Raw genomic sequence first — 288,358 nt, 5'->3', positions numbered from 1 at the left:
ACGGTGGTGTTGTGCTTCCAGAAGCCCTCCAACAAGCTGCTGGCCTGCCTCTATAAGAACTATGTTGGCTCTGACTCAGACCAAATGACTGGAGGCAAGGAGAAGAGGAAGAAGGCTGCCTCATCCCAGTGTGTCACAGCTACATAAGGTGAGAGGGACAACTTCATCTTTTTGCAAGTTGCTCGCAAAGTAGATCATATAGCTAATATAATGCAATCATGCTAGTTTATACTTTATCTAGTAGACAGTAAAATTATACAAGTATTACAGTTTAATAAATAAGCAGAAAGGACATAGCTAGTTAGGCAGTGAAGCTGATTCTACATTGAGAGAATCTATCCAGTGCTGAGAAGGAGATAGTTAAGACTTGTAGTGATGTTTAGGGAAATTATCACATGAACATCACTTTAAGTCTCTGCTGGCTCCACTCTCATATGCATCACATACTGTTTCCTCCCTGAAGTCAATGGAAGAGCTTCAGCTGTGCACAACAACTGAAAGAGTGAGGGAGAGCATATTTTCATTAACTGCAGCAAGAACTTAGATATTGACTAGTTCATTTTTGAAAACGGTATATCCACACATTTTTCACATTTGTGTTTATTCATCAGAAAGTATTGCTTATGGGTATCTTCATGTGTTTATAAAATATTCTTATTCTCAGACTTTTAATTAATAGATTTTAGATGTATGAAAATGTATTTCTTTCAAAACACTATATTTCCATTGTTTAGCTGAAATGGAATGTTTGTATCCTGTATATTTGACTGTGATATGTGGTTGTCTCACCTAGATTATCAGGAATCAAGGTAAGACCCAAGTGCAGGGGCAAGCAAACGACAGGTAGGGGTTGATAATCCAGAGTAGAGGCCAAGGTACAGGACGACAGGCAAGCTCAGGGTCAGGTCAGGCAGAGGTCGGTAATCCAGAGGTGGAGCAAAGGTACAGGACGGCAGGTAGGCTCAGGGTCAGAGAGGCAGTGGTCAGGCGGGCGAGTAAAGGGTCCGGACAGGCAAAGGTCAAAAACCAGGAGGACAAGGAAAAGAGAGACTAAGGAAAACAGGATCTGAGACAAAACGCTGGTAGGCTTGAACAAACAAGACAAGACCAACTCCCCAGGGGATAAGTGGGGAAGATGGGCGACACCTGGTGGGGGTGGAGACAAGCACAAAGACAGGTGAAACAGATCAGGGCGTGACATAGATAAATGGACTTACTTTATGTCGCTCTGAATAACAAGCTGATGACTAACCTCTGCTGCATTCACTTTGTCCTTAGCCTTATCCCCAACAAGACCAAAACTCCAGGTACAGCCTTCAACTGAGATCCAATGAAATCTGAGTGCCAAGGAAATTATAGGAACATATGTTATTTACTGTAAGTGCTCTTACAGTATCTTCTCTCTGATTGATAACCCCCTCTCCTCCGGTACTCTGCAGTGATCATGGATGCCTTCTTGAAGCTGCACCAGCTTTGCTGGAACGGTTTGCTGGAGGGTATCAGGATCTGCAGGAAGGGATTTCCAAACCACATAATCTACGCAGAGTTCAAACAGTGGTGAGTGTGATAACACACTTTCATTCCCACAACACACACATAAAAATACATTTGGAATCAATCATATACAATACAATGTTTTCTTTTTACTCACAGCTATCGCATCCTGAACCCACATGCCATCCCTGATGATGTGTTTGTGGACAGCATGAAAGCAACAGAGAAACTGCTCGGGTCCTTCGAGGTAAACCACAACCAGTACAAGTTTGGACACACCAAGGTAGAAGGCTGAGGCTTTACATGTGTGTTTGGTCAATTAATCACATACACACATTGGATCTATAGGCAAATGAAGTTGTACAGTGGCTTGCTAAAGTATTCCCCTTGGCATTTTTCCTATTTTGTTGCCTTACAACCTGGAATTAAAATATTTTTTTTTGGGGGGGGGGTTGTATCATTGACTTACACAACATGACTACACCTTTGAAGATGCAAAATATTTTGGTGAAAAAAATAATAACACAAACAGAACTTGAGTATGCTTAACTATTCACCCCCTCAAAGTCAATACTTTGTGGAGCCACCTTTTGCAGCAATTACAGCTGCAAGTCTCTTGGGGTATGTCTTTATAAGCTTGGCACATCTACCCACTGGGATTTTTGCCCATTCTTCAAGCCAAAACTGCTTCAGCTCCTTGAAGTTGGCTGGGTTCTGCTGATGTACAGCAATCTTTAAGTCATACCACAGATTCTCAATTGGATTGAGGTCTGGGCTTTGACTAGGCCATTCCAAGTCATTTAAATGTTTCCCCTTAAACTACTCAAGTGTTGCTTTAGCATTGTCCTCTTGGAAGGTGAACCTCCGTCCCAGTCTAAAATCTCTGGAAGACTCAATAGGTTTCCCTCAAGAATTTCCCTGTATTTAGCGCCATCCATCATTCCTTCAATTCTGACCAGTTTCCCTGTCCCTGATGATGAAAAACATCCCCACAGGGATGATGTTCTCGGGGTGATGAGAGGTGTTGGGTTTGCGCCAGACATAGCATTTTCCTTGATGGCCTAAAAGCTACATTTTAGTCTCATCTGACCAGAGTACCTTCTTCCATATGTTTGGGGAGTCTCCCACATGCCTTTTTGCAAACACCAGAAGTGTTTGCTTATTTTTTTCATTAAGCAATGGCTTTTTTCTGGCCACTCTTCCATAAAGCCCAGCTCTGTGGAGTGTACAGCTTAACGTGGTCCTATGGACAGATACTCTAATCTCCGCTGTGGAGCTTTGCAACGCCATCAGGGTTATCTTTGGTCTTTTTGTTTCCTCTCTGATTAATGCCCTCCTTGCCTGATCTGTGAGTTTTGGTGGCTGGCCCTCTCTTGGCAGGTTTGTTGTGGTGCCATATTCGTTCCATCTTTTAATAATGGATTTAATGGTGCTCTGTGGGATGTTCAAAGTTTTTGATATTTTTTTATAACCCAACCCTGATCTGTACTTCTCCACAACTTTGTCCCTGACCTGTTTGGAGAGCTCCTTGGTCTTCATGGTGCCACTTGCTTGGTGGTGCCACTTGCTTAGTGGTGTTGCAGACTGGGAATCTTTCAGAACAGGTGTATATATACTGAGACCGTGTGACACTTAAATAAAGTCCACCTGTGTACAATCTAACTAATTATGTGACTTCTGATGGTAATTGATTGCACCAGATCTTATTTAGGGACTTCATAGCAAAGGGGGTGAATAAATATGCACTCACCACTTTTCCATTATTTTCTTTTTGTAACAAGTAATTTTCTTAATTTCACTTCACCAATTTGGACAATTTTGTATATGTCCATTACATGAAATCCAAATAAAAATCAATTTAAATTACAGGTTGTAATGCAACAAAATAGAAAAATGCCAAGGGGGATGAATACTTTTGCAAGGCACAGTATGTGATCTTCCTGACTGGGTCTGGATGGGGTTCTCCTTCTCTAGGTGTTATTTAACACATTTAAGGTGGGTCTGCTGGGGCAGCTAGAGGAGATGAGGGATGAGTGTCTGGTCAAGGTCCTCACGCTGCTCCAGGCTGTCAGCTGAGGATAGATCTCCAGAATGTGATGGCCAGAAGGTAACAGATCATGGCTTAATTTGATTTGATAATGTCAAGTGCTCTAGTAAAGTACCTAAATGAAGTCAGTTGTCCTAGAGTATAGGGGAGGTACTGTATTATCTCTTTGGAGTGCAGGAGTATTGTCAGATCATAATGGAACAATTCCGGAACACTTCATAGGAATATAAAGACATCAGTAAAAACAAACCAACTTCTCCACCAGTTGCTTCCTCCAGCAGGTTCAATAGTAATGTGATCAGGTCCACCGTTTCAGTTTGTGATATATTATGCCTTTGTGCACACTCTCATGGTCTCGTATGTGTGGTATGCAAGGGCAATGTTAGCAGTGTGTGTGAGGCGTGTGCTTGTCCATGTATGGTTACCATGCAAGTGTGTGGCCCCCATGTTAATATTGACCCCATTCCCCCCTTGCTCACACACATTCCTCCCCACTCGTCCCAACCCCTCTCCCCTCTATGCTCTCCCTAAATTAAACAATGCTGATGGTGTCCTTAGAGCCAGGTGGCGACATGTGTCAAATAGCAGCTGCTCGGGCACACCCTAAAAATACCCGCGCCTGCCCCGTGGCCCCTGGCCTCTTTTGTTCAAGGCGCCTGCAGTTCTAAGTGAGCACATAGATGGGATATGTGGTGGGTGACAGAGGATTATAGCCTGCCGTCTAACAGAGGGCTTTAGTTTCTAAATAAACACAGAGACGCTCACGTTTGAAAGGCAATGAGCACAGAGTCACCTCTGAAATGCAATCATACTCATACCACAGCGACCACCCATTCACCCTGCTACCCCTGACACCCTGCCTGACCATGGCCCTGCACTCACTCAGGCACACATTCACAACTCTGACAGGAAGTGCCTGACCATGTTGCAAAAAGGTCATTTTTGTTTTGATACAATGCCACATCGTATTGTCTGTTATTAGATTTCTTAGTTTTACATTTTTTCCAGACACCTAAACTTTGACATTCCCCATAATCTTCCGTAAAACAGTAGGAAGGTTGTTTGGAGCAAGAGAAGAAGGTGCGCATGGACCTGGAATGGGTCAAGTGCAAGCTGGAGGGGGACCTGAAGTTATCCACGGAGTCTGTCATGGACCTGCAGAATGACAAGCAGCAACTTGAATAGAAGCTGACCAAGTGAGAACAATCTACGTACATGATTGAAGACTGATCAGTTCTCTGGTCAATGATCAATTAAAAAATATGAATGTGATCTACTCTTCTTTCGAATCAGGAAAGACTTTGAAATTAACCAGATCACCACCAAGATTGAAGATGAACAAGCCTTGACCATTCAGCTCCAGAAAAAGATCAAGGAATAACAGGTATGAATGTACAACCGGGTCTAGAAATACTAACAGCAATTTCTCATGAATATAATACTATTACATTTCTCAATAGATTACAAAGATCATAGACCACAAGCTGAAAATATCCATTGATCTCTTCGTCTATGCCCATGTCTTCTCCCAGGTTCGTATCGAGGAGCTGGAGTCTGACCGGGCGTCCTTTGCCAAGGTGGAGAAGCAGCTGGGTAATGCCAAGATGGAGGCGGACGATCTGGCATCCAACGTGGAACAGCTCTCCAAGAGCAAGGTAGAGAGATGAGCATACGTACACCTGTTCAGAAGTATGTCAAGTATATGTGGGCTGGTTCTGCAGCTGATCCCACTTGTATTTCCAGGCTAATGCTGAGAAGATGTGTCGTCTGTATGAGAACCAGATAAGCGAGTCCAAGGACAAGGTGGAGGAGCACCAGAAGTAGAACAATGACACCAACACCAGGAGAGCCCATGCTCAGGCCGACTGTGGTGAGGCCCTGTCCTAGAGTATTATAGAGACAGAATGTGTAAAACCCAAGGTTCCATTTTAAAATCCCCCTTCCCTGACTGACTGGTCTCCCACTCTCTCCCCACCCCTGTAGCCGAGTTTGTCAGAAAGCTGGAGGAGCGGGAAGCCGTGGTCACTCAGCTGCAGCGCACCAAGCATTCCTTCTGTCAGAATGCTGAGGAGCTTAAGAAGCAGCTGAAGGAAGAAAAGGCCAACATTCCATGTCAGCAGCCCTATTCTGTAGTGGAGTGCTTATTCAGAATTGGGAATGACATGGGAATTAATGGGATTGGGAATAATAGTATTCCTGGTTCCAGCATCAGTCTGGTGGCAAAATGAGAATGTATAAACATCTCAATATACATACACCACCTAGTTGTTGTGCTTAAAATACGACTGACCTTACCTCCATCCACCATCTTGGCGCTATCTCCACTATCATTGTCTTCAGGCATAGAGTGCCCTGGCCCATGCTTCCCAGTCCTCCTGCCATGACTGCGACCTGCTGAGGGAACAGTATGATGAGGAGCAGGAGGCCAAGGCTGAGCTGCAGCGAGCCCGGTCCAAGGCCAACGCTGAGGTGGCTCAGTGAACGTTACCGTCAATACTACTCACCAACGTGCAATCATTGGACAATAAACTAGATGAGGTACGATCACGAATATCCTACCAACGGGACATCAAAAACTGAAATATCCTATGTTTCACGGAATCGTGGCTGAATGAAGACATGGATATTCAGCTAGCGGGATATATGCTGCACCGGCAAGATAGAACAGCACACTCCGGTAAGACGACGGGAGGCGGTCTGTGCATATTTGTAAACAACAGCTGGTGCACGAAATCTAAGGAAGTCTCTAGATTTTGCTCGCCCAAAGTAGAGTATATTGTGATACATTGCAGGCCACACCACTTGCCTAGAGAGTTTTTAGCTATACTGTTTATTTACCACCACAGACAGATGCTGGCACTAAGACCGCACTCAGACAGCTGTATAAGGAAATAAGCAAACAGGAAACCACTCACCCAGAGGCGGCGCTCCTAGTGGCCGGAGACTTTAATGCAGGGAAACTTAAATCAGTTCTACCAAATTTCCATCAACATGTTAAATGTGCAACCAGAGGGAAAAAAATTCTAGATCACCTGTACTCCACACACAGAAATGTGTACAAAGCTCTCCCTCGCCCTCCATTTGGTAAATCCGACCACAACTCTATCCTCCTGATTCTTGCTTACAAGCGAAAATGAAAGCAGGAAGCATCAGTGACTCGGTCGATAAAAAAGGGGTCAGATGAAGCAGATGCTAAACTACAGGACTGTTCTGCTATCACAGACTGGAACATGTTCCGGGATTCTTCCGATGACATTGAGGAGTATACCACATCAGTCTTTATCAATAAGTGCATTGAGGACGTCGTCCCCACAGTGACTGTATGTACATACCCCAACCAGAAACCATGGATTACAGGCAACATTCGCACTGAGCTAAAGGGTAGAGCTGCCGCTTTCAAGGTGTGGGACTCTAACCCGGAAACTTACAAGAAATCCTGCTATGCCCTGCGACAAACCATCAAACAGGCAAAGCGTCAATACAGGGCTAAGATTGAATCATACTACACCGGCTTCGACACTCATCTTATGTGGCAGGGCTTGCAAACTATTACAGACTACAAAGGGAAGCACAGCCGCGAGCTGCCCCGTGACACGAGTCTACCAGATGAGCTAAATCACTTCTATGTTCGCTTCGAGGCAAGCAACCGTGAGGCATGCATGAGAATGACATGACGTTTTCCTGTTGGGGGAGGTTTATGACCCCCATAAAAACCTTTCCCCTTTTCTCTCTCTCTACTTTATAGAGTTGACTCTTGTAAAGCCTTTGTAACATCGAGAGTCTGGTAACATCAAAAGGTGGGAAACGGAACCATATTTTGGTAATCCAACCAGTTGAAAATATGCATTGGTACTTAATGAATATGATCTCAGATCAGTTGTTGTCTGAGACATTACTACTAATGACAGGATGACATAAACTGTATCTTGGAAAGTCGACACATTCTAGTTATTAGATTCACATGGAATTGTTGTGCAATTTAAATGTTTAAATATGAAACTATTTGTGAAAAGATGAAATGTAATTTTAGCTTCTTAAATGAGAGAATGGTTTGTCATAGAGAAACTCTTCTCACTCAGAGGCCCCGCCCAAGTGAACAGACTTTGGTTGTAAACTATGAAACACCTTCTTTCACCACTTTATAAACCCGTTGATGAAAATTCAACTTTCTGTTCCAAGGACATGAGGACTTGCGGTCCCCACGTTGAAAGGACAAAGATCACCTACAGAACTAAGCCAACCTCAGCGTGAGCTCTGGTTGAACGACAAGGACCTAACAAAATTAGCATTGCATTTCAACTTGAAGATGACGATCAACACGCCGAAAGGATGAATTTCGACTATACCAGCCAGAATATAGCATGAGCATGAAGTATGGCAACTTGGTATGAACTTTGAACTCTTATTCACTAAAGAAGTGATGCTTCCTAGTCGTTGCATTAGCAACAGCAGCTGTGAACGTGGGCTAGGAGAGGACGGACAGATTATCCATTCTACCACGCTCCAGTTCACCACGAGACATTCTTCAGAGGACAAGAAATCCATGCTGGACAACCCGGCCTTCTATCTACGACCAATCTACCGAAGCGCAGCTCAGAGTAAATATTTATTGCATTTTCCTTTTTCAAATGGGCGGTTATTTAGAATGCATAAGATACTGTATTTACGATAGCATAGCTGCCTACAGCCCGATAGAGACACAAAATCTTTTTGTTCCTCAGTCTTCCCGCTCTTTCATTCAAAACCCAACCCTCTTTCTTTGTGTAACCAGCCGTCATATCTGTTCCGTCCGCTAGGGACGTTATCCTTTATGACATAATTTGTAATCAATGTATGATCCATTCTGTGTATATGTAATTATGTGTGATTTATTTAGGTATTTAGTAAATAATTAAACCAAATTTTGAATTGCTGATTCAACTTGTTAGCCAGGGTTTGTGAAGATAACCAAGAATTTACAACTTTCAGATGAGACTGAATAAGGTGAGGATTCAATATTGACTGCTATTGAGGTAAAAGGTTACCAGGTCTTTAAGAGTTTATTCGGAAGATAACAGCTCTATAAACATTCTTTCGTGGTGCCCCGACTTTCTAGTTAATTACGTTTACACGATTAGCTTAATCAGGTAATATTAATTACAGAGAAATTATTTTATAGAATAGCATGTCATATCACTTAATCCGGCATAACTAAAGACACGACAAGAGCATCAGCTGTTCCGGATGACTGTGTGATCACTCTCTCCATAGCCGACGTGAGTAAGACCTTTAAACAGGTCAACATACACAAGGCTGCGGGGCCAGACGGATTACCAGGACGTGTGCTCCGGGCATGTGCTGACCAACTGGCAGGTGTCTTCACTGACATTTTCACCATGCCCCTGATTGAGTCTGTAATACCAACATGTTTCAAGCAGACCACCATAGTCCCTGTGCCCAAGAACACAAAGGCAACCTGCCTAAATGACTACAGACCCGTTGCACACGTCCATAGCCATTAAGTGCTTTGAAAGGTTGGTAATGGCTCATATCAACACCATTATCCCAGAAACACTAGACCCACTCCAATTTGCATACCGCCTGAACAGATCCACAGATGATGCAATCTCTATTGCACTCCACACTGCCCTTTCCCACCTGAACAAAAGGAACACTTATGTGAGAATGCTATTCATTGACTACAGCTCAGCGTTCAACACCATAGTACCTTCAAAGCTCATCACTAAGCTAAGGATCCTGGGACTAAACACCTCCCTCTGTAACTGGATCCTGGACTTCCTGACGGGCCGCCCCCAGGTGGTGAGGGTAGATAGCAACACATCTGCCACGCTGATCCTCAACACTGGAGCTCCCCAGGGGTGCGTGCTCAGTCCCTCCTGTACTCCCTGTTCACCCACGACTGCATGGCCAGGCACGCCTCCAACACCATCATTAAGTTTGCAGACAACACAACAGTGGTAGGCCTGATCACCGACAACGACGAGACAGGCTATAGGGAGGAGGTCAGAGACCTGGCCGGGTGGTGCCAGAATAACAACCTATCCCTCAACGTAACCAAGACTAAGGAGATGATTGTGGACTACAGGAAAAGGAGGACCGAGTACACCCCCATTCTCATCGATGGGGCTGTAGTGGAGCAGGTTGAGAGCTTCAAGTTCCTTGGTGTCTACATCAACAACAAACTAGAATGGTCCAAACACACCAAGACAGTCGTGAAGAGGGCTCGACAAAGCCTATTTCCCCTTAGGAGACTGAAAAGATTCGGCATAGGTCCCCAGATCCTCAAAAGGTTCAACAGCTGCACCATTGAGAGCATCCTGACCGGTTGCATCACTGCCTGGTATTGCAACTACTCTGCATCTTAACCTAAGGCGCTACAGAGGGTAGTGCATACGGCCCAATACATCACTGGGGCCAAGTTTCCTGCCATCCAGGACCTATATAATAGGCGGTGTCAGAGGAAAGCCCATAAAATTGTCAGAGACTCCAGTCACCCAAGTCACAGACTGTTTTCTCTGCTATCGCATGGCAAGGGGTGCCGGAACGCCAAGTCTAGGACCAAAAGGCTCCTTAACAGCTTCTACCCCCAAGCCGTAAGACTGCTGAACAATTAATCAAATGGCCATCGGACTATTACATTGACCCCCACCCCCTCCATTTGTTTTATACACTGCTGCTACTCGCTGTTTGTTATCTATGCATAGTCACTTCACCCCTACCTACATGTACAAATTACCTCTAACCTGTACCCCCTGCACACTGACTCGGTACTGGTATCCCCTGTATATAGCCTCGTTATTGTGTTACTTTTAATAATTTTTATTTTATTTTGGACTTACGTTTATTTGGTAAATATTTTCTTAACTATTCTTGAACTGCACTGTTGGTTAAGGGCTTATAAGTTAGCATTTCACGGTAAGGTCTACACTTGTATTTGGCGCATGTGACAAAAAGTTTGATTTGATTTTGATGGTTTTTGCTACTTTACTTGAATAAACTTAGAAAGTTCTTGAGATTTTCCGTATTGACTGACCGTCATGTGTTAAAGTAATGATGGACTGTTGTTTCTCTTGCTTATTTGAGCTGCTCTTGCCATAATCAAATCAAATGTATTTATATAGCCCTTCCTACATCAGCTGATATCTCAAAGTGCTGTACATAAACCCAGCCTAAAACCCCAAACAGCAAGCAATGCAGGTGTAGAAGCACGGTGGCTAGGAAAAACTCCCTAGAAAGGCCAAAACCTAGGAAGAAACCTAAAGAGGAACCAGGCTATGAGGGGTGGCCAGTCCTCTTCTGGCTGTGCCGGGTGGAGATTATAATAGAACATGGCCAAGATGTTCAAATGTTCATAAATGACCAGCATGGTCAAATAATAATAATCACAGTAGTTGTCGAGGGTGCAACAAGTCAGCACCTCAAGAGTAACTGTCAGTTGGCTTTTCATAGCCGATCATTGAGAGTATCTCTACCGCTCCTGCTGTCTCTAGAGAGTTGAAAACAGCAGGTCTGGGACAGGTAGCACGTCCAGTGAACAGGTCAGGGTTCCATAGCCGCAGGCAGAACAGTTGAAACTGGAGCAGCAGCACGGCCAGGTGGACTGGGGACAGCAAGGAGTCATCATGTCAGGTAGTCCTGAGGCATGGTCCTAGGGCTCAGGTCCTCCGAGAGAGAGAGAGAAAGAAAGAAAGAAAGAAAGAGAGAATTAGAGAGAGCATACTTAAATTCACACAGGACACCGGATAAGACAGGAGAAATACTCCAGATATAACAGACTAACCCTAGCCCCCCGACACATAAACTACTGCAGCATAAATACTGGAGGCTGAGACAGGAGGGGTCAGGAGACACTGTGGCCCCATCCGATGATACCCCCGGACAGGGACAAATAGGAAGGATATAACCCCACCCACTTTGCCAAAGCACAGCCCCCCACCACTAGAGGGATAACTTCAAACACCAACTTACCATCCTGAGACAAGGCCGAGTATAGCTCATAATATGGACTTGGTCTTTTACCAAATAGGGCCATCTTCCGTATTCCAACTCTACCTTGTCACAACACAACTGATTGGCTCAAATGCATTAAGAAGGAAAGAAATTCCAGAAATGAGCTTTTAACAAGGCACACCTGTTAATTGAAATGCATTCCAGGTGACTACCTCATGAAGCTGGTTGAGAGAATGTCAAGCGTGTGCAAAGCTGTCAAGGCAAAGGTTGGCTACTTTGAAGAATCTGAAGAATTTGTTTAACACTTTTTTGCTTACTACATGATTCCATATGTGTTATTTCATAGATGTGTTGTCTTCACTATTATTCTACAATGTAGGGAATAGTAACAATAAAGAAAAACCTTGAATGAGTAGGTGTGTCCAAACTTTTGACTGGTACTGTAAGTATTCACACCCGAGTCAATCCATGTTACAATCCCCTTTGGCAGCGATTACAGCTGTGAGTCTTTCTCAGTAAGTCTCTAAGAGCTTTGCACACTTGGAGTTGTACTCAGTGATGTGTTGTGTTGAATTTGCCCCAAATATAACACTTTGTATTCAGGACATGAAGTTAATTTGTTGGAAAACCTCCCAGGTCTTTGTGGTTGAATCTGTGTTTGAAATTCACTGTTCAACTGAGGAACCTTACAGATAATTGTATGTGTGGGGTACAGAGATGAGGTAGTCATTCACACTATTATTGCACACAGAGTGAGTCCATGCAACTTATTACAAGATTTGTTAAGCAAATATTTACTCCTGAACTTATTTAGGCTTGCCATAACAAAGGGTTTAAATACTAATTGACTGAAGACAAAAACAGAATTCCACTTTGACATTATGGGGTATTGTGTGTAGGCCAGTGACAAAATCCTAATTTAACCCATTTTCAATTCAGGCTGTAACACAACAAAATTAGGAAAAAGTTAGGGGGGATACTTTCTGAAGGCACAGTACATCTCAGATCAATCAGTTGTCACTTTTTCGTGGATTTAGTTACTACTATACCAGGTTTGAAAGTAAAGAGCTGTTATTCAAATGTCATTGTATGTAAACCTCAGAAGTCTCACTCACTTTGCCTCCTCCAGCTCGTCTGTCCTCTGGATGGCGTCTGTCTCATACTTCAAATCAAATCAAAGTTTATTTGTCACGTGCGCCGAATACAACAGGTATTACAGTGAAATGCTTACATACATGCTCTAACCAATAGTGGAAAAAAGGTATTAGGTGAACAATAGGTAGGTAAAGAAATAAAAACAACAGTAAAAAGACAGGCTATATACAGTAGCGAGGCTATAAAAGTAGCGAGGCTACATACAGACACCGGTTAGTCAGGCTGATTGAGGTAGTATGTACATGTAGATATGGTTAAAGTGACTATGCATATATGATGAACAGAGAGTAGCAGTAGTGTAAAAGAGGGGCTGGCAGGTGGTGGGTGGGACACAATGCAGATAGCCCGGTTAGCCAATGTGCGGGAGCAGTGGTTGGTCGGCCCAATTGAGGTAGTATGTACATGAGTGTATAGTGACTATGCATATATGATAAACAGAGAGTAGCAGCAATGTAAAAAGAGGGGTTGCGGGGGGGGGGGCTCACAATGCAAATAGTCTGGGTAGCCATTTGATTACTTGTTCAGGAGTCTTATGGCTTGGGGGTAAAAACTGTTGAGAAGCCTTTTTGTCCTAGACTTGGCACTCCGGTACCGCTTGCCATGCGGTAGTAGAGAGAACAATCTATGACTGGGGTGGCTGGGGTCTTTGACAATTTTTAGGGCCTTCCTCTGACACCGCCTGGTGTAGAGGTCCTGGATGGCATGCAGCTTAACCCCAGTGATGTACTGGGCCGTACGCACTACCCTTTGTAGTGCCTTGTGGTCAGAGGCCGAGCAATTGCCGTACCAGGCAGTGATGCAACCAGTCAGGATGCTCTCGATGTTGCAGCTGTAGAACCTTTTGAGGATCTCAGGACCCATGACAAATCTTTTTAGTTTCCTGAGGGGGAAAAGGTTTTGTCGTGCCCTCTTCACAACTGTCTTGATGTGTTTGGACCATGATAGTTCATTGGTGATGTGGACACCAAGGAACTTGAAGCTCTCGACCCGCTCCACTACAGCCAGATTGATGTTAATGGGGACCTGTTCGGCCGCCTTTTCTTGTAGTCAACGATCAGCTCCTTTGTCTTGCTCACATTGACAAAGAGGTTGTTGTCCTGGCACCACACTGCCAGTTTTCTGACCTCCTCCCTATAGGCTGTCTCATCGTTCTCGGTGATCAGGCCTACCTACCACTGTTGTCGGCAGCAAACTTAATGATAGTGTTGGAGTCATGTTTGGCCACACAGACGTGGGTGAACAGGGAGTATAGGAGGGGACTAAGTACACACACCCCTGAGGGGCCCCAGTGTTGAGGATCAGCGTGGCAGACGTGTTGTTGCCTACCCTTACCACCTGGGGGCGGCCCGTCGAAGTTCAAGATCCAGTTGCAGAGGGAGGTGTTCAGTTCCAGGGTCCTTAGCTTAGTGATGAGCTTTGTGGGCACTATGGTGTTGAACGCTGAGCTGTAGTCAATGAACAGCATGATAATATAGGTGTTCATTTTGTCCAGGTGGAAAGCGCAGTGTGGAATGCAATTGAGATTGCATCATCTGTGGATCTGTTGGGGTGGTATGCGAATTGGAGTGGGTCTAGGGTATCCGGGAGGATACTGTTGATGTGTGCCATGACCAGCCTTTCAAAGCACTTAATGGCTACCGACGTGAGTGCTACGGTGTGGTAATCATTTAGGCAGGTTACCTTCGCTTCCTTGGGCACAGGGACTATGGTGGTCTGCTTGAAACATGTAGGTATTTCAGACTCAGTCAGGGAGAGGTTGAAAATGTCAGTGAAGACATTTGCCAGTTGGTCTGAGCATGCTTTGAGTACACGTCACGGTAATCCATCTGGCCCCGCGGCTTAGTGAATGTTGTCCTGTTTAAAGAGCGTTATCACACAGTCATCCAGAACAGCTGGTACTCTCGCGCATGCTTCAGTGTTGCTTGCCTCGAAGCGAGCATAAAAGACATTTAACTCGTCTGGTAGGCTTGCGTCACTGGGTAGCTCACGTCTGGGTTTCCCTTTGTAGTCCTTAATAGATTTCAAGCCTTGCCACATCCGACAAGTGTCAGAGCCGGTGTAGTAGGATTCAATCGTAATCCTGTATTGACGCTTTACTTGTTTGATGGTTCGTCTGAGGGCATTATGGGATTTCTTATAAGCGTCCGGATTAGTGTCCCGCTCCTTGAAAGCGGCAGCTCTAGCCTTTAGCTCGATGCGGATGTTGCCTGTAATCCATGGCTTCTGGTTGGGATATGTACGTACGGTCACTGTGGGGACGACGTCGTCGATGCACTTATTGATGAAGCCGATGACTGAGATGGTATACTCCTCAATGCCATTGGATGAATCCCGGAACATATTCCAGTCTGTGCTAGCAAAACAGTCCTGTAGCGTAGCATCTGCTTCATCTGACCACTTCTGTATTGAGCGAGTCCCTGGTACTTCCTGCTTGAGTTTCTACTTGTAAGCAGGAATCAGGAGGATAGAATTTTGGTCAGATTTGCCAAATGGAGGGCGGGGAGAGCTTTGTATGCATCTGTGTGTGGAGTGAAGGTGGTCTAGAGCTTTTTTCCTCTGGTTGCACATGTGACATGCTGGTAAAAATGTTGTAAAACTGATTTAAGTTTGCCTGCATTAAAGTCCCCGGCCACTAGAAGCACCGCTTCTGGATGAGCATTTTCTTGTTTGCTTATGGCCTTATAGAGTTGGTTGAGGGAGGTCTTAGTGCCAGCATCGGTCTGTGGTGGTAAATAGACGGCTACGAATAATATAGATAGTGTGGTCTACAGCTTATCATAAGGTACTCTACCTCGAGCAATCAAGCGCTATGATGAAACTGGCTCTCATGATGACCGCCACAGGAAAGGAAGACCCAGAGTTACCTCTGCTGCAGAGGATAAGTTCATTAGAGTTACCAGCCTCAGAAATTGCAGCCCAAATAAATGCTTCACAGAGTTTAGGTAACAGACACATCTAATCAACTGTTCAGAGGAGACTGCATGAATCAGGCCTTCATGGTTGAATTGCTGTAAAGAAACCACTACTAAAGGACACCAATAAGAAGAAGAGACTTGCTTGGGCCAAGAAACACGCGCAATGGACATTAGACCAGTGGAAATCTGTCCTTTTGTGTCCAAAATCTGTCCTTTTGTGTCCAAATTTGAGATTTTTGGTTCCAACCAAAAATCTTGGTGAGACACAGAGTAGGTGAACGGATTATCTCTGCATGTGTGGTTCCCACCGTGAAGCAAGGAGGAGGTGTTGGGGTGCTTTGCTGGTGACACTGTTGGTGATTTGTTTAGAATTCAAGGCACAGTTAACCAGCATGGCTACAACAGCATTCTGCAGCGATATGCCATCCAATCTGGTTTGCGCTTAGTAGGACTATCATTTATTTTTCAACAGAACAATGACACAACACACCTCCAGGCTGTTATTTGACCAAGAAGGAGAGTGATGGAGTGCTGCATAAGATGACCTGGCCTCCACCTTCACCCGACCTCAACCCAATTGAGATGGTTTGGGATGAGTTGGACTGCAGAGTGAAGGAAAAGCAGCCAACACGTGCTCAGCATATGTGGCAAAGGGTGGTTACTTAGAAGAATCTAAAATGTAAAATATATTTAGATTTGTTTTACGCTTTTTTTGGTTACTACATGATTCCAAATGTGTTATTTCATAGTTTTAATGTCTTCACTATTATTCTACAATGTAGAAAATAGTAAAAATAAAGAAAAATCCTTGAATGAGTACGTATGTCTGAACTTTTGACTGGTACTGTATTTAAATAAGATATTTCTGTATTTCATTTTCAATAAATCAATTCAACCTATTTTGAATTCAGACTGTAACCAGTGGTGTAAAGTATTGAAGTAAAAATTCTTTAAAGTACTACTTAAATAGTTTAGAAAATATCTGTACTTTACTATTTATTTTTTTGACAACGTATACTTTTACTTCAGTATATTCCTAAAGAAAATAATATACTTTTTACTCCATATTGTTTCTCTGACACCCAAAAGTACTTGTTACATTTTGAATGCTGAGCAGGACAGGAAAATAGTCAAATTCACGCACTTATCAATAGAACATCACTGGTCATCCCTACTGCCTCTGATCTGGCGGACTCACTAAATACACCCACTTCACCCAATCACTAGAGGTGAACTATTGATTTCAGGTGCTGGCTGTGTGGAGGCAGAAGTATGAGGAGTGCCAGTGTGAGCTGGAGAGCTCTCAGGAGTCCCGCAGCCTGAGCACTGAGCTGTTCAAGCTGAAGAACTCCTATGACGAAGCTCTGGACCACCTGCAGACCACCGAGAGAGAACAAGAACCTTCAGGGTACGACCACCTCACACACATCTGATTACCTCAGACTATAGTCATTGGTCCATGCCACATAAATTTAGCCATTTAATTACATTGTAGCCAAATTAGTACTTTCTCCCCTCAAACCCCCCATACTGTATTTCAGTATAAAATAATATTCAAATGAATGTTTATTAGTTGAGAATTTCACACCAATCTTACATGGCATGGAAACGCAAACTGAAAGGCCTTTTTGTTCCACTAACCCCAATGTCCTCTTCTTCCCCACCTACAGAGGAGATTGCTGACCTGTCTGATCAGATCAGCCAGGGAGGGAAGACCATCCATGAGCTGGAGCAGATCAAGAAGGATCTGAACATGGAGAAGAGTGAGATTCAGGCTGCCTTACAGGAGATTAAGGTAAGTCTCTGTTCCGCTTTTTCTCTCTGCCTTTTTAACTGTACTGTACTGAAACTATTGTGTGTATTTTGTTTGTATAATATTCTGCTCTCTCTCTTTCTCTCAGGGCACTCTGGAACACGAGGAGAGAAAGACTCTGTATCCAGCTGGAGCTCAACCAGATCAAGGCTGACATCTACAGGAAGCTGGTGGAGAAGGACGGGAAATCAACAACCTCCAGTGAGTTCAATGACCATACGATTAGATAACATGTCAGGGGTTGTACAGGCTCTGGTAGCTATCTCTCCTTTTAGTATCAGAGGCTCATGTCAAGGAATGTCCCTCCCTTTCTAACTCTCCACATTTTTGCTCTCTTTCACCCTCCCTCTCCCCATTCCTCGCCCCCAAGCCGTAACCACCAAGGAGCCCTGGAATCCATGCAGGCCACCCTGGACTCAGAGTGCAAGTCCCGGAATGAGGCGATGCATCTGAAGAAGATGGAGGGGGACAGGAACGAGATGGAAGTGCAGGTCAAGATTAAGGCAAGTCCTTCAGCAGCCAGTCTGACAACTCCACACTCACTTATGGCCTCTGTGATAATGTCCAGACAATGTTCCTGTGATTTTGTTTTTACAGTGCTTTGTATACACTGTAATAAACTGTTCAGACTAATTAATAAATTCAAGTTAGCTACTTGACTCATCCACACTTCAGATTGTTTGCCTGCTGTGTTATGTCAATAGCATTCTGTACTGAACACTGTCTATGTCCTCTGTAACCCCAGGAGCCGGATGACACACTGCAGCAGAACGAGGAGCTGAAGGAGCAGGCGGCGGTGACGGAGCGCAGGACACGCAAACTGGCCGAGCACGAGCTGCTGCACTCCCAGAACACAGGGTCAACCTGCTGCACTCCCAGAACACAGGGCTCATCAACCAGAAGAAGAAGCTGGAGAGTGACCTGTCTATGCTGTCCACTGATTTGGACAAGGCTTCTCATGAATGCCGCAACGCAGACGAGAAGGCCAAGAAGGCCATCACTGATGTAAGGGAGAGACGCAGAAATTAATTTGATTACAAAGATCCTACATTGGAAAACTGGATCCACACCACAAATCAAACTCTTCTCTCTGTCATTGTCCAGGCGGCCATGATGGCTGAGGACTTATTAAAGAAGGAGCAGGACACCAGTTCTCACCTGGAGAGGATAAAGAAGAACATGGAGCAGACCATTAAGGACCTGCAGATGCGCCTGGACGAGGCCGGGCAGATCGCCCTCAAGGGTGGCAAGAAGCAGATCCAGAAACTGGAGGGCAGGGTAAGAGTCCAGAGAGCAATCCATCTGTTCCTCAGGAGAATACAAAGTAACACCATGTATTCAATTCCCATCACTAGATTGTTGACATAATAGGAATGCTCAGGGTATTCCTATAGTGATTTAGCCCTTATGGTTAAACCATGTTTACTTTTATTTATTTATTTAAATGAAGGTATAAATGTTCACAAGGACAATGGTATACTTAATGATACATGACTACACCTACAGTGGCATGCGGAAGTATTCACCCCCTTGGCATTTTTCCTATTTTGTTGCCTTACAACCTGGAATTAAAATTGATTTTGGGGAGGGTTATATAATTTGATTTCAACAACATGCCTACCACTTTGAAGATGGAAAATATTTTTTGTGAAACAAACAAGAAATCGCACAAAAAAACTGAACTTGAGCGTGCATAACTATTCACCCCCTCAAAGTCAATACTTTGTGGAGCCACCTTTTGCAGCAATATCAGCTGCAAGTCTCTTGGGGTATGTCTCTATAAGCTTGGCACATCTAGCCACTGGGATTTTTGCCCATTCTTCAAGTCAAAACTGCTTCAGCTCCTTCAAGTTGGGTGGGTTCGCTGGTGTACAGCAATCTTTAAGTCATACCACAGATTCTCAATTGGATTGAGGTCTGGGCTTTGACTAGGTCATTCCAATACATTAAAATGTTTCCCCTTAAACCACTTGAGCGTTGCTTTAGCAGTATGCTTAGGGTCATTGTCCTGTTGGAAGGTGAACCTCCAGCCCAGTCTCAAATCTCTGGAAGACTCAAACAGGTTTCCCTCAAGAATTTCCCTGTATTTAGCGCCATCCATCATTCCTTCAATTCTGACCAGTTTCCCAGTCCCTGATGAAAAACATCCCCACAGCATGATGCTGCCACCCTGTGGGGATGGTGTTCTCGGGGTGATGAGAGGTGTTGGGTTTGCGCCATTTTCCTTGATGGCCAAAAAGAACAATTTTAGTCTCATCTGACCAGAGTACCTTCTTCCATATGTTTGGGGAGTCTCCCACATGCCTTTTTGCAAACACCAAACATGTTTGCTTGTTTTTCTTCTGGCCACTCTTCCATAAAGATCAGCTCTGTGGAGTGTAAGGCTTAAAGTGGTCCCATGGACAGATACCCAAATCTCTGCTATGGAGCTTTGCAGCTCCTTCAGGGTTATCTTTGGTCTCTTTGTTGCCTCTCTGATTAATGCCATCCTTGCCTGGTCCGTGAGTTTTTGTGGGCGGCCCTCTCTTGGCAGGTTTGTTGTGGTGCCATATTCTTTGCATTTTTTAATAATGGATTTAGTGGTGCTCTGTGGGATGTTCAACGTTTCAGATATTTTTTTTCAACCCAACCCTGATCTGTTCTTCTCTACAACTTTATCCCTGACCTGTTTGGAAAGCTCCTTGGTCTTCATAGTGCCACTTGCTTGGTGGTGCCCCTTGCTTGGTGGTGTTGTAGACTCTGGGGCCTTTCAGAACAGGTGTGTGTGTGTGTATATATATACTGAGATCATGTGACACTTAGATTGCACCCAGGTGGATTTTATTTAACTAATTATGTGACTTCTGAAGGTAATTGGTTGCACCAGATCTTATTTAGGGGCTTCATAGCAAAGGGGGTGAATACATGTGCACGCACCACTTTTCCGTTTTTTTTTTTGTTTGAATTTTTGAAACAAGTAATTTTCTTAATTACACTTCACCAATTTGGACTATTTTGTGTATGTCCATTACATGAAATCCCCCCCAAAATCTATTTAAACTCCATGTTGTAATGCAACAAAATAGAGAAAATGCCAAGGGGGTGAATACTTTTGCAAGACTCTGTACGAACCGAAGAGGACACAGCAATTCACTTGGTTAGAGATATTCACTTCTTTACCATTACTGAACAGTAAGTGTAGATCAGTGGTGTGACAGTGTACTATTGACAGGGCTGGAGAATGAGCTAGAGTCTGAGCAGAAGAAGAGCCAGGAGTTCCAGAAGTGTGTCTGCAAGTACGAGAGGAAGATCAAAGAACTCACCTACCAGGTACTGAAACACAGCACCTTCTTCATTAGCCATGGGGAAAATGTAGGAAGAGATCTGTGTCATGCACTTCCCCAATGTTATGATTTTGCCCGGCACTTCATTAGGTTCAAGTGATCATCTTAATGATGGATCATATTGCTGATTTATATTATTTTTCTATGATGTAATGGTGTAGTGCTTCATGCTGCCCCCTGCTGTTTGTTTGTCCCTGCAGACAGAGGACAGGAAGAACCTTGCTAGTCTGCAGCAGCTCATAGACAAGCTGCAAGCCAAGGTGAAGAGCTACAAGAGGCAGGCTGAGGAAGCGGTAAGTCCCCATACCACTTCCAGTTTACTGTTGTGTTACTGTATGGAATGTGGGTCTGTTTCCAAATGACCTACAGTGGTATGATCTGGTTACCTGCTCTCTCTGATCTCTCACTCTGTCCTCTCCCCTCAGGAGGAACAAGCTAACTCCAACCTGACCAAGTTCAGGAAGATCCAGCATGAGCTGGATGATGCAGGAGAGGGCTGAAATGGCCGAGACCCCGGTCAATAAACTCAGTTTGCACTCGGGACCAAGGGCCTAAGGTCAGTACTACACTTTATGGAAGATACCAGTAAGGTGTGATTTATCACATAACATGAGGCTAACAATTGAGGGAAAATATTATTGGATTTGGATTTGTAACAAAAAATTCACTAGACTCAACCAGTCAGCTGAAGTTGGTCTGCTCTGGAATATTTAGGGCATATAATTGAAGCATATTTAACTTGTGTATTTCAGCTTGCAGAGTAATCCAGAGGATTAATCCCCAACCAAAGATATCACAGCCAGCCAGCTGCAACAGTTGTGGTGTGACTGCAATATAGACCAATAAAGACTTCTAAAAGCATTTATAGTACAATCTGTCTCATTACTGTCTGCAGTCAGTGTTGTGTGGAGAGATGCGTTGAGTAAAGGACGGAACACACCATAAGGAATGTCGGCCGTGTGCAGGAGTTTATCTGCTGGGTGTTGACAATAGCGATTCAACTTGTGGAATCTATAGGAAATATCATTGTTTTTACAGCCTGACATTCTGAGGCAAGATGACATTTGTTATTGTGTCCCATCAATAAGACCACTGAACAAAATACACCACACACATTCGAGAGAAAGTTGTGAGAATTTAATATGCTTTTCCTTATATTATTTTCACAAAGACTGTTAAATAAATAAATGAAGTTCAACATTAGATGAACAAAAAGGGTGGAAATGGAATCCTAGGGGAAGATGGACTTCACGTCAGGATTGAGTCGTATGTATAAGTTAAGTCCAATGCACACTAAACACTTCCTAGGTACAGATGGCTCCAGTGTGATATTGATGAATTACAAACAAGTGTTCATATGATCACCACCCCAATGTCAAAGCAAAAGCTACACATACAAAAATGATTTGATCATGTTTCAGAAACATGTTGAAGTCTAAATGAAGGTTTGCTGAACAAATTTCTCTAGGTACACACACAATCATGCTTTTTAACGCAGTCACTCAGTTATACCACACAGTCAAAGGAAACCAACTTGGCATATATGCCAAAAGACAAAGATTTACATAAAATGTACCTAATGTAAAGGAAGTACAATGAAATTGAAATAATTAAGCACCAATTAGCTATTTAATCAAAAAAGACCAACTGTTTCTCAACATGTATTGGATGTAGAGTATGAAGCCTGCTTTCTTAGCGTGAAGCAAATCTGCACAAAAGTGACTATGTACAATGTTTCAACAATACATCTGTGTGGCTGTTAAGCAGGGATAGTATTACAAATACAGTACTGTGCATTTGATTTTCAAAGTTATATCTAGCAATTCATTAAGACCATATTTTTAAAGTAGGTAATCTACTCTGAACCAGATGCCATATAAGAAAACTGACAATATGGGCTTCCACAGGCAATCATGTCTCTTGGCAGAGCGTGGAACATGCATGGTGTTCTCACGGTAAGAGTTCTATTCCAAACACTAGAAGCAGAGAGAACTGGACACACAGGATGTAAATGGTGCTGAACCAATATAACTTTTATGAACATTACAGGCTCCATCCATGATTTACATCAACACAAGTCAATCCACATGAAGTAGTGGTGAAGTATAGGAAGGTAAAGAAGTCAAACGCTGTGAAAACACAAGTCATAGTAAACCACTTTGTCATGTATCACTACCAACTGTTTATCAGGGCAAACCACATTATGAACGGATTGCTTTTATACATTCAAGTGAACATACAAAAAGGTTTAAGAAAAACATTTGAACAGGATTAGTTCCACTTCGACACACACACTGAGTGACAAAGTGGTTCCATCCATATGGTGCTGGGTTGAAAAATGCCGTAGCTCAATCATTAGTCATTTTCTTGGATTCTCGTTCTTTTGTTGGAGATGAAAAATGCTTACTCAGCTCAGAATCCATTTCCACGACATCAGCACATTCTAGCCATAGCAACATGACCACACCCATTCCCCCATAGCCAATCACAGAGGTGAAACCAAGCACAGAACCATCACACAAAGACGAATGTAGATTGTCAGTCTAGGCTCGTGGTGAGAGAAGAGAAGTCAAGAGTTAAGTGGTCAACTGGGGGATGAACATTCAAGTGATGCAGCACAGAGTGGCTGTTTGGTTGAAGGCCATTCATGCTAAGAGGGTTTAAGAAACCTTAGGGCGGCAGGTTGCATAGCGGTTAATATCGTTGGGCCAGTAACCGAACGGTCGCTGGTTCGAGCCAACCAGGTGAAATATCTGTAGATGTGTCCTTGAGCAAGGCACTTAACCCTAATTGTTCCTGTAAGTCTCTCTGGATAAGAGCGTCTGATAAATTACTAAAATGTCAAATGAAACCGTTGTGAGAAGTGTCTGGGACAGAGAGTGGGTTTGAACACGAGAACCTGCATAGTTTATTATTCTATAAAACCACCCTTCACTTGATGGATACAAAGTAAAGTACAAAATGAAAATGTATTTTATCAAAATATGTGTTAAAATACAATGCACACAATTCCAACAGTAAATGTTTTATCTACAATTTATTTAGAACTGAAAGAAATTCTCTTAAGACGCAAACAAAAATAATGTCTGAAAAACAAAAAGGAAAACGTTCTCTCTTCACTGGGTGAAGTCATGAATGGGTTGGTGGCATCTTTGGAGTGGTACTTCTGTCCAAAGCCCCATCTCACCCATCACATGGCCCCACAGATTATGAACCATCAACAGATCCACAAGCTACCTGGACGGGCTGAGTAAAGCCACAAGCACTGGTCAACTAGAATCATCCTAAAAGAGACAGACCAACATCCATACAGATCAGTGAAGATGCTGTTAATTCAAAGACCACTGGACAAGACTGATGCCACCTCTGCATCCAATCATGATGAGCAGCCTTCTGTAGCATTGTGTTGTGTGACAAAACTCCACATTTAAGTGGCCTTTTATTGTCCCCAGCACAAGGTGCACCTGTGAAATGATTATGCTGTTTAAATCAGCTTCTTGATATGCCACACCTGTCAGGTGGATGGATTATCTTGGCAAAGGAGAAATGCTCACTAACAGGGATGTAAACAAATTTGTGCATAAAATTGGAGAAATAAGCTTTTTGTGCATATGGAAAATTGCTGGGATCTTTTATTTCAGCTCATGAAACCAACACTATACACACACACAAACTATTGACTGGTACTGTGTGTATGAGTAGGTGTGTCCAAGGGTTTTTATTTTTAATATTTTCTACACTGTTGAATAATAGTGAAGAAAGACATCAAAACTATGAAAAACACACATGGAATCATGTAGTATCCAAAAAAAAGAGTTATCAAAATACTTTATATGTGAGATTCTTCAAAGTAGCCACCCTTTGCCTTGATGACAGCTTTGCACATTCTTGCCATTTTCTCAACCAGCTTCATGAGGGAGTCACCTGGAATGCATTTCAATTAACAAATGCTGACATTGACCTTAGAACGGTAGAAATCTGTCCTTTGGTCTGAGTCCAAATTTGACATTTTTGGTTCCAACCGCGTGCCTTTGTGAGACGCAGAGTAGGTGAACGGATGATCTCCGCATGTGTGGTTCCCACTGTGAAGCATGGAGGAGGTGGTGTGATGGTGCTTTGCTGGTGACACGGCCAGTTATTTATTTAGAATTCAAGGCACACTTAACCAGCATGGATACCATAGCATTCTGCAGCGATACGCCACCCCATCTGGTTTGCGCTTAGTGGGACTATCATTTGTTTTTCAACCGAACAATGAACGAACACCTCCAGGCGGTGTAAGGGCTATTTGACCAAGAAAGAGAGTGATGGAGTACTGCATCAGATGACCTGACCTTCACAATCACCCAACTTAAAACCAATTTTGATGGTTTGGGATGAGTTGGACTGCAGAGTGAAGGAAAAGCAGCCAACAAGTGCTCAGCATATGTGGGAACTCCTTCAATACTGTTGGAAAAGCATTCCAGGTGAAGCTGATTGAGAGAATGCCAATAGTGTGCAAAGCTGTCATCAAGGCAAAAGGTGGCTACTTTGAAGAATCTAAAATATATTTTGATTTGTTTAACACTTTTTTGGTTACTACATGATTCCATATGTGTTATTTCATAGTTTTGATGTCTTCACTATTATTCTACAATGTAGAAAATAGTAGAAATAAAGAAAAACCCTTGAATGAGTAGGTGTGTCCAAACTTCTGACTGGTACTGTATATATCTATTTTGTTGCATCGTACAAATAGATTTTTCCATATATTTATATAATATATAAAAGGTTTCATTTGATTTCACCTAAAGCAAACCACCAACAAAGGAGTATTTCAAGGTCCAATAAATGTATATTTCTTTACTGTGGGGTCTGGGACAGACAGACAGGTGCAGTCTCTCTTTTTCTCCTACAAAGAGAAAAGGAGCGAGGAGTGAAGATGCCCAGCATCGTAGAATCATCCCTCTCGTCTTCAGTAATGGCCCCCTGGCCAAGTTACAGACAGCATAGCAGCAAGTTGGTGTCCTGCCGCAGTCACATAGCACTTCCAGGTCGCTAGGTGACCCTTGATCTGACTATGCTCTTTGGCGGGGTCATCAACCATGATAGGTGTCCATACCCCAGCAACCCCCCACAAGCCCAGCCCAAACTCTCCTAGGGTTAACACTCTAGCAGGTCCCTGTCCAGGTCCATGAAGGGCTCATCTATGTAGCTGGCTATGGCACACAGAGATGTCCTGTCTGAGCCCAGCAGCACTGACACAGTCTCATTCCAGTAGCTGAAGGGGATGCAGGAGCTCTGAGGGAGAGAATAAAACAGAGGGTTAGACTGGTGAAAGACAATTTCCCCAAGGAGGAGAAGGGAATATAGATTCATGGAAGAAAAAATTTTCAATCCTGACGTGAAACTTCTCTGCCCGCAAACATCTAGAACACCTATTAAGAAGACCCCCAGTCTCCGGGCAAAGACAGATCAGATCAACTCACATCCCCACATTTATCACCTTTCAATGCTGTCAGCTAGCTACATGCTCCTCTAACCCTTACACTCGTGGAAATTGTCCTATATGGCTAGAGCCAACTTTAAATGTTTCAAACAAAATAACTATAAAAAGCATATGCATGACCATGGTAGCAATTGAAAGAGAACACTTTGGAAAAATTATCAGACCAAAAGGTGAGGACAACAGTTCACTTGACTCCAAACATTACACTGTTGATTTTATGTGCCTTTTACATTTACTGTACTTTTCTCAGCATTTGTCAATAACGAGATCTGAAAATACTATAGATACATTCAGTAACATACGAACATTTATTGACATTTTGGAGTAGGTGCAAGATAAGAAAAAACAATGACAAGGGTACAGTTCCTAAGCAATTTCAATGCACTTTTATGACTCAAAGAGCATTCAACTTTTTGGTGCTTTTTTTGAGCTCTCCTAGCTTTGCAATTGAGGAACTGAAGCAAGCACACTTGTAGATGTTTGTTTGGAACACAGCTCCTGTGTCCCCACCATCACACAATTGTTGTTGTTTGTTCAATCTAAAACCGTTCCATTATAAATTGCGATCTGGGTCAGCTGGTAATCATTTGAAAGCTTATTCTATTGCCAACATGGATAGTGAAGTTATAAAATACGATCTTACAGTGTTAGGCTTTCACAAGGCACTTCAGACAAACCGATTGTAATTTTGGTGCGCATAGAATGGAGTCATGAGTGTATTCAAGTGTGTGTTCCGTGGCTAATTTTCTTCACAATACGACAAACATATGCTCATTCTGCTCAGTACAACCCAGGGCATGAAGCCATGTCATCCTTACAACTGTGGATCAAACATAGCGACCATAAACATTGATACTGTAAATTACATGTTTTGAAACATGGAAATATGAAGTGCACATTTGGACTCATGGGTGTGGCTTGCTTGTATGACATTGACATCAAAGCGGTGTTTATTATAATCCTCAACGTCTCATCTTTCAGAACACATCAACTCCATTCGATTTACAGCATTTCCCTTATTCAGACAACAACAAATGTACAAAAGTAGCCTAATTAGCGGAAGGAATAGGGGCATCTTCTTGTCGTGCACGGTGCTCAAATGTATAATGGCTGTCAGTCAAAACCCATACAGCACTGTGAAGCACAGAGCCTGAGCACTGACGTCATGTATACTATGTTACTGTACAGCCACTGCATTCCAATTTAGGCACGTAGCAATGAAAACATCTGCCATTTTCGGGATGACGGTGTGTGACAGGAAAGGGCAACTTTGGAGCATTAAAAGATGTCAAGTTGAACATTGTTTGCACAACACCAGAAATGGTTTCTCATTAGAAAACGTATTTGTTTTTAATAAACAAAAAGGTGGTGGACTGCCTAATGAAAACATAGTATACATTTATGGGGCTAGTTAATGACAGACCGGCCAGTCTACAGGCTGCAAATAGATAGTATAGCAGAGAAAGCAGGCTTGATCAGCTGGGCTAATAACATTTGTAGGAAAAATATTTTGAATGTAAAATATACTATTGGTGAGTTTGGGACGGATCAGGCCAAGAAGAGGACACTCACGTTCTCCAGACAGGTGCTGTCCTTGTCCCTGTTGAGGTAGTGGCGCTGCCAGAAGCGCAGCAGGTTGTGGAAGTTGTTGAGCAGGCAGCCGGGGTACTTCTCTGCATGCTCCTTCTCTCTCAGGGCCTTGAGATAGAAGGGCAGCTTGCCCCTCCTCCTGGCCAGCATCAGGACCACTAGGCTGGTGTTCAGACAGCTCACATTCTCCTGGGCCAGGGGATGGGCAGGGCAGAGGAGGACAGGTGAGCACCACATGTGGGAGAACAACAGCCTCAAACCCTCAGAAACTGAGGCTACATTAATCTTAAAAGAGCAGTACAAGGTGGTCTTGCTCTTGAAAACTCTACCTTCTCCCTACAGTTTTCTGCCATTAGCTTTGCTCACGACTACCTCATGTGAACTACAATCCCAACACTGCGTTTAACTTTTAGAAACGTCAATAATAATCATCGCTTACAATATGGCTTTTGAAACATATGGTCCTCATCTTTCAGAGAGAAAGAATACTTCAAATACAGATCCATACAGCTACGGAGCCTCCATCCTACTAAACTACACTCACTGTAGCAGTTACAGATCCATACAGCTATGGAGCCTCCATCCTACTAAACTACACTCACTGTAGCAGTTACAGAACCATACAGCCACGAGTGTCTCCATCTGACCAAACTACACTTCTGCTACACTTCCTGAGTTGCGCCGAAACACCAGTGTTTAAGTGTATGCTAGATACAGTTGAAGTCGGAAGTTTACATACACCTTAGCCAAATACATTTAAACCGTTTTTCACAATTCCTGACATTTAATACTAATAAAAACTCCCTGTCTTAGGTCAGTTAGGATCACCACTTTATTTTAAGAATGTGAAATGTCAGAATAATAGTAGCGAGAATGATTTATTTCAGCTTTTATCTCTTTCATCACATTCCCAGTGGGTCAGAAGTTTACATACACTCAATTAGTATTTGGTAGCATTGCCTTTAAATTGTTTAACTTGGGTCAAAGGTTTTAGGTAGCCTTCCACATGCTTCCCACAATAAGTTGGCTGAATTTTGGCCCATTCCTCCTGACAGAGCTGGTGTAACTGAGTTGGGTTTGTAGGCCTCCTTGCTTGCACATGCTTTTTCAGTTCTGCCCACAAATTTTCTATAGGATTGAGGTCAGGGCTTTGTGATGGCCACTCCAATACCTTGACGTTGTTGCCCGTAAGCCATTTTGCCACAACTTTAGAAGTATCCTTGGGGTCATTGTCCATTTGGAAGACCCATTTGCGACCAAGCTTTAACTTCCTGACTGATGTCTTGAGAGTTGCTTCAATATCTCCACATAATTTTCCTCCCTCATGATGCCATCTATTTTGTGAAGTGCACCAGTCCCTCCTGCAGCAAAGCACCCCCACAACATGATGCTGCCACCCCCGTGCTTCACGGTTGGGATGGTGTTCTGCGGCTTGCAAGCCCCCCTTTTTTCTCCCAACATAATGATTGTCATTATGGCCAAACAGTTCTATTTTTGTTTCATCAGACCAGAGGACATTTCTCCAAAAAGTACGATCTTTGTCCCCATGTGCAGTTGCAAACCGTAGTCTAGCTTTTTTATGGCGGTTTTGAAGCAGTGGCTTCTTCCTTGCTGAACGGCCTTTCAGGTTATGTTGATATAGGACTCGTTTTACTGCGGATATAGATACTTTGTACCTGTTTCCTTCAGCATCTTCACAAGGTCCTTTGCGGTTGTTCTGGGATTGATTTGCACTTTTCGCACCAAAGTACATTCATCTATAGGAGACAGAACGCGTCTCCTTTCTAAGCGGTATGACGGCTGCGTGGTCCCAAGGTGTTAATACTTGCGTACTATTGTTTGTACAGATGAACGTGGTACCTTCAGGCGTTTGGAAATTGCTCCCAGGGATGAACCAGACTTGTGGAGGTCTAAATTCTGAGGTCTTGTCTGATTTCTTTTGATTGTCCCATGATGTCAAGCAAAGAGGCACTGAGTTTGAAGGTAGGCCTTGAAATACATCCACAGGTACACCTCCAATTGACTGAAATTATGTCAATTAGCCTATCAGAAGTTTCTGAAGCCATGACATCATTTTCTGGAATTTTCCAAGCTGTTTAAAGGCACATTCAACTTAGTGTATGTAAACTTCTGACCCACTGGATTTGTGATACAGTGAATTATAAGTGAAATAATCTGTTAACAATTGTTGGAAAAATTACTTGTGTCATGCACAAAGTAGATGTCCTAACCGACTTGCCAAAACTATAGTTTGTTAACAAGAAATTTGTGGAGTTCTTGAAAAACGAGTTTTAATGACTCCAACCTAAGTGAATGTAAACTTCCGACTTCAACTGTAGCTAATGAGCATAGGTGGTCGCGTCTTGTCTTCCGTCTGTTTTCCGTAAACAAGCAATGTAACATGGAGGTATGGCCGTGTGGGAACACTAACCCTAAAAGTGTGCATCAATTTAACCGTTTGTTCAAAATAATAATCATCTCACTGATATGAAAGATAAGGTCCTTAAACTTCCAAAACTGTACCGTGACATGTGTTAATGTTCAGATTCAGCAACAGGGGTTTTAACGCAACTCCCCCGTACAGAAGACGCCTTTGTCCAATGACTTATGTAATGGAACAGAGTCATGATCAAGGGCTCAAGGTTGTCTAATCCTAGCAAACATACTGGGAAACGTTCTTCTTCTTTCTCGTGGGCTGATATGTGTGTGTGTGTGTGTGTGTGTGTGTGTGTGTGTGTTTCGGTGTTAGAGAGAAAGAGGCAGCAAAGACCTGTGTGAGAGTCTGCACGTTGATGATGTTGACCAGCCTGAAGAGGAAAGATAGTCTGTTCTCCACCCGGGCCAAGTAGGACAGCAGACAGCATTCAGACAGCACCTCCACCACTGCAGGACCACAGTCAGCAACAATTACATCATAAACAACACCTTTATAATGCAATCAAGGCTTGATTTTATTCCAACATTGGCAGCTTGAGATCATACATCTGACCCGCTCTCATTGGTCTATTCACTCGCTATGGGAATGAGTGGGTGTTTACCTTTGCTGTCCTCTGTCTGGGTCTCGAAGCGGTCCAGGGAGAGAATGATGCAGCGCACCAGCATGTTGGAGTCTACCAGGGAACTGTTGATCTGGGTCATGAAGGTCTGGAACTGCAGCCGAGCCGAACAGAGGGATGGGACACCCAGTATTATAGAACACACACAACTCTGGGTACAATGAGATTACTTTTAAAAGGTTGACTTTAAGAATTTATGTTGCATTATTTCATGCAATATCATTCTGGGACAATGAGGACTGACAGGGTCCTCTCACATTGTGGGGGGGGGGGGGGGGGTTGCTATTTACTAAGTGTCTCACCTTCACCTTGTTATCTGTGCTGACGTACATGTTGAACCTCTTGAAGGCGTCGATGTTGAACTTCATGAGTTCCCCCAGGAGGTCAAAGTAGCTCTGCAGGACATCTTTGGACTTACAGCCACTGTCTATGATGCAGAACAGCATGTTTTCTAGCAGCCCCCTCTTCAGCAGAAACATCTGGTCTGCATAGGAGGTGACTCCACGGAGGAAACTCTCCACTGCCCTGGCCTGCCAGAACCTGAAGGAGGAGTCTGGAGGCTCCTTCTTCATGACAGTGAGGAGACGAGTGAGGAGACCTTTCTTCCCATCACACACTAGACTCCTGCAGGAGCACAAGGAGACAGGGAGAGGGCATTTGGGTGACACACAATATAGTATTTAATTTGAGTTTTCAGAGAACATAATGCCTCTTTTGCACTGTAGTGTGAAGTATTGAGGGTGGAGTTAATGATGGGAACAGATGATGGAACCAGATGATGCATACCTGTCTGTATTGACTAAGGCCTCCACCTCCGGTATGTTGGCCTTCAGAGAGATGGCACTCAGCTCGTTCAGCTCCTGACTGTTTAGAAGCAGATACTTGTTCCTGAAATAAATTAAATGTGTGTTAAATTCAAGTGAAGCTAGCAGGGAACTTTCAGTCAAGAGTGTTTGAAAGTTACTCACTCATGGTGGTCGCTGAAGCTCTGGATAAGCCTCAGAAACTGGATCTTGAAGGATATTTCCTAAGGGAAGGACAGAATCAGAGTGATTAACATTAATGTTTATAACATTGCAATGGTAATATGAACCCAGAGCAAGAATCCCCAAAAAATTTACAGTGATAGTGGCGTTTGAGAGGAGTGCACTGCTTACCGGACTGCAATCACAGTTCTCATTCTGGCCATGCACCACATGATTGGATGAGGTGTACTTCCTCCAGATTAGCTTGTCAAACAAGTTGTTGAGACCTGGGATCAGACGGAACTCTGCTAGCATCTTGTGTACCTGAGGAAGAGACATAGTGGTCAAATAAATGCAAACAGACAGGAGTGGCTACTCCTACGGGAGCCCTGCATTGGGTGAGTTATCTGTTTTGGCCCCCAGTCCCTCACCTGGTTCCTATGACTACCCATTAGCAGCACACAGAGCACGTACAGCACCTCCACCTTGTACATGATCTCGTGGACAATCTTCATGGACTGGGGCAAACGGTGCCTGAGAGTACTGGTGGCCAACGAACTCTCGTTTGATGACTCTGTGGAGGAGGCATAATAGGATGAAAAAGATGTAATGAGATGTTCATAGATCGACAGAGGTACATGGGTAGGTGACAGAAAGGTCTTCACGAAATGGATCTGGGGCTTTCCCCACTCACACCCGATATGCATAAATATATTTTTTAATATAGAGACCCATTCCAAACGGAACAGAGGACAACTAGACCTGTTCCATATAGACCTGGTCGGATCCAGACCCGTTCCGAACAGAGTGTGGTAAGCAGCAGAAAGGTCATTTTTAAAGCTACTTTATTACCTGGAGATGATAAAGCGTGAGGAGTGAGAGAGAGATGCCAATCTGCCAGGCAGGGAGAGGCCATACCATGGGGAGCACGGGGAGCAGGGAGGGAGAGACAGCAACCAAGCTGATTCACGCTATAGTAGATAGTTGCCATAGCTAGGTTACTTATCATCCAATATGATTATGTAGTACCGGTCTTGACTGCATCAAACCGGGAGAAGCTAGTTAAGCTAGCTAAAGGCTAATTGAGGATGCTAACTGAGGAAAGCATGCGCTTTCTGATCTGACAGTTACAAATCACAACAACTCCATTTAGAATATTAAGTAGCAGCCTACCTGTTGGCTCTTGGTCGTTGTAGCCTATCCTGACTAGATATCTCCTATCTTTTGCCCCACACAGAGGCTCTATGACTGTAGCCTATTGCCACTTTGATTACTTATGATTGGCCAACAACAAGCTACACACGCACCACACTCCACTCTCTGTATAGTACTATAAATAAGCATTTCATAAGGAGAATGGTTAGACCTTTTCAGTGATAACTGATGTTTAAGGCAGTGGTACAGAGCAGGAGAGAGGCTGCTGACCTGTGCTGGTGTGCTCAGCCTCCTCCGTGGCCATCTGCATGAGGGCGTCCAGCACCAAGGCATTGTCCAGCCACGTGTACCAGTCCTCCAGCTCCTGCAGGAAGTTAGACGCCCCCGTGGCCTCAGACACCTTTCTAGTGGCCAGCTTACACAGGCGCTCGATGAAGCCCGGGATGTTTAGGAGGGTCACTGGGAACAAGGAGGCAGCAGAGTGGGCTCATTCATTGATCATGTACTCTAATTCAGCTTTAGGTTAAGGGCTGAGAAAACTTTTGGACAGATTAAGGGCATCAAATCAAATAAGTACTACAAATCAACAGATGAATTAAACAAATCCTTTAACAAGACCCAAAGATAAGGTAATTGAGCAAAAGAATAAGAAACGGGTAATTTCTCCACTGTGTTTCTGTATCCCTGTCCTACCTTGGTTGACCTCTGCACGCGAGAGGCTAGAGTCTTGTTTCTGCTGGGCGTTCTTGGCCAGCAGGGTGTGTTTGTCATCATTCCCCACGTCGGGTTCTGAGACTGTGACAGAGAGGATGCGGCAGAAGTTAGCCAGCTGCTGCTGGTCAAAGCTCTGGACCAGACCAGACAGGTTAGCAACCCCTTCCAACTGGATCATCGCCTGTGGCAGAAAGAGGACCAACATATGGGTCACCATTGGCATAAGATGACCATGGATATAAAATCTCCACCCAGCGCAAACCCACAAACCCTCTCGAGGTGAGCAATATTGTAAAAGATTTTGTTGTAAAGTTCCTCTGACCTTCTTGACTCCGAGAATATCCTCGATTAAAGTGGCAGTCTGTAGAAAAGTCTTCTTGTTCGTCATCAAGGTAAAGAGAAACAGGACAAAGTCGTCTCTGGCTGCAAGGCTCTTTGTTACCCCTTCCGTCTGAGAAAATTAAGGGAGAGATTTGATGATTAATGAATGTTTATATTAAAAGGCAGACATTATTCCTTTATTTAATGAAGTGATGTTCTGCGGCAAGTGTACTTACACATATGCAGCAGTTGTAAAGAACACTAAGGCAGTCATTGACCAAGTCATCATTCACTGCAGGGACAAAACACAATGAATGTACTTTATTCTCCCGGGATAGTCACCAGTTGAGGTATCCTGGGGTAAGGAATGTTTTGGGGATTTTCAAGTCCCTCAGTTGAGCACCTGATCCCCCTTTTATCATTTAAGCTGAAGAGCATTTGGGTATACCTTTTTGTTTTACACACTCATGAATATCAATGTTCCCCTATGTGAAAAGTGCAGCCTTTGAGGTTATATCAGACCTAAACATATCACACCTGACTTTTTCTACTTACTTTTAGGTTTCTTCTTTTGCATAGTGAGTGTAGGCCTCATCAAGATCTCTACAAGCAGCTTTTATTGGAGGAAAAAGAAGCAGCAATGAACAAACTTCATATCCCACCTGATAATATCTCAGAAGGCACTGATACACAAAGACACTGCAGTATGAGGTAACATGGCTGATTCAAGACATAGAAACAGGTAACTGATATGTTTCCACCACAACACAGAACATAGGAGTAACAAGCGCATAATAAACAGTATGTTAACTTACATCGACTCCACCAAAGAGGTCAAAGGTGTATGTGATGGGAAAGGTTGATTCCTGAGCACTCTTCCTGTCTTCTGTGACAAAAGACATCGCCTCCATGGAAAGTAGGGATGATAGTTCCTGTTATAAAGAACTGATAATTAGGCCTAGTCTTAATCTTAGAGTAAATGGCCCAAACTCAGCAAGGTTAAAGCCTAGGAGCTTTACTGATGTAGTGGTGTGTATACTATGTGGGTACCTTTAGTACACTGTGTGTGTGGGAGAGGTCACTGTTGGGATGGCTGCTTTCATGGAGCTTCTGCAGCAGCTCGGGGATACTGTGCCATTTGGCCTGCTTATCCCTATCCTGGAGAAGAGCCTCTGGGAGCTGGAACAATGAATTAATGGTCAATATAGGAAATATACATGGACAACACTGAGAGTTGATCATTTTACCCACCCTCGGCACACCCACACAACCTCAAATCAGATTAAATAAAAGTCTAGGTCTTTGATGTTGGTGCCAAATAAACACATCCTCTCCTAATTCCAGTTGCAGATGCTGTCTCTTGGCACTAGTTAAGTCTGAAGTTATTTCAAATCATGCCCAACTGAAATCCATCACAAATGGAACACAATACATAACGTTCAGTTCTCATAGCTCAATTATTATGAATGAGGCTCAAACTTCCATTTCAGACTTTTTATTGGAATCAGCGAAGCAACACAAAGGCCTTTGGGGCAAGTTGGCAGTGAGTTGAATAGGTCACATTTCACCACAATGGAATTCGATGGGCTGGGTGTCTGAAAGGGTCATTCTAGAGCTAAGTGCTTTTCATGTCAAATATACAATTCAAGGAGATTTAAAAATCACCACCACAGAATTCGGCAAATCAGATCATGACTCTGTACTCCTGCTTCCTGTATAAAAACTGAAGCTCAAACAGGAAGTAACCGTGACTCGCACCGTTGAGAAATGGTCATCAGAATCAGATATTATGCTACAGGACTGCTTTGCTAGCGCTGATTGGAATATGTGCAGAGACTCAGCCAATCAAGTCAACGAGCTAACCACCTCCGTCACTGGCTTCATTAGGCAATGCATCGGCGACGTTGCCCCCACAGTGAAGGTTGCTGCTTCCCCAATCAAAAACCCTGGATTAACACAGAGGTTGGCGCTAAGAGAAAGGACAGGGCTACCGCACAGTTATATCACAGACAACTCAGAGGCTAGGGCTGAGGACAGGAACAAGATGTCATGCTACGACATCAGCAGATTCATCAAACGAGCAAAAGGACAATATAGGAATAAGGTGGAATCATATTACACCTGCTCCAATGCCCACAGCATGTGGCAGGGATTACAAATGAAGACCCAGCCGTGATCTGGCCAAAAATGCCTCTACCAGATGAACTCAATGCATTTCATGTACACGTTGACAATAAGACCGTGCCGTGTGTGAGGGCCCCCACTGAGGACTGGGAGATCTCGCTCTCCGAGGCCAACCTGAGTCATCACTCAAGTCAACACTCACAAGGCAGCAGGGCCGGATGGTAGTCTAGGGTGTGTCCTCAGAGCATGCGCAGAACAGCTGGCAGGCATTTTCAACCTCTCCCTGTCCAATCTGTAATCTTAAACTGACCCAAGAACTCTAAGGCTTCATGCAACAATGACTACCGCCCTGTAGCACTCACATCTGTAATCATGAAGTGCTTTGAAAGGCTGGTTAGGGCAGATATCAAGTCCATCACACCCTAGACCCACTAAAATTTGCATACTGCCCCAACACATCCATAGACGACACAATCTCAATTGCACTCCACACTGCCCTCGCCCACCTAGATAAGAGGAATACATACACTATATATACACAAAAGTATGTGGACACCCCTTCAAATGTCAAATTAGTAGATTTGGCTATTTCAGCCACACCAATTACTAAAATCAGGCACACAGCCATGCAATCTCCATAAACTTTGGCAGTAGAATGGCCTTACTGAAAAGCTCAGTGACTTTCAACGTGTCACCATCATAGGATGCCACCTTTCCAACAAATCAATTCGTCAAATTTCTGCCCTGTTAGAGCTGCCCCGGTAAACTGTAAGGGCTGTTATACGTGTCCAGTCACAGTCCACAAATGGGCGGCACCCATTTATGGAAACTAAAGTGGGGCGTGGCTGGCCAGTTTTGTTTGGCGGCTGGTATCGTTACGTAATCACCCGTGTTGTTCATCCAGTATAAACCCAAATTATTGTTAGCCCTAGTTAGATAGATGGCAGAAACAGCTTGTCAGAATACAATGTAATGGTTTACTCACAATCTGCTGATGAAACCCATAACCAAGCTTGCTAACTAACTGTTTCGTTAACCAAACTAAAGGCGTTAGCTAGTAGTGCACACTTTTAGTTGAGCAAACCCATGTTAACGTTAGCCAGCTAATATAACATTGAGTAATAGTTAGCTAGAGATGCCAATTGCATGTATAAATGAGAGAAACAAACAAACAAAAGACGTTAGCAAAATAGCTAATCGTTAGCTAAAACGGGCATCCTGGATCAACAAAAGAGTTAGCTAGCTAGTGCAGGCTACATGGAGGTTCTCAACTGGCACTTTGTAACTAGTTCACGGTGTATATTCCAACTTTGTCATGTAAATGAACACATTATTTTGGAACACAGCCAGTTAATGTTAACCACCTAACCAGCTAGACAGGCAAACAGCTACTTCATCCTGGCATCCTGTGTGTGCCTGTACTGTAGCTAGCTAGTTACTGTACTACTAGCTCTCTGCAGGGTTACAAATGCAGGTCCCAGGCTTGAGTATTGCTCCCCCTTTTCAGATAATTTCATTGTCAAGACATCATACTAGTTGTGTCTTACCTGTGTCCCTCGGCTGAAACCCCGGCCAACGATCTGACTATGTCTGATCTTTGCAATAATATTTCCATTACGAACACTTCGTTTTCCGCCAGTCCAAGGGGACTCAGACCCCAGAAGCGTCGCCATTATTTGTTATCCCTGAACTGTTCCAAGCAGGAAGATTTAGCTACCTAGATCTCATCAGATTCCACAGTCACAAGGTCAACATTGGCTCCAATTTGTTTTGTGTTAATTCAAGGTTAGCGGTTAGGTTTTAAGAAGATCAATTGTAGAAATGGGGCGGTGTTTGTGACTTTGTGGCTAAATAAGCTTGTGACGACCGCTCGGTCTTGATACACATATTCAAAAGTAGCGGCATCTAGTGGTAGGATTTGAAAATAGTTTTGACATGAGACGCTTTCTCCGTGTGGCCCAGATAACTATAGCATCTGGTGTCTTGTTTTGATGCTCTTTTTTTTTGGTATGAAAAGATTGGCAATGACAAGAAACAAAACTGTCATATACAACTTCATTCATTTATTCCTAATTCTCACAACTAGAGCGTGCTGAACCATGCTGCCACCAGCCAAATGCTGCTAAAAAGCCAGTTAGTTTCAAGTTAGTTCAGACATGGCATTTCATTCATATACAAACGGATTGCAGAGTAACAGATTGCATATGAAACGAACAATCAGTTCAACATTTAGACCAATTAAAACGTTATTGTCGTTCAGTGATCTTCCTTCTTTGGTAAAAAAAAAAAGAAATAGACCAATGCATGGGCGTTTCTGTGTGGACAAGCAGATTGGAACCTTCCTTGAGCTGAAAGGAAGTGCTCCTCACATCATAATACCAAAGGCAGTACAGATAATACCTTTCGGTTCTAGCCTCTGAAATGTGCTCTTGAGCACAAGCACAGCTACAGCATTAGAAGACTTGAGAAGTGCCACGTAACACGGCTTCCCTGTGGCTACCTGAACCCTAACACATTCTACCATCAAAACATTGATTGTACTTGTAGTTTTCATTTATTTCATTGTGGTTGTAAATGGTAGGCTTACTTCTATCAACTTCCACTATGCTTTTATGTAGATCATCCTTTCTGACCTAGTACCATTAGACCTGCGCAACAGCAGACCAGACAGCATGTCTGTCTATTTTACTCTCATAGTCCTCCCTTTCCTCATGTATCCCAGTGTTTGCCACAGTTCTGGCAGCTGGCCTCTGTCATATAGAGGTATGAGCTGATGGCCTCCCTCAGACCTTCGCTCACTAGAGAGTCCTCTGATTCCACTCTGGCCTTATTGAAGATCATTGAACTAGAAAGACAGAGGCAAATGGAATGTGATTTACTTCTAACTACCACCAGAATGCATCATCTTACAATGTGTATACAGTGCAATTGATTGCATAGATATAGCATAACATTTCATATTGACAGTGAACAGTGAAATAAATAGTGTGTAGGTCACTTTGGACACAAAATATGATAGCTGGAATATTTAGGAATGTGCCCCACCTGTCTACTTCATTCCAGTTGAGTGTGGGCCTCCTGATAGCTTTGGGATACGGTCTGGTGGTCAGGGTAGTATTGTTTGAGCCTTGGATGATGCAAGGCTCCCTCAGTAAACAGCACAACCCATCTGCTGACTCTGTGGATAGACATGTTTCCAAATGTTTAAAACATTCTCTAGCCAAACAAAATCATCTTCATGTATTATTTTATATACTGTATGTTACATGTGATGAGGCCGCAGAGAGCCAGAGATAATTAAGACACCTGTGATAATCTGAAGTACCCCAAAAGGACACTAGATGTCATCTGATAAAAACAATGTACTTGAAAGTTAGCAAAATGCTAGTAGTGTACTGTTAATCTTTGAAAGTTTCCAGTAATATAACCTCCCCTTGCAACCCTAGTGAACAGACAGCAATAGATTGCTACAGTAGTACCATACAGTCCGCCCTATTAGCATACTAGAGTATGAACTGTGCTACATATTTAATAATAATGCATTTGAGCCTGTTGATGGGCTTGCACCCACCAGAGTGGTGTTCCACCAATTGGCCCAGGGAGTAGAAGGTGAGGCTTGGGGAGATGTAGAACCAGCCGTTTTGGAGGCGACAGATGCGGTAGTGTTTCACTGTGGCCAGATATGAGTCCATCTTCACAAGGACTGAGAGGGAGTAGGTTTCTGTGAGTAAAAATAACACCGGACTCTTGTCACGCTACAGTCAAGAAAAAGTGCACACAATAGTTGTTGTGCTTATATCAACTTTTTTTTGATAACTCATGGGAACATTTTTAAAAACTTGACATAACATTCACTAAAATGAATTTAATGAAATGAGCGTAAAGCCATGAACAACATCACCTAACCTGTGTTTGTCTGACTCTCTCGGATCAGGAAAGCCCCTGTGTGATTGTGTGGCAGCAGCAGCAGCTCCTCTGCCTTCAACCTGCTGATGCCATTATACTGCCACCTGATTAGAGCGGGATGAGAAAGTTAAAATATTGACTATCAGAAGAAGAAGAATATACAATGAAACTCCCACCACTAGGAAACTACAGTAATTGCATAATTTCCTACGGTTGTAGGCCTACACACTAAGAAATGAGGGTTCTTGGGAAGGGTGATGGTGCTATGTGGAACCATAATGAACCCTTTGAGCCATTCAATGGTTCTTTGTGGTTCACAAGTCATTTTTTTCTCTTTTAGCGATAAATTTAATGAAGGGGCGGCAGCTCATTAGAATAAGTGGTTTGCTCACAGCTCTCTTTCACTAGTGGTTCTGGGGGGGGGGGCAGTGCCCCTGTGACAACAATTTTGGACCCCCTTGTGGCCCCCCTAAATGTGGAGTATGAAATAATTTTGACATAACAAATTTTTGCTATCGTTCTTTTTTTACATCCGTTATTAGTCTGGCAACGCGGAAACATGGTCTTTTGCCTGCTAATGCCTGCAATGCAGTGAAGAAAACGATATGACAACAATAATGTCTAATGTAACTGGCCCCTCTAACAGTACAACTGGCCCCAGCTTGGCCCCCCAGTTGAAATGGTTTAGAACCGCCACTGCTCTCTTTGTACAACCGTGGGTTTGTCATTCCAGTTGATCTAATCTGTTGTGTTATGCCATTACATGTTATACATGACTATGGCCAGTGACGGTGTCTTCTGAAAGACTTACATATGGCCTTGTGTGAATTGAGAACGGTAGACTACAATTCATCAAATGGCCACCGTACTATTTACATTGAGGCCCCCTCCCCATTTGTTTTGTACACTGCTGCTACTTGCTGTTTATTATCTATTCATAGTCACTTCACCCCTACCCCCATGTACAAATGACCTCGACTAACCTGTACCTACGCACATTGACTCGGTACTGGTACCCCCTGTACATAACCTTGTTATTGTTATTATATTGTGTTACTTTTTATTATTTTTTACTTTAGTTTATTTGGTAAACATTTTCTTAGCTCTTTCTTGAACTGCACTGTTGGTTAAGGGCTTGTAAGTAAGCATTTCACAGTAAGGTCTACACTTGTATTCGGCCCATGTGACAAAAAACGTTTGATTTGATTTGATCAGTGGTTCTCAATTCTCATCTCATGGACCCCCAGCTGTTCCACACCTAGCACACTTGATTCAACTTACAATTATCATAATAATAACACCTATGGTAATTTGGCTATACAGAATAAAAAACCCTGTATGGTCCTTCAAAATGATCTACAAAGAACCTTTGAGATTGAGAAAGGTTCTTTATAGAACCATTCTCCATAAAGGTTCTAAAAATAACCATTAGAAAGGGTTCTATATAGCCCCAAAAGGGGTTGTAACCATAGTGGAAACCTTATTTTGGTGCTATATAGAACCATAGAAAATTGTCATTTATAGCACCAAATAGGTCCCACTTAGAACATTATGATCATGGTTCTTTATATAAACACAAAAAATGTTATATATGTAGCGGCAAAAAGGGATCCGCTGTGGTTACAAGCCAAATAACCCTTATTTGGCACAATATAGAACCATTTGTTTTTAGTGTATACATATCATTTTCACACTTCTCCGCACTGTTAGGAAACTCAACTGAAACTACAGCTGCAATCATACCCCAATGAGGGGGGATGATGATGTCATTCAGAGCGAGAGAACAAAATAACTCTGCCTACAGACACTAGAGAGTCACAGTTCACCTACGCTCTTAGAAAAAAAGGTTACTTGGCTGTCCCCACCCTTTGAAGAACCTTTTTGGTTCTAGGACCAGGAATAACTATTTTGGTTCCCGGTAGAACCCTTTTCGATTCCATGTAGAACCCTTTCCACAGTGTCTTCTACATGAAACCCCAAACAGTTCTACATGGAACCAAAAAGTGTTCTGCTGCACTGTAAAAAAAAAATAATCTAGTTGTTTCAACTAAATATTATTACCTGAATTTAACATTTTTAGTTGTCCCAAACTTAGCTCCAACATGAGAAAACGTAGGAAAAAATTCAGTCAACTTAAAATGATGTGTTTGCTCAATTTGTCTCATGTTCAATCAACTCAAAATTATTGTTTTGGCATTTTACAAAGGAAAAGGCTGTGAAACTAGTCACACACACACAGTACATGATTACATTGTGTATGTTCATTTATACTGTAATTGGCATTCAACATGACCTCATCTGGGATTTGAACTCACAACTTCTTGGTTCACAGCATTCCAATCTTCCTGCTATGCACCTGGATTGCTCCACTTTGCACTTCAAAGTAAATCTGAGCTCTGTTAAAAATACATTCAAGAAAAACTATTTATCATAGCGATTAAGGAGTAACATAAAAATAGAGAAATATGACCTACCAACATTAGATAACTACTCAAATAAAATAAGTTAATGATGAGAGAATAGTCAGATGAACTGATAATTGACACAGACATGGTGGCGTAGCAGGAAGATCGAAATGCCATGATCCACATAATTGAATAGTAATTACTGTATAAATGAACATGCACAATGTAATCATGTATGTCAAGGTGTGTCAAATACAGAAGTTGAAAACATTGTGTGTTTGACTAATTACAGTCTTTTTAAGGTAAGATGCCCAAAATAATAATTTCTAGTTGAATGAACATAGGACACAAATTGTGCAAACACGTCATATTAAGTTAACAGCATTTTTGCCTACATTTTCTCATGTTGGAGGCTTGGAGCTAAGTTTGGGCCAACTAAAAATGTTAAGTTCAGGTAACACTTTGACCGAAAAGTTGAGTAAACAAAAAAAAAGGCAGTGGAACCAGTTACTTAATAATAATTAGTTGAAACAACTAGATTAGTGTTTATTTTATAAACATTAATCTTTTATTTATATATATAATAATATATAATATATATAATAATATATAATAATATATATATATTTGTTTTATTGAAATGTTTATAATTTATATATATATATATAATCTTTTTTTTCAATGATAAACATTTCAATAAAACAAATATACTTAATATACTTAAATGGTTATTTTTAAATGGTTATTTTTTTATATTTTTGATATATTTTTTATTAAGCAGTGTATGGGGAAAGCCTAGGAACCCTTTTGGAATAGTTTTTTCTGAGTGTACACAGAAGCTCCCACCTTTAGTGGTTAGAGCATTGGGTCAGTAACCAAAAGGTTGCTGGATCGAATCCCTGAGCTGACAAGGTAATAATCTGTTGTTCTGCCCCTGATCAAGGCAGTAAACCCACTGTTCCCCTGGCGCCGAAGACGTGCATGTCGATTAAGGCAGCCCCCCGCACCTCTCTGATTCAGAGGGGTTGGGTTAAATGTGGAAGACACATTTCAGTTGAAGGCATTCAGTTGTACAACTGACTAGGTATCCCCCTTTAGTGTACACACAATCTCCCACCCTTAAGTGGAGTCCCCACCTCTCTCTCTTTCCTATTGATGAATTCCAATACCCACTCTCTCATGACATCCACTCATCGTAAACAGCTGTGACAGTCAGAAATAAAAAGTGAGACCAAGTAGTAGTTATTTTACCTGTTAATTACTTTGGCAGTGTAGTTGCTGGGGATGTAACTCTCATTGCCTGTCGTTGTGGATCGCACCATCCAAAAATCCCCATCGCTGCAAATCAAGAGATCAGTGTTTTCAACCAAACTACCACATACACTACATGTACAGCTCCATGCAGATATGACACTTACTCTAATAACACCGTGAGGCTCTCCCCTATATGAATGCTGGATTCCAAGGGACCTTGGGAGGGGAAGTCATAGAGGGATACCACCATGGGCCTGCTATTGTCTAAAAAAGAAGAATGTTTTTTAATAGTTGCAATCAGCATTCAGGCTGGCTGGAGGATTCTTTCAGATTGAGTTAACAAATCAAGAATTCAAAAGACCTATGGAAGAAGAAGCTGGTGTTTAGTCTTACCTGACATTGCAGGTTCAGTTGGATTCTTCAGAGTTGGCATATTGGACCATACTTTGATCGGGCAATTCCCCATGACCAGCTGCTTCTCTAGCTGTATGTCTGGATGGCTCTGTAGGCTGAGAGGGAGAGGAGTGTACTGTCATCTATCTTCTTTTGTCATTCGGGTTACACAAACAAGATGACACAGGGACAGAATTAACCACAACAAGAAACCATAATTTCCTCAATAACCTGACAAGTTTCCATTCAGAAATTGTTATGACGAGCCTTGTACATAGTCCTTATGATCTAAACACTGACTCGGACAAAATAAAGGATTCAGGTACACTTTACAATACACAGGCCTTATAAAGGTATAACTACCAGTGGAATAACTTTTCATTAGTGTAAATGCAATAAAACGTGCTTCCATGGTACTGTATGTTAATGAGTTCTAAAGTAAAACTGAAACTTACTCACCTTATTGAATTGGTGTTTAATTGTTGGGTGATGATGATGGGTCGCCACACACAGCTGTCTATATCCTCCTCTGTGTAGCTGATATACACTCAGCAAAGACCAGTGCTGCAACTAAGATCATGAGTGTTATGTGTCCTGTCTTCAGTGTCTGCCTGAACGCTGTACATTCAAATGTATGTGTACGTGTATATGTGCGTGAGAGTGTGGGATCAACACCCTGTCCTATCACAATCCGTGAGAAAGAGAAGGTGTCTCCCTCTGCTCCGTTTCTTGGGAGAGTACTCTATCTACACAACTGTGGCTGAGGGGGTAGATAGATGAGGACTCTAGACAGAGGCCCACTCGATGAGGAAAGGTTTTTATGTCTCTAGTAGCTTTTTGTGGTGCCAATGTTCCTGACATCCTGACACAAAACAGTGTGTCAGGATGCATTTCTGCATTTCTGCAGAAGTGTATAGTATGCACAAAAACATGAGATAAAAATTCTGCTTAAATGACATACTACTTTTCTAGGCTAATTCTATCAGCAATCAGCATCAGAGCTTTGAGTCATGAACACACCACAAGAACACATACGCCTACCAAAAATACCATAACCAGCTGGGAGGACTGAGTGTGGCAGATTTACAGTAATATGTATACACTTCTCTGAAAACAAGTTGCAGATTCAAATGAAGTAGAGGAATGTTATATCCTGTAATGTTATGATGCATTTGATCAGTGTTTTTTCCACAACACTGTAAATATATTGTTATTCTATACTGTAATGGGTAGGATATGTACAGTGGGGCCCGAAATTAGTGACACTCTTAATAAAGATTAGCAATAATTACTATATAAAATATATAATTATAATACTGAGCTATATCGTATGCTCAACATTTTTCGGAAATGATATTATTTTAATCTAATGCAATTGCTCAGAGAAAGAGATTTTGCTGAACAAGTCATATTGATTTAGTAATGATTGGCACCCCTAAAGATTCCTAAAAAGTCAATTAGTCAAAAGTTTAGTATTTGATCCCAGTTTTCATAGCACGGAATGACTACATCAAGTGTGTGATTCTACAAACTTGTTGGATGCATTTGTCCTTCGTTTTGGTTGTGTTTCAGATTATTTTGTGCCCAATAGAAATGAGTAGTAAATAATGCGTTATGTCATTTGGGAGTCACTTTATTGTAAATAAGAATATAATATGTTTCTGAACACTTCTACTTTAATTCGGATGCTACCATGATTATGGATAATCCTGAATGAATCGTGAATAATGATGAGTGAGAAAGTTACGGAGGGTCAAAGATCATACCCCCAAGACATGCAAACCTCCCCTGTTATTGTTAATGGTGCAGTGAGGCTCCTCAGAGGAGGAAGGGGAGGACCATCCTCCGCAGTGAAATTTCATAAAAATTAAAATAGTGAAACATTAAACTATACTAAATATATTAATGTCACCAAATAATTAATTAAAACACACTGTTTTGCAATAAAGGTCTACAGTAACTTCAACAGCACTGTCTGGGGTAGCACCATGCTGTAGCTGGAGGACAGCTAGCTTCCGTTCTCCTCTGGCTACATTGACTTCAATACAAAACCTAGGAAACTCATAGACCTCACCCCCTTCCATAGACATACTGTCACGACTTCTGCCGAAGTCGATGCCCCTCTTCGTTCGGGTGGTGCTCGACGTCACCGGTCTTCTAGCCATCACTGATCCATTTTTCATGTTCCATTGGTTTTGTCTTGTTTTCCTACACTCCTGGTTCCAATCCCATTCATTAGATGTTGTATATTTAACCCTCTGTTTTCCCTCATGTCCTTGTCCGAGATTGTTTGTTGTTATTGTGTTTCGTGGATTATGTATAGGTGTGCGACGGGTTATGTTACCCATGTTATTTTTTGTACGTTTGTTTTTATCTCATTTAAACTACTCCAATTACATCAAGTTGGTTTCTGCTGCGCCTGACTTCCATGCCACCTACACCCACGCCAATGACACATACATGGTAATTATGACCACTTCTGGAGGACGTCCTCCAACCAATCAAAGTTGTTTCAGTATGAACTGACATATTGTCCATCCAATCATAGGATTAGGATCAGAGAATTAACCTAGTGTGTTGTATTGGGGTTGTGCCACAGAGCATTATGGGGGTTCTATGTGTTGAGAGGCTTGGTGGCATTGTTGAATAGAGATTGAGAGAGAGTCGCAAACGCCATTATACCAAAGAAGAAGAGAGTAAAGAGTGATAGTAGAGAATTTTGGGGATATTATTCAACTAAAATAAAAAAAAATCTAATTACAGGAGACGGGGAGGTATATTATGAATTGGTTTCTTGGTTTCAGAACTTAATTTCTGTGTTCAGTTAGCAGTGGTGTAAAGTACTTCAGTAAAAATACTTTAATGTACTACTTAAGTCATTTTTTGGGTATCTGTACTTTACTTAACTATTTATATTTCTTACAACTTTTACTTTACTACATTTCTATAGAAAATAATCTACTTTTTACTCCATACGTTTTCCCTGACACCCAAAAGACTCGTAACATTTGGACTGCTTAGCAGGACAGGAAAATGGTCCAATTCACGCACTTATCAAGAGAACATCCCTGGTCATCCCTACTGCCTCTGATCTGGCGGACTCACTAAACACAAATGCTTCATTTGTAAATGATGTTTGAGTGTTGGAGTGTGCCCCTGGTTATCCGTAAATTAAAAAAACAAGAACATGGTGCTGTCTGGTTTGCCTAATATAAGGAATTTGAAATCATTAGTACTTTTACTTTTGACACTGAAGTATAGTTTAGCAATTACATTTACTTTTGATACTTAAGTATATTTAAAACCAAATACTTTTACTCAAGTAGTATTTTACTGGTTGACTTTCCCTTTTACTTGAGTCATTTTCTATTAAGGTATCTTTACTTTTACTCGAGTATGACAATCGATCATGTAATGGAGGAAGATCTGCGTATTCAAACTACACAACACAACGAGAAAGTAAGAAGAGACAGTGATGTTCTCAAGCGGTTTATCGACACTACATTTTTCGGTATGCAAGAATGAACTTTTAGAGGACAACAAAGAGAGGGAAAGTTCCGACTCAGGATGTAAGGCACACCTACTGTACAAGGCACGGTTTGCCTTAATTTATGATAACATCAAGTCTCGGATAGCACGGAGGTACAAAAGCCTGGACAGCATGTGATTCCTGGAGTTGTTAGATGGTAGTTAATTTGATTAATTCAAGACAAAACAGAAGTATGTCACCTGTTTTAATCTGAAATGCAGATTATTTTTCTTAACCCTTTGCTAGTATTAGATTGAGTGTTATCGTGGAAACACAAGGTATAAACAAAGCAAAGGAACTATTTTTCATCTTCTAGCTTTATTTAGTAGTACACTAGTATAAATGAGTTGAATCAGCAGACAGTGGGAAGCACCACTGACCTCAGTGAAGACTGAACACACATTTCCACATCATAACAGGCTGAAGTTGTTATTCGTTGTGTATGTCTACTCAAGAGATGAGTCAACAGACTAAAAAAACTACAAAAGTGTAAAACAGAAAAAGGAAAAAGATGACATCAATTACAAAAGAAAAAGCATTTTTAAAACACACAGATGAAAGGAGAATTTAATCTACACAATCACATTGGCCCACAGTTCTTTCCTATTGCCTTTCTTTATGCTTTTCCATATTCCTCCTAAAAAGCAAGTATAATGTCCTAGTCCAACCAAAATACAGTGAATTCATTCTGTCATTTGGGCCACTATATATTTGTTAATGTGTTTTTTTGTCACATACACCTGGGAAAAGAACACAATGCAGAGAAATGTATTGAAAATCATGAATATTATGTTTTGTACCCAGCTTGAGTGATCATTCTACAGTGTGAATGGAGTGACTCGGCAGAACAGAGCAGTGCAGCAAGGTACAGTACAGTAAATCACACATCTACACTTTGCCACACAATCAAAGGAGGCGTGTGTTCACAGTTCACAACGTAAAAAATATCAATTAAAAAAGTGGTCTAAATATGTGCAATGAATGTAGGTATTTAGTGTAAATGTGTTCTAGATAAGAGGAATAGAGAAGGACTGAGGAGGGAGTGTGTGTTTGGGCTACAGTGGATGTGAGAGATGGGACTCTTCAACCACTCCTGTGACGCGGGAACCAATCCTCTACACACAGACACATGGGTAACCAAATAAATAAAATAGGTGAAAGGCAATAATGGGAAAAACAAAATAAGAGGAGGGACATATAGTAATTGAATCTGGAAGAGCAAGTCTCCAGATTCACTTTGCACAAGGAGACATGCACACATATCAAATGATGGGTGGGGGATCGTACCATCTCTAGACCCTTTGAGTATACAGTATATGTATATCTGACTCATTCTTTATTTTGTCCCCTCCGCTTGTGACTAGAAGTTTGACGTGTATACAGTATAATATTTAATATGCATTTGTATATATATTCTCATATTAATCACACAATTCATCACAGAACCCCCTGGCATTGAGTAGCTTAGGAGCAGGGTTGGAGAGAGAGACAGGGAGACATAAGTTACTGGAGGAGGATAGGGGCACCACTGAGGGCTGCTACCCGGTGTGGAGTGAGGAAGAGATGGGGAGGTTTAGCAGGAGACCTCCATGGTCTGGGGCCCAGGCTGGTTGTCCAGGCCTCCGGTGGTGTTGGCTCCCTCCAGCAGGTTGTTGAGGTTGCGGCTGCGGCTGCTGTCCATGGAGGTGATGCTGGTAGAGGAGGTGGTGCGGGATCGGGCCAGACGAGTCATTCCAGCCGTGGGCACTACAACACAACACAGTGTTAACATTCCAGTCACAATGTAGAGCACTTCATGCAATGCAGGAAGCATTATGACGTGTTCCCTCTGTTTGGGAATTACATTAATAAATCATACAAATACGGAAGATATTCACCATGCAGACAAATCTGAGGAAATAAAGGCACCGATAAAATAAAGAAAAAGCTTAAATACAGTATGCAAGCCAAAGACGCTGACAAGAATGCCTTGCAATTAAGGCAATACAATAAGAGCATAAAGCACAGAAAAAACATATAAATGAAGACAAAATTAAGCAAAACTAGCACCTTGTGTAACAATAGGAAAAACATATCAAACTTAGGGCAGTCAGAAGCAGATCGATGCTTACAGGAGCAACATAACCACCTAACAAAATGTCAAAGTATGCAGACAGTTCTCCACTTAATTGAACAATACAGATGACTGAAAATACCAATATGTCATGACTTTCTGAGCATACCTTGACATTCATCTAATGTGTGTTAGGCTGAATGGAGACTGGTACGAGGCCAACTGGTCTACAACTGCTACTGCTTTAAAACCTGGTACCTGATTCGTTGCTCAGGTGACTGAGAAGAACGTAGGGAACTGTTAGCATTGATGGAGGGAGGAAAGGATTGAAAGAAGAAGAAAGGAGAACATATTGAAAGGGAGTAAGGTTCATGAAAGAGCAGGTAATGAATATAAGTAATTTTTAAGGGAAAGACAACTGTTGTATACCACAGAGACAAAGGAAAGAAAATATGTGTTCTTCCTGGGTCTGATTCTATCTGGGGTAGGTAGAGGAGAGACAGAGATAGCCCAAAGGGACAAAGCAGAATTACTCATACTAAGATGATGATGAAAGATAAACAGCATCTTGTCTCATTCATACTGCTATGTAAAAATGTCGTCTTGATATCTATTGTGCTACACGACTGTGAGAAACTGTAACCACAGAAAGGTGTTTGATGTCATGCTGAGTTATTATTTCTATTCAGAACCCTTCTCTGCATGAGAAGAGGCTTTAATCAACTCTACTCTGGCTGTGACATTTCCTCTGTAGGGAGTGATTCTGTGCTCCCACTGAGGAAGGCTGGGGGAGGAAACAGAAGAGCCTAGTACCATAGAAATACTGTGCTGGGGCCTCATTTATAAAACAGACTTACGATCAATTTTGATCTTAAGTATGACTTACGCAGAAAACCACGTATAAGTAGTTATTTATAAAACCTTACTTTGACGTGGAAATTATCTTATCTCTACGCAAAGTAGCGATAAGCTGCTGATGTCTTACCTGTTGTTGTCTTAGCTAGCTCTCCCAATCAACACGTGATTGCTTTATACCTCGCTTTATGTCTCTCTCTGTCAATATGCCTTGTATACTGTTGTTTAGGATAGTTATCATTGTTTTAGTTCACTGCGGAGCCCCTAGTCCAGTGCAACATGCCTCAGATACCTCTTTTGTCCCACCTCCCACACATGCGGTGACCTCACCCAGCATAACTAGTGCGTCCAGAGATGCAACCTCTCTTATCGTCACTCAATGCCGAGGTTTACCTTCACTGTACCCATACCCTACCATACTGTACATTATGGCCTGAATCTATCCTACCACGCCCAGAAATCTGCTCCTTTTATTCTCTGTCCCCAACGCACTAGACGACCAGTTTTGATAGCCTTTAGCCGTACCCTCATCCTACTCCTCCTCTGTTCCTCGGGTGATATGGAGGTTAACCCAGGCCCTGCGTGTCCCCAGGCCCTCTCATTTGTTGACTTCTGTAAGCGTAAAAGCCTTGGTTTCATGCATGTTAACATCAGAAGCCTCCTCATAACGTTGTTTTACTAACTGCTTTAGCACACTCCGTCAACGCTGATGTCCTTGCCGTGTCTGAATCCTGGCTTAGGAAGGCCACCAATAATTCTGAGATTTCCATCCCCAACTACAACATTTTCAGTCAAGATAGAACTGCCAAAGGGGGAGGAGTTGCAATCTACTGCAAAGATAGCTTGCAAAGTTCTGTCTTACTTTCCAGGTCTATGCCCAAACAGTTCGAGCTTCTAATTTTAAAAATGAATCTCTCCAGAAACAAGTCTCTCACTGTTGCCTCCTGTTATAGACTGCCCTCAGCTCCCAGCTGTGCCCTGGACACCATATGTGAATTGATTGCCCCCCATATATCTTCAGAGTTTGCTCTGCTAGGTGACCTAAACTGGGATATGCTTAACACCCCGGCAGTCCTACAATCTAAGCTAGATGCCCTGAATCTCACACAAATGATCAAGGAACCCACCAGGTACAACCCTAAATCCGTAAACATGGGCACCCTCATAGATATTATCCTGACCAACTTGCCCTCCAAATACACCTCTGCTGTTTTCAATCAGGATATCAGCGATCACTGCCTCATTGCCTGCACCCGCTATGGGTCCGCGGTCAAACAACCACCCCTCATCACTGTCAAATGCTCCCTAAAACACTTCAGCGAGCAGGCCTTTCTAATTGACCTGGCCCGGGTATCCTGGAAGGATATTGACCTCATTCCGTCAGTAGAGGATGCCTGGTTGCTCTTTAAAAGTGCTTTCCTCAACATCTTAAATAAGCATGCCCATTCAAAAATGTAGAACTAAGAACAGATATAGCCCTTGGTTCACCCCAGAGTTGACTGCCCTTGATCAGCACAAAAACATCCTGTGGCATTCTGCATTAGCATTAAATATCCCCCGTGATATGCAACTTTTCAGTGATGTCAGGAACCAATATACACAGTCAGTTAGGAAAGCTAAGGCTAGCTTTGCATTCTGTAGCACTAATTCCAAAAAGTTCTGGGACACTGTAAAGTCCATGGAAAATAACAGCACCTCCTCCCAGCTGCCCACTGCACTGAGGCTAGGAAACACTGTCACCACCGGTAAATCCACGATAATCGAGAATTTCAATAAGAATTTCTCTACGGCTGGCCATGCTTTCCTCCTGGCTACCCCAACCCCGACTAACAGCTCCGCACCCCCCGCAGCTACTTGCCCAAGCCTCCCCAGCTTCTCCTTCGCCCATATCCAGATAGCAGATGTTCTGAAAGAGCTGCAAAACCTGGACCTGTACAAATCAGTTGGGCTAGACAATCTGGGCCCTCTCTTTCTAAAATGATCTGTCGCCATTTTTGCAACCCCTATTACCAGTCTGTTCAACCTCTCTTTCATATCGTCCGAGATCCCTAAAGATTGGAAAGCTGCCACGGTCATCCCCCTCTTCAAAGGGGGTGACACTCTAGACCCAAACTGTTACAGACCTATATCCATCCTGCCCTGCCTTTCTAAAGTCTTCGAAAGCCAAGTTAACAAACAGATCACGAATCCCACGTACCTTCTCCGCTGTGCAATCCGGTTTTCGAGCTGGTCACAGGTATACCTCAGCCACACTCAAGGTACTAAACGATATCATAACCGCTATCGATAAAAGACAGTACTGTGCAGCCGTCTTCATCGACCTGGCCAAGGCCTTCGACTCTGTCAATCACCGTATTCTTATCGGCAGACTCAACAGCCTTGGTTTCTCAAATGACTGCCTGGCCTGGTTCACCAACTGCTTCTCAGATAAAGTTTAGTGTGTCAAATCGGAGGGCCTGTTGTCCGGACCTATGGCAGTCTCTATGGGGGTACCACAGGGTTCAATTCTCGGGCAGACTCTTTTCTCTGTATATGTCAATGATGTCGCTTTTGCTGAGGGTGATTCCCTGATCCACCACTACGCAGACGACACCATTCTGTATACATGTCACGTCCTGGCCAGTATAAGGATTAATTGTTATTGTAGTTTGGTCAGGACGTGGCAGAGGGTATTTGGTTTATGTGGTTCGGGGTGGTGGTTTTTCTAAAAAGGGCATTTGATTTATGTATTCCGGGGTTTTTGGGCACTGTTCCTTGTTTATGTAATTCTGTTTAGTCTAGGTAATCTATTTCTATGTTGAGTTAATTGGGGTGGACTTCCAATTGAAGGCAGCTGTGTGGTGTTGCCTTTGATTGGAAGTCCTATATTAGTTGGGTGTGTTTGTCTGTGTATTTGTGGGAGATTGTTTCTTGTTTTGCCGAGTGAGCCTTTCAAGACTGTTTCGTTGTTTTGGTGTGTTCATTCTGAGTTAATAAATGTCAAGATGAGCGTACACATGCCTGCTGCATTTTGGTCCTCCATTACCCACGACAACCGTGACAATACATCTGGCCCTTCTTTGGACACTGTGTTAACAAACCTCCAAACAAGCTTTAATGCCATACAACACTCCTTCAGTGGCCTCCAACTTCTCTTAGACACTAGTAAAACTAAATGCATGCTTTTCTACCAATCGCTGCCCACACCTGCCCGCCCGACTAGCATCACTACTCTGGACGGTTCTGACTTAGCATATGTGGACAACTACAAATCTGGCTAGACTGTAATCTCTCCTTCCAGACTCATATTAAACATCTCCAATCCAAAATTAAATCTAGAATCGGCTTCCTATTTCGCAAAAAAGCCTCTTTCACTCACACTGCCAAACATACCCTCGTAAAACTGACTATCCTACCGATCCTCAATTTCGGCGATGTCATTTACAAAATAGCCTCCAACACTGTACTCAGAAAACTGGATGCAGTCTATCACAGTGCCCTCCGTTTTGTCACCAAAGCCCCATATACCACCCACCACTGCGACCTGTATGCTCTCGTTGGCTGGCCCTCGTTACATATTCGTCGCCAGACCCACTGGCTCCAGGTCATCTATAAGTCTTTGCTAGGTAAAGGTCCACCTTATCTCAGCTCACTGGTCACCATAACAACACCCACCCGTAGCACGCGCTCCAGCAGGTATATCTCACTGGTCAACCCCAAAGCCAACACCTACTTTGGCCGCCTTTCCTTCCAGTTCTCTGCTGCCAATGACTGGAGCAAATTGCAAAAATCGCTGAAGTTGGAGACATATCTCCCTCACTAACTTTAAGCATCAGCTATATGAGCAACTTACCAATCGCTGCAGCTGTATGTAACCGATGTGAAATGGCTAGCTAGTTAGTGGTGGTGCGAGCTAATAGCGCTCTGAGACCTTGAAGTAGTTGTTTCCCTTGTTCTGCAAGGGTTGCGGCTTTTGTGGCGCGATGGATAACGATGCTTTGTGGGTGTCAGTTGTTGATGTGTGCAGAGGGTCCCTGGTTTGAGTCCAGGTAGGGGCGAGGAGAGGGACGGAAGCTATACTGTTACATGTACACAGCCCATCTGTAAATAGCCCATCCAATCAACCTACCTCATCCCCATATTGTTTTTATTAACTTTTTTGCTCTTTTGCACACCAGTATTTCTACTTGCACATCATCATCTGCACATCTATCACTTCAGTGTTAATTTGATAAATTGTAATTTCTTTGCTACTTTGGCCTATTTATTGCCTTACCTCCTCACACATTTGCACACACTGTATATAGACTTTTTCTATTTTATTTCTCTGTGTTGTTGTTTTTGTTGCACTGCTTTGCTTTATCTCGGCCATGTCGCAGTTGTAAATGGGAACTTGTTCTCAGCTGGCCCACCTCGTTAAATAAAGGTGAAATAACATTTTAAAAAATAAAAAAGTCTAGACTTGACCCAAGTGATTTTCCTGCTGGTTATGTATGGATATTCTTTTCTTCCCTTGCAGTTTAAGGTCAGAGCATTTCTTTTTCACATCAGCCACAGCTCTGTCTTGCTGCCCCACCTCGTTCACTGCAGCGGCGACACACTCCCAAGCTACCTGTTTCGCTTTGTTTGTCAACCCACTATTTAGTCCACCGAATAATACGTGTTGCCTGTCTTCAATCTCCTCTACCATCGACGTGATCTCACCTTTCAAAAAGTTAGCTTTTCTCTTTTGGTCCATGGCTATTCCTGACTAAACCATAATTTGTGCTAGCATTCTAGAAGGGGAAATCGCTGATTGTAAGGCACGTTTAGGTGCCGTCAATTTTAAGTTAATTTGAGATTTATAGAGTACATAGAGCCTGTTTAAGTCTGCGCTTTGCTTTGTGTCACAGGAGGAGATGCATCTTAAACAGTTTGGGTAGAAAAGAAAAGTACACAAGGCAAGTCGAGAGAGTCTCTCCCACGCAGAGTTGAACAGGAAGTCAATTGCTGTTCAGCACATCTTTGGTGCTAGTCATTCATGCTACAATCACAATTTCTCACCTACTGACAACTGAGGCTATGCAACACTGCAAAGATGAAAGAGGAATTGGCAGCTGTGAGGCGTGAGGGGCGGCCTCCTCTCCGTGACCAGTGTGACAAACAAAGGGTCTTTTCAGAAACCATTGGCTACACTCCAAACCCAGGAGGGGGTCTGGCAAAGGCTCATGGGAAACCGTGATAAAAACAATACTTAATTGAGCAATAGTTGTTATTTTTCTCACGTCAACAGGAAATACATAGAGAACACAGATCTTAACCACAAATACGTACAACAGCTTGTTAGTGGATAATCAATAAGAGTAAAGTTCCAGAGAGTAAAGTGGCCAGAGTCAATATATATATATATTTTTTTGTATGCTAGAAAGGAGTGGTTATCGAGATCACACATTTAGAATGAAAAGTAAGAGAGTTATGTACTTACTATAACCCATACCCTGAACAAAGTACTTGAAGGCCTCTGCCAGTTTCCCTGGCTGTGGAGGAGATTACAGTAAGTTAGTTATCAAAAATATATATTTTTATGATAATGATTTAAAAAGCTATATAAGCATATAATAACTTTCAGATCATCAAACCTCACCTGCACAACCTGAGGTAAGCCTCCACAATCAGCCATCTACAGAGAGAAGGGGGAGAAAGAGAGAACTTCTGAGTCGCTACACGTGATGCAATAGCTTAGCATATAATATTGATTATTCAGGAGGAAAATGCATAACACACACAGGATATAACATGCTTCGCCTCACCTTAAACAGTGTAGTCTTGGTTGGATTTAACCTGGAATTGCACTCCACCTGAAACAAGTTTAAAGAGAGTAAATTAACAAAATTCATTACATAAAGGAAGTGATATTCAACATTTAGTTCCATCATCCTACTATATATACACAGGCATGTAGAAGTGCATGATCTATAATCACAAGCCAAACAACAACCACCCTAACTAACTCACCACTGCCTCCACTGCAGGAGATGTGTCTCCAACCACCAACAGAGAAGGGCACCTGGAGGGGAAGAGGAGGTTCTGCTTGAGCATAGAAATGCATACTGCCAGTAGTGCCATTCACCCCAAACATCGGAGGCTGCTAGGTGGCTAGTAGTATTTATTTATTGTATTATTATAATAATTATTTTAAACAGGACAAATCTGAGGGGGCACGCGCCCATGTGGCCCCTATCGGCATGATGTCTCTGTATACTGCCGAAAACACAGTAAAACCAGTTGAAACTCACGTCAGTGTGTTCACTGTGTCCTCATTAAGACCAATGACTGGCCTCTCAATTTCCAGATCCCGACGACTGTTATTGTAAAAGGAGAAAAAAAGACAAGGTTAAAGCCACATTCATCCAGCCAGTAGTAGAGCCAACGACTATGGTGGGCAGGAGTGAATTCCTGCCCCCTCTCCACTCCTGCCCAGCGTACCCGTTGTAAGAGGCACAGAATAGGGCCAGGTTGTCCTGGTTGATGTCCTGGGCGATGTGAAGGCGGTAGGTCTGGACCAGCTCCTGGTTGTCTGTCAGCTCATCCTGGAGGAACACACAAGGCGTCAGAATGTGTGTGGATGGTATCATGATGTCGTCTTATATCACTTTTAAAACTATACAAATGTTCACTTTCAAACCAGGTTACCAAAGGTGAATGGAACTCCTAGTCAAAGGTGGGCAGATGCCAACCCATCATACTTACAGTGCTGAAGTGATGAGCCATCACCGTGTCCACAATGTTACTGGTCCACCCAGAGAGCTGTTGAGAAACAAAGAGGACACGGTCTATAAATAACGCATAGCTAAAGTGACAGTCTTCTGGGAGATCACAAGGATCTATGGCTTTGCATTCAGAGATGGGTGATTGGTTAGAGGACTACTGACCTTGGAGGCAGCCCAGTCGATCCATCCCTCGGCACACGGATCCACGTTGATCAGAACCAGGCCCTCTACCAGAGTAGGGTTGTTCAGCTGCAGGCAAGAGGAACAACATGTCAGTCCCCAACATGAGGTGAAGCAGTATAGGAGCATACCAGTCTTCATAAATGGTATAGTAAGGAAGGAATGATGATGATGATGAACATCTTAGGGAGATGTAGTGATTGGCATTAAAACTGCATTCAGAATGCTACAAGCTTTTGTCATTTTCAAGAAAGGCCAGATGTATCAACAGAGGCTGCTGAGATGCTAGTTACCTGAAACTACCTTTATGGAATTTGAAAATTGAATTAATTCAGAATGAGAGCAGACCTCCAGAAGAACATCCAACTATGTGACCCTTATAAATGGACTCCTAGGCCCTTGAGGTCTAGAACATTTTAAAAAGATATCTTGTTTTTCAATCTACACAAAGAGCCTCTGGGTCTGTGTTGGGGCTCTGGAGTGGGTGGGATGTGGACAGAGATGTATGGATCATATTCTAATAATAGCTTACTACATCATTAATCAGATATGAGAAAGACAATAAATGCCAAACAAATTGAAAATCCAATCATGTGTGAGTACTTATGATTGAGTATGTACAGACTACAGAGCTTCCTGTCTCCTTTCCAGAGCCCTCTCAGATGGGACAAGGAGGAGCTGAGAGTTAGCACTGGGCAGAGGATCAGCTGGTTCCCTTGGAGATTTTAAAATGCACTGCTCCCGAGGTATGACTGTGCAAAAATCTAGAATCATCAACTTCTCTGAAAGCTTGTCCTGTTTTTAAATCAAATGCAGCAACAGTTGTTACCAATCTAACTTGTTTCCATTTCATTCCAACTGATGGAATTTGAAAATCTAATTTTCCTCATTCATTCTGAATGAGAGCAGACCCCCAGAGGAACATCCAACTCTGTGATTCCTAAATCCTCCAGACTAATTCCACCCCCACGCCCCCTCCTCCATCTTTCAGTGCTCTCTCTACTCCTTCTCTACGTGCTCTTTCTGCTCTCTTGTAGAGAGAGAATTCAGCAGAGCTAAAATAAAAAAATAAAAAACAGGCATTGAGTGCAGAAAGAGGAAGAACACGAGAGGGACAGTGAGAGATCGAGAGTAAAACAAGGTGATTTCCCCCCCCCCCTCAGAATGGCACGGTTTATAATAGACAAGAGGACTGGTGAAATGCTGCTGCATGGGTTGGATGTGAAGCACTGATGTACAGACTGACATACAACCTCTGTAATAGACCAGACTGAGAGAGACAGGAGATTTAGAAAATTCAAATGGACAGATGAGAGAGCTGCTGTCATGTAGACTTACTGCAAACCGGGATAGGATGTAGGCTCCTGCTCCCACGCCAATCCCAATCACACTGTTCACCCTGTGGACATCAGGAAATAGATCACACCATCAGCAACACCAACTTACTGGCATTCCAGTCTATCCATCACAACCTAATGAGTCAACTGGTCAATGTCCATGTCACTCACTTGAGCTGAGTCATAACCGAGGGCAGCATCTCAGACAGTTCGTCCATAGTAGGGTACTGGTACCCTGTGGGGAAGGGTGGTGCCGCCTCCTGCTGTCCAGGGGCGTCCACATGGACCACAGCAAAGTGCTGCGTGATCTCCAGCATGTCCTCAAAGTTAAACAGCGTGTTGAAGCATGACTTATCTGTACAGAGAGAGGAACAAAAAGATAGCAATGCAAACCCATTCATAAGAGATAAAGAATAAAATGCATCTAGAAACAAGATACACAAGAATGGCACAAATCTGTACATATCATACATCAAACACAGATCCATGGCATAAACCTACAAGTATTACTCATAGAAGTTATGTTACATGTTTAGAACCACACTGCATCTTAGATAATGTCTTAGATAATGTCTTAGATAATGCTACACGGGTTAATCTGCACACTCACGGTTGAGGCCGATGTCATGGTAGGTGAGGATGACTGGCCGGTTGCCCTTGGGAACGCCCCTCATGGTCACATGGAGCACGCCATGGGTAGTCTCGATATCATGCTCCTGCAGCCAATCAGAGAGAACAGATAGGTCAGGGTGATGGTAGACAGATGTAAACAGTATGGAAGTAGGGAGGGAGACATCCTGGTGGCCAGACAGATCCAATAGGCCCTTGAGGTCTAGGATATTTTAAACATTGTTTTTCCATACCCAATCTTTTTCAATCTACACAAAGAGCCTCTGGGTCTGTGTTGGGGCTCTGGAGTGGGTGGGATGTGGACAGAGATGTATGGATCATATTCTAATAATAGCTTACTACATCATTAATCAGATATGAGAAAGACAATAAATGCCAAACAAATTGAAAATCCAATCATGTGTGAGTACTTATGATTGAGTATGTACAGACTACAGAGCTTCCTGTCTCCTTTCCAGAGCCCTCTCAGATGGGACAAGGAGGAGCTGAGAGTTAGCACTGGGCAGAGGATCAGCTGGTTCCCTTGGAGATTTTAAAATGCACTGCTCCCGAGGTATGACTGTGCAAAAATCTAGAATCATCGCCTTCTCTGAAAGCTGCCACTGCAGGGAGGAGTAACCCTCCGCTATTAAAATTCAGACACTGTAACTGCCTTCATTTCTCTCTATGCCTCTCTCTGTGCGGAAATATCTTTATAAGAGACTACAGAGACTACAGCCATCCATAACATTATGATCCCAAGTCGGTGCATTAAGTTGTCAGTGTAAATGAGTCTTGGTGAGTAGGGCAAATTAGGCCCAAAAAGATGAGACAGCAATAAATTACCATCTTACTGAGCTTCATCGATATCATGACTTGAAACAGGAAGGGATGTAACACACCAAGAAAATAACAGCATCATTCCCAGGCATGCCTCCAAACGTTCTACAGACCTATCCTGGACCTTTCTAGACTCGTGACAGCAGAATCTGCTGACGTCACACACCCCAACACGGCGCAAGGTCGGCATGACTTGGGACTGCGTATCTGAGTGTGAGTGTGTGTTTAACAGCATGAGGGAGTGCTGGGCCTAGTCTCAGGGCCCAGTGGTCATCAATAATAAAGAAAGAAAGAGAGAAAGAGAGAGAGAGAGAGAGAGAGAGAGAGAGAGAGAGAGAGAGAGAGAGAGAGAGAGAGAGAGAGAAAGAGAGAGAGAGAGAGGGGAGACTCCTCTGCTCAGAATCAGGGCTGGGAATACTGCAGCAGGCACCATTTTAGAAATGAGAATGGTGGCTATCAAAGTTCCTCTGGAGATGGTGAAGGTTAAACCTTCCTGTCAAGGACAAGGCAGCAGTATCTCTGTCTGAGATCTCAATCAGACATACCAGCCATTTTCTATGCTTTAAAATGCACTAATATGAGGTTATTGTCAGATTAAGACTTCAATGAAATGACAGAGACAAGTACATGCAGTAATAATCAACCAGACACTCACAGAGTGGAGACACAAACAGCAGAACAGAAACATGAAGACACATGCAACAGGTTAATGCCTTTACTATTATCTGTTGTACATATGAACGTAGTATAAAAAATAAGAATAACTTTAAAAATTGAAACAGTCCCTTCTGTGTTGCTGCAGAAGGAGAGTTTTTAGGGTTTAAGAAGAGGATAGCAACAAGGACACAATGAGTGGGGAAACAACAATTATTCAAATAAATGGGATGAATACACACACACACACACACCCAGACGCAGACTTGAACTCACACACAACACCAACACACAGACACACACACACACACACACACAACACCAATACACACACACACACACACACACACACACACACACACACACACACACACACACACACACACACACACACACACACACACACACACACACACACACACACACACACACACACACACACAGTCTTGGAAAACTAACCTTGTTGGGACATACAATTCAGTCCCATTCAAAATGAATTTTCCCTAACCCTAAACCTAAACCTAACTCTAACCCTTACCCTAACCTTAACCCCAAAAGCTAACCTTAACACTAACCCTGAACCTAACTCTACTCCTAACCCTAAACCTAATTCTAACCCTAACACTAATTCCAACTAGTAATAGCATTTGACCTTGTGGGTACTAACAAAATGTGCCCAGTTGGTAACATTTTTGTTAGTTTACTATTCTTGTGGGGACTTCTGGTCCCCAGAAGTTAAGTTAAACACATCATCTGCCTCAGATCCAGTCATCTGCCTCAGATCCAGTCATCTGCCTCAGATCCAGTCATCTACCTCAGATCCAGTCATCTGCCTCAGATCCAGTCATCTGCCTCAGATCCAGTCATCTGCCTCAGATCCAGTCATCTGCCTCAGATCCAGTCATCTACCTCAGATCCAGTCATCTACTTCAGATCCAGTCATCTACAGTATATATTAAAAAGTATGTGGACACCCCTTCAAATGAGTGGATTTGGCTATTTCTGCCACACCCGTTGCTGACATGTGTATAAAATCGAGCACACCGCCATGCAATCTCCATAGACAAACATTGGCAGTAGAATGGCCTTACTGCTCCATCATAGGATGCCACTTTTTCAACAAGTCAGTTCGTCACATTTCTGCCCTGCTAGAGCTGCCCCGGTAAACTGTAAGTGCTGTTATTGTGAAGTGAAAACGTCTAGGAGTAACAATGGCTCAGCTGCGAAGTAGTAGACCACAGAAGCTCACAGAATGGGACCGCCGAGTGCTGAAACACATAAAAATATTCTGTCCTCGCTTACAACACTCACTACCGAGTTCCAAACTGCCTCTGGAAACAACGTCAGCACAAGAACTGTTCGTCGGGAGCTTCATGAAATGGGTTGAGCAGCCGCACACCATGTGCAATGCCAAGCGTAGGCTGGAGTGGTTTAAAGCTCGCCACCATTGGACTCTGGAGTAGTGGAAACGCGTTCTCTGGAGTGATGAATCACGCTTCACCACCTGGCAGTCCGACGGACAAATGTTGGGTTTGGCGAACGCCAGGAGAACACGACCTGCCCCAATGCATAGTGCGAACTGTAACATTTGGTGGAGGAGGAATAATGGTCTGGGGCTGTTTTTCATGGTTCGGGCCCTTAGTTCCAGTGAAGGGAGATCTTAACGCTTCAGCATTCAATTACATTCTGGACGATTCTGCACTTCCAACTTTGTGGCAACAGTTTGGGGAAGGCCCTTTCCTGTTTCAGCATGACAATGCCCTCGTGCACAAAGCGAGGTCCAAACAGAAGTGGTTTTCGAGATTGGTGTGGAAGAACTTGACTGGCCTGCACAGAGCCCTGACCTCAACCCCATCGAACACCTTTGGGATGAATTGGAACGCCAACTGCGAGCCAGGCCTAATCGCCCAACATCAGTGTCTAACCTCACTAATGCTCTTGTGGCTGAATGGAAGCAAGTCCCTGCAGCAATTTTCCAACATCTAGTGGAAAGCCTTCCCAGAAGAGTGGATGTTATAGCAGCAAAGGGGGGACCAACTCCATATTAATGCTCATGATTTTGGAATGAGATATTTGACAAGCATATGTCCACATACCTTTGGTCATGTAGTGTACCTCAGATCCTTGTCTTTGGGTAGTATTGATCTATCTAGGAGTAAGACATGCTCACACTCTGTTTTTCTTCTTCCCTTCACCTCTATCCCTTTACACACACACGCACACACACACCGCAGTTGAGCCTCAGATGCAAACAGACCTGGGGTGGGGCTGCTGGCCTGGACAGGGAGGGGGAAGAGTAGTGAGCACTGCAATGGCTGCTGCGACCCTTTTACCCTTAATTAACAACAGTGGAACTAGGCTTCTGCAATGGGGGTTTAGACAAACTTCATAGAATATGGAGGAAAATGTTAATGTGTGGTTTAGGTTTGTGTATTGTCAGAGATGGCTGATAACGATCTATAACAGATGGAGGGCTAAGCTGAGAGGTGTCTGCAGTGACATCCAGAGGAATTTGCCAAAGACGGAAACACAGTCACACAGAGAAGGAAAAGAGGGAAATAATGAGGAGAGGGAGACGGAGGAGGAGGTGAGAGGAGAGAGAGGGTGAGGATAGAGAGGGAGAGGATAGAGAGGGTGAGGAGAGAAAGGGTGAGAAGAGAGAGGGTGAGGAGAGAGAGAAGGAAAAGGTGAGGGAAAGTGAAAAGGCAGAGTAATGTGTCATGCCTCACCTTTTCCTGCCAAGGGTGTGTGTCTGTCTGTCTCAGTCACCAGATCTCAACTCAATTGAACACTTATGGGAGATTCTGGAGCGGCGCCTGAGACAGCGTTTTCCACCACCATCAACAAAGCACCAAATGATGGCATTTCTCATGGAAGAATGGTGTCGCATCCCTCCAATAGAGTCCCAGACACTTCTATGCCAAGGCGCATTGAAGCTGTTCTGGCTCATGGTGGCCCAACACCCTATTAAGACACTTTATGTTGGTGTTTCCTTTATTTTGGCAATTCAAGACCAGAGAGAGCCTGTCTATGTCATGGGGTTGAAAACAGCATTTAGCCTGGAAAGGCACTTGTGGGATATCTTTCAGACTACACATCTGTTGTTGCTATGTGGGTGAAAGATCAGTTCCTTTTCACTGTCAGACTGTTGCAGTTCATATGGATACATACACAGGGATCGCAAGGCCTGTTTAGCTGGTGTCTGTCACCACTGATCTGTACAGAGAAAATAGCTATTTTCTCTTCACGATTTGGCAAACGCAGACACAAAAAATGCAGTATGTACAGAGACGAGCACACACAGACAGACACATACCCATATTCTCCTGTATGCTCAGACTCCTGAACGCTTACGCACATTCATATTTCATGCCATTATATTGACATGCACCTACAACGCACAATAACATCTATGTTGACAACACACACATGCACAAATATACGCACTCAATCACACACAAACATGTACTCCCCAGCACACAAATTACGAACAGTCTCGACAGTAAGTGCACTCAAACACACAAATACAGTGTCCACCCGCACAAACGCCTCTCTGCACTCTGAAACGGTTCAGCTGCTTAGCTGGCTGTCAGAAGAGGCAGTTAGGCAGGCAGGTATTCTGCCAACCAGCCAGGGAGACCAGCCCCTCCCATAGAGCCAGGGTCTCTCTACCCAGACCCTGACCCAGCCCCGTGAAACTAAACCCAGCGAGGTGTGTCAGTCAGACGCACTCACCACTGCATTCCCAGAGCATGCGATCTGGTCCAGGTCCAGAATGGCTGACATGTTTCCCAGGCAGGAGAGGACTGTGTGCTGCTGGGAGCTTTAAAGATCTCCACAATGAGGGCGGGAGAGAGGGAGGGAGGCAGCGCAGGAGGGAGAGTGAGAGAGCAAGAGAGAGAGAGGGAGAGAGAGAAAGAGAGAGAGAGCGAGAGAGAGAGTGAGCGCAAGACTGTAATGGGGAGTTAGAGAGACTAACTGCACCAGCTAGACCAGCAAGAGGGAAAGGGGATAGTGACAGAAAGGGTGAATATTTTTTATAAGAGTGGGAGGGATGGAAAAGATGCAGAGCGAGAGGACGGAAGATAGAAGGAGAGACAGAGTGAGTGAGACTGCAGTTTGCGCTTGGTAAGCACAGCGCATCCGTGCTTCCAGGGCTGTGTACCAGTTATTCTAATTGGATTTCAGCAGGTCAGGTGGGCAGAATGGGGACGAGCTAGAGGAGAACAGGGGAGAGGGATGGGGGATGGATGGATTGATGGAGAGAGAGAGAGAAAGACAGAGAGAGAGAGAGAGAGAGAGAGAGAGAGAGAGAGAGAGAGAGAGAGAGAGAGAGAGAGAGAGAGAGAGAGAGAGAGAGAGAGAGAAAGAGAGAGAGAAAGAGAGAAAGAGAGAGAGAGCGAGAGAGAGAAAGGAGAGAAAGGAGAGAGGAGAGGGTATTAAGTGGAGGCATGCAGGCAGCCCAAGAGGCAAGCAGCACTCTGACGTCACAGAGAGAGAGTGGTGCTGTAGAAGGGATGCTGACTTTGACGATTGACCACTTCCTTCCAGTGCATTCTGCATCAGCTCAGCAGCAGCAGCGCTCTGAAATCAATGTCTGATCCTGATTCAATTTGTGGGCTAGAATTGGATTAAACACTGTACCTGTCATCAATGAGCAACCAGGCTAATCATATGAAGATAAAATAATATCTTCTTGTTGCAGAGTGAAAACTCAAATGGCAGTGGCAGTGAAACATCAAATTGCTGAAGCTATTTTGGGCTCTGAGGGAAGAAGGTCTGCATTGAATATCAATATGATCTCAGGCTTCTAATGCACCAATATGATTTTGTAACATCACATTGTCCAGTAAGAAGGCATTCAGTAATTATTTTGCTCAATAACAACTCTGCAATGAACCAGCTGTGACCCCATGGTCATCCAAAGAACCATCACCATGATGGGCTGCAAAAGAGACATTTGTATCCAAAAGAGATTGACAAATGTCTATATTACACTGTAATAACAATCCATGTTGCTCTAAATCACGTCTACGAGTGAGTGTGCGTGTATGCATGCATTCACTGGAATCAGTATATGTGAGAGAGTGGTGCATACAGCGATACACAGATCATTCTCTGTAAGCGTCTCTCCTTCTCTATCAAACCTGATAACCTTTTTTTATTTTATTTCACCTTTATTTAACCAGGTAGGACAGTTGAGAACAAGTTCTCATTTACAACTGCGACCTGGCCAAGATAAAGCAAAGCAGTGCGACAAAAACAACAACACAGAGTTACACATAAAAAAACGTACAGTCAATAACACAATAGAAAAATCTATGTACAGTGTGTGCAAATGTAGAAGATTAGGCAGGTAATAATTACAATTTAGCATTAACACTGCAGCGATAGATGTGCAGATGATGATGTGCAAGTAGAGATACTGGTGTGCAAAAGAGCAAGAAGATAAATAACAATATGGGGATGAGGTAGTTGGGTGTGCTATTTACAGATTGGCTGTGTACAGGTGCAGTGATCGGTAAGCTGCTCTGACAGATGATGCTTAAAGTTAGTTAAGTCTCCAGCTTCAGTGATTTTTGCAATTCGTTCCAGTCACTGGCAGCAGAGAACTGGAAGGAAAGGCGTGTTGGCTTTGGTGATGACCAGAGAAATATACCTGCTGGAGCGCGTGCTATGGGTGGGTGTTGCTATGGTGACCAGTTAGATGAGATAAGGCGGGGCTTTACCTAGCAAAGACTTATAGATGACCTGGAGCCAGTGGGTTTGGCAACGAATATGTGGCGAGGGCCAGCCAACGAGAGCATACAGGTCGCAGTGGTGGGTAGTGTATGGGGCTTTGGTGACAAAACGGATGGCACTGTGATAGACTACATCCAGTTTGCTGAGTAGAGTGTTGGAGGCTATTTTGTAAAATCGTCGAAGTCAAGGATCAGTAGGATAGTCAATTTTACGAGGGTATGTTTGGCAGCATGAGTGAAGGAGGCTTTGTTGCGAAATAGGAAGCCAATTCTAGATTTAATTTTTTATTGGAGATGCTTAATGTGTGTCTGGAAGGAGAGTTTACAATCTAACCAGACACCTAGGTATTTGTAGTTCTCCACATATTCTAAGTCAGAACCGTCCAGAGTAGTGATGCTAGCAATTGGTTGAAAAGCATGTATTTCATTTTACTAGCATTTAAAAGCAGTTGGAGGCCACGGAAGGAGTGTTGTATGGCATTGAAGCTTGTTTGGAGGTTTGTTAACACAGTGTCCAAAGAAGGGCCAGATGTATGCAGAATGGTGTCGTCTGCGTAGAAGTGGACTAGAGAATCACCAGCAGCAAGAGCGACATCATTGATGTATACAGAGAAAAGAGTCGGCCCAAGAATTGAACCCTGTGGCACCTCCATAGAGACTGCCAGAGATCCGGACAACAGGCCCTCCGATTTGACACACTGAACTCTATCTGAGAAGTAGTTGGTGAACCAGGCCAGGCAGTCATTTGAGAAACCAAGGCTATTGAATCTGCTGATAAGAATGCGGTGATTGACAGAGTCGAAAGCCTTGGCCAGGTTGATGAAGGCGGCTGCACAGTACTGTCTTTTATCGATGGCGGTTATGATATCATTTAGGACCTTGAGTGTGGCTGAGGTGCACCCATGACCAGCTCGGAAACCAGATTGCATAGTGGAGAAGGTACGGTGGGATTCGAAATGGTCGGTGATCTGTTTGTTAACTTGGCTTTCAAAGATTTTATAAAGGCAGGGCAGGATGGATATAGATCTATAACAGTTTGGGTCTAGAGTGTCTTCCCCTTTGAAGAGGGGGATGACCGCGGCAGCTTTCCAATCTTTGGGGATCTCAGAAAATGCGCAAGTGGGCAAGTTGCTGCAGGGGGTGCAGAGCTGTTGGCCGGGGTAGCCAGGTGGAAAGCATGGCCAGCTGTAGACAAATGCTTATTGAAATTCTCGATTATCATGGATTTATCGGTGGTGACAGTGTTTCCTAGCCTCAGTGCAGTGGGCAGTTGGGAGGAGGTGCTCTTATTCGCCATGGACTTTACAGTGTCCCAAAACTTTTTGGAATTAGTGCTACAGGATGCAAATTTCTGTTTGAAAAAGCTATCCTTAGCTTTCCTAACTGACTGTGGATATTGGTTCCTGACTTCCCTGAAAAGTTGCATATCGCAGGGGCTATTCGATGCTAATGCAGAACGCCACAGGATGTTTTTGTGCTGGCCAAGGGCAGTCAAGTCTGGGGTGAACCAAGGGCTATATCTGTTCTTAGTTCTACATTTTTTGAAGGGGCATGCTTATTTAAGATGATGAAGAAAGCACAATTAAAGAGCAACCAGGCATCCTCTACTGACAGGATGAGGTCAATATCCTTCCAGGATACCCGGGCCAGGTCGATTAGAAAGGCCTGCTTGCTGAAGTGTTTTAGGGAGCGTTTGAAGATGATGAGTATGGTCATTTGACTGCAGACCCATTACGGACGCAGGGAATGAGGCAGTGATCGCTGAGATCCTGGTTGAAGATAGCAGAGGTCTATTTAGAGGGCAAGTTGGTCAGGAAGATATCTAAGAGGGTGCCCATGGTTACAGATTTAGTGTTGTACCTGGTAGGTTCCTTGATAATTTGTGTGAGATTGAGGGCATCTAGCTTATATTGTAGGACGGCCGGGGTGTTAAGCATATCCCAGTTTAGGTCACCTAACAGTATGAACTCTGAAGATAGATGGGTGGCAATCAATTCACATATGGTGTCCAGGGCACAGCTGGGGGCTGAAGGGGGTCTATAACAAGCGGCAACGGTGAGAGACTTGTTTCTGGAAAAGTGGATTTTTAAAAGTAGAAGCTCGAACTGTTTGGGCACAGACCTGGATAGTATGACAGAACTCTGCAGGCTATCTCTGCAGTAGATTGCAACTCTGCCCCCTTTGGCAGTTCAATCTTGTCGGAAAATGTTGTAGTTGGGGATGGAAATTTCAGGATTTTGGTGGCCTTCCTAAGCCAGGATTCAGACACGGTTAGGACATCAGGGTTGGCAGAGTGTGCTAAAGAAGTGAATAAAACTTAAAAGCTTATGGAGGAGGCTTCTGATGTTAACATGCATGAAACCAAGGCTTTTACGGTTACAGCAGTCAACAAATAACAGCGCCTGGGGAATGGGAGTGGTGCTGGGGGCTGCAGGGCCTGGGTTAACCTCTACATCACCAGAGGAACAGAAGAGGAGTAGGATAAGGGTACGGCTAAAGGCTATAAGAACTGGTCGTCTAGTGCATTCGGAACAGAGAGTAAAAGGAGCATATTTCTGGGCGTGAAAGAAAAGATTCAAGGCATAATGTACAGACAAGGGTATGGTAGGATGAATACAATGGAGGTAAACCTAAGCATTGAGTAACGATGAGAGAGGTTTTGTCTCTAGAGGCACCAGTTAAGCGAGGTGAGGTCACCACATGTGTGGGGGGGTGGGACAAAAGGGCTGTCTAAGGCATACTGGGCAGGGCGTTGGGCTCTACAGTGAAATAAGACAATAATCACTAACCAAAACAGCAATAGGCAAGGCATATTGACATTAGGGAGAGGCATGTGTAGCCGAGTGATCATAGGGTTCAGAGAGTAGCAATAGGTGAATCAGGGAGCCGATTCAGTAGTCGCAACTACGCTAAGCGAGCTGGAGACACGGCGATTCAGACAGCTAGCAGATGGGCCTTCGACGATGTCACAACGGAAGAGCCTGTTGAAACCACCTCGGACGATTACGTTGGCAGACCAGTCGTGATGGATCGGCGGGGCTCCGTGTTGGCAGTAAAGGGTCCAGGCCAATTGGCAAAAGAGGTATTGTAGCCCAAGAATTAACTGGTGGACCTCTTCGGCTAGCCGGGAGATGGGCCTAGCTCGAGGCTAGCTCAAGGCTAACTGGTGCTTGCTTCAGGACAGAGACGTTAGCCAGGAGTAGCCACTCGGATTGCAGCTAGCCAGCTGTGATGATCCGGTGGAAAGGTTCAGAGCTTGCGATAGGAATCCGTAGATGTGGTAGAGAAAAAGCAGTCCGATATGCTCTGGGTTGATATCGCGCTGTGCAGACTGGCAGGTATTGACCGAGCTGAGGCTGGCTGGTCTCCGAATTAACGGTGAAGACCGCTAGCAGTGGCTAACTGACTACTAGCTAGTAGCTAGTTAGCTGGCTAACTGCTGATGGGGATTCCGGTTCTAAAGTATAAAAATAGCAGATCCGTACCACATTGGGTGAGGCTGGTTGCAGGAGACTATATTCAGTCCGTAGATGGAAAGTGAGATTAAAATATTTATGAAAAAAACGAGGAAAACTATATTTACACGGGATAGGATGGGACAAGACAAAACACACGTCCGACTGCTACGCCATCTTGGAATTTTGATTCTTCATACACAGTTCCAGTCAAATGTTTGGACACACCTACTCATTCAAGGGTTTTTCTTTAATTTTACTATTTTCTACATTGTAGAATAATAGTGAAGACATCAAAACTATGAAATTACACATTTGGAATCAAGTAGTAACCAAAAAAGTGTTAAATAAATCAAAATATATTTCAGATTCTTCAAAATAGCCACCCTTTGCCTTGGTGAAAGCTTTGCACACGCTTGGCATTCTCTCAACCAGCTTCATGAGGTAGTCACCTAGAATGCATTTCAATTAACAGGTGTTGTTAAAAGTTAATTTGTGGAATTTCTTTCCTTCTTAATGCGTTTGAGCCAATCAGTTGTGTTGTGACAAGGTGGGGGTGGTATACAGAAGATAGTCCTATTTGGTAAAAGACCAAGTCCATATTACGGCAAGAACAGCTCAAATAAACAAAGAGAAACCACAGTCCATGGTTACTTTAAGACATGAAGGTCAGTCAATACGGAACATTTCAAGAACTTTGAACGTTTCTTCAAGTGCAGTCACAAATACCATCAAGCGCTATGATGAAACTGGCTCTCACGAGGACCGCCACAGGAAAAGAAGACCCAGAGTTACCTCTGCTGCAGAGGATAAGTTCATTAGAGTTACCAGCCTCAGTAATTGCAGCCCAAATAAATGCTTTGCAGAGTTCAAGTAACAGACACATGTCAACATCAACTGTTCAGAGACAGCGTGAATCAGGCCTTCATGGTTGAATTGCTGCAAAGAAACCACTACTAAAGGACACCAATAAGAAGAAGAGACTTAATTGGGCCAAGAAACACGAGCAATGGACATTAGACCGGTGGAAATCTGTCCATTGGTCTGAGGAGTCCAAATTTGAGATTTTTTGTTCTAACCGCCTTGTCTTTGTGAGACACAGAGTAGGTAAACGGATGATCCCTGTGGTTCTCACCATGAAGCATGGAGGAGGAGGTGTGATGTGTGGGAGTGCTTTGCTGGTGACACTGTCAGTTATTTATTCAGAATTCAAGGCACACTTAACCAGCATGGATACCACAGCATTCTGCAGCGATACGCCATCACATCTGGTTTGCGCTTAGTGGGACTATAATTTGTTTTCAACAGGACAATAACCCAACACACGTCCAGGCTGTGTAAGGACTATTTGACCAAGAAGGAGAGTGATGGAGTGCTGCATCAGATGACTGGCCTCCACAATTACCCGACCTCAACCCAATTGAGATGGTTTGGGATGAGTTGGACCGCAGCGTGAAGGAAAAGCATCCAACAAGTGCTCAGCATATGTGGGAACTCCTTCAAGACTGTTGGAAAAGCGTTCCAGGTGAAGCTGGTTGAGAGAATGCCAAGAGTGTGCAAATCGGTCATCAAAGCAAAGTGTGGCTACTTTGAAGAATATAAAATATATTTTTATTTGTTTAACACTTTTTTGGTTACTACATGATTCCATGTGTTATTTCATAGTTTTGATGTCTTCACTATTATTCTACAACGTAGAAAATAGTACAAATATAGAAAAACCCTTGAATGAGTAGGTGTCCAAACTTTTGACTGGTACTGCCTCGCATCTCGCTCTTAGGAAATTTTGCAGTATTTTGTTTTTTTCTGTATTATTTCTTGCATTGTTAGCCCAGAATTTTTTGTGTGTTATTACATACAGCCGAGAAGAACTATTGGATATCAGAGTGGCGGTAACTCACCAGCACTACTAGCATTATAACCAGGAATAAGACTTTCCCGAAGCGGATCCTTTGTTTGCACCCTTTGTTTGATTCCATTTTGCTCCTCCCTTCCTATAGGCAGAAACTCAAACAGGAAGTACCTGTGCTAAGGACTATCCAACGCTGGTCTGACCAATCGGAATCCATACTTCAAGATTGTTTTGATCACGCAGACTGGGATATGTTCCGGTTAGCTTCAAAGAATAACATCAACGTATATACTGACACGGTGACTGAGTTTATCAGGAAGTGAATAGGAGATGTTGTACCCACTGTGACTATTAAAACCTACCCTAACCAGAAACCGTGGAAAGGTAGCAACATTCGTGCAAAACTGAAAGTACGAACCACAGCATTTAACCACGGCAAGGTGACTGGGAATATGGCAGAATACAAACAGTGTAGTTATTTCCTCAGCAGGGCAATCAAACAGGCAAAACATCAGTATAGAGACAAAGTGGAGTCGCAATTAAATGGCTGGTTTTCCTTTTGTAGTTTGTGATTGTCTGTAGACCCTGCCACATACGTCATGTGGCAGGGTCTACAGACAATCACGAACTACAAAAGGAAAACCAGCCATATCGTGAACACCGACGTCTTGCTTCCAGATAAGCTAAACACATTCTTCGCCCGCTTTGAGAATAACACAGTGCCACCGACACGGCCTGCTACCAAGGACTGTGGGCTCTCCTTCTCCGTGGCCAATGTGTGTAAGACATTTAAGCATGTTAATGATCGCAAGGCTGCCGGCCCAGACAACATCCCTAGCCGCGTCCTCAGAGCATGAGCAGACCAGCTAGCTGGTGTGTTTACGGACATATTCAATCTCACCCTATCCCAGTCTGCTGTCCCCACATGCTTCAAGATGGCCACCATTGTTCCTGTACCCAAGAAAGCAAAGGTAACTGACCTAAATGCCCCGTAGCACTCACTTCTGTCATCATGATGTGCTTTCAGAGACTAGTCAAGGATCATATCACCTCTACCTTATCTGTCACCCTAGACCCACTTCAATTTGCTTACTACTTCAATAGATCCACAGACGATGCAATCGCCATCACATTGCACACTGCCCTATCCCATCTGGATAAGAGGAATACCTATGTAAGAATGCTGTTCATTGACTATAGCTCAGCATTCAACACAATAGTATCCTCCATGCTCATCATCAAGCTCGAGGCCCTGGGTCTGAACCCTGCCCTGTGCAACTGGGTCCAGGACTTCCTGACGGGCCGCCCCCAGGTGGTGAAGGTAGGAAACAACACCTCCACTTCGCTGATCCTCAACACTTGGGCCCCACAAGGATGCGTGCTCAGCCCCCTCCTGTACTCCCTGTTCACCCATGACTGCGTGGCCAAGCACGCCTCCAACTCAATCATCAAGTTTGCAGACGACACAACAGTAGTAGGCTTGATTACCAACAATGACGAGACAGCCTACAGGGAGGAGGTGAGGGCTCTGGGAGTGTGGTGCCAGGAAAATAACCACTCAATGTCAACAAAACAAAGGAGATGATTGTGGACTTCAGGAAACAGCAGAAGGAGCATCCCGCTATCCACGTAGATAGGACCGCAGTGGAGAAGGTGGAACGCTTCAAGTTCCTCGGCGTACACATCACTGACAAACTGAAATGGTCCACCCACACAGACAGTGTGGTGAAGAAGGCGCAACAGCACCTCTTCAACCTCAAGAGGCTGAAGAAATTTGGCTTGGCATCTAAAACCCTCACAACATTTTACAGATGCGCAATTGAGAGCATCCTATCAGGCTGTATCACCGCTTGGTGGTGCAGTCTGCCCAACGCATCACCGTGGGCAAACTACCTGCCCTCCAGGACACCTACAGCACCTGATGTCACAGGAAGGCCAAAAAGATCATCAAGGACAACAACCAACCAAGCCACTGCCTGTTCACCCCGCTATCATCCAGAAGGCGAGGTCAGTACAGGTGCATCAAAGCTGGGACAGAGAGACTGAAAACAGCTTCCATCTCAAGGCCATCAGACTGTTAAATAGCCATCACTAGCACATAGAGGCTGCTGCCTATATACATAGACTTGAAATCACTGGCCACTTTAATAAACGGAACACTAGCCACTTTAATAATGTTTACATTTCTTGCATTACTCATCTCATATGTATATACAGTCGTGGCCAAAAGTTTTGAGAATGACACAAATATTAATTTCCACAAAGTTTGCTGCTTCAGTGTCTTTAGATATTTTTGTCAGATGTTACTATGGAATACTGTAGTATAATTACAAGCATTTCGTAAGTGTCAAAGGCTTTTATTGACAATTACATGAAGTTGATGCAAAGAGTCAATATTTGCAGTGTTGACCCTTCTTTTTCAAGACCTCTGCAATCCACCCTGTCATGTGTCAATTAACTTCCGGCCACATCCTGACTGATGGCAGCCCATTCTTGCATAATCAATGCTTGGAATTTGTCAGAATTTGTGGGTTTTTGTTTGTCCACCCGCCTCTTGAAGATTGACCACAAGTTCTCAATGAGATTAAGGTCTGGGGAGTTTCCTGGCCATGGACCCAAAATATTGATGTTGTGTTCCCTGAGCCACTTAGTTATCCCTTTTGCCTTATGGCAAGGTGCTCCATCATGCTGGAAAAGGCATTGTTCGTCACCAAACTGTTCCTGGATGGTTGGGAGAAGTTGCTCTCGGAGGATGTGTTGGTACCATTCTTTATTCATGACTGTGTTCTTAGGCATAATTATGAGTGAGCTCACTCCCTTGGCTGAGAAGTAACCCCACACATGAATGGTCTCTGGATGCTTTACTGTTGGCATGACACAGGACTGATGGTAGCGCTCACCTTGTCTTCTCCGGACAAGCTTTATTCCGGATGTCACGTCCTGGCCAGTATAAGGGTTAATTGTTATTGTAGTTTGGTCAGGACGTGGCAGAGGGTATTTGGTTTATGTGGTTCGGGGTGGTGTTTTTTCAAAAAGGGCATTTGATTTAAGTATTCCGGGGTTTTTGGGCACTGTTCCTTGTTTACGTATTTCTATGTTATTCTAGCTGGTTGTATGTCTATGTTTGGTTAATTGGGGTGGACTTCCAATTGAAGGCAGCTGTGTGGTGTTGCCTTTGATTGGAAGTCCTATATTAGTTGGGGGTGTTTGTCTGTGTATTTGTGGGAGATTGTTTCTTGTCTAGCATGTATGAGCCTGAGAAGACTGTCGGTATATCTTGAGTTCGTTTTGTTGTTTTTGTGTTCATTTTGATTTAATAAATGTTCAAAATGAACAAACACAGTCCTGCTGCATTTTGGTCCTCCTTCACCGACGAAAACCGTGACACCGGATGCCCCAAACAATCGGAAAGGGGATTCATCAGAGAAAATGACTTTACCCCAGTCCTCAGCAGTCCAATCCCTGTTCCTTTTGCAGAACATCAGTCTGTCCCTGATGTTTTTCCTGGAGAGAAGTGGCTTCTTTGCTGCCCTTCTTGACACCAGGTCATCCTCCAAAAGTCTTCGCCTCACTGTGCGTGCAGATGCTCTCACACCTGCCTGCTGCCATTCCTGAGCAAGCTCTGTACTGGTGGTGCCCCGATTCCGCAGCTGAATCAACTTTAGGAGACGGTCCTGGCGCTTGCTGGACTTTCTTGGGTGCTCTGAAGCCTTCTTCACAACAATTGAACCACTCTCCTTGAAGTTCTTGATGATCCGATAAATGGTTGATTTAGGTGCAATCTTACTGGCAGCAATATCCTTGCCTGTGAAGCCCTTTTTGTGCAAAGCAATGATGACGGCACGTGTTTCCTTGCAGGTAACCATGGTTGACAGAGGAAGAACAATGATTCCAAGCACCACCCTCCTTTTGAAGCTTCCAGACTGTTATTCGACCTCAATCAGCATGACAGAGTGATCTCCAGCCTTGTCCTCGTCAACACTCACACCTGTGTTAACGAGAGAATCACTGACATGATGTCAGCTGGTCCTTTTGTGGCAGGGCTGAAATGCAGTGGAAATGTTTTTGGGGATTCAGTTCATTTGCATGGCAAAGAGGGACTTTGCAATGAATTGCAATTCATCTGATCACTATTCATAACATTCTGGAGTATATGCAAATTGCCATCATACAAACTGAGGCAGCAGACTTTGTGAAAACTAATATTTGTGTCATTCTCAAAACTTTTGGCCACGACTGTACTGTATTCTATTATTATTCTACTGTATCTTAGCCTATGCCGCTCTGACATTGCTCTTCCATATATATTCTTAATTACATTCCTTTACTTAGATTTGTGTGTATTGGGTATATGTTGTGAAATTGTTAGATATTACTTGTTAGATATTACTGCACTGACGGAGATAGAAAAACTGTCACGGTCGTCGTAAGAACTGGACCAAGGTGCAGCGTACGTAGCATTCCACATCTTTATTATAAAGTGAAACTACAGCAAATACAAAAAAATAAACGAACAAACGAAACGTGACATTCTGGAGTGCTCAAACAAAACAAGATCCCACAAAACACAGTCGGGAAATGGCTGCCTAAATATGATCCCCAATCAGAGACAACGATAAACAGCTGCCTCTGATTGGGAACCATACCAGGCCAACATAGAAATAGAACAACCTAGATTACCCACCCTAGTCACACCCCGACCTAACCAATATAGAGAATAAAAGGCTCTCCTGACTCAATAGGTGAGGGTCTGGGTGGGCATGTGGCGTTGGTGGCGGCTCCGGTGCAGGTCGTAACCCCCGCCCTGACCCCGGATCCGGGCCATGGCGCTGGGCTGAACGTCGTGCCTGGACTGGGCACAGGCGCAGAAGAGGGCTCCGGCCATGGAGCTGGGTTGGACACCGTGCCTGGACTGGGCATTGGCGCAGAGAAGGGCTCCGGCCCTGGAGCTGGGTTGGACGCCGTGCCTGGACTGGGCATCGGCACAGAGGAAGGCTCCGGCCATGGAGCTGGGTTGAACGCCGCGCCCGGACTAGGCACCGGCGCAGAGGAAGGCTCCGGCCTTGGAGATGGACTGGATGCCTTCCTGGACTGGGCACCGGCGCAAAGGAGGGCTCCGGCCTGTGGACCGTCGTAGGAGGTTCCGGACTGTGGACCGTCGCAGGAGGTTCCGGACTGTGGACCGTCGTAGGAGGTTCTGGACTGTGGACCGTCGTAGGAGGTTCCGGAGTGTGGACCGTCGTAGGAGGTTCCGGACTGTGGACCGTTGTAGGAGGTTCCGGACTGTGGACCGTTGTAGGAGGTTTCGGACTGTGAACCGTCGCCGGAAGCTCTGGACTGTGAACCGTCGCCAGAAGCTCTGGACTGTGAACCGTCGCCGGAAGCTCTGGACTGGGAACCGTCGCCGGAAGCTCTGGACTTGGGACCGTCGCCGGAAGCTCTGGACCGGGGACCGTTGCCGGAAGCTCTGGACTGGGGACCGTTGCCAGAAGCTCTGCACTGTTGATGCGCACTGGAGGCCTAGTGCGTGGAGCCGGTACAGGTGGCACTGGACTGGTGACACGCACTTCAGCCCACTGGAGGCCTGATGCATGGGACCGGCACAGGTTGCACCGGACTGGTGACACGCTCTTCAGGGCGAGTGCGAGGAGCAGGCACAGGACATGCTGGACTGGGGGGGCGCACTGGAGGCCTGATGCGTGGGACCGGCACAGATTGCACCGGACTGGTGACACGCTCTTCAGGGCGAGTGCGAGGAGCTGGCACAGGACGTACTGGGCTGTGGAGGCGCACTGGAGACCTGGTGCGTAGGGCCGGCACAAATCTTACCGGAACGATGACATACTTCGCACGGCGAGTGCGGGGAGCTGGCACAGGACGTCCTGGGCTGTGGAGGCGCACTGGAGACTTGGTGCGTAGAGCCAGCACAAATTGTATCGGATAAATGATACGCTCCTCAAGGGGGAGTGCGGAGAGCTGGCACAGGACGTACAGGGCTGTGGAGGCGTACTGGAGACCTGGTGCGTGGAGCTGGCACAGTTTTTACCAGAGTGCTAGCACGCTCCTCAGGACGAGTACGGAGAGCTGGCATCAAACAGATAACACGCTCCTTAGGGCGAATGTCGTGCATCATACCCCAACACAACAACTCTCTAATTTCTCTCCTCCAATTTCTCCTTCAACTCACTGACGGTCTCTGACTCTCTCCATTTACTCTCCTCCAATTTCTCCCTCTTCTCCCAGATTGGCTCTGATTCGCTTCTCGGCTCCACCGACCACCCCGCATGCCCCCCCCCCCACACATTTTTGTTGGGGGGGCTGTCCTTTGGGCTTTCCTTGTGGCTGCGAACCCCGGCGTCGTCGCTGTCCTCCCTTATCTCCTTGCATCTGCTTCCAAGGAAGGCTTTCGTGTCCCTCCATGATTTCCTCCCATGTCCAGGATGTCTTCTCCTCTTTGATCTCCTCCCAAGCCCAGGATACCTTCTCCTCCTGGGCACACTGCTTGGTCCTATTGTGGTGGGATCTTCTGTCACGGTCGTCGTAAGAACTGGACCAAGGCGCAGGGTACGTAGCGTTCCACATCTTTATTATAAAGTGCAACTTCAGCAAATACAAAACAATAAACGAACAAACGAAAAGTGACGTTCTGGAGTGCTCACAGGCAACTACACATAAACAAAACAAGATCCCACAAAACACAGTCGGGAAATGGTCAGGGCGTGACAAACACAAGCATTTCGCTACAACCGCAATAACATCTGCTAAAGACATGTATGTGACCAATAACATTTTATTAGATTTTTAGATTTTATTTGATTTACTGTATGTTCTCGTCTCTATGCGAGTTTCCCACTAGCAATTACTAGTTGGAGGGGCGTTCAAGTGGATTTTTCCCAGTTCTATGCTCGTATTTACGAAATGTTATGAATGCAACATAACAGATTGATCTTGCTGGCCAAATGGGCTGAGTTTACCCGTGGAGACCAAAAGGACGTACAAAATATAGAATGGATTGAGTGGGCGGAGCAGCAAACTCAGTGTATGTTCTATTGGTCATACAGTGTGAACTCCACCGACTGTCACGTGGAGCGGAACAGATGAACCCAAGAGCAGATTCAGACGAGGAGACTGGGATGAGGTAACCAAGGTATTTATTGAAACACGGGGAGAAGATTGAGTGCTGGCCAGGGGAAGCTCGGGCGGATTGTTGGAAACCATGTGTGGAGGCTGAGGCTGGAGCGAGAGGTGTGGGGACAGGGTAAGCAGGTCCGGAGGGGAATCCAAGGGAGCGTAGAGTGGAGAATCCAGGACAGACTAGTAGGACTGATGAGAAGTCGGACTGGAAACAGGGACCAGAGTCAGAGCGGGCAGAACTGTAGCGGAGAGGAAAACAGGGTCAGGCAACGGAAATCAGGCACAACAGGAACAAATGGCTAGAAACATGGACGGACTGGGCAGAAATTATGATCTGGCAGTGTGGAAATGGCAGGACTGAGTATTTGTAGAGGTCTTGATTATGGAACAGCTTGCAGCTGGTGGGGCAGCAGATCAAGGAGACACCGGATGAGCTCTGCTCTAACTCCAGCACACCTGTCTCCGCCCACACAATCACACACATACACAGAGAGAGAGGGAGAGAGCACTGTGGGAGTGGCAGCAGATCAAGGAGACACCGGATGAGCACTAGAGGGCGTGGCAAGAGCAGATGTGACACCGACAGTGCCAGGCGAGCTGGGTGGAGCACTGCTATTCCAGCTGCTCTGTCTTCATCTGACTACGTTTTCTCTCATAGTCCAAGTGCATCTGGTCGTCATGGTGGCAGAGTGCTACTCACTTCTCCTAACTGGAGATTTTCTCTTCTCACTTGTCCACTCAAGCTTTACATTATTGTCATTAATCGCCCACCAGGTGCCCTTGGATAGTTCCTCAATGAGCTTAACACCTTGATAAGCTCATTTCCTGACGAGAGCTCACCGCTCTTCATACTTGGCAACTTCAGCCTCCCAACGTCTGCCTTCGATGAATTGCTTTCCAACTCTCTCTTTCCCCGCCTTGCCTCTGATCAATACTTTGTTTCCTTTTCTGACTCCCTTTCCTCCTACCCTACCCAGATGGTCATGCACCGTCGCAATCTTCACTCTCTCCCTCCCACTACTCTTTCCTCTTCTATCCTATCATCTCGCCCTTCCGCTAAATCCTTCTCCTTCCTGTCTCCTGATTCTGCGTCTTCGACCCTACTCTCCTCCCTTTCCACATCCTATGACTCGCACTGTCCCCTTTCCTCCAGGCCGGCTCAGCCCTCCCCTCCTTCTCCGTGGCTGAGTGACTCATTGCGAACTTACAGAACAGGACTTCGGGCAGCTGAACGAACATTTTGGAAAACTATACTTCCGGGGGGACCTATCATCCTTTCACTCCCTCCTCTCTACCTTCTCTTCCTCTGTATTCACTACTTTCTATCACTCTAAATGTCATACCTTCTACCTCTAACCCTAGGAAACTCTTTTCCACCTTCTCCTTCATCCTTAATCCCCCTCCCTCCTCTCTCTCTGCAGATGACTTTGCCAACCACTTTGAAAAGAAGGTTGACGACATCCACTCCTCATTCAATCAGCCTATTGAGTCCATTGGTCCCACTCACACAGAAGTACCCTATGCCTTGACCTCTTTTTGCCCGCTCTCTCCAGATGAAATCCTGTGACTAGTGAGGTCTGGCCGCCCAACAACCTGCCTGCTCGACTCCAATTCCTCACTTCCCTCATCAACTCTTCCCTGACCAATGGCTGCGTCCCCTCTGACTTCCAAATGGCCCGAGTCGCTCCCTCCTCAAAAAACCTAATTTGACGTAAAAAATGATAGACCTGTTTCCCTTCTTTCTTTCCAAAACACTTGAGCATGATGTCTCTGATCAAGTCTCACGTTATCTCTCTCAGGACAATCTTCTTGAACCTAACCAGTCAGGCTTCAATACGGGTCACTCAACCAAGACTGCTCTACTCTGTGTCACAGAGGTTCTCCGCACTGCCAATGCTGACTCTCTCTCCTCTGTACTCATCCTCCTAGATCTATACGCTGTCTTCGACACAGTGAACCATCAAATCTTTCTCTCCACCCTCTCAGGGCTAGACATCTCATGCTCTGCACACTCTTGGCTTGCATTCTACCTGGCGGGCCGCTCCTACCAGGTGACGTGGAGAGGATCTGTGTCACATACTCTCACTACTGGTGTCCCCCAGGGCTCGGTTCTAGGCCCTCTCCTCTTCTCTCTATAGACCAAGTCACTTGGCTCCGTCCTATCCTCACATGGTCTTTCCTATCATTGCTATGCGGATGCCACTCAACTACTTTTCTCCTTCCCCGCTTCTGACACAGGTGGCGACACACATCTCGGCGTGCCTGGCAGATATCTCAGCTTGGATGTCGGCCCACCATGTAAATCTCAACCTCGACAAGATGGAGCTGCTCTTCCTCGCGGGGAAGGCCTACCCGCTCAAAGACCTCTAATCACGGTTAACAACTCCACAGTGTCGCCCTCCCAGAGTGTAAAGAACCTTGGCGTGACCCTGGACAACACCCTGTCGATCTCTGCAAACATCAAAGCAGTGACTCGCTCCTGCAGGTTCATGCTCTACAACATCCATAGAGTATGACCCTACCTAACACAGGAAGCTGTGCAGGTCCTAAACCAGTCTCTTGTCATCTCCCATCTGGACTACTGCAACTCGCTGTTGGCTGGGCTCCCCACTTGTGCCATCAAACCCCTGCAACTTATCCAGAACGCTGCAGCCCGCCTGGTTTTCAACCTTCCCAAGTTCTCCCATGTCATCCCGCTCCTCTGCACTCGAAGCTTGCATCCACTACAAGTTGAAGCTTGCATCCACTACAAGAGCATGGTGCTTGCCTACAGAACAGCAAGAGGAACTGCCCCTCCGAACTTTCAGGCTATGCTCAAACCCTACACCACAACCTGAGCACTCCGTTCTGCCACCTGTAGTCTCTTGGCCCTCGCAACCCAACGGGAGGGCAGCTCCCTGTCAGCCCAGTCCAAGCTCTTCTCTGTCCTGGTACCCCAATGGTGGAACCAGCTTCCCCCTGAAGCAAGGACAGCAGAGTCCCAGCCCATCTTCCCGAAAGCACCTGAAACCCTACCTCTACAAAGATTATCATAAGTAATTCCCCTCCTCACCTAAACCCCCCATCCTAAAAAAAGAAACGTAGCTGAACCAACACTTGCACTTGACTCACCCCCCCCCCTTTCTAGCTCTGACTTTGCTGATAGTTACTTTATTGAGGAAACGTGTACTTACTATGCCTGTGATATGTGGTTGTCCCACCTATCTCTCTTAAAATGAATGCACTAACTGTAATTCCCTCTGGATAAGCGCGTCTGCTATATGACTCAAATGTAAATGTAAAATGGAGCGTACTACCTAGTGTTTCTACATGAATTATTCCCACTACTGCCCCACAGGGGGTGCCACATACACACACATGCAGAGGTATGGATACAGAGACACATTTACAATGTACAAGCACCTATTGACCGGTCTAATGATGATGCATGCATCTCTGGTAAAAATCCCCCCCACCTGGATTATCAATAATCTGTTCACAAGTGACTGCGATCTCCGCACACACTGATAAATCACCACCATTTTATTTCAGGTATACATTTCTGATTAGAGTCTGTTTTGTTTCAATTCCAGTGTCACCTCAGAACGCAATCATAGAGACTGTTTCTATGTCTCTCTGCCAAAGGCAGGCCAGTGACAGTGTCATAGCCAAGCTGTCACCTCTCTGTCCCTGTGAGTCATACATACACTGTTGTCCCAGCACCAACCACCCCCTCCAAGGAGACGGACGGACAGAGGAGAAAGTGGAGGACAGGGATAGCAGCTTAAAAAAGACACTGATGTACTTCTTCCCATTGCACTGTTTTCCCCACTTCTCATTTGGAGCTACATTAACCAATATCTTAACCAAATTAGCCTTCTGCATTGTACAGGCACATCTTAGACACAAAAGTCTAGCGCCTCTGCTCTGCACCATCAGTCAGGCTTAGAGCGCCCTCCCCTGGGCTAAACGAGATCAGCAGAACACAGAGGGCCAATGACTTGCAATCCCAGTTTGACTTCATATGAAGCCATTTGCTTCTCACCCACTGAATGGGGAAGTGAGAGGAGTGCATTCCTGGAGGAGGCTAAGATCAAGCCTAAGAGGTTGTCAGGTTTTTTAAATTCATACACCATCATGTTAATTCAAGTAGCTTATAAAGTGAGTTCCAAAAGGATTGGGCTGTTTTTTGGCTCTGTGTTCCAGCATTTTGAATTTAATTTAACATGATACAATGACTATGAGGTTAAAGTGCAGACTGTCAGCTTTAATTTGACAGTATTTTCATTCATATCAGGTGAACCGTTTGGACATAAAACACTTTTTGTACATAGTCCCCCCATTTTAGGGGGACAAAAAGTATTGGAACAAATTCACTTGTGTGTATTAAAGTAGTTAAAAGTTTAGTATTTGGTCTCATATTTCTAGCACACAATGATTACATCAAGCTTTGCTATTTGTTTTGGTTGTGTTTCAGATTTTGTGCCCAATAGAAATTAATGGTAAATAATGTATTGCGTCATTTTGGAGTCACTTTTACTATTTAGTAAAAATATAATATGTTTCTAAACACTTCTACATTAATGTGGATGCTACCATGATTACGGATAACCTCTCAACAGGGCAGGTTAGCATTTTTGGGTGGTAGGATATTTATGCGTCTGTAACTTTCTCACTATGTACAAAAAGTGATGTAATTTGTAAACGGTTCACTCGATATGGATGAAAATTAAAGCAGTCTGCACTTTAACCTCACAGCCATTGTATCATTTAAAATCCAAAGTGCTGGAGTACAGAGCCAAAACAACAGCAAAAAATGTCATTGTCCCAATACTTTTGGAGCTCACTGTACATAGAACAATATTTCTGAAATTGATTACAGCATTGTCTCTGCTAGATCGAAGGAGGACTGAATTGTGATGTTGAACAGAGCTAAGCACCCGTTACTCCCCCCTTAGTGTCACTGCAGCTCCCAGAGCACGTCTCCTGATTCTGCACTCATTTAGCATCACATTTTGAATAGCCATGTCTAGCTCCATCATTTTGTTCAGAATTCCTGCCAAGAGTGTAAACATATAAAAATGTGTGAAGGGAGGGAAGGTGACACACATCTACCATGCTATGTTTTTGTCTTACTTCTCTCTTTATGTAGTGTTGTGGTGTCTCTCTTGTCGTGATGTGTGTCTTGTCCTTAATAAATGTAAAAAAATAAATAAATTGTGGCTACCTCAGTGATGTAAGAGAAACATCCTCAGGTTGGGACTGCATCATCCCTGTGGAGAATGAAGACTAATACCCTATGCCACACCCTCGGGCCCTGTCGTCCCTTCCCATCCACATCCACACACACCGTCTCTGGGTGATGACGTCACAGCAGTGCTGCAGTGGAATGACTAATGGGAGCTTCTGTAATAATTATACAAATCCTGGTAGATTTACTGGCTAGATGCAAACACTGCTGGTACAATGTCCCGATGGATGTGGCAAAAGTAAAAGGAATGTCTGAAAGTGTGTGTATTTGTGTGTCTGACAATGCCTATACAAGTGTCTGAGTGTATGCATGAAGGGGGGGTGGGTGCGCAGATAAGAGCATGCACCAGCCCTGCTCCACTGAGTATGCTTACCATCCTACCTGCAGTAGCTATATTTAGCCCAGGACGTGATGCAGAGAACAGGCATGACTGCATGGAGGCTGCTGAAAGCCAGCGTTAGTTAACTGTTTACAGTCCCTGGGAAAGGCAGCATCCACCTGACTGTTGAAGTGCAACCTTCATAAGCATGTACCTTGCACTGTGCAAAGACCACTGTCAGTAGATACAAAAATAATGAAGATCCATTTCTGACTGTAGCCTATGTATGTAGGCTAATAATAACCCTGTACAGTTCTATTTGCATGTGGAAAAGTATGTAGGGGCGGCAGGTAGCCTAGTGGTTAGAGCATCGGGCGAGTAACCGAAAGGTTGCTAGATCGAATCCCTGAGCTGACAAGGTAAAAATCTGTTGTTCTGCCCCTGAACAAGGCAGTTAACCGCCTGTTCCTAGGCAGTCATTGAAAATAAGAATTTGTTCTTAACTGACTTGCCTAGTTAAATAAAGGTAAAATAAAAAGAATGTAGACACCCCTTCAAATTAGTGGATTTGGTGATTTCAGCCACACCCATTGCTGAAATGTGTATAAAATCGAGCACACGGCCATGCAATCTCCACAAACAAACATTGGCAGTAGAATGGCCTTACTGAAGAGCTCAGTGTCTTCCAATGTGGCACTGTCATAGGATGCCACTGTTCCAGCAAGTCAGTTTGTCAAATTTCTGCCCTGCTAGAGCTGCAGGGTCAACTGTAAGTGTGGTAGGACGCAAAGTGTTAGGCCACACAGGCTCATAGAATGGGACTGCTGAGTGCTGAAGTGCATAAATTGCATAAATATTGTCTGTCCTTGGTTGCAACACTCACTACCGAGTTCCAAACTGCCTCTGGAAGCAACGTCAGCACAATAACTGTTTGTCGGGAGCTTTATGAAATGGGATTCCATGGCCGAAGATCACCATGTGCAATGCCAAGCGTCGGCTGGAGTGGTGTAAAGCTTGCTCCCATTGGATTCTGGAGCAGTGGAAATGCATTCTCTGGTGTGATGAATCACGCTTCACCATCTGGCAGTCTGATGAACTGTCACGTCCTGACCAGTAAAGGGGTTATTTGTTATTATAGTTTGGTCAGGATGTGGCAGGGGGTATTTGTTTAGAGTTTTTCAGGGTTTATTGGGCTATGTGTTTATGTAGAGGGGTGTTTGTTTAGAAGAGTGTTCCGGGGTTTTTGGTTATGTTCTATGTTAGTATATTTCTATGTTCTGGTCTAGTCTTTCTAGTTCTATGTTTAGGGTTATTGGTTTGACCTTCAATTGGAGGCAGCTGTTCTTTATTGCCTCTGATTGAAGGTCCTATATAGAGGGGTGTTTTTTGTATGGGTTTTGTGGGAAGATGTTTTTGCATAGCTGTGTGTGTGTGTGTGTGTGTGTGTGTGTGTGTGTGTGTGTGTGTGTGTGTGTGTGTGTGTGTGTGTGTGTGTGTGTGTGTGTGTGTGTGTGTGTGTGTGTGTGTGTGTGTGTGTGTGTGTGTGTGTGTGTGTGTGTAGCCTGCGTGTGTGTGTAGCCTGCATTACTGGTCGTGGTTTTGTCTTGTTTTTTTCCCAGTGTTCTAATAAACGTTAAAATGAGCACTCAACCCGCTGCGCCTTGGTCCATTACATACGACGACTGTTACATGGACGATGGCGGATGCCAAACCCACACTATCTGCCCGAATGCATAGTGCCAACTGTCAAGTTTGGTGGTGGAGGAATAATGGTTTGGGGCTGTTTTTCATGGTTCGGGCTAGGCCCCTTAGTTCCAGTGAAGGGAAATCTTAACGCTACAGTATACAATTAATTTTTTGATGATTCTGTGCTTCCAACTTTGTGGCAACAGTTTGGGGAAGGCCCCTTCCTGTTTCAGAATGACAATGCCCCTGTGCACAAAGCGAGGCCCATACAGAAATGGTTGGTCGAGATCGATGTGGATCCACATACTTTTGGTCATGTTGTGTAACATACAATATGTAAGAATCACACAATATCATAGAAACCACTAATAACACCCTCTCTTCTTCCCTGTCTTACATGGCAGTGAAGCAGCGATTGGCTGTGTAATGGAGATGGAAGGCATTCATTGGCTGTTGTGTTCATCTTCAGGGCCTCAGGATGGTGTGGCTTAATGAGTCACGACTCAGTGTTATCCAATAGAGGTTTGTCCACAGAACAGGGCCTCACAAGAACTTAACACACCTGAATCACCTGCAAACTCCGCATCACCATTCCACCTGCAGACTCTTAATAGTGAGAGAGGAACTCCGTTTAAACTTAGGGCAAACTGAAAGTAGTAGGATCAGAATGATTTCAAACCACCGCTTGTTACCTGAGCAGAACCCGTTCCCTCTGTTTGGGCCCTTCATTTTCACATCACTGAAAATGATCAGTACAAATCAACACCCTTCATTTAGAACTGGAGACACTCACCTGGCAGTCAAAGTCCTGGAAGTTACGTGAATTCTGAGAGAAAAGAGGAAAGAAAGGTATTATTGAGGTGTTGGATGGTAGAAATTCTTTCACCTACAGTAATTAACACTAAACAAAACTATAAACCCAACATTTAACGTGTTGGTCCCATGTTTCATGAGGTGAAATAAAATATCCCATATGCACAAAAAGTTTATTTCTCTCAAATTGTGTGCACAAATTTCTTTACATCCCTGTTAGTGAGCATTTCTCCTTTGCCAAGATAATCCATCCACTTGACAGGTATGACATATCAAGAAGATGATTAAACAGCATAATCATTACACAGGTGCACCTTGTGCTGGGGACAATAAAAGGCCACTCTAAAATGTGCAGTTTGGTCACACAACACAATGTCACAGATGTGTCATGTTTTGAGGGAGCTTGCAATTGGCATGCTGACTGCAGGAATGTCCACCAGAGCTGTTGCCAGAGTATTGAATTTTCATTTCTCTACCATAAGTCACCTCAAAAATCATTTTAGATAATTTGGCAATATGTCCAACCAGCCTCGCAACCGCAGACCCTGTGTATGGTGTCATGTGGGCGAGCGGTTTGCTGATGTCAACATTGTGAACAGAGTGCCCCATGGAGGCGGTGGGGTTATGGTATGGGCAGGCATAAGCTACGGACAACGAACACAATTGCATTTTAGCGATGGCAATTTAAATGCACAGAGATACCGTGACGAGATCCTGAGGCCCATTGTCGTGCCATTCATCCACAGCCATCACCTCATGTTTCAGCATGATAATTTACAGCCCCCTGTCGCAAGGATCTGTACACAATTCCTGGAAGATGAAAATGTCCCAATTCTTCCATGGCCTGCATACTCATTAGACATGTCACCCATTGAGCATGTTTGGGATGCTCTGGATCGACATGTACGACAGCTTGTTCCAGTTCCCGGCAATATTCAGCAACTTCGCACAGCCATTGAAGAGAAGGACAACATTCCACAGGCCACAATCAACAGCCATCAACTTTATGCGAAGGAGATGCTGACTGGTTTTATGATCCATGCACCAACAGATACATATCTGTATTCCCAGTCATGTGAAATCCATAGATTAGATCCTAAAGAATTTATTTCAATTGACTGATTTCCTTATATGAACTGTAACACAGAAAAATCTTTGAAATTGTTGAATGTTGCGTTTATATTTTTGTTCAGGACAGAAAACACCACTGCTTAATTGACATACTCTAAATATGCTATCCTATTTATCACCTGTATGCCTCTCCTGTCAACTCATTACTGTCTGTCTGTCCTCACATCTATCCTGCAGGCTCCTGTCTGTTGGATTCTTAATGAGATGGCCTGGCCACTAGGTGGAGCGAGAGGTCAGCCATAAACTCATTCATTCAGACGAGCTCATGGTGCTGCCTTCCATCCACCTGTCTGTCCACAGCCAGCCCACTTCACCAGCACCACTATCAGATGATGAATGGCCTGTTCAGCCCATGATGTATGACACAATACACTCTGCCTCAGCCTATACATCAACTCATGTCCTGTGATGCAGAGAAAGCCTAACAGTGGGTTTTGACCAGAGGCGGTGCCTCCTCTTGACAACGCTTCGCTCCAAGGCTTCACTTTGATTGAAATTTGCATAAAGTAGAGCAGAGCTGAACTTTTTCTACCACTCCGTTAGCAGGGTTCTTGCCGCTCACCTTCCCACAATACCCTGCACATTTATCCAAGTGACCTCGTTGAAAATGAATGGGGGCGGAACTTCTCCTGACAAATTTGTTTTTGGTGAAAACCTTCTGTAACTGCCTGTAATATCGCCCTGGAACTGTCTGGAACAGAATAGTTCTCTCTGGATATAAAACGGGTCAATTTACAGAGATGGGCTGACTTCCTTCTCCTTGCCCCAACCCAAGGCAGGCTGGGAGCTCATCCCCTCCTCGATGCTGCAGTGGAGACGGAGGTCCTTGAGGAAGGGTGGGAAGAAAGCTTTGATCTGCTGGAGTGTTTTTTCTCTCTCTCATCTGAATCTTTCAAGCAAAAAAAAGAGATGCATTTCTGCAAGGTTCCCCTTTGATATTCCCCTCTTTCCTCCCCTCCCTCTTGCTTTCAAGCTTTATCTGCCTACTCTCTCTCTCCATCTCTCTGCATCTCTCTCTTGAGCCTAACTCCATCCCTTGATTTTTCTTCTATTGACTCCTATTCCTCTATTTTCTCAAGTCTTTTCTCTTCCCTCACTACAGTGAAGCAGGGATTATAAATAATTCACTTTGATGAACAGAGTTCTGGAGTGGGGAGGGAAGCACTGTTCACGATGGAGACAAATAGTGAATAAGTCTCTATACATGAGTCTACAAAACATTAAGAACACCTGGTCTTTCCATGACATAGACAATTGAGACATGGACTGTGTATGTGTTCCATTCAGCGGGTCAATGGGCAAGACAAAAGATTTAGGTGCCTTTGAACAGAGTATGATAGTAGGTGCCAGGCGTACCGGTTAGTGTCAAGAACTGCAACGCTGCTGGATTTTTCACGCTCAACAGTTTCCCATGTGTATCAAGAATGGCCCACCACCCAAATGACATCCAGCCAACTTGACACAATTGTGGGAAGCATTGGAGTCAACATGGGCCAGCATCCCTGTAGAACGCTTTCGACACCCTTGTAGAGTCCATGCCCCAATGAATGCAACTCAATATTAGGAAGGTATTCCTAATGTTTAGTATACTCAGTGTATAGGCATGTGTATGTGTGACTCTCCCTCGCAGGTGGTCATCTCTTACTCTCACCTTATTGGTCAGCAGGGGCTTGATCTCAGTCAGCTGCACATCCTGTAGCTCATCCATCTTCCTGTCTGGTCACTCTACTCAACACTGAGAGGAAGACAGAGAGAGAGAAGAAGACAATAAATGATCCTATGTGAGCCACACATAACATACTTTCAGAAATGTGAGATACACAATTATAGCACATACCATCATACAAAGACTTTATTATTTGCATATTCACACACACACACACACACACACACACACACACACACACACACACACACACACACACACACACACACACACACAGAGAGAACATAACAGAGATCTGAGAGACCCCTGCTGCGTGAATAAGCTGTTCAGATTCATGTCGGCTTCACGCTATTCGTTAATATGGGAGTGGTTAGTAACAGCACATCAGGCTGATTGATCTATTTGTATTGGATGAGAGAAGCAGGCAATGTCTCGTGCTGTGGCCCTGGCCCACCTGGCCCTGGCATTCCTCCCCTGAGACTCTCACACACAGACCTGAGCTGTGTCGCCGTGACACGTGATGAGGATGAAGCTGAAGGGTTGAAGGATTGAAGGGCATTCTCCCTCTCTGTTTGCTCTGAGATAGGTGTAGGCTATGTAAGGCTGGGATGACCTAAGGACCAGGCAGCAGTAAGGCAGGGGGGCAGACAGGGGGGCAGGCAGTGGGGCAGGCAGGGGGGCAGGCAGTGGGGCAGACAGGGGGGCAGGCAGGGGGGCAGACAGGGGGCGCAGACAGGGGGGCAGATAGGGGGGCAGGCAGGGGGGCAGGCAGTGGGGCAGGCAGGGGGGCAGGCAGGGGGGCAGGCAGTGGGGCAGGCAGGGACACCACACAAATCCCTCCTCATTTGTTTTCCCTTTGAGGCAAATAATTACACAGAGAGACTACACCCAAGCGGCACACAATCACCCCGTCAGCGCCTCCCCCTTTACCTCAGCCCCGCTTGCTCAATCACCACGTCAGCGCCTCCCCCTTTTACCTCAGCCCCGCTTGCTCAATCACCCCGTCAGCGCCTCCCCCTTTACCTCAGCCCCGCTTGCTCAATCACCCCGTCAGCGCCTCCCCCTTTTACCTCAGCCCCGCTTGCTCAATCACCCCGTCAGCGCCTCCCCCTTTTACCTCAGCCCCGCTTGCTCAATCACCCCGTCAGCGCCTCCCCCTTTACCTCAGCCCCGCTTGCTCAATCACCACGTCAGCGCCTCCCCCTTTACCTCAGCCCCGCTTGCTCAATCACCCCGTCAGCGCCTCCCCCTTTTACCTCAGCCCCGCTTGCTCAATCACCCCGTCAGCGCCTCCCCCTTTTACCTCAGCCCCGCTTGCTCAATCACCCCGTCAGCGCCTCCCCCTTTACCTCAGCCCCGCTTGCTCAAGGTGAGAACAGTAAACGGTGTTCTGTTACCTGGCTCTCTGAGAGAAGATCATGTTACTGAGGGGATAACAGGGGATAGAATCTAAAGAGACAGGCCTAGGTCGATGCCTCTAACAACATGTATAATAAAATAAAACTTAGCTCATATTGTAATTGTCTCTCACTTGCATTTATTAGTAAGTTAATACTCATATATTAACAAGCTCAACAATGAATTGAAAATCGCTCTAAAAAGTAACAGTACAAATACAGTGAAGTCTTCAATAGAAAAGGGCATGGCAATTGGACTGACAACAGCCAATGGGAGTTCCAGTACTATAATCACTTCCTGTGTCAAGGCCCACCTCTCTCTAACAACCTTGAGCTGAACATATAACCTTCAGAGTAGGCTGGTGATGTGCTTGAATAGCCTGGAACTCAACCAACCAGAACAGCTCCACTCCACAGATGACGTCATCCCAGTTTGTCAGAAGGACCCATTAGGGTGCTCTCAGACCTGCTATGGTGGCTCACCCGTGTGCATAGCCTCCATCTGCTGCTGTGGCAAGACATTACTACCTTCCTGGAACAGACTGGACATACCATCAAAACCATAACCTATGCCTGCACATCAATCGTCAGAAGTAGTTAGTATGATGAAAATATGCCCAGCAATGCTGCTGACAAATACGGCTCAAAGGAACCAAAAAATATTTAGACAAGGAGCGAGAAAAAAGAAAAACAAATATTCTGCATGCTTGAGCAGATTCAGCGTATTGGCTGTATCATTCCAACACTTCCTCGGGCTGACGCAGAAAGTGGGCCGGTAGCAAAGGCCAACTGCAATCGGGAAGGGTCAGGGTAGGCTTATACCCAAATGACAGACAGACAGTTCCTAAAAGCGATCCTACAATATGAAGTTGTATTGTATTGTACTGTATTTTATTGTATTGTACTGTATTGTACTGTTCTGTATTGTACAGTACTGTACTGAATTGTATTTTATTGTACTATATTGTATTGTAGTGTATGATTGTACTGTACATTTCCTATGGCCCGACCCTGTTCCAACTATAAGAACACCAGGTCCTGTCTAGATACCTTAGTCTCCAACAGACTCACATTCCACTGTACGGTGTGTGCTGTGGTTGCCATAGAGACAAAGCCGGTGATGTTTATTCTAAGATAGGAGCGCCTTGGGACAAATGAGAGACAAAGAGAACAGATAGAGGCTGTAATGGGAGAAACAGATTGGGACAGTGCAGGTCTGGGGAGAGACGCTAATACATCATCTGCTTTTACCAACGATAACTTCTTCCCTGTGGCCTCATTCATCCACAGTGACATTTGAATTAGCTGTGTAGTGTTACGGCAAAAAACCAAACGTGCACCAAGGGGGGAACCCAGGAGCGAGTTTTTTGAAACCCTGGCCCAGAGGACAGATGGATAGACAGGGAATGTGTTTGTTGTCTGTGGAACATATTTGACTGGGAGTCCATTAGAGATTGTCACATTTGGTTAAATACCTCTGACATCAGACGATGCTCAGAACATGCTATGTGCGTGGATGAATATAGAGCCCGGGGGAAGGGGGAATTCTGGAAACAGCTGACACAGTACAATGAGGTGCATACATGTGACCTAATTGTCTGGAAAGTCTGACTGGTGGTGCATTATGGATATTCTAAATACAGTATGCCTCTTAACTGTCTTGTTTATGAAGACCAATACACACACTTATAAACACACATGCACACACACACACACAGTTCCCCTGGTCAATTTAGCGCTCAGCAGGTTGCTCCTGTAGTGCCTCTTACATCACGCCACGCTGCACCACAGTGACTGAGGACCGAGCACTAGGAAAAACATCCCTGAAGATCATGTCCGAGGAAAACCACATGAGTCACGAAAGTGAAGAATGCTCAGTCTTCACCATAGAATTGAAATAGACAAAATAGTCCTATTTTAAAATGTCTGAATGTGTATTCTTCTGTTCCCAGTCTACCATCCTGTGTGTGAAACTACACTGGTCTAATGGACAACCCATCAACGATGCCCTACCCTCTGACCTGGGCTGGAGGTCATAGTATGAGAGGTGTTATTAGCTTTAGCGTAGTACTGAGACACACACACACACACACAAGGGAGTCCTGTAGCCGCCTTGTCAGCAGCCAGTGCTGAATGATGGATTGAGTGGACAGATTCACACTTCTCCCCCTGCCTCCTCCTCCTGCCTCACCCCCCTGCCTCCTCCCCCTGCCTCATCCACCTGCCTCATCCACCTGCCTCATCTACCTGCCTCATCCCCCTCTCCATCCATCTATCTCCATCTCACTTTGGAGAGCAGTGCACTCTGGGAGAGGCTCCTATTATGGATTACAGTCGCCTGAGAGTCGTGATGCTGACCCTGAGGTAGCCCTCCTTAAATGGCAAATGTTGCCATGGTAACCTTATTTCTACCTACCTAGACATCGCCATGGAAACCCTAGGCCTAGGGTAACCTATAGACGTTGGCATGGTGACCCTGATTTGACCTACCAAATGTCACCATGGTGGCTTGAGTTAACCTACCTGTATGTTGTCATGGTGACACTGATTTGACTTACCTTAATGTCACCTATGACAGGCTGATGGATCGGCTGTGAGAGCAGGGCCCTGACAACAAGCTGAAATAGAGGGACTGTCTGTGTTGTGTGGCTGTCCCTTTTATCTTTGGGTCAAATAACTTTGATGACACAGTCCCAATTAAAGAACAGAGGAACCTCTGTGTGGGGGGGGGGGGAATGCTTTGGGGTAAGTAGTCAGGCATACAAAAAAACACAAGGAAAGGAGGGCAAGACAAATTCCTTAGAAGCTCCCGCCTCCCTCCCAGCCAACCAGTGAGAACAGATCCCAGGCCTGCTTTCCTTTATGTGACTCAATGGTGCTGTTATGGCAACCATCTGAAAGGAACAACTAACTGGTCTGTGGAACATCTGAATAGAAGCGTCTGCCCTGGCTGCTCCACATCGCTGCCCCCACCCCCTCAGACACACTGTTTACAGCGCTTAGTCTGTGTATAATCCGCCCCAGAGTATAATTCTGTGACTGTGACGGGCTCAGTTCCAGATTATTCCTAACACTCTAACCCAGGCCATTCGTTTGGTAAGAGAATTAGAGGGAAAATCTCTCCATTTGACATTTATTTCAATTTTTCCTTCTTCCTGTCAGGGGATTAACAACACAACTATAGTGTTAGTCCTACGTTCTGATCCAATCCCTCTGCTCTGCTCTGTTCTGATCCAATCCCTCTGCTCTGTTCTGATCCAATCCCTCTGCTCTGCTCTGTTCTGATCCAATCCCTCTGCTCTGCTCTGTTCTGATCCAATCCCTCTACTCTGTTCTGATCCAATCCCTCTACTCTGTTCTGATCCAATCCCTCTGCTCTGTTCTGATCCAATCCCTCTGCTCTGTTCTGGCCAGAGGGGGAGAGACAAGTCGGACAGACAGAGCAACAGAACTGGGAGAAGATTCTCTCTCTCCCTCCCTCCCTACCATCACCCCAGGAGATTCCTGTGAAGCAGGAGCACCCAGGCCTGAGAGGCAGCAAGCTCCTAGTGCTCCAGCCTTAATTACTCTACTCCCTTCCCAGTCTGTTCTCCTGGGGCCCAACTCTCTCTTGTTACTGCACTGAGGCCTATTGATCCAAGCAAACTAAATCTTTCCTCTGTTATAGTGCACACGTAACCTCCCAACACAGGGTCGGTTCAAAAACCATACACTTCAACTGAAGAGCACTCACACACACACACACACACACACACACACACACACACACACACACACACACACACACACACACACACACACACACACACACACACACCTTTGCCAAAGTATTCAATCTAGAATCAACACACACATCATTCACACATTTAGAATTCACAATTCTTATTCACAAGCAGTGTGTACAGTAGCATAACCATGTGTTCATTCAGGTGACTGCAGGGAATTATTGAGGTGACCATTTAAAATGGACTTCTCTGGATCGTTGAAGGATTAGCAGCCAAATACATAATCCATTAATCCAAATACATAATCCATTAATATAATTAACTCATAATCATATTGAAAAACACAACCACAATCTCACACACAGATTTCATTTCCTGGCCCTCCTATAAGCATTACTCAAAAGACTGGCAATAATTTCCTGGTTCTATACAGATGGTTGATGAATGTTAAGAGCCCCCCCCCCTCTCTCTCTATCTGGTACTAGATTAGGGCTTTGATAGGGAGGTCGTAAAGGGGCGGAGAGACGTGACCTTGTGGAGTCTCCTCCTTCTTACTCAATGTCAGTATGCGTCTCTTATCTCTCTGCCTCTCATTTCAAATTAAATCAAATTGTATTTGTCACATGTGCTGAATACAACAGGTGTTGACCCTACAGTGAAATGCTTACTTACAAGCCCTCAACCAACAATGCGGTTTTAAGAAAAATACAAGTAACAAATAATTAAAGAGCAGCAGTAAAATAACAATAGCGCAGCTATATACAGGGGGTACTGGTACAGAGTCAATGGTACGGGGGCACCGGTTAGTCGAGGTAATTAAGCAGCAGCGTAAAAGGGGGGGAGGGGGGGCAATGCACATAGTCTGGGTAGCCATTTGACTAGATGTTCAGGAGTCTTATTGCTTGGGGGTAGAAGCTGTTTAGAAGCCTCTTGGACCTAGACTTGGCGTTCTGGTACCGCTTGCCGTGCGGTAGCAGAGACAACAGTCTATGACTAGAGCGGCTGGAGTCTTTGACAATTTTTAGGGCCTTCCTCTGACATCGCCTGGTATAGAGGTCCTGGATGGCAGGAAGCTTGGCCCCAGTGATGTACTGGGCCATACGCACTACCCTCTGTAGTGCCTTCCGGTCAAAGGCTGAGCAGTTGCCATACCAGGCAGTGATGCAACCAGTCAGGATGCTCTTGAAGGTGCAGCTGTAGAACCTTTTGAGGATCTGAGGACCCATTGCAAATCTTTTCAGTTTCCTGAGGGGGAATAGATTTTGTTGTGCCCTCTCCATGACTATCTTGGTGTGCTTGAAACATGATAGTTTGTTGGTGATGTGGACGCCAAGGAACTTGAAGCTCTCAACCTGCTCCACTACAGCCCCGTCGATAATAATGGGGGTGTGCTCGGTCCTCCTTTTCCTGTAGACCACAATCATCTCCTTTGTCTTGAATTCAATTCAATGGGGTTTATTGACATGGGAAACACATGTTTATATTGCCAACGCAAGTGAAATAGATAATAAACAAATGTGAAATAAATAATAAAAATGAACAGTAAACGTTACACTCTAAAAAGTTTCAGAGGAATAGAGACATTTCAAATGTCGTATTATGGCTATGTACAGTGTTATAACGATGTGCAAATAGTTAAAGTACACAAGGGAAAATAAATAAACATAAATATGGGTTGTATTTACAATGGTGTTTGTTCTTCACTGATTGCCCTTTTCTTGTGGCAACAGGTCCCAAATATTGCTGCTGTGATGGCACACTGTGGTATTTCACCCAGTAGATTACTGGAGTTTATCAAAATTGGATTTGTTTTAAATTCTTTGTGGGTCTGTGTCTCTAATTTGGTCATACTGTACATTTGGCAGGAGGTTAGGAAGTGCAGCTCAGTTTCCAGCTCATTTTGTGCAATGCTCACAGTGCATTCGGAAAGTATTCAGACCCCTTGACTTTTCCCACATCTTGTTACGTTACAGCCTTATTCTAAAATTGATTAATTAATTTGGATTCCTCATCAATCTACACACAGTACCCCATTATGACAAAGCGTAAAACAGATGTTTTGATATTTTTACAAACGTATTAAAAATAAAAAACAGAAAAAGTTTTCAGACCCTTTGCTATGAGACTCGAAATTCAGCTCAGGTGCATCCTGTTTCCATTGATCATCCTTGAGACTTTTCTACAACTTGATTGGAGTCCACCTGTGGTAAATTCAATTGATTGGACATTATTTGGAAAGAGAAATGGGTTCTATAACGGATTCAAGTATTTTTAGCCAGATCCTAATTGGGATGTCAAATTTTTATGTGCCTTTTGATGGCGTATGCCCTTCTTGCCTTGTCTCTCAGATCGTTCACAGCTTTGGGGAAGTTACCTGTGGTACTGATGTTTAGGCTGAGGTAGGTATAGTTTTTTGAGTCCTCTAGGGCAAAGGTGTCTAGATGGCATTTTAATTTGTGGTCCTGGCAACTGGACATGTTTTTACTGTCAGGGCCCAGGTCTAACAGAATCTGTGCAGAAGATCTAGGTGCTGCTAGAGGTCCCCCTTGGTTGCTAACAGAAGCACCAGATCATCAGCAAACAGTAGACATTTGACTTCAGATTCTAGTAGGGTGGGGCCGGGTGCTGCAGACAGTTCTAGCGCCGTCGACAAATCGTTGATATATTTGTTGAAAAAAAATAGGAAAATAAATGTTGTACAACTGAAATGTGTCTCCTGCATTTAACCCAACCCCACTGAATCAGAGAGGTGCGGCAGGCTGCCTTAATCGACATCCACGTCATCGGCGCCCGGGGAACAGTGGGTTAACTGTTGGGGCGGCAGGTAGCCTAGTGGTTAGAGCATTGGACTAGCAACTGAAAGGTTGCAAGATCAAATCCCTGAATTGACAAGGTAAAAATCTGTCGTTCTGCCCCTGAACAAGGCAGTTAATCCACTGTTCCCTAGGAGGCCGTCATTGTAAATAAGAATTTGTTCTTAACTGACTTGCCTAGTAAAATAAATAAAAATGCCTTGCTCAGGGGCAGAACGACAGATTTTTAGCTCCAGCAACCTTTCTATCCGGTAACCACTAGGCTACCTGCCGCCAAGAAGGTGGGGCTCATCCCACGGCCCTGTGGAAAGAAATGTGTGTTTTTTGCCAATTCTCTCTCTCTTTCTCATCTGTTTCTCTGTTCGTTACAGTCTCTCTATACAGTATTTGTCTCTCTCTCCTTCACCGTTTATTTCTCTCTATATATTACTCTTTTCATAGTACATACTCTTGGGGACTCTCCCAGTTTTGTGTCAGAGGAAACCCTGCTCCACAGTCACTGGTGTGTGTGTGTGTGTGTGTGTGTGTGAGAGAGTGAGTGAGAGAGAGGCTCAGATCATTATCAGAGCCCTTACTGGCACACAGCAGTCAGAGCCCCACCCCTCTCTAAACTCAGGACTGGGGTAAATCTGTCACATCCACAAACACATAACCACACACACACACACACACACACACACACACACACACACACACACACACACACACACACACACACACACACACACCAGTGTAACATGCTGTCAGGTCTCTTTCTGCACATCTAGTGCTACACTCATTACTCTCAGAGGGCTGTTAAAGCATTCCATTATTCCCAGCGGGGGCACTTTATCTGCCTATGGTCTTGTGAGATTAAAAAAGGCATTTCACCTATTGATTTAAGACCTCATATCTGTAGGCATCAGGGCAATTCCACAGTAACAGAGTGACACCGAGACTCAGATTTCTCACTTCAAACCAATGATTGCAAAGTTATGCATACATTTGCATAAGTACTATTTTTAACAATTTCCAATGAAAATTATAATAAAACACATTTACTTGAAGAACAGTGCAGATGCAACGTTTGGTAACAGAATGACAGTTTGGGCTGTCATTCACACACACACACACACACACACACAGACACACACGCACACAGTCTCAAAGGAATTGTGTCCTGCTCCAAGAAGTACATTGATTCCCAGAAAGTATTATGACCCAAATCATTATTTGTCCAAAATTCTGAGAAAAACTGGATGCTAGATTTACTATAAATAAAGCCAAAATCCTGCAGTGTATTTTGCCCACAAAGTGGTGCCACTGTCCACCAGCACTACTGTTTCACTCAAACTAACAAACGGGATAACTCAATTTAAACATGAAATCCAACAGGGAAGTATATGTATAAACCATAAATAAGGCATCACCGTGACATGATGGTCCTATGAGGGCTGATTGTTTGAGTAAGTCTCCCATGTTTCCAGTGTGTAGCCCACATCATCAGTCTCTCCGACTCAGAAAGCTCTATTTTGGGGTTCATGTATAAGTCATGTGGTGTTCTGAGCACTACACTGCATGCACTTTTTGGGTGATGTGATTTGATTATTCGAAGCGCTTGTGTCTATTGCGCTCCCTCTCTTTGAGGACACAAAAAGCAATGATACATCAAGGGGGGTTGATTATACAGCATGAAGATGGCACTGAACCACTGACTCAATACTAGCGGTGGAAAATGCAATCCGTGTATGTTCACACCACATGATGTTATATCCACAGAATGAAAAAACACTGGTTAACTTCCACCATTTCAAAATAGTCTGTTTTCTACCAGCTAAATGGTGAGGTGTCTCTAACATTCCAAAGTAAGATTAATTAGAGAATGGACACTCTGCCCTCCTATTCTGACAATAGCAACTTGTATGCATTATCGCTACATCGAAACGACCCAACACGGCCCTCACAAAAGGCATAGGAGCAATTCAAAAAATCATACTACTGAGTGGAATGACAATAGATGGATGATTCCCAAAAAATCTACTGCAAGCTATAACATGGGCCTGGTCGCTACCTGCGCTACTCCTGCTAAAAATAAGGCTGATGGTTCTCAGTGCTGCTAATAGAGTACCTGCCTGCCTCCGCTCCACTCCACTCAGCTCTGCTCGCTGGCTGCCCTGCCCGGGAGCTGGTGGGGACTGTTTGTAGGGGATTCCTAGCACTGCTTACTCGTGCAGATAGGAGTGGAGAGGTGGAGTGGATAGGCAGGGCAGAGGACAGGGTAGAGAGAGAGAGGTACTGTAGAGAGAGAAAGAGCAGCTGAGACAGGGGTTCACGCCAGAGTTGAGTCACAGTGACAGTGAGCCTTACTCCAGATAACAGGTTTACAGGGCTCTGATGTGAGAGTTGAGTCACAGTGACAGAGTTGAGTCACAGTGACAGTGAGCCTTACTCCCGATAACAGGTTTACAGGGCTCTGATGTGAGAGTTGAGTCACAGTGACAGAGATGAGTCCCAGTGACAGTGAGCCTTACTCCAGATAACAGGTTTACAGGGCTCTGATGTGAGAGTTGAGTCACAGTGACAGAGTTGAGTCACAGTGACAGTGAGCCTTACTCCAGATAACAGGTTTACAGGGCTCTGATGTGAGAGTTGAGTCACAGTGACAGAGTTGAGTCACAGTGACAGTGAGCCTTACTCCAGATAACAGGTTTACAGGGCTCTGATGTGAGAGTTGAGTCACAGTGACAGAGTTGAGTCCCAGTGACAGTGAGCCTTACTCCAGATAACAGGTTTACAGGGCTCTGATGTGTCTACACTACAGGACATAACACTGGTCCAGAGACGGATGACAGAACCCCAAGGCCATCGGTACATGTTAGTGTGACAACAGCAAGGTTCCCACTCAGAGAGAACCAAGACACTACCACACACCCATTCTCTCTGTTAGATGATTTGATTGAAAACCTAGGTAGTATTCTTTATTTAACACAGGCTTATGAAAGTATCTCTATGTGGATGGCAGGTAGGTAGGTTGGTTCTAGGTCAGTCTGTAGAACTGTATGGATCTGTGGTGAGTGGCCTGTTGGTCTAACCAAGCAAGGCTTTCTCCTGATAGAGCCATCACACACAGCCATGGCTGGCTGTCACGGAGACACATCAGGACAACCTAATCTCCCAGAGAGAGACAGAGGTGGACCCTCTCAGAAAACCACTGGCACCATCTCTCCTCTCCTGGTCGCAAGGGAGGATGGCTGTGTCCTTGACAACCATAGGGGGCTGTCGACCCCTCTACGCAGCACTGCTGGTGAAGGCATGATGACCTTTCATGAACATTTACATAAAACCACTCATCAGACCAACCCAAACAGCTTAGCAACCACAGTAGGGCTCAACATTGTAAAACCTGCCCTTAGTATTATGGAGTCAGAGCCCGAAAGCTGACCATTCAGATAGGCTAGATGGATAGGGATAATGTATAGATAAATAAAGACGAAGTACAGGGGAAAACAAGACAGTGAGATAAGAATGCAAGCTCTGAATCAGATTCCTGCATTCTGCAGCACAGATCTATCCTGTACACTACACACACAGATATATCCTGTACACTACACACACAGATCTATCCTGTACACTACAAACACAGATCTATCCTGTACACTACACACACAGATATATCCTGTACACTACAAACACAGATCTATCCTGTACACTACACACACAGATATATCCTGTACACTACACACACAGATCTATCCTGTACACTACAAACACAGATCTATCCTGTACACTACACACACAGATCTATCCTGTACACTACACACACAGATATATCCTGTACACTACAAACACAGATATATCCTGTACACTACACACACAGATATATCCTGTACACTATACACACATATCTCTTCTGTACACTACAAACACAGATATATCCTGTACACTATACACACATATCTCTTCTGTACACTACAAACACACCACAAACAGCAGGGCCACGACTCACCAGGGAGCAACACGATTAAACACAGGCCCAATCTCCCTGAGTGCTATTCACTCAGTAAATGAGTGTTTGATGTTTGTTTGTCATGTTCCTCTCGCTCTCCATTTAACTGCTCTCACAGAAACACAGCCCTTGGAGGGATTCAATTCACTGGGGCGTCATATTGTCAATTTGCTTCGCAGCAATTACAACTGGTAGGGTATTTCATTTTCTGGACCTGTTAAAACATCCAAGGATAAAATCCTTATACTCTTTAACTTATCTGAGACATTCCATGGTTTGACTCCCTCCTCTGAAGGCTGAGTGTGTAGTGGTTATCACAGGAGGCTGCTGAGGGGAGGACAGCTCATAATAATGGCTGGAACAGAGCGAATGAAATGGCAAACACATGGAAACCATGGATACCATGTGTTTGATGTATTTAATACCATTCCGCTAATTCCGCTCCATCTATTACCACGAGCCCGTCCTCCCCAATTAAGGTGCCACCAACCTCCTGTGGTGGTTACTTGTGCATGGGAGGAGCCTGACCACAAGCATTGACCCGTCTGTGAAATGTTTTGTGGAACGGAGCACAGACCAGAAAAGCCCTCACGGAGGTGCTTTAGCTACAGAACATTAGAAACATCAGAAATCTAGAACCAAAGGTAAACACAGCAGAACTGCAGTCTTTCCAAATGTAAATAACAGAGGACAAAGAACGAACAGTTAACATCCATGAATTACTGTCCAGTCACTAGGCCTTTGAGTTTGCAAGAAAGGCATTTCACTGTACTTGTGCATGTGACATTAAAACCTGAATCTTTCAAAGTTTTTAAGTTCAGTCACTGGACACTCTCACAGCAACTTAAACCTTGTTGAGAATATCCAACTGTGTAGAGATACCCGGATGTCGACTGAGTAAGTCTCTGTGGTCATGTTACTAGACTACATTTCTGTCTCCAGAGCCGGTGTTTCCTCTTACTGCAGCAGAGGTGCGTGTATGTGTCCCAGGCAGCAGTGAAGGACAGCACAGGGCATCCAGAGGTCCAGCTTGGAATCACTCCATCTTCCTGGATCAACAAGCTGGCCACCTGTGCTCACTCTCTCCCTTTTCTCTCTCTCCCTCTCTCCCGCCCTCACCACCTGCTGCTGCTGATGCTGATAAAGAACAGAGAGAGACAGCTCCCAAAGGTGTGATCCAAGAGATTGGTGTTACCGACAAATGTGAGGAAAGGATACCACAGGAGCTTCATATGACCATGATGAGACTGTACAGGGGCTTAGAGAGGTTTACTATGTCCAGCACAGACTATACACACCAATCACCTCGGTATTGTGTGTTAGGCAATAGTACAGCATAGGCCTACCTAGTCTGTTAGTGTTATTACAATGTAACAAGACTGACCATATAAGTATAGCCCCAGGTTGTGAAAAGGAGATATATTGGCACTGCCACAGGACAGGAACCTGTGCATCAGCTCTTTCCTCTGATAGGTCCACTTAGCAGATAACCTGCTGTGCAAAGCAGGTACCGCTACGGACTGCTGGGACTTGCAAAGCTTGAATTACATCCACACTGTTCGACTACAGAAACTAGAGACACATCACTGCTTTGCGTGTGGGGAAATAGGTGAATCTGTGCATGTGTCAAACAAACAACACATTTAGATGAGGGTATAGAGATACAGTAGCACATAACTATACTGACCAGAGAGTGAGACAACTAGAATCAGTGACGTTGTCTGATACTCTAGGCCAGAGGCTCTGGGGGCTTCACTACTAGAAAACTCACTATTAGAAATGTCAACAGCCTGAGAGTAAGACAGGGATGTGTTCCTGGAGGTGTGAAAACGTCAAGATGTTGAAGACGTACGACTCCTCTCGTTGCCATGGTTTACAGGGCTTTGTTTTGCCCTCAGCCAGCACAGCTTAATTAAATCTCTCATCTCCCCTGTGGCCAGTATTCCCTGACATTCATCTTTCTAACTCCGTTAAAAGTCTCACATCTCTCCATCACCAAACTCCTCACTTATGTGAATGGGGTAGTCAGGAATCTCCTTTGTGTGTGTATATCTGTGGTGTTTACCTGTACAACATGGTCTCAGGTGTAGTATAAGTAGGAGAAATGTCCAATACACTGGTCTCCTAAACAACTTCTCAGCATGGACAATATCTAATCAACAACTTGTAAACACCCACCGGTTAGGCATGACTTTTTACAGTGATAATTAACAACCATGGAGTGCAGCTCCCTCCCAATTCAATAGAAGGCTATTATGATAACACTGTCCAAAGTATACTTCTGGCCAATCTATTATGATAACACTGTCCAAAGTATACTTCTGGCCAATCTATTATGATAACACTGTCCAAAGTATACTTCTGGCCAATCTATTATGATAACACTGTCCAAAGTATACTTCTGGCCAATCTATTATGATAACACTGTCCAAAGTATACTTCTGGCCAATCTATTATGATAACACTGTCCAAAGTATACTTCTGGCCAATCTATTATGATAACACTGTCCAAAGTATACTTCTGGCCAATCTTCCAGTCACATACTAAAGCCTCTAAGATCATAATAAACTCACAAAAAGCATGTAGTGGTATTTGAATGGGAGCACTGTTGAGAATGACAACTGGAAACTATGTCACTGTTTGTTGTGTAAACTCTGCCCTGGTGATTATATGGCATTGTTGAGATCATTCAATAAGGGAGGACTCCCTCCCAAAACCGGAATACAAACACCTGCGCTGAGGTCACACCTGAATCCAATGACCTACACCTGAGTGACCTTCACCAGGTGACTGCTGACAATGTCATGTAGTGCCAGAAGAATGATAAGTAATAAACACGCCACCAGTTGCCAACTACAGCATGGACTTGCCAAGTCATGTCTGTTTCATTCAGCACTAACATACATTCATTTATTGAGCACGAAGCAAGCAACCATATAATTCCGTAAACCATGCATGCTTTGTAACGTGTATATTATAATGAAAGGTTCCGGACACGAGGGTCGAACAGGCACCAAGGTGTAGATCGAGGATGGTGACACAGTAACAGAAATATTCAGCAACATACAGTAACCTTCCTTATCGTTCGATGTTGAATTTGAGACATTATAGATACGGGCCAATGATACCGTATTAAGTAATAAACCTGTGACTCATGAAAAATAAGTTACTCATTTAACAGGAAATTATATCTTAAAAATGGGAATCTCGGATTGATACAATTGTGATGTTTGATTTAGACTACTCATAGAAATGACCTAGGCCTACATTAGAACTGCCTGGAAATGGATATGGAATATCATATCAAGATTACACCGCGAGCTGGTGGATTATCGACACCAATGGCCACATCTGCATTTGGCACAGCAGCCTATTAGAAAATGCTGTCTCGATCGACACTTACCGTTTGGGTTGAAGACGTATCCGTTCGATCCGCGTCAAATCCTCCGGGATAGATTTATGTTTAAATACCGGTGTTTAAACCGCACCCTCTCTTTGCCTAATTCCTTTCCTATTCCAACTAGTATTACTGTTTCGATGTCACTCTTTCAAGGCGGAACTACACATTGCGTCCTAGACATTAGGGAGGACAAGAGAAACGAACGAAGCAGCCAATACGAGGCAGTACAAATTAAATTCGAACGCCCCCAAGAGGTTAACTGAGAAGATGTCCAAATACTGTGTACAGTACACAATTTTTTTCTTCTTTTCTTTTAGATAGGGGCCCATCATTCCCATCACTGTGTTGTTGACCCATTTCTCGGAGATTATGCGCTTAGAATTCACATGGAGTTTCTATTTTCAATCCTCAACTGATTGTATAAGCATACAAACAGGATGTGCTGCTGCAACATGTTACAAACTTTTTTTGATCTAAATCTCCAACTTATTTTGTTGCTGAATTGTGTAGCAAAATGTGTGGCCAAGAGAGCACAATTGATTTGTTCAAAACCATGTGCTTCTTACTCCTCAGACAGATCAACAGTATTCATATCAATGGGAGGGATAGTAGTTTATTTATGTACCAGCATCTGTTGCACTTCTTTCAACATCTCTTGTTTGGTTCTTAACCTGGCTGACACTAGTAGGGTAATGTTATTTTTGGAGGACTGTTTAAAAATAACTAATCAATACAAATTCAACCCAAGAAAATAACATTCAGATGCATTTACACAAAATATTGCAAATAAACAGTACAGGTGAAAGAATACAAGAAAAGGAAATATATAGGTCCATCACAAGTCTTTCACTGAGAACAGAGCACATACTGCTGAGGTCATAGACATCTCAACAAATATTTGCAGCAAGCCAAAGGTCAAAGGCTACAGTGAAGCAAAGTTGAAGGTTGAGTTCCTACCTGACTAGATGGGCAGGTGTTGCATTGCGTCAACCAATGGTTTTGTGATAAGTCATCGACTGTGCAGTCAGGCACCTGATTGCTAGATCATTTGATGTGGCTAACTAAAAATGTTAAATACCTATACATGCTTTCAAAGATCTGGCATACAGCTGCAATGTAGTCGGGCAGGAATTCAACCAAAGACATCGAGACAAGAGTGAATAGGATAGAGGATATCCACAAGAAAACAATGAGAATGGAAAGAAACCAAACATTTAAATTATATATATACACACACTTTTAATCCAGAAACGTCACTTGTCAAAATGTGTGATACTGTCCCCCCAGTGTCTATAATACAGACACTAACTGTATAAGCTGTAGCAATATAATTCACTGTGTTAAATCAGAAAGACAGTACTTATCTACCTACAGTGCCATTATATAAGAATATATAGTTTGTATTTTCACTCCCTATTTAAAATCTTATGAAGTAGGCCTGTGACGATACCGGTATCGCAAAACATTTTCCATGGCAAAAATGAAAACAAAGCTGACTAAACTTGTTGATCCTTTAAAAACCCGCTTCATGTAAAATAGTGTGCTATAGCTTGAAATATAAATAAATGTGACTCGATGACAACAGAATGATGTTTGTTTCTAACATTATGGCTGTTTTCCTAAAGAAGTTAAATCCACAGTGTTATGTTTCCTTGCCACGACACTTACTGAGATACTGGTATCGTCCCAGGACTAATTTTACAGCTATGCTCCGTAAAACAGTCCACATGTTCAACAAACATAAGCTTAACAATTATGCAATGGGAGATAATCAAATACTACGTACTTCACAGAAAGGAAAAAAAGTTTGCTGAACATGGCTCCAAGGAAAGAGTTCAGTCAGTTAGTGAAAGTTGTCATTATGAAGATTAAACGTGTGCCTATCAGAAGTTCAGGTGAGGTCTTTGAATACACATTGCAGCGCAACAATTTGTTGAGTACTTGACAGCAAGCTTCAAACTGAACCTCAGACCAAGGCATTAATATGATGCAGGTTTGCACCAACAAACCCATACAACCATAAACTGTCCCTGTTGGTTCTTTTGTATTTACTCCATCCATTACCAACTGTATCTTTGACTATGATACAGTACACTTCCATTCTGTGGACTTTTCCCTGTACAGACTTCAGGCCTTAAAGAGGAAGACCAACTGACATCCTCAAGCATTCAACCCCATGCCGTGAGATGCTCCCACCAGTCTACAGCATAATGAAGATAAGTGCATTTGCATGAAATTATCTGGTAAATTCTCCTCAGTCCAAACCCCCCAATGCCATAGATAGACCAGTGAGTGCTGCTCTCGACTGCAATGAGGGAGTTCAATTAAGTGCACCGGGCTATGGCCTGTGAGGGGTAAAAGCCGTGAGGGAGGAGCGCCCTTCTCAAATTGAACAGTGATCTGCGCCACTCGGTCATGTCAACAAGGCAGCCTCCCACTGGGCACAGACGCCAAATTAACATCTATTCCACGTTGGTTCAACGGCATGAAACCCAGCGGTGCATCATTCCGAAACATACATTATTATTTTCTATAAAATGTTTTCATTGGGAAGGCAGATAAAGCCTTCTCAAAAGCAATCACTTTTGCATGTGAAAACAGAACCCTACTCATTACTCCACATGCTTAGCCTACGTCACATTCGTTTTGAGCAGACTTCGTGGACGGCCAAAACGGGGCACCTGGTTCACGTCCGGAGGCAGCCCAGTTCCAAAACGAATGCAATCAATGCTGACATGGTTCACACAGGGCTGGCCCGGGGCATTAATCAAGTCCCCTCATCGTCTCTCTGAGTGTTGTGAACATGGATGTCACACTGCTCACTTGCACCCTCATGTGGAGCAGCACAGAGCGATCTGCTGCACCTTGGCCAGCTCTGTAAGCAGCAGCTTCATGCGGTGTTTGAGCTGAGGCAGCCGGGCCAGGGGCTCTGGAGGCTCCAACTCTCCTGTGTAGTCCAGCCAGCTCTCCAACACTGAAGAGGAGAGATGGAACACTGTCAATCACTGATGTTAAGTTCACAATACATAGCTGAGAGGTCATTATTATGAGTATCTCTGACTACCTCAGCTAACCGGTGCCCCCGCACATCGACTCTGTACCGGCACCCCCCGTATATATTGTTATTTTTTACTACTTGTTACTTTTCTCTTATTCTTATCTGTATATTTTTTAAACTGCACTGTCGGTTAAGGGCTCGTAAGTAAGCATTTCACGATAAGGTCTACACCTGTTGTATTCGGCGCATGTGACTAATACAATTTGATTTGATTATTAGGGCAGCAGGTAGCCTAGCAGTTAAGAGCATTGGGCCAGTAATCGAAAGGTAGCGGATTTGAATACCCGAGCTGACAAGGTGAAAGATCTGTCGATGTGCCTGCCCTTAAGCAAGGCACCTAACCCAAATTTGCTCCAGGGGTGCCTTACTATGGCTGACCCTGTAAAACAACATTTCACTGCACCCATGCGGCAAAAAGAAATAGGTTAATTGATTGTAGCTACAATTGTGATGGACAAGAAAGCAAGCTACGGTCTTCATTTGACTTGTTTTGCAGTAAATTCTTTCTTATTCACTGTACATAAGATAATTGTGGGATTAAAATGCTTTCCTTGCTAATAAACAGAAAACAGAGGGGCTATGTTGTCTCACCATCCAGCTCCCTCTCGATGAAGTCCATCCTGTGTGTGACCTCGTCCTGGACAGCATCTATGTGATCCAGCAGGTTGATCTGCCACTGGTGCTGCTGGCTATTGCCGTCCACACCCCCTCCCCCACCGCAGCCAACACCCTCCTCTCGCTTCACCTCGGCCTGGCCCCACCGACCAACATCTGAACCCTGGACATATGGGAAAGAGGATTCAGTCATGAAGTTGACTTTTTAGAGTATCTACCACTCTATAGTGTATGCAGGATGGATAGATGGTACAATATAGACAGACGGGTAGAGATGTTGAAGGAGAATGTCTGAAGGCTGAAACAGAACTGACCTTGGTGTGAGTGTTTAGGTGTGTGGGGGCTTTGGGCCTGGCTGTCTCCAGCATGCCTCCATAGCGCTGCTCTCTCTCCAGCAGGTCCTCAGTGCTCCTCAGGCTGTCCTCCAGCTCAGAGCCCCTCCGTGTGGTCTCCACCACCAGCCTCTGCTCCACTGCAGGGTAGTACGCCCGCGGCTTCTGGTAGCAATGCTCACTCATTATGTACGAGTCCTGGAACGACTGGTAGGGCGAGGAGGAAGACGAGGAGGAGGAAGAGGAGGCTCGGCTAAGCTTCTCCATGGCGGCTGACATCAGAGCTTCTGCGCCCCCACGGGCGAGGCTCTTGTGGTCCTTCTCGGAACCCTCGTCTGTTAGCGCAGGAGAGGGTGCTGCGTCAGTGCCCATCCCCGAGCCACCTCTCCTCCAGGGCCTCTCTGCTCTCTTCCAGGGCTGGCACCACAACTGCAGGTCCGGGTGGGTCTGGGTCCTACAGGGGCAATCAGACTCCATACATTTTATAAGGATAGATATTGATTCATATTAGTTTTTCCATTCAACACTACTTACTGTAGGACGCTCATTTTGAGCTGGAGGCCATTGAGCACCTCCACCACACGTTGTACGTCCCCTAGTAGCTGGTGTGTTGCTGCAATCTTCTTGGCATTCTGGTGGGAGTAGTTCTCATCCAGGAAGGACAGACCGTACATGTGACCGCTACTCAGCCAATCACGGTCATACCGGTACCGCAGGCTTTGCCTCTGACCTGGACCAGAGGTCATTTGATATCAAAGGTGTGATGGGAAAATGTAAGGTGAAAAGTTCATATTAGAGTGATTAACAATGTTCAGCATATTTATATATTTTCCCCTTTCTGTAACACACATGATTTCTAGTGTTCTATTTGTGACACTCGTGTGTAGGATGATGGTCACTAGACTTGATACTGAACGTTACAAAATGTCCTCATCTGTTGATAGTGATTGAAGCCAAAGCTACTGAAGATACAAGGACAGAGGACACTGATTATTATTCTATTGATGACATAAAACAATGATTCTGTAGCAGCTGGCAAAGTTATTGTCTTTTGTTCGACTTCCTACAAGCCTCTCGAGCTGGTGTTTGGAAAATATTTGGTGCCACCTGATTAGAGTAAAAAGGTCCTGTATCCAGGAGGCCAGTTAGACGTTGCTTCTGGGCTGGAGGTGTCTCCCTGTTGCAATTTGTAATAAACCAGATTGACCTTACCAAGGACTGCTCTCCTTTTTGTTCACCTGGAAATTCTTAATACAATAGACAGCCACAAAAGCCACAGTTCAATGTACTGGCTTGTCTTGTGTGTTAACCTCTCCTTTCCCTTCCCCAAGTAACCCCATGGAGAAACCTGAGATGGAGTTTCTATTAAGCCAAGTTGTGTGTTGCTGGCTCTCACCTGGTGGGTCTCTGCAGACGTAGCAGGCGTATTTGTCCGGGACGTTCTCCTCCAGCAGGCCCATGCAGGTGCCATGCTGCCAGCACAGACACTCCTCACACTGGAGAGATGAGAGACAAGGCCAGGGAGCAACACTATCAAACTGAGTTCTCCTCCCTGCTGCTAACGGTTGGCCTGAGCTTGCTTTTAGAGAAGCCGAGTTGGGCTAGACCTTTAGTTTGGTGCGGTTTGACAAATGTGATTGATTTAAAATGATTGAGAGACTAGTGGATTGCCACCAACTATTTATTTCAGACTCAATGATGTGTATTGGAGGCAGATCAGGGCTAGAGTCAGGTAAACCCCCAAAGCAGCTCACCTGTATCATGAAGTCGTTTTCCTCTTCCGCCTCACAGACGCAACGCACAACCTCCTGAGTGCTTGTCTCCAAGGCAACAGAGCCCAGACTTAGAGGTGGAGTAGCATTGTCCAGCTCCGCCCCCAGCTCGTCATCACTCCACTCACAACTGTCAGTGGACCAATCACTGATGCTATCCTCATCTAGAGGGGAAATCAAGGGATGGAAAGGGTTAACTAAAAAAGACAACCCTGGTCACAGTGACCCTAGTGTCCTTTAGTAGCATTGTAACATCTAGATTTCCTCCATGAGCTGGTTTCAGTATTTTTGCCAATGTGAGTCCTCAGGAGATAATGTCATCTGGATGTAACTGATGTGTTTGATCAAGAGATTATTGCGACACAAGCAGAGGGGGCTCTCCATGGTAGAAATATAGTAGGAAACTATAGCTCATTTTATCTACAGCATTGTAACATACAGTATATCCCTTATGCATAGGACTGAGTCGAACATATAACAAACTGATGGGAATAAAGCAAGCCATAGCAGCAAAGAAAAGGCCCCAGATTCAATCAATAAACCATACAATCAGTCCTCAACTGTGACAACAGGTCTAGTTTTTTTGAAAGTGTGGAAAATTATTAGCAAGATCGGTTTGATACGGAATGGAAAAGACACACGATAAGAACAAATGACTTATGGACTGAAACCAGGCAAAGAATAATGGCAAAGGGAAGAGAGTGACACACACAGACACACAATAATACCCACCATCCACGTGCATCTGCTCTGACTGGTTGTATCCGGGCCTGAAGTGGTAGGACTCAGGCTTGTGATTGTGTGAGAGGGGGAATTTGAGAGGCAAATTCAATTTGGACTGAAGAGCGAATATTGAGATGTCAATATTCTCCTCACTACCTGTGTACTCTGTTAATAAAGGGGAGGGGGAAGCAGACGCAGAACAAAATGTCAACTTTGGAAATGCTGATGAGGACAAACAAGAGCTAATCTTTTTTTTTTGGGGGGGGGGTCAAACAGACAATATATATGAAACCAAAATTTGCGTTTACCGCTGAAGACACTATTATTGGTGTTAGAATATGTCCTTACAACAAAGACAACATAAACAGTAAAACCCCTTTACTTGAGTGTTTGAGAGCTAAACTGGCCAAAACAGTCCAAATAGTCTAATTGTGTGTGAATGTACACAGTGAATAAACCATCCTCTTAATACTGTATGTGTGTTGTAACAAGTGTCATCCACAGGTCCAGAGTGAATTTAAACTAGGTCAATAGACCAATAGTGGTTCAAACTTGGTTACAAAAGTGGCATCACAGTAGCTTGTGCCTAGCAGTAGAGTTCAAACAGATGAGTCAGATGGTTAATAAACCAGAATAAAGGACTGTGTTATATGAACCAAACATGAGCAAAAGATGTGCAAATCATCAAAGTCAGAGGAAAAGGGGTAAAAGCACAAGACGGCTGATGCAAACAAAATGATCAGCGGCTATTTGACTGATGAAGTGACGTAGGTCAGTAGTGAGGACACAGCAGTTGTGCTACTCCAACCCCTACCACACTGCTGGTTTCCTCTGAAGCAAAGCAGGGTTGTCCTGGTCGCTCCCTAGATGGGAGACCAGATGCTGCTGGAAGTGGTGTTGGAGGGCCAGTAGGAGGCACTCTTTCTCTAGTCTAAAAAACATATACCAATGCCCCAGGGCAGTGATTGGGGACATTCCCCTGTGTAGGGTGCCATCTTTCGATGGTCACTAAAGATCCCATGCCACTTATCGTAAGAGTAGGGGTGTTAACCCTGGTGTCCTGGTTAAATTCCCAATCTGGCAGTCATACCATCCCTAGCTTCCATTTGGCTCATTCATTCCCCTGTAACTATTCTCCAGGTCATTGCTGTAAATGAGAATGTGTTCAGTCAACTTACCTGGTAAAATAAGGATCAACATTTTTTTTAAAGAACTAAAACACCTACCAAGAGGTGTGAATGAAATATATCAGGGGTCTTCCCATGGCCTGAATGAAGCGTTGCACATGCAGCGGAGCTAAAGCTATAGGACAGGAGCCCCATGCAGAACAGTAGGAGGACTAGGGTCTCCTGTCTCCTATAGGACAGGAGCCCCATGCAGAACAGTAGGAGGACTAGGGTCTCCTGTCTCCTATAGGACAGGAGCCCCATGCAGAACAGTAGGAGGACTAGGGTCTCCTGTCTCCTATAGGACAGGAGCCCCATGCAGAACAGTAGGAGGACTAGGGTCTCCTGTCTCCTATAGGACAGGAGCCCCATGCAGAACAGTAGGAGGACTAGGGTCTCCTGTCTCCTATAGGACAGGAGCCCCATGCAGAACAGTAGGAGGACTAGGGTCTCCTGTCTCCTATAGGACAGGAGCCCCATGCAGAACAGTAGGAGGACTAGGGTCTCCTGTCTCCTATAGGACAGGAGCCCCATGCAGAACAGTAGGAGGACTAGGGTCTCCTGTCTCCTATAGGACAGGAGCCCCATGCAGAACAGTAGGAGGACTAGGGTCTCCTGTCTCCTATAGGACAGGAGCCCCATGCAGAACAGTAGGAGGACTAGGGTCTCCTGTCTCCTATAGGACAGGAGCCCCATGCAGAACAGTAGGAGGACTAGGGTCTCCTGTCTCCTATAGGACAGGAGCCCCATGCAGAACAGTAGGAGGACTAGGGTCTCCTGTCTCCTATAGGACAGGAGCCCCATGCAGAACAGTAGGAGGACTAGGGTCTCCTGTCTCCTATAGGACAGGAGCCCCATGCAGAACAGTAGGAGGACTAGGGTCTCCTTACCACACTTGGCCTTCTTTTTCTTCTTCTTCTTCTTCAGATTAATGCGAAGGAACTCCCTCTGTTTCTTATCCTTCAGCCGATCTCGTCCTTTCACCACTGCTGGAGTGACACGGGGGAACCAAGAGTTAGGAGTGCTCTAGACACTGAAGGCGTGTTCAGCCATTAAACACTGGAGCATGCACCATTTCACAATAATCCTGTTGTGTCATGTTAAGAGAAAGTGGATCTTCGATCAGAAATCAGCAAAGATAACTACACATTTGCTCACAGCCAATGGCCTATTTAAAAGGAAAAAAATCCACTCAAAAAATATCTTTGAGTATTTTCTTTAATTTGTCCACAGTTGATAAGAGTCCCAAAATTTTTAAGATAAGATTTTCAAGAAGCAAACGGTCACTTGCCACATAATGATTTTGCATCATATAATGCCTTTCTCATCATGATGTGGCAAGTGACACTTTGCGTATTGAAAGTCAATATCCTGAGAACATTAAATTAAAAAAAGTAAAATTGGGACTATTAACAGTGGACAAAAAAAAATGTATAATATAGTCAAGTGGATTTTTCAGTTAAGCCTTCTCGTTGTCTTTCTACATCTTACACAGACATATGTCCATACCACTGCTCTCAGTAGTCTCTGTCTCCACTGGTCTCTGTCCATTCCTGTCCAGCTGGTTCTCTTTGCTCTTCTCCCTCAGTAGAGCCCTCTGCTGCTGGGTGTTGACAGCAGGTGGAGCTGATGTGCGTCTGTTCATTGTCTTGGCCTCACTACGTGGAGATGGGGGAGTTCTAGTAGGACTGTGCACATTGGAGTCTGCCGGGCATAGAAACACAATATTAATATTATGGCTAAAACTGATTTCCTCTTTGGGTGAATCTATCATGTAGCTAAGTCCCTTTTTTGATACTTACGCATTGAGGCGGAGATGGTGCGTCTCCTCTTAGGACTTTCCAGAGAGGTAGGGGAGGGGTGCTTCTCTGAGGCCCGTGTCTGGGCGCTCCTGGTGGGGCTTAGGTCGTCCTCTAGCTGCTGCTCCTCTCCATGGTAGTACTTCATGTGGTAGTGAAGCAGCTTGGCCTTGCGGAACGACTTGGTGCAGCCTACAGCGCTGCATTTAAATGGGTTGTGGTCCAAGTTGATGGACAGGACTGGGGGAGGCTGGTTTTTGATCACTCTGTACACTGAAAACGCAATGGAGACATGTAAGAGGATGGACAAACAGCTAGGAGTGGAGAGATACTCATGTAACAGAGTGCTGGGCGAGAACTCACATGGCTCTCTGCTAAATCGGTTGGGGTTGTGGAAACCTTGCTTCCTTATCGCTGGAAATGAAGGACACAGAGACAATATAAACTGACAGTCACTGACTGACAACATTCAACACAAATGAAAACTCAACTCAATTCTCATAAATATATTTTCAAACCTTTTATAGTATTTTGATGACTTGTGAGAAAAGAAACCTCTAAAATGGACAGAACCTCTAAATAGAGGTACAGTACACAAAAGAAGCCTTTTGGATTATGATTTTCTGAAGAGTTGTGCAGTCTTACGTTTCACTGGGAGGGCCAGTGGTGCAGGTTTGGAGCTATCCGGTTGGCTTTCTGCCTTCTGCTCCACTCTGTCAATGGTGGACATAGCTGAGGGTAATGGGACAGACACTGGCCCGGTCTGTGTAGACATCTGATTGGGTGACTCAGTGGATGGCTTAGTTTCATTAGGTGAGCTCAGGACTGTGTACTCAGTTTTCATTTCCATCTCTTCTTTCTTTATCCCTTCATTTAAATGAGTAGGCCTCTCCTCACTTTGTCCTCCGTCTTCTTCCATTTTTACTTCAGTCGGGCCCACAGTGGCTGCCACATGATCCCCGAGGTTGTTCTGTCCTGCATGTTGCTCTGTATCCTCCTCCTGCTTAACTATGGATGGTGTCTCTTTGGTGACATCCCCCTCACTATCCTTCCTCTTGGTCTTCTCCTCCACCTCCCTCTCATGCCATTCATCTTCATCATTATTGTCACCATCCTCTGTGTCACTGTCCCCCTCCTGGTCAGAGGTACTGCGTCTAGTTCTTTTATTCTTGGGGCCGTATTCCTGAGGCCTCCGGTCTCTGCCATTCTGGGGCTTCTTGACGCCGTTCCTCTCAGTGGACCGAGCCTTTCCTCCTCCTCTCTATTTCCACAAAGAGGGGGGGGGGATGAAAACATTTTGGAAAATTAGGTAAAGTATGACCCACAGAAACATGACCTTCTGCATGGCAAGCCAACACAATATCAACAGATATACAGCACCAGTCAAAAGTAGAGACACCTACTCATTCAAGGGTTTTTATTTATCTTTCCTATTTTCTACATTGCAGAATAATAGTGAAGACATCAAAACTATGAAATAACACATATGGAATCATGCAGGAACTAAAAACAAAGTGTTAAATAAAATCAAAATATATTTTATATTTGAGATTTTTCAAAGTAGCCACCCTTTCCCTAGATGACAGCTTCGCAAACTCTTGGCATTCTCTCAACCAGTTTCCTGAGGTAGTCACCTAGAATGCATTTCAATTAACCTCTCTTGGGTAGGGGGCAGTATTTTGATGTCCGGATGAAGAAGGTGCCCAGAGTAAACTGCCTGCTACTCAGTCCCAGAAGATATGCATATAATTAGTAGATGTGGATAGAAAACACACTGAAGTTTAAAAAAAAAACAGTTTGAATGATGTCTGAGTATAACAGAACTCATATGGCAGGCAAAAACCTGAGAAAAACGCCAACCAGGAAGTGTGGAAATCTGAGGTTTGTAGTTTTTCAAGTGATTCCCTATCCAACAGTGTCTGTTGGATCATTTTGCACTTCCTAAGGCGTCCACTAGATGTCAACAGTCTTTAGAACGTTGTTTTATGCTTCTACTGTGAATGGGAAGAGAATACGAGGTCTTGGAATCAGATGAGTGATGAGTGAGAAAATAACATGAGCTCAGTGGCGCGCACTCCCGTGAGAGTTAGCTGTGTTCCTTTTCTTTTTTTGAAGACAAAAGAATCGTCCGGTTGGAATATTATGCAAGATTTATGATAAAAACATCCTAAAGATTGATTCTATATCGTTTGACATGTTTCTACGAACTGTAATATAACTGACTGTCTGAATTTACTGCGCAAGCACAGTGGATTTGGATTACTCGACTGAACGCGCAAACAAAATGGAGGTATTTGGACATAAAGGATGGACTTTATCGAAACAAATGAACATTTATTGTGGAACTGGGATCCCTGGGAGTGCATTCCGATTAAGATCAAAGGTAAGTTAATATTTATAATGCCATTTCTGAGTTTTGTTGACTCCACAAAATGGCGGGTTTGGTTTTGTGACTGAGCGCAGTACTCAGATTATTGCAAAGTGTGCTTTCGCTGTAAAGCTTTTTTGAAATCTGACACAGCGGTTGCATTAAAGAGAAGTGTATCTATCATTCTTTGAATAACAGTTGTATATTTTATCAACGTTTATGATGAGTATTTCTGTAAATTGATGTGCTCATTCACCGGAAGATTTGGGAGGCAAAACATTTCTGAACATTACACGCCAATGTAAAAATTGGGTTTTTGGATATAAATATGAACTTTATCGAGCAAAACATACATGTATTGTGTAACATGAAGTCCTATGAGTGCCATCTGATGAAGATCAAAGGTTAGTGATTAATTTTTGCTGTATTTCTGTTTTTTATGACGCCTCTCCTTGCTTGGAAAATGGCTGTGTGGTTTTTCTTGTCTAGGTGCTGTCCTAACATAATCTAATGCTATGCTTTCGCCGTAAAGCCTTTTTGAAATCAGACAGTGTGGTTGGATTAATGAGAAGATTATCTTTAAAATGGTGTATAATACTTGTATGTGTGAGAAATTTGAATTATGAGATTTTTTGTTTGGAATTTGGCGCTCTGCTATTTCACTGGCTGTTGGCGAGAAGTTAACAGGTGTGCCTTGTTAAAAGTTCATTTGTGGAAATTCTTTCCTTCTTAATAATGCGTTTGAGCCAATCAGTTGTGTTGTGAAAAGGTCTGGTTGGTATTCAGAAGATGGTCTTTTACCACATAACGCTAAGTCCATATTATGACAAGAACAGCTCACAGTTCTTCATTACTTGAAGACATGAAGGTCAGTCAATGTGGAAAATGTCAAGAACTTTGAAAGTTTCTTCAAGTGCAGTTGCAAAAACCATTAAGCACTATGATGAAACTAGCACTTATGAGGACCACCACAGGAAAGAAAGACCCAGAGTTACCTCTGCTGCAGAAGATAAGTTCATTAGAGTTACCAGCCTCAGAAATCAGCAATTAACTGTGCTTAGGGGGACTATCATTTGTTTTTCAACAGGACAATGACCCAAATCTCATCCAGGCTGTGAAAGGGCTATTTGACTAACAAGGAGAGTGATGGAGTGCTGCATCAGATGACCTGGCCTCCACAATCACATGACCTCAACCCAACTGAGATGGTTTGGGATGAGTTGGAACACAGAGTGAAGGACAAGCAGCCAACAAATGCTCAGCATATGTGGGAACTCCTTCAAGACTGTTGGAAAAGCATTCCAGGTGACTACCGGTTGAGAGAAAACAAAGCTGTCATTAAGGCAAAAGGGTGGCAACTTTGAAGAATCTAAAATATATTTTAATTTGTTTAACACTTTGGTTACTACATGATTCCATGTGTTATTTCATAATTTATTCTACAATGTAGAAAATAGTAAAAATAAAGAAAAACCCTTGAATGAGTAGGTGTTCCAAACTTTTGACTGGTACTGTATGCCTTTTGAACAGGTAAAAACTACTATTGAAAGTCCCTGTTGAGAGAAGGAAACAAAGAGCTCACCTCTCTTACAAAAGGTTTCACGTGGATCCCCTTTACCGTCTGGACGACGCCATCATAAAACTTCACAGTGTAAGAAGCTGATGGCAAATGGAGGTCAGATGGATCAGGTTAATGCTGAACAGAATCCATAAATCTCTTCAATATGCATACGAGTACTTCCAAACCACTCACCATCTTTATTCACTGCCAAGACCTTGGCAGGGTAGAAGCGGCAATCAGACCAACTGGCGAGGACCTTGTCATTCACATGAAATCCCTGGACAGAGATGAAATAAAGTGTCACTGTCAAACATGGATCCGGTATCAGCCTGAGCAAATGAAATCAAATAGAAGTAGGCGGAGCAAACAGAAGGCCAGGTACAGCGAAGTAGAGCAATCCGTAGGGATATAATAGGGAGAATAAGTAAGTAAATAGAGTACATCTCTTACAGGGATAGGACAGTCGTCCAGCAGTCCCTGTCGTCTCAGCTGGATCCTCTCTACAGGTCTCAGGTAGGGGCTGGTCCAGTCAAACCACTCATCATAGCGGTGGCTCCACTGGCGGTAGTGGATCAGGACCTTCTCATCATCATAGTCAATCTTCTCTATGTTGGCCGGATACCTAGGAGCAGGGCATATACGAGAGGGGTGATTGAGATGGGAGCAAAGGAACTCAACTGGAAGACAAGAGATCATTGGTGTATAGGTAATAAGAAAGGCTAGGATAACAGAGAATAGCAGAAAGTGAGAGAGAGACTGAAAAGGAGCTGAGGAAAGCAACAAAGAGATTGCTGGTAGAGAAAGATAATTTACTGATAACGAAAGAGTGAGAGGAACTGAAGCATGACTCACCAGTTTTTGAGGGCGTCTCTGGCCTCCAGTGTTGCTCCCACCTCAAAGGTTATTCCTCTTCTGTTAGGGGGTGTCTTGCTCATTGTGTCCACATCCACCTCCTGCTGACAGGCACAAAGTTCTACCTGGTTAAACACCAGAAACGCATAATTCTAGTACCTAAATTGCCAATGGTGCGGTTCCTACACAAGGTCATACAAAACTTCACCAGAGTTGCTAGAGACTGGCTTAGAGCGAACTGGCTTCCATAGGACCGACACCATAATCAGTGGAGAATTTTGTCCGTTTTCTTCATTTCTTTTGATCAGAGTCTACTTGTTACATAACGAATCACATTAGTGGAACGTGAAAGCAAACAACGGTTCTAAGGGCCTTAGTCATTTTGAGGGGACTGCCATTAAGAGAGGAGAGAAAATGGGATGAGGCTTGACTATATGGCTGAGAGAGAAGGGAATTATTACATATATACACAAACAATTATATGCCATTTATCAGACGCTTTTCTCCAAAGCGACTTACAATCATGCGTGCAAACATTTTATATATGAGTGGCCAACAGCGGTAGTCAAACCCTGGACCCGTGGCATTATAAGCACCATGCTCTAACGACTGAGCTCAGGACTACACAAGGGGATTCCACCAGGCATGGGGGTTGTGGGCGCGGCTTAAATCAGTCCAGAGTTGTCAGCAGAGAGAAAAATGTGCCGTTTTCCAATTTCCTGCAATTCTATACTTTTTGCCATGGCTATTTGTGTTCTTATGATCGAACATTATAACAAAACCAATGGGGACCCCAATCGGGGGCCATCAGTAATCCTGCGTGGCCTATCAGTAATCCAGCCATGCCAAAAACACTTGACTGTCTAGATTATATTTTGGTGACTTCTAGTTCTCAAAGATATTATTCAAATAAATAAACATATATAAATAAAATTTGGTGCGCCACTGCTAAATGAATACAGTGGGAACCATGATGGCAGCGGCATTTAGCCTCAAGTCTAAAAGGTGTGTTGAAAAACACAGTTCTAAGAGAAAGAGATATATATAATTCTGGATGAAACAAACTAAGATAAGTGAACATTGTAGTCTACCGAACTCAGTGAGAAATAAATACTTCCATAAAGTAGTCATTATTATAAGCACTACATACTCTTTATTAGCAAGGTCATCCTACATAAAGGGTGATGTAAAATTCCCTTTCATCTGGTGCTCTTCCAAAGATGGCATAAGCATTGAAACCCTTCATATAGCTTGATATTCGGGTTGCATGATTTCTGAAGCATATTCCTTAAAGGGTTTTATGAACCCTTTATGATATCAAATGTATATGATCCATAATTTATCATACTCCAATGTTTATCCCAAAAAAACACTTAGCAAAGAAACCCCTATATGCCTCCTGCCTACTTCAGATCTCAACCTATGGCCACCTGCTTGCTTCACAAAGGATGCTACCTAAATTGAGGAGGTGAATAGAAACCGGTCCTCCAGGGCAAACCTTACTCTTTGAAGCTTTTGCATGCAACCCTTATGAAAGAATCAATCGATTTGTACATGAATACTGTCTAATCCACGTATTGAGATTCTTTCTGCAGCCAGTAGCCTAATAAATGAGGTCAAGAGCCAGAAAGCTTTCGAAGACGTGGGCAGCACCGTATGAAATTCCGACAGTCTATTCTGTATCCCTATTTTTCTGTCCAATCGGGGTGATCACAAAGTATAACGATTCATTATAATTTTGGTAACTTACTAAAATGTTCATTTTGATTATGAAATTTGCTCAAATAAAATATATGCATTGTTACTCAAAACGGTCCATTGTTTAGCGTTACATTGTTGTCTCGGGCCCTGGACACCTTGTATTCTCTCTATCCCAGTCAAACACAATCACCTTCAAAACACCGGGAAACACCATTCTAAACATATTTATGCAATACATTAGCCTACTTTGGGGAGGCCAAACTCACCGCAAAACTCACCTTTGGAGAGAGACTTTGAGCATATTCCATATCAATGCAACCTAGCTAGTAGCCGGATATCTTCACGCTACTTGGCAAACCACGTGTTCTGGTCAGGCGAACATTCCACGTATTGAGACAATAGCAATGGTCTCTGAAATTAGATTAAGCTAGTTATGCAGATAGGCCAGTTGAATAACACGAACCTACCGTAGGGTTATGTAGGTTCAATAAACACACCTATTCCGACAAAGCACTTGTGAATGAATAGGGCATTATTATTTGTTGGACTGACGGTGTCGCTCAAGACGCACGGAAGCGACCACAATCAAATGAAGCAAATGGCGCGCAATACACATCTGTTGTTTAATATACCACGCCTGATAAATGGTGAAAATAACCTTCAATTTGGACCCTCAACTAAAGGCCTACTAATAGTCCATGGCTTTAAATGTACTATGTAGCCTGAGAATAGAAGCCTAGCATAAAAAAATATCGAAATATAGCCTAATCCTGCCCTGTTATGCCATGTTTTTTATCCCCAAAATGTTGGGAAAGCCGTCTGCGCGTTCTGCGTTTAAGCAATCACCTAACATCCACTCAAAAGTGAGGCTCAAATAAAATGCGTAGGATTTTACAATTCACGACTGCAAAACTCGCTTTGTTGACTAGTTTCTGAAAGCTTATTGTCCGATATTCTGTAAGGAGTGGGAGTGTTCATTATATTACACTGTGGTTCGTCAGTAATTTCAACAAAGCTAATTGGTTAAAGGGTCTGATAGGGGCGGGCTTTAGAAATCTTACAGGCTATTCAGATTGTCATTCTTAAGGGGATCGCGGGGCCTCTGTAGGCCACACTTTTCTTACGGTACTAAATACTGCATGGAAATATAGCATTTTGAACTTCCCTGAAGCTGCCGAACCCTCCAGAAAAACAATTACAAGTCAACCTTACTCCAAACTGTATAAGATGTCCATAAGGCAAAATACATTTACATTACAAGTCTTTTAAAGTTATTTGTTTAGAACTCAGGAAGCGCAAGCAGCATTCACAATCTTTTGTGTTATTGATGCATAAATCCGTTGGCTATTATGTCGCAAATACTAAGACTAAAATGTTGCATCACATGTTACCTTGATTTCTGAGCACTCTTTCCGATGGTGATGTGCACAATGAGCGATAAAATATTTTTCGTGTGGTACCTCCACGTCTGATTCCTGTGCACGCAGTTAAATTTTCTTCCCGATGCACTCGAGTCGCACTACCGGCGAATGGCACGCAACTACGCATGTGCCATTATTAAAAGGACCTTCTGTTCTCGCATCACAGGGGTGAATGGTAGAGGCTACTTGTGCCAGAGCCATATATACATAAATAATAGGCCAATTTCTATCATTTTGAATGTTCTAATTCTAGACATTCAGTTAAAAAGCATTGATTCAATATTCCCCATGGAATGTTAATAGGGAGATAACATGGCTGCCATATTGAAGTGTCATGTAAATGCATCATAATGCCGAAACCGCATTCGCCCAACGCTACATATATACACGACATGGCCAAAAGTATGTTGGATACCCATTCAAATGAGTGGATTCAGCTATTTCAGCCACACTCGTTGCTGACAGGTGTATAAAATCGAGCACACAGCCATGCAATCTCCATAGACAAACATTGGCAGTAGAATGGCCTATACTGAAGCGCACAGTGACTTTCAACGTGGCACCGTCATAGGATGCCACCGTTCCAACAAGTCAGTTTGTCAAATGTCTGCCCAGTCAACTGTAAATGATGTTATTGTGGAGTGGAAACATCTGTGAGCAACAACGGCTCAGCCGCAAAGTGGTAGGCCACACAAGCTCACAGAACGGGACCGCTGAGTGCTGAAGCACATAGCGCTTAAAAGAATTGTCTGTCCTTGATTGCAACAGTCATTACCAAGTTCGAAACTGCCTCTGGAAGCGATGTAAGTACAATAACTGTTCATCGGGAGCTTCGTGAAATGGGTTTCCATGACCGAGCAGCCCCACACAAGTCTAAGATCACCATGTATAATGCCAAGCGTCGGCTGGAGCGTCGGCTGAAGCTCGCCGCCATTGGACTCTGGAGCAGCAGAAACGCATTCTCTGGAGTTATGAATCACGCTTCACCATCTGGCAGTCCGACGGACGAATCTGAGTTTGGCGGATGCCAGGAGAACGCTACCTCCCCCAATGCATAGTGCCAGTTATGAAGTTTGGTGGAGGAAGAATAATGGTCGGTGGCTGTTTTTCATGGTTCGGGCTAGGCCCCTTCGTTACAGTGAAGGGAAATCATTAACGCTCCAGCATACAATGACATTGTCGACAATTCTGTGCTTCCAACTTTGTGTCAACAGTTTGGGGAAGGCCCATATCAAAGCCCATGATTTTGGAATGAGATGTTCAATGAGCAGGTGTCCACATACTTTTGGCCATATAGTGTTTATACTGTATACAGTTGCGGCCAAATATATTGGCACACTTGTATTTTTCTTAAATAATTCCCTATTCCTTCTAAAATAAATTGAAATTGAAAACACATTTGTTCTCCACACCTTATGGGATTTTCAACATTGCAGAACCAATTTCATTTTTGTGAGCTGTGCTAGTACTTGGTTGCACAGCTTTTGGCCAAGATAACTGCCAACAAATGCTCATTTTATATGTGCCTTTCTACTGGCAATTCAGCTCATCCTTCAGCAGCAAACTGTTCTAATTCTTCAACGTTTTAGGGGTTCCCTCCAACTGCTGTTTTCAGGTCTCACCATAGGTTTATGGATGTGATTCAGATCTGGACTCTTCACTGGCCACTCCAGAGCAGTCCAGTGTTTCTTCTAGAACCATTCCTGGGTGTTTTCTTTATGTGTGTTTGGGGAAGACCCACAACTTTCAACAGATACACAATTTGTGGACACTGGGTTGAACATTGCACTCCAAAACACCTTGATAATCTGCTGATTTCATGATGTCTTGCACACATTCAAGGGCACCCAGTACCAGAGGCAGCAAAGCAGCCCCACAGCATTATCGAACCTCCCCCATTATTGATTGAAGGAAGGGTGTTATTTTCTTTGAACGATTCATTTTGTCATCGGTAAACATAGGAAGACCCCACTACTGAAGGAGACACAAAAAAGCCTGATTGATCTTGCAATACAGATCAGTGCTGTGTTTACTGACGACCAAATGAAGCATTCAATAAAAATAAAACCCTCGCTACAATCAAAGATGGGGGAGGTTTAATTAATGCTGTGGGGTTGCTTTGCTGCCTCTGGTACTGGGGGCCTTCGGTGTGTGCAAGGCATCATGAAATCAGCAGATGATCAGGTGTTTTTAAATCCAATGTTCAACCCAGTGTCTGCATTGAAGGTTGTCAGTCTTCCATCTGGACAACGACCCCCAAACACACATAAAAAAGCACTCAGGAATGGTTAAGAAGAGATGCTGGACTGTTCTGGAGTGGTCAGCGAAGAGTCCAGGGCTGGTTTCCCAAAAGCACATTAAGGCTAAGTTCATCGTTAGAACCATTGAACTTAGCCTTAAGATGCTTTTGGTTAACCGGGCCCAGATCTGAGTCACATCCAAATCCTATGGTGAGATCTGAAAACAGCAGTTGGTGGAGGGCACCTCTCAAATATCAAAGAAGAAGAGCAGGTTGCTGCTGACAAGTGGGCCAAATTGTTGAAAAGTGCAGCAAGATCATTGATGGCTATAAGAAGTTTGTGTGCAGTTATCTTGGCCTAAGGTTGTGCAACCAAGTACTAGCTCCAGGGTGCCCATAATTATGTCCATGCCATTTCATTATTTTCCTAATTATAATTGCAAATTTAAGTTCACAAAAAGAACATTGGTTCTGCAATGTTGAAAATCCAATAACAAGCGACCAAATGTTTTTATAAATCTCAACTTATAAGAAATCGGGAATTATTTAAGAAGTGCAAGGGTGCCAATATATTTGGCCGCAACTGTATATGGCTCTGACTTGTACCGCAAGCCAATTATTTAATGTTTTATTTTTACAGTCTGTCTATACTGCATGTACTTCCAATGGCAAATTGACATCAATAGTAGGCTAGGCTATTTGACATCTTATCACTCAGCACATTTATCATGCTATTATTTCTTGAATTAGTGCTCTCTTTTTTATTCCAGGCAAAATGTTCTTTATTTAGAAACATGGTTTTTATCCCAATCATATTGTTAATTTCATTTTCTGCAACTTCTGCTCTACATGATGTAAAAAAAATTGTCATACAAGATATTTGGACCAGACATGAATGTAGAGAGTACCATGGGGCAATACCCTCAATCAATAATAGAAAACTTTGTTATACACTTATCCAGTAAATCAATGATGACCGTTCTACAATGAAACAAACCTTTATTTTCCATGAACAGTCCTTCCATAGAATAACAGAGGCTATGTTCACATAATAAACACACACACGAGTGGTTGAATCAGTACTATATTCAAAGGCAAGCTTACAGCAAGGAAATGAACAGTAATTAAAAAAATAAAAAATGTTTCTCTATTGCAACAGGAATATTCACCTTTACCCTGGATCATTTAAAACAATACACCCATAGATCTTACTATTTACAAGCATTATTTACATTAGCAAAGCCTCCAGGGACAGTCTTATCTACATCACCGGAGTGCCCCATCCATAGTTTTGGAGCACGTAAAAATCAGACTTTCAGGTAGACCGGGAAGCAGAGAGCAGTTATCACTAAAACTATTTTAACAGAACACCTAAACCAAAAGATCTACAGACCAAAGAAAATGTGACAGTAGTACTTTATACATTTGTTTATGCCTCTTTCAATGAGATATTGGTTTATCGTCTTGAATAGATCTCCCATACACACAGTACAACACATACATGTACCAGACAGTATACATTTACAACCTCCTTCCTCAGCAGTTTAACACCAGAAGGTTTTTAATGCAGAACACCCTCTCCACAGACCACTAAAAAGGGCATTTCTTACAGTTTGTACTTTGACACGAAGGCTCTGACTGTACAGTATATTAAAATAGCTGTGGTGGTACTCTGCCGCTTCAGATAAAATCATCAACATAGCATTGAGACTAATGCAGGCTCTTGTTAATACAACTACTAAAAACATCACAGACAAGCTTATTTCCAAGGAGACGTTTTAAATATATTTTCCCCCTCATCACACACACACACACGCACGCAAAAACACACACACAGCCCGACAAAAGAGGCCAAATATCAACATGATTTCTATGTAGATATAAATAAGGCAGGGACCCCGGTTCTGTTTGTCAGTTTCCTGATGACAAAGTCCATCCTATACAAACCATATGAAACTCCTTCTGAGCAGCCCACATATCCAGTGAAACAATAGCACTTCACATTCAGTCATAAGGACATTTAGATTTCACATTCAGTTAAAAAAAAGTCATCAAAATGAACTGGATAAAAACCGGTACCTGTGAAGAAATTTGTAGTCTTTTTGAGTGCCATCATTGTGGGGTTCCCATCACAGAACACAATGTCTCCTCTGCAGTCAGCACATACAGTATGTATTGCTCTGCAGCCAGAAAGTAGAACAGAGGGTGGGTCCAATGCCAAGTGACAGTATTAAAGATGCACTCCAGGATCTTAAGCACAACAAATTCATAACATGTAGTATGATTTTCCAGTGCATGTGCATGTGCTGCTGCTTTGTGCTTTCAGACCAGTCAATGGAGTGGGGCAGGCTTCATACAGAAAAGCAGAATGAATCTCTCTGTGACCATGGGGCATGTGATGTCAGGGAAGGCAGGAGTCAGTCTATACAACACCCTCAATGAAAGTGGTGTCCAGGTGAACGATGAGCATGCGCAGGAAGGACATCTCCTTGCGTGTGTTCTCAAAGATGATTAGTGGATCATCAGACTGGCAGCGGAGGCAGTTTGGTGCCATCACCATGGCAAGGTTATTGACATCCATCTTAGTAACAGACACATTGGCAGGCTGAGTAAACACCTGGGGATAATTAGTGGAGGACAGGGAGAGAAATTGTGAGGGACAGAATCTTGAAACTGAGATTGACCATATTCTGTATTAATGATACAGACAATGAATGACTAAGGACAAGTTCATGAGTTTGTAGTAATTTGTTCCATTTCAACTGCCTGAGCAATGACCATGTCTCCAAGGTTGAATATGATAATAGTTGTATGACAGGATGACTGTCTAGTGTTGTCCTGGACAGGTACAGTGCATTAGCTGTAGTGTTCAGTGTCGTGTGATGATTACCTGCAGGAAGTGGATGAAGTAGCACAGCACCAGTCTGTTGAGCTCAGGCAGGCACTGGACAACATTGACAGCTGCCACAGGGTCATCATAGTTATTGACACACTGCTTGTAGAAGGCCATGGGGATGAGAGGCTCCTCCAACTCACGATACCAAAGCTTCATAAGGGAGGCTGGAAGAGAGAGGGACAGTGTTAACACTAGTGCACACGAGCATGCACACACCCAGATAACAGAGGTACAGACTACCTCACCAGGTACGTTGGGGTCTGAGAGGTTTTCTGGGATCCTCCATTGGTCGACCTGAAGCTTAAGTGCGTTGACTTCATCGATATCTCCTGGCACCCTACAGAAAAAGCAGAATTCAATATTCAGTATAATTCAGTACTCAGTTGCACTGCAAGGCCACTAGGGGGAACTATAACCCCACAATTAAAAATCGAATGTTGAGTGGCTGGTTGACGTCTAACTGCTGTCATTTTCTCGTAATTTTACATAACGAATTGGTTTGCAAATTACGGCCGGTACTCTGTTCTATGGATGGGCATTTGAAATGATTTCACTATTCAAATAATATCATTACATTGTTTCGGATATCCGGATAGTCGGTTTTTTTGTATTTTTTTTTTTTAAATGTTTGAAGCAAATACACACGGCAGAGGTAAACAGTGGACATGCTGCTTTTCGCCGGTAGTTTGGCTAACAGCAACAGTGAAAGAGAGGTCTGATTTTTGCCATGAGAGAACTGATTCTGTTACTAAAAGGTTTTCTGGTGAGTATTTTATATTGATCTGTGTTTATTTAATTTAATTATTTCACCTTTATTTATTTAACCAGGTAGGCCAGTTGAGAACAAGTTCTCATTTACAACTGCGACCTGGCCAGACACTGTGTTAGGTATTGCGGAAACTATGTTAGGTGAGCGCCTGTAATTGCTATTTGAAGTGGGGAAAATAGCATACCGATGCGCAGCAGTAGCTCAACGCACGCTATAAAAACTACATTCAAAAATGTGTTTTATTACGTTTCAAATGTCATGGTATATCACTTTAGCTCATATTTAATTTAGACAAAGCTTTTCATTGTAACCAAAAAATTAACAAGTAATCAAATCCTAATGTCCGTTCAGATATCCGGACATTCGATTAAGCAGGTGCGAAGTACTCTTGGCCAGCAAACGCTACCGATGTGTCTGAGCCTTAAAATCGTATGGAATTGAATCAGCTACAGAAAGACCAAACAAAGACTAACTACACATTAAACATTGCTGGTCTCCAGGGGCTCTTGAGCTGTGGTAGGCAATGTTTGCTCTGTTTTCTGTCTCTGTACAGTAGGCTGCACAGGGAACATTGGCTTTAAACTGTACCGCTTCAGGAGACCACCCACCAAGGCTGACGCATACATTTGTCTAGATACTCACTTTGTCTAGATCTCCTCTTATGACTGCTACCTTGCTAAACACACAACACTACCTCACACCTCATTGGTGAATACCAGGGCTGAGGTCCATTCCATTTCCAGATCATTCAGGAAGTACACTGAAATTCCAATTCTCTTCAATGCTTTTCAATTAGGAAAATGTGGAATTGGAATTTCATTTACTTTCTGAATTGAAATGTAATTCACCCTAACCCTGGTGAATACACCAAGTCCAATGAGGTGATTGGCTGACCTCCTGTCCGTCAGTCTCACCTGAAGATGCCCTCGGTCTGGGCCCCTCCCAGTGCCAGGACGTATTGGGAGAGCTGCACCTGTACCCAGGGTAGCTTCCTGTCTGGGAAGAGTTCACTCTGGCGCTCCATCACCTCGTCCAGGGAGCTGCCGAACAGGGAGGGGGTCACGATGGCCCGTCTGCTGTGGTCAATCTCCTCCAGAGTGGGCTTACGAAGACCCTGCAGGGGAGGTTCACAGAGCGTGACTACTAGGACATTTTGTGCTGTACATGTATGACTATGTCTATGACTGTCGACATTAAAGATGATATCTGGAATAGACTATAACTATGTCTTATCTTTATGTTAAAGCCTTTGACTGTCCCAATAAGGATCTATCCATGTCTATCCATGATAATGTTTCTGACTAATGTCCATGTTTATGTATTTAGCATTACTTATCTCTCTATCAACATCTGTATTGGTTCGGTCCACTGTGGATATTAAAAAAAGAGGGAAATTCAGGGCGGGGTTATGTTTTGACTGCATTCCGTCATTTTTTGACTATTGCCCAAGGCTTCCCCACTTGTTGACATTCCCCACCCCCTTTCCCTGCTCATATCTCTAATCACCTTTTTGCCTCCAGTTATGGCCACTTTCTGTAGTTTGCGATAGCAGAACTTTGCGTACGAGCTGATAGGTAGACCTGTAAAGAGTGAAGGAAGACAGGGCCACTGTAAAACTGAGGAATGAGACTCATGGGAAATACAGCTCTCATTGTAGCTGCAGTTCACACCTTCACACATACATCCTCTCAGTGAGGGAATCATTCCAACCGAGCCAACATATAAAGGGTTAAACAATTCCTCACTAAAAGGACAAGCTATTTGTTCCCACAGATGTCAGATATTTCCAAGGAGGTAATTGAAGAGACATGTTCGCAGTGTGATTCTGCCATATGGGGATCAGAGCATACACGTCTCAACTGTCACTGTATAGTAAGAAAATCTGGGAGACTGGAGTCAGCCAACCAGCCAGCACATCATGTCCCAGGTGATTCATCAGACAGACACTTAGGACACCGGAGGGAGCAGAGGTATCCCTACCTACATAAACCAGGCTTCCACTCCCCCCCGAGCCTCCCCATCACACCCATGGGGTCCCGTCCATTGCCCTTCCTTCCCAGAGAACTCTCTCTCAGGTGACTGAACCCTGGCCAGATGTAGAACTTTGTGCTGCAATGAAAAACATCCTTACCGGAATGTACCTGAAAGCCCCTAGATTTATAGCAAACAGGTGACGGACTCCCATGCATGTTCACAGCCATCGTTAATCTGGCCCCGTTTGACTATAATTACAGAGATCATACCGATATTTTCCCTCTTGATCTCTGAGAAAACACACTGTTTTACCCAAGACTCCCTGAATTCACTAGTCAAGAGAGGAAGAAAATAAAGACTTGGGTTCTTTTCTTTACCCAGCCTGAGAGCAGGTTTGAACACCAGTGGTGGTCCAAATGAACATGTTGTTTTGATAAGGCAGAAGCAACAACAAAGCAACCAGAGCCCGTGAGAAATCACTACTCATTAGAGGATTAAGAGCACAAGGCAGAGAATGTGATGACACCTGCCAACACATGGGTTCAGAAAGTATCTCAGATTCTCCAAGGGGTCTGTTTAGTCAGTGTTGCTACCTCAGTCAAGTCTCATTTCATAGCTAAGTGTTTCAACCCAAGTAAGCAAGGCCGGCCTCAGCCCAGCCTTGGCCCAAGAGAAGCCCAGGCCAGGCCAGGCCCAGACAAGAGGCCTCCAGTTCCCACACGTGACTCCCTCCCACCCCTCTGCTCACAGCTGCTCCGTGCCGTGGTCACAACATCACCCTTCATTTCAGCTCGTCTATCCATCGAACAGACAGCAGCTCTCATTGTGCTGTTTGTGAGGAGGCTTTCCCCTGTGGTTGGCTGGTGGGCCCACATCGTGAGTAATGTAATAGCCCTCTCCCTCAAGTCATTATTCCAGCCAATATCTGAAAACCTCTTCAGTGAGTCACACCCATGAAGGGTAACCATTCCTCATGGCTTATGTGTCACTGACGTTGTCCAGTGTATAGGTTGGTGGCACAGTCATTGCTGTACAATGTGTGTGAGTTCACTAGTGTGGTCAATGCCACGAGATGAGTATAGGTCCTCGCTGATGACACTATCAAGGCTGGTATTGTGGGTTACCCTAATGGGGTAATGTGTAGTGGCTAGGCTTTCCTTAAATCATTGATGGACACGTAATGTGGGACTGCCAGAGAGAACCACTAACATGGCTCCCATGTCATCATTCAGCTCTTTTATCACCTCCTGTTGTATTTTGTGAAAACTATTCATAATCTACCAGGGAAACTCTGCATATCAGCATGGTAGTCAAGTGACATAGTATGAATTTCCATTTCACTCCAAATTCTTCACATATCATTACACATTTCTATTTCACTCCAAATTCTTCATCTGCAGTGAGATAGATATGAACCATGTTTGGTTTGTAATGGTTTCTAACCCATAAGGAAATAACAGACAATCTTGACAAGTTACAAATTATTGGTCTCTCACTTCAGCACTCACTAACAGACTTCCTCCTTGGCAACTTTGGAAAACACCCCCCATACTAAACATGAATCTTAGTGATCTCAGACCTACCTTCTTCATCTGTGTTCTGTTTCCGTTTCTTTCTGGACTTTGAGTTCTTCTTCAGTTTCATGTCTTGCTGCTCTAGTATGAACTGAGTTACTGGAAACCAGAAGGCAGAGGTTAAAGGACTATTCAGAAAACCTAATAACATCCACAAAGAGCAAACAGAAGAGATGAGAAAAAACCCAATTCAAACCATCACACCCCTCAAACTAGGCCTGTCATGCTGATAATGACACCCATAGACAGAGTGACGGAGGAATCAGGGATATACGACCCACCCTGTTTCTTGTCGCTGCTCGGATCCGAGTGCCTCTGGATGTATCCCTCCAGGTAGCAGCGGAACTTGGGCGAGGGAGCAAAGAAGGCCAGGCTGACGGCCATCAGCTCCCAGCCTGCAGCCAGGCTCCTTGGGCTGGTGTTGCCTGTGGTCTGCCTCACCAGCTGCACATACAGCTCGTCCCTCAGGCCCTGCGTGCCCCAGCACTTAGTGATGATGAGCAGGGCAGTGTGGCGGCGGTCTAGGCGGGAGGGTCTGTCTCCCATGTAGGCCTGGACCAGCTTGAACATCTCACAGGCCTCCTTCCTCACAGCGCGGTCGCTGGTCACCAGCATGGGCTTCTTGATGGAGCCGCGGTTCCAGGAGAGCATGTTGGCGATGGAGACACGGCGGCGGAACAGGCCCTGGGTGTGCATGTTCAGGTGCTTGATGGCCCAGTCCGCCATGCCTGAGGTGTCTGTAGTCGGGGGCTGGCGCAGGGTGGCGTAAGAGAGCTGGTGGTAGGAGCCTCCTATTCCTCCTCCCTCTCTGTTGTCATGGGGGCCCAGTGAGCCTGTTTGTCCATCCACCGTACCTTTCTTCTTGCTGTCCAACTGAGCCTTCAGTTCCAGGGTCCCCGCCTTCAGGAGAAAGAGAGAGGGAGAGAGAAAGTATCAGTGCAGCAGTATGTATGTATGCACTGTATGTCCACAGCTGCAGTCTCCTCAGTGTAGATGAGCTGCCATTCCACTGCTCTGCAGTTTTGAGGGCTCCAGGGGGAATTACTGCAGGATAGGCACATTAATTCTCTAAAGACGGAAAGGAACCACATCACCCATAAATGCCCCAATATCCACATTGGCCTTTTTCGTCAGGAGCAGGTGAGGAGCCCCTACTGCTGTTCTGCCCCGACCCACCTCTCCTTCAACACTACATGTGCAAATCCACCATCTGATCCCAAGTGGGATTTCTGCCTATAAGGAGCCCTATCCAGTCACAGCCCCTTCACAGTGAAAACCAAACCAGTAATCCAGCTCTGGTCAGCCTCAGAGAAACATCCAGGAACAAGAAGAAACCCAGGCCAAATCAAAGCAGGAATTTACTATCTGAACATAAAATGTTATACATATTTCTTCAATGTGACCATGATGTAATATGGGGTTGGAATGTGCCAAAGATCCTAATTTACATTTAGGGTTCCTGATTAAATAGTGTAGATCTCCAGATTTGGGTTTGGCAGTACTTCTTTATGGTCATATGGACTTCATGGTCTTAAATGAGTGGCATGGGTGACTGTTTAAGATCAAATGGAACAAGGCAAAGGAACACTGACAGTATGAATTATATCTTCTATAATTCCCCCTCTTTTATACTGATAGCTTTAAGATGCCCCATGACACGGTAGTAATTCAACTCTGCATTTCTATTTAAGGAGGCCAATCATGTCCAAAGTCCTTAAATTCAGATTTCAATATGAAACATTCAGGGTTGTATATACAGATTACACAGTTAAAACCGATCACATTTCCGTGCTGGCTTTAAACCTCTGGATTCACTGGGTTTTGAAAAAGAAGCAAATCTTCTGCTTCTCTACAGTGGAAAGGATAGAACAATACAGGCAAAGCTATACAGGGGTATAGTCAACAACCAGAAGTGTGTGTGTGAGCATTCTGTACGTGCATATCTGTGATATAACAGCAGGTCCATGGAGTATTCAAGAACTGGCTTAGGGGCCCATTCCCAATATTTGTTTAAATGTCATTGCTTCAGTACTAACCCCTCATGGCACCAGCCCCTGAGCCCCACCCCTACCCAGCTCTCTAACCCTGTGCCATCTGGGACACAGTGGCCCTCCTTCCTGACCAGGGGGAACCATGTAATGGACCAGTGCGGCCTCTGAGCCTGAACTCCTACCATCGTCCAGTCTAATTGTTCTGTTTACAGGTCTTGTTTTATACAAGATAATTTTTATTCAAACATCATTACCTTTTTGGCTCTATAGTTTCATTGGAATACTGTAACTCACATGATATGGAGAGGGGTGCGTTGTTGAGGGCTTTTGGGATTATATTTGGCAGTGCTCATAGCACTAAAGATCTGCTATGGCTCTAAACTGTTGCTTATGTAAATTGTTCATGAGAGGGAAAATGCTCCCCTAACTCAAATCATGTGCACCTGTACTAGCCTAATAAGTCAACCCCCTGACAGTGTGTGTATATTACACTGCCAAGTCAAAATTAAATGAATCACATTCGCCTAGTTATATGATAGGCCTAATGAGCTAATCTGTCCTTACAATGGTGTGCACAACTTTAACTTGGAATTGAGACGCTCTCACTAGTCTAGCAATGAAAGTAGTCCTGGAAAGGCACCAGCAATTTTACTACCTCCAGACAAAACAAAACAAAATCCAAACAAACAAAACAAACCGTTCTACATAAACAGACCGCACAACAATAAGCACCACTCAGGGTTTTAACCAAGTAGACAAACCAGAACTATTCAATTTATCAGATCTAATCTCTCACAGACCGTCAGAGACAGGTGACAGAGACGAGACAAAGACAAACACCGGAGCGTATGTGTACCTGTGAGGGGGGTCCGGGGGTGTCTGGTGAGGAGAGGCTGGCTTGGCTGGTGATGCTCTTCTCCAGGCTGTCCACCTTCTCATAGGTCCTCTTCTGCCTCCCTGGCATCTCCAGCGGCACCAGGGCCAGGATGCTATGATTACCTACCCTGCTCAGCAAACGGCTGGTGGAGGGGACGTCTTCTCGCACACCCAGGCCTCCAGCCTTCATCTCCCTCATGGTGTTGGAGCGGCTCACCACCTCCCTCATCTCCACCATCAGCCTCTGGTTGAGGGCACACAGGTCCCCGCTGCTGCCCACTGAGCCTGGTCTCCCACCGGCCCCCACCCTCCGCCGGCTCTTCCTCCTCAGGCTGGGTGAGGGCCCAGTGGAGTAGCCAGAGTCCTGGTAGGTGGTGGTGGTGCGGAGTCCTGGAGGCGTGGGGAATTCCTGGCTGCTCTGCCTGTTGTGGCGAGCCTCCATTGCCCTCAACACACTGGCGTCCAGGGCCCGCCATGTCTGCTTCTTCTCCAGGATACCTGGCATCACTGGGGTCCCTGACTCCCTCTGGGGCTGGGCCAAGAGGGGGTCCGGCCGTGGGGTGGGGGTGCGGTTGAGGCCAGGGGAGGTGGACAGAAGGGCCTGTTTGGGGTCCACATTGACCATGTGCCTGATGCCCTCCAGGCCAGCAGGAATGTAGTCAGAGGGGTTCCTCTTGTGCCTAGAGATTGAGTGAGAGGAGCCAGGGTGCTGGAGGAGCCTGAGCTTCTGCAGGCTGTGTGTGGGGGTGAGGCGGGACAGACCACCAGGCCCATTATGGAGGTTAGCCCCCTCCACCTCCATGTCCGCAGGAGGCTCATCATAGATGGGACAATGTGATCCCGCGTCATCGTAGAGGGGAAGTGTGGAGGCATACTGGGGTGACACTGACCTGGGGGTGCTGGGCTGGGACTTGAGATTGCTTGGGGTTTGGGGAGGGTCAGAGGACACCAGATAGAAGCTTCCGTTGCCCGTCTTCCTTAGGTAGTGGGCATCGGCAGCCATCTTGCCAGAGGGAGCGGTCTTGTAGCCCTGGGCAGAGCAGGCGTGGGCCCACGAGGGCTTGCTGCTGACGGGGAGGAGGGTGAAGGTCTGGTGGCCTCTGGGCTTGGTGTGTGTGTTATGGTGACGGAGTTGCAGGGCCGGGCTAGATGGGCCTCCAGGCTGGATCCGACTGACACTGTTCACGTTAACCAATATGGCTGCCTTAGACACTGGGGAAGGCTGCAATCTCTGAGAGAGCTCCCTGGAATAGAGAGAGAATGAGATCTGGGTTTAGATTTAAAAGAGATATCGTATACACATACACTACCGTTCAAAAGTTTGGGGACACTTAAAAATGTCCTTGTTTTTGAAAGAAAAGGAAATGTTCTGTCCATTAAAACAACATCAAAATGATCAGAAATACAGTGTAGACATTGTTATTGTTGTTAAATGACTATTGTAGCTGGAAAAAGCAGAATTTTTATGGAATATCTACATAGGCGTACAGAGGCCCATTATCAGCCACCATCACTCCTGTGTTCCAATGGCACATTGTGTTAGCTAATTCAAGTTTATCATTTTAAAAGGCTAATTGATCATTACATAACCCTTTTGCAATTATGTTAGCACAGCTGAAAACTGTTGTTCTGATTAAAGAAGCAATAAAACTGGTCTTCTTTAGACTAGTTAAGTATCTGGAGCAACAGCATTTGTGGGTTCAATCACAAGCTCAAAATGGCCAGAAATAAAAAACGTATTTCTGAAACTCGTCAGTCTATTCTTGTTCTGAGAAATGAAGGCTATTCCATGCGAGAAATTGCCAAGAAACTGAAGATCTCGTTCCATGCTGTGTACTACTCCCTTCACAGAACAGTGCAAAATGGTGGGAGTGGGAGGCCCCGGTGCACAACTGAGCAAGAGGACAAGTACATTTCTATTTTTTTTATTATTATTTCACCTTTATTTAACCAGGTAGGCTAGTTGAGAACAAGTTCTCATTTGCAACTGCGACCTGGCCAAGATAAAGCATAGCCATTCGACACATACAACAACACAGAGTTACACATGGAATAAACAAAACATAGTCAATAATACAGTAGAAAAAAAATATACAAAAAGTGAGGTAAAACAAAAAATAAGGGAGTTAAGGTAATAAATAGGCCATGGTGGCGAAATAATTACAATATAGCAATTAAACACTGGAATGGTAGATGTGCAGAAGATGAATGTGCAAGTAGAAATACTGGGGTGCAAAGGAGCAAGATAAATAAAATAAATACAGTAAAGGGATGAGGTAGATAGATGGGCTATGTACAGGTGCAGTGATCTGTGAGCTGCTCTGACAGCTGGTGCTTAAAGCTAGTGAGGGAGATATGAGTCTCCAGCTTCAGTGATTTTTGCAGTTTGTTCCAGTCATTGGCAGCAGAGAACTGGAAGGAAAGGCGACCAAAGGAGGAATTGGCTTTGGGGGTGACCAGTGAGATATACCTGCTGGAGCGCGTGCTACGAGTGGGTGCTGCTATGGTGACCAGTAAGCTGAGATAAGGTGGGGCTTTACCTAGCAGAGACCTGTAGATAACCTGTAGCCAGTGGGTTTGGCGACGAGTATGAAGTGAGGGCCAACCAACGAGAGTGTACAGGTCGCAGTGGTGGGTAGTGTATGGGGCTTTGGTGACAAAACGGATGGCACTGTGATAGACTGCATCCAATTTGTTGAGTAGAGTGTTGGAGGCTATTCTATAGATGACGTCGCTGAAGTCGAGGATCGGTAGGTCAGTTTTATGAGGGTATGTTTGGCAGCATGAGTGAAGGATGCTTTTGTAACAGTGTAGGTTCCGTGTTGTGATATAGGAAGCCGATTCTAGATTTAATTTTGGATTGGAGATGCTTAATGTGAGTCTGGAAGGAGAGTTTACAGTCTAACCAGACACCTAGGTATTTGTAGTTGTCCACGTATTCTAAGTCAGAGCCGTCCAGAGTAGTGATGCTGGACGTGCGGGCAGTGATCGATTGAATAGCATGCATTTAGTTTTACTTACATTTAAGAGCAGTTGGAGGCCACGGAAGGAGAGTTGTATGGCATTGTAGCTCGTCTGGAGGTTAGTTAACACAGTGTCCAAAGAGGGGCCAGAAGTATACAGAATGGTGTCGTCTGCGTAGAGGTGGATCAGAGAATCACCAGCAGCAAGAGCAACATCATTGATGTAAACAGAGAAGAGAGTCGGTGTGAGAATTGAACCCTGTGGCACCCCCATAGAGACTGCCAGAGGTCCGGACAACAGGCCCTCCGATTTGACACACTGAACTCTATCAGAGAAGTAGTTGGTAAACCAGGCGAGGCAATCATTTGAGAAACCAAGGCTGTCGAGTCTGCCAATTAGAATGTGGTGATTGACAGAGTCGAAAGCCTTGGCCAGGTCGATGAATATGGCTGCACAGTATCGTCTCTTATCGATGGCGGTTATGATGTCGTTTAGGACCTTGCACGTGGCTGAGGTGCACCCATGACCAGCTCTGAAACCAGATTGCATAGCGGAGAAGGTACGGTGGGATTCGAAATGGTCGGTAATCTGCCTGTTAACTTGGCTTTCGAAGACCTTAGAAAGACAGGGAGGATAGATATAGGTCTGTAGCAGTTAGGGTCTAGAGTGTCACCCTCTTTGAAGAGGGGGATGACCGCGGCAGCTTTCCAATCTTTGGGAATCTCAGACGATATGAAAGAGAGGTTGAACAGGCTAGTAATAGGAGTTGCAACAATTTCGGCAGATAGTTTTAGAAAGAGAGGGTCCAGATTGTCTAGCCCGGCTGATTTGTAGGGGTCCAGATTTTGCAGCTCTTTCAGAACATCAGCTATCTGGATTTGGCTGAAGGAGAAATGGTGGCAGCTTTGGCGGGTTGCTGTGGAGGGTGCCGGGCAGTTGACCGGGGTAGAGAAATGCTTGTTGAAATTCTCAATTATAGTGGATTTATCGGTGGTAACAGTGTTTCCTAGCCTCAGAGTAGTGGGCAGCTGGGAGGAGGTGCTCCTATTCTCCATGGACTTTACAGTGTCCCAGAACTTTTTTGAGTTTGTACTACAGGATGCAAATTTATGTTTGAAAAGGCTAGCCTTAGCTTTCCTAACTGCCTGTGTATATTTGTTCCTATCTTCCCTGAAAAGTTGCATATCACGGGGGATATTTGATGCTAATACAGAACGCCACAGGATGTTTTTGTGCTGGTCAAGGGCAGACAGGTCTGGAGTGAACCATAATAAGAGGATAAGAGCGTCTGCTAAATGACTTAAATGTAAACCAAGGACTATATCTATTCCTAGTTCTACATTTTTTTGAATGGGGCATGCTTATTTAAGATGGTAAGGAAGGCACTTTTAAAGAATAACCAGGCATCCTCTACTGACGGGATGAGGTCAATGTCATTCCAGGATACCCCGGCCAGGTCGATTAGAAAGGCCTGCACGCAGAAGTGTTTTAGGGAGCGTTTGACAGTGATGAGGGGTGGTCGTTTGATCGCAGACCCATTACGGATGCAGGCATTGAGGTAGTGATCGCTGAGATCTTGATTGAAAACAGCAGAGGTGTATTTGGAGGGCGAGTTAGTTAGGATGATATCTATGAGGGTGCCCATGTTTATGGATTTGGGGTTGTACCTGGTAGGTTCATTGATAATTTGTGTGAGATTGAGGGCATCAAGTTTATATTGTAGGATGGCCGGGGTGTTAAGCATGTCCCAGTTTAGGTCACCTAGTAGCACGAGCTCAGAAGATAGATGGGGGGCAATCAATTCACATATGGTGTCGAGGGCACAGCTGGGGGCAAAGGGTGGTCCATAGCAAGCGGCATCAGTGAGAGACTTGTTTCTGGAAAGGTGAATTTTTAGTAGAAGCTCGAATTGTTTGGGTACAGACTTGGATAGTAATACAGAACTCTGCAGGCTATCTTTGCAGTAGATTGCAACACCGCCCCCTTTGGCAGTTCTATCTTGGCGGGAAATGTTATAGTTTGGGATGGAGATTTCAGGGTTTTTGGTGGTTGTCCTAAGCCAGGATTCAGACACGGCTAAGACATCCAGGTTGGCAGACTGTGCTAAAGCAGTGAGTAAAACAAACTCAGGGAGGAGGCTTCTAATGTTAACATGCATGAAACCAAGGCTTTTACCGTTACAGAAGTCAACAAATGAGAGCACCTGGGGAGTGGGTGTGGAGCTAGGCACTGCAGGACCTGGATTAACCTCTACATCACCAGAGGAACAGAGGAGAAGTAGGATAAGGGTACGGCTAAAGGCTATACGAACTGACTGTCTAGCACGTTCGGAACAGAGAGTAAAAGGAGCAGGTTTCTGGGCACGATAGCATAGATTCAAGGCTAGTGTACAGACAAAGGTAAGGTAGGAAGTGAGTACATTGGAGGTAAACCTAGGCATTGAGTAACGATGAGAGAGATAGTCTCTAGAGACGTTTAAACCAGGTGATGTCATCGCATATGTAGGAGGTGGAACAACTTGGTTGGTTAAGGCATATTGAGCAGGGCTAGTGGCTCTACAGTGAAATTAGACAGTAATCACTAACCAGGACAGTAATGGACGAGGCATATTGATATTAGAGACAGGCATGTGTAGCCAAGTGAACATATGGGTCCAGTGAGTGGTTGGGCTGGCTGGGGACACAGCAATTCAGACAGTTAGCAGGCCGGGGCCAACAAGCTAGCAGTTAGCAGACCGGGGCCAGCAAGCTAGCAGTTAGCAGACCGGGGCAAGCAAGCTAGCAGTTAGCAGACCGGGGCAAGCAAGCCAGCAGTTAGCAGACCGGGGCAAGCAAGCCAGCAGTTAGCAGACCGGGGCAAGCAAGCCAGCAGTTAGCAGACCGGGGCAAGCAAGCCAGCAGTTAGCAGACCGGGGCAAGCAAGCCAGCAGTTAGCAGACCGGGGCAAGCAAGCTAGCAGTTAGCAGACCGGGGCAAGCAAGCTAGCAGTTAGCAGACCGGGGCTAGCAAGTTAGCAGAAGGGCCTTTGGGGGACGTCGCAATGGAGGTAAGTCTGTTTTTGCCTCTTCGTGCAGTGACGTCGATAGACCAGGCGTGGATTAGTAGGGTTCCAAGTAGCTCTAGGTAGCTAGCCGGCCGCGGTTAACAGAATGGGCCTGTGGACGTCGCGCCTGAGGGGCCTGTTGGAATCCTCGGGCAGATGATGTCGGTATTCCAGTCGTAGAGGATCGGCGGGGTTCCGTGCCCCGTACCGGCAGTAGAAGGGGTCCGGATATTGTAGTCCAGGAGTGGGCTTCGGTGGTAGCCCAGGAGCCCTAGCCAGGCTAGCTTCAGGCTAATAGGTGCTTGCTCCGGGATGGAATCGCTAGCCCGGAGTTAGCTAGTTGCGGTTAGCTAGTTGCGAAGATCCAGATGAAAATGTTCACAGTTTGTGGTAGGAATCCGGGGATATGGGGAGAAAAAAATAGGTCCGTTATGCTCTGGTTTGAGTCACGTTGTACGGACTGGCGAAAGCTTTCCGAGCTGAAGGTTAGCTGATGACTGCTAGCAGTGGTTTGCTGACTGATAGCTGGTAGGTAGTTAGCTTTCTAGCTTCAGTTGAGGGATTCCAGATCCGAAGTAAATAGAAATACTTTAGAAAAAAACAGATCCACGCCACATTGGGTGAGGCTGGATGCAGGAGAGTATTTAAAAGTTGAGGTTTAGGAAAATATTTTTAAAAGATATGCGAAGAAAAAGATATAAAAAGATATATACAAGGGACACGACAGGAAAAAGACAAAGACGTCTGACTGCTACGCCATCTTGGATTGAGAATGTTAGAATGTCTAGTTTGAGAAACAGACGCCTCACAAGTCCTCAACTGGCAGCTTCATTAAATAGTACCCGCAAAACACCAGTCTCAATGTCAGCAGTGAAGAGGCGACTCCAGGATGCTGTCCAGTGTCTGTGTTCTTTTGCCCATCTTTTATTTTTATTGGGCAGTCTGAGATAGGGCTTTTTCTTTGCAACTCTGCCTAGGCCAGCATCCCAGAGTAGGTGTTCTAAAACTTTTGACCGGTAGTGCATGTGGAAGCCAGGCGATACTAAATGTGTTTATGTTAATTAACGGTCAATTACTGCGAGACCAGCAGTTATTGCTTGACATTCAACAAATACAACATTTTGTGTGACCGCCACAGCCCTACACACTTCTATCCATCTGACCAACTGTGACTGAAACAACTCCTACCATACAACATAAGAGTTATCTGCTTACTTTAAGAATCAAAAGGTCAAGCATGCATTACAATTTTAGCAGTACAGATAAAGAATTAGAAAACCAGAGACTTACCTTCTGCCCTCCCCCTCTACTGTATATAACCAATAACCAATAACACACTAAACAATATTAAACCTGAATGCCTCGGTCCTTCTGCAGCCAGATATCTAACAGACTGACCCACTGCGTCACACACTTCCTCCTAAGGCTCAGGACAGGAGTCACTGGGGAGCTGAGCAGAGGAGTACGAAGAGGACAGAGGAGGAGAAAGAGGCGGAGTGGTCTCTGTCCCCCCACCTACCCCCTAGCTACCGTCTGTAGTTTGTAACAATACAGAAACAATTCCCCTGGGGCTAGAGCTTCCCAAACCAGCGCAAAACTTATTTATATACTTCTTACCTCCCAGCCACTGCATTGCATTCTCTCTGTCTTTCTCTCTGTCTGAGTCACGCCATTTCAGTGATTTGAATGTAAACAGTCTCTTCAAACGGTTGATCAGATGTAGCTTCCACAGCCCATAAACAGCTAGGCCTGAGCCTCCTCCCAGCATAGCATTGCACATACAGCCCTGTCCCAGAGGAGCAGAGACTAGTAATACGCTGCAGAGAGGAAATGTTTTATTTAATCTTTATTTAACTAGGCAAGTCAGTTAAGAACAAATTCTTATTTACAATGACGGCCTAGGAACAGTGGGTTAACTGCCTTGTTCAGGGGCAGAATGACAGATTTGTATCTTGTCAGCTCAGGGATTTGATCTTACAACCTTTCGGTTACTGGCCCGATACTCTAACCACTAGGCTACCTGCCTCCCCATGGAAGCCACTTCTAACAGCCCAGACACTGGCCGTTTTGTTCTCACTGCAGAGTGTGACAGCCAGAGGTGGGAGACAGCTGTAAACGTGCTGCTGTCTGAGCTCTTTGAAATGGGAGACCTTCTGTCATGGTCTGGGTTGGTGATGTTAGTGATGCTACCTCTACTTATGATCTTGAATTTTGGTCTGATGTTGATACAAACCTTTGTAATGCAAAATGACTTAATTAGCCAATACAAAAAAAAAAAAAACATGTAAAATGACTTATTTATATAAAACCACCAGTTTAATAGAGTTTACTACGGCACAGATTGGGCTACATTACAGTAACCATTACAGGGGCAAGAAGGAATTTATGCAAAAGGCCAAAGACCACATATAACATAGCACAATGATCACATGCTAAGCACATTATACATACACCCCCACACACTCACATATCATCAGGTTACTACTCAAGACAAGTGGTCAATTAACTTAATGGTTCTGTCTTATTTATGACTTGTCTCATTCTCCAGTTGTGAGTGGTCTGGTTTATGACTGATGTCCCTGTAGAGAGGGGGGGGTATATTTCCTGTCTTGGCCTGTAGAGCATCAATATATGAAAACACATTGTCTAGGTCCCCACACAATGAGCTGAGATCAAGGCAGCACTCTACATTCCCATAAAAATTTTTTACATTTATTTAGCTAGGCAAGTCAGTTAAGAACAAATTCTTATTTACAATGACGGCCTATCCCGGCCAAACCCCGGACGATGCTGGGCCAATTGTGCGCCGCACTATGGGACTCCCAATCATGGCCGGTTGTGATACAGCCTGGAAACGAACCCGGGTCTGTAGTGATGCCTCTAGCACTGAGATACAGTCCCTTAGACCTCTGCGCCAATCTGGAGCCCAAAACTACCCGAGTTCTAATTCTATCCACACGCTAAATGATGTCAGTCCTCTTTAACATGACCAGTAACAACAACATGAACACAATCCTCTGCTTGGAAGTTGTTTTGAGGTTAAACCAGAGTCAGAATATAATGATAGGATAGGAGACATGGTGAGTCTAGCTCCCAGTGGTGAGAGCAGAGCTGGGGATTTCATCTGGTTTTGTGTCTGTTGTTCACTTGTCATTGTCACACCACACCCAGGGTGGTACAAACCAGGCCAGGCTAGTTTTTTCAGCCCTCCAGCATTGGCACATAATGTTGATTGTTAGCACAGCCAGTGTGCAGTAGAAGATTATCACGATCATATCTGGCTTGATGCCAATGCCCACAGTAGTGCTATATACAAGCTTTCCTCACTGTAGCAGTCCTAATCCAACTATACTGTACTTACCACCCAACCAGCCTGATCTCACTTCTAAAAGAGAGACAGAGCGCTAGAAAGCACAGTGGTGAGAAAATAGGAGTGAATTGGGAGGACAGAGAAAGAGAGATTCCGCTTGCTTTGGTAATCTAAACATATGTTTCCCAAGCCATTTGAATTGAACTGAGAGATGGAGAACGAGAGGGAGATTAGTTGTGGGAGAGTGCCATCGGGAATGAGCGGAAACATTGGCAAGATAGTCCTCTATCCATCTTTTTTGAATTTTCTATACTCCCTAACCAAGCTGGACAATTAAGTAACTATATAAATGTCCATTATAATTCCTACACAGTTTCCATTCAGTTTTAGTTATTTTAAAGTAGTGAGTTTGTTCGGTTATTTTTTATTTTTTTTTAAATTCTCACTCAAACCACCCCTGTATGTTTGACATCCTTGCATTAGGCAATGCATGGTTCTGCTATCGTCATGGCAACGCCCCTCTATGGAGCAGAGGCCCATCAAAAGACTACCTACAGATTTTCTCAAGCAGACAGACACTCATAAGTAAGATAAATATGTCCGTCCTGAGCTTACTGGTTCATTGACACTTTGTCAACATGTGTGCTTTACCAGAATCATAAATAGCCTGTGTTGTAGCCCTGTGTTCCATCACACCGACCACAGTGGCTGTTGGGTTCTCTTCATATAATGTTAACTAAAGGGATTATATTCCACAATCACACGGAATATGAATCTTACCAGTGTCATGACGTTGCCCTGTTGGTGTGGTTTATGACACCCATAAATACCATTTCCCTTTTTCTCTCTCTACAGAATAGACTCTTGGAAAGCCCTTTGTTAACATAAAGAGAGTATGTTAATATCAAAAGGTTGGGAACAGAACAATATTTCGGTAATCCAACCAGTTGAAAGTATCCGTTGGTACTTAAAGAATATTCTGTCAGATCAGTTGTCGTCTGAGACATTATTACTGATGATTGGACGACATTAACTGTATCTTGGAAAGTCTACACATTCTAGTCTATACATCAGATTCACATGGAATTGTTGTGCAATTTAAATGTTTAAATATGAAACTATTTGTGAAAATATTAAATGTAATTTTATTTTCATAAGTAAAATATGCTCGATCAGTGGCCACGCCCACGTGAATAGGCATTGGTTGGAAATGATGAACCAACACCTTTTCTACATTTCTATAAGAGCCCCTGTGACCCAATTCACGGCGAACTAAGCCAACCTCAGCGTGCAAATGGTTGAACAACTACAACCTAACGAAATTAACATTGTGTTCCTGATGACGTGAGGACTGATGGCCATAATTTTAAAAGAGCAAATTTCAACGTGAGGGTGACGATCGCCATGCTGGAAAGATTAATTTCGCCTATACCAGCCAGAATAGTATGGCAAATTGGTGTGAACTTTGAACTCTTATTCACTAAAGAAGTGATACATCCTAGACGTCGAGTTATCAGCAGCAGCTCTAAATGTGCGTGGCCTAGGAAAGGACAAACAATCTCTTCAGAACGACAGGGTACTACAACGCAACCCAGCCTTCCATCTTCGACCAACCTATTGAAGCACAGCTCAGAGTAAATATATTTCTTGCATTTTCCTTTTCCGAATGGGCGGTTATTTAGAATGCATAAGATTGTGTATTTACGATAGCATAGCTTCATAAGGTCTGATAAAGACCCAATCCTTTTGTTCCTCAGTCTTCCTGCGCTTTCATTCAAATCCAACCCTCTTTCTTTGTGTAACCAGCCGTCATATTGGTTTCGTCCTCTAGGGACGTTTTCTTTTATGACATAATTAGTAATCAATGTATGATCCATCATGTGTATATGTAATTCTGTTTGATTATTTAGGTATTTAGTAAATAAATAATTAAACAAAATGTTTGTATTGCTGATTCAACTGGTTAGCCAGGGTTTGTGAAGATAACCAAGAATTTTACGACGTTCAGATGAGACTGAATAAGGTGACGATTAATAATTGACTGCTATTGATATAAAAGCTTACCAGGTCTTTAAGAGTTTATTCGGTCTTTAAGAGTTTATTCGGAAGACAACGGCTCTATAAACATTATTCTGTGGTGCCCCGACTTTCTAGTTAATTACATTTACATGATTAGTTTAATCAGGTAATATTAATTACAGAGAATTGATTTTGTAAAATAGCATGTCATTTAATTGAATCCATAGTAAAGACACGACACCAGCATTCAGAAAAAAGAACAGCCCATTTTACAAAATGCATCTTGTTTTACACAGGGATCATCTTTAGATCACCAAGTCACCCTTGTCCATAGATATACACATTACTTAAGGTGCTGGCTAATATACGAGACCTTGAAGAAAACAGAAAGATGTAATTATGTTAGAATCCTTTGCCCGACTGGGTAATTAGATTGGGTTACGGAGCAGCAAATCCACTTAACGGTCAGCAAATTTTAATTTGTCGACAGCTCTGATGTCTTACGCCCCTGACCGCTGCTCCTACCTCCACTCCTTCACTGTGATTGTGGTAGGAAAAGCTATAGCTAAATATACATATTAAGCTTAATAGCTTGTTCTATAGCAAGAAATGTTCTTTCTTTCCTTCCAGGAATAACCTTGGTTGGAAAACTCATCAGCTCAGTCACTGTGGCGGATAGGGATATGGATTGGGAAGTACCCCTAACATACAGGGAATAGCGGGGGATCTGAAAACAGGTTGTTATTATTATGATCCTCTGTCAGACAGGAGAGGAAATTAGGTCGTCTAGGCCAGGCTCTGAGAACAAACACCTCAGAGCTTTGGACAATGAGAGCACCACGATCTGCATAGAGGAAGGAAACAAGTCAATTTCACAGCCAATCCACAGATACTACTAGCCTCCACCCATGACCACATGGTTCAATACATAACTTTATGCCATAGGAAACCAACAAGAGGAATATGCCTTGGCAAAACTGATAGAACAACCTGTAACAGAGACAACACAATCAAGACTTTGAAAAGCAGGAGTGGCAGAGGGGTGAGATGAGAAACAGGGGACCTGCAGAGACACCTCTGAGGTTAGAGACCCAGCTGTCGTGAGACAGCTGAACGCACCTCCCTGCTCTGAGACATGTCTACCAGCTGCACATAGCTCCCACTTCCACCCTACGCAATCTCCCCACCCAGCTAGGAGCCCTGGGGCTGGGCTGGGGACAGTCACTGGGACCCCCACCAGTCTCCAGGCTGTGGGACATGTTGACAGGGAGAGACCATCCCAGCATTGGGTCAGAGAGACACATATGGAACCAGATACACCATCAGAACACACTCCTCGGATTACAGTGATAAAACCACATCCTCTCAATTAACATTGATCTGGAGGTGTGTCATGGGAGCCACAGAAACACCATGCTCACATTGCTCACTGATTCTCATGGTTGAGGTGAATGGATACTTTAAGTCAACTGATATAGCATGCTTGTCATGCCAGAGACTGGTGCACATGTGGTGCCACTGGCCTTCATCAGAGCAATGGAAGGCATCTCAGCATAGCACAGTACATGAAGACATCTAAGTCCAGTAACATGGGAATGCTTAAAGCAGGTCTCAAATAAAACAATACAGGATGGACGTGCTGCTCTAGTTTAAAAAAAAACATAAAACAGTCGGTCTGTAATCTAGTTTTCTGAGGACACCATAAAACTTAAACTTCACAAAGAAGAGAGTGAAAACTGGAAGAGAAAGAAATAAGGACATTGTCACAACGAGCGCCAGCCACCCAGACACATTTAACCAGATCGTTATACTTAAAGTTCAAAGTGTTACTTCTTAACTGGAAAAAACGACACCATAAGAGTCTGACTTTAGTCGACATCTGGCGAGAGCCTAAGAAATGATCTTACCAAGCCAGGAGCACAGAGATAAAAGAGTACACGTGCTATTTCCAAAGTCTTTAAAGCGCTGCTGTTAGTCCAGACTCAGAGAGCACACACAGATGAAAGTGGCAGAGCTTGTGTCAGACCTGTAAGCATCCAGTCAATGTGTGGCTCAACTATTTAAAATAGACTCCTCCTAATTTCCTAAATCAATCTACTGGTGATGTCTCTACTATGAGTCAGAGAAATGTGATGATAACCAGGTTGTATGTACTTTTGCTTTCATTTGACAAGCTGAGCAGGGAATTTTTTTAATCTTCCACTTCTCAAAACCCCCAAACATAACTTCTTCTTGCCCTCATATCACCACAATACAGTCTCATAGGGACGTGTCACAGGGCTTTTGTGTTGTGTCAAAATATGGCAAAGAATCAAGTTTAAAGTTTTATTAGTCTTATGTACAGGATACACATGGTATACCCCATTCAACGAAATACTTACTTGCAAGTTCCTTCTCGACAATGCAACAGCAATAATACATAAAAAAATATAAGAATAGGAAAATAAAGTAAATGGCTCAGTAGAATAGAATAAACATTTTAAATTGAGCATAATACAGGAAGGCACAATTTATAGTACAATACTCACACTTGTATCAGAGAAATGGGGGATTGAGGGTATAATTGCGTAGTATTAGGGCTTCCTATCGCTACGTAATGCATATCACTTGAAATCTGGACCGAATGAGCTACATCTTGGCACAGAAAGAATGTGTCTATACTGTACTTCATGGGAATCTCATTGTGCAACGCCGATAGCACGCCGACCCGGAACAACAAGTTAAAGGTGGGCTTGATCTTCGCCAGGCTGCCTTGAATTTAATCCTGTCAGTCTTTTGAGTGTGGCTATATCACTAGGCTAATGAAAAGGCACATACTATTCATTTGGTCCCTTGGTTCACTATACCTTCACTTCTTCCTCAGAGAGGAACACTTGTGCTTAACTGAGGGCATGTCTTCCTTTAGTGACCCATTCTAACCATGAGGCCAGCCCACAGGACAACAAAGTGCTGTGACCCGTATGTGCCTTCAACAAGCGGGACACTTCCATGACAATGTATCAGTACCCTGGAAGTCTAAATACAGAAAAATGAACATGGCAAGCTATCTCAACTTCTACCCCACATGTAAACCCCCCCAAATGCAGACACAGGTCATCGGTTGTGAAATCCAAAATACAGTACAGATGTTGTAAGCAAGGTGCTCCTGAACCCTTTTCTGACCCTTCATCATTTAAACAGATCAGATTCCCTTGCTCTAGCACTTCTGCATGTGATGGACATGTTTACCCCGGGAGTTTCAGGTATTTTCCCGATGAGCCGTACAGGGTCAGAATAACCAGAAATACCCAGGTCATGTGACAAGAATTAGCCAATGAGTAACAGATTTAGCAGTCTGCTTGTTGTCACATGAGAAAGAGAAAGTGTGTGAGAGAGAGACACTTTGCACATCATTACAACATTGTATATAGACATAATGACATTTGAAACGTCTTTATTCTTTTGGAACTTTTGCAAGTGTAATGTTTACTGTAAATGTTTTGTTTATCTATTTCACTTACTTTGGCAATGTAACCAAATGTTTCTCATGCCAATAAAGCCCGATAAATAGAAAGAGAGAGAGAGAAAATCACTGAACAGTGCATAGGATAAGACAGATGGTACATTGTTGGAAATTCAACAGGCAGAGATGTACACTGACTGTACAAAACATAAAAAAACATCTGCTCTTCACTGAGCAGGTGAATCCAGGTGAAAGCAATGATCCCTTAATGATGTCACTTGTTAAATCCACTTCAATCAGTGTAGATGAAGGGGAGGAGAGATGTTACAGAAGGATTTTAAGCCTTGAGACAATTGAGACATGGATTGTGTATGTGTGCCATTCAGAGAGTGAATGGGCAAGACAAAAGAGCCTTTGAACGTGGTATGGCAGTAGGTGCCAGGCGCACCAGTTTTTGTCAAGAACTGCAATGTTGCAGGGTTTTTCACACTTAACAGTTTCCTGTGTGTATCAAGAATGATCCACCACCCAAAGGACATCCAGCCAATTAGACACAACTGTGGGAAGCATTGGCGTCAACATGGGCCAGCATCCCTGTGGAATGTTTGACACCTTGTAGGCCATGCCCCGATGCATTGAGGCTGTTCTGAGGGCAAAAATGGGTGGGACAAGTTAATATTAGGAAGGTGTTATTCATGTTTTGTAGACTCAGTGTATGCTGTATAACAACTCCTGAGATGTATTTTTTAGAACTAAACAAAGGAAACCTTGATTGTAACAACTGTGATTTGTAACTGTTTCCTCTGAACACTTCTTTCTCAAACGTCATCATCAACTGTTAAATATTATTTTCTGAAAAGATTCTTTGAAATACCACAAATATCAGCAAAGAAAGAAAGGGGAACTTGGTCAAACTGAAGTAGACATTATACACAAAATAGAGGAACCTAATTGAATGGCATGCTATTTTTTTCACTCCTGTAAAAATGGATCCCATACTTCCCCCCCAAGTCGTTGAACAAACTAAGGCTAATTGGTGTGCTTCTTTCAAAAAGACCCCTACATGCCACATGTGCCTACCAAACTCAGAGCCTTCAACACTACTGAACAGCTGAGCCTAGTCATGACCAATCAGCCAGACAGATGGGAAGAAGAGAAGAGCACAGGTCTGAATTGTTCCGGTCCTCTCCAACCCCAAACATGAAACTCTAACTCAGTTTGTTTTCATCCATTTAGTGTTGTCACATTCTAGCTTCTCTCCTCATTTCATGGTGATATGTAATTAAAAGTCCAGAGAGAGACCAGTGAAAACCACCATATGGCTAACTGGGATGCAGAGCCCAGAAGAGTTTCACACAGCTGCCCATTGTTTTGTGGAGACATGGAGACTTCTGGGAAAAGTTTAGTAATTAGGTATGACCGCAGAGTGGTGGAGATCCCTGTGGAGTAAACCCTTCTGAAAGACGGAATGTCAAGCAGTCAAGCAGGCTGTACCTCCACCAGGGCCCTCTGACAGAGAGGGGTGAACAATTAGTTTCCCTTCTACCTTACATAATCAGGGTCAGAGGTCAGAGGGGAGGACACTCCTGCTGGCCCCGGTGAGGATAGACCCAGGACCCAGGCAGAGAGCAGAGGGGCAACTGACAAGACACAAACACCTCTAGGAACAGCAGGGTCTCCTGTTTAGAACTAACTGGAATGTAGAGGTTCTGCATGTTATTACCCAAGAACAGACAACACTCTTTCACATCTCTTCTCTAAAATGATATTAAAGAGGACCTCAGTCATGTGTGATTTGGCTTCCCCCACCAGAGACCCCCATTTGTCTTTGATGGGGGGGGCCTTGGGTTGTTTTAGGAAAATGAAATTAGTGTATATGGGGCCGGAGAGGAAGTGAGCAGCACAGGGGCACTGAGACAGCACTAGCAAGGGGAAATAAGGAAATAAATAACTGGCATGTCTGGAATCTGCCTCTGAAGGGGAGATGCTGGTTTGGACAGTGTGTGTTGCCACAGCGCTGAGCACATGATGGGGTCTTTGAATGGCTCTTACTGTTAAGGTCTTTCTACCAATGTGAGGGGAGAGGGAATGTCATGTACTTTATGACTGCACTCATCTTCGCATTTGGTAGCAATTTACTTTAAACGGCCGCATTGTGATTCACAGAGAAAATTATGTAAATATGGGGCATGTGGAATGTCAAGATGAGTGAGAATGAAAATAAAGGAGTCTGAGATAGTCTTACTGGTCAAAAGTCTAAATAATACAACAATGTCTCATGCCCAAAGTCAACATGCCACATGGTGGGATAACAATCCATTTTTTGTTATTACCATGTCCTCTTTACTGAAATATAATCCTCAAATGTTTAAGTACAACTACATCCTCCCTATTAACAGTCATTTGATTCAACAGTAAAACAGAGAGATCAGACATACTTTAGTGACTCCTTGGTTCCGTCCGAGCTGCTGCCTCCCTGAGCTGGTCCTATGTCCGTGGTCACGCTCTCGCTGTGGATCTCAGGGGTTTTGGGGACGGAGTTCTCCTGCTCTGGGAGAGAAGTGCGGCGCCCCAGGCTCCCTGCCCAATGGTGCTCGGAGAGAGGGATGCGGCGTCCCTGGCTGCCTGTACTGACCAGGCTCCCTGCCCCATGGTGCTCTGGAAGAGGGGTGCGGCGTCCCTGGCTGCCTGTACTGACCAGGCTCCCTGCCCCATGGTGCTCTGGAAGAGGGGTGCGGCGTCCCTGGCTGCCTGTACTGACCAGGCTCCCTGCCCAATGGTGCTCTGGAGGGGTGCGGCGTCCCTGGCTGCCTGTACTGACCAGGCTCCCTGCCCAATGGTGCTCTGGAAGAGGGGTGCGGCGTCCCTGGCTGCCTGTACTGACCAGGCTCCCTGCCCCATGGTGCTCTGGAAGAGGGGTGCGGCGTCCCTGGCTGCCTGTACTGACCAGGCTCCCTGCCCCATGGTGCTCTGGAAGAGGGGTGCGGCGTCCCTGGCTGCCTGTACTGACCAGGCTCCCTGCCCCATGGTGCTCTGGAAGAGGGGTGCGGCATCCCTGGCTCCCTGTACTCCCCGCCCCATAGTGCCTCTCTCTGCTCTCCCCGGCCCGCTTGGCCTCAGAACAGTGCTTCATAGCCTGTAGCTGAGATAGGGGCACTATGTCACCCCCCTGGGGTCGGTGCCAGATAGTCCGCCGTCCCACGGAATTGTAGTAGTAGAAGCGGCCGCTCTGGGGGTCAAACAGCTCCCACCACTGGTTACTATCGGCCTGACGAATCTGGGTGCCCAAAGGAGGGTCCCAGCCGCATTCGCTGGTGGCCAAGTTCAGGTACATGTGCTCTCGAGAGCGTGGCTCCAGGATCTCCACCCAATCAGGACTGAAAACAGACACAAGAAATAATGTTGTTAGAACTGAGAACAACAAGGAAGAGGCAAACAGATTTGAAGCCATTAATAACAAAGAATTGGTTCGGTCTGGAAATCCTACTGAAATGACCATCCCTGTTACATGCTGCTCATCCAACAATCTGTAAACAACTTACACAGTCAAACACGGACTACAACGCAAACACCTTCAGATGACCCATATGGAGAGTATGAATGTTAGCGACCACAACACGTGTCCATCTGTGTGTGACAGTGCTATAGAACGCTGGTTCAGCAGTGATGTCAACCATCTGGTGGGCAGAGGAGCAGCAGGAGTAGCACTGTGTGTCTGTAATATGCGACAGGTGGACACACTCAGTACGGCACTAGGACCACAGCCAGCAGGCCTGGAGAGCACCATCCACTCCAGCAGCATCACACAGGGAATGGCGTAAGGAACAGTAGCAGCTAACTTAGCAGAACACAGAGGTTCGAGTGGGGATTGGGAGACACTGGCTCACACACAGACAGGGTACAGGGAAATGTGTCATTAAGGGGGTAACCTGTCAGATTGAATCAAAATGTGTCCCTGACTTAACTGCAAAGTGATACAGCTCTACAAGCTCATTCTGATATTTGATGATGAGTGTGATGATGTTATGATCTAGTTATCTGATGCAGAGCAGCGTTAAGTGTGCCAATGAATCCACGAGGGACCACAGCCAGCTGGAGCCTGTGTCCTTCTACTGGGCTGAGAACCAGGCTGGGGGCTGGTGAGGAGGGTAGGCAGAAGGTGCGGTTGGTGAGGAGGGAGGCAGAAGGTAGACACAGGGTCTCTTTCCCTTTCCCTCCAGTTTGGGACACATGTCCAGGGTACCTGTGGTAGCGAGGGGGCGCAGGGTGTCCAGCACGGCCCACAGTGCCTAACGCATGCCCACATTTGTTCCTTGTGATCCTGCCAAGTAAGTCCCCTGCACCCCCAGCCTCGAAATAGCCTCACAAGAGCAGAGTGCCAGCCAAGTTGACAAGACTGTGGGCATTGGGCATAAAGCTCAGTGGAAACAATCTATGTATTGCTCTGTTCTTCAGCCACATTCAGGTGAAAATACAGGGGGACAGAGGCCCTTTACACCATCCCTGCCTGTGTGCTGTCACTGTGTGTCTCTCTACTGTCTGCTGGGAAACCACCTGGCTCCCACTCTGAACAAGCACACATTATTCACTGTCACAGAATATGGCTATAATAGGACCAACCTCTTCAAGAAAGAGAGACAAATACATCTGTATCTAATCTGTAAATCAGTCCTGTTTTCTTCTGAGTATCTGCAGTGAAAGTATTTAAGTGTCCACAAACATCACTATTTGAGTGCGAGAGTAAGTGTGTGAGTCAGAGAGAGCGCGAGGGAGAAAGAGAGACAGAAAGAAAGAGTGAGAGAGAGAGAGAGCGAGAGTGTTTGGGTCATGACGGATTGGCATGATGTGGGGGAGTAACGTTTACAAGTCTAGCTGATCCCAAAAGAGTCCTGCAGTGAGGCGCCATGGGTAGGCTAGTTTCAGTTGAGGAGGGGACGATTTTTACACTGATGGATCAGCAGTTTAAGGAGTGGAAATGAAGGTACAGTCAAACTGGAGGCCTAAGCAGTAAGGCTGTGACGATGCCAATATTGCAATATTTTTTTCATGGCAAAAATTAAAACACAAAGCAGACCAAACTCCTTGGTCCTTTAAAAACCTGCTCTATGTAAAATATTGTGTGCTATAAGCTTGGAAAATAAATAAAATGTGACTCTGGATGATGTTTGTTTCCAACATCAGGGCTGTTTTCCAAAATAAGTTAAATCCGCTTCATGTTTTGTTTCCTCGCCACGATACTAACGAGTATCACGATACTGGTATCGTCCTGGACCTACCAAGCAGTCAATAGTCATATTCCACACATCCCACCCACAATTGGCCCAGCATCGTCCGGGTTAGGGGAGGGTTTGGCCGGCCGGGATTTCCTTGTCCCATTGCGCTCTAGTGACTCCTTGTGGTGGGCCGGGCGCCTGTAAGTTGACTTTGGTCGCCAGCTGGATGGTGTTTCCTCTGACACATTGGTGCGGCTGGCTTCCGGTTTAAGTGAGCAGTATGTCAAGAAGCAGTGCAGCTTGGCAGGGTCGTGTTTCGGAGGATGCATGGCTCTCGACCTTCCCCTCTCCCGAGTCCGTAGGGGAGTTGCAGCAATGGGACAAGACTAACTACTAACTATTGGATATCATGAATTTGGGGAGAAAAAGGGATAAAAGTACAAAAATAAATAAATGTTACTACTGATCCTCTGTGGCTAAATTATGCTCTCTGGGCTCCTGTGGTTGGATATTATAATATTATTTTGAAAGGTTATCTATTTTTGTATTTTATTTTTGCCTCTTGGGACCCCTATGGGTTTAGGCCCTGACTCACACAATTGACCAGCCACATTTATTTATTATGCAGATTATTATTTTAAAAATGATTCATTAATTTATTAATATACATTTTTTATTTTAGCCTTCCTTGGTGGTCTAGTGTTGAGGATTCGGCGCTCTCACCGCCATGGCCCGGGGTTCGATTCCCAGTCAGGGAATATACGTTTGGGGCGGCAGGTAGCCTAGTGGTTAGAGCCAGTAACCTAAAGGTGGCTAGATCGAATCCCAGAGCTGACAAGGTAAAAATATGTAGTTCTGCCCCTGAACAAGACAGTTAATCCACTGTTCCTAGGCCGTCATTGTAAATAAGAATTTGTTCTTAACTGACTTGCTGAGTTAAATAAAGGTTAAATAAATAATCCTCCCCATCTGACGATTAGCATTGAGAGCGGGCTCCTGAATCCTCCAGTGGTTGGTGGCTGCAGTAAGAAAAGTGTACATATCATATACTGTACATATTTCCTTTATTTTTATGAATTGTTTGCTGCCTATTGGTCCACCCAGGGGCTTTAGCCCCAGTAAGCTCCTGCATTAATTTGGCCCTGGGAGCAGCATGGGGTACAATGGTTGCATAAGGGCCTTACTTCCTGGGTAAATAAACAGTAGTTAGGACACAAAGCGGAACCAGTGTCTTGCTGAACCAGTGTCTTGCAGTATGCATAACCACAGGTAAAGTTAAACACTACTCTAAATGTTTTATAGCAATCTAAAATTAAAACATGCTCGTCTGACACCTGATTCTCTTCAGGATAACGTATTTTAAATTGAAACAGGCATGATGTCTTGGGAGAGTGCTATGGTTATACTCCTGAGAGAGGCACTTAACCCAACACTGACACCAATAACCCCACTGACAGTAAAAATCAGAACGGACAATACTGTATGTGAAGCCTAGACACAATACATCTACTATGCCAGAGGTAAGACAGTGCTTAAGAGAAAATTGTAAAATATATGTTCTCATAATGCTGGTGTTTTGCTCTTAATATTCTGTAGATCTGATAACACATTCCCTCTTCTCCATGGAAGGTACACTGGCCCTTTGTCCCCCATCTGGGTCAAGGAGATGTCTGTACCACATGGTTATTCTCTAGGATGACTAAAAATAAGTCAAATAGAAAAACACCTCTCCAAACAGAGAACAAGTGGTAGAGCAGAGCGCTGCACCGAAACCAAAAGACCAACATACACACGCGCACGCCGACTCTGTGTCAGAGGTCTCATTCTGAATAATAACTTGTATATCACCCACAATTGACAGTTTGGTCCCAAAATAACTTGGATATGTTAAATGGCATTTTCCCAGAAGGCAGAACATTCTGCTCATGGTATCTCCTACATTGTTTTAAAACAACCCAAAGTGTAAATGGTAATTTTCCAAGCAGTGCAAAACATAGGAGTGGACATTGCATTGTCTAAAAATAGGGCAACACACAGGCAACACACAACACACTGTAATTGTTTAGTTTTGGCTTTCAATCTAACTCAAATTCCAGTCCAGCTTAAATTGATTCCTTCAGAGAGAAAGTATTGTGAAGAAACGGTTTTCTTCCAAGTACCTCAGTCACAGTGAACTGAGCAGACAGGAGCCTATACACAATGGGTTCTGTACAGGCTAACAGGAGCCACACAAGTTGACGTAAAAGGCAAATAAGTCTGCTAACGGTTGAAGTGGAACTTATCATTCCAATACTAGTGTGGCATGTCTGATTCACTGATAGTGCTGCATCAAGTCAACAGAAATCGAAACCAATGGGGCATAACTAGGGCTGGCACAATTATCGTACAAGCGTGTAACCGACGGTTATGGATGAAGACAGTTATGAAAATTAAATAACCGTTAAAAAAAAAAAAAAGAATAATACTTATTATTACTATTCATGTTTTTGTGGAATGAACAACTGACTGAAGACGGTACGGCCGGGCATTTGTGTGGTTGAGCCCGTTTCTGGCAAAATTTTATTGAATTTATTAAACTAGGCAAGTCAGTTAAGAACAAATTCTTACTTTACAATGACGGCCTACCCCGGCCAAACCCTAACCCGGATGACACTGGGACAATTATGTGCCGCTCTATGGGACTCCCAATCACAGCCGGTTGTGATAGAGCCTGGAATCGAACCAGGGTCTGTAGTGACACCTCTAGCACTGAGATGCAGTGCCTTAAACCGCTGCGCCACTCGGTAACATGGACTCTTTAACAACCTATGAAACGTTGTTGCTCCTTGCTGAAACACGCAAGGTGTTGTAGCCTCGGCAACACTCCCCACAATGCATCAGCAGCACACATAGAAATAGAATGACTAGAACAGGCTTGAAACCTCTAACCCTGTCAATTTGACTGGTAAACTCAGAGGGCTTGCAGTTGCGTCACAAATCACCTAGCAAACGTACCAGGCCCCATGTTGGAAGACCACATTCAGTCTGTTGGAATGCCTCCAATTGTCGATGTATTATTAGCTAGCTTGCTACAGAAACTTAGTGTGCAGGCTAACTCAAATGAGCTGCTAACGTAATGTCCGCTAGTTAGCTAGCTATAATTAAATATCACCAGCTTAAAAACGTAATATTTGCTAGTTAGCTAGCGATCGTGATGTATTTATCGATGTAACTCTAAATGCATTTGTAGCTAGGTTCACTACATGACCAAAGGTATGTGGACACCTGCTCATCGAACATCTCATTCCAAAATCACAAGCATTAATATGGAGTTGGTCCCCCCTTTGCTGCTATAACAGCCTCCACTCTTCTGGGAAGGATTTCCACTAGATGTTGGAACATTGCTGCTGGGACTTGATTCCATTCAGCCACACGAGCATTAGTGAGGTCGGGCACCTATGTTGGGCGATTAGGCCTGGCTCGCTGTGGGTGTTCCAATTCATCCCAAGGTGTTTGATGGGATTGAGGTCAGGGCTCTGTGCAGGCCAGTCAATTTCTTCCACACCGATCGACAAACCATTTCTGTATGGACCTCGCTTTGTGCACGGGGGCATTGTCATGCTGAAACAGGAAAGGTCCTTACCCAAACTGCTGCCACAAAGTTGAAATCAAAGAATCGTCTAGAATGTCGTTGTATACTGTAGCGTTTAGGGGCCTAGCCCAAATCATGAAAAACAGCCCCAGACCATTATTCCTCCTCCAACAAACATTACAGTTAACTCTATGCATTAGGGGAGGTATTTTTCTCCTGGCATCTGCCAAACACAGATTCGTCCGTCGAACTGCCATATGGTGAAGCGTGATTCATCACTCCAGCGAGAGCGTTTCCACTGCTCCAGAGTCCAATGGCAGCGAGCTTTACACCACTCTAGCCGACTTTTGGCATTGTGTGTGGTGTTCTTAGGCTTGTATAAGGCTGCTCGGCCATGGAAACCTAATTCATGAAGCTCCCGATGAACATTTATTGTGCTGACGTTGCTTCCAGAGACAGTTTGGAACTCGGTAGTGAGTGTTGCAACAGAGGAGACTAGAGGTCGACCGATTATGATTTTTCAACGCCGATACCGATTATTGGGGGGGCCAAAAAAAGCCTGTACCGATTAAATCGGAAGATTTAAAAAAATAAATGTTTATTTCTAATAATGACAAATACAACAATCCTGAATGAACACTTATTTTAACTTAATATAATACATAAATACTATCAATTTAGCCTCAAATAAATAATGAAACATGTTCAATTTGGTTTAAATAATGCAAAAACAAAGTGTTGGAGAAGAAAGTAAAAGTGCAATATGTGCCATGTAAAAAAAGCTAACGTTTAAGTTCCTTGCTCAGAACATGAGAACATATGAAAGCTGGTGGTTCCTTTTAACAAGAGTCTTCAATATTCCCAGGTAAGAAGTTTTAGGTTGTAGTTATAATAGGAATTATAGGACTATTTCTCTCTATACGATTTGTATTTCATATACCTTTGACTATTGGATGTTCTTATAGGCACTTTAGTATTGCCAGTGTAACAGTATAGCTTCCGTCCCTCTCCTCGCTCCTACCTGGGCTCAAACCAGGAACACATCGACAACAGCCACCCTCGAAGCAGCGTTACCCATGCAGAGCAAGGGGAATAACTACTCCAAGTCTCAGAGCGAGTGACGTTTGAAACGCTATCAGTGCGACCCGGCTAACTAGCTAGCCATTTCACATTGGTTACACCAGCCTAATCTTGGGAGTTGATAGGCTTGAAGTCATAAACAGCGCAATGCTTGATGAATTGCGAAGGGCTGCTGGCAAAACGCACGAAAGTGCTGTTTGAATGAATGCTTACGAGCCTGCTGGTGCCTACCATCGCTCAGTCAGACTGCTCTATCGAAATATCAAATCGTAGACTTAATTATAACATAATAACACACAGAAATACGAGCCTTAGGTCATTAATATGGTCGAATCCGGAAACTATCATCTCGAAAAACAAAACTTTTATTTTTTCAGTGAAATACGGAACCGTTCCGTATTTTATCTAACGGGTGGCATCCCTAAGTCTAAATATTCCTGTTACATTGCACAACCTTCAATGTTATGTCATAATTACGTAAAATTCTGGCAAATTAGTTCGCAACGAGCCAGGCGGCCCAAACTGTTGCATATACCCTGACTCTGCGTGCAATGAACGCAAGAGAACTGACACAATTTCACCTGGTTAATATTGCCTGCTAACCTGGATTTCTTTTAGCTAAATATGCAGGTTTAAAAATATATACTTCTGTGTACTGATTTTAAGAAAGGCATTGATGTTTATGGTTAGGTACGATTGTGCTTTTTTCGCAAATGCGCTTTTGTTAAATCATCCCCCGTTTGGCGAAGTTGGCTGTCTTTGTTAGGAAGAAATAATATTCACACAGTTCGCAACGAGCCAGGCGGCCCAAACTGCTGCATATACCCTGACTCTGTTGCAGAGGTGACACATTTTCCCTAGTTAAAAAGAAATTCATGTTAGCAGGCAATATTAACTAAACATGCAGGTTTAAAAATATATACTTGTGTATTGATTTTAAGAAAGACATTGATGTTTATGGTTGGAGCAACGTGTACCTAAGCGATTATATGCAACGCAGGACAGGCTAGATAAACCAGTAATATCATCAACCATGTGTAGTTAACTAGTGATTATGATTGATTGATTGTTTTTTATAAGATAAGTTTAATGCTAGCTAGCAACTTACCTTGGCTTCTTACTGCATTTGCATAACAGGCAGGCTCCTTGTGGAGTGCAATGTAATGCAGGTGGTTAGAGCGTTGGACTAGTTAACCGTAAGGTTGCAAGATTGAATCCCCAAGCTGACAAGGTAAAAATCTGTCGTTCCTAGGCCGTCATTGAAAATAAGAATGTGTTCTTAACTGACTTGCCTAGTTAAAAAATATTATACAAAAATATATAAAAAATAATAAAATAAAAAAATAATAAAACGGCAAATCGGTGTCCAAAAATTCCGATTACCGATTGTTATGAAAACTTGAAATCGGCCCTAATTAAATCGGCCATTCCAATTAATCGGTCGACCTCTAGAGGAGACGATTTTTACGCACTACACACTTCAACACTCGGCTGTCCCGTTCTGTGAGCTTGTGTGGCCTATCACTTCGCGGCTAAGCCGTTGTTGCTCCTAGATGTTTCCACTTCACAATAACGGCACTTACATTAGACAGCGGCAGCTCTAGCAGGGCAGAAATGTGACGAACTGACTTGTTGGAAAGGTGGCATCCTATGACAGTCCCACGTTGAAAGTCACTGAGCTCTTCAGTAAGGCCATTCTACTGCCAATTTTTGTCTATGGAGATTGCTTGGCTGTGCTCAATTTTATACACCTGTCAGCGACGGGTGTGGCTGAAACAGCCGAATCCACTAATTTGAAGGGGTGGCCACATACTTCTGTATGTGTACCCATGTTAGGACATCTTGTGAAAAGAAGTTTTAAAGTCACACACAATGCATAAACCTATTATAAACAACAGCAGACCAACCCTGCTGTGAGTGCAGGCTTCTGTTTGAGCGCAGCACTGAGACACCTGATTCAATGTATCAAACCTAATTAGTTAATAATCAAGTGTGCTATTGCAGGACTGGAAAATAAGTCTGCTCCCCCGGTAGCTCAGGGATCATTGGAGCAAGGTTGGTCACCTCTGGTGTTGACTTTATTTTGTACACCTGAAATTATGCTTTAGCAATAATAGCTTACTTGTTACTAAAATTGCTAACCTTTACATACGAGTTAGCTTACTTGTACATTTTACTATTATATGAAAGTCCTGATTCTTTGAAGTTAAGTGTTTAAACTTGTTTTACAATTGTTAGCTTAACTATTATTCAAGATGAACTAGTATCGATGTTGATTAATCACAGACCACAATCCTGAAATATAGAGGGAAAGGAAATCTGTCTCTAATTTGTCTGTTTCTGTGTTGTATTCTCATATGAACATGACCTTTCTGTTCAGTCATAAGCTCTCCAATTAGTTTTATTTGATTGTCACACTCTTTTCAGGATATCAGCCATGTGAACCCATTTTGCAGCTGATAATGGCATGCAACACCAATGCAGCCATAGGCCTACAGCAGTGGTTCCCAACTCCAGTCCTTGAGTACCCCCAACAGCACACATTTTTGTTTTGGCCCTGGAGAAACATACCTGACTCAACTCTGAGGGCCTGAGTTGACAAGGGACTAGTTGACAAGCTGAATCAGGTGTATTTGTCCGAGGCTACAATAAATCGTATTGTTGAGGGTACTCGAGGACCGTAGTTAGGAACCACTGGCCTGCAGTATGTTGGCATTTAGCCTTATGGGCATTTGCAATGCACCCCTTGACATTGTGCATCTGAATCAGAGAATAGCTTCACTCACAAATTGTTTACATATGTTCTCAATTTAAAAACGATACCAGTAGACAATGTATATGAGGCTAATCATTATATTGGATTTTGTATATGCCTTGAGCTGACATGGAATTGTTAAGTGCAAATCCAACCCTTGTAATATAGGTGGTGAAATGTCTGGAAGCAGGAGATGATGGGATCCTTAACCGCCGCCTACTCCTACCAAATTCAATGCCAGATACTTTTCTCCCAGAAGGTCTGAGTGGCACTTGGAGGTACTGTGATAATCAAATCAAATTGTATTGGTTTCATACACATACAGTTATTGTGGATATAGTGAAATGCTTATGTTCCTAGCTCCAACAGTGCATTAATATCTAACAATACACACAAATCTAAAAAGTTAAAGAATGGAATTAAGAAACATTAGGATGAGCAATGTCGGAGTCCAGAGAAAAAATATACAGTGTACATACAGTACCAGTCAAAAGTTTAGACACATCTACTCATTCATTAAATTCTTTATTTTCACTATTGTTCTACATTGTAGAACAATAGTGAAGACGTCAAAGCTATGAAATAACACACATGGAATCATGTAGTAACCAAAAAAGTGTTAAACAAATCAATATATATTTTATATTTGAGATTCTTCAAAGTAGCCACCCTTTGCCTTGATGACAGATTTGCACACTCTTGGCATTCTCGCAACCAGCTTCATGAGGTAGTCACCTAGAATGCATTTAAATTAACAGGTGTGCCTTGTTAAAAGTTCATTTGTGGAATTTCTGTCCTTCTTAATGCGTTTGAGCCTATCAGTTATGTTGTGACAAGGTAGGGGTGGTATACAGAAGACAGCCTTATGTGGTAAAAGACCAAGTCCATATTATGGCAAGAACAGCTCAAATAAGGAAAGAGAAACAACAGTCCATCATTACTTTAAGACATGAGGGTCAGTCAATACGGAACATTTCAAGAATTTTGAAAGTTTCTTCAAGTGCAGTCACAAAAACCATCAAGCGCTATGATGAAACTAGTTCTCATGATGACAGCCACAGGAATGGAAGACCCAGAGTTAACTTTGCTGCGGAGGATAAGTTCATTAGAGTTACTATCCTCAGAAATTGCAGCCAAAATGCTTCAGAGTTCAAGTAACAGACATCTCAACATCAATTGTTCAGAGGAGACTGCATGAAAATCAGGCCTTCATGGTCGAATTGCTGCAAAGAAACCACTACTAAAGGATGCCAATAAGAAGAGACTTGCTTGGGCCAAGAAACACAAGCAATGGACATTAGACCGGTGGAAATCTGTCCTTTGGTCTGATATGTCCAAATTTCAGAATTTTTGTTCTAACCACTGTGTCTTTGTGAGACGCAGAGTAGGTCATCGGATGATCTCCGCATGTGTGGTTCCCACCGTGAAGCATGGAGGAGGTGTAATGGTTGTGACGGTGCTTTGCTGGTGACAATGTCAGTGATTTTTTTTTTTTATTCAAGGCACACTTAACCAGCATGGCTACCACAGCATTCTGCAGCAATACGCCATCCCATCTGGTTTGCACTTAGTGGGACTATCATTTGTTTTTCAACAGGACAATGACCCAACACACCTCCATGCTGTGCATGGGCTATTTGACCAAGAAGAAGAGTGATGGAGTGCTGCATCAGATGACCTGGCCTCCACCATCACCCGAACTCAACCCAATTGAGATGGTTTGGGATGAGTTGGACCGCAGAGTGAAGGAAAAGCAGCCAACAAGTGCTCAGCATATGTGGGAACTGTTGGAAGAGCATTCCAAGTGAAGCTAATTGAGAGAATGCCAAGAGTGTGCAAAGCTGTCACAGGGCTACTTTGAATAGTCTAAAATTTAAAAGAAAATTTATTTGCTTAACACTTTTTTGGTTACTACATGATTCCATGTGTTATTTCATAATTTAGATGTCTTCACTATTATTCTACAATGTAGAAATAGTAAAAATAAAGAAAAACCCTTGAATGAGTAGGCGTGTCCAAACTTTTGACTGGTACTGTATTTATACACACAGCGCATTCGGGAAAGTGTTCTGACCCCTTCCCTTTTTCCAAATGTTACGTTACAGCCTTATTCTAAAATGGACAAAATATAAAAATGTACTCATCAATCTACACACAATACCCCATAATGACAAAGTAAAAACTGGTTTTTAGAAATGTTTGCAAATTTATAAAAAATAATAAAAACAGAAATACCTTTTTTTACATACAGTGCATTCGGAACGTATTCAGACCCCTTGACTTTTTCAATCTACACACAATAATGACTAAGCAAAAACAAGTTTTTAGGAAAGTTGAGAAATAAATATATTAGGCCTAGACTATAGAATGCTGATGGGATCATCCTCTTTTATGAGTCCTTCACTCTGTTTTCTAGCGCAATTGCATAGCCTATAGAAATGTTGCGCAACATGAGCTCTCATGAAGTGTTTGATTAGATTTTTTGATTACATTTATGTCAGAGTGATTAGAGGGACAATAGAGTGCTGAGTACCAGGCAGTTAGCAAGTTTGGTAGGCTACTAATGACCATCAACAGCATCAGAGCTTGGAGAAGCCTAATTACCGTGACTAAATGGTCATGTGGAATTTGACTGCCTTCATGACTTGTGACCGCTGGTGAGGTGGTAATACGGTCACCGCAACAGCCCTAAGTCAAGCTAGACAAGTACCATCCATTTATTTTTCCCTAGAAAATACACAATAGACTTATCAGAACAGGCATGTTGTTTTAGCACTAGCAGACATAGCCCACAAATGCTAGCTAGCTTAGTGCCAGCCTTCCCCTGATCATGACTATGAGTTCCATTACAGTAAAGGCAGAATGCCGCCCTGAGTTATGACTAGAGGGCGACCGATTAATCGGAATGGCCGATGAAATCGGCCCTAATTAAAGTTTTCATAACAATCGGTAATCTGTATTTTTGGACATGTTCTCATGTTGCCGATTTCTTTTTTTTAACACCTTTATTTAACTAGGTAAGTCAGTTAAGAACACATTCTTATTTTCAATGATGGCCTAGGAACGGTGGGTTAACTGCCTTGTTCAGTGGCAGAACGACAGATTTTTACCTTGTCTGCTCGGGGATTCAATCTTGCAACATTACGGTTAACTAGTCCAACGCTCTAACCACCTGCTTTACATTTCACTCCACGAGGAGCCTGCCTGTTACGCGAATGCAGTAAGAAGCCAAGGTAAGTTGCTAGCTAGCATTAAACTTATCTTATAAAAAACAATCAATCAATCATAATCACTAGTTAACTACACATGGTTGATGATATTACTCGTTTATCTAGCCTGTCCTGCGTTGCATATAATCGATGTGGTGCGCATTCGAGAAAAAGGACTGTCATTGCTCCAACGTGTACCTAACCATAAACATCAATGTCTTTCTTAAAATCAATACACAAGTATATATTTTTTAAACCTGCATATTTAGCTAAAAGAAATCCAGGTTAGCGGGCAATATTAACCAGGTGAAATTGTGTCACTTCTCTTGCGTTCATTGCACGCAGAGTCAGGGTATATGCAACAGGGATGCCACCCGTTAGATAAAATACGGAACGGTTCCGTATTTCACTGAAAAAATAAACGTTTTGTTTTCGAGATGATAGTTTCCGGATTCGACCATATTAATGACCTAAGGCTCGTATTTCTGTGTGTTTATTATATTATAATTAAGTCTATGATTTGATAGAGCAGTCTGACTGACCGGTGGTAGGCACCAGCAGGCTCGTAAGCATTCATTCAAACAGCACTTTCGTGCGTTTTGCCAGCAGCTCTTCGCAATGCTTCAAGCATTGCGCTGTTTATGACTTCAAGCCTATCAACTCCCAAGAGTAGGCTGGTGTAACCAATGTGAAATGGCTAGCTAGTTAGCGGGGTGCGAGCTAATTGCGTTTCAAACGTCACTCGCTCTGAGACTTGGAGTAAATGTTCCCCTTGCTCTGCATGGGTAACGCTGCTTCGAGGGTGGCTATTGTTGATGTGTTCCTGGTTCGAGCCCAGGTAGGAGCGAGGAGGGACGGAAACTATACTGTTACACTGGCAATACTAAAGTGCCTATAAGAACATCCAATAGTCAAAGGTATATGAAATACAAATGGTATAGAGAGAGAAATAGTCCTATAATAACTACAACCTAAAACTTCTTAACTGGGAATATTGAAGACTCATGTTAAAAGGTACCACCAGCTTTCATATGTTCTCATGTTCTGAGCAAGGCACTTAAACGTTAGCTTTCTTACATGGCACATACTGCACTTTTACTTTCTTCTCCAACACTTTGTTTTTGCATTACTTAAACCAAATTGAACATGTTTCATTATTTATTTGAGGCTAAATTGATTTTATTTATGTATTATATTAAGTTAAAATAAGTGTTCATTCAGTATTGTTGTAATTGTCATTATTACATATAAATAAAATTAAAAATGTAAAAAAAAAATATATAAACAATCGTCCGATTAATCGGTATCAGCTTTTTTTGGTCCTCCAATGAATCGGTATCGGCGGTGAAAAATCATAATCGGTCGACCTCTAGTTATGACGCCAAACAGCATTCCTGGTGTCATAAATGTAGCTAGCTACCCAACTTGCAAATCCGGGTTAGTTATTAATATCTTTGTCCGAGTTTAAATGAATTGGCAAGCTAGCAGGGATCTTAGTTAGCCAGATCTAGTTGAAACATTATCGATAGCATGCTGGCTAACATTACAAACAGTGGAGGCTGCTGAGGGGAGAACATCTCATAATAATGGCTGGAACGGAGTGAATGGAATGGCATCAAAAACATGGAAACCATATGTTTGATGTATTTGCTACCTTTCCACTTATTCCGCTCCAGCCATTACCACTCCTCCCCAATTAAGGTGCCACAAACCTCCTGTGGTTAAATCTTATCAAACTTTATCGTTAGCTATGCAAATCTTCCTATCTATGACATTACATATTAGGGAGAGGCTATGTATTTATCAAGTTACATCACAATATCAAAGTATCATACTCAGTATCATACTCACCACACACCAGTCACAGCCTTCATGTCGTACATTTGTTTTTATGTAATCCATTCCTTACCATCTTGAGAAATATTGTTAAATGCATTAGAAGTTTGCACCAACTTTATGGATGCCCATTTTCACTCCTATGTCAAGCAAATGTGCATGCTTTGCAGACTTGACAACATGTCCACACACGTGGCAGTTGGGGGCGGACCACACCTTGTTTTCTCTGGGCAATTGGACATCATTGGCAAAAGTGGGCACATAAGTAATCCATACGCGACTCATCAATACCCGTCGTGATGCACTCACTTCCAAATCTCCTTTTGGACAAGACTGACTATATGACCAAAATTATCTTATTTACACTTTGTAGTCAACTTTGTCACTAGAATTAATGTTTCTGACTCATATCGATGCCACATAGACCCTTTATAACCAGAGAAGTTGGTTCTAGAAGGCAGTTCCCCTTTAAGCTAGCCAAGACCAACAACACAGACTATAAAGCTACAAGTAGTGAGTGGAGTTACACAGACTATACTAAAGTTAAAATGCTAACCTAGCTTACTGTCTGCCAGCAACAGCCACAAGTGCCAAACTTTATAAGTCCTCCTGAGTGTATTTACACACCTGCTATTTAAGAATAACAATCTCAGAAATTCTGAGTTAAAATCATCTCTACTCACCTTGCAAAACAGGTTGCAGGGATCCAGGGGAAAAGTGTCTGAGGCTAGAATCAGACAATATAAAGACATTACTGTTATATTAAGCCATCCAGCCCAGCCGTGCTGGCAGTGGCATGTAGCTCAATATAATAGGAGTAATAATCTACCAAATGCCACTATGTTTGATTATGTATTAAGTTCAAAGTCTATACAACATAGTGAGGGAAAAAAGTATTTGATCCCCTGCTGATTTTGTACGTTTGCCCACTGACAAAGAAATTATCAGTCTATAATTTTAATGGTAGGTTTATTTGAACAGTGAGAGACAGAATAACAACAAAAAGATCCAGAAAAACACATGTCAAAAATGTTATAAATTGATTTGCATTTTAATGAGGGAAATAAGTATTTGACCCCCTCTCAATCAGAAAGATTTCTGGCTCCCAGGTGTCTTTTATACAGGTAACGAGCTGAGATTAGGAGCACACTCTTAAAAGGGAGTGCTCCTAATCTCAGTTTGTTACCTGTATAAAAGACACCTGTCCACAGAAGCAATCAATCAATCAGATTCCAAACTCTCCACCATGGCCAAGAACAAAGAGCTCTCCAAGGATGTCAGGGCCAAGATTGTAGACCTACACAAGGCTGGAATGGGCTACAAGACCATCGCCAAGCAGCTTGGTGAGAAGGTGACGACATTTGGTGCGATTATTCGCAAATGGAAGAAACACAAAAGAACTGTCAATCTCCCTCGGCCTGGGGCTCCATGCAAGATCTCACCTCGTGGAGTTGCAATGATCATGAGAACGGTGAGGAATCAGCCCAGAACTACACGGGAGGATCTTGTCAATGATCTCAAGGCAGCTGGGACCATAGTCACCAAGAAAACAATTGGTAACACACTACGCCGTGAAGGACTGAAATCCTGCAGCGCCCGCAAGGTCCCCCTGCTCAAGAAAGCACATATACATGCCCGTCTGAAGTTTGCTAATGAACATCTGAATGATTCAGAGGACAACTGGGTGAAAGTTGTGGTCAGATGAGACCAAAATGGAGCTCTTTGGCATCAACTCAACTAGGCGTGTTTGGAGGAAGAGGAATGATGCCTATGACCCCAAGAACATCATCCCCACTGTCAAACATAGAGGTGGAAACATTATGCTTTGGAAGTGTTTTTCTGCTAAGGGGACAGAACAACTTCACCACATCAAAGGGACGATGGATGGGGCCATGTACCGTCAAATCTTGGGTGAGAACCTCCTTCCCTCAGCCAGGGCATTGAAAATGGGTCGTGGATGGGTATTCCAGCATGACAATGACCCCAAACACACGGCCAAGGCAAAAAAGGAGTGGCTCAAGAAGAAGCACATTAACTTTTTAAGGTATTAGGGGGCAGTATTTTCATTTTCGGATGAAAAGCGTGCCCAGAGTAAACTGCCTAATACTCGGGCCCAGAGTCAGATATGTGCATAGTATTAGTAGATTTGGATAGAAAACACTCTGAAGTTTCTAAAACAGTTTTAATGATATCTGTGAGTATAACAGAACTCATATGGCGGGCAAAAACCTGAGAAAAATCCAACCAGGAAGTGGGAAATCTGAGAATTGTAGTTCTTTTGAATCCCTATCGAAACTACAGTGTCTGTGGGGTCACGTTGCACTTCCTAAGGCTTCCATTGGCTGTCAACAGCTTTTAGAAACGTGTTTCATCCTTCTGTTACTGGGCTGAAAATAGGAGCTCAGTCAATGAGTGGACTGCCTGGGACCAGTGAGTTGTTTAGTGCGCAGGCACGTTTGGCGTGACGCTCCTTCTTTTTCCTCTGTAATGAATACGCTATTGTCTGGTTGGAATATTAATTGACATTTTATGTTAAAAAGACCGTAAGGATTGATTGTAAACAACGTTTGACATGTTTCTACGAACGTTAATGGAACTATTTGACTTTGTGTCTGGATTTTGCTCCTTTTGATGGTTGAGCTATGTACTCAGAATATTGAAAAATGTGCTTTCTCCGTAAGTTTTGGTGGGAATACATTTTCTGAACATCCCGCGCCAATGTAAAATGGGGATTTTAGATATAAATACGAACTTTATCGAGCAAAACATACATGTATTGTGTAACATGAAGTCCTATGAGTGCCATCTGATGAAGATCATCAAAGGTTAGTGAATATTTTAGCTGTATTTTGTGTTTTTTTGTGATGTATATCCTTGCTTTCGAAAATGGCTGTGTGGTTTTTCTTGTGAAGTTTATGTCCTAACATAATCTAATTTTATACTTTCACCGTAAAGCCTTTTTCAAATCGGACAATGTGGTTAGATTAACGAGAAGTTTATCTTTAAAATGGTGTAAAATAGTTGATTGTTTGAGAAAATGAAATGAGATTTTTGCTGTTTTGTATTTCGCGCCATGCTATTTCACTGGCTGTTGATAGTGTGTACCGTGGGTGGAAAGCTAGCCCATAGAAGTTAAGGTCCTGGAGTGGCCTAGCCAGTCTCCAGACCTTAATCCCATAGAAAATCTGTGGAGGGAGCTGAAGGTTCGAGTTGCCAAACGTCAGCCTCGAAACCTTAATGACTTGGAGAAGATCTGCAAAGAGGAGTGGGACAAAATCCCTCCTGAGATGTGTGCAAACCTGGTGGCCAACTACAAGAAACGTCTGACCTCTGTGATTGCCAACAAGGGTTTTCCCACCAAGTACTAAGTCATGTTTTGCAGAGGGGTCAAATACTTATTTCCCTCATTAAAATGCAAATAATTTTATAACATTTTTTGACATGCGTTTTTCGGGATTTTTTTGTTATTATTCTGTCTCTCACTGTTCAAATAAACCTACTATTAAAATTATAGACTGATCATTTCTTTGTCAGTGGGCAAACGTACAAAATCAGCAGGGGATCAAATACTTTTTCCCCCTCACTGTAGCTGCCAGGCAACGTGCTTATCCAAATATTGTAAAACATTGTAAAGACATGGACTGAGTGTGCTCTGCAGTAGCTCCATTAGCAGTGTGTAATTCAGACTGTACCATGACCCCTGTAGAGTACACTGTGTGATAGACAGAGGGGGCCCCCAGAACACACACACCATATCAATTTCTCTGCATTGAACGCAAGGGAGATAACAGCTTAAGTAAACAAAGATTATGTATGCAATGTATGTATGTTAGTCACATGTAGACTACTGGTTATGAATTACATTTAGAGTGATGTTTGATGAATGTTCTAACTATCTAAACTCTGTTTCTGAGTTAGGAATAGGATACAGAGTATTGGGGCCACCATACTGGACAGATACAGGCAGGAACCCACATCCAGGCTTGAGAGAACAATTGAAGGGAGAGGGGAGAGTGCACCTGTTTCAGATGACAAGGAACAGCTTTGCACCTGTCACACACATTCTTTGCTTCTATTGTTTGTCACCTCGAATTCCAACCATTCCACCAGTGGCAGGGGTCACATAAACCCACGGCACAATTGGGGCGCGCGTGTGTATTGCATGTTTAACACCTGCGAGCACCACTGAATCCCCGATCAATTACAGATGGCTACGCAACAATTGGCAGGGCAAAACAATAAATGGCAGGATTAAAACATGATGCTTGGCTACCATTTTCTGTAGACCGAACAGCAATGTGCTTAAAGTCAGACCCTGAAGGCTGCATACAGTTTGCCTCTTTAAAATGTGTTATAAGTAATTGTGGTAGTGTGAGGGGGTGAATGAAGTAGGTATGGGATCTGTCCCTAGCCTTGGGCCATAGGGTTTCCCCATGTGGGACTGGGAAAAGAGCTTGTGTGTTTGTGACATTGATGGAGTGGTGAAATCCTTTTACATTTTAGTCAATTAGCAGATGCTCTTATCCAGAGCGACTTACAGCTAGTGCATTCATCTCAAGATAGCTAGGTGGGACAACCTAGCTAGTCATAGTAAGTAACTAGGAGGCATTTGGGCTAATGTCTCTGGGCTATGGATGGATGGATGGGCTGTTGTTGTGGTGGTATACAGTTGGTGTGCTTGAATAGTTTTTGAAATAAGGTTCTGGTGTCTATCTTTGTTCCCCCTACCTGAAGTAGCCTACATCATCCTGACAGGACTATTGCTGATCACTGTTCCAACTAATTGTCAACGCCTTCCCCCTCCCTGAAGGGGCTCAACAGCAGTTGCTGTGGTCATTTTTCATTGAGGATATATCAGGCATAATAAAGCTGGCCTTGTGTTAAGAGATCAGATCAGGCACAAGAGACAGGCATGGAGTGAGAGAGGGCAGGATGCCAAGGAGGGGAAGAACGGTAAAGCACTTTAAGCCCCAGCAAGGCCTTCAGCCCTGGTGCCACATAAAGCCTGGCTAGCAGGGAGAGGCCAGGAGCCTGTACATGCTGCCACTCTGCAGGGTCACCTCCACAAGGGCCATGATGACTGAGTAGGCCCAGAATAAAATGCACACATTCCTTGGAGAGGGAATATAACACCTGTTTTCTACTAAGTGACCTTAATCCCTGTAGTATCACGTGTGAGTGATACTGCACACCTCTGTGTCATAATTGAAGCTGGGGTCTGTCTGTTCCAACTCAATAGTGGACATTCCACAACTTGTCATTTGCCGTCTATACAATGGCTGTCAGTTCTCTTCAGAAGTGAAGAAAAAAAAATCTTGGTCGACCAAGTGTTGTCTGTTCATTCGATTGGTTGAAATTTTCAAACGTGCACTTTTCCATATATAAACACATCCTATGTGTTTTAATCAAATCAACTATATGCACTGAGCTTGTCTGATGCTTTAAGCAAACTGTTTGATGAAATAATTAAGACACAAATGACTAGAGGGATTCCGACCGCAAATGATTTGACTGTGCCGCCTGGCTCAAACTTGCTGCATTGTGTAATTAAAAAAAGAAAAAAGACAGCGAGTGACTGACTAGCACCCATTGTTTCCCTCTCCTCCCTGCTGCAGTCGCATTCATCCGTGTATACAATTCCCGAAATGGAACTGTTTCGGCCTATTTATTGTTTACGCTTATTATTCAATGGTCGCTTTATTTAAAAAAAAAAAATTGATTGCATTTCACATCATGAATGACTCGTATGGTGTGTGATGACAAGAACAAATAAATTATTGATACAGTAGCCTATATAAGTATTGAAATATAGGCCTCAGTAAGTTACAGTATTAAGACTAAACAGGATGCTCTCTTAGGCCTACAGCTCAATGGTGGTTATACAAGGCTGCTATACTAAGCATACTAATGACATTACTTATTATTATAATGATGATAATAATAGTTATAATAACAATAAGGAGATCAAGGAAAAAGGAGGGTTATTTTTAGAAGAAAAAAATGTCTGACAATTTGGAACAGTGTAAACACTTAATAAATTATAAATAATAAAATTGTAAAGCCATTATTACAGCATAGCAAAGATTAAAAACAGTCAAATTTGTGAAATTGTTGCGTGAGGCTTGGTGCTCACAGTAGGCTATTAAACAAAACACTCAAACAGGCAACAGAAGCAGGATGTCTTATTTCTGTAGATATATATATATATATATGGATGATTTATAAAGCCAGGCACATTTAACAGTTAGGCTACTGATTACAGACCTAATTAAGTTGGGGTTTCCTCTCTCCTCACTTTTCTTAGACAATTAAGGCAAGGGCTGTTTTCTGGTCTCCTAACTCTGCTGCCTCCGCCACATTGTTCTCAACACCAATATGCTGGTTAACTTTGCTATTATGCACATAGCAACATGGTCTGGGAAAAGGTGCCAATTCAAGAGCGCACTGATGTGTTTAGAAATACAGACAGCGACCATTATCCAATGCGGGAGAAAGCTCATTTGTTATAAAATAATATACGTTTTATTTGTGTTGCATCATTGTTCTTACGTGATATAACCATATACAATTTCAGTAGCACGTCTTAGACAGATCGACTGTGCCGTCCCAATGGCCTACACAATGGATCAGTCTACTAAGACAGACATGAATTAGACAGGTGTCATATTTTTTTATTTGCTACTGCTCGACTAAAGAAATCGTGGTCGACCAACAGCCTATCGACCAAACAATCGACCAGTCGACTAAATCGAGTCAGCCCTACTCTGCACCAAAACAAACTCATTACTAAGGACTTAAGTCATAACAAAAAACCTACAGTTCGGGAATATCATAATTGTTTGTCTTTGCGAGAAGTTTCTAGTGTTACATAAACCCAGAGGCTCTCTGTGAAAGAATAAAAAGCAGAGCTGGCAAGCCTATCCTGTGATGAGTCACAATCATATGCATTACAATGCGTGTGCAGTGCACCCTCTGCTAATGCCTGATGGCCAGGGACAATGGGCTCTGCTGTCAGATCAGCAATCAGACTTCATTCAACTGGAACTCTCTATTACCATTCCCACAATGGCCGCCAGCCAATCGGAGCCCTCCACAGGAGTCCAGTGGGTGGAGCTTGGGGCACGTTTAGGAGATGTGGGGTGACCTCCAACAGCTGCGATAATCCAGTGCCCCTGTGACAATTTTGGACCCCCTTGAGGCCCCCCTAAATGTGGAGTATGAACAAATTTTTCCATAACTAATTTTTGCTAAAGTTCTTTTTTTACATCTGTTATTAGACTGGCAACGCGGAACATGGTATTTTGCCTGCAATGCAGTGAAGAAAACGATATGACAACAATAACATCTAATGTAACTGGCCCCTCTAACAGTACAACTGGCTCCAGCTTGGCCCCCCCAGTTGAAATGGTCTAGAACCGCCACTGCTCACTGCAACAAACTTGTTCTGTATAATCTTGTCACACACAGAGCCTTCCTATTGGTTTAGATGGAACATTTTAATGTTGGCAGCCCGGCTTCAGAAACCTTCTTTGAGCCCCGCCTACAAAATAACTAAGAAAAAAAATAAACAGTGCTCTATGCTGGCTGTATGGAGGCTTTGTCTTGGTCTTTGCCCACTTTCCCGCTCTTCCTCCCACTAATGCAGCAGTATTAAGCAGTAATGCTGGGAACTTCCGGCCCCTCACAGCTCAGCAGGACAGGCCCAGTGACTGTTTGTCTGAGACATAAGGCAGCAGCATTGTCAAACCACAATAAATCCTCTGTCATAGGGGGCAGGCCTCGTCCAATCCTCCTCTCCAGCCTTAACAAATGAACACTTTATCAGATCAGAGGGCCTCTGGACAAGAAGGAGCATGTGGGACAGAGGACAGTGTGTTTACCAAATACGGGATAGACTCCCTCCTGTCTGGTACGCCAGCTGTCAATAACAGGAACAATGGGGTCACTTGTCCAAAACAAATATGGAGAAAAATGAACCGATTCGGATGTAACGGATTAAAATATGGAGATAAATGAACCGATTAATGTTATTTCTTTCTCTCGTCAGCTCATTGGAGGTGAAATGTAACAAATGAAGACATAAACCAACATTTAGGCCCGAGAGGGGTTTCTGCCAAGAGTGAAGTGGTTAAAAAAGGCCATAAGGAGTTACCCTTAGCCATCTGCTTGGAGGCTTGTCCAGCAATACACTTTCCATTAGTTGTGCGGCTGTTTAACTATATAGTTGAGACAGTCTCTGTATGTTTCCGCATTTTGAGTTGTGCCTCAGCCTCTACCCCCCATCCCCTTCTGACCTGACAAGCGACCCCAGTGTCTAAACCAGGGCTGAGTTACGGGGTGAGAGGTGGTGGCCAGTGAGCCACACAGGAAAGAGGCATCTGTCTGGGTGATCCCCCATGAGGACATGGGCTGCTGACAGCAGATACAGTTGAAGTCGGAAGTTTACATACACCTTAGCCAAATACATTTAAACTCAGTTTTTCACAGTTCCCGACATTTAATCCTAGTAAAAATTCCCTGTCTTAGGTCAGTTAGGATCACCACTTTGTTTTAAGAATGTGAAATGTTAGAATAATAGTAGAGAGAATGATTTATTTCAGCTTTTATTTCTTTAATCACATTCCCAGTGGGTCAGAAGTTTACATACACTCAATTAGTATTTGCTAGCATTGCCTTTAAATTGTTTAACTTGGGTCAAACATTTCGGGTAGCCTTCCACAAGCTTCCCACAATAAGTTGGGTGAAGTTTGGCCCCTTCCTCATGACAGAGCTGGTGTAACTGAGTCAGGATTGTAGGCCTCCTTGCTCGCACACACTTTTTCAGTTCTTCCCACACATTTTCTATAGGATTGAGGTCAGGGCTTTGTGATGGCCACTCCAATACCTTGACTTTGTTGTCCTTAAGCCATTTTGCCACAACTTTGGAAGTATGCTTGGGTCATTGTCCATTTGGAAGACCCATTTGCGACCAAGCTTTAATTTCCTGACTGATGTCTTGAGAATTTGCTTCAATATATCCACATAATTTTCCTCCCTCGTGATGCCATCTATTTTGTGAAGTGCACCAGTCCCTCCTGCAGCAAAGCACCCCCACAACATGATGCTGCCACCCCTGTGCTTCACGGTTGGGATGGTGTTCTTTGGCTTGCAAGCATCCCCTTTTTTCCTCCAAACATAACGATGGTCATTATGGCCAAACAGTTCTATTTTTGTTTCATCAGACCAGAGGACATTTCTCCAAAAAGTACGATCTTTGTCCCCATGTGCAGTTGCAAACCGTAGTCTGGCTTTTTATGGTGGTTTTGGAGCAGTGGCTTCTTCCTTGCTGAGAGGCCTTTCAAGTTATGTCGTTAAAGGACTCATTTTACTGTAGATATAGATACCTTTGTACCCGTTTCCTCCAGCATCTTCACAAGGTCCTTTGCTGTTGTTCAGGGATTGATTTGCACTTTTCGCACCAAAGTACGTTCATCTCCAGGAGACAGAACGCGTCTCCTTCCTGAGCGGTATGACGGCTACGTGGTCCCATGGTGTTTATACTTGCGTACTATTGTTTGTACAGATGAACGGGGTACCTTCAGGCATTTGGAAATTGCTCCCAAGGATGAACCAGACTTGTGGAGGTCTACAATCTTTTTTCTGAGGTCTTGTCTGATTTCTTTTGATTTTCCCATGATGTCAAGCAAAGAGGCACTGAGTTTGAAGGTAGGCCTTGAAATACATCCACAGGTACACCGCCAATTGACTCACATAATGTCAATTAGCCTATCAGAAGCTTCTAAAGCCGTGACATCATTTTCTGGAATTTTCAAAGCTGTTTAAAGGCACAGTCAACTTAGTGTATGTAAACTTCTGACCCACTGGAATTGTGATACAGTGAATTATAAGTGCAATAATCTGTCTGTAAACAATGATTGGAAAAATGACGTGTGTCATGCACAAAGTAGATGTCCTAACCGACTTGCCAAAACTATAGTTTGTTAAAAAGAAATTTGTGGAGTGGTTGAAAAACAAGTTTTAATGACTCCAACCTAAGTGTACGTAAACTTCCGACTTCAACTGTAGGTCCTGGATCAGACTAACACACAGGCTAGTTAAGCTGTTAACATTTGCACTGGAACTCAAGGGACCAGCAAGGATAATGTCCTCTCTAGGGGTCCAGGGTGTAGAATCGGATTAACATACTGTATTTCTAGTCACAACACAATTAAAGAGGGCTGGGAGGAATGGCTGTTCCGATCGAACATGAAGACATCCTCCAACACCTGAGTGTAACGACAGGAAACAACTATTGTGTTAGCGCCTACCGTTGACGACTCAATCAGTTACTCAAACTGTACTACCTAAAAACCTGAGCGTGAGGGTTTTGTATCGAAATCATGAACCTCATCTGAAGCAATTGGACTGTTCGTCCCAATGTAATCCTAACGGAAGGAGCAAGGGCACTTAAAACACTACACCATGTTTACCACCGCTGAGGTCAGAAAGTTAAGCCAGCCCTTTATCCCTGCCTAAGAAGTTTTCCAAATATCAAAGGTTGGATTGGGATGGGCCACACACATTTGGATGGACAAAACCATCACCTTGGTAAAAGCCTAAGAGAATCATAGTGGGGTGAATGAGTGTTAGGATGAAAGAATGTAGTCTTTCACTAAAGTTTTGACCCATCGCTACAGAAAACGAGCAATCGGCAACACAGAACAACGAGACATGAAAAACATCGCACTAGCCGTCAAAGATCCAATCAAACACATCCATCATCAAAGCCATTCATTGTGTGATGGGGATTCTGCCTTATCATCGTCACATCGTCACATTTGTCCCAAAAGGAAAAGCCCTGGCTCTCTGCTCTGGGGTAAGCTTGCTAGAGGAATGCAGTGTCCTGTCCTCCTTTGTCTGCAGATCATTGTGAGTCTACAGAGTAAACAGGGGGACAACATCCTATTGTGAGGCATCTCAGCAGCTCACATTCATATCCTACTATAACCTGCTGAAAGTATGTAAGAAATTAAAAAAGCCCAAGTAAGGTTCATTTGCTAGACTAAATTTAGGCCCTCTCTAACAAGAATGCTTTTTAAAACGGGAGCATTTTGGTCCCCCTCAATGTGAGAGAGTTGTTTTTGGAACTGTGTTTAGCTCAGAAAGAGCAGACAGTAAAGCAAACTGGTTTTGTGTTCAACTTTCCTCTGTTCCAAGACGCAGGTTCTTTCCATTCTGTGAGAGCACTTCTGGAATGTGTTACAATAAACCTAAATATTTTTATAGAAAGGGGCTTTTATGAGTCTTACTTCTTTACATATTACTTCGTTTCAGTTCCAACAGTATCCAGGAGTCGGTGGACATCCGCTTATGTGCATTGATGGGGGGATTTCTGCTCTTTTAAAATATGTGATAGATAGTGTGATGAATTGAGACGTGAGTGTGTGTCGGCTAAGCGAACCAAACGAGTGTGCTCACATACTCCCTTAAAAATATCTTCGCTTAAATAAAGAGAAAAAAGCAGCAATAATACTGTTTGTCCATTTTGAGACGGCATAGCCAGTATACACTTCCTCAAAATAGTCAGAATTAATCTTAGTAAACTCAAGAAATCTGTCATTAAATTTTGACCTTTTTGCCGAGGAGATCTTAGTCACGCAATTTTACATCTAACTAAGACTTTTGGTGCTTCCCTCAAGAAAAGAAATGGTGTGCCGAACAACCGAAAAAACCCGTCCAAAACGTAACAAAATGTCATAATATTTGCACAAACTCTTCCGAACTGTTTCGGCTGGAAAGTATGCGGACGCCTCCAGGCCATATAAATGGTATCTTCTGCAGACAGCTTGCTTCTGAGGACCTTGGAGTGACTCATATGTCTGATGGTTCCACCACCAGTGATGGGAATGAAAGTCATCAAAACATTCTAGAACCCCCATACTCAACTGGTGGAACCCGGTCCAGATCCAGACCCAGAACAAGGTCAATACAGGCTGCGGGTCCCGGCTTCGACCCCCTGGTATCATATAAAACACACATAAGACAAATGTGTAGAATTGCAGGAAATCCAGACCTTTACCACCTAGGAAATATTTGTGTGACTGGATCTTCAGAAATATACTGAACAAAAATTAAATGAGCTGAAACAAATGGTCCCAGAAATGTTCGATATGCACAAAATGCTTATTTCTCTCAAATGTTGTCACAACATTGTTTACAACCCTGTTAGTCTGCATTTCTCCTTTACCAAGATAATCCATCCACCTGACAGGTGTGGCATATCAAGTAGCTGATTAAACAGCAGGATCATTACACAGGTGCACCTTGTGCTGGGGAAAATAAATGGCCACTCTAAAATGTGCAGTTTTGTCACACAACACAATGCCACAGATGTCCCAAGTTGAGGGAACGTGCAATTGGCATGCTGACTGTTGGAATGTCCACCAGAGCTGTTGCCAGAGAATTGAATGTTCATTTCTCTACCATAAACCACCTCCAATATCATTTTAGATAATTTGCCAGTATGTCCAACCGGCCTCAAAACCGCAGACCACCTGTAACCACGCCAGCCTAGGACCTCCACATCCGGCTTCTTCACCTGAGGGATCGTCTGAGACCAGCCATCCGGACAGCTGATGAAATTGTGGTTTTGCACAACCAAAGAATTTCTGCACAAACTGTCAGAAACCATCTCAAGGAAGCTCAACGTCCTCACCAGGGTCTTGACCTGACTGCAGGTGTCGTAACTAATTGCTCACTTTCGATGGCCACTGGCATGCTGGAGAAGTGTGCTCTCCACAGATTAATCCCGCTTTCAACTATACCAGATGGCGGACAGTGTGTATGGCGTCGTGTGGGCGAGTAGTTTGCTCACCCACACGAGTACCCCATGGTGGCGGCGGGGTTATGGTATGGGCAGGCATAAGCTATGGACAATGAACACACTTGCATTTTATCGAAGGCAATTTGGATGCACAGAGATACCGTGACGAGATCCTGAGGCCCACTGTTGTGCCATTTATCCGTCACAGTCACCTCATGTTTCAGCATAATAATGTAATAATTCCTGGAAGCTGAAAATGTCACAGTTCTTTCATGGCCTGCATACTCAGACATGTCATCCAATGAGAATGTTTGGGATGCTCTGGATCGACAGCGTGTTCCAGTTCCCGCCAATATCCAGAAACTTCGCACAGCCATTGAAGAGGACTCGGTCAACATTCCACAATCAACAGCCTGATCTACTCTATTCGAAGCAGATGTGTCACGCTGCATGAGGCAAATAGTGGTCACACCAGATACTAACTGGTTTCTGATCAATTTTTTGTTTAAGGTATCTGTGACAAACAGATGTATGTCTGTATTACCAGTCATGTGAAATCCATAGATTAGGGCCTAATTAACTTATTTTAATTGACTGATTTCCTTACATGAACTAACTCAGTAACATCTTTGAAATTGTTACATGTTGCGTTTATATTTTTGTCAGTGTAGTACTTGAGTACCCCTGTTCTAGAATTTCCCCCTGAACCACTCAAAACAGACGGCAAGGCCGTTGGCACTGCAGGGGGTGGCTCGAGACATGAACACATAAATGCTTGCTTTAAACCATTGACACCAATAACACATTCAAATACATAAATGCAATTTCATTTATGTTCATTAACAATTCGGTTTTTGGGAAGTACAAACCGAGAACATTCATATAAGACTTTCTTTGAGCTTGTGGCTTAAACTTATTTCCATTGAACCATCTGTTTCAAGAAACAAATTGAAAGCAGAAGATAGAGACTAAAAGGTTTTAATGAGCAGCTGCACATCTGTCTTAAGGCATAGAGAGAGATGTTGGAGAATATTAATGTGTGAATAAACTAAGGCAAGTTAACTGCACCAGCCATCCTAACCTACATCAGTGAAACAGCAGTGCAACAAATGGGATCGAGACATTTGCCTACTGCCATGGTCTGTTAACCACAGCAAAGAGCCACTAAAGCCAATTTGCAAATCAGTTCAAGAATTAAACAGGAAACTGGCAATTCAATTAAACACAGGCAAACTAGATATTCCCCAAAGGGATTTAGCAGCTATGGGAAATACTGCCTTTTATAGAGAACAAGTTCAATCATGCTTTGATGTTAGGTGATTATAGTGCTATAAAAGATTCGTTTTTAACAAGATTAGATGTGGCTGCTAATTGTCTCTATATGACAACGAAAGAAGATGACATGGGGTAGATAAGGAACGATCAACTCTGTTCTCATATATTGAGGTGTTCTCTTATACTGCCTCGATATATAAGAGAAAGGAGTTGAGCCTTCCTCAGCTAGACATGGGGGAAACTTAATGGTGACTATTCTTAATGATTATCCATTCCATCTCTGACATGAATAACATTCGGTATTAACCTGTAAACAGGACAGCAGACAGCCTACTACACTATAATACCATTTCTGCCCATATCGTTGCAATATCACTTTCCTCCACCATTCCTCATCTTCACAGGGATATTGGATTATTGGTAATCAAATATTGTATTCTAGCCTAAAGTAGCATTGTTACACAAACTTTAAACTCAATGAAAACATTTTACACTTCACTTAGTCTGTCTTCGAAATTCAAATAGTCCGCCTAACACATCCTGCGGTGAGGGTTGAGTGAAAGTTATTTCTGTTTTAAATCTTATCCGGTCGGCTTAAATTCCCTTAGAATGTATCTTACCTTATCCCAGACATTGTTTTCACATCGTAAGCATTGCGTTGCCTAGGTCTTGAATTTATAATGTAACTTGTTTATTTATTCGTGTTAATTTTCCCACCTTGTTGGACGGTATGAACACCAGACAGTTGTCCCGTAGTAATTCCGATATGGAGTCTCCGCCTCTGAACGCGAGTCACGATAATGGGGTCCTCCCCCATCTCCGCATCCCCGTAATTTTCGTTCATCCTGCTTTGGCCATTCCTCTGACGGACATGCGACACAATTATGAGGCTATTATTGGTGAATAATTATAGTCCAATGTTGATGCTTTATATTTATGACTCACGTGTCAGTTCTTCACTGTAAGGTACTCCTTTTTAGTATTGACGTTTTGAGATCTTGAGTCCAAAAGACATCTGGCCCTCAACATGGGACTTAAGGAATATAAAATGTAGGCCTACCTAAGGACTTCACATTATAATAATAGGTAAAGCTGTTGGTTCTACATAGTTCTGCATCAAAGATGATAAACCTTTAATTATATTTGTATCAGTCAGAAAAGTGAACTGGATTGAAGACAACTGGGTCAGCAACAAGAAAGCAAACAGAGACATCTGCTGGTGGAGTTTCATGGCACAGAACTCTGACTCATTACTCATCCTGAGCCCACTATGTAAGCATATAGAGCCCCACATTGGAGGTGTCATACTACCCATAAATCCTAGCGGTCAAACAGGGAAATGATTCCAATCGTTTTTCCACCATTTAGTTTTCCCATAGGGGATTTTATGAAACACTATGGGCTATGTTTCATGTAGGCTTACCCTCTCGTGACGGTTTGATAACCATGTACATCTCTCTCTCGGACAAGGTGAATTTCGTCAGTCTATCCGTCTCTATTTACTCTCAGATTCAAACATGCTAATTAGCATCATACTAGACATCATGCAAAACTACAAATCCCTGCAAGCTCCCGCCCGTCATATCTAGCTGACTAGATATCTAACTTTGCTAACAGGTATTGTGTCAATTTAAAACTTGCACAAGACAGGTCACAGAATTGTTCATTTAAAGAAATGTTGCCAATTTATTCATTACTACATTTAGCTGATTTTAGATAGTTAATCCAGATATTCTTACCTTTGCCTCAATTCGTCAGTCTCGTCCAGATCATCATGGCATTTGTAGTTCTTTATCATAGCCACATTAGCATTTTGTTTTAGTTTTTTTTTGGGGGGGGAGGGTTAAATAAAGGCAAATATATTGATAAAAGTCACATTGTCCTAGAGAGATTTACACGGTTATCAAAATGTCACACCAGGCTAACCCTACACAAAACACAGCCTTTATTTTAAGTGTTTCTAAAATCCCTATGGGAAAAATAAATGGTGGAAAAACGATTGTAACCATTTCCCTGTTTGACCACTAGGTTTTATGGGTATTATGACTCATACTGCGGTACTCTATTGCTGTGTGTCAACAACAGAGAGTTGACAAATACATAGCATGGTTAAAGTAGTAAAGAGGCATGAGGGCAATCAACACTTTATTCACAGTTACTCACTATTACAACTCTCTGCTATGGGAGTGTCACTGCTAAGAAACGAAGAAAGCAAAAAAAGGCAATATAATGAATATGCATGTCAAGCTGCATTACATTGTTGTGTTGTTTACTCTTGTGTACAGCAGACGAGCAGAGTCATTTTACAGGGAATTCTTTTCACAGTGAATATTTTCTAAGTGCTTTTTCATCATAAATATGTTTTTTTCAAACTAAAAGTGGGTTTTGACAGAGCAGAGAAGAAATTCAGAAACATGTGCAGAGAGAACAAATGGACAAATACAGAACTAGGACAATTCATCAGGCTACGTACTTATCTAAAAAGGACATATTTGTCAACTCATATCGAACACAAAAGAAAAGTCTGCCTCCTTTTCAGTATTATAAAAAATGATGTAAACATTTATATTAACTGCACAACATACATTCAAATACATACTGTACAGCAAGTCTTTATTTTCACAATGTTATCATAGCACCATGTATAGCAAGCTGAACAAACTAACCTGACCAGACCTAGCTGGTGGCATTAGCAATACAAAGGAGTAAAATGACATCCACTAATGAAATGTAAGCATTCTGCTGGTGTGAAGATGTTTATACCAATTGTTTGTACCATTGTCTAGGAGGGTGGGGCATTGGTTATAGAAGTCCCATCCTGAGTTTGAAGTGAACTAGGGGGGATAAGCTAGGTGATGATGTGATATGTCATATCCTAACCAGCTTCATCCCCATACAGTCTGGTATGTTCATCATCACACCTGTCTCATTCTTGGGGGCTGTAAATAATCCTTGCATGAAATTTGATCAACGTTAATATTAGTTACAATACAAAAGAATGGAGTACATGTCCTGGGGGAATCATTCTGTAGCCGTAGCACCAACAAAAGGAGGTGAGGAGTCTTGAGTTGTGGGCCTTGAGGAGAGTTTCCAGGCGTACTGACGTTTTGTTGACCCTACTTTTCATGCTGTGATTGTGCAAAGCTTGACTTGCTTGACTTGATTAAATTGCCTGACATCATATACTTATGGCACAAGGCCATAAGGGATGATACACATCAGGTTGTTGCAGCAGAGTTGACATTAAGCTAATCTCGGCACCCAATGTTAAGGCGTTTACCAGATACTAATATTAAACACACCTCACATTCACTGTTCACTCAGCGCGGTTGTTGAAAGTCAAAGTAAAGGTTCAGAGTGTATCCACGCTCAACTGATGAGTCTCCAACTCAGGTTGGTGGTCCTGAGATCTGGGGAGATAGGAGAGGTAAGAACATTCCTGTGTGAGTGTGTGTGTCGATGTGAATGTGTGTGTGTGTCTGTGTGTGTGTGTGAGAGAGAGAGAGAAAGAAGACGGGAGAGGTTATAGTTTTCATTTTCTTGGCTGTTTCAGTATTTTCTCTTCTGGGTGATGATCTGAGCATCAGTGGTAGCTAATGTTGGAACAGCATCCTCTTCCATAAACTCCTAGAATAATGGTATTTCAGGTTACATTCCCATGAAGTCTGTACAAGGTCCTCAGGTTCTCCAGTAGTTGTGGTCCTCCTCTGTTGGCACACTGTGATGTGGTGGATGGTGCGACACAGGTTGCTAACCAACCCATCCTTCCCAAATCTGCCCACTGTATAAACAACACCGAGATGGAGATTGATGAGAAAATCTGATCTATCAATTGCTTATAACAATAGTTCCAATGGGTCTTTTCCTAGCAACTCTAATAGGAAAACACAAGAAGGTGACACTGACAAGAATTTACCAGAAAAGACACCTCATCATCACAATACCACTGACTTTGAAAAGTGAATCTATCTTATCCTTGAGGGCATGGCACTTAAATGCAGGTAAGTATTAGTTACATGAAAAGCCTGGACCGAGAGGGCTGAGAAGAGCATGCTACCAGGCCATCTGACAAAGCAAGGTAATATGGATGAAGAGGGGGAGGTTGGCTGAACTGAGAGGAACAGATGGGTTATGACAAACTCACAGCGATTTGGAGGAGGGCTTCTTCACATTTGGCTTCTTTCGACGCTGAACTGGCCTGAAGCATGCACAGCGCGGACACATACAGTCCACATGCGGGGGAAACACACACATACACAAACAAACAGCGAAGACATTGCAAAATGAGGAACAGAAGCTGCTATTATGATTGCATTTTAGAATTCATCTTGTGCTAAAAAGGTTTTCAAAATAAGCTATTATCTACCCAATGTAGAAAAAATGTATAACCTACAGTATATCTTTAACTTTAGTGATTTATTGTTAGTCGTATTCATCCTTGAAAAAATGGGAATAATAAGACAACAAAGAACAAAAAGACATTAAGCCAGAAAAAGGAGGGTACCTGTATTCACTGAAGGAGTTTCTGTCTTTACTACCTGAAATAGAGAATGCTTTTATAGAACAGAATTAACAGAGTTGTGTATGTGTGTGTGTGTGTGTGTGTGTGTGTGTGTGTATGTGTGTCTGTGTGTGTCTTTCTCACTCACCTGTCTCTGGGTTGCATTGCTTGTGGCCTTTGCAGCTCCTCAGTTCCATAAGCTGCTGGTGCATCTGGTTGAGGGCAGTGCGGTCCAAGGTGCTAACCCCATTTATCAACTATAGACACACAAAGTAATAGAGGACAGGGTATGTTACCAAACACTGTAAAAAACACAATAGGCTATATCTCATTTGTGAGATTTAAAAGAGATGGGGAGAGAAAGATACCTGGTATGGGTCATTGTTCAGATCAAAGTACTCTATGAAGCCCGTAGCGAACTCGCAGAATATGAAGTTGTGTGTGTCGTTGATGGTCCTCAGGCACCAGTAGGTGTTGTTGTTTGCGCTGGTACAAGCACAGAATGGACCCACTGGCAGGGGAGGGAAAGAGACAGTGGGGGCTATTCAAACAAGATGCATGGCCAGTTTTAACTCACCTATACAGTATCTACTTTACCTTATTTTTGGAGCTTACAAGTAATCATTCAATATATCATTTCGTGCCAGAGTGGTAGCAGAGTGGTAAAAAATCATGAATCCCACTTTTACAACAACTGTTTACTGTTCTGCATTTGATTTAGTCTGTATTCTGTCATTCCATACTTGTCCAGAAGGGGGCAGTCTGCCAGTGCTGGTTGTCGTGGGTGAAGCAGGTGAGACCAGGCATGCTGCAGGTGTCGTTGTTGCGGAGCCTCTTGAGCAGTTTACGGAGCTTCTTCCTGCGTTTCTGCTCCTTCATCAGCCACTGCTTCTTCTGCTTAGAGGGCATTTTGCTGAGGACACACAACGAGAGGATGGTTTGTGGGGAGGTTTCTCTCTCTCTCGCACTCTTTCTCTCTCTCTCACACACACACAAAGACATGCACACACCACTCTCTCACATGAATTACCTGAGTGAGTAAATGCGGCCTGCATTGAGTCTGAACAATCCTTTGTTTTTGGACAGGTAACTGGGGGTGTTACACTGGCACTCTTCAGGCCGAACCTTCTTCAGGTGACCCTTGACCTCACGCAGGTTCTTTATTTTTGTCTGCAAGGTTTCAATCTACACACACATATACAAAATAGTTAACCCCCGCAATGACAGGAAAGGCTACAGAATAGGCCAGATTGGGGATCAACTAGAGCAGTACCTCATGCTCAATGTGGAGCTTATGGTCTTTCCAGGCCTGGAGGGATTTGTAGAGTCCTCCATCACACCTGACTGTGTCATTCATCAGGATGGAGCACCTGTGGGGTAAACACACACCAGCTATCAGCATCTTCACCTTCACCTCCTTACAGAACCCTCTCTTACAGCACCCTCTCTTACAGTACCCTGTCTTTTAACACCCTCTCTTTCAACACCCTGTCTTACAGCACACTCTCTTACAGCACCCTCTCATTCAACACCCTCTCTTACAGCACCCTCTCTTACAACACCCTCTCTTAGAGCACCCTCTCTTAGAGCACCCTCTCTTACAGCACCCTCTCATTCAACACCCTCTCTTACAGCACCCTCTCTTACAGCACCCTCTCTTTCAACACCTGATAATGAATTACTGTAGGGCTACTGTACTTAAAGATTAATTATATTACTACTACTCAAAACCCACTAATACTAAAACTCAGCACACACACACACACACACACACACATACATACATACATACATACATACATACATACATACATACATACATACATACATACATACATACATACATACATACATACATACACACACACACACACCTGTAGGTGACTTTAAGAGCGGCAGTCGATGTAAGGCTCTTGTTGGTTGGGGGTCTGGCTGTGACTCCCATGCCACTGAACTCCTCATCGTTGTCCTCCAGCAGGCCCGCTCCTCTCCTCCTCTCCCCAGGCCAGCTGGTGTTCCTGAGGCCCATGGGCCTGTAGCCCTCAACCAGGTCCACAGCATACATGTCTCCATCCAGCTCAAATGGAACGGACCGGGCCCAACGGTTCTTAGTCAGACTCTTACCGGACTTTACCTCTGATGGGGTTAAAGAGTTATTAGTTACAATGTTATTATTACAAAGGTAATGCAATGTCAATGACCCAAGAGAGGGTGATAAAGTACACAGCATTTTTCACTGTATTCAAATGACAGACACTTGAAACTTAAATTGTATCCTGTTTCATTGTAATTATTATTGTTAATTTTTATAATCTGTCACTGGGTGGCAGCAAAGACTTGTCCTACTATTATTTGCAAGCACAATTTAGAAGGCATTGGTATGGTAAATACATAAGCCACTGAAAGGACTACTCACCCTTCTTGGTGAGCAGTCTCTTCCTCTTCAGGGGTGTATGTTTGGGGCCTAGGGGGCCACAGTCACAGCTGTCTCCAGCATCGGAGACACGTCCAACCCACTGCTGGGACACGCTGCTGGTCATCAGAGCCTGCATACGTGAGGCATAGAGACTTGCCATGCCCTTACACTTATACAGACTCAGCTTACCAGAAGGGTCCTCCACACACTGCCACTTCTTCACATGCCGAGAGAGGAGAAGGGGGAGAGATTTAGCTACATTTCTGCTAATGTATAAGTGTGTGTGTGTGTGTGTGTGTGTGTGTGTGTGTGTGTGTCTATGCATGTGGGTATTGTACAGAACTTTTACCTGTCCTGGCTGTTCACAGGAGCTCTGGTACTCTGCTCTCTGACACAGGTCTTTGACCCGCTGGTACTTTGGCAGGAAGTTCTCCTCCTGGGCCACGTCCTTCCCATCAGACCTCTTGTGGAGCAGCTTCCTGTGTAAACAGGATAGAACCAGATGAGAGAAATAGAACATTGACCAAACATACTGTACATTAAACTTTGATCACTTGGCTGTGGACAATTATGAAGTAATTCTGAAATGTTGGTGAACTATCCCTTTAATTGCTCTTGATTCATGGCTAGATTACGAATTACACATACTGACCCTCTCTCTACCAGGAAGGAGTCCCTCCACATCTTCCCCTTCTTGTTCACCTGGAACCTGCAACAAGAGCAAGAAAGGTCAAGTGATCCTGAAGCATCTAATGTGTTGAGTCCAAAACATGCATATAAAGGTGTGACCTTCTCTACCTGTTGACAGGTTTGTCTGTGTCCAGGAGTTTGAGGATGGATTTGCCGTCCATGTCAGAGGGAACGTCCACTCCGGCCATGTCCAACAGTGTGGGAGCCAGGTCAATGTTCAGCACCACATGAGGGTTACTGCAGGACACAAGAACAGGTGGAGGAGAAAAATGAGTGCTGCAAAAGAGATCCAGTAGCAGTAACAGTGAGATAAGAGCCAAAGCTAACCGTTTCCATTGAAAAAGATATTTCATAAAAAGGTACTGTAGAAGTCTTCAAAGTTGCACTCACATGGCTCCTGCCTCCACGTTGGGGCCTCGTATGAAGAAGGGCACCCGGATGTCAAACTCATAGGGCATGGACTTGCCTTTGACCAGGCCGAACTGACCAATATGGTAGCCGTGGTCTGATGTGTAGATAATGTAGGTGTTGTCCAACTCACCTGTCTCCACCAGCATGTTGTACACCTGAGGACGAGGACACAGTAAGACACGTAGTCGGGTAGATTTAGCCAGTCTGTTCCTCCTTGTCCACACTGTCTGTCTGTCTGACCCACCTTATCCACACTGTCTGTCTCTCTTTCCGTCTGACCCACCTTGTCCACACTGTCGTCCACAGACAGCAGGGTCTGCATCCTCCGGCGCTGCAGCATGTTGGTGAACTGCATGTGGACGGGTTTCATGGGGCCTGTGTAGCGCAGGATCCAGTGCTTGTCTGGGTTAGGAGCGTAGTTATAGCTTGGGGTTCTAAGAAAGGAATGGATGGAAAAACGAGTGTGAAGAAAGAGCCAGTAAAGGGGGGAAATAATTTCAGGTGAAAACTGCGCCTGCACACACTTAGTTACCAGCACATTTTATCTTCATTGACAAGTCTTTGCTTTTCCTGTTATGGCACTTACTTTCGTTACCAAGCACCTTAGACAGAAGAGTGCTTACTTCTGTGAGATTATCACCATTATGCCTCCAGAAATCACAGAGGAGCTTAAAGCTTAAATCTTTAGTTGGGGAAACGGCCACGTCTGGTTGAGATATTACAACAACAAAGTTACTTCAAACATAACACTTTCTTTACCTCAGACATCATTGCACACGTGATAGAACACCAGAATATTTACAGCAACTTTTTTTACCATGCTGCTGGACACTCCTCTCCTCCATTTCATCAACAAAACAAAAACAAAGGCAAGCACTGGGAATACCTAGTCAGTTACACACCTGAATGCATTCAACTGAAATGTGTCTTTGCATTTAACCCAACGCCTCTGAATCAGAGAGGTGCAGGGGACTATCTTAATCAAGGGGATTTGAACCAGCAACCTTTCAGTTACTGGCCCATCGCTCATAACCACTAACCTACCTGCCAAACTGTGGTGCTATTTCTCACTTTACGGATTTCAGCTTTAACGACAGACATTATGCGAACATTTTAGAGCTCACATTTTATATTCAAGCAATTAGGCACGAGGGGGTGTGGTATATGGCCAGTTTACCACAGTTCAGGTCTGTTCTTATGCACAACGCAACGTGGAGTGCCTGGACACAGCCCTTAGCCGTGGTATATTGGCCATATACCACAAGCCCCTGAGGTGCCTTATTGCTTTTATAAACTGGTTACCAATGTAACTAGAACAGTAAAAATAAATGTTTTGTCGTACCCGTGGTATACGGTCTGATATACCACGGCTGTCAGCACTTGGGGCTCGAACCACCCAGTTTATAAAGAGAGGTAACGTATCTTTTGAATCAACACTGAATAGTATTATGGTTGAGAACATTTTAATCGTGCATAATATTAGTCATGGAAAAGTGTTTATTTTGCATGGCTTTCTACATTTGACATTCTGGGGTGAATTAATCATTGTTGGATTACATTCTATTGCATTGCATTGTATTGCATTATACAAAGCTATGACTTGTTTCATGTTGTTTTATGATTGGCATGTACAACAATAGCCTTTTCCAGTGCTTGCAAATGACTCCAACCACACCTTTGAAAGAGATCTCAGAACTTATTGCGTAATGCTGAATTGGAGGCATATAAACCACAGAAAAGGCAACCAGCCAGCTGCCGTACTGATCAATTTCAGCTAACACAGAGAGGACAGTTTAATCAATATTCATTCAGGGGCAGATGGAACCTTAATGATTATAAAATAAACAAACTGCTAAATATCTAATGAAATTTTGGAGGCAGGGCATATTTAACATTTACAGCATATCGATTTGACTTGGAAAAAGGCTAATCGTTTTTGGCCTTGGAGCACAAGGCCCTGACAACAAGAGGGTACGGCAACTGTACTGCCCGCAACCGCAGGGCTCTTCAGAGGGTGGTGTGGTCTGCCCAACGCATCACCGGGGGCAAACTACCTGCCCTCCAGGACACCTACAGCACCCGATGTCACAGGAAGGCCAAAAAGATCATCAAGGACAACAACCCGAGCCACTGCCTGTTCACCCCGCTATCATCCAGAAGGCGAGGTCAGTACAGGTGCATCAAAGCTGGGACAAAGAGATCGAAAAACGGCTTCTATCTCAAGGCCATCAGACCGTTAAATAGCCATCACTAGTACATTAGAGGCTGCTGCCTATATACATAGACTCGAAATGACTGGCCACTTTAATAAATGGAACACTAGTCACTTTAATAATGTTTACATATTTTGCATTACTCATCTCATATGTATATACTGTATTCTATTCTATTCTACTGTATCTTAGTCTATGCTCATCCATATATTCATATATTCTTAATAACATTCCTTTACTTAGATTTGTGTGTATTGGGTATATGTTGGGAAATTTTTCGCTACAGACACAATAACATCTGCTAAACACGTGTATGTGACCAATAAAATGTGATTTGATTTGAAGATAAGTGTCTGCAATGTAGACAAGGAAAATGTTTTTCAGGAGGGCTGGAGTAAGAGGGGAGCCATTTTCTCTCCCTCCATATTGAAGGGAAAGTGAGATCATCTACAAGCTCACATCGTGGGAGTGTGTGTAAATTCATGAGAAAAAGCAATTAAAAGTTGACATGACAACAGCCTGGGCTGAACGAATTCACTGTGTAAAGTCTTTGTTCAGTACTTTAATGATGCTTATGTGATTCACTCTTACAGGAGAGAACAATCAAACAAAGACACAGGCGCATTACTGCCTCCATGTACAGTATCAGTCAAAGGTTTGGACACACCTACTCATTCAAGGGTTTTTCTTTATTTTCACTATTTTCTACATTGTAGAATAATAGTGAAGTAATCAAAACTATGAAGTAACACATACGGAATCATGTAGTAACCAAAAAAGTGTTAAACAAATCAAAATGTATTTTAGATTCTTCAAAGTAGCCACCCTTTGCCTTGATGACAGCTTTGCACACTCTTGGCATTCTCTCAACCAGTTCCATGAGGTAGTCACCAGGAATGCATTTCAATTAACTGGTGTGCCTTGCTAAAAGTTCATTTGTGGAATTTCTTTCCTTCTGATTGCGTTTGAGCTAATCAGTTGTGTTGTAAAAAGGTAGGGGTGGTATACAGAAGATAGCCCTATTTGTTGAAAGACCAAGTCCATATTATGGCAAGAACAGCTCAAATAAGCAAAGAGAAATGACAATCCATCATTACTTTAAGACATGAAAGTCAGTCAATACGGAAAATGTCAAGAACTTTGAAAGTTTCTTCAAGAAACCATCAAGCACTATGATAAAACTGGCTCTCATGAGGACCACCACAGGAAAGGAAGACCCAGAGTTACCTCTGCTGCAGAGGATAAGTTCATTAGAGTTTCCAGCCTTAGAAATTGCAGCCCAAATAAATGCTTCACAGAGTTCAAGCAACAGACACATCTCAACATCAACTTTTCAGAGGAGACAGTGTGAATCAGGCCTTCATGGTTGAATTGCTGCAAAGAAACCACTACTAAAGGACACCAATAAGAAGAAGAGACTTGCTTGGGCCAAGAGGTGTGATGGTGTGAGTGTGCTTTGCTGGTGACACTGTCAGTAATTTTTTGAATTCAAGGCACAATTAACCAGCATGGCTACCACAGCATTTTGCAGCAATACGCCATGCCATCTGGTTTGCACTTAGTGGGACTATCATTTGTTTTTCAACAGGACAATGACCCAACACACCTCCAGGCTGTGAAAGGGCTATTTGACCAAGAAGGAGAGTGATGGAGCGCTGCATCAGATGACCTGGCCTCCACAATCACCCGACCTCAACCAAAGTGTGATGGTTTGGGATGAGTTGGATCGCAGAGTGAAGGAAAAGAAGCCAACAAGTGCTCAGCATATGTGGGAACTCCTTCAAGACTGTTGGAAAAGCATTACTCATGAAGCTGGTTGGACATTTTTTTTGTTACTTCATGATTCCATATATGTTATTTCATAGTTTTGATGTCTAAACTATTATTCTACAATGTAGGAAATAGTACAAATAAAGAAAAACCCTTGAATGAGTAGATGTGTCCAAACTTTTGACTGGTACTATATGTCTCTCCCAGGGCCAATGGAAGACGTGACATTAGCTCCAGAGCATAAGAGAAACATTCAGGGCCAAGCGGTTATCTTCGGGGGTACTGTGCCAAGCAGACAAAGGCTGGGACCAATAGTGTGTTATCATAATCTATGGATGCCTATCTATCATGAACCTTTTTAACAATACCAGTCTAAATGATGCAATTTGTAAGGATCGTTACTGAGGCAAATCTCCACTTAGTGCACTACCACACTGCATCTTCTGTCAAATGAGTGTATGTGTGTGTGTGTGTGTGTGTGTGTGTGTGTGTGTGTGTACAATATACTCTTACATGTGCTGCGAGGCATTGGGGAAGGCAGTGCTGTACTGTGGTGCTGAGTCCTCCGGCCCATGGGGGGCAGAGTGGCTCAGGAGCATCATCACTGGTCGATGGGGGTACATCCTCTTGGACGAGCGGAAGTAGTTGATGCTGTCATTGGTGATGATGTCTGTGAGATAGTCCTGTGGAAGCAAGAATCACCTGACCATGAGGATCTGAACTGTAATATTACTTCCTCCCAGAAGGGGAAAGATGACTGTGAATAGAGAAATGGAGCTTGTCATAACAGCTTCCTTATAACAATATTTAGATTCAGAATAATCTGTTTACTATACTGTCTTATAACAAACAGTATTATAATCATGAAATTGGATGATTAAATTATGATCTGAGTAGGTTACTCCAATGTGTGACTGAAAACTGAAACAGGATGAAACCTTTGGATATTGGCTGCCATGCTTCTCCCGCACGCTGTTCCTGCACAGAGTGTAGTTGTAGAAGCGAGAGTTCTTCACCAGCGCTACCCACTCCCTCCAGCCAGGGGGCACATAGGAGCCGTTGTACTCATTCAGGTACTTCCCAAATAACGCTAGGACATTTGGGGGGGGGGTGATAAGTACAAAGTGATTCTCTTTGCAATAAAGTGTGTGTGTGTGCACAGCTCACACTCACCCGTCCTGTACCCTGAGTTGTTAAGGTGCACAGCGAAGGTGTGAGGCTCATGGTGGGCCTGCCAGGAGGGTGAGGAACAGTTCTCGTTGTTGGTGAAGGTGTGGTGGTTGTGAACGTACTTCCCTGTCAGAATAGAGGAGCGGGACGGGCAGCACATGGGAGTGGTGGAGAAGGCATTAGAGAAATGGGTGCCTCCCTGCTCCATGATACGCCGTGTCTTATTCATGGCCTGCATTGAGCCTGGAGGAGAAAGAGAGGGGGAAGATGAGATTGAGGGGAAGAGAGGCAAAAGGATGGATGGGGGTGAGGGATGCGAGAGAGGGAGCGAGAGAGTGAACAGTTGTTTTTTATTGGGTCACTAGGGCAATACAATCATAAAAATAAAATACAATATTACACTTTTCCCTCTTTTTTTGTTGAACATCCCACACCACCTATTCCTCTGGCAGCCCCACCCTATCCTCAACCTTGGACAACCCATAATATATATATTTTTTAAATATAAAAAATAATAATTAATAATTAATAATAAATAAAAATAAATAAAACACGCCCTACACTAGAATATACACAGCAAAGTAATTTACAAATAAAACACTTTCAAGTAAGCATTTTACATCACACACCTACATCATATCAAACAGTTTAGAGATTTCTGACACGGCTACTTTCCATGTTCCTAAGTGCTAGGACTGGCTTTATTCATACGGGCAGTGGATAAATTCCAACATAATTACGTTTTCAAAGTATGCTAGCCATTTCCTTATATGAAAGTAATGTGGTGGCAACCAGCGCTGAACAACTTGTTTTTTCACAGCAGTCAACACAGGCAGCCAAAACTTTTGCTGGTTCTCATTAAGCTGCATACCTGTATCATCGTTAAGAAACAGCAGAATTGGTTCAAGGGGTACAGTTTTATCAACCATGTCAGAGAGAATAGACGACACTTTCCTCCAAAACTCATAAACCTCATGACAATCCCATATCATATGTTTGTATGTGCTAAGTGTATTGAGGTTACCTATGTCACAGTATGGGCTTTGAGTCTGTTTTGCATGAAATCTTAGAAGTGGTGTCCAGTATGATCTATGACAAAGTTTAAAATGACAATTGATGGTTTGGGTTCTTTGATGAGTGAAATATATTCTCCCAGAAATTCTCCCAATCAACAGCCTCATCATCAACAGCCAAATCATTTACCCATGCTTTAACCATTGATAGATCTTTCTGCTTTAATAGTTGAAGATGAGAGTAAATAGCAGACAGAACCTCTGGATGGGAATGTAAAAATCCACTCTATCACCAGGTGCCTTCCGAAACTTGTACCCCATGGGACCCCATAGGCATTAAGTGCTGACCGCAGTCTAAGATATAGAACCCCATAGGCACGAAGCGCTCACCTCAGTCTAAGATATAGAACCCCATAGGCATGAAACGCTGACCGTAGTCTAAGATATAGAACCCCCATAGGCACGAAGCGCTGACCGCAGTCTGAGATATAGAACCCCGTATTCACGAAGCGCTGACCGCAGTCTGAGATATAGAACCCCATAGGCACGAAACGCTGACAGCCTAAGATATAGAATCCCATATTCATGAAGCGCTGAGCGTAGTCTAATTTAGTGAACCCCATAGGCATGAAACGCTGACCGTATTCTAAGATATAGAACCCCATAGGCACGAAGCGCTGACCGCAGTCTGAGATATAGAACCCCATATTCACGAAGCGCTGACCGCAGTCTGAGATATAGAACCCCATAGGCACGAAACGCTGACAGTCTGAGATATAGAACCCCATAGGCATGAAACGCTGACCGTAGTCTAAGATATAGAACCCCATAGGCACGAAGCGCTGACCGCAGTCTAAGATATAGAACCCCATAGGTACGAAACTCTGACCGCAGTCTAAGATATAGAACCCCATAGGCACGAAGCGCTGACCGCAGTCTGAGATATAGAACCCCATAGGCACGAAGCGCTGACCGCAGTCTGAGATATAGAACCCCATAGGCATGAAACGCTGACCGTAGTCTAAGATATAGAACCCCATAGGCACGAAGCGCTGACCGCAGTCTGAGATATAGAACCCCATATTCACGAAGCGCTGACCGCAGTCTGAGATATAGAACCCCATAGGCACGAAGCGCTCACCTCAGTCTAAGATATAGAACCCCATAGGCATGAAACGCTGACCGTAGTCTAAGATATAGAACCCCATAGGCACGAAGCGCTGACCGCAGTCTGAGATATAGAACCCCGTATTCACGAAGCACTGACCGCAGTCTGAGATATAGAACCCCATAGGCACGAAACGCTGACAGTCTAAGATATAGAATCCCATATTCATGAAGCGCTGAGCGTAGTCTAATTTAGTGAACCCCATAGGCATGAAACGCTGACCGTAGTCTAAGATATAGAACCCCATAGGCACGAAGAGCTGACCGCAGTCTGAGATATAGAACCCCATATTCACGAAGCGCTGACCGCAGTCTGAGATATAGAACCCCATAGGCACGAAACGCTGACAGTCTGAGATATAGAACCCCATAGGTACGAAACGCTGACAGTCTAAGATGTAGAATCCCATATTCATGAAGCGCTGAGCGTAGTCTAATTTAGTGAACCCCATAGGCACGAAACGCTGACCGCAGTCTAAGATATAGAACCCCATAGGCACGAAGCGCTGACCGCAGTCTAAGATATAGAACCCCATAGGTACGAAACTCTGACCGCAGTCTAAGATATAGAACCCCATAGGCAGGAAGCGCTGACCGCAGTCTAAGATATAAACTCAGCAAAAAAAGAAACGTCCTCTCACTGTCAACTGCGTTTATTTTCAGCAAACTTAACATATTTGTATGAACATAACAAGATTCAACAACTGAGACATAAACTGAACAAGTTCCACAGACAAGGGACTAACAGAATTGGAATAATATGTCCCTGAACAAAGGGGGGGGGTCAAAATCAAAAGTAACAGTCAGTATCTGGTGTGGCCACCAGCTGCATTAAGTACTGCAGTGCATCTCTTCCTCATGGACTGCACCAGATTTGCCACTTCTTGCTGTGAGATGTTACCCCACTCTTCCACCAAGGCACCTGCAAGTTCCCAGACATTTCTGTGGGGAATGGCCCAAGCCCTCACCCTCCAATCCAACAGGTCCCAGACTTGCTCAATGGGATTGAGATCCGGGCTCTTCGCTGGCCATGGCAGAACACAACATTCCTGTCTTGCAGGAAATCACACACAGAATGAGCAGTATGGCTGGTGGCATTGTTGTCACGACTCCCGCTGAAGTCGGCCCCTCTCCTTGTTCGGGCGGCGTTCGGCGGTCGACGTCACCGGCTTACTAGTTGCCACCGATCGATGTTTCACTGTTCGTTTGGTTTTGTCTTTATTGTGTACACCTGTTTTTGATTTCCCTAATTATGTTCATTATTTAACCCTCTGCATTTCCTGTTTGTCTTGTCGGTGATTGTTTCCTGTTTGTTGTTGGAGCAGCCAGCCCTCCTATTCGTATAGAGGAGCGCGTCCAGCAGCAGGCGAGTATGATCCAGAGTCTCATGACTGCCATGGATTGCGTGCTGCAGACCATGGAGAGAGTGGAGAGAAAAGGATGTCCCTTCGACCCAGCCACACCACCGCCAGGTGCACCTCTAGATCCTACCCATCCGTCGTCAATATCCGGTGGGATTCGACTCTCGCTCCCAGGAGCGTATGATGGAACAGCTGCCGGGTGCCAGGGGTTCCTACTCCAGCTGGAGCTCTACCTGGCGGTTGTCCAGCCGGCACCCTCAGGACGCGAGAGAGTGAGCGCCCTCATCTCCTGTCTGACTGGTAAAGCCCTGGAGTGGGCCAACGCCATCTGGGAAGTGGAAGGCCCGACTCGGGATGACTACGAGGACTTCTCCCGCCGCTTTCGGGCAGTATTTGATCATCCACCAGAAGGGAGAGCGGCGGGAGAGCGCTTGTTACATTTAAGACAGGAGATGAGGAGCGCTCAGGAGTTTGCACTGGATTTTAGAACTCTGGCGGCTGGTGCGGGATGGAATGAGCGGGCCCTGATTGATCACTATAGGTGTAGTTTGCGAGAGGATATTTGTAGGGAGCTAGCCTGCAGGGACACCACCCTCCACCTGGACCAGCTGGTGGACTTATCGATCCAGCTGGATAACCTGCTGGCCTCCCACGGACGTCCGGATCGGGGTCCGTTCGTTCCATCCTCCAGTCCCTTAGATCCAACACCTATGGAGTTGGGCGGGGCTGGTACTAGGGAGACCGGAGGGGGAACCATTCCATGCACTAGAGGTGACCGCAGAGGGCACACTGCTGGTCGGTGCTGGGGAGGTTTTCCAGGTAGTCGAGGTGGTAGGCGGAACACTGGTGGTACATCTCAGGTGAGTAGGCACACGACTCACCCAGACCCCCCTGTTGCTCACATGTTGTTATCTATAGGATTTCTGGGGTTTTCCCCGCATTCCCAGCATAAGGCGCTAGTAGATTCAGGCACAGCTGGGAACTTTATTGATCGGTCCTTGGCCCATAGATTAGGGATTCCTATTGTTCCCGTTGATGTTCCCTTCCCTGTACATGCCCTAGATAGTCGTCCGTTGGGGTCGGTGCTGATTAGGGAGGTCACAGCTCCCATTGCTATGGTAACGCAGGGGAGTCATGAAGAGAGTATTAGTCTCTTTCTGATTGACGCTCCTGCATTTCCCGTTGTGTTGGGTCTTCCCTGGTTGGCTTCTCATGATCCTATTATTTCGTGGCAACAGAGGGTTCTCAAGGGATGGTCCTGTCAGTGTTCAGGGAGGTGTTTAGGTGTTTCCTTAGGTGCCACTATGGTGGAAAGTCCAAACCAGGTTTCCACCATGCACATTCCTCCCGAATATGCCGATTTGGCAATCGCCTTCTGTAAAAGGAAGGCGACTCAATTACCACTCCATCGACCGGGGGATTGTGCGATAAATCTCCTGGAGGGCACTGTACTTCCCAGGAGTCACGCGTATCCTCTGTCACAGGAGGAGACGGCGGCTATGGAAACATATGTCGCTGAATCTCTGGGACAGGGAAACATTCGGCCCTCCATTTCACCTGTCTCCTCGAGTTTATTTTTTGTGAAGAAGAAGGATGGAGGTTTACGCCCGTGCATTGACTATCGAGGTTTGAACCAGATTACTGTTAAATACAGTTACCCGCTGCCTCTGATCGCCAGTATGACAGAGTCATTGCTCGGGGTGCGCTTCTTCACAAAATTGGACCTCAGGAGCGCGTACAACCTGGTGCGTATCAAGGGAGGGGATGAGTGGAAGACGGCATTTAGCACTACTTCTGGGCACTATGAGTACCTCGTCATGCCGTATGGGTTAATGAATGCTCCATCCGACTTCCAATCATTTGTGGATGAGATCTTCAGGGACCTGCACGGGCGGGGTGTAGTGGTGTATATAGATGATATTCTAATATACTCCACTACCCGCGCTGAGCATGTGTCCCTTGTACGAATGGTGCTTGGTCGACTGTTGGAGCATGACCTTTACGTCAAGGCGGAGAAATGTCTGTTCTTTCAACAGTCCGTCTCCTTCCTTGGGTACCGTTTGTCCGTGTCAGGGGTGGAGATGGAGACTGATCGCATTTCAGCCGTGCGTAATTGGCCGACTCCAACCACGGTAAAGGAGGTGCAGCGGTTTTTAGGGTTTGCCAACTACTACCGGAGGTTTATCCGGGGTTTTGGCCAGGTGGCGGCTCCCATTACCTCCTTACTGAAGGGGGGACCGGGTGCGATTGGGGTGGACAGAGGCGGACAGAGCTTTTGGTAACCTGAAGGCTCTGTTTACCACGGCTCCAGTGCTGGCGCATCCTGATCCCTCCTTAGCATTCATAGTTGAGGTGGACGCATCCGAAGCTGGAATAGGGGCTGTGCTATCTCAGCGCTCGGGTAAACCACCAAAACGCCTCCCCTGTGCTTTCTTTTCGAAGAAGCTCAGCCCGGCGGAGCGAAACTGTGATGTGGGGTATAGGGAGTTGTTAGCTGTTGTCGGGGCTCTGAAAGCGTGGAGACATTGGCTTGAGGGGGCTAGACACCCTTTCCTCATTTGGACTGACCACCGAAATCTGGAGTATATTCGGGCAGCGAGGAGACTGAACCCTCGCCAGGCTAGGTGGGCTATGTTTTTCACACGCTTTGTTTTCACTCTTTCCTACAAACCAGGTTCCCAGAACGTCAAGGCAGACGCACTGTCCCGGCTGTATGATACAGAGGAGCGGTCCACAGAGCCCACTCCCATAATTCCAGCTTCATGCCTGGTGGCACCGGTGGTATGGGAGGTGGACGCGGACATTGAACGGGCGTCACGTGCAGAACCCACTCCCTCCCAGTGTCCCGTTGGGCGCATGTACGTGCCGTTTGATGTTCGCGATCGTTTGATCTGTTGGGCCCACACATCACCCTCCTCTGGTCATCCTGGCATCGGTCGGACGGTGCGCTGCCTTACGGGGAAGTACTGGTGGCCCACGTTAGCCAAGGACGTGAGGGTTTATGTCTCCTCCTGTTCGGTATGCGCACAGTGCAAAGCACCTAGACATCTGCCCAGAGGGAAATTACAACCCCTTCCCGTTCCACAATGACCGTGGTCACACCTATCGGTGGACTTCGTGACGGATCTCCCCCCGTCACGGGGTAACACCACAATCCTGGTCGTTGTGGATCGGTTTTCTAAGTCCTGCCGTCTCCTTCCTTTGCCCGGTCTCCCTTCGGCTCTGCAGACTGCGGAGGCCCTGTTCACCCATGTATTCCGGCACTACGGGGTGCCTGAGGATATAGTGTCTGATCGGGATCCCCAATTTACGTCTAGAGTATGGAGGGCGTTTATGGAATGCCTGGGGGTCTCGGTCAGCCTTACCTCAGGGTTCCACCCCGAAAGTAATGGGCAGGTGGAAAGAGTCAACCAAGAGGCGGGTAGGCCGGGAGAGTGGGCATCGTTTATCCCCTGGGCAGCTGTCCGTCCTGTCTCCCTGTAGCGCTGTCTTAGGTGTCTCAGAGTACGGAAATTGCAATTTATTGCCCTGGTCACATCTGCAATCCTCATGCCTTCTTGCAGCATGCCTAAGGCACGTTCACGCAGATGAGCAGGGACCCTGGGCATCTTTCTTTTGGTGTCGGAATATTATCGATTTTTTACGAGAAAAATGGCATAAAAATTGATTTTAAACAGCGGTTGACATGCTTCGAAGTACGGTAATGGAATATTTAGATTTTTTCTGTCACGAAATGCGTCGTGAGCGTCACCCTTCTTTACCATTCGGATAGTGTCTTGAACGCACGAACAAAACAGAGGATATTTGAACATAACTATGGATTATTTTGAACCAAACCAACATTTGTTATTGAAGTAGAAGTCCTGGGAGTGCATTCTGACGAAGACAGCAAAGGTAATAACATTTTTCTTATAGTAAATCTGATTTTGGTGAGTGCTAAACTTGGTGGGTGTCTAAATAGCTAGCCCTGTGATGCCGGGCTATCTACTGAGAATATTGCAAAATGTGCTTTCACTGAAAAGCTATTTTAAAATCGGACATAGCGAGTGCATAGAGGAGTTCTGTATCTATAATTCTTAAAATAATTGTTATGTTTTTTGTGAACGTTTATCGTGAGTAATTTAGTAAATTCACCGGAAGTTTGCTAGTTCTGAACGTCACATGCTAATGTAAAAAACTGTTTTTTTATATAAATATGAACTTGATTGAACAAAACATGCATGTCTTGTATAACATAATGTCCTAGGGTTGTCATCTGATGAAGATCATCAAAGGTTAGTGCTGCATTTAGCTGTGGTTTGGGTTTATGTGACATTATATGCTAGCTTGAAAAATGGGTGTCTGATTATTTCTGGCTGGGTACTCTGCTGACATAATCTAATGTTTTGCTTTCGTTGTAAACCTTTTTGAAATCGGACAGTGTGGTTAGATTAACGAGAGTCTTGTCTTTAAAATGGTGTAAAATAGTCATATGTTTGAGAAATTGAAGTAATAGCATTTCTAAGGTATTTGAATAACGCGCCACGGGATTCAACTGGCTGTTGAGTAGGTGGGACGATTTCGTCCCGCCGACCCTAGAGAGGTTAACTAACCTCCAGACGAGCTACAATGCCATACAACTATCCTTCCGTGGCCTCCAACTGCTCTTAAATGTAAGTAAAACTAAATGCATGCTATTCAATCGATCACTGCCCGCACCTGCCCGCCCGTCCAGCATCACTACTCTGGACGGCTCTGACTTAGAATACGTGGACAACTACAAATACCTAGGTGTCTGGTTAGACTGTAAACTCTCCTTCCAGACTCACATTAAGCATCTCCAATCCAAAATTAAATCTAGAATCGGCTTCCTATATCGCAACAAAGCATCCTTCACTCATGCTGCCAAACATACCCTCGTAAAACTGACCATCCTACCAATCCTCGACTTTGGCGATGTCATCTATAAAATAGCCTCCAACACTCTACTCAACAAATTGGATGCAGTCTATCACAGGGCCATCCGTTTTGTCACCAAAGCCCCATACACTACCCACCACTGCGACCTGTACACTCTTGTTGGTTGGCCCTCGCTTCATACTCATCGCCAAACCCACTGGCTACAGGTTATCTACAAGTCTCTGCTAGGTAAAGCCCCGCCTTATCTCAGCTCACTGGTCACCATAGCAGCACCCACTCGTAGCACGCGCTCCAGCAAGTATATCTCACTGGTCACCACCAAAGCCAATTCCTCCTTTGGTCGCCTTTCCTTCCAATTCTCTGCTGCCAATGACTGGAACGAACTGCAAAAATCACTGAAGCTGGAGACTCATATCTCCCTCACTAGCTTTAAGTACCAGCTGTCAGAGCAGCTCACAGATCACTGCACCTGTACATAGCCCATCTGTAAACAGCCCATCTATCTACCTCATCCCCTTACTGTATTTATTTTATTTATCTTGCTCCTTTGCACCCCAGTATCTCTTTTTGCACATTCATCTTCTGCACATCTACCATTCCAGTGTTTAATTGCTATATTGTAATTACTTCGCCACCATGGCCTATTTATTGCCTTATCTCCCTTATCTTACCTCATTTGCACTCACTGTATATAGACTTTTTGTTTTCTTTTTTTCTCTACTGTATTATTGACTGTATGTTTTGTTTATTCCATGTGTAACTCTGTGTTGTTGTATGTGTCGAATTGCTATGCTTTATCTTGGCCAGGTCGCAGTTGCAAATTAGAACTTGTTCTCAACTAGCCTACCTGTGTCACGAACGTTGTTGTAAGAATGAGTGGACCAAGGTGTAGCGTGGTAGGCGTACATCTTACTTTATTAAATGAACACTGAAAAAAAAACGTACAAACGAAACTTAACGTGTAGTAGGGCTAAACAGCACTGTACCAAAACAAGATCCCACAAACAACAGGTGGGAAAAGGCTGCCTAAATATGCTCCCCAATCAGAGACAACGATAGACAGCTGCCTCTGATTGGGAACCATACCGGCCAACAAAGAAATAGAAAAACATGGATTGCCCACCCTAGTCACACCCTGACCTAACCAAATAGAGAATAAAAAGGTACGGACTCCTGCCGCAAACCTAAACCTATAGGGGAGGGTCTGGGTGGGCATCTCCCCTCGGTGGCAGCTCCGGTGCGGGACGCAGACCCCGCTCCGCACGTGAAATGTCGTCGGAAGCTCTGGACTGGGAACTGTCGCCGGAAGCTCTGGACTGGGAACTGTCGCCGGAAGCTCTGGACTGGGGACCGTCGCCGAAGGCCTGGTGCATGGAGCTGGCACAGGACATACCGGGCTGGGGAGACGCACTGGAGGCCGGGTGCGTGGAGCCGGCACCGGATGTACTGGACCGTGGAGGCGCACTGGAGGTCTGGAGCGTAGAGCTGGCACAACGCGTCCTGGACAGATGACCACCTTCGCACGGCAAGTGCGGGTTGCTGGCACAGGACGCAGTGGGCTGGGAAGGCGCACTGGGGACACAGTGCGTAGAGCCGGTGCAGGATATCCTGGACCGAGGAGACGCACTGGAGACCAGGCGCGCTGAGCCGGCACCACCCGTCCTGGACAGATGACCACCTTCGCACGGCAAGTACGGGGAGCTGGCACAGAACGCACCGGGCTGTGGATGCGCACTGGAGACACCGTGCAAATCACCGCAAAACATGGTGCCTGACCGGTCACACGCTCCCCACGGTGAGTATGGGGAGTTGGCTCTGGTTCAAACCCTGGCTCCGCCAACCACCCCGTGTGCCCCTCCCCAATTTTTTGGGGGCTGCCTCTCGGGCTTCCCTCATGGTCGCGAACCCCAGTGTCATCGTTGTTCCTCCCTCGCTGCCTCCGTCTGCTCCCATGGAAGGGAATCCTTTCCGGCCCGGATCTCCTCCCACGTCCAGGACCCCTTACCGTCCAAGATATCCTCCCATGTCCAGGATGTCTGCTCCTCCTGGCCACGCTGCTTGGTCCGTTTGTGGTGGGATCTTGTCACGAGCGTCGTTGCAAGAATGAGTGGACCAAGGTGCAGCGTGGTAGGCGTACATCTTACTTTATTAAATGAACACCGAAAAAAAACAAAAAAACAAACGAAACGTGACGTTTAGTAGGGCTAAACAGCACTGTACCAAAACAAGATCCCACAAACAACAGGTGGGTGTCACGAATCCCACCGAAGGTGGCTCCCCTGCCTGCTCGGGCGGCGCTCGGCAGTCGTCGTCACCGACCTACTAGCCGCCGCTGATCCTTTTTTCCTTTTCGTTTGGTTTGTCTTATTGGTTGCACCTGTTCCTCATTTGTCTTTTGATTTTGGTTATTTAAGCCTGGTTAGCCCGCCCAGTGTTGTGCGGGATTATTTAGCGTCAGGTTGTGTTTTTGTATTTGGATGTGCTGGCGATCTACTACTGTTCTATTTTCATGCATGCTGTGCACCTGTTGTTTGGGCACTTTGCATTTTTCACGCCCGTTGTGTTGGCGTCGATCGTGTTGTGTTTTTATTGAATAAACACACAGTTCCTCACCTCTGCTCTCTGCGCCTGACTCCTACCACCACTCCTAGCAACGACTGACAGTGGGAAAAGGCTGCCTAAATATGATCCCCAATCAGAGACATCGAGAGACAGCTGCCTCTGATTGGGAACCATACCCGGCCAACAAAGAAATAGAAAACATAGATTGCCCACCCTAGTCACACCCTGACCTAACCAAATAGAGAATAAAAAGGATCTCTAAAGTCAGGGTGTGACAACCTGGTTAAATAAAGGTGAAATAAAAAATGTACAAAATAAATAACAAGTACTACCATTCAAGCCTGTCAAAAGTCTTCTCGGCTTCTAGAGACAGCACAGCACACGATGTGTCCAGCTGTTGTGTTTCATGAATTACATGCATTAATCAATGGACATTGTCAGCTTCAACCTTTCATAAAACCTGACTGCTCTATGTGAATGAACTTATCCTAACACAAATACTTTGCCATCCGTAACGCCAACACTTTTGAACAACATTTTTGGTCAGAATAAATTAAAGATATCGGACTACTAATCTGTGTGATCTTTCCCTTTCTTTGGCAGTAGAGAGATTAATGCCCCAAAAATGTAGTAACAGTTCAGATGGAATGGCATCCGGGCCAGGTGATTTACCCTTTTTAGCACTTTACAGTACTGACTCGAGTTCCTATAATGAGATGGGTCAGCCTAATATGGGCAAATCAAGATTATCTAAAAGATGTTTGCATTTGTCTGGCTCAGACTGGATAGAATATTTATATAACTCCAGGTAAAAATACTTCAATGTTGCATGTATTTCCTGCTGATCAGAAATTAAGCCTTTAGACGGAGCTGAAAAAAATCTGTAGAAGTACAAAATTCATTTTGTTTCAGTTTTAAGGCTTGACGTCTGCTTGGTTTGCTCCCATTAAAATTATAGTTCTGCCTCACTCTATGCATGATGAACTCAGCTCTCCTTAATAAATCATTCAGTTCCAGTTTAACCACCCTCAAATCATTTCTGACATTATTTGAGTAATTCCTTTTCAGGTTCTGCTCAAGTGATTTTAATTTTGTCTCCAATAACTTCATTCTGTGATTCCTGGCTTTATTGAGGTGAGACGCAAAAGATGATGTAAAGTCTCTGATAAACCCTTCAGTACCCATCCATGTAAACCTTGGGTCCTCTACAGAGTCCTTGTTTTTTGCTAAGAATTCAACTCCTTTAACTTGAAATTCAGCAATGAACAATTTGTTTTGAAGAAGGGTCGTATTAAAACGCCAATGTTTTGTTTTATTCACTTTAAAGTTCACATCCACTTGGGAAAGCAGGGGATTATGATCTACAGGATTCACAGGCAATATTTGTATTGGCGTGACGTACATACATAGAGTACGCGAGTATAGAAAACAATCAATTCTAGAGTTTGATTTGTGATATGCAGAAAAACAGGTATAACCTTTGATGCCCAGATTCTGAACTCGCCACACATCAGAGATATTGCGATTTTCCGTCATTGCATGCAATGCTAATGATGCTGATTGTTGGGCACGTGAAAAAGTTTGTGTGGATCTACCAAGCTTGAGATCAAAAACTGCAATCATATCTGCTGTGGCGTACAGCAGGTCAGCCACCAGGAGGAGACCCGTCGAGGCCTGGTGACAGACGGAGTATACATCACGAGGCGATGGCTCCAGCTGCTGGACGTGCCAGGTCTCGATAGGGCTCTCCGCCAAGGACTAATTGGGGCTGATTGGGGAGTTGGTGAGTAATCAAGGGCTGAATGTTCACCAGTATGTACAAGCCCCATAAAGCTGCCAGAAGTGCAGCACACAGGGAGGACTGGGGGAAGTAAGGTGACTTCCGTGTAGTTGGAGACGGTGCCCGAGCTAAGACGAGGGAGTTGAGTTTGTGTGCCCGACAGGATACAGCAAGACCCGGAGCCCAGAAGACGGTATCCCAGAGAGGGTCTCATGGGGAGACCTATCCTTTTCTTTTGATTTATTATTTAATAAACACCCTTGAAACCGAGCTACTCATACTCTGATCTGTGTAAACGCCTTGACCAAACCCCCTGGTCTGCCACACTGCCCCTAAAACCAATTCATACTCTGAAAGTGCTAACAACTCTTTGGTAAGCCCAGGGAAAAAGCTGTCCTCAAAAACAGCGGGTTTATAGATAGACACAAATGCTACTTTCTTGCCATATATAGACGTGCAAATGTAAGCTAAGTGGCCTGAAGTGTCCTTGCTAGTCTTTTCAATAACTAAAGTTAAATTCCTTTTATTCAAAATAACCAAGCCTTTGGACTTAGAGGCTCCACTAGCGGAAGCAGCAACTTTATAAGAGTAAATATTTTCTGTGATGTGTCGCCCATTTTAGTTAATGTGTACTAAAGGCTTTTCAGGCTGACGCCGATTATTTAGTGAAACAGATGCTCAACCATAAATTCCTGGTTTTCAATGGAGGTTTTCTCACCAATCAGAGTGGGACAAGGGGTGTCAGCGAGGCCATTATACTGGCACTCCAGACCAATATGCAGTTTAAAGGCTTAAACGGGTAGGGAGATGACCAGGGTTTGGCACTCAGACAATGGATACCATAGGCCACTCACTCCATGGCAATAATGGAGTTGGCCATGGGGTGCTTGACTTTGAGTGGGCAAATGGAGAATGCACGCACGCACGCACGCACACACACACACACACACACACATTCATAGTGGTAATTTTATTGTCCTGCTGTGTCTTACCCAGTTCGATGTCCTGGTCATCGGTGAGGATGATGATTATGTTGGGTCGGACATTGTTGCGTGCTTGACGGTCCCTCTGCAGACGGGTCCGGTGGCGCTGACCAGAGAGCAAGGACGAGCCCTGGGCCAGGGAGACCACCAACAGGAGGAGGAGGAGAAGGAGGCCCCATCCTGCCATGGCTCTACCCTGTGTTCTTCACCTCCTTTTCACTGTAGCACGGGGCACTCTGCTGCTGCCGCACCTCCCTCACTCCACCTGACAGACACAGATATGAGACCAGACCGAAACATTACGGGCCTGACAATGTCCATTGATTAATGCATGTAGTACATGAAACAAAACAGCTGGACACATCGTGTGCTGTGCTGTTTCTAGATGCCGAGAAGATTTTTGACAGGCTTGAATGGTAGTACTTGTTATTTATTTTTGTACATTTTTATTTCATCTTTATTTAATCAGGTAGGCTAGTTGAGAACAAGTTCTCATTTGCAACTGCAACCTGGCCAAGGTAAAGCATAGCAATTCGACACATACAACAACACAGAGTTACACATGGAATAAACAAAACATACAGTCAATAATACAGTAGAGAAAAAAAGAAAACAAAAAGTCTATATACAGTGAGTGCAAATTATGTAAGATAAGGGAGTTAAGGCAATAAATAGGCCATGGTGGCGAAGTAATTACAATATAGCAATTAAACACTGGAATGGTAGATGTGCAGAAGATGAATGTGCAAGTAGAGATACTGGGGTGCAAAGGAGCAAGATAAATAAAATAAATACAGTAAGGGGATGAGGTAGATAGATGGGCTGTTTACAGATGGGCTATGTACAGGTGCAGTGATCTGTGAGCTGCTCTGACAGCTGGTGCTTAAAGCTAGTGAGGGAGATATGAATCTCCAGCTTCAGTGATTTTTGCAGTTCATTCCAGTCATTGGCAGCAGAGAACTGGAAGGAAAGGCGACCAAAGGAGGAATTGGCTTTGGTGGTGACCAGTGAGCTATACCTGCTGGAGCGCGTGCTACGAGTGGGTGCTGCTATGGTGACCAGTGAGCTGAGATAAGGCAGGGCTTTACCTAGCAGAGACTTGTAGATAACCTGTAGCCAGTGGGTTTGGCGATGAGTATGAAGCGAGGGCCAACCAACAAGAGTGTACAGGTCGCAGTGGTGGGTAGTGTATGGGGCTTTGGTGACAAAACGGATGGCACTGTGATAGACTGCATTCAATTTGTTGAGTAGAGTGTTGGAGGCTATTTTATAGATGACATCGCCGAAGTCGAGGATCAGTAGGATGGTCAGTTTTACGAGGGTATGTTTGGCAGTGTGAGTGAAGGATGCTTTGTTGCGATATAGGAAGCCGATTCTAGATTTAATTTTGGGTTGGAGATGCTTAATGTGAGTCTGGAAGGAGAGTTTACAGTCTAACCAGACACCTAGGTATTTGTAGTTGTCCATGTATTCTAAGTCAGAGCCGTCCAGAGTAGTGATGCTGGACGGGCGGGCAGGTGCGGGCAGTGATCGATTGAATAGCATGCATTTAGTTTTACTTACATTTAAGAGCAGTTGGAGGCCACGGAAGGAGAGTTGTATGGCATTGTAGCTCGTCTGGAGGTTAGTTAACACAGTGTCCAAAGAGGGGCCAGAAGTATACAGAATGGTGTCGTCTGCGTAGAGGTGGATCAGAGAATCACCAGCAGCAAGAGCGACATCATTGATGTATGCAGAGAAGAGAGTCGGCCCGAGAATTGATCCCTGTGGCACGCCCATTGAGACTGCCAGAGGTCCGGACAACAGGCCCTCCGATTTGACACACTGAACTCTATCAGAGAAGTAGTTGGTAAACCAGGCGATGCAATCATTTGAGAAACCAAGGTTGTCGAGTCTGCCAATTAGAATGTGGTGATTGACAGAGTCGAAAGCCTTTTCCAGGTTGATGAATATGGCTGCACAGTATTGTCTCTTATCGATGGCGGTTATGATGTTGTTTAGGACCTTGCACGTGGCTGAGGTGCACCCATGACCAGCTCTGAAACCAGATTGCATTGCGGAGAAGGTACGGTGGGATTCAAAATGGTCGGTAATCTGTTAACTTGGCTTTCGAAGACCTTAGAAAGACAGGGTAGGATAGATATAGGTCTGTAGCAGTTAGGGTCTAGAGTGTCACCCCCTTTGAAGAGGGGGATGACCGCGGCAGCTTTCCAATCTTTGTGAATCTCAGACAATACGAAAGAGAGGGTCCAGATTGTCTAGCCCGGCTGATTTGTAGGGGTCCAGATTTTGTAGGGGTCCAGATTTTTTGGGGACTAGTAACCGAAAGGTTGCAAGATCGAATCCCCTAGCTGACAAGGTAAAAAATCTGTCGTTCTGCCCCTGAACAGGGCAGTTAACCCACTGTTCCTAGGCCGCCATTGAAAATAAGAATAAAAAAAATAAAAATTGTGTGTTGAACAGTCAAATAACAAAGTGCTCATGAGATTGATTCCAGACAACGTAGATTTGGTGGTGTATTTTCGAATTATCTGATTTATTAACTTTGTTAGTACAATTTCCTCTAAATGATAGCTTCATGCACAATTTGCTAAATTTAGACTTGTTTCATATTGACTTGAAAACATAAGTACACCTCTGACTTATTACAAATGAAGCCCCCACAGAGTTTGTCATGGAAACTGTTGATTACATATTCAGTGCTTTCAGAAAGTATTCATACCCCATTACTTATTCCACGTTTTTTTGTGTTACAGCCTGAATTCAAAATGGATTAGATTTTTTTCTCTCTCACCTATCTACACACAATACCCCATAATGCCAAAATTAAAACATGTTTAGAAATTTTTGCAAATGTTTTGAAAATTAATACAGAAATATCTCATTTACATAAGTATTCACACCCCTGACTCGATACTTTGTAGAAGCACCTTTGACTGTGACTACAGGATCAAGCACCTTTGACTGTGACTACTAGATATGTCTGTAGTTCAGCTTTGCACATCTGGATTTCGGGATTTTCTCCCATTATTCCTTGAAGATTTTCTCAAGCTCTATTAAGTTAGATGGGGAGAGGCGGTGAACAGCAATCTTCAAGTTTTTCCATAGACTTTCTATGGGATTCAAGTCTGGGCTCTTAGCTGAGCCACTCAATGACTTTCACATTCTTGTTCTGAAGCCATTCCAATGTTGCTATTGCTGTGTGCTCAGGGTCATTGTCCTGTTGGACCGCAAAACTTCACCCCCAGTCTAAGATCATTCTCACTCTGAAACAGGTTCTCATCAAGGATTGCCTGTATTTGGCTCCATTCATTGTTCCCTCTATCCTTACCAGTCTCCCAGTCCCTGCCATTGTAAAGCAAACCCATAGCATGATGTTGTCACCTCCATGCTTCACGGTAGGGATAGTGCTAGATGGGTGAAAAGCTGTGTCTGGTTTTCTCCAGACATAGCGCTTTGCATTCAGGCCAAAAAGAATAAGACCAAAGAATCTTTTGCCTTCTGCTCTCAGAGTCTTTTACATGCCTTTTTGCAAACCCAAGGCGTGCTGTTGTAACTGGTGGGAAATGGCTAGCTTGTTAGAGGTGTGCGCGCTAGTGACATTTCAATTGGTGGCATCAATCACTCTGAAACCTTGAACTAGTTGTTTCCCTTACTCTATAAGGGCTGAGGGTTTTGTGGAGAGATACAGTGCATTTGGGAAGTATTCAGACCCCTTGACTTTTTAATTTTCTTTTTTACGTTACAGCCTTATTCTAAAATGTATTAAATAACAATCTTTCCTCATCAATCTACACACAATAACCCACAAAGACAAAGCAAAAACATGTTTTTAGAAATTTTAGCAAATGTATTACAAATAAAAAACTGAAATACCTTATTTACGTTTACCAAAACATTTCTGCAACATTGAAGGTCCCCAAGAACACAGTGGCCTCCATCATTCTTAAACGGAAGAAATTTGGAACCACCAAGACTCTTCCTAGAGCTGGCCACCTGGCAAAACGGAGCAATTGGGGGAGAAGGGCCTTGGTCAGGGAGGTGACCAAGAACCCGATGGTCACTCTGCCAGAGCTCCAGAGTTCCTCTGTGGAAATCAGAGAACCTTTTAGAAGTACAATCATCTCTGCAGCACCAGACGGAAGCCACTCCTCAGTAAAAGGCACATGACAGCCTGCTTGCAGTTTGCCAAAAAGGACTCTCAGACCATGAAAAACAAGATTCTCTGGTCTGATGGAACCAAGAATGAACTCTTTGGCCTGAATGTCAAGTGTCACGTCTGGAGGAAACCTGGCACCATCCCTACGGGGAAGCATGATGGTGGCAGCATCATGCTGTGATGATGTTTTTCAGCGGCAGTGACTGGGAGACTAGTCAGGATCGAGGCAAAGATGAAGGAAGCAAAGTATAAAGATAATTGATGAAAACCTGCTCCAAAGCGCTCAGGACCTCAGACTGGAACGAAGGTTCACTTTCCAACAGGACAACGACCCTAAACACACAGCCAAGACAACGTAGGAGTGGCTTCAGGACAAGTAAAAGATGGCGACGAAGAACATGGCTGACGTTTTACATTCTCCCAACCAATTGTGCAATTTTGTATTTTTTGGGGGGCGTTTTGTGAACAAAATGTTGCTGCTACCGTCTCTTATGACCGAAAATAACTTCTGGACATCAGAAAAGCGAATACTCACCACGGACAGAAATAAACTTTTTCCTTTAACGAGTCCGACGAGAAGGATATCCTGCTTTCACTTGTACAGGCCCAGATCCACACATTTTGCATGAAGAAAAGACACCAGAAAAGGGGATGCAGATGGGGGATCCTTCTGAGAATCCGGAGGCGAGCGAGTAAACTCTCAATGCCTTCCATTCCCCTTCCTAATGTGCAATCGTTAGAAAATAAAATTGATGACCTACTATTAAGATTATCCTACCAACGGGACAATACAAACTGTAACATCTTATGTTTCACCAAGATGTGGCTGAATGAAGAAACGGACAATATAGAGCTGGCAGGATTTTCCATGCACCAGCAGAACAGAGACGCTACCTCTGGTAAGACGAGTGTGTGTCTTTTTGTCAATAACAGCTGGTGCGCGATGTCTAATATTAAAGAAGTCTCGAGGTATTGCTCGCCTGAGGTAGAGTACCTTATGATAATCTGTCGACAACACTATCTACCAAGAGAGTTCTCATCTGTATTATTCGTAGCCGTCTATTTAACACCACAAAGCGAAGCTGGCACTAAGACCGCTCTCAACCAACTCTATAAGTCCAAAAGCAAACAAGAAAATGCTCACCCAGAAGCGGCGCTCCTAGTGGCCGTGGACTTTAATGCAGGCAAACTTAAATCAGTTTTACAACATTTTTACCAGCATGTCACATGTGCAACCAGGGAAAAAAATCCTAGACCACCTTTACTCCACACACAGAGATGCATACAAAGCTCTCACCCGCCCTCCATTTGGCAAATCTGACCATAATTCTATCCTCCTGATTCCTGCTTACAAAAACTAAAGCAGGAAGTACCAGCGACTCGCTCAATACGGAAGTGGTCACATGTGCAACCAGGGAAAAAAATCCTAGACCACCTTTACTCCACACACAGAGATGCATACAAAGCTCTCACCCGCCCTCCATTTGGCAAATCTGACCATAATTCTATCCTCCTGATTCCTGCTTACAAAAACTAAAGCAGGAAGTACCAGTGACTCGCTCAATACGGAAGTGGTCAGATGACATCGATGACGTTGTCCCCACAGTGACTGTAAGTACATATCCCAACCAGAAGCCATGTATTACAGGCAACATCCTCATCGAGCTAAAGGCTAGAGCTGCCACTTTCAAGGAGTGGGAGACTAATCTGGACGCTTGAAAGAAATCCCGCTATGCCTTCAGACGAACCATCAAACAAGCAAAGCCTCAATACAGGATTAAGATTGAATCCTACTACACCGGCTCTGAAGCTTGTCAGATATGGCAGGGCTTGAAAACTATTACGGACTACAAAGGGAAACACAGACGCGAGCTGCCCAGTGCCGCGAGCCTACCAGACGAGCAAAATGCATTTTATGCTCGCTTCGAGGCATGCAACACTGAAGCATGCATGAGAGCACCAGCTGTTCTGGATGACTGTGTAGTAACGTTCTCGGTAGCCGATGTGAACAAAACCTTTAAACAGGCCAACATTCACAAAGCCGCTGGGCCAGATGGATTACCAGAACGTAGACTCAAAGCATGCGTGGACCAACTGTCAAGTGTCTCCACTGATATTTTCAACCTCTCCCTGACCGAGTCTGTAATACCTACATGTTTCAAGCAGACAACCATAGTCCCTGTGCCCAAGGAAGCGAAGGTAACCTGTCTAAATGATGACCGCCCCGTGGCACTCATGTCGGTAGCCATGAAGTGCTTTGAAAGGCCACAGAAAGGCCACATATCCACAGATGACGCAATCTCAATCGCACTCCACACAGCCCTTTCTCACCTGGACAAATGGAACACCTATGTGAGAATACTGTTCATCGACTACAGCTCAGCTTTCAACACCATAGTGCCCACGAAGCTCATCACTAAGCTAAGGACTAAACACCTCCCTCTGCAACTGGATCCTGGACTTCCTCACGGGCCGCCCCCAGGTGGTAAGAGTAGGCAACAACCCATCTGCCACGCTGATCCTTAACACTGGGGCCCCTCAGATGTGTTTACTTATTCCCCACCTGTATTCCATGTTCACCCACAACTGCATGGCCAAACACGACTCCAACACCATCATTAAGTTTGCTGACGACACAACAGGGGTAGGCCTGATCACCGACAATGATGAGACGAACTATATGGAGGAGGTCAGAGAACTGGCAGTGTGGTGCCAGGACAACAACCTCTCCCTCAATGTGAGCAAGACAAAGGAGCTGATCATGGACTATATGAAATTGCGGGCCGAACAGGCCCCCATTAACATGTAGTGGAGCGGGTCGAGAGTGTCAAGTTCCTTGGTGTCTCCATCACCAAGGAACAGCATTCTGACCAGTTGCATCACCGCCTGGTATAGCAACTGCTCGGCATCTGACCATAAGGCGCTACAGAGGGTAGTGCAAACGGCCCAGTATATCACTGGGGCCAAGCTTCCTGCCATCCAGGACCTATATAATAGGGAGTATCAGAGGAAAGCCCATAAAATTGTCAGAGACTCCAGTCACCCAAGTTATAGACTGTTTTCTCTGCTACCGCACGGCAAGCGGTACCGGAGCGCCAAGTCTAGGACCAAAAGGCTCCTCAACAGCTTCTTCCCCCAAGCCATTAGACTGCTGAACAATTCATAAAAATCGTCACCGGACAATTTACATTGACACCGCCCCGCCCTTGTACACTGCTGCTACTCGCTGTTTATTATCTATGCATACTCACTTCACCCCCACCTACATGTACAGATTACCTCAACTAGCCTGTACACCTGCACACTGACTCGGTACCGATGCCCCCTGTATATGGCCTCATTATTCTTATTCTTATTGTGTTACTTTTTATTATGACTTTTTATTTAGCCTACTTGGTAAATATTTTCTTCTTCTTGAACTGCACTGTTGGTTAAGGGCTTGTAGTAAGCATTTTACGGTAAAGTCTACACTTGTTGTATTCGGAGCATGTGGCAAATAAAGTTTGATTTGATTTGAATGTCCTTGAGTGGCCCAGCGAGAGCCTGGATTTGAAATCAATCAAACGTCTGAAAATAGCTGTGCAGCAACGTTCCCCATCCAACCTCACAGAGCTTGAGAAGCTCTGCAGAGAAGAATCGGAGAAACTCCCCAAATATAGGTGGGCCAAGCTTGTAGCACCATACCCAAGAAGACTCGAAGCTGTAATCGCTGCCAAAGATGCTTCAACAAAGTACTGAGTAAAGGGTCTTTTTGAAAAAATTAAAAAAGAATTTTTGTCTTTGTCATTTTGGGGTATTGTGTGTAGATTGATGAGGAAAAAAACAATAAGGCTGTAATATAACAACATTTTGAAAAAGTCAAAGGGTCTGAATACTATCCGAATGCACTGTAGGTAACGATATGTCGAGGGTGACTGTTGTTGATGTGCTCAGAGGGTTCCTGGTTCAAGCCCAAGTTGGGGAGAGGAGAGGGACGAAAGCAGTACTGTTACACTGTCATGTGCCTTTTTCCCAGGAGTGGCTTCCTTCTGTCCACTCTCCCATAAAGTCCAGATTGGTGAGGTGTTATAGAGACTGTTGTCCTTCTGGCAGGTTCTCCCATCTCAGCCAAGGAACTCTGTAGTTCTGTCAGAGTGGTCATTGGGTTATTCACCTCCCTGACCAAGGTCCTCCCTGCCTGGTTGCTCAGTTATGTCGGACGGACAGCTCTAGGCAGAGTCTGAGGTGGTTCCATATTTTTTCAATTTCCCAATGATTGAGACCACTGTGCTCTTGGACACTTTCAACGCCAGAAATTGTTTTCTACCCTTCCCCAGATAATATGCCTAATCACAATTATATCTCAGAGATATACAGAGAGTTCCTTGGACTTCATGGTATAGTTTCTGCTCTGATGTGCACAGTCTGCTGTGGGACCTTGTATAGACAGGTGTGTTTCTTTCTAAATCATGTATTAGATATTGAATTGGCCACAGTTGGACTCCATGTTGTAATGACATCTCAAGGATGATCAAAGGAAATTGGATGTGTGCAGACATATTGTGTGCAGATGGGTGAAATTGTTGAATTCAGGCTGTAACACAACAAAATGTGAAATAAGTCAAGGGGTCTGAATACTTTCTGAAGGCACTGTATGTTCACAAACACATTAAATAGAAGTGAAATGTTCTTGCTGAAATTGTTCCTAACAGACTGACATGACCTTGTTTTCAATCCACAGCTTGAAGCAAAGACCTTGCTGAATAGAAAGGTGTTGTGGCGTTTCTTCTCACAGCTTTGAGTATTAGCATTTATTATGACATTGCTGCAACGTCATAACACTGTCTCTGAGTCCAGGCTCACTGGTCAAATGTAAAAGAGCATCACAAGGCCTCCTCACAAAAACAATGAGCCAACTGACTGAGCGCGTTGACAGGTTTCCGCCTGTTATAATGGCCTGTGTTTGCTCAGTGTTGTGTGGGTCTACAGGGAGAGCATGTTCCCCAGCATGGAACCTGTATGAACACAAAACAACACACAACCCCAGCCTCCCTCTGCTGTGTGGCAACACACTCAACAATATCAACCTCATTGGGATGCTATTGAATAGGGGGACAATAGAGCACACACACGCATGCAAACATGCACTCACGCACACATATGAACAGTCGCACACATACACACACACGCATGCATCACGGGGACACACACTTCACATTAAAACTAAATAACTTACCATTCAAATCAATCAAAGGTTTAGAATGTGGGCTATTAATAACACTATTTCATCACTTCCATCAATCTCAAGAAAATACCAAACTAACTAAGTCAGTTGGTTATGTTACTATTCCAGAGGAGGGGTGGCTATCTGTTTCTGCCACCCCCCTACCTCCTCATAATGTTGATGCCCAGGGATATCCTCATGGAGAACAGACCTCTATGTGCCAAAATGTACCAGTATCTAAGCAGGTCCTTCAGTCGGTGTACCTCCTGATTCCATAACACACTTATCCCCTCTCCATACTAACACTCAAGCTCTCACACACACATATTATGCGCATTCACCCCACCCTCTTAGCATGCACCCCACCCTCTTAGCATGCAAGTATGGACCCACACACATAATTCGCACCCATGCACAACTTCACCCATGCACAACTTCACACACACACACACACACACACACACACACACACACACACACACACACACACACACACACACACACACACACACACACACACACACACACACACACACACACACACACACACACACACACAGCTGTGTTGTCTTTGCTTTAATTCCTGCTCCTCTCTTTCTGCCTCTCTCTCTCAGGGCTTTGTTCTCTCTCTGGAGAATGGATGAGGTTCTGACCTGGGGGGCTCTGCTGTTTTACATTCTCCTCTGCTTCTCTCTTCCTCTTTTTACCCCTCCTGTACCCCTCTCCATCCCTCCCTTTTCCTCGCATCGCTGGCATGCTGTGAAAACTAAAACAACAACAAGGAACACTATACAAAAACTTCATTAAACAGCTCTGTCGCCAAACACCAGAAGTGCCTGGCCAACACTGCTGCCAGCCAGGACTTTGTCAATATATAAAGGAATAGATGGTTCACTCCTTTCCATTGTGAGTGTTTGGGCTGTATGAAATACTGCAACAGCAGCATTAATGGTCTAACCATTTTTGCTCCTCTTCAGTATGTGTTAAAAAGATGATCCAAGCAACACTGGGTTCTCACGTCAGGGATGCAAACTCTATATTCGCACGGTTTGCAAGAAATGTCAAGCAAACTTTTACACGCTGCCCTGATACATCGATAGATAACATGTAAATGTGATCGTATAGGCGAGGAAGAACAGTGAAAACTGTCCAGTGTTATTCTCCTGAGACCTCAGTGTTTCCCTGATAGAAAGTCAGATTGGATTTAATGCATTTTATCAGTTACATGGACACATTCATGAGCATTCAAATTCACAAACTTTTTTGTCTGCGCTTTTTCCCCCCATCTCCCTCTCTCTCTCTTGCTTTTCTCTTTCTAACACATGGTGTGTAGCTCAAAAAATACATGGAAACAAAAATCTAACATACAGTACCAGTAACATTTTGGACACACCTACTCATCCAAGGGTTTTTCTTTATTTCGTTTTTTTTAAACTATGAAATAACACATATGGAATCATGTAGTAACTCCAAAAAATGTGGTTTTGAGATGTTATATTTGAGATTCTTCAAAGTAGCCACCCTTTGCCATGATGACAGCTTTGCAGACTCTTGGAATTCTCTCAACCAGCTTCACCTGGAATGCTTTTTCAACAGTCTTGAAGGAATTCCCACATATGCTGAGCACTTGTTGGATTCTTTTCCTTCAATCTGCGGTCCAACTCATCCCAAACCATCTCAATTGGGTTGAGGTTGGGTGACTGTTGAGGCCAGGTCATCTGATGTAGCACTCCATCACTCTCCTTCTTAGTCAAATAGCCATTACACAGCCTGGAGGTGTGTTTTGGGTCATTGTCCTGTTGAAAAACAAATGATAGTCCCACTAAGCGCAAACCAGATTGGATGGCGTATCGCTGCAGAATGCTGTGGTAGCCATGCATGTTAAGTGTGCCTTGAATTCAAAATAAATCACTGACAGTGTCAACAGAAAAGCACCCACACACCATCACACCTCCTCCTCTATGCTTCACGGTGGGAACCACACATGCGGAGATCATCCGTTTACTTACTCTGCGTCTCACAAAGACACGGTGGTTGGAACCAAACATTTCAAAATCGGACTCATCAGACTGAAGGCCAGATTTTCACCGGACTAAAGTCCATTGCTCGTGTTTCTTGGCCCAAGCAAGTATCTTCTTCTTATTGGTGTCCTTTAGTAGTTGTTTTTTTGCAGCAATTGACCATGAAGGCCTGATTTACATAGTCTCTTCTGAACAGTTGATGTTGAGATGTGTCTGTTGCTTGAACTCTGTGAAGCATTTATTTGGGCTGCAATTTCTGAGGCTGCTAACTCTAATGAACTTATCCTCTGCAGCAGAGGTAACTCTGGGTCTTCCTTTCCTGTGGCGGTCCTCATAAGAGCCGGTTTCATCAAAGCACTTGATGGTTTTTGCGACTGCACTTGAAAAAACGTTCAAAGTTCTTGAAATGTTCCGCATTGGCTGACCTTCATGTCTTAAAGTAATGATGGACTTTTGTTTCTCCTAACTTATTTGAGCTGTTCTTCCCATAATATGGACTTGGTCTTTAACCAAATAGGGCTATCTTCTGTATTTAATTTTTATTTAACTAGGCAAGTCAGTTAAGAACAAATTCTTATTTACAATGACAGCCTACACTGGCCAAACCCAGTTGATGCTGGGCCAATTGTGCACCGCCCTATGGGACTCCCAACTACAGCCGGTTGTGATACAACCTGGATTCAAACCAGGATGTCTGTAGTGACGCCTCAAACACTGAGATGCAGTGCCTTAGACCGCTGCACCACTTGGGAGCCACTGTATACCACCCCTACCTTGTCACAACACAACTGATTGGCTCAAACGCATTAAGAAGGGAAGAAATTCCACAAATTAACTTTTCACAAGGCACACCTGTTAATTGAAATGGATTCCAGGTGACTACCTCATGAAGCTAGTTGAGAGAATGCCAAGAGTGTGCAAAGTAGTTTTGATGTCTTCACTATTATTCTGCAATTTAGAAAATAGTAAAAATAAAGAAAAACCCTTTAATGAGTAGGTGTTTCCAAACTTTGGACTGGTACTGTATATGGGCAATTACTCAAAACAGTTAGCACTGCTACACAAAAACCAACAGAAATAACAACTCCTAAATAAACAAGAGCCATACAGTATGTTTTTCTACTGAATGCGTGTCAACATAAACATTCCCTTTAGCGTAAATGCATTGAGTTGAGTAATGGTAGGTTTTTCATAATGCATACATAGGAATATTCACACAGTGCTTTTGTGTAAATACTGCTGATTTAAATGTAAACCATGCTGATACAAAAAGCAGAATGTTGAAGGCAGAATATTGCTCAGATCAGCTCTTTTACACTAAATGAAAGGCCCTACCACAGTGCTGTCACTGCTGAATGAAACAGAATCATGGCAGAAATGTGCTATTTAGACAGAAGCACAAACCACAACATGAGTACATGTGAATCTGAGTAGAACTCATTAAAAACTGAAGAAGAAACAGTGAGAGAGAGAGTGAGAGAGAGAAAGAGAGAGAAAGAGAGAGACAGAGAGAGTAAGAGAGAGTAAGAGAAAGAGAGAGAAAGAGAGCGAGAGAGAGAGAGAGTGAGTGAGTGAGAGAGAGAGAGACAAAGAGGGAAAGAGAGCAAACACAGCACATTTTTGTAAACCTGATTGACGATCAATAACCATTATCATGCGGTCTGTATCTTGGTTAAAAGTGCTGCACAGGAATCTGTTACACACGGAAATCCTCCTCATGTAAAGTGACCATTGGAAATTAGAATGTTGAACGTTCTACTCCACCATTGGATTAAATGTTAATGATGGCTGTATCTTTCATGGCAACAAATAAATTATAAATGTCATGACAACAGAGCTGTGCCACACTATAGGCTGTTGTGGTTAAACAGAGGTGAGTGTAGGGGCCAAATGCTTTCCTCAGAGGACAGAGAGACAGACACATCTTAGCAAGTAGAACAAAAACATCAATACATAATAGAAATCTCCAAAATATTTAGCAGTGGAGTTAATGCAGTTTTCTCATGAATAAAATATGTTTGGTTGTTCAATGAGCACCATCTCATGCATGCAAGCAATGCCCCAGGAAGAGTGGGCGAAAAATAGAGAATATTCGAAAATGCAGAGAACCAAACTGGTATTACATATTAAAGAAGGATGAATGATTCCATCTGTACATTTCTCATATTTTAATCAGCTCCCTGACTCATAATGCCAATGAAATATGGAAGAGCCCAGAAGCATAAACCAGACTGAGTCTGGCTCAACCAACATTCCAACTGGGAAAGGGAGAGGGAGAGAGCGTGAAAGAGAGAGAGAGGGGAAGAGGGGAAGAGAGAGAGAGAGAGAGAGAGAGAGAGAGAGAGAGAGAGAGAGAGAGAGAGAGAGAGAGAGAGAGAGAGAGAGAGAGAGAGAGAGAGAGAGAGAGAGAGAGAGAGAGAGAGAGCTTTGTCTGGATAGAACAAAGCATGAGAGCTTATGTTCCAGGTGTTTTTTTTACAAAATGACTGGATTCTCAGTGCAAGGATTTCAAATAGAATAGAGTCAAATTAAATAGAACAATTCACTATCCATTTCACATTCGTGACACTCAATTTCTCCACTCATCCACATCATACAAACGAATGAAACACCTATAGTAAGAAGGTGAAACACATATTCCAGCCCATCCAACTACCTCATCCCCATACTGTTATTTATTTTATTTTTCTCCTTTGCACACCAGTATCTCTACTTGCACATTCAACTTCTGCATATCTATCACTCCAGTGTTTAATTGCTATGTTGTAATTATTTTGCCACTATGGACTATTTATTGCCTTACCTCCCTTATCCTACCTCATTTGCACACACTGTATATAGACCTTTTTCTATTGTATTATTGACTGTATGTTTGTTTATTCCATATGTAATACTGTTGTTGTGTCACACTGCTTTGCTTTATCTTGGCCAGGTTGCAGTTGTAAATGAGAACTTGTTCTCAACTAGCCTACCTGGTTAAATAAAGGTGAAATATATACTTTTTTTTGTAAATGAATGCAGCCGGTTGGCAACACTATCAACTAGATTCCTTTGGTTATATTTGAGCCTGGCAAGGCTTTGAGAATGTGTGACTTTGTTCCCATTGGACAGAATGTGCAAACTCTCCAAGGACCCTTGAATTTACCAACAAAAGTTGGTATTCAGATGCAAATTCTGCAATGGCATGCCTCTATGTTAGAGGGGAGAGAGTACGTTTGGAGGATGATTGGTGTGTGTTGGGGGAGGGGTAGAGATTGGGATGGTGAATACTGTATAGAACTGGAATCCCCTTTTCAAAATAATACTATATACAGTGGGGGGAAAAAGTATTTGATCCCCTGCTGATTTTGTACGTTTGCCCACTTACAAAGAAATGATCAGTCTATAATTTTAATAGTAGGTTTATTTGAACAGTGAGAGACAGAATAACAACAACAAAAATCCAGAAAAACGCATGTCAAAAATGTTATAAATTGATTTGCATTTTAATGAGGGAAATAAGTATTTGACCCCTCTGCAAAACATGACTTAGTACTTGGTGGCAAAACCCTTGTTGGCAATCACAGAGGTCAGACGTTTCTTGTAGTTGGCCACCAGGTTTGCACACATCTCAGGAGGGATTTTGTCCCACTCCTCTTTGCAGATCTTCTCCAAGTCATTAAGTTTTCGAGGCTGACGTTTGGCAACTCGAACCTTCAGCTCCCTCCACAGATTTTCTATGGGATTAAGGTCTGGAGACTGGCTAGGCCACTCCAGGACCTTAATGTGCTTCTTCTTGAGCCACTCCTTTGTTGCCTTGGCCGTGTGCTTTGGGTCATTGTCATGCTGGAATACCCATCCACGACCCATTTTCAATGCCCTGGCTGAGGGAAGGAGGTTCTCACCCAATATTTGACGGTACATGGCCCTGTCCATCGTCCCTTTGATGCGGTGAAGTTGTCCTGTCCCCTTAGCAGAAAAACACCCCCAAAGCATAATGTTTCCACCTCCATGTTTGACGGTGGAGATGGTGTTCTTGGGGTCATAGGCAGCATTCCTCCTCCTCCAAACACGGTGAGTTGAGTTGATGTCAAAGAGCTCCATTTTGGTCTCATCTGACCACAACACTTTCACCAGTTGTCCTCTGAGTCATTCAGATGTTCATTGGCAAACTTCAGACGGGCATGTATATGTATTCTTGAGCAGGGGTACCTTGTGGGCTCTGCAGGATTTCAGTCCTTCACGGCGTAGTGTGTTACCAATTGTTTTCTTGGTGACTATGGTCCCAGCTACCTTGAGATCATTGACAAGATCCTCCCGTGTAGTTCTGGGCTGATTCCTCACCGTTCTCATGATCATTGCAACTCCACGAGGTGAAATCTCGCATGGAGCCCCAGGCCGAGGGATAGTGACAGTTCTTTTGTGTTTCTTCCATTTGCGAATAATCGCACCAAATGTCGTCACCTTCTCACCAAGCTGCTTGGCAAGGGTCTTGTAGCCCATTCCAGCCTTGTGTAGATCTACAATCTTGTCCCTGACATCCTTGGAGAGCTCTTTGGTCTTGGCCATGGTGGAGAGTTTGGAATCTGATTGATTGATTGCTTGCTTCTGTGGACAGGTGTCTTTTTTTACAGGTAACAAACTGAGATTAGGAGCACTCCCTTTAAGAGTGTGCTCCTAATCTCAGCTCGTTACCTGTATAAAAGACACCTGGGAGCCAGAAATCTTTCTGATTGAGAGGGGGTCAAATACTTATTTCCCTCATTAAAATGCAAATCAATTTATAACATTTTTGACATGCGTTTTTCTGGATATTTTTGTTGTTATTCTGTCTCTCACTGTTCAAATAAACCTACCATTAAAATTAAAGACTGATCCTTTCTTTGTCAGTGGGCAAACGTACAAAATCAGCAGGGGATCAAATACTTTTTTCCCCCACTGTAGTTGTATCGATTGCTATTCATAATCTGTTCTCCACTCACACATCCATGCATTACAGTTTTTTTTGCAATCGCTAGGACCCATTTCTCAATACTTAGATCACTTTTCACACAGTTCTCCTAACCAACTTTCAACATTGCACAGCAGTTCATTTCACATCCAATAGCACTAAAACTACCAAAACACTTCATATTTGTCTCAAATCAACTCATTCTTCCATAACACTAGCAAAGGATGTCACCCAACAAGCACACTTTGTCACTCATAAAACAATGACCTAAAAAACTCTAACAGGTAGCATTACACTATGTTTTCTTTTGTAACATTTCTTTACAAAACAAGAATGACACCACTCCACAGTTTAGAATTCACTGCAGTATATGTTACAGGAATGAGTCAGATGATGCGATATGCTTCAATATGTTTTATGTCATTTTTTGGCATTGACTGATTCCAAAATACAAGAATTTGTATATACACCATCGACCGATACAGATAGAGTAGCAATGCCCGTCAACCCTGTCTTCTGCATTTGGCCACAGGTTCTCCACCACTTCACATCTTATGTCATCTTGGGCAGTACACCTAGGGAAGAATCTTTTGGCTTGCCTGGTCCATCTCTGGCAATCTTTTGCAGATATGTCCAGGCATCCAGCATTCATTGCATCCAGGAGGGACATTTGATCATGTCATAAACCTTCCACCTCCATGAGGAAAATAATTATTCTATGGGGTTGAGGAAAGGAGAGTAAGGTGGGAGGAAAAGTGACACCATCCTGGGATGTGCTGCAAACCACTCTGTGACTGCACAGGAGTGGTGAAATTCCACATTGTCCTATACAATTACAAACGTTGGCCGATTTCGCCTCACTGCAACCCTTTCCTCACCTGGCACAACCCTTCCATAGAGGTCATCCAGGAATGAAATGAGACGCTCGGTGTTGTATGGTTTGTGTAACAGCAATCCATCAGAGGATATTGCTGCACACATTGTGATGTAGGCCTCACTCTGGCCCGGGACATCCACTGTGGCTCTTTTCCAAATCACATTCCTTCCTTGCCACCGTGTTTTGGCCAAGTTGAAACCAGCCTCATCCACAAAGATGAATATGTGGGGTGTTTGCCTGGCTTCAATCTCCATGACGCTCTAAAATAAATCCACAAGGCATCATAAGAGTTAGGCTATTACGGTAGTTTACATTATACCTAAAAACATTCCATTGTGTGCCTCTGCCCTGTTTGGTTTTGTTCAAAACCAGTTGTGTATTTTATAGTCATCTTACCTGGACATATTGGTTCCTGAGTTGCTTGAGTTCCTCTCAAAGGGGTGAGTGTATAACTGCTTCATCCTGACTTGATGTTGTTTCAGGATGTTGTCTCTGTCCCAAATCTCTGTGAGTTTTATGTCATTGTTTCTGATGACCATGTCGACGATTGCAGTTTCCTGCACAGCAGTAAAAATCCTACCTCTCCCGCCTGTAGGAGGTAACCGTTGGGTCCTAAGCAGAAATACAAAAACAATTACACACAAGTGGGTTTGGAGGCTTTGCTCAATTTACTTCTGTAATGTGCAGTTCAGTCAGATGCCCTTGCAGAATGTACATCTTACCTGTTGTTTTGCCGGAAATGTCTCACAATAGATGCCACTGTTGAGTGTTGCAAATTTGGCTGCACTCTCAGACCAGCCTCTCTCATTGATAGACCATGATTTAATACATGATCAATTACAGCGGCCCTAATCTCATCTGAGACTACAGCTCTTGATCTTCCTCTCAGTCTTCTTCCACCACGCATATGTACTCTTCTCCCTCTCCCAGCCACTCTTCCTCCTCTGTCAGCCACTTCTCACCGGGTCCATGTTTACATTACAGTCCAGCATTATTCCTAAGATGTCCCCTTTTGTACAGATGGTAATGAAATTGAAAGACTAACACCTGGGTAAGTGTTCAGCTACAATGGGAATCAGCTGTGGTTGGTCTAATTGTTATGATAGTATTTCATTTTTAGATTTGGAATATATTTAATTACGGTATTACTGTAGAAATGTAGCAAATTGCTGTCTTATTAAATTTTGTGTTATGTTAGGTTTTGAAATTAAGTTTAACAGTTTTGAAAAGAATATGTAAATATGTGCAAATTGGCCTGTAGGTACATAGAGTTTTGGTGGTGGTTGTGTCTGAGTGAGAAAATAATTTATGAAATTTGAAAGATGTAGTCATTGAATGCATTTTGTGCCAAAGCAATGAAAAATGATCCACAGTTTAGCCCACATAGACTTGCGCTCACTGTGAAGAGTTTTGAAAAAGTGACCTAAGTATTGAGAAATGGATCCTAGCGATTGTAAAAAACTGTAACACATAGTACATGACATGGTATCCAGACATCATCCATGCATTAACACATAGTACATGACATGGTATCCAGACATCATCCATGCATTAACACATAGTACATGACATGGCATCCAGACATCATCCATGCATTAACACATAGTACATGACATGGTATCCAGACATCATCCATGCATTAACACATAGTACATGACATGGCATCCAGACATCATCCATGCATTAACACATAGTACATGACATGGCATCCAGACATCATCCATGCATTAACACATAGTACATGACATGGCATCCAGACATCATCCATGCATTAACACATAGTACATGACATGGCATCCAGACATCATCCATGCATTAACACATAGTACATGACATGGCATCCAGACATCATATTGTTCATAATAGTCAGGTGCTGAGACAGAAGAGAGAAAGCTGCAATACAAAAACATGCTGGTGAGGCAGCTGCCAATGGATTATGATGCCAATGACCTGTAAATCATTGACATCTCAGTCAATGAACACTAATTTGATGACCGCTAAAACATTGACTTCTTACCAAGGTTTTTTCTTGATCAAAAGAGACGTGGCAGAGGGCGTGGCAATGAGTGCGGTCGGCTGTGTCTAATGCTGTGTTCGATGGCTCAAACATAATAACAAAATGAATACTGCTAAATTCATTGTTTTTTGGAATTTTCAATTCTCCCGAATGTCTTGCTTTTATTTTGGTGATTGTTAGTTCGCAATGATTATGTTATTAAAAAAATATATAGGTCCATTATCTTTTCTACATACTTTATATCTGGTTTTATTCATTTAAGTTTACACTTAAAGCGTTTTCCCATCCCGAAAATGTATTTAAACAAAATAAGTATATATTTTTTAAATGCTTAGGCGGCCCGCTCAAGGATTACAATCCTTGCTTAATAAATCAATGCAGAGACCCCTCAGTATTCATGAAAAAGCACATAACCCTGACAAGTACCAAAACACACATCCTTTTATTGGAGTGATTTTACTGCAGGAGTACTAATAATATACAGTATGTAAATATCCCAGAGAAACAAGAGACACTTCCTCGCTGGTGGAAGACCATCACAGCAAAGATTTAATTTAGATTTTCTCAGGTTGTGATGAGCTCCGCGTATTTGTTATAAAACTTGACAATCAGAATCGGAAACTATTTCCGATGGAACAGTTGCAGTAATAGTCTCTACCAGGGCTGAGGAAAAACAGACGAGTGATTTATGGCTGATGAAATAGTTTGTGATGGACAGTCCCAGTGTGTGTGTGTGTGTGTGTGTGTGTGTGTGTGTGTGTGTGTGTGTGTGTGTGTGTGTGTGTGTGTGTGTGTGTCTCAGTAGAATCATCAGACAGTGTTTCCTCATGCAAGTAATCTCTGAATGCACCACAGGGACACTCTTCCACAGCCCTCCATATCAGTCTGGTAGAGTGAGATCCACAGACAGTGAGATATGAATGTGTATACATTTAGCACCTAACACATCATTAATCCTGCTACGGGTCTGTTTTTCTTTCTTTTTCAAGAGGACTGGGAATTGGTGATGTGTTCTGGCTGTTACAGGAAAATTGTACCACACAAACACACACACACCATTCCCCTCTCCCTTCATCCATATCACACGTCATCTTTTAAATTCCTTCAATGAGACAGGGAGAGAGATGAGATGCCTGATGATTGGGTTGTTGGATAAATGGGGAGGAGGATATGTGATGGTCTCGCTACAGACAAAAGGCTCAGTCATAATAACAAAGAGCTCAGACAGGCTCCCTGTGGACTAGAAACGTACAATACAGACAAGACACAGCATAACAGACTTCAAACAGCACTCGGCTGGAGTGTGATCCACAGTACAAAGGCATAGAGAAACATCTCATTATCTCTGAGATCTCTAGGAAACTAGTCGCGCTCACTGAAGTGAACATGAGAAGATCCCAACTGCTCAAGCAGTTTTTCCCCTGTCTCGACTCCAACACAAGTGTAAAGGGACATTGCTGTCTTACCACTGCCTTGTCCCTAACCTCAATAAACTGCATGCATTAGACACCTCTCTCATTTGCTTGTTTTTATGTAATTCAGTTATATCGCAAAAAACAATATTGGAAATTGGTATTCTTTTGAATAAGAGAAGCAGGGAACTCAGTCACCAGTGGAGTCCTTCTCTCCGTATCCATCGGCAACAGGGCGGTATGCGGGCGAGTGTGGTAGTCTGTGAGCGCTGCGGTTTGGGGACTTCCCAACAGAGGCCAGGACTGTGTGAGGTGACCCGGTGGGGTCGGCCACTTAGCCCCCCTCCGCGCTCCCTGCGGTACGCTCCAAGAGAACCCCAAAAAAACATGGAGGTGCTAGAGAAAACACAAACAGAGCCTTGATTGTGCTGAAGAGGGCACAATCAAGGGAATTCTAATCACCTGCATGTCATCATCCCACACTATTTAGTTCAGTTCCTTGCACCCCATCACTGTGAGGTATTGTTTGTTTTGGGACACACTTTTTCGGAGCTCTGTTTTTTCCTGTCCTTCTCTCCTCCTGTGTATGATTGTTTTTGCCTGCCTCACTCAGGAACGAAGCCTTTTACCTATTCCCTGCCTGTACTGTTGCCAGAAGTGTATGACCTTCTGCCTGGACCCTGCCTCCTCCTATGGTCCCTTTCATTAAACACCTGCTGCGCACTGCGCTTGAAACCAGCTCTCTGTTTCCCTCGTGTTCATTACACACTGGTAGAACCACAGAAGTGATGGTAATGGGACCCCACTTCTTAAAGGCCCAGTGCAGTCAAAAACATGATCAGCCTGTGTTTTAGATGTATTTTTACACAATGAGATTGGAATAATACTGTGAAATTGTGAAAATTATGATAATGTCCTTTTAGTGTAAGAGCTGCCTCAAATCCTGCCTGTTTTGGTGGGATGGAGTTTTGGGCTGCCTGGTGACATCGCCATGCAGTAAATTAGTTAATAGACCAATAAGAAAGAGTTCCAAACATCTATGCCAATAACAACACATTTTCAGTTTTCCCCTCCCCAGTCAGACCACTTCCAGACAGTCATAGCAAAATTCTTCCTTGAGAAATTACTCTTCGCTCTTTTTGTTTATTTTTGACCAATTTAAATGAAAACAAGTAAGGTACTTAGTTGGTACCCAGAAATGATTTGATATCGAGATAAAAACGGATGCATTGGACCTTTAATGTTTGTTTATTTTCAGTCTCCTATCAGCAGGTTAGTCAAATTAGATCAACTATCACCACAAGAGTGCCACAGGAGAGGTTTATATTGTCATTTGTTTTCTATGAATTACTGCCCATTTCTCTTCTGTCATCAAATTAGTGCAGGGAGAGGCCACTCCTAATGGCCTTGACTTAATGATGATTATAGACAATATTGGTTTGGCCTTTCAGTAAACAGCCACTGGCTGCTGGAGAATAAATGATGGCTACAGAAATCAATAGGCCACAGTAGAGAACACAAGTTTAGGCAGAGTTCTCAAAGAGAATGGATTCTTTTTTTTAGCTTCCAACTTCTGGTGGGTCCTTTGGGAGTCCCATGTTCTTCCCAGGGGGGGCCACTTGTAGCGCTCACAGAGACAAGAATTATCTCCTGTCACAGTGCTCAGCCCAGCGCTGCCTGCCTGTCTCATACAGGGCCTGGTAAGGGGAACATGGGCATAGTGGGGACGGTCTTATCAGCTGTTAACCTTGCCCTTGGGGAATGGAAAGGTAAATACCACTTATTTGCTTCTTCACTCCCTTTCTCCATCCTAATTCTCCCATTTTTCTCTCCTTCTTAGCCTTTGTCAGTAGATTATCTGGCTACCCCAAACTCGTTCAGAACCACACAGGGGGTTAAGACTGGAGGAGAGATGGAAACATAAAGAGGGGAATAAGAGAGGGACCTCAATGCCTCCTTCAATGCCCCGTTCATTGCCCCCTTAGTCCCACCAGGGAGCCATGAAAAGAATGGTTCAATAACTATGTTTCTCTGAGTTTTTTGTAATGCTCCGTTTGGCTATTAGACTACGTCATACATTAGTAATGGTAGCTTAATAATCCATAATGTACAATTAGACAGCAGGAACACAGTGTGAAACAACACAAACTCAACACAACCCTTTGTCTTCACTCATACTATATGAAACCATAGTGAACAAACACTATCCCCCTTGCTAACGGTACAGGTCCATTTCCACTCCCTCCCTTTTAACAGCAGCAGCCCAGACACCCCATCAGTCTGAAATGACTTGTGTTTTGGCACGATGGTAAGTGTCGCTGTCTAACTGATCTTCTGGCTGATTGGCAACAGTGTAACGACAGTCAGTCAGGCTGCCAGCAGCCTCCCTCACTAACAGCCCAGACATCTCTCTGTGGCGCTGCAGTATTGATATTGTATAGGGTTGCAGATGCCTAGTTGGCTTTTAATGAAGGCTCAGATTGATCATGCATCAGTTGACCTCCTCTGGATCATTCTGATTGCTATCATTTGTTTCTCCCTGCAGAGCTTGGCTTGTAAATCTATATTGGGGAGCCAAGTGTAGTGCACATGCATGCGCACCACAGTCACACACACACACACATGTATCAACCACCAGTCAACACGACAAAGAGAAAAACAAGAAGCTGATAAAGGAAGACAACTTGAGAAAGGGAGACCAGAGAATGATCTAGAAAGACATTTGTTCTGAATCCTATGAATCAGAGTGACCTTTCACCCCTCTCATGTTGTCTCATCACCACCAACCCCACTACCACCATGTCAAGGTGAGTCCTGGGGTGGGACCCAAGCATTTATAATTAGGCATACATTAAACCCGTGTCACAACCACACACAGCTGTCAGGACCCTGTGGCGTTGCTCCTGACCCTACTACATTCACTTGCCACCCCAGGGCAAGGAGAGAGAGAGAGAGCGAGAGAGAGTGAGCGAGAGAAGGATGGAGGTGCAGCATACCCATCCAGCTAGTCCACAGTTCTAGTACAATACACACAGACAGGATTACCTGTCACAAATTTTTTTTATGACAATGCAAATATTAATCTTATATTCTTCTGATCTGGAAGAACAGACTATTGTATGCTGACAATAATCCTCTGCAGTAATGGATACAGTTAGATAGTGCCATAAATTAATACATACAGAATGATTCCAATGAAGTCTTATTCTTTTAGAAATATAATCCCCTCGTATCAGTTATTTTAACACACTCTTCATTCCACTAAAAAGGAATTAAACGAGCATTGATGAAGATCACCAACCTTGTCTGTTAATTAACACAGTATCAAACAGTAGAGAGCAGCCCCATCCCCCTAATAAAGTTATCACCAGACCAATGGCCATCTCTCTGACCCTCCCTTTATGAGCCCTCTCCATTTCCTCAATTCCCTCTCCTCAGATGGGTGATTAAACAGGCACAGTACAGGATATACACCCAGCTATTCAAGCATGTGGAATTATAGAGGCCTATCACCTTTTACTGTGTATCACATTAAGCAAAAGGTCAATTAGATTCATGAAGCAATTATCAGCTGACAAAAGAAGAATCACTAAAAACAGAGATCACCCAAAAAGAAATATTAGACACTATTAAAAAATTTGTGCGAAGAAAAGCACCAGGAATGGACGATTTTCCCATAGAATTCTAATTAATATTTTGGTACAAAGTAGCGCCCCTATTTACACAAATGACAACACATTATGTCACTCAATTCAGTGCTTCTTAGTTCTATGTATCAAACAGTTATTTCAGCTGTAGTAAAACCAGGGAAATCTGGAGAGTCCCCAGCTGATTGCAGACCCATAAGTTTAATAAATTGTAACAATAAAACAACAACAAAGCTCATAAACAATAGAATGGCCAAAGTATTACCAGACCTGATACATAAACTACATGACCAAAAGTATGTGGACATGCTTCCATTCCGCCACAAGAGCATTAGTGAGGTCGGGCACTGATGTTGGGTGATTTAGCCTGGCTTGCAGCCGGTGTTCCAATTCCTCCCAAAGGTGTTCGATAGGGTTGAGGTCAGGTCTCTGTGCAGGCCAGTCAAGTTCTTCCACACCGATCTCAACAGACCATTTCTGTATGGACCTTGCTTTGTGCATGGGTCATTGTCATGCTGAAACAGAAAAAGGCCTACCTCAAACTGTTGCCACAAAGTTGGAAGCAAAGAATCGTCTAGAATGCCATTGTATGCTGTAGCATTAAGATTTCCTACACTGGAACTAAGGGGCCAAGCCAGGTAACGTTCTCCTGGCATCCGCCAAACCCAGATTTGTCCGTCGGACTGCCAGATGGTGAATCATGATTCATCACTCCAGAGAACGCGTTTCCACTGCTCCAGAGTCCAATGGCAGCAAGCTTTACACTACTCCAGCCGACGCTTGGCATTGCGCATGGTGATCTTAGACTTGTGTGTGACTGCTCGGCTATGGAAACCCATTTCATGAAGCTCCTGATGAACAGTTATTGTTCTGACATTGCTTCCAGAGGCAGTTTGGAACTCGGTAGTGAGTGTTGCAACCGAGGACAGATGATTGTTACGCGGTATGCGCTTCATCACTCAGCAGTCCCGTTCTATTAGCTTGTGTGACCTACCATTTCGCGGCTGACTCCTAGACATTTCCAATTCACAATAACAGTACTTAGAGTTGACCAGGGAAGCTCTAGTAAGGCAGCAAATTCACAAACTGACTTGTTGGAAAGGTGGCATCCTATGACGGTGCCACGTTGAGAGTCATTGAGCTCTTCAGTAAGGGCATTCTACTGCCAATGTTTGTCTATGGAGATTGCATGGCTGTGTGCTCGATTTTATACACCTGTCAGCGAGAGGTGTGGCTGAAATAGCCGAAACCAGTCATTTGAAGGGGAGTCCATATACTTTTGTATATATAGTGTATATGATTTTTCACCCATCTACACACAATACCCAATAATGAAAAAGTGATATGTTTTTAGAATTTTTTTACAAATGTATTGAAAATTAAATACAGAAATATCAAATTTACATAAGTATTCACACCCCTGAGTCAATACTTTGAAGAAGCACCTTTGGCAGTGGTTACAGCTGTGAATCTTTCTGGGTGAGTCTCTAAGAGCTTTCCACACCTGGATTGTGCAACATTTGCTGATTATTCTTTTCAAAATTCTTCAAACTCTGTCAAATTGGTTGTTGATCATTGCTAGATAACCATTTGCCATAGATTTTCAAGAGAGTAGAGTAGGCCCTTTTCTTGCAGTCAAATGACCAAATCGCCCTCTAGTTGCCTCATTGGTGGAATGTTTTAAGTATTTGAATTAACATTATTTTTGAAACGCCTCAAATCTTTTTTTTCTCTGTCAAATGGTTTTGTAATGTTTCAGTCTTCAGTGATGTATATAAAGTGTAATATTAGGATGCAAACTCAAAATTGAATACATTTATTGTGTATACTTTTGTTTCAAAGTAGATTTGTTTAAGACTACCAAGAAACATTCTAGGTGACCCTGATTTATCTGCTTCAGTAAAAGGTTAAAGTAAAAACTGTAACTCGCCACTCAGGAACATTCACTGTCTTCTTGGTAAGCAACACCAGTGTAAATTGTGTTTTCAGTTATTGTCCTGCTGAAAGGGAATTAATCTCCCAGTGTCTGGTGGAAAGCAGACTAAACCAGGTTTTCCTCTAGGATTTTGCCTGTGCTTAGCTTCATTCCGTACATTTTTTTATCCTAAAAACTCCCCAATCCTTAACAATTACAAGCATACCTATAACATTATGCAGCCACCACTATGCTTGAAAAAGTGGAGAGTGGTACACAGTAATGTGTTGTATTGGATTTGCCCCAAACATAATTCAGGACAAAAAGTTAATTGCTTTGACAATTTCTTTTTCAGTATTACTTTAGTGCCTTGTTGCAAACAGGATGCACATTTTGGAATATTTTTTATTCCGTACAGGCTTCCTTCTTTTCACTCTGCCAATTACTGTAGGTTAGTATTGTGGAGTAACTACAATGTTGTTGATCTATCCTCAGTTTTCTCCTATCACAGCCATTAAACTGTTTTAAAGTCACCATTGGCCTTATGGTGAAATATCTGAGCGGTTTCCTTCCTCTCCGGCAACTGAGTTCAGAAGGACGCCTGTATCTTTGTAGTGACTGGGTGTATTGATACACCATGCTTAAAGGGATATTCAAAGTCTATTTATTTTATTTGTTCCCATCTCCCTAATAGGTGGGCACTGTCTTTGCGAGGCATTGGAAAACCTTCCTGGTCTTTGTGGTTGAATCTGTATTTGAAATTCACTGCTCGACTGAGGGACCTTACAGATTATAGTATGTGTGGGGTACAGAGATGAGGTAGTCATTCAAAAATAATATTAGACACTATTAATGCACACGGAGTCCATGCAACAAATTGTGACATGTGACAAATTTTTACTCCTGAACTTATTTAGGCTTGCCATAACAAAGTGGTTGAATGCTTATTGACTCAAGACATTTCAGGTTTTCATTTTTAAATAATTTGTAAATAATTCCACTTTGACATTATGGGGTATTGCGTGTAGGCCAGTGACAATTGTTTTTTGCAATTCATGCCATTTTAAATTCAGGCTGTCAAAATGTGGAAAGGGTCAAGCGGTGTGAATACTTTCTGAAGGCACTGTATGTTTTGTATTGTAATTTCTTTTACATAAATAATATCTTAACAAAAAAAAGAAAATGAACTTCACGGATGGATGTCCTCTGGTAATGAACAGCATGTCATGAAGTGTGTGATTTCAACATGTGGAGAAAACAAGCACTAAAACCAAATGGGCAGTGGAGGAACCAATTCAAGCCACCATAAAATAGGCCATAAATCCATAGTGTACGTAGGCACAGACAGAGAAATCTACTGCCTTTCTATAGGAAGAGATATGGACTCTTTATGTTTTACTATTCAATTAATGACCTCTATATTACTGCAAAGAGAGAATGTATAATCTTTTAGTTAAACGGAAAGCTCCTAAACTAAAGCTACAAGAGAGCGCAGCAGCAAAGGTTTATTTGTTGCCACTTCATGATTCAAATAAACCCTATTAAAGCAATTATCAAAGCATCAGGAGAGTTGTGGATTGGAGAAAAGCCTTTTGTGAGAATCCGGATGTTAGACACTTTCAGCAGCGTCCCTCAAGAAATGTGTATGTAAGATGAATGGTTATGCAACAGATACAGTACATAGATACAGTAAGAAGTTACGAAGCTGCCTAGTGCCTACACATCCTACCCCCAAACACATTAAAATCTACCCCCTGCAAGCCCCCCTCCCACAGACCCTTCTGGTTCATGCTTCCCACCCAGCTGATGGGAGCTCAGAGATACAGACACAAAGAGAAGGGATGAGCTGTTTCTAGTCTATCTGTCTGTCCCTATAATGCTCGACTGGCAGGCTGGCAGGCTGGTACACTGAAGGATGTCTCTGTGTGTGGCCTGTACATTAGCACACACACAGTGGCTTTACTGGGGTGCCTTCCTGAGAGGGGGGCACTGGGCCCAATGTTGACAAAGCCTGGTATGGTCTGCTATCAGCCAATTCTCTGTGCACCTAGTGTTAAAAATCAATTAGGCCGGCCTACAACAGACCACTATCATATTTAACTTTTAATCAACGTTCAGGAAGAGAGCAGGGGTATGGGGAGACAGAGCCAGCCAGTGTGGTGAGTGGTGGTGATCTGGAAAATAACATTGGAAAACACACATAGTGCTACATCCGAGATGAGAGGTGACCTGATTGGAATATACTATGAGGAAAGACTGGCCCCACAACGGGCAGATTCAGGGATCTGAGAGAGAAGAGGCCCTTTGTGGTGAGCTATCAAAAGCACCTTACGCAACCGTCTACAAGAAGTGTAAAAATAACACATTTATTGATTCAGAAAACAATCCTCTTTAAAGGGATACTTCAGGATTTTGGCAATGAGGCCTTTTTTCTACTTCAACAGAAGCAGATTAACTCTTGGATACCATTTTTATGTCTCGGTGTCCAGCATGGAGGACGTTAAAGGTAGTTTCACTACCTCTAGTTAGCATTGGCTCGCGAAACTACCTCTAACTTCATCGGTGAATAAAAGGTGATAAATGAATGTAGTTTTTACAAATGATAATGAGGCTGTGGGGCTGTATACAGCTGTGTACATTTGGCTATATTTGCTCACTGCTGCCCAACTGTTCATATTGACTACAATATGGTGTTACCACACCATTATCTGTTGCAAAGAGACAGACCTTCCAGTAGGGGAGAGTGGGGTAAGTTTAGCCAAAAGGTTAAGTTAAGCCACCCTTGTTTCTATGTTGAAAGTGTTTTAAAAATTACAAAGTGTTTGTTTGGTGTTAAGCCTTTGTTAAAAGATGCTTAAAATGATACAAAAAAGTGATTGTGTTGAATTGTGTTTGGGAAATAAAGCTTCAAAAAGGTAGTGGTAATATTTCAGAAAGAAATTTGTAGCTCAGCTTACCCCATTTCCGTAGTAAGTTGTGCCAAGAGACCAATTTTTTGGGACAAGCTACTGTATATTTTCAAATCTATAATGTTTACATGAACTCAGATTATTTCCAGGGATACACAACGTCCTGAAATATAAGTAGATATCTTTCTTAGAAGGAATACTACATTTGCCTTGACAGAGTGATGCTGATTGTAAAATAATTATCAACTTACCCAACTCTCCCCTAGGTCTAGAGTCAATTTAAACAGCACTGTGTTATGTATGAATGTATCAGGTATGTGATCAGTATTGGTAGCATCATGTAAATAACAGCTCAGCTTGTGGTATAAATCCATGCGTTGAGGGAATCCCAAACCACAGAGGGTTCTGCTGTTTCAGCCATTGATTTATAACTCTTAACCAGGACATCAATCCTGCGAGCTGTCACCCTCTGCCACCCCTGATCCTCTCTTTATTCAGGGTGAGTGACAGATAGACAGATGAATCCACTGGAGGGGTTGTGTGGTTGTTAAAACCAACGATCATCGCTTACTGAGACCACACAAACAACTCCAATCCTACAATATTGAATTCAGTCGCCTCTGGTATAACAATAGTAGATAATATATTTTTTGGGGCTCACCTGTTTTGCATGTTATTGTTTGCAAACATATGAGTTGTTTGCAAAAAAAATCATTGAGTTAATAAGCCACATACAAACATGGTCTCTTTTTTGCTTTCTTGAGTAAGGCAGCTCCAAAATGCAGGTGTTTCAGCCAAGCTCAGTGTTTTCTGTGGTGGTGGGGCAGCCAGCAGAAAATACGGAGCGTAGGGGATGGTAATGTTCTCTAGTTGTGCCGTGATTGGCTCAGTGTTCTGCCACTCATGGGGACACTATGCCACCGCCAAGTCTAAGGGTAGAACTTTATGGAAGCCCCCTGGGTACATTAATTGTGCCACGTTCAAAACAACTGTAAATTAGAAACTGGGAAATATGATTTAAATGGGTTTAAGAAAATTGGGAACTCAGGAAAAAACGAGCTACGACTGAGAAAATACGTTTTGGAACGGTCATCCAAACAGACGATATGAAACTTTTCAGGGAAGTTAGGAACCAATATACACAGGCAGTTAGGAAAGCAAAGGCGAGCTTTTTCAATCAGAAATTTGCATCCTGTAGCACAAACCTGTAGCACATAACCACCATCAATAAGAGACAATACTGTGCAGCTGTATTCATCGACCTGGCTTTCGACTCTGTCAATCACCACATTCTTATCGGCAGACTGAACAGCCTTGGTTTCTCAAATGACTGCCTCGCCTGGTTCACCAACTACTTCTCAGACAGAGTTCAGTGTGTCAAATCGGAGGGCCTGTTGTCCGGACCTCTGGCAGTCCCTATGGGGGTGCCACAGGGTTCAATCCCCGGGCCGACTCTTTTCTCTGTATACATCAATGATGTCGCTCTTGCTGCTGGTGATTCTCTGATCCACCTCTACGCAGATGACGCCATTCTGTATACTTCTGGCCCCTCTTTGGACACTGTGTTAACTAACCTCCAGACGAGCTTCAATGCCATACAACTCTCCTTTCGTGGCCTCCAACTGCTCTTAAAAGCAAGTAAAACTAAATGCATGCTCTTCAACTGATCACTACACACACCTACCCGCCCGTCCAGCATCACTACTTTGGACGGTTCTGACTTAGAATATGTGGACAACTACAAATACCTAGGTGTCTGGTTAGACTGTAATCTCTCCTTCCAGACTCACATTAAGCATCTCCAATCCAAAATTAAATCTAGAATCGGCTTCCTATTTCACAACAAAGCATCCTTCACTCACGCTGCCAAACATACACTCGTAAAACTGACTATCCTACCGATCCTCGACTTCGGCGATGTTATTTACAAAATAGCCACCAACACTCTACTCAGCAATTTAGATGCAGTCTACCAAAGCCCCATATACTACCCACCACTGCGATCTGTATGCTCTCGTTGGCTGGCCCTCACTTCATATTCATCGCCAAACCCACTGGCTCCAGGTCATCTATAAGTCTTTGCTAGGTAAAGCTCCGCCTTATCTCAGCTCACTGGACATCATAGCAGCACCCACCCGTAGCACCCGCTCCAGCAGGTACATTTCACTGGTCACCCCCTAAGCCAACTCCTACTTTGGCTGCCTTTCCTTCCAGTTCTCTGCTGCCAATGACTGGAACGAACTTCAAAAATCACTGAAGCTGGAGACTCATATCTCCCTTACTAACTTTAAGCACCAGCTGTCAGAGCAGCTCACAGATCACTGCACCTGTACATAGCTCATCTGTAAATAGCCCATCCAACCACCTCATCCCCATACTGTTATTATGTTTATTTTGCTGCTTTGCACCCAAGAATCTCTACTTGCACAATAGTTTTCTGCACATCTATCACTCCAGTGTTTAATAGCTATATTGTAATTATTTTGCCACTATGACCTATTTATTGCCTTACCTCCCATATCCTCGCTCATTTGCACACACTGTATATAGACTTTTTCTACTGTATTATTAAGTTTATGTTTGTTAATTCCATGTGTAACTCTGTGTTGTTGTTTGTGTCACACTGCTTTGCTTTACCTTGGCCAGGTCGCAGTTGCAAATGAGAACTTGTTCTCAACTAGCCTACCTGGTTAAATAAAGGTAAAATAAAAAAACATGTAAAACTCCAAAATGTTCTGGGACCCTGTAAAGTCCATGGAGAATAAGAGCACCTCCTCCCAGCTGACCACTGCACTGAGGCTAGGAAACACTGTCACCACCGATAAATCTACGATAATCGAGAATTTCAATAAGCATTTTTCTACCGCTGGCCATGCTTTCCACCTGGCTAACCCTACCCTGGTCAACAGCTCTGCACCCCCTACAGCAACTTGCCCAAGCCTCCCCCATTTCTCCTTCACCCAAATCCAGATAGCTGATGTTCTGAAAGAGCTGCAAAATCTGGACTCCTACAAATCAGCTGGGCTAGACAATCTGGACCCTCTCTAAAAGTATCCGCCGCAATTGCTGCAACCCCTATTACTAGCCTGTTCAACCTCTCTTTTGTATCGTCTGAGATACCCAAAGATTGGAATGCTGCCGCGGTCATCCCCCTCTTCAAAGGGGGTGACACTCTAGACCCAAACTGTTACAGACATACATATATCTATCCTACCCTGCCTTTCTAAGGTCTTTGAAAGCCAGGTTAACAAACAAATCACCGACCACTTAGAATCCCACCGTACATTCTCCGCTATGCAATCTGGTTTCCGAGCTGGTCATGGGTGCACCTCAGCCACGCTCAAGGTCCTAAACGATATCATAACCGCCATCGATAAAAGACAATACTGTACAATACTATCATCGACCTGGCAAAGGCTTTCGACTCAATCACCGCATTCTTATTGGCAGACTCAACAGCCTTGGTTTCTCAAATGACTGCCTCGCCTGGTTCACCAACTACTTCTCAGATTGATTTGACACACTGAACTCTGAGGGCCTGTTGTCCGAACCTCTGGCAGTGTCCGTGGGGGTGCCACAGGGTTCAATTCTCGGGCTCTTTTCTCTGGATACATCAATGATGTTGTTCTTGCTGCTGGTGACTCTCTGATCCACCTCTACGCAGACGACACCATTCTGTATACATATGGCCCATCTTTGGATATTATGTTAACAAACCTCCAGACGAGCTTCAATGCCATTCAACACTCCTTCCGTGGCCTCCAAGTGCTCTTAAATGCAAGCAAAACTAAACGCATGCTCTTCAACTGATCGCTGCACGCAGGTTCTGACTTAGAATATGTGGACAACTACAAATACCTAGGTGTCTGGTTAGACTGTAAACTCTCCTTCCAGACTCACATTATTAAGCATCTCCAATCCAAAATTAAATCTAGAATCGGCTTCCTATTTCGCATCAAAGCATCCTTCACTCATGCTGCCAAACATACACTTGTAAAACTGACTATCCTACCGATCCTTGTTTTGGCGATGTCATCTATAAAATAGCCTCCAACACTCTACTCAGCAAATTGGATGTAGTCTATCACAGTGCCATCCGTTTTGTCACCAAAGCCCCATATACTACCCACCACTGCGATCTGTATGCTCTCGTTGGCTGGCCCTCGCTTCATATTCATCGCCAAACCCACTGGCTCCAGGTCATCTATAAGTCTTTGCTTGGTAAAGCCCCACCTTATCTCAGCTCACTGGTCACCATAGCAGCACCCACCCGTAGCACGCGCTCCAGCAGCTATATTTCACTGGTCACCCCCAAAGCCAATTCCTCCTTTGGCCGCCTTTCCTTCCAGTTCTCTGCTGCCAATGACTGAAATGAACTGAAGAAAAAAAAATCACTGAAGCTGGAGACTTATATCTCCCTTACTAACTTTAAGCATCAGCTGTCAGAGCAGCTTACCAATCATTGCACCCATCTGTAAATAGCCCACCCAACTACCTCATTGTCACGACAGTGACGGATGGTGGCGCCCCTCCTCGGCCGGGCGGAGAACGTGTATTGAGTTTTTTCCTTCTGCCAGTGGTTTCTTTTATTTGTGTACACCACCGCAGAATCTTTCAGGGCTGCGCCCCTATACCTTGTCGACCACGTACAGTGCTTCAAATAAAGAAGTGTGGTCACGAACTCTCTCTGTCTCCTGCGCCTGACTCTACCTCTCCTGTTGTTCCTCGAGCCAGCCCGTGACAGAAATCACGTACCCAAACTAAATGGAGTCAGCAGGAGCTTCAGCGCCAGCCATGTCCATCGAGGAAACCGTCGACCAACACTCCACCCTGCTCCACCGGCTGGGGAACGCCATGGATCAGGTGTTGGCGCGCCTGGAGAGCTGGGACCGACGCGCTCTCGGCCCCCTGAACGCGGCAGGCCAACAGCCTGCGCCCCCACCAGCACCCACAGCACCCAGTACCAGTGGGGTGAAACTCGCTCTCCCCGGGGAGTACGATGGAACGGCCGCTGGGTGTAAGGGCTTCTTGCTCCAGTTGGAGTTATACCTGGCGACCGTTCGTCCCTCTCCCTCGGGGGAGGAGAGCGTCAGCGTCCTCGTCTCCTGCCTCACGGGTAAGGCCCTGGAATGGGCAAACGCCGTGTGGGACAGTCCGGACTCAGCCAGGGACAACTACCCAGAGTTCACCCGCCGCTTTCGGGCAGTATTCGATCATCCCCCGGAGGGGAGAGCGGCGGGTGAGCGGCTGTTTCACCTGAGGCAGGAGACGAGGAGCGCGCAGGACTTCGCTCTCGAGTTCCGGACCCTGGCCGCGGGAGCAGGGTGGAATGAGAGGGCCCTTATAGATCACTACCGTTGTAGTTTGAGGGAGGACGTCCGCCGGGAATTAGCCTGTCGGGACACGACCCACACACTGGACCAACTGGTGGATCTGTCCATCCGACTGGACAATCTGCTGGCCGCCCGCGGACGTCCGACCCGGGCCCTGCTCATTCCACCCTCCAGCCCTCCTGCTCCCACGCCTATGGAGATAGGGGGGGCAGCAGCCAGGAAGACTGGAGGGGGAGGTCGCTCCTGCACCTCATGTGGTCGCAGAGGGCACACTGTGGACCGGTGCTGGGGAGACTCCCCTAGGAGTCCAGAGGGCAGGCAGAGCGCTCCTTTGACACCTCAGGTGAGTCAGCACCAGCCTCACCCAGAGCCCCCTGTCCGTCACATGTATGTGTCAGTGTCCTTTCCTTGTTTCTCCCCTCACTCCCGGTTTAAGGCGCTAGTCGATTCAGGCGCAGCAGGGAGTTTTATGGACCGTGGGATTCCCCTGGTCAAGTTGGATCAACCCTTCCCCGTGCACGCCCTAGACAGTCGACCACTAGGGTCATGGCTGGTCATGGAGGTCACTGTGCCTCTGGTCATGGTAATGCGGGGGGGTCATGAGGAGCGGATTAGTCTTTTCCTCATCGATTCCCCAGCATTTCCAGTGGTTCTAGGGATTCCCTGGCTAGCCACTCACAACCCTAAGATTTCGTGGGGACAGAGGGCTCTTAAGGGGTGGTCAAATGAGTGCTCGGGCAAGTGCATAGGAGTTTCCATCGGTGCGACTACGGTGGAGAGTCCAGACCAAGTATCCACCGTGCACATTCCCTCAGAGTATGCCGATTTGGCTATCGCCTTCAGTAAAACGAAGGCGACCCAATTACCACCTCATCGACGAGGAGACTGTGCGATAAACCTCCAGGTGGGCGCTGCCCTTCCTCGTAGTCACGTTTATCCCCTGTCTCAGGAGGAAACAGCGGCTATGGAGACATACGTCACTGAGTCCTTGAGGCAGGGATACATTCGGTCATCTCACTCACCCGTCTCCTCGAGCTTCTTTTTCGTGAAGAAGAAGGAGGGAGGTCTGCGCCCGTGCATTGACTATAGAGGTCTAAATGCCATCACAGTGGGTTTTAGTTACCCACTACCTCTCATCGCCTCGGCGATGGAGTCATTTCACGGGGCGCGCTTCTTCACGAAATTGGATCTCAGGAGCGCATATAATCTGGTGCGTATCCGAGGAGGGGACGAGTGGAAAACGGCATTTAGTACCACATCTGGCCATTATGAGTACCTCGTCATGCCGTATGGGTTAAAGAATGCTCCCGCAGTCTTTCAATCCTTTGTGGACGAGATTCTCCGGGACCTGCTCGGTCAGGGTGTAGTGGTGTACATCGATGACATTCTGGTCTACTCCACTACACGCGCCGAGCATGTGTCTCTGGTGCGTAAAGTGCTTGGGCGACTGGTGGAGCATGACCTATACGTCAAGGCTGAGAAATGTGAGTTTTCCAAACCAGCCGTCTCTTTCTTGGGGTATCGCATTTCCTCATCAGGGGTAGTGATGGAATGTGACCGCGTTTCAGCCGTGCGTAATTGGCCGACTCCCACCACGGTGAAGGAGGTGCAGCGATTTTGGGGATTTGCCAATTACTACCGGAGGTTTATCCGGGGCTTTGGGCAGGTGGCGGCTCCCATTACCTCACTGTTGAAGGGGGGCCCGGTGCGGTTGCAGTGGTCCGCGGAGGCGGACAGGGCCTTTAGTCGTCTGAAGGTTTTGTTCACCGACGCTCCGGTGCTGGCGCACCCGGACCCCTCTTTGTCCTTCATAGTGGAGGTGGACGCGTCCGAGGCTGGGGTAGGAGCCGTGCTGTCCCAGCGCTCGGGCGCCCCCCCAAAGCTCCGCCCCTGCGCCTTCTTCTCTAGGAAGTTGAGTCCGGCGGAGCGTAACTATGATGTGGGGGACAGGGAGCTGTTGGCTGTGGTCAGAGCCCTGAAGGTGTGGAGACATTGGCTTGAGGGGGCACGTCACCCTTTTTCTCATCTGGACTGACCACCGCAATCTGGAGTACATCCGGGCGGCGAGGAGACTGAACCCGCGTCAAGCCAGGTGGGCGATGTTCTTTACGAGATTTCGGTTTAACATCTCGTATATCCCAGGTTCCCGGAACACTAAGGCCGACGCACTGTCTCGTCTCCATGACGCCGAGGAACGGTCCACCGATCCCACGCCCATACTTCCAGCCTCCTGCCTGGTGGCACCGGTGGTCTGGGAGGTGGACGCGGACATCGAGCGGGCGTTACGGACGGAGCCTACTCCTCCGCAGTGTCCAGTGGGTCGTAAGTACGTTCCGCTCGATGTTCGCGATCGGCCAATTCGGTGGGCTCACACGCTTCCCTCCTCGGGTCACACAGGGGTTGAGCGGACAGTGCGTGGTCTTAGTGGGAGATACTGGTGGCCCACCTTGGTGAGGGACGTGAGGCACTATGTCTCCTCCTGTTCGGTGTGCGCTCAGAGTAAGGCTCCCAGGCACCTGCCTAGAGAGAAATTACAACCCCTCCCGGTTCCACAACGACCATGGTCCCACCTGGCGGTGGATTTCTTGACCGATCTCCCGCCGTCTCAGGGCAACACTACGATCCTGGTTGTTGTGGACCGGTTTTCTAAGTCCTGCCGTCTGCTTCCGTTACCCGGTCTTCCTACGGCCCTGCAGACCGCGGAAGCCTTATTCACCCACGTCTTCCGGCACTACGGGGTGCCCGAGGATATCGTCTCAGATCGAGGCCCCCAGTTCACGTCCCGAGTGTGGCGGGCGTTTATGGAGCGACTGGGGGTTTCGGTCAGTCTGACCTCGGGGTTTCACCCCGAAAGTAATGGGCAGGTGGAAAGGGTAAACCAGGAGGTGGGCAGGTTCCTGCGGTCCTACTGCCAGGACCGGCCAGGGGAGTGGGCAAGGTTCGTGCCATGGGCCGAAATGGCTCAGAACTCTTTGCGCCACTCCTCCACCAACATATCACCATTCCAATGTGTGTTGGGTTATCAGCCGGTCCTGGGGCCATGGCATCAGAGCCAGACGGAGGCCCCTGCGGTGGAGGAATGGGTTCAGCGCTCAAGGGAGACCTGGAACGCTGTGCAGGAATCCCTGGAACGAACCAGGGTACGACAAAAAGCGAGCGCTGACCGGCACCGCAGCGAGGCCCCCGTGTTCACCCCAGGGGAGAGCGTCTGGCTCTCGACCCGGAACCTGCCCCTCCGCCTGCCCTGCCGGAAGCTGGGTCCGCGGTTTGTGGGGCCATTTAAAGTCCTGAGGAGAATAAACGAGGTGTGTTACAGATTACAACTTCCTTCTTATTATCGCATTAACCCCTCGTTTCATGTGTCTCTCCTCAGGCCGGTGGTAGCTGGTCCGCTGCAGGAAAATGAGGTACGGGAGGTCCCTCCACCCCCCCTGGACATCGGGGGGCCCCCGGCGTACACAGTCCGGTCCATCTTGGACTCCAGACGCCGGGCGAGGGGCCTGCAGTACCTCGTGGACTGGGAGGGGTACGGCCCGGAGGAGAGGTGCTGGGTACCGGTGGAGGACATACTGGACCCAGCGCTCATCCGGGAGTTCCACAGCCTCCATCCGGATCGCCCTGCGCCTCGCCCTCCGGGGCGTCTTCGAGGCCGGCGTCGGCGCACGTCAGGGGGGGAGTACTGTCACGACAGTGACGGATGGTGGCGCCCCTCCTCGGCCGGGCGGAGCTCGGCGGTCGTCGTCGCCGGCCTACTAGCTACCATCGATCCCTTTTTGTTTCACTTTCGTTTGGTTAGGTCTAGGTAGGCGCGCACCTGTTTTGGGTTAGTCATTAGTAAGGGGGGGTTATTTAGGTTAGCGTAGGATGTATGTGGTTGTACGTGATTGTGTTGCTTGTCCGGGTTTTGTGTGTTCGTAAAAGAACGTGTATTGAGTTTTTTCTTTCTGCCAGTGGTTTCTTTTATTTGTGTACACCACCGCAGAATCTTTCAGGGCTGCGCCCTTATACCTTGTCGACCACGTACAGTGCTTCAAATAAAGAAGTGTGGTCACGAACTCTCTCTGTCTCCTGCGCCTGACTCTACCTCTCCTGTTGTTCCTCGAGCCAGCCCGTGACACTCATCCCCATGTTGTAATTTTATTTTATATTTTGCTCCTTTGCACCCCAGTATCTCAACTTGCACATTCATCTTCCGCACATCTATCACTCCAGTTTTAATTGCTAAGTTGTAATTTTTTCGCCACTATGGCCTATTTATTGCCTTACCTCCCTAATCTTACTACATTTGCACACACTGTATATAGACTTTCTATTGTGTTATGGACTGCATGTTTGTTTATCCCATGTGTTGTTTTTTTCACAATGCTTTGCTCTATCTCGGCCAGTTCGCAGTTGTAAATGAGAACTTGTTCTCAACTGATGTACCTGGTTAAATAAAGGTGAAATAAACATTTTTTTTAATTAAAAATAAATAAAATAATTGTAAATCGGGAACTCGGGCCTCTTTCTACAGCTCCAATCTGAAGATCACTGACATCATCATGATTCGACCTTGTTTTTTTCAGAGTTGTCTTGAAAGCATCAATAATCCAGAGAATGCCAGACTTGGATGACAATGTTTGATGACAAAAGTTTCCCATGAAGGACCGCCGCACCACCTTCCTGTTCAAGTGAGCACAGCACACAAAGGTGAGTCCAAAAATGTCTTGTATGCTGCCGCATAAATTATGTAATATGCCAGGGAGATATGTATACTGTAGCTAAGAAAGTAATACTAAGTGTATGTTGTGTAGTAAGCTGTTAGTAGCCCATGTGCCTCACCCTAATAATTTGGTCTATTTTCCCCTCTTTATTTTGCATACTGTTCTGACTTGGTGGTGCACATGTAGCCTATAACCTGTTTTAGAGAAATGTAATAATAGAATATTGCAAGAGCTTTCATTGTCTGCTTATATGCCCACTTTATTTATCCTATGGTTCTTACTTTATGTCCAGGGAGAACACTGTAAGAACGGCCCATGTTCTGAATTCTGTCGACTGTACATTTCAAAAGTGCTGAACAAATAGTTATATTGACAACGTCCGTCCTAGCTCGCTCACTAATGTCTTAATCAATATTACGGATTACCTCTTATCTGCTTGTCGTCCCCTTATGCCATAGTTTGTACAATTTGTCAGTAGAAACCACATTTACCTTAAGCAAGTCAGCCATATTTTTTTAAAGGAAGTAAATGAGGCTAAATTAACTATTTCGCTGTCGGACAAGGCTCCGCTGATAGCCATGTGGTAAGGTGTTGGGACTGCTGTTGGGACTCTGCTGTTGGGACAGCTTTATGCAGGGCCTAACAGTTTGTGGGCACCGTTTGTCACCGTTATAGTGCAATTAATGTATTGTTTAGTGTTGTGTAGTGTAATGGCTTTGCTGGCATGCATCCCACATTAGTTTTTTTTGCCCCACCAGAATGTTCATGCTAAAATCGTCACTGGGTATAACACAAAAGAAAAAGGCAGTGAAAAGTATTTGAGGTAAAATATCTAACTCTGAATAAAGTGATTTGAATGTGTGAGCTCTGTCTGGAACCGATAGACTATTCCCTATGGTAAACGGCGGTGGTGTTGTTGACAGTAGCCTGCTGTGCTGTTACCTCTCCTGAGGTTGACAGCAGCCATAGTAATATCATACTAATAAGAACTGATGCTATTTCTGCTCACTGAGCTGTGTAGGCAGCTAGGCAACAGTCCAGTACAACATCAGATCAATGAAGATTCCATTCCACCCACTGACAGGCTTATTATGTTCACATCAAATATGTAACACATACACACGCACAAACATACTCATAGAAGTCAACCCCACAGTGGATAACAAGTCTTACCTTTGCTTCTCAAATGTTCTCTTGCAGTGTTCAGAGACCAAGGTCTGGAAGTAAACAAAGTCAAAAGAAGATCTGGAATCAGAGACAACATATATAGAGAGCTACTAATAACCCATCAAAGTAATAGTTTTAGTTAGAGTAAGTGTCTTTGTCTCCCGGTTATGTCGTCAAAGTGAGTGAATGCACTATACTCTGTTCATGCTGCCTATTCCTGATCTGGGATGATGTAGACCACATACAGCAGCCTCTGTCCATACTACATTCTGGCTCTTTTGGGTGGTTATGTATTACTCCATTACGGCTCATCCCCAAAAGATGCCATACTCTGTTAAATACAAAAACCAATGTTTTAAGTGAGAAGTAGGAATTGGTCTGAAGCTGAAAAAGAAAGGAAATTCATATGAGCACCACAACGCCTACTCCACCCATGCTCTACCAAGGTTTTCCAGCACACAGCATTAACTTACAACAGTTGCTATGTTGGTCTCTTGTACTTCAAACAATGCGTTTGCAGGTTACTTAGGATTCAAACGTTCTCAAACAGCCTAATTCATACTCTTTGTCACGGGTTTCGTAGGGTAGAGACCAAGACGCAGCGGGAAAATATATACTCATCTTCTTTTTATTTGGTGAAGAAGGAAAACACAAATACATATACAGAATAACACAAACGAATTGGACAGTCTTGTCAGGCACACAGCTAAACAAGCACAATCTCCCACAAAAACCCATGAAAAACAAACTCCTAATTACAGGACCCTCAATCAGAGGCAACAATAACCAGCTGCCTCCAATTGAAGGTCCAACCCCAATTAACTACACATAGAAATACAAAAGACTAGATAGAACATAGAAAATATACTAACATAGAACATAGACTAACAAACCCCGAACCACATAAACCAAACACCCCCTGCCACGTCCTGACCAAACTATAATAACAAATAACCCCTATACTGGTCAGGACGTGACACTCTTAGAGGAAGTGCTCCCACAATAACGGGATTCGTACCACATTCAAGTATTGGATTCTTCATACACCACACTAATCCCATTCCAATACCTTTTCAATTAAATGAAAGCAATCTTTGCTTCTATACTTATAATACCATCATGCTGTCATGGTTCCACCTGTCACCAGAGGGCGGCAAAGACCATCCTAGAGACATTAACGACACTCAGTGTGTCCTATTTACTCATTATGATGTATCTGTTAAAAGAGGTGTGTTTTCTGTTTTCTGTTGTCTTTTGCTGAAGCTTGAATTATGTGCCATGTGCGTTTGTCTCCTGAGTGAGTTTTCGAGACTTAGTGTTTGTTGTTTTCCCAGTGTTACTGTGATCCTTCCGTTACCGTGTCTCAGTAAAGTATTATGTTTTTCCTTAACCTCTCTTGGGTAGGAGGCAGTACTTTGAATTTTGGACGAATGAGGTGCACAATGTAAACAGCCTGTTACTCAGGCCCAGAAGCTAGGATATGCATATGCATGGTAGTATTGGATAGAAAACACTAAGGTTTCCAAAACTGTTAAAACAATGTCTGTGAGTATAACAGAACTGATATGGCAGGCGAAAACCTGAGGAAAATCCATCCAGGAAGTGGGATATTTTTGATGTGGGTACTAGCGTCCCACCTGCCCATAAGAAGCTAACCGCTGATTCCTCATCTGGTCTCTTCTCTGCACCTGGGTCCAAGCTCACCATGTCACAGCAAGCTTCAGCCCACAACATGGACCCAGTAGAGATCACCCAGATCAAGAATGTTGTAACCCACAAAGGAGCACTGCTGGAGTGGCAGCAAGAACAACTATTCCAGATATCAGAAACACTCCGGGCACTTACCAACTCCCTCCAACCACCGTCCAACCCTAACCTAGGAGGAGCCAATGCCCAAGTCTCATCACCCAGTGCTACAGGCATTGCCATAGTTCCTCCAGAGAACCTGCACTGGGAACCCAAGATCCCAGCCCCCAAGTGGTATAACAGCCACCCGGGAGGATGCAAGGCGTTCCTCACCCAGTGCTCTCTGGTGTTTGAGCTACAGTCCTCCTTGTTCCACACCGATCAGACCATAATCGCCTACATAAGCTCTCTACTCTCGGGCAAGGTGTGTGCAACAGCAGCCACCATCCTGCAGCTCCATTTTAGCCTTCACTGTCGAGCTGCGATGAGTCTTTGACCACCCAGTCAGCAGACGAGAAGCAGTCAGCCATTGAATTCCGCACCCTCGCCGCCAAGAGTGGATGGAATACGGAGGTTCTGGTCATCGCTTTCCACCAGGGGTTGTCTAACTCCATCCAGGATGAACTGGCCTCTCGGGATCTGGGAGAGGACCTCAAGTCCCTGACAATGCTGGCAATCAGGAATGACAACCGCCTCTGAGAACACGTGAGACAGTGCTTTTTTTACACCACCACAGCATCCTGGTTTCCTGAGCACCCCAAGCCCCTCAATCCCAGCACTGAGAAGCCCATGCAGCTGGGACGCACACATCTGAGCCCACAGCAGCATGACAGGTGCATGTGCGAAGGCTGCTGCCTCTACTGCGGAGGTCTCGGCCATCTCCATGCTACATGTCCAGAGCTGAAGGGAAACACCAGGGCTCGCCAGGACAAGGTCAGACCCTGACGAGCTGTGCAGTTACCCCCCGGCTACCCAGTCACCGTCTGTCACTACCCGCAACACGCAACCCTCCACCGGGACAACCGTCAGCACTAGATTCAAGAATTTGTGGACTCCGGGGCTGCAGATAATTTCATTGATCAAGACTTCGCCAGAGAATTACAAAGCCCCTGCTTGAAATGTCCAATCCCTCTGCAGATTCACGCCCCATTGGCTCTGGCCAGGTGGAATATCAGACCAAGCCCATTCTACTGCAGGTTGGGGTGAATCACTCAGAGACTCTTAATTTTCTTTTGATCATGGCTCCCGAGAACCCCCTTATCCTAGGATACCCTTGGCTAGTGCTACATTAGCCACTACTCTCCTGGTCCACGGGACACCTACTAGACTGGTGTAAGAACTGCCAGACTAAATATCTAAATACCCACGTAGAGCATCGCCGCGCCCTCCTGCATCCATTGAAGTCCAAGACTTCTCCGCTCTCCCTCCCCAATACTTCAACCTCCGGGAGTCCTTCAGTAAGAGACAAGCAGCCCCCCGCCCTCCTCATCATCCATACGACTGCGCCATAGAACTCCTACCCGGCTCCACCCCTCCCCGGGGCCGTCTTTACTCCCCCTTGATCCCTGAAGCTGCAGTCATGGACAATTACTTCCAGGAGTCGCTGGAGGCAGGTTTCATTTGCTCCTCAACATCCCCAGCTGGTGTGGGTTTCTTCTTTGTGGGTAAGAAGGATGGAGGCCTACATCTGTGCATCAATTACAGAGGGCTGAACTGGATCACGATTAAGACACGTTACCCCCTACCCCTTGGAGCAGGCCCAGGGGGCCCAATTCTTCACCAAACTGGACCTCCTCAACGCTTACAATCTGGTGAGAATCAAGGAGGGAGATGAATGGAAAACTGCCTATAACACCCCTAGTGACCACCAGGAGTATTTAGTCATGCCATTTGGATTATCGAACTCACTGGCAGTCTTCCAAGCATTGGTCAATGACACTCTTAGGGATATGTTGAATCAGTTCGTCTTTGTTTACCTCGACGACATCCTGATCTTCTCCAAGACCCTTCCTGAACACATCCTGCACGTCGGCCAAGTCTTGATTGAGAAGTATGAGTATCTCAAGTCTCTTTCCTGGGCCACATTATCTCTACCGCCGGCATCCAATTTTTACAGCCATTTTATACAGAACTTTCACGGCCGTAACCCGCAAGTCCCAGACCCGTTTTGGCTGGACCCCTGAGGCTGACAGGGCATTCATGGAGCTCAAGGGACGTTTCACCTCCGGACTCATCCTCGTTCATCCTGATCCTACTCGTCCCTTCATGGTAGAGGTGGATGCCTCGGACACTGGAGCAGGGGTGGTCATTTCATAGCGGAACAAGGGGGACAGGAGAATGCGCCCAAGTGCCTTTCTTTGCAAGCGGTTCTCGCCAGCGGAACACAACTACGATGTAGGCAACCAGGAGCACTTGACAGTCAATTGGACCCTTGATGGGTGCAGACACTGGTTAGAGGGGGCACCTCATCCTTTCGTGATCTAGATGGACCAAAATAACTTGGTCTCCATTCATGAAGCCAGGAGGTTGAATGCTCGCCAGGCTAGGTGTTCTCTGTTTTTTAACAGGTTCAACTTCACTCTAGCCTATCGCCCGGGATCCAAGAATCAGAAAGCAGATGCCATGTCCCACCAACATGATGGCTCTAATGAGGAGAGGGACTCCGAGCCCATCATCCCCAGCTCCTCGCATTGTGCCTCCCATGTTATGGGGTATAGAGACCACGGTATGACAAGCCCAGACCTGAGAACCTGACCCCGGCAGGGGTCCAACTAACAGACTTTATGTTCCGTGATCAGCCTGTTCTCGAGTGCTACAATGGGGACATTCCTCTAAATTAACTGGGCATCCAGGGGTTAATCGGACAGTGGAGTTCCTGAGGCAGAAGTTCTGGTAGCCCAACATGATTGAGGATGTGAGATCCACCTGTGGCCAAAGCAAGTCCTCACGACAGCGATCGGCTGGGTTTCTCCAACCTCTGCCCATCCCCACTGGTCTCACCTGTCCATAGACTTTATCACAGGGTTACCTCCATCCCAAGGGCTTACCACTATCCTGGTGGTCATGGATTACTTCTCCAATACAGCCCATTTCATTGCCTTACCCAAGTTGCCCTCAGCGAAGGAGACCGCTGATCTCATGATTACCCATGTCTTTCGACTACACGGACTTCCCCAGGACATTGTCTCGGATCGTGGGCCACAGTTCGTCGCAAGAAAGCCTTCTGCTCCCTGTTGGGGGCATCGGTGAGTCTCTCCTTGGGGTTCCACCCACAGTCGAATGCAAATGGAGCGGGTCAACCAGGAGCTGGAGAAGTTCCTCTGCTGTTTTGTTTCCACTCAGGCCAGCAACTGGAGCAAGTTACTCATCTGGGTGTAGTATGCTCACAATACACTGCCGAACTCGTCTACTGGACTGTCGCCGTTCGAGTGTCAGTTCGGGTTCACCCCCCATTTCCTGAACAAGAGGCCAAAGCGGGGTGCCATCAGCCGAGGCGTTCATTCGACGATGTCGCCGCACCTGGATCAGAGTGCGATCCTTGCTCTGCTCATCTGCCCGACACCAACCCCAAGCAAATCAGCACCGAAGGCCTCTTCGGCTCCTCCTACCTGGTCAACGATTGTGGCTGTCCACCCGTGATCTTCTCTTAAAGGTAGACTTGCGGAAGCTTGCTCCACGCTACAGCGCATTAACCCGGTCACTTATCGTCTCCAGCTTCCCAGGTTTATGAGGGACTGTCCATCCTTCCATGTCTCCCGTCTCAAGCTGGTAAGGACCAGTCCCTTCTCTCCCCCCACACCTGCCCCTCTGCCCCCTTGACTTGTCGATGGTCGCCCAGTCTACACTGCCTGGCATCTGTTGGAGGCTCATCGGGTCTGAGGCACATTAACAACACTCAGGTGTGTCCTATTTACTCATTTTGATTTCCCTGTTAAAAGAGCTGTTTTCTGTTGTCCTTTGCTGAAAATTGAATTATGTGCTGTGAGCATTTGTCTCCTGAGTGAGTTTTCGAGATTTAGTATTTGTTGTTTACCTAATGTTATTGTGATCCTTCCGTTACCGTGTCTCAGTAAAGTATTATGTTTATCCTTAACCGCTGATTCCTCATCTGGTTTCTTCTCTGCAACGGGGTCCAACCTCACCATGTCACACATTCTTGACTGAGCTAGCTGTTTTGTCTTGTAGTAATGTGGTGCCTGGATGTATTTCCATAAACCTTTATTTTAGCAATACATGTAGTTGAGAAAAAACTATATATTTCATAACATATTTTTGGGGTCAGTAGGTGACCAACATAACAACAAGTGGTGGTGTGTTGGACACAGTCACTCATATAGAGAGGTCTATAGAGCCTGTCTCCATTCCTGAAATATTGAAATTTACTCAAACACTTGCTCTTATTTTATCAATTGCACTGCTGATCAATGGGCAGTTCATTACCTCTGTCAAATGAATATGTAGCTTAAAGCTCTGTGTATTTGTATTTCTTTTTGCAATAAAGTTGGTGATGCTATGATAACATCTAAAAAACATACAGCCTAATGATATACACTGCTCAAAAAAATAAAGGGAACACTTAAACAACACAATGTAACTCCAAGTCAATCACACTTCTGTGAAATCAAACTGTCCACTTAGGAAGCAACACTGATTGACAATAAATTTCACATGCTGTTGTGCAAATGGAATAGACAACAGGTGGAAATTATAGGCAATAAGCAAGACACCCCCAATAAAGGAGTGGTCCTGCAGGTGGAGACCACAGACCACTTCTCAGTTCCTATGCTTCCTGGCTGATGTTTTGGTCACTTTTGAATGCTGGCGGTGCTTTCACTCTAGTGGTAGCATGAGACGGAGTCTACAACCCACACAAGTGGCTCAGGTAGTGCAGCTCAGCCAGGATGGCACATCAATGCGAGCTGTGGTAAGAAGGTTTGCTGTGTCTGTCAGCGTAGTGTCCAGAGCATGGAGGCGCTACCAGGAGACAGGCCAGTACATCAGGAGATGTGGAGGAGGCCGTAGGAGGGCAACAACTCAGCAGCAGGACCGCTACCTCCGCCTTTGTGCAAGGAGGAGCAGGAGGAGCACTGCCAGAGCCCTGCAAAATGACCTCCAGCAGGCCACAAATGTGCATGTGTCTGCTCAAACGGTCAGAAACAGACTCCATGAGGGTGGTATGAGGGCCCAACGTCCACAGGTGGGGGTTGTGCTTACAGCCCACACCGTGCAGGACATTTGGCATTTGCCAGGGAACACCAAGATTGGCAAATTCGCCACTGGCGCCCTGTGCACTTCACAGATGAAAGCAGGTTCACACTGAGCACGTGTGACAGACGTGACAGATTCTGGAGACGCCGTGGAGAACGTTCTGCTGCCTGCAACATCCTCCAGCATGACCGGGTTCACGGTGGTTCAGTCATGGTGTGGGGTGGCATTTCTTTGGGGGGCCGCACAGCCCTCCATGTGCTCGCCAGAGGTAGCCTGACTGCCATTAGGTACCGAGATGAGATCCTCAGACCCTTTGTGAGACCATATGCTGGTGTGGTTGGCCCTGGGTTCCTCCTAATGCAAGACAATGCTAGACCTCATGTGGCTGGAGTGTGTCAGCAGTTCCCGCAAGAGGAAGGCATTGATGCTATGGACTGGCCCGCCCGTTCCCCAGACCTGAATCCAATTGAGCACATCTGGGACATCATGTCTCGCTCCATCCACCAACGCCACGTTGCACCACAGACTGTCCAGGAGTTGGCAGATGCTTTAGTCCAGGTCTGGGAGGAGATCCCTCAGGAGACCATCCGCCACCTCATCAGGAGCATGCCCAGGCATTGTATGGAGGTCATACAGGCACGTGGAGGCCACACACACTACTGAGCTTCATTTTGACTTATTTTAAGGACATTACATCAAAGTTGGATCTGCCTGTAGTGTGGTTTTCCACTTTAATTTTGAGTGTGACTCCAAATCCAGACCTCCATGGGTTGATAAATTGGATTTCCATTGATTATTTTTGTGTGATTTTGTTGTCAGCACATTCAACTATGTAAAGAAAAAAGTATTTCATAAGATTATTTCTTTCATTCAGATCTAGGATGTGTTGTTTAAGTGTTCCCTTTATTTTTTTGAGCAGTGTATATATATATATATATATTCTCTTAAAATATATATATATTGGATATATACAGTACCAGTCAAAAGTTGACGCACCTACTCGCTCAGGGTTTTTCTTTATTTTTACTATATTCTACATTGTATAATAATAGTGAAGATATCAAAACTATGTCATCATATGACCTGGCTTCCACAATCAACCTGACCTCAACCCAATTGAGAGGGTTTGGGATGAGTTGGACCGCAGAGTGAAGGAAAAGCAGCCAACAAGTGCTCGGCATATGTGGGAACTCCTTCACTGTTGGAAAAGCATTCCAGGTGAAGCTGGTTGAGAGAATGCCAAGAGTGTGCAAAGCTGTCATCAATGCAAATGGTGCCTACTTTGAAGAATCTAAAATCTAAAATATATTTAGATTTGTTTAACACTTTTGTTTTCCCAGCCAAAGCCCGGACAGATCGAACATCTCTGGAGGGACCTGAAAATAGCTGTGCAGCGATGCTCCCCATCCGCCTGACAGCGCGTGAGAGGATCTGCAGAGAGGAATAGTAGAAATTCCACAAATTTTAGAATAAGGCTGTAATTTTAACAAAAAGGGGTCTGAATACATTCTGAATGCACTGTATATTTTGTTTTACACTGTTTGGACTTAGGTGACCTGAAAAAAAGGTTAAGCAGCCGTTCAAGGATTGCAGTTGCAGAAAAATCCCTTTCAAGCATAAGAGTACCTGTAACTATGCTAGCTAGCTGCCATTCAGCTGTTTTTCTGATAACCTAATTATGTGAAGAGTAAAGGTCAGGTAGTTAATAGCTAGCTACCTACTGTACTCAAAATGTAGCTAGCTTGTTAGTTAGTTAGCTAGCTACCTGGCTAGCTATTTAAATAAAAGCTGGAATGACCTAGCTGAAATGATTACAAGTATCCCCACTAGCTGGCAAAAAAAGTCAAATGGGGGTGCTTATATTTGTCCTGTTTCACTGCATGTATAAGTGTGTAACCTGTATGTGTGGGAGGTGTGAAATGTAAATGTGTTTTTTACATATCCCAACTCCCCCTGAGACGCCCTCGGAGAGTGGGGTCACGGCCAGGGATCAGCCATTATTGACTGCGACCCATATAACAGTTGGCCCTAAAGCTTTTTGTAGGGAGCCAAGGAAACCAAGTATTGCCTTTATCAGTGATAGACACCAGCTATAATGTGGACCAATAATTGTATAGCAATATAGCTAGCAACTAATACAATAGCCTAATGTTCTTGAACATTGTTTTGATGAGCAGGTTAAAATAAGGCTGTGACTTTGTCAAATCATAAATCATACTCTGTACCAAATGCATTGCCCATCAATAAACATCTTACAATGTTTACATATCATGTAGTCTACTGTATGTTCATTATTATTATATTATTATAATAGTATTATCCAACTTCATCCAAATATTATACTGTTGATGTGTATGGAGTACAAAATCACTGGTTAGCTTATATTCTCAGAACAATAACACTGGTGTTCCTGTAACAGAATGTGCATACATCAATATAGGTTATAGCCAAGAGAGGAGGAAGTGGTGGCTTGTTAGAGCACAGAAACGGTTCAGATTTCAGTGGTGCTAATGATGACCCACATAACAGTTGAAATGTCAATGTGGCCCCCCTCAAACATATTGTAACATTGGGAACCCTTAGTAGGCAATGATAGGACCCTGAGCACAGGAATATACAATAATGACCATGTGGGCATTGTGTACATTGTAATAATTTATTTTCCATTCCATTGTTTGCTCAGCTTGCAATTGTAGTTGGTTATGTAAACATGATCAGAACAGGCATTGAATGATAACAGAACAAAACATGGACCAATTCTGTGATAATTATTTTTTAACAATTACATCCACATCCTCACTTTATGTTAATATTACAATATTGCTGCTTGCTCAGCATCTGTCCTTGGTCTACATCACACAGCCTGGGAGTCCTCCATCCTGTAAGATACATGAAACACATAGGTAGGTTGTTGAATTATCATGATGTCTGTCATGGATCTGGTCCATTCATTCACTTTTTGCTGTTCTCAGTTTAGCCTAAAGAACTGAGAATCAGGCAGGGATTATCTCTCTCTGTTTACAGTTGTTGTCTTAAGTCTCTCTTTATGTAGTGTTGTGGTGTCTCTCTTGTCGTGATGTGTGTTTTGTCCTATATTATTATTATTATTATTATTATTATTATTATTATTTTTAAATCCCAGCCCCGTCCCCGCAGGAGGCCTTTGCCTTGTGGTAGGCCGTCATTGTAAATAAGTTTGTTCTTAACTGACTTGCCTCGTTAAATAAAGGTTAAATTAAAAATTTAAAAATAAACAGTCAAGACATTGCTGTGGGGTGCCTACCCATTGTGTACATCAACACCCGGGTCAAGCCACCCATTGTCAGTGGTGTAAAGTACTTACGTAAAAATACTTTAAAATACTCCTTAAGTTGTTTTTTTGGTGTATCTGTACTTTACTATTTATATTTTTGACAACTTTTACTTCACTACATTCCTAAAGAAAATAATGTACTTTTTACTCCATACATTTTTCCTGACACCCAAAAGTACTCGCTACATTTTAAATGCGTAGCAGGACAGAAGAATTGTCCAATTCACGTACTTATCAAGAGAACATCCCTTGTCATTCCTACTGCCTCTGATCTGACGGACTCACTAAACACACGTTTTGTTTGTAAATTATATCTGAGTGTTGGAGTGTGCCCCTGTCTATCTGTAAAAAATATATAAGGAATTTGAAATGATTTATACTTTTACGTTTGGTACTAAAGCACATTTTAGCAACTACATTTACTTTTGATACTTAAGCATATTTAAAACCAAATACTTTTAGACTTTTACTCATGTAGTATTTTACTGGGTGACTCACTTTTACTTGAATCATTTTCTCTTAAGGTATCTTTACTTTTACTCAAGTATGACAATTGTGTACTTTTTCCACCACTGATGATTGTCTAGCCTTGTTGTAGTCCTGACTCTACTCTACTTCACCTAGGTGGTGTAGGGATTTTAGCAGGGTTGGACAATTATGGACGGAGACCTGATTCACATTTTTTGGGAGAGAGAATCCTCTCTCAGTTTTCAGGACGTGTGTGAGTTATGATGTTATTTATAGTGACAGGCCTATCTTCACAATAAGCTACTCAAATGAATGTGTACACTTCAGTATAGCTGAATCGTTGTTGTCTGTTGACTCCTGAAACACAGGCACAAAGGTGGAGTAAGTGAATAGTCATACTGTCTGTCTGTCATGAATCAATGTAAAGCCTAAATGCTATGAACTTCATAATGACATACTCAAGCGTTCTCTGTGGAAAGGAAGGTGTCTGTCTGGCCATGGTTTCACTTCTGTGGTGGTGCAGAGCAGAGGGGAGCTGGGATGGGTAGCCCAAGAGAAAATGGCATATAGACAACTACAATATTAGTTCTCACATTTGGTGTCTGTTGGACAGGACAGAATGTTACTCTGCTAAATACAGAAGTGCAAAATTGAGGGATGAACTCCTTTACAAAAAGATTGCCGTTTGGGAACTGCAATAAAAGTGCAGAAACTGCAGTCGACTGGTATTTTGGACACAGTAATTGCAGAATAACTGCAGTGTACTGCAGTTGAACTGCAGTTACACTGCAAAAGTACTGCAGTAAAATAAGTGTTATTTTGGACGCAATAGTGCACTGCAGTTATACTGCACTCTGACCGCAATCTTTTTTCACAAGGGCTAATTTCACTAGCTATAGACACCCAATATAGTGTAGTTTGCATGTTTTGATATTACTTTGAAGTATTTTGTATCACATTGGCCAGCAAGCACACATTCCCTTTGACAGCTAGGTTTATTACTGTAGAGACACCTTGCAGTTTTGGAGACAGTGTCACATTTGGTAACATACAAACAGTGTAGTCGCGTTAGTACTGGTAAAGCAGTGATTTACTCACTGAGCTAAATTATTATAATTTTTTTAGCATTTTACCCCTTTTTCTCCCCAATTGTTAGTTACAGTCTTGTCCCATTGCTGCAACACAGCCTGGGATCGAACCAGGGTCTGTAGTGACGCCACTAGAACTGTGATGCAGTGAACTTAGCTACAGTTAACTAGTTAGCTAACCAGCCAAACTTGTTAGTGACCCATAGGCATACTCTTGCTGCTACTGTAGTGGCGCCGTGCATAAAATGTCTCCAGAAATGACTATGTATCCCAGCTGTGTTGACATTTCACCTATCTAAGTCTTCCTCCACTTTTGATGTCACTAGCTAGCTATCCAGCTAATGTCAGCTAGGTGACGTTAGCCATGAAGCTGGCCCCTGATAAGTAATTTGGCTAATGTGTGCCTTGCCAGGCTGCTTACTATAGCCAAGTGAATGTCAGTAGCTCATCAGAATAAAATTAGCTTTTTCTTGCTCACCATTTCACCATCAGCCCAACCAACAGCGCCAGTTTGAACTAAGGGCATTACAAACAGCAGTAATCCCGCCTAAGCCGTATCACCAGGTTGTAAACAGGAAGTAATGAGCCAGTACCTGTTCCAAATTAACTAAAGCCAGCCCTTGCAAGACACGTATAGTGAGATTGAAATGTAGAGAATTTTATTAGGAAACACATATCATAGATGCGGAAAAACCCGAAGGTTAATTTAGTTTTTTCCCTGTTCAAACCCCAAAATATCATACTTTAATTAAAACTATGACTTCAAATCATTGTGCAACATCACAGGTAAGCTCTGGGCATTGTCTTTTAGCAGAAAAAAAAGATTTCCGCTGGTGTGGGCATTTAATTAACTTTCTGTATTATGTAACCATACCAAACGTAACATATCATACTAATTTGAGTGTCCTGGATTTACATTTACTATGTTACATCTAGTCTATGAGACCAGGCTGTTTTCAGAAGGTGAATAGCTCAATTGATTGTGACAGTCTTACATTGCAAAATATGACTAAACTCCCATTGAAAGCAAAGTAAAGGAAAACAGTGTTCAGTCATTGACTTTTGAAAGTCGTATAACTCAGCCATAGAGACTTAACAAAGATATCCCCATGTACACTAGCGCTGCATCTTTATTTTAGAGATTGTTTCTAGCCTAATACCCTGACTACACCGCTCGCATCGCGTGCACGAGCGTTGCAAAATAAATGTAGGAATCTATGTTCTTCAATTATTGCACCCACACTGCTCGCGCTTGTCAACGAGCGTCTGCGTTGCCAAGGGCTAAAATAGAAGTCATTCCTATTTCTGACGCAGAACGCGCTGCAAGTCCTGCCTCTCACATCTCCTTATTGGTTTATAGAAGCAGGTACCCACGTGCCATCTCCTCATTGGTTATACCCACGTGGGTGATTGAAAGACGAACTGTTGCCGGTTGTCGTGGTAATACTATGAAAGTTTAGATGCCAATCACCATATAAGTTAAACGATGAAAAAGCCTGGAAGGAGGAGAGATAACTAGAAACGATTTGGTTGACCGTTTTTATGTGTGGATTAATCGGAGTAGAGGACCTTGTGCATTTCAGGTAAAATAACAACCTAATGTTTATATCTCAGGACAAATTAGCTGGCAACAGCAAGCTAGCTACATAGGACAAATTAGCAAGCAATTGCAAGCTAACTAGCTAAATTGCCATAAATGTTTAATGCTTTTCGACCTGTCCCCAAATTAATGTCATTGGTTCAGAGTTTGTTTTGATATTTTAAGCTGCGTGTCGTGATCGCGTTTGGTGTAGGGGGACAAAATTAATTTATGCACGATTGCGCACATGCGCAGCCGGTTTGGGTTCCGTGTAAAGCATTGCAGAGTTATGCATCCTATACATTTATATAATCCGGGTCCCCAGACCCTTAGCTCCACACCACTGGAATGGCCGTGCACGGCAGAGTTGTTGACAAATATCCAAACTGTCAAGAAGACAGGTGAAGGAGCATACTGGAATCTATTCTGGATGTCCGAAACTGATGAGTTTTTCTGATGCTAGCAAGCATGCCCTTTGTTTACATGTCGTTGTTTACATGTGCATTTGTTTTCTCAGTTACAGTTTGAGTTGTGTCCTGTCTCTGTCTGGACTATGGAGTAGCTATCTAGCTAGTGTTGCAAAAGCCTGGATCGAATCCCCGAGCTGACAAGGTAAAAATCTGTCGTTATTCTCGTGATCAAGGCAGTTAACCCACTGTTCCCCAATTTGTAAGTCGCTCTGGATAAGAGCGTCTGCTAAATGACGTAAATGTAAATGTAATCCTAACCAACCTGCCCTCCAAATACACCTCTGCTGTCTTCAACCAGGATCTCAGCAATCACTGCCTCATTGCCTGTGTCCATAATGGATCTCCGGTCAAACGACCACCCCTCATCACTGTTAAATGCTCCCTAAAACTCTTCAGCGAGCAGGCCTTTCTAATCGACCTGGCCTGGGTATCCTGACCTCATTCCGTCAGTAGAGGATGCCTGGTTATTCTTGAAAAGTGCTTTCCTCACCATCTTAAATAAGCATTCCCCATTCAAAGAATGTAGAACCAGGAACAGATATAGCCCTTGGTTCACTCCATACCTGACTGCCCTTGACCAACACAGAAACATCCTGTGGCGTACTGCATTAGCATCGAATAGCCCCACGATATGCAACTTTTCAGGGAAGTTAGAAACAAATATACACAGGCAGTTAGGAAAGCAAAGGCAAGCTTTTTGAAACAGAAATTTGCATCCTGTAGCACAAACTCCAAACATTTCTGGGACACTGTAAAGTCCATGGAGAATAAGAGCACCTCCTCCCAGCTGCCCAATACTCTGAGGCTAGGAAACACTGTCACCACCGATAAATCCACGATAATTATTTTTCTACAGCTGGCCATGCTTTCCACCTGGCTACCCCTACCCCGGTCAACAGCTCTGCACCCTCCACAGCAACTTGCCCAAGCCTCCCCCATTTCTCCTTCACCCAAATCCAGATAACTGATGTTCTAAAAGAGCTGCAAAATCTGGACCCCTACAAATCAGCTGGACTAGACAATCTCTTTCTAAAATTATCCCCCCAAATTGTTGCAACCCCTATTACTAGCCTGTTCAACCTCTCTTTTGTATCGTTTGAGATCCCTAAAGATTGGAAAGCTGCCGCGGTCATCCCCCTCTTCAAAGGGGGAGACACTAGACCCAAACTGCTACAGACCTATATCTATCCTACCCTACCTTTCTACGGTCTTCGAAAGCCAAGTTAACAAACAGATCACCGACAGTTTCGAATCCCACCGTACCTTCTCCGCTATGCAATCTGGTTTCCGAGCTGGTCATGGGTGCACCTCAGCCACGCTCAAGGTCCTAAACAATATCATATCCACCATCAATAAGAGACAATACTGTGCAGCTGTATTCATCCACCTGGCCAAGGCCTTCGACTCTGTCAATCACCACATTCTTATTGGCAGACTCAACAGCCTTGGTTTCTTAAATGACTGCCTCGCCTGGTTCACCAACTACTTCTCAGACAAAGTTCAGTGTGTCAAATCGGAGGGCCTGTTGTCCGGACCTCTGGCAGTCCCTATGGGGGTGCCACAGGGTTCAATCCTCGGGCCGACTCTTTTCTCTGTATACATCAATGATGTCGCTCTTGCTGCTGGTGATTCTCTGATCCACCTCTACGCAGACGACACCATTCTGTATACTTCTGGCCCCTCTTTGGACACTGTGTTAACTAACCTCCAGACGAGCTTCAATGCCATACAACTGTCCTTTCGTGGCCTCCAACTGCTCTTAAATGCAAGTACAACTAAATGCATGCTCTTCAACTGATCACTGCACATACCTGCCCGCCTGTCCAGCATCACTACTCTTGACGGTTCTGACTTAGAATATGTGGACAACTACAAATACCTAGGTGTCTGGTTAGACTATAATCTCTCCTTCCAGACTCACATTAAGCATCTCCAATCCAAAATTAAATCTAGAATCGGCTTCCTATTTCACAACAAAGCTTCCTTCACTCACGCTGCCAAACATACACTCATAAAACTGACTATCCTACCGATCCTTGACTTCAGCGATGTCATTTCCAAAATAGCCACCAACACTCTACTCAGCAATTTGGATGCAGTCTATCACAGTGCCATCCGTTTTGTCACCAAAGCCCCATATACTACCCACCACTGCGATCTGTATGCTCTCGTTGGCTGGCCCTCGCTTCATATTCATCGCCAAACCCACTGGCTCCAGGTCATCTATAAGACTTTGCTAGGTAAAGCCCCGCCTTATCTCAGCTCACTGGTCATCATAGCAGCACCCACCTGTAGCACCCGCTCCAGCAGGTAAATTTCACTGGTCACCCCCTAAGCCAACTCCTCCTTTGGCTGCCTTTCCTTCCAGTTCTCTGCTGCCAATGACTGGAACGAACTTCTAAAATCACTGAAGCTGGAGACTCATATCTCCCTTACTAACTTTAAGCACCAGCTGTCAGAGCAGCTCACAGATCACTGCACCTGTACATAGCCCATCTGTAAATAGCCCATCCATCTACCTCATCCCCATACTGTTATTTATTTTATTTATTTATTTTGCTCCTTTGCACACCAGTATCTCTACTTGCACATCTATCACTCCAGTGTTTAATGCTATATTGGAATTATTTTGCCACTATGGCCTATTTATTGCTTTACCTCCCTTATCCTTCCTCATTTGCACACACTGTATATAGACTTTTTTCTATTGTATTATTGACTGCATGTTTGTTAATTCCATGTGCAAGTCTGTGTTGTTGAGCCACTGAGCAAGGGTAGCATTTTGGGAGTGTATGTGAGTTCCTGTGTGTGTGTTAGTGGGTGTTTGATATTCTAAGAATACCACCTACTGTAGAGCACCCATGGAGTTCAATGCCAGGGCATGCCCGTGACCTGACCTCAGCTGCTCTCGGTCCCTGCCAGGTCTGCCAGCCACACTGGGGCATCAAAGGGAGCACAGGCAGAGCACCTGTGTCTGTCTGTCTGAGGGACAAAAGGACAGAACGCTCTCAAGATTCTGTATGCCACCCTATTAATCCATGAGCCAGGGGGGGATGGTCGGGCTCTCTTGGGGTGACGATTTCTCATAGTGATTTTCTTGAAGGTCTTTGTCCCTAGAGTTGAAGCATGTGTGATAGCAGTGCAGCAATGGCAGCTTTCTCTGTCTTTTCACTCTTTCTGCCATGGCTGCAATATCATCATCACCCTAAGTGAGCCCGACGGCCCAAATTTGTGGGTCTGGCTCATGGACTGTATGCTGTAGCGTCAAAGGCTGAGGTACACTATATCCACAAAAGTATGAGGACACCTGCTCATCGAGCATCTCATTCCAAAGTCATGGGCATTAATATGGAGTTGGTCCCCCCTTTGCTACGATAACAGCCTCCACTTCTGGGAAGGCTTTCCACTAGATGTTGGAACAGTGCTGTGGGGACTTGCTTCCATTCAGCCACAAGAGCTTTATAGAGGTTGGGTACTGATGTTGGGAGATTAAGCCTGGCTCACAGTCGGCGTTCCAATTCATCCCAAAGGTGTTCAATGGGGTTGAGGCCAGAGCTCTGTGCAGGCCAGTCAAGTTCTTCCACACTGATCTCGTCAAACCATTTCTGTATGGACCTCGCTTTGTGCACAGGGCTTTGTTATGCTGAAACAGGAAAGAGCCTTCCCCAAACTGTTGCCACAAAGTTGGAAGCACAGAATCATCTAGAATGTCATTGTATACTGTAGCGTTAAGATTTCCCTTCACTGGAAGTAAGGGGCCTATCCCGAGCCATGAAAAACAGCCCCAGACCATTATTCCTCCACAACCAAAGTTTACCCTTGGCACTATGTATTGGGGCAGGTAGCATTCTCCCGGCATCCGCCAAACCCAGATTAGTCCATCGGACTGCCATAAAAGAACGTGTTTCAACTGCTCCAGAGTCCAATGGCGGCGAGCTTTACACTACTCTTAAGCTTGTGTGCGGCTGCTCGGCCATGAAAACCCAATTCATGAAGCTCCTGATGAACAGGTATTGTGCTGACATTGCTTCCAGAGGCAGTTTGGAACTCGGTAGTGAGTGTTGCAACCGAGGACAGGCGATTTCTACGCGCAACGCACTTCAGCACTTCAGCCCCATTCTGTGAGCTTGTGTGGCTTACCACTTCGTGGCTGAGCCGTTGTTGCTTCTAGACGTTTCCACTTCACAATAACAACACTTACAGTTGACAGCGGGGCAGCTGTAGCAGTGCAGAAATTTGATGAACTGACTTGTTGGAAAGATGGCATCCTATGATGGTGCCACTTTGAATGTCACTGTCATGCCCTGACCTGAGAGAGCCTTTTTTATGTCTCTATTTAGGTTTGGTCAGGGTGTGATTTGGGTGGGCATTCTATGTCCTTTTTTCTATGCTTTGTATTTCTTTGTTTTGGCCTGGTATGGCTCTCAATCAGGGACAGCTGTACATCGTTGTTGCTGATTGGGAGTCATACTTAGGCAGCCTGTTTTCCTTTGGGGTTTGTGGGTAGTTAATTTCAGTTTAGTGTTTTGCACCTGACAGAACTGTTTGGCTGTCGGTTTCTTCTAAATTCATGATGAGCACTAACCACGCTGCGCCTTGGTCTACTCTCTTCAACGACAGCCGTTACAGTCACTGAGATCTTCAGTGAGGCCATTCTACTGCCAATGTTTGTCTATGGAGATTGCATGGTTGTGTGCTCGATTTTATACAACTGTCAGCAACGGGTGTGGCTGAAATAGCCAAATCCACTAATTTGAAGGCGTGTCCACATGCTTTTGTATAAACAGTGCATTCAAAAAGTATTCAGACCCCTTCACTTTTTCCAAATTTTTGCAATGTTACAGCCTTAATCTTAAAAATGTTTTTTATGTTTTAAATAAAATTTCAAACATTTTTTTATTTAACCTTTATTTATATAGGAAAGTCAGTTAAGAACAAATTCTTATTTACAATGCCGGCCTACCCCGGCCAAACCCTAACGACGCTGGGCCAATTGTGCAGCTGTAATGTAACAAAATGTGGAAAATGGGTCTAAATACTTTCCGAATGCACTGTATCTATGTATCTTATGTGTTAACTAAGCAGATCAAAGAGGGCTGAGGCGTAAATAGGGTTGCAAAATTCGGGGAACTTTCAACAATTTCCCTGGTTTTCCAGAAATCCTGGGTGGTGGGGATTCATCTTTCTGTCCCTTGATCTGCCCACCTTGACCAAAGCAGTTCAGTTACAGGTCACTGAGGCCCTAATGTACCAAGCACTAAACCGCTAATCCCCATGCTTTACTGGAGTGAGAAAATCCAATTCCAGAGATCTGTAATTCCATAAACCTTATTAGGCACCACAGTGGCTGTTCTATCTCTGGGGACCAGGGGTTGAGTGGAAAGGAGGGAGCAGGGAAGGAGAGGAGAGGCTAGCGCTAGGGCTGGGACCCTCAACACTGGAAGAAAAAGAGAGGAAAGAAGAGGGGGAAATTAGAAGAAATGGAACTGAATGATGAGAAGATGAACACAGAAACGGAAGAAAAGAGAGTCAGAATGATCAAGACAGATCCATAGCCAGGGGTTGCAATCTTGTTACTCCTACAAGAATGCTTCCAAATAGATAGTGTTGAAGCTAAAGCTGTCTATCTAAATGATGAGCCACAGAATCATTACGAGAACACATTAATCATTTACCTCTCTTTCTGCAGTCATAATAACATGGAGTTGTAGATGAGGACTCTGTCAATTATGAAAACCTTCACATGGTATGTTACAGTATCTTCAAGCAGCAAAAGAAAAGTTGAAGTCATTTTAAAAGATGAGAGAACATGAGGAACTCATTGCCTCTGTCAGAAACATCAATCACTGTCCTGATATGATTGCCTTCCTCCTCTTCTCCCTGTTGCTCACCATGGCGCCTTTAATGTTTGTTCCCATTCCACCACTGCACCACTACTGTAGTCATTTAATCAGAGCATCGATGGGCAACTTAGCACCACTGTTATCTGAGACCTGTCTTCCATTGTTGTCCCTCCCTGTTGTCCAGGAGGGAGGAGAGAAGGAGGGAGGAGAGAAGGAGGGAGGGTGTGTTTGTTTGCTGCTGATGTCCTAATGGGGAACATGGGAAATGCCTCAGAAGGGGATGGTCAGGATGCAGAAAACAATTTTTGTTGAAAAGGGGATGGCAGGGATGCAGAGTGTAAGATGACGATGGTCATGATAATAATTGTTATAATGATAAGGATGCTTGTCTCCTCAACCAAAGCATCTCAGACTGAAGGGTATGAGTACTTCAAGATTTCTGCTCTTGAAAATATGAGTGAAACTACAAAGTTTAATTGAAAAGTAATTCAACACCATGACAGACAAAACTGATCAGAGGATGACACAAAAGCAGTGATCTATTTGAAATTGAAGGTTGAATCTTACTGACAACACTGGTGTTTGATATGTCCAGTGTAAAAGCCCAGTGTTCATTTATCTCCAGTGATGCAGGACTCTTAAGTCTCCACTCTGGGGCTGGCTGGTTGGCTGTAATTACATTTCTCTGCAGGACACATACACTGCAGCATTGCTCACATAGATAGCAGATTGGAATCACATTGCACAAGCCTCCACACAAACAGCACACATACACACATATACAAACATACACACATATAGAAACACACATATAGTCTCTGGACATCAGTTCATCAGAAAGGTGACACTTCAAAACCCTAATTAAAGAGGCCCTCTCAGCCACTATCATTAAAGAGTAGAGCTGCAGGCTGAGATTAAAACAGTGATCTCCAGATATCTTATCATTACAGGGCCTAGCACACAATAGCTCATACATACTGATGAACAGGGAACTCAGAGAGGAACAGGAGCACGAGATACAGGGCTAGTTACAGGCCTCACCCATTGTTAAAACGAATAGAGACAGTCACCATCCTCCAAATCATCCTCCAATGTTAATCATGCTCTTTACATCTCAGTCTTTCAGCATCATTTTGTCTCCTCTTTCAACCTCCAGCTCTGTCTATAATTGGTCCAAACAGTCTAATGAAGAGTGGAAGTAAAGTGAGCAGCCACACTAGAAGCAGGAGACAGACAGACATGTCACCTTGAGTGTTGTCACTGATATCTGCCTCCTGTCACTCCTGTGGGCTGGCTCTGTGGTTAGTGTGTAATGGCCTGCCAATATGTCTTCCCCCTATCTGGGAGACACCAGACGTATCCTGTACTCAAGTCAACAACTGTCAATACTACAGTCTCTACATGCAGTATCTACAGTACATAACATTCTACTGTTTGCATAGCTTCGAACCAAACTTTCTCCAAGCACATGTAAGCACATTCCCTCTTAAACTTAGACTACACATGCAACCCTTTTATGTATTCCCACTGAGCCACAGCAGACAGCCTCTCAACAGGTCTCAAGGTTAAGCCTAGAGCTGATAGTGTGTGTGAGGACAAAGACAGAGAGAGCATACAAGGTATAATGTGTGTGTGTATGTGTGTGTGTGTGTGCGTGCGTGCGTGCGTGTGTGTGTGTGTGTGTGCGTGCGCGTGAACCAGCGTAATGCCTAGGGGCTAGCTGACAGGTTGACTAAACAGTAGCAGCCTCCTCCAGTCCACCGTCTAGCAGAGAAAAGAGGCCAGTTGAGCTGGGGGCTAGCTCCAGCCTCCAGCAGCAGAATGCTCAGTAAATAATGAATGTCTTAACTACAGATCTCTGCCACCTCTAACAAACAGCCCTCCATCCCTCCAGTCAGTAGCAGCAGCTAGCCATCCAGGCAGCCAAACCAGTCTCAGTCATTCATATTTCAGCCTCAGTTCTACTCTCTATCTCAGCACTCAGAGAGCACTCACTACCGCCTGATCCTTTTGACCCATAAAGACACAGACAAAACACTGATGTGAACATCTAAACTAGTCTAGCCTACTGCCTGGGACATGACAAGAGAGCTGTTTCTTATCTGGAGGGTATCTATTTTTGTTGAGCATGTACATTCAACAAAGAACATCTTTCCATGTTCTTTAACAATAGCGTTATACTGTATACATCTGATATAAACACAAGATTAAATAATACAGTATTTTCTCATATATTATGACAATGCGAAGACCAACAGCAAAACCAAAGGAATGTGAAATATCAGAGAGAGGACCAAACCGATACTGTAACCCAAAAGAACAGAAACCACATCAAGAACACATATGAGTGGAGTCAGTGTGAGCAGAACAATGCTCTTCAAGATGGATGAATCTCTTAACTCTTAAACTCCTTTCTTGATAAACCTAGGGGGAAATTGTAAACTTTCGGAATAATCTGTAAAATCAGTGCCCTATTTATAAAAGAACCAAACTCCTGTGCTAATAGGCATAGTATTGGCATCTCAAGTCGCCCACTAACATGATACAGTGACTTACTGTAATAACGCTTATTATAAAGCTACATGCCTAATGGGCTGCGGTGAGACAATGATTTATCAGTGATCCAAGCCCTGCTCAGATAATCCCTACCATCGTGTTGCTGAGTTGTCGTAGTGCTGCTGCAAATGTACATTGTCCCAAGGGCGTTGGCAGTCATAATGTAAGTAACCTAATTTATGTCCCTCTAACTCCTCTGAATGCGTCTGTCAATCCAACAGCTGTTGTATGCATTAATCATGCACCTATGAACCTGAGTAATGCTGTTAGCACTGAGGCGGTTTGCCGTAGTAGGATGTCCACTGTGTGAAGCTCACCATGCACATCAGCGCAAACATAAATATCACTGTCATGTCTACCTCTCATAAGCCTCCCAGTAAAGCAATAAAGCACACCAGAAAAGTTCTAAAAATAGACCACATTAACATATGTAGTCTAAGAAACAAGGTTCATGAAATCGATAACTTTCTAGTAACAGATAACATTCATATATACTCATCATCTCTGAAACTCACTTAGATAATTAATAACTTTGATGATACAGTGCTAGCAATACATGGTTTCAACATCTTCAGAAGAGAGAGGAATACCAATGATGGAGGTGTTGCCATATATGTCCAGAGTCATATTCCTGTAAAGCTTAGCAAGGATATCATGTCAAATGCTGTTGAAGTAATATGGCTACAGTTTTACATGCCTCACCTAAAGCACATTCTTGTGGGAAGCTGCTATAGAATGCGAATTGTCAGTATTTGGGCTATATGTGTGAAATGCTCGATAATATATGTGATATCAACAGAGAAGTATATTTTCTGGGTGACTTAAATACTGAATGGCTTTTATCAAGCTGCCCACTCAAGAAAAAGCTTCAAACTGTAACTAGGGCCTGCAACCTGGTTCAGGTTATCAGTCAACCTACCATGTATTGATCACATATTTACTAATGCTGCAGAAATCTGCTCTAAAGCAGTATCCAAATCCATCAGATGTAGTGATCATAATATAGTAGCCATATCTAGGAAAACCAAAGTTCCAAAGGCTGGGCCTAATATAAACTCAGCAAAAAAGAAACGTCCTCACTGTCAACTGCGTTTATTTAATGTAACATGTATAAATATTTGTATGAACATAACAAAATTCAACAACTGAGACATAAACTGAACAAGTTGCACAGACATGTGACTAACAGAAATTGAATAATATGTCCCTGAACAAAGGGGGGGTCAAAATCAAAAGTAACAGTCAGTATCTGGTGTGGCCACCAGCTGCATTGAGTACTGCAGTGCATCTCCTCCTCATGGACTGCACCAGATTTGCCAGTTCTTGCTGTGAGATGTTACCTCACTCTCCACCAAGGCACCTGAAAGTTCCCGGACATTTCTGGGGGGGAATGGCCCTAGCCCTCACCCTCCGATCCAACAGGTCCCAGACATGCTCAATGGGATTGAGATCTGGGCTCTTCGCTGGCCATGGCAGAACACTGACATTCCTGTCTTGCAGGAAATCACATACAGAACGAGTAGTATGGCTGGAGGCATTGTCATGCTGGAGGGTCATGTCAGAATGAGCCTGCAGGAAGGGTACCACATGAGGGAGGAGGATGTCTTCCCTGTAACGCACAGAGTTGAGATTGCCTGCAATGACAACAAGCTCAGTCCGATGATGCTGTGACACACCGCCCCAGACCATGATGGACCCTCCACCTCCAAATCGATCCCGCTCCAGAGTACAGGCCTCTGTGTAACGCTCATTCCTTAAGTTCCTCATTCCTACGATAAACGCGAATCTGACCATCACCCCCGGTATGACAAAACCGCGACTCGTCAGTGAAGAGCACTTTTTGCCAGTCCTGTCTGGTCCAGAAACAATGGGTTTGTGCCAATAGGCAACGTTGTTGCCGGTGATGTGTGGTGAGGACCTGTCTTACAACAGGCTTACAAGCCCTCAGTCCAGCCTCTCTCAGCCTACTGCAGACAGTCTGAGTAAGCTGTAACACGGGCAGTTGTTGTTGCCATCCTGTACCTGTCCCGCAGGTGTGATGTTCGGATGTACCGATCCCGTGCAGGTGTTGTTACACGTGGTCTGCCACTGCAAGGACGGTCAGCTGTCCGTCCTGTCTCCCTGTAGCACTGTCTTAGGCGTCTCACATACGTAAATTGCAATTTACTGTCCTGGCCACATTTGCAGTCCTCATGCCTCCTTGCAGCATGCCTAAGGCACGTTCACGCAGATAAGCAGGGACCCTGGGCATCTTTCTTTTGGTGTTTTTCAGAGTCAGTAGAAAGGCCTCTTTAGTGTCCTAAGTTTTCATAACTGTGAACTTAATTGCCTACCGTCTGTAAGCTGTTAGTGTCTTAAGAACCGTTCCACAGGTGCATGTTCATTAATTGTTTATGGTTAATTGAACAAGCATGGGAAACAGTGTTTAAACCCTTTACAATGAAGATCTGTGAAGTAATTTGGATTTTTACGAATTATCTTTGAAAGACAGAGTCCTGAAAAAGGGACGTTTCTTTTTTTGCTAAGTTTAGTATGAGAGGTCATGCAATAGGTTTTGTTGTGATTCCTATGTTGAAGATGTAAATCATATTTGCTGGTCTGTGATGTGTAATGAGGAGCAACCAGACACTGCACTTGACACATTTATGAAATTGCTTATTCCAGTTACCAATAAGCATGCACTATTAAGAGAATGACTGTAAAAACGGTTAAAATCCCCAAAGAATTGATAAGGAATTGAAAGATTGTGTAGCTGAGAGGGATGAGGCAAAATGAATGGCAAATAAGTCTGGCTGCACAGCCGATTGTCAAATGTACTGAAAATGTAGAAATCATGTTACTAAACTTAACAAAAAAAGTAGCCGTTCTGTGAAACAAAGATACATTATTTAAAGAATGATGGTAAAAAGCTTTGGAGCACTTTAAATTACATTTTGGGCAAAAGGCAAAACTCAGCTCCATCATTCATTGAATCAGATGGCATCACAAAATGATTTTAATAATTTTTTTCATTTGCAAGATTAGCAAACTTAGGCATGCCAACAACATGACATGCCAACAACAAATTCTGAACCAACACATCCATGCATAACTGACCAAATTATGAAAGACAAACATTGTCATTTTGAATTCTGTAAAGTGAGTGTGGAAGAGGTGAAACAATTATTGTTGTCTATCAACAATGACCAGCCACCTGAATCTGAAAACTTGGATGGAAAATTACTGAGGATGATAGCGGACGATATTGCCACTCCTATTTGCCATCTCTTCAATCTAAGCGTACAGGAAAGCGTGTGCCCTCAGGCCTATAGGGAAGCAAAGTAATTCCACTACCCAAGAATGGCAAAGCACCCGTTACTGGCTCAAACAGCCGACCAATAAGCCTGTTACCAACCTTTAGTAAACTTTTGGGTAAAAAAATGTGTTTGACCAGATACAATGCAATTTCACTGTAAACAAATTAAGAACAGATTTTCAGCACGCTTATGGGGAAGGGCATTCAACGTGTAAGGTACTTACACAAATGACTGATGATTGGCTGAGAGAAATTTATAATACAAAGATTTTGAGAGCTGTTTTGTTAGACTTAAGTGCAGCTTTTGACATTATCGATAATAATCTGCTGTTGGAAAAACATACACTACCAGTCAAAAGTTTGGAAACACCTTCTCATTCAAGGGTTTTTCTTTATTTTTACCCTTTTCTACATTGTAGAATAATAGTGAAGACATCAAAACGATGAAATAACACATATGGATTCATGTAGTAATCAAAAAAGTGTTAATCAAATAAAAATATATTTCATATTTGAGATTCTTCAAACTAGTCACCCTTTGCCTTGATGACAGCTTTGCACACTCTTGGCATTCTCTCAACCAGCTTGAAAGAGTTCCCACATATGCTGAGCACTTGTTGGCTGCTTAAACTTCACTCTGCAGTCCAACTCATCGCAAACCATCTCAATTGGGTTGAGGTCGGGTGATTGTGGAGAACAGGTCATCTGATCCAGCACTCCATCACTCTCCTTCTTGGTCAAATAACCCTTACACAGCCTGGAGGTGTGTTGCGTAATTGTTCTGTTGAAAAACAAATGATAGTCCCACTAAGCGCAAACCAGATGGGATGGCGTATCGCTGCAGAATGCTGTGGTAGCCATGCTGGTTAAGTGTGAATTCTAAATATATCACCTACAGTGTCACCAGCAAAGCACCCCCACACCATCACACCTCCTCCTCCAGGCTTCACGGTGGGAACCATAAATCCGTTCAACTACTCTGCGTCTCACAAAGACATGGTGGTTGGAACCCAAAATCTCAAATTTGGACTCATCAGACCAAAGGACAGATTTCCACTGGTCTAATGTCCATTGCTCGTGTTTCTTGGCCCAAGCAAGTCTCTTCTTCTTATTGGTGTCCTTTAGTTGTGGTTTCTTTGCAGCAATTCGACCATGAAGGCCTGATTCACGCAGTCTCCTCTGAACAGTTGATGTTGAGATGTGTCTGTTACTTGAACTCTGTGAAGCATTTATTTGGGCTGCAATTTCTGAGGCTGGTAACTCTAATGAATGTATCCTCTACAGCAGAGGTAACTCTGGGTGGCGGCCCTTTCCTGTGGCGGTCCTCATGAGAGCCAGTTTCATAATAGCGCTTGATAGTTTTTGCGACTGCACTTGAAGAAGCTTTCAAAGTTCTTGACATTTTCCGTATTGACTGACCTTCATGTCTTAAAGTAATGATGGACTGTCATTTCTCTTTGCTTATTTGAGTTGTTCTTGCCATAATATTGACTTGGTCTTTTACCAAATAGGGCTATCTTCTGTATACCATCCCTACCTTGTCACACCACACCTCAAACGCATTAAGAAGGACAGAAATTCCACAAATTAACTTTTAACAAGGCACACCTGTTAATTGAAATGCATTCCAGGCGACTACCTCATAAAGCTGGTTGGGAGAATGCCAAGAGTTTGCAAAGCTGTCATCAAGGCAAAGGGTGGCTACTTTGAAGAATCTCAAATATAAAACATATTTTGATTTGTTTAACACTGTTTTGGTTTCTACATGATTCCATATGTGTTTTTTCATAGTTCTCATGTCTTCACTATTATTCTACAATGTAGAAAATAGTGAAAATAAATAAAAACCCTTGACTGAGTAGGTGTATCCAAACTTTTGACTGGTACTGTATGTGTTATGGCTTTACATGCAATGCTATATTGTGGATCGAGAGTTACCTGTCTAACAAAACACAGAGGGTGTTATTAAATGGACTCCTCTCCAACATAATCCAGGTAGAGTCAGGCATTCCCCAGGGCAGCTGTCTAGGTTTATAACTTTTTTCAATCTTTACTAATGACCTGCCGCTGGCTCTGAGTAAAGCCAGTGTGTCTATGTATGCTGATGGATCAACACTATACACGTCAGCACCACAGCAAGTGAAATCACTGCAACACTTAACAAAGAGCTGCAGTCAGTTTCAGAATGGGTGGCAAGAAACAAGTTAGTCCTTATATTTCTAATACTAAAAACATTGTATATGGGACAAATATTTCACTAAACCCTAAACCACAACTAAATCATGTAATTAATCATGTGGAAATTGAGTAAGTTGAGGAGACCCTGGATTGTAAACTGTCATGGTCAAAACATATTGATACAACAGTAGCTAAGATGGGGAGAGGTCTGTTCATAATAAAGCGTTGTTCTGCTTTCTTGACATCGCTATCAGGCCCTATTTTTGTTGCACCTGGACTACTGTCCAGTTGTGTGGTCAGGTGCCACAAAGAGAGACTTTGCAAAATTGCAATTGGCCCAGAACAGGGCAGCACGGCTGGCCATTAAATGTACACAGAGATCTAACAATAATAATATGCATGTCAATCTCTCCTGACTCAAATTCCACAACAGCCCAATGCAAAGTCAGATACTTTGTGAAGGAGTTCAGTGCCACCTGCATGTGAGTATTCCATCCTCCTCCAATAAGCAGAGGAGATGATGGTGATGATGATGGTGGTGACAGTAAATCTCATGGAAGCGAGTCCAACACAGAAGAGCGGTGAAGTGTAAAGTAGAGCAAAGCTACAGTACTATACCTCCCAGTTGTGTTCCTCAGTAGCGATGTCCCTGGTTGGAGCGAGTGAGGCGACACACGTAGGATACACACAAAGCTCCGTCCGTCGGTTCACACACACACCTGCTCTGACCAGTCCTGGACACACTCCTGTCCTGTGCCCTAGTGTCCGCTCAGCTGGCAGTCTGAGAGTCTAACCCCCCACATAGCCCGATGTTGAAAGCCTGCTGTTATAGATGCACACACAAGTGAAAGAAGGGAGGCGGGGTTTCAGATGAGATAGATAAAAGAGGGAGGGAGAAGGAGAGAAGGTCCCTCAATCTGCAATTCATTTTTTCCACACTCCCCTTTTCACAGCGTCTCTGTCTCCCTTTTTCCCTCTCTATCACATAATTATCCTGCACTCTTTAACATTGACTCACACACACTCCTGAAACGCTCTAGCTCGCTTATTCTTCAACAAACTCCCTCTGTTTCTCCATCTCTCTTTCTGCTCATGGTCCTCACGGTCTCCCCCTCTTTCTCTATCTCCTCTTTTTCTCCCACTCTTTTCTTCATATCTCTTTCTACTTGTCAATTTCAACCTAATTTTCTCCCTGTCTCTTTCTCTCGCTCGACTCTCATTCATGTGGCTGTGGTGTGCGTGAGTGAATCAGGGCAGATCTAGCCATCTGTTGGAGCCTCTGCGCTTTACCTATTCACAGACTCATAAAGGCAGGGCCAGGGAGAGGAGAGAGAGAAAGGAAGGGGAGGGAACCGGGGATCAATCTTAATGCTGGAGGGCGGGAGAGGAGAGGAGAGGAGAGGAGAGGAGAGGAGAGGAGAGGAGAGGAGAGGAGAGGAGAGGAGAGGAGAGGAGAGGAGAGGAGAGGAGAGGAGAGGAGAGGAGAGGAGAGGAGAGGAGAGGAGAGGGAGAGTTTGGCATACACACTATTTATTAGCCTGGCACCTCTAATAGGCTCGCTGGCATGGCCATGCCCGTTTAGAGGAACAGACACCAACAACCTGAAGAGAGGAATATGCATTCAAGTACAAACGTATGCACACCCACCCAACACCACGCCCACACACCATACACACATGAATGCATACACACACACGCATGCACACACTTCCACAAATAAGCACAAACACACTGTCAGAGTAAAACAGAGCACAATTTCCCATACACATCCCTAAATACAGTATCTCCATCGTAATGTAGCCAATGCGTTCATTTTCCTGTTTGTATAGCAGGTTGACATTTATTGTCATGAGTCTTGTCGTGGAGGCAGAACTGAGCAATCACTAACTGCAAAGTCCAAATTGGCTATATTGTAAAAATTCACGAAAACAAAAACAGCAAATCATGAAAATAGCTTTTTGATCTTCATTTAAGGTTCTGGTTTGTCATTAGTGTTAGCAGTGTGGTTTAGGGTTAAGGTTAAGGTTAAGTTTAAAATCCAATTTTATTCCTTTGTAGCTGTGCCAGCTAGTGACCACTCTGCAGAGCTGCCTCCAGAACAAGATTCATGACAAAAAACACTAACCTGCATTTGTTTGTATGTGTTCGATGTAGCAGCAGGTATTTCTCATAAGTGCCAGTGTCACTTCCCATCTCTCCTCAGGAAGGGATGAGACAGGGCTGGAGGAGGAATCCATCACTGTCTTCTGGTCTCCCTGGTGATTAATGCTTCTGTTTATTATTTTCTGCAGGTTATTTAGATGCATCCGCAGCACCACAGATTACAGATGGAAACCCTCCTCTCCCTCTCCTCCTTTTCGCACTCCCCCCTCTTCCTCTCCTCTCACCCATCCAATCAATAACTCCCTTATCTAGTTCTGTATTTCTATACTGCTCATGGAAATCAGAGAGGGAGATTAATTTTGAGCCACTCACAATCGATTCAATTGCAATGCCTGCAATATTTCATCTATCTGTCAGTTTGTCAGGCAAGCATATTCCCTTGCTGCAAAGATAATATCATGCTGCCTCGAAAACATAAAATTATACTTCTATGTGATGACCTTCCTTACAGCACAGAAGAACCTGGAAATACTGAGTTTTACATTGTTGGTAAATGGTCAGCCTTGTCACAATCCTCCTGAACATTGTCTGTCCCCAAGAACAGTCTGAAGCTATTGTCTGATTGACTTAGTAAAGTTTGACACGACTCATAACAACACATACTGTTCTAAAATGATCTTATCTCTGACTGTATTTCTGACCAAAGTCAGGCTCCTAATATAAACCACATTCCAGTGATCCAGTGAACATAAGAGGCTGGATTAGGATGAGTACCCCGAGACAAACATGTTCTTCCTGAGCAGAGATGACATGCCAACACATGAGCCCATGACACCACTTTATGATATGATTTATTCATACACTTCAGCTGTGTCATCGTGGCACTGACGTCTGACTGTATTACCACCTAATCTCATCCTCACTCTGACATCCTACTACCCGTTTGTCATCTACGATCCTCGTTTAGGTTTTATGGTGACTGATAGGTGAGAGATTGAGGTTTGTTATTGCAAAAATCCATTTTAGATACTGCTATTGCCTCAGATTTCTGGGAAGATCTATAAGATAATTATTAGTTTAGGTTGAAAATGGCTGACATTATATTGACAATAGATTAATTAGATAAGTAGCAGACACACTGTGGAAGGTTATGTCATAAAGTCAGTCTAACCCTGCAGGTTTAATGACCTGATGGGTGCTCTTCTTTCATCTACCATGATGGCTGATTCAGATTTTTTTTAAATGTACTCTAACACTGTGGATAATGATACTGTTTTATTAACAAGCTAATTAACTATAAATACGTGGAAATTGATTCAGGGGTATTTGGACGACTATTCATCTAGAGTAGAGGATCAGTATAGAGAGATTTAGTTGTATTACAAAAGTGTACAATATGTTATGTACATCAAAGTTTCTAAGTACATTAGAAAACTGTGCAGCTATAGGCTGAAAAGAGTCCATCCTTGAACTCCACAGAGAGCCCTAGCTGGATGCAGTAACCTTGGGAAACTTGTTGTTTTGCCTTACATTTTGTGCTTCAGTGGGCTTCAAGCTGAGAGCCATATTAGCCCCTTTGGGTGAGGTTGTTGGGCCAGCAAATAAATAAGAAAGAATTATCTTTCCTCTAATACTCCAAATAGACATCTATGTTGTGTCCTGCTGGGCTATTGTCCTTGACTCGCAGTCCCAGTTACAAATGAATATGTTATTTTGCACAGTGCGCGGCTCACTGATAAAAATATCCCGTGTCAGCTGTGTTTGTGAAGCGGGAGGACTTTGTGCAAATGAGACTGACCCCTCTATATCTCTGAAAGCACTCCTCTTTCTATTCTCTCTGTTTTTTTGGTTCAAGGCTGAGCTGAGCCCCTCTTCCAGTCCTCCCCCAGCCCTCCACTCCTCCCACCCTCTTCAAAAAGAGAAATCCATGGCTGAATACGGGTGTCTATCCATCAGCACGCCCTAGCATTGAGACACCCCTTGATCACCATGACTACTCAGGGAGAGAGTGAGCCATCACAGAGGATGTGAATGGAGGTGCTCTGAATGTGGAGACTCAGCCACAGAGGCTTGAATGACATTGGGGATGAGTACAGCGTTGCAGAACCCTCAACATAGCTTATAGGCTACTCCTAGTATGCATATAACCAATAGTAATCTCTAGGTATTTGGCTTTAACCCACTATTGGCCCATCACCATACTCCACTGGTCTGACTCATGGCCCTGCATATAAATCACACTATATCAGCCTGTGGCCATTACTGAAAGTGCTACAGTATTCTGAACACACAACACACAGCCACTTGGACTAGCGTCCAGGGTACCATTTGGTACATATTCACCAGTGTGTATGCGGGACTTATGCTAATGAACACATTTAGCTGTTGAACACGCAATATATTAGTAGTACACCCATTTTCCATGGATGCCATCTGAATGCAAGGCAATGATTTAGCAGAACATCCAAGGGTCATTAGGGCCCCAGTGATGATGAATATCACTCATCATCTTGTCATGTCTAATGTATTCTCGCCTTATTTATTTGTCCTCTCACATCACAATCTCCCATTATGACCATAAATAGTTTATGAACAACCATTTATTTCAAGCAATTGGCTCTATGCCCCACAGTACTGTAATAATTAATTAATGAGTGCCCACCTCTCCATATATACATGATCTTCAATGTGGGAGAAAGGAAACAATGGGACAGACAGAGATAGACAGACAGAAAAGAAGAGAAAGAGGGAGGTCCTCACCAATGTTCCCTCCTCCATCTCATGTCTGGACTACCATGCCAACAGGAGGAAGTGTTCGCGCAGTCTGGAGCATGGCGGCCATGTGTCCACATCAGTATCATCAACAGTTCCTAAAATGACAATGTGAGAGGTCGGTTTTGGAAATCTGAGAAGCGGAAGATTACCTTGAAGAAGGATCACATTTTATTCATCAGTGGCGTAACAAAGCTGCTGCACATTAATCAGTACAGGAGGGTACATCAGAACAAACACACACCCTTCCTGTACCCTGTATCCTCCTCACTCCCATCTGTCTGTCAGTGCTGCTGGTAGGAGCAGTGTTCCTTCAGACCGTGGGATCTACAGATCAAAGTGGGGCCCCCTGCAGAGACATGCACTCCAGAGTAAAAGAAGCCTCTGTGGGGAAAGCCATGCACACATCTCTGGCTAATTAACTAAACCCCTTTGACGTCTTACCATTTGCATATATAATATACCACATTTTCTGTAATATCTGCCACACATACTAAGCGGGTGGCACCTGTAGGTTTGTCTAACAAGGAACCCCATTGTCTTCAATATAAATACTCATGTAATCAGTTTTTAAACAGGCAAGTACATTACGGAATGTGTCAAGTTGTTCTGTAAATGGAAAGTTCCTGTACATACAGCCATTCACAAACATGTTTAGGCTATACTCAACCCTGCTCCAAATACTTGTACAGTTAAGTACACAAACACACACACGCAGGCACGCACAGACTCAATCACACACACACACACACACACACACACACACACACACACACACACACACACACACACACACACACACACACACACACACACACACACACACACACACACACACACACACACACACACACACAAACAAACAAAAGAGATTGCCCTGGAAGAGTTCTGGAGTGGCCTAAATTCCAGAGAAATAGCAGTGTTGTGTCTGGGCAGGGTTAGGGAAGCCCAGAATGTCCCCACAGTGGGAGAGAAAGGCCTGAATTTTAAACCACTGGGCATTTTAAAGGCTATGTAGATTAGCAGCCAGTCATGTTTGCTGTCCTCAATAATTAATGCGTTGTTTGTACCAAAAGCGGACCCCACTTCTACTGCTGTCTGCAATCAAACACTCTCACACGGTAGGGTGAGTACCAGGCAGGGTGAAAGGTAGGCTCCAGAGATAGCCCAGTACCAGGCAGGGTGAAAGGTAGGCTCCAGAGATAGCCCAGTACCAGGCAGGGTGAAAGGTAGGCTCCAGAGATGACCCAGTACCAGGCAGGGTGAAAGGTAGGCTCCAGAGATAGCCCAGTACTAGGCAGGGTGAAAGGTAGGCTCCAGAGATAGCCCAGTACCAGGCAGGGTGAAAGGTAGGCTCCAGAGATAGCCCAGTACTAGGCAGGGTGAAAGGTAGGCTCCAGAGATAGCCCAGTACTAGGCAGGGTGAAAGGTAGGCTCCAGAGATAGCCCAGTACTAGGCAGGGTGAAAGGTAGGCTCCAGAGATAGCCCAGTACTAGGCAGGGTGTAAGACAGGCTCCAGAGATGGCCCAGTACTAGGCAGGGTGTAAGGCAGGCTCCAGAGATGGCCCAGTACTAGACAGGGTGTAAGGCAGGCTCCAGAGATGGCCCAGTACTAGGCAAGGTGTGAGGTAGGCTCCAGAGATTGGGGCAGGAGCGTGCAAAACGAGCACCCCTGAGCTAAGTGATGAGGAAAGTCATCTTTGGCATCTCATATTAAAAATCCAGAGATTGGTGAGGCAAAAGCAGAAAAAGCTGATGTAGACAGAGCCCAGAACACCATCAGAGAAATAGGACTTACCCATCGTAAGGGCGACGTACTGCACACATCTCACTTTAATTAGCTGTCTCTTTGTCCTAATGGGAGGAACAGCAACACAATAAATTACCATGCTGCTCATCAGCAGCCTTCCACTCAGATATGGCTGAGTAATCTTCCTATCTGACTGGTGACTACCCAGATGAGGTTCTGTCAAATCAGATGGGCTGCTCCCACAGCGATCTAAATAACGATGTTTCCAAGCCAACTGATGACATGCATGGTACGTACACTTCATTTGACTTCAGAATTAGTTTTTCAAAACATAGTTTCTCCTCTGCAGCCTCGCAAGGGCGGGTCGCTGGCACAGGACGAACTGGGCTGTGCAGGCGCACTGGCGACACAGTGCATAGAACTGGCGCAGGATATACTGGGTCTTGGGGGCGCACTGGAGGTCTGGAGCTTATGACTGGCGCAACCCGTCCTGGCTGGATACCCCCCGTAGCCCGGCAAGCACGGGGCGTTGGAACAGGTCGCACTGGTTTGTGCTGGCGAACTGGGGGTACCGTGCGTAGAGCTGGCGCAGGATAACCTGGGCCGAAGAGACGCACCGGAGACCAGGAACACTGAGCCGGCACAATCCTTCCTGGCTGAATGCCAACTCTAGCACGGCCACTGCGAGGAGCTTGCACAGAGCGCACCGGGCTGTGGCTGCGCACTGGAGACACCGTGCGCATTACCGCATAACCCGGTGCCTGACCAGTCCTATTCTCCCCATGGTAAGCACGGAGAGTTGGCTCAGGTCTCCACCCTGACTCTGCCAAACTCCCCGTGTGCCCCATCCCAAAAAAATTTGGGGGCTGCCTCTTGTGCTTGCCTTGTTGCCAGGCTAGTTCCTCTTCTGGTTGCCGCTCTGCTCTCACTGCCTCCACCTGTTCCCATGGGAGGCGATCCCATCCAGCCTGGATCTCCTCCCACGTCCAGGATCCCTTGCCGTTCAAAATGTCCTCCCAGGTCCACTCCTGATCACACTGCTTGGTCCTTTGGTGGTGGGAGATTCTGTCAGGGTTGTCGTAGAGAGGAGCGGACCAAAGTGCAGCGTGTGTGTCGTTCCACATTTTATTTAGACTGTGAAACTATGCAATACATAAATAAACTTAATGACAAAAAACAACCAACCGTGATGCAGAGGTGAAACATACACTACTCAAAATGAATCTCCCACAAACCCAGGTGGAACAAACACCAACTTAAATATGACCTCCAATTAGAGACAACGATGACCAGCTCCCTCTAATTGGAGATAATCTGAAACAAAGCCCAACATAGAAATACAAAAACTAGAACAACCCAACATAGAAATACAAAACTAGAACATAACATCATAGAAAAACTAACCTAGAAAACCCCCCTGTCACGCCCTGACCTATTCTACCATAGAAAATAACAACTTACTATGGTCAGGACGTGACACACATTTATGAAATTGCTTATTACAGTTACTAATAAGCATGCACCCATTAAGAAAATTACTGTAAAAACTGTTAAATCCCCATGGATTGATGAGGAATTGAAAAATTGTATGGTCGAGGCAAAAGGACTGGCAAATAAGTCTGGCTGCACAACTGATTGACAAATGTATTGCATATTGAGAAATCACGTGACTAAACTGAATAAAAACAAGAAGAAACTATATTATGTAACAAAGATAAATGATATTAAGAATGATAGTAAAATGCTTTGGAGCACCTTAAATGAAATTTTGGGCAAAAAGGCAAACTCAACTCCATCATTCATTGAATCAGATGGCTAATTCATTACAAAACCCACTGAAATTGCCAATTACTTTAATTGTAAGGATCGACGCTGGTAGACAAGAAGCAAGGACAGGGAGTGAACATTTAATTAGCAACAGACATAGAACAGGACAGGAAAGCATCTGGACATGAACACATAACGACATTAATGCTGGCACAGGGAACCAACAGAGGAACAGACAGAAATAGTGAAGGCAATCAACAAAGTGAAGGAGTCCAGGTGAGTCCAGCGAGCTCTGATGCGCGTAATAATGGTGACAGGTGTGCGTAATGAAGGGCAGCCTGGCGCCCTCGAGTGCCGGAGAGGGAAAGCGGGAGCAGGCGTGAAGTGAATGATTTTTTCATTGGCAAGATTAGCAAATTTAGGCATGACATGCCAGCAACAAACGCTAACACTACACATCCAAGTATAACTGATCAAATTATGAAAGACAAGCATTGTAATTTTGAAATCCGTAAAGTGAGTGTGGAAGAGGTTAGTTTTTTGTTGTCTATCAACAATGACAAGTCATCGTGGTCTGACACCTTGAATGGAAAATTACTGAGGATAATAGCGGACAATTTTGCCACCACTATTTGTCATAACTTCAATCTAAGCCTACTAGAAAGTAAAGCCCCCTTAACTAGCTCAAATAGCTGACCAATAAGCCTTTTACCAACCCTTACTAAAATTTTGGAAAACATTGTGTTTGACCAGATACTGGTCAAACACTATTTTACTGTAAACAAATTGCCAACAGACTTTCAGCATGCTTATAGGGAAGGACATTCAACAAGCACGGCACTTACACAAATGTCTGATGATTGGCTGAGAGAAACGGATGATAACTTTTTACATTATCGATCATAGTCTGCTGCTGGAAAAATGTATGTGTTATGGCTTTACACCACCTGCTATATTCTGGAAAACTAGTTACCTGTCTAACAGAACACAGAGGGTGTTCTTTAATGGAAGCCTTTCCAACATAATCCAGGTGGAATCAGGAATTCCCCTGGGCAGCTGTCTAGGCCCCTTAATTTTTTCAATCTTTACTAATGACATGCCACTTGCTTTCAGTAAAGCCAGTGTGTCTATGTATTCGGATGACTCAACATTATACACGCCAGCTAATACAGCGAGTGAAATCACTGCAACACTTAACAAAGAGCTGCAGTTAGTTTCAGAATGGCTGGAAAGGAATAAATTAGTCTTAAATATAACAAAAAAAAACAAAAATCATTGTATTTGGGACAAATCATTCACTAAACCCTAAACCTCCACTAAATCGTGTAATAAATAATGTGGAACGTGAGCAAGTTGAGGTAACTAAACTGCTTGGAGTAACCCTGGATTGTAAACTGTTATGGTAAAAACATGTTGATACAACAGTAGTTAAGATGGGGAAAAGTCTGTCCATAATAAAGCGCTGCTCTGTCTTTTTAACAACACTATCAACATGGTTCTGTTGCACCTGGACTACTGTTCAGTCATGTGGTCAGGTGCCACAAAGAGGGACCTTGGAAAATTACAACTGGCTCAGAACAGGGCAGCACGGCTGGCCCTTTAATGTACACGGACAGCTAACGTTAATAATATGCATGTAAATCTCTTATGTCTCAAAATGGAGGAGAGATTGACTTCATCACTACTTGTTTTGTAAGAAGAGTTGACATGATGAATGCACCGAGGTGTCTGTTTAAACTATTAGCAGACAGCTCGGACAGCCATGCATACCCCACAAGACATGCCACCAGAGGTCTCTTCACAATCTTCAAGTCAAGAAGAGACTATGGGAGGCACACAGTACTACACAGAGCCATGAATACAGTACATGGACCTCTATTCCACATCAGGTAACTGACACAAGCAGTAGAATCAGATTTAAAAATCGGATCAAAATACACCTTACGGAACAGCGGGGACTGTGAAGAGACACACACAGGCACAGACACACGTCTACATACAGTGGGGGGGAAAGTATTTGATCCCCTGCTGATTTTGTACATTTGCCCACTGATAAAGAAAGGATCAGTCTATAATTTTAATGGTAGGTTTATTTGAACAGTGAGAGACAGAATAACAACAAAAATATCCAGAAAAACGCATGTCAAAAATGTTATAAATTGTTTTGCATTTTAATGAGGGGAATAAGTATTTGACCCCCTCCCAATAAGAAAGATTTCTGGCTCCCAGGTGTCTTTTATACAGGTAACGAGCTGAGATTAGGAGCACACTCTTAAAGGGAGTGCTCCTAACCGCAGCTTGTTACCTGTAAAAAAAAGACACCTGTCCACAGAAGCAATCAATCAATCAGATTCCAAACTCTCCACCATGGCCAAGACCAAAGAGCTCTCCAAGGATGTCAGGGACAAGATTGTAGACCTACACAAGGCTGGAATGGGCTACAAGACCATCGCCAAGCAGCTTGGTGAGAAGGTGACAACATTTGGTGAGATTATTCGCAAATGGAAGAAACACAAACTAACTGTCAATATCCCTCGGCCTGGCGCTCCATGCAAGATCTCACCTTGTGGGGTTGCAATGATCATGAGAACAGTGAGGAATCAGCCCAGAACTACACGGGAGGATCTTGTCAATGATCTCAAGGCAGCTGGGACCATAGTCACCAAGAAAACAATTGGTAACACACTACGCCGTGAAGGACTGAAATCCTGCAGCGCCCGCAAGGTCCCCCTGCTCAAGAATACATATACATGCCCGTCTGAAGTTTGCTAATGAACATCTGAATGATTCAGAGGACAACTGGGTGAAAGTGTTGTGGTCAGATGAGACCAAAATGGAGCTCTTTGGCATCAACTCAACTCGCCGTGTTCGAGGAGAAGGAATGCTGCCTATGACCCCAAGAACACCATCTCCACCGTCAAACATGGAGGTGGAAACATAATGCTTTGGGGGTGTTTTTCTGCTAAGGGGACAGGACAACTTCACCGCATCAAAGGGATTATGGACGGGGCCATGTACCGTCAAATCTTGGGTGAGAACATCCTTCCCTCAGCCAGGGCATTGAAAATGGGTTGTGGATGGGTATTCCAGCATGACAATGACCCAAAACACACGGCCAAGGCAACAAAGGAGTGGCTCAAGAAGAAGCACATTAAGGTCCTGGAGTGGCCTAGCCAGTCTCCAGACCTTAATCCCATAGAAAATCTGTGGAGGGAGCTGAAGGTTCGAGTTGCCAAACGTCAGCCTCGAAACCTTAATGACTTGGAGAAGATCTGCAAAGAGGAGTGGGACAAAATCCCTCTTGAGATGTGTGCAAACCTGGTGGCCAACTACAAGAAATGTCTGACCTCTGTGATTGCCAACAAGGGTTTTGCCACCAAGTACTAAGTCAAGTTTTGCAGAGGGGTCAAATACTTATTTCCCTCATTAAAATGCAAATGATTTTATAACATTTTTGACATGCATTTTTCTGGATTTTTTGTTGTTATTCTGTCTCTCACTGTTCAAATAAACCTACCATTAAAATTATAGACTGATCATTTCTTTGAAAGTGGGCAAACGTACACAATCAGCAGGGGATCAAATACTTTTTTCCCCCACTGTATACACATGACAAGACTCTACACACGTACACATTCATTTTGTA

At 44.1% G+C, this 288,358-nt stretch overlaps 6 protein-coding genes and 1 pseudogene across 31 annotated transcripts; 1 reads left to right on the top strand and 6 right to left on the bottom strand.

Annotated features, from left to right (window-relative positions):
- LOC106565926 (myosin-7B-like) overlaps positions 1 to 21,461 on the top strand; it is a 33,356-nt pseudogene extending 11,895 nt beyond the window's left edge.
- A 351-nt stretch (positions 21,462 to 21,812) lies between these two features.
- Positions 21,813 to 37,967, bottom strand: LOC106565783 (short transient receptor potential channel 4-associated protein). Of its 3 annotated transcripts, none has more exons than XM_014133292.2 (17): positions 37,658 to 37,967; positions 35,037 to 35,165; positions 34,802 to 34,918; positions 34,542 to 34,599; positions 34,223 to 34,278; positions 33,988 to 34,116; positions 33,645 to 33,846; positions 33,222 to 33,410; positions 32,228 to 32,370; positions 31,989 to 32,120; positions 31,800 to 31,858; positions 31,618 to 31,719; positions 31,134 to 31,455; positions 30,814 to 30,925; positions 30,546 to 30,658; positions 27,758 to 27,964; positions 21,813 to 25,977 (listed from the first exon to the last, which is right to left on the bottom strand). In XM_014133292.2, the coding sequence occupies exons 1-17, from the start codon at positions 37,781 to 37,783 to the stop codon at positions 25,840 to 25,842; spliced, it is 2,334 nt and encodes a 777-aa protein (XP_013988767.1). In that variant the 5' UTR covers positions 37,784 to 37,967; the 3' UTR covers positions 21,813 to 25,839. The 3 variants fall into 3 exon arrangements, with proteins under 3 accessions (XP_013988767.1, XP_013988769.1, XP_045547771.1); XM_014133294.2 differs by having other exon boundaries at positions 31,140 to 31,455; XM_045691815.1 differs by lacking the exon at positions 37,658 to 37,967 and adding an exon at positions 37,096 to 37,381.
- Positions 37,968 to 39,447: 1,480 nt separating this feature from the next.
- Positions 39,448 to 44,215, bottom strand: LOC106565927 (src-like-adapter 2). The gene is made up of 6 exons (XM_045692137.1): positions 44,069 to 44,215; positions 43,840 to 43,939; positions 43,673 to 43,759; positions 40,017 to 40,120; positions 39,682 to 39,831; positions 39,448 to 39,458 (listed from the first exon to the last, which is right to left on the bottom strand). Exons 1-6 carry the CDS (start codon positions 44,139 to 44,141, stop codon positions 39,448 to 39,450), a joined length of 525 nt encoding a protein of 174 aa, XP_045548093.1. The 5' UTR covers positions 44,142 to 44,215.
- A 3,681-nt stretch (positions 44,216 to 47,896) lies between these two features.
- Positions 47,897 to 105,489, bottom strand: LOC106565784 (protein NDRG3). 3 transcript variants are annotated; one of them, XM_014133296.2, is made up of 16 exons: positions 105,205 to 105,489; positions 89,866 to 89,949; positions 87,064 to 87,096; positions 59,361 to 59,466; positions 58,922 to 59,105; positions 58,752 to 58,812; positions 57,396 to 57,482; positions 57,214 to 57,270; positions 56,950 to 57,053; positions 56,760 to 56,825; positions 56,479 to 56,530; positions 56,274 to 56,321; positions 56,108 to 56,143; positions 55,949 to 56,000; positions 49,909 to 49,947; positions 47,897 to 49,343 (listed from the first exon to the last, which is right to left on the bottom strand). In XM_014133296.2, exons 2-16 carry the CDS (start codon positions 89,920 to 89,922, stop codon positions 49,171 to 49,173), a joined length of 1,155 nt encoding a protein of 384 aa, XP_013988771.1. In that variant the 5' UTR covers positions 89,923 to 89,949; positions 105,205 to 105,489; the 3' UTR covers positions 47,897 to 49,170. The 3 variants fall into 3 exon arrangements, with proteins under 3 accessions (XP_013988771.1, XP_013988773.1, XP_013988772.1); XM_014133298.2 differs by lacking the exon at positions 49,909 to 49,947; XM_014133297.2 differs by lacking the exons at positions 87,064 to 87,096; positions 89,866 to 89,949; positions 105,205 to 105,489 and adding an exon at positions 64,589 to 64,972.
- A 305-nt stretch (positions 105,490 to 105,794) lies between these two features.
- Positions 105,795 to 122,689, bottom strand: LOC106565785 (PHD finger protein 20). Of its 19 annotated transcripts, none has more exons than XM_045691799.1 (18): positions 122,540 to 122,687; positions 121,427 to 121,559; positions 119,448 to 119,572; positions 119,037 to 119,217; positions 118,788 to 118,872; positions 118,617 to 118,693; positions 115,312 to 115,927; positions 115,030 to 115,080; positions 114,670 to 114,939; positions 114,377 to 114,571; positions 113,758 to 113,856; positions 111,711 to 111,866; positions 110,961 to 111,142; positions 110,603 to 110,702; positions 109,741 to 109,936; positions 109,189 to 109,660; positions 108,851 to 109,037; positions 105,795 to 108,175 (listed from the first exon to the last, which is right to left on the bottom strand). In XM_045691799.1, the coding sequence occupies exons 2-18, from the start codon at positions 121,454 to 121,456 to the stop codon at positions 108,033 to 108,035; spliced, it is 3,165 nt and encodes a 1,054-aa protein (XP_045547755.1). In that variant the 5' UTR covers positions 121,457 to 121,559; positions 122,540 to 122,687; the 3' UTR covers positions 105,795 to 108,032. The 19 variants fall into 19 exon arrangements, with proteins under 19 accessions (XP_045547755.1, XP_045547762.1, XP_045547764.1 ...); XM_045691806.1 differs by having other exon boundaries at positions 119,448 to 119,551; XM_045691808.1 differs by having other exon boundaries at positions 119,448 to 119,548.
- A 3,101-nt stretch (positions 122,690 to 125,790) lies between these two features.
- On the bottom strand, positions 125,791 to 182,172 carry LOC106565788 (rho GTPase-activating protein 39). 2 transcript variants are annotated; one of them, XM_014133315.2, is made up of 10 exons: positions 182,027 to 182,172; positions 152,104 to 153,042; positions 134,869 to 136,132; positions 132,303 to 132,921; positions 132,031 to 132,120; positions 129,980 to 130,053; positions 129,388 to 129,587; positions 127,950 to 128,041; positions 127,699 to 127,868; positions 125,791 to 127,425 (listed from the first exon to the last, which is right to left on the bottom strand). In XM_014133315.2, the coding sequence occupies exons 1-10, from the start codon at positions 182,038 to 182,040 to the stop codon at positions 127,231 to 127,233; spliced, it is 3,657 nt and encodes a 1,218-aa protein (XP_013988790.2). In that variant the 5' UTR covers positions 182,041 to 182,172; the 3' UTR covers positions 125,791 to 127,230. The 2 variants fall into 2 exon arrangements, with proteins under 2 accessions (XP_013988790.2, XP_045547754.1); XM_045691798.1 differs by lacking the exons at positions 125,791 to 127,425; positions 127,699 to 127,868; positions 127,950 to 128,041 and having other exon boundaries at positions 129,435 to 129,841.
- Positions 182,173 to 183,538: 1,366 nt separating this feature from the next.
- Positions 183,539 to 277,575, bottom strand: LOC106565789 (extracellular sulfatase Sulf-2). Of its 3 annotated transcripts, none has more exons than XM_045691797.1 (21): positions 276,938 to 277,574; positions 248,642 to 248,685; positions 208,352 to 208,607; positions 194,581 to 194,820; positions 194,346 to 194,497; positions 193,921 to 194,090; positions 189,669 to 189,858; positions 189,404 to 189,579; positions 189,122 to 189,250; positions 188,976 to 189,032; positions 188,673 to 188,802; positions 188,324 to 188,540; positions 187,782 to 188,043; positions 187,181 to 187,277; positions 186,938 to 187,092; positions 186,651 to 186,820; positions 186,276 to 186,418; positions 186,056 to 186,164; positions 185,911 to 185,944; positions 185,551 to 185,604; positions 183,539 to 185,187 (listed from the first exon to the last, which is right to left on the bottom strand). In XM_045691797.1, exons 3-21 carry the CDS (start codon positions 208,527 to 208,529, stop codon positions 185,157 to 185,159), a joined length of 2,694 nt encoding a protein of 897 aa, XP_045547753.1. In that variant the 5' UTR covers positions 208,530 to 208,607; positions 248,642 to 248,685; positions 276,938 to 277,574; the 3' UTR covers positions 183,539 to 185,156. The 3 variants fall into 3 exon arrangements, with proteins under 3 accessions (XP_045547753.1, XP_013988794.2, XP_013988793.2); XM_014133319.2 differs by having other exon boundaries at positions 189,708 to 189,858; positions 276,938 to 277,573; XM_014133318.2 differs by lacking the exon at positions 248,642 to 248,685 and having other exon boundaries at positions 276,938 to 277,575.
- Between the last annotated feature and the right edge of the window lie 10,783 nt (positions 277,576 to 288,358).

Source organism: Salmo salar, chromosome ssa12 (assembly GCF_905237065.1).
Source record: "Salmo salar chromosome ssa12, Ssal_v3.1, whole genome shotgun sequence".
Classification (NCBI taxonomy): Eukaryota; Metazoa; Chordata; class Actinopteri; order Salmoniformes; family Salmonidae; genus Salmo; species Salmo salar.
The sequence above is the reverse complement of the archived record's forward strand: the minus strand, read 5'-3'. Positions and strand labels throughout refer to the sequence as shown.

What these genes read in the sequence shown, in the direction of transcription:
- LOC106565785 (XM_045691799.1), bottom strand. Translation starts at nt 121,456, where the DNA reads ATGGAATATGCTCAAAGTCTCTCTCCAAAG. An exon ending in CTCAAAATGAGCGTCCTACA is followed by an intron (nt 109,661 to 109,740) that starts GTAAGTAGTGTT and finishes TTGCCCCTGTAG; the next exon opens with GACCCAGACCCACCCGGACC. An exon ending in CATCGAGAGGGAGCTGGATG is followed by an intron (nt 108,176 to 108,850) that starts GTGAGACAACAT and finishes TCTCCTCTTCAG; the next exon opens with TGTTGGAGAGCTGGCTGGAC.
- LOC106565788 (XM_014133315.2), bottom strand. An exon ending in ACAGAACACAGATGAAGAAG is followed by an intron (nt 130,054 to 132,030) that starts GTAGGTCTGAGA and finishes CACTCTTTACAG; the next exon opens with GTCTACCTATCAGCTCGTAC. An exon ending in CAGACCGAGGGCATCTTCAG is followed by an intron (nt 128,042 to 129,387) that starts GTGAGACTGACG and finishes CTTTTTCTGTAG; the next exon opens with GGTGCCAGGAGATATCGATG.
- LOC106565927 (XM_045692137.1), bottom strand. Translation starts at nt 44,141, where the DNA reads ATGGGGAATTGCCCGATCAAAGTATGGTCCAATATGCCAACTCTGAAG. An exon ending in AACTGAACCTGCAATGTCAG is followed by an intron (nt 43,940 to 44,068) that starts GTAAGACTAAAC and finishes CTTCTTTTTTAG; the next exon opens with ACAATAGCAGGCCCATGGTG. An exon ending in AGAGAGTCAGACAAACACAG is followed by an intron (nt 39,832 to 40,016) that starts GTTAGGTGATGT and finishes TTTTACTCACAG; the next exon opens with AAACCTACTCCCTCTCAGTC.
- LOC106565789 (XM_014133318.2), bottom strand. Translation starts at nt 208,529, where the DNA reads ATGGCAGGATGGGGCCTCCTTCTCCTCCTCCTCCTGTTGGTGGTCTCC. An exon ending in AGACAGACAGTGTGGATAAG is followed by an intron (nt 189,580 to 189,668) that starts GTGGGTCAGACA and finishes CCTCGTCCTCAG; the next exon opens with GTGTACAACATGCTGGTGGA. An exon ending in GGCCGCATTTACTCACTCAG is followed by an intron (nt 186,821 to 186,937) that starts GTAATTCATGTG and finishes GTGTGTCCTCAG; the next exon opens with CAAAATGCCCTCTAAGCAGA.
- LOC106565784 (XM_014133296.2), bottom strand. Translation starts at nt 89,922, where the DNA reads ATGGATGAGCTACAGGATGTGCAGCTGACTGAGATCAAGCCCCTGCTG. An exon ending in TGGCTCATCACTTCAGCACT is followed by an intron (nt 57,054 to 57,213) that starts GTAAGTATGATG and finishes GTGTTCCTCCAG; the next exon opens with GATGAGCTGACAGACAACCA. An exon ending in GCTTACCTCAGGTTGTGCAG is followed by an intron (nt 56,001 to 56,107) that starts GTGAGGTTTGAT and finishes TCTCCTCCACAG; the next exon opens with CCAGGGAAACTGGCAGAGGC.
- LOC106565783 (XM_014133292.2), bottom strand. Translation starts at nt 37,783, where the DNA reads ATGGCGACGCTTCTGGGGTCTGAGTCCCCTTGGACTGGCGGAAAACGA. An exon ending in TTTACAACTGCTGCATATGT is followed by an intron (nt 34,117 to 34,222) that starts GTAAGTACACTT and finishes TAATTTTCTCAG; the next exon opens with ACGGAAGGGGTAACAAAGAG. An exon ending in TGGGTAGTCATAGGAACCAG is followed by an intron (nt 32,121 to 32,227) that starts GTGAGGGACTGG and finishes TCTCTTCCTCAG; the next exon opens with GTACACAAGATGCTAGCAGA.